The sequence below is a fragment of the Nannobrachium achirus genome, assembly GCF_963921795.1.
Source record: "Nannobrachium achirus genome assembly, chromosome: 13".
Classification (NCBI taxonomy): Eukaryota; Metazoa; Chordata; class Actinopteri; order Myctophiformes; family Myctophidae; genus Nannobrachium; species Nannobrachium achirus.
This window is the reverse complement of record NC_137833.1, coordinates 27,101,547-27,340,948: the sequence shown is the minus strand read 5'-3', so window position 1 is coordinate 27,340,948 and position 239,402 is coordinate 27,101,547. Positions and strand designations below refer to the sequence as shown.

General features: G+C 42.8%; 5 protein-coding genes across 5 annotated transcripts; 3 read left to right on the top strand and 2 right to left on the bottom strand.

Moving 5' to 3' along the window:
• Positions 1–12,988: 12,988 nt before the first annotated feature.
• nid1a (nidogen 1a) lies at positions 12,989–38,238 on the bottom strand. Its single transcript, XM_080740953.1, has 20 exons — positions 37,939–38,238; positions 31,146–31,445; positions 30,622–30,848; positions 29,741–30,045; positions 29,145–29,285; positions 28,696–28,947; positions 27,779–27,979; positions 27,099–27,332; positions 26,269–26,406; positions 25,101–25,229; positions 21,968–22,111; positions 19,874–19,993; positions 18,884–19,102; positions 18,464–18,639; positions 17,091–17,217; positions 16,799–16,970; positions 16,517–16,674; positions 16,297–16,420; positions 14,872–14,984; positions 12,989–14,141 (listed from the first exon to the last, which is right to left on the bottom strand). Exons 1-20 carry the CDS (start codon positions 38,143–38,145, stop codon positions 14,023–14,025), a joined length of 3,606 nt encoding a protein of 1,201 aa, XP_080597079.1. The 5' UTR covers positions 38,146–38,238; the 3' UTR covers positions 12,989–14,022.
• A 7,819-nt stretch (positions 38,239–46,057) lies between these two features.
• gpr137ba (G protein-coupled receptor 137Ba) lies at positions 46,058–56,457 on the top strand (the record flags this gene model as incomplete). Its single annotated transcript, XM_080740655.1, has 7 exons — positions 46,058–46,447; positions 51,770–51,819; positions 53,089–53,311; positions 54,930–55,076; positions 55,461–55,589; positions 55,998–56,119; positions 56,340–56,457. 7 exons carry the CDS (start codon positions 46,058–46,060, stop codon positions 56,455–56,457), a joined length of 1,179 nt encoding a protein of 392 aa, XP_080596781.1.
• Positions 56,458–59,664: 3,207 nt separating this feature from the next.
• egln1a (egl-9 family hypoxia-inducible factor 1a) lies at positions 59,665–89,085 on the bottom strand. Its single transcript, XM_080739871.1, has 5 exons — positions 88,013–89,085; positions 71,873–71,992; positions 60,481–60,617; positions 60,297–60,364; positions 59,665–60,185 (listed from the first exon to the last, which is right to left on the bottom strand). The coding sequence occupies exons 1-5, from the start codon at positions 88,763–88,765 to the stop codon at positions 60,130–60,132; spliced, it is 1,134 nt and encodes a 377-aa protein (XP_080595997.1). The 5' UTR covers positions 88,766–89,085; the 3' UTR covers positions 59,665–60,129.
• Positions 89,086–91,121: 2,036 nt separating this feature from the next.
• On the top strand, positions 91,122–102,417 carry tsnax (translin-associated factor X). Its single transcript, XM_080740372.1, has 7 exons — positions 91,122–91,206; positions 91,944–91,990; positions 92,507–92,587; positions 92,683–92,797; positions 93,078–93,208; positions 100,263–100,384; positions 101,195–102,417. Exons 2-7 carry the CDS (start codon positions 91,975–91,977, stop codon positions 101,570–101,572), a joined length of 843 nt encoding a protein of 280 aa, XP_080596498.1. The 5' UTR covers positions 91,122–91,206; positions 91,944–91,974; the 3' UTR covers positions 101,573–102,417.
• A 3,742-nt stretch (positions 102,418–106,159) lies between these two features.
• Positions 106,160–170,455, top strand: disc1 (DISC1 scaffold protein; the record flags this gene model as incomplete). Its single annotated transcript, XM_080740654.1, has 16 exons — positions 106,160–106,226; positions 111,886–112,110; positions 112,222–112,348; positions 112,490–112,919; positions 115,356–115,425; positions 117,564–117,720; positions 120,297–120,393; positions 120,859–121,091; positions 127,860–127,914; positions 132,304–132,406; positions 132,695–132,883; positions 142,167–142,227; positions 153,458–153,704; positions 158,333–158,377; positions 163,126–163,249; positions 167,985–170,455. 16 exons carry the CDS (start codon positions 106,160–106,162, stop codon positions 168,179–168,181), a joined length of 2,427 nt encoding a protein of 808 aa, XP_080596780.1. The 3' UTR covers positions 168,182–170,455.
• Between the last annotated feature and the right edge of the window lie 68,947 nt (positions 170,456–239,402).

Genomic DNA, 239,402 nt, shown 5'->3' with positions numbered 1-239,402 from the left:
TTTTCATTGGTTAAATAATCATAAAACCGTGACAGATTTAGATCAGCCATTTTTGCAACTTTTTCACGTTTTGTCATACAATAAAGTCCAGAATAGGGCATTCGTTTTATGTTTGTCATTGCTACAACAATGTTTGAGTAACCAGAACAAAATAAATGTACGCTTATGTATCCTATACTTATAAAAAAGATGTAACAAAATCTTAAAATCTAGAATTTATGTTTCAAATGTTTTTTATTCGAGCAAATTACAGTAAGTCAGAGATAAATGCAACAATGCATGCTTTTTTTTTTTCAATTTTTTTCCACACAAAATCAAAAAAATCTAGAATTTATGAGGGTGAGGGAAAAAAAAAGCTATAAAAAGATGAAATGTGAGGAGATACAAGGTTTCTGCCTGGTTTCTTGCATGACATGCATCTCAAAAGTCTTAACAGTGGATGACAATTGTTGTGATGCAGAGCAGTGACAGACGCGAGGAGGAGATCCTCCGTGGGTTTGTGTAATACGGTCACTTTTATCAGTTCAATTTATTTAGATCTAAATGATACAATCGCTCGTAGCCAAAAGCTCCCAAGCCGCAAGGGGCGTGGCCGTTTTACACAAACCAGTGGAGGATATCCTCCTCGCCCATGACAGACAGTACAGTGTGCAGACTGCAGAGAGACAGACGGCCACACACTCACCAGAGTCAGTGGGCAGGAGGGAAGAGGAGTAGGGGGCAGATAGGGTGGGGCTTCAGCAGCGGAGGGAACCCCCCCTCCCCCCTGGACAGCAGTGAGTTACCTCAAGGGAGGGGGAGAGAGGGTGGGTCACTGCACGCCAGGGGGCTGGACAAGATCACACAGGAGACAGGATGGAAGGGGGGAAAGAGAAAGAGAAATGCATGGATGAGAAGAGACAAGAGGACAGGGGGCAAAAACATGGAAGCTGATAATAAGAACATAATAGTGAGAGAGAAATGAATGTTACGTCAGATGACAATAAAAAGGTAAAAGGAGGGGAGCGGTTTTGCAGAATAGATGGATCTACTTTTTGAGTGGATTAATGAATAACAAAAGGACCCCAATGTAAATACGCCATTGTGTTTTCTTTTAAATACTTAGTAGACCTTGTATCTGAACAGTACGTTCCTGTGCTGTGCTTTTCCTATGCAAACTTCTAATAAAAGTATTCAATCAATCAAACCAAGCTTAGCAGCAAGTAGAAGCCTTACTTCAATAGCATCACTTGAAATAAACCTGTTGCATAAAAATAATCGTCTTTCCCATTTGTAAAAATAAAAAGGTCTTACATTCAGCGCTAAGGTCTGTCTTCCCTTTTGCCATCAGTGTACGTGCTGGGTCTCAACTCCACAAGACTCACTGCCTAAAATAAAATCTCACAACGCCTGTGATTTCTCCTTGCTCAAAGCAAAAGAGAAACTAAGTGGTTAGAGATAACACTCAGAGATAACGGTGAGGCGTTTTTTCCCCACTGACGCTCTCATCTCATAATACGGTGTTCTCACACAAACCACGGCTAGGAGAAATGTGATGAATAAAGCTGTGTACGCTATTCAACTCCTCACAGTGCTCCAAGACCACATTCTGTAAGTAAAGTGCTTTAATATTCTGATATGACATCATGAACACCTTAAGGTGCGTTCACACCGGACGTGATAAAAATAAATCACATAGAAAATAGCTGGAAATACAACACTTTTCTTGTTAGGATGCCTTACGCTTTCTTTTTCACATCCCTAGTTTCGATAATGCCTCTATTGGCTTTGATCGTTATCGGCTTTGCCTCTATCGGCTTGCTGATCTACAAGCTAGATCAGCTATTTTCACATTATTTATCTGTGTGACTGAATGTAACCTCAACTTCAACTCCTACAAGTTGAATTGGATACTAAAGGACCTCAGCCTGCAATCTCCTAATGTTTATACTTAATATGCAATGTCAATCTTTTGTATCATTAAATAAATAAATGCTGCTACAGTAACACAATAAATAGAAGAATTTATGGATTTGACGCTGTGATCGGGAATATCTGTATTGGCAGATACTGATTCCAGTTGATCGGTGATCGGTATCGGCCCCAAAAATCGCAATCGGAGCATCTCTAGACAGCCAGTTAGTGCACTGCACACAGACTTTAAAAATACTCCCCATTCAATAAAAAGAAAAAGGACATTTTATAGATGGAGTAGACGTGTGACACTGCTCTCTGCGGTAGTGGAAGAGTAACGTTGACTTTATCATTTAATCTTCCACACGCTTGGGACTATAGGACAGGCCTTATAATGCACAAATGTAATCATGTGGCGAGTAATACAATCACATCATTCTAATTTCCTGTAATATCATATGTCAAATAGTTTGCTGTATGAGGTCAAGGGCTAGCCACTGCCTGGGCTGGGGATTTAATATAAAATAAACCGTTAACACATGAATCGCACAATTACATTTATTAATTAGATTAAAATTAAGTTTGTTTATGTATTTTTTTTATTTTTTTCTCTTCTGTAGTCTTACCCTAAACGTCAGTTGCAACTTGCAACTCAAGAGGATGTGGATTTCAAAGCAAGGTTACACAAACTCTCATCATTGTGATATCTGACTGTGTAACTTTAGGTACTTTTTATGTTGCTTTTATAGGTTTCTTGATCCACAACAATGTTGATCATGAGCGTTGCGGTCATGAGTCAGCAGCTGAGTCACCCCACTACACACCACAGACAGACTTCTCTCTCCCCAGCTTTCATGGGTCATTAGGTAAGCTACAACTGGACAGAGGCTGGAGTGGGGAAGCTGCGATGTGATCCTGTCCTCGTGAGACGGGACAGGCAGGCCGACAGGGTGCTTATGTAACGTTTTTTCCGGTTGAGGTCCTTTGGTTGATCTAATTTGACATTTGGGTGATGAGCGTCATGAGGAGCTAACCCTAACGTTCCACATTTCCTTCACAATTCTGTAAGGAAAAAGTCAGAGCCATTCCAAGCACACGCGCGCACGCGCACACGCACACACACACACACACACACACACACACACACACACACACACACACACACACACACACACACACACACAACTTCACAAATAAGACTCTTTTTTTTTATAGACTAGTAGTATTGGTGACACAGATTACAGTAGATATCCAGTGGTTAACACAACAAACTAGGCATGTTTGTGTTCTTTGTTGACACTGTTGCACCCGACAGTAGTAAGGCTCAATGAAGCATGAGCAATAATTAAGCAGGAAATGAAAATGCATGACTTTTACTCTCCCGTGCTGCCGTTTCCAGGGAAAAGCAATTAGTAGTGACTGTTTATTTTCCTCCCCACCAACAATTCGACAACACTCATGGATTCTCTTCCATATTGGACTGTCACTGGACTCTCTTGGAGTCTCTAACTGGACTGGACAAAGGAGGTTTGTGTAGGCACAGATCAGACTTGTGCCCACAATAAACCTCTGGTTGGAAAAGAACTCGGACAGAAGAGAAGAGTTGGGAATCTGACTCCGAGAGGTACACAGACAGATGAATTATTCACGATGAAGTCAACTGGGACAGAACAAGAATGACTCGAAGGAGAGAGGGTTCAATTTAAGGATTGAACAATAAAAGCTGATGTGTGGACATGTCCTGTGGTCACAGCCAGTGAGCCGTTAAAAGTCTGTCACAGACTTATGATTTTCATAAAATACAGCAGCACATGCGGATAACACAGAAATATTATCAGCCAGCCACATGCATCAAAAAATTTGTGATGATCACAAGACTAGAGCTGCATGGTCTTCATGCATGGACCACAGCCCTCAATTTTTCACACAAAACTCAGCCACCTACAGTAGGTCATGGTGTAGGGACTATGTATTCTCGGAAAATAACTAGTTGCTTACTTAGAAAAATGATTTGTATTTGCAACTATTTTGCAAGAAATAACTAGGCCTTAATAATCAACTTTGTGGGAGCAGTAAACTAGATGTCAAGAAGCTTGAATGTTAAAGAATGCCAATTATGAGTATTCCCTCTCTATCAAAATGTTACACTTTGCCAAATACCCAGTGTAGCCTGTCAAAGCCAGACCACAAAAGTAGCTTTGTTCATTAAAATCTGAGCTCATGATTTAAGGTGGTTATGCAAGGCTACATACCTTGTTCAAAAAGTCAAATCTTCTTTAAACAGAGATTTACAGAAGGAATGTAAAGCATGCACCTAAAACAGAAGATTAGCAACCTAATGACTAAATGTTGGAAATAAGTAACCAATATTATTGTAAAATAAATTAAAAGCTTTTAGACTAAACCACAGAATATTACTTACAAGGTTAGTCCACTCAATTCAGCAGGCAGAGGATGGTGCTGTCAGTAAGATGATGCCTTCACTGTTCAGTTTTACACAAAAAAAAGCTTCAGACCTTGATTTACTCCAATAAAAATGCCATGGGCTCAATGAAATTTGACAATGAATTACTTGAAGCTCACTAGGCTACAAAATGCCTGCCCTGAAGACCACGAACAACAAACCAGAAATGTGTGACCAACGCTTCACACTGGTGTTTTGAAACATCCTGTCAGCTCAAAGTAAAAGTAAACACAGCATGGATGCATTAGTTGAGCTCCAGTGTATCTCAGGCTTGTTGTGCGTACTGAAGAAAAAAAGAAAAAACCTAGACGTGGCACACAGGGTGGCATAATGATGCGGTGGGAGGGCAGGCACAGCATGTAGTCTTCAATTTATATTTAAGTTATGTTAACATGTTTTGTTCACTGTATTGGGCAAGACTTAAAACAAACGGATCACAGGGAGAGTATGTTGCGTTTATTACATAATAATATACTCCTCCCAAGAACAGGCTTTAAGAGTGTTTAATTTTACGCTCTCAAGAATTATAATTATTGTTAAACATCTGCATTACTTAATTTACAAGAAGTCCACACAATCAGAGAATGCACGTTTGCTTGTTATCTCTCCTATGGTACCACATAAATACAGCATGGATTTGTGGACAAATTCCTACCCAATGAAAACTAAATATTAATATATTTAGTTTAGTTATATTTAAAAAACTAAATTAACATAATAAAGTTTTGGGTCTGAGAGCCATTACATCTAATCAAATAGTGGTCTGTGGCTCAAATGCAGAATAAATAATGGACCTTGATAGGAAAAAGGTTGAAAACCACTGTTCTAAATTAATGGGTAGATCGTAGGTGGCATTACCCTTTTGGCATAATAAGGGGGTGGGGGGGGGGGTTGCTGGCCTGATGCAGGTTCTTTTTGGGCCTGTTGGCTCACCAGGCCTGTACAATTATACGAGAAACACTGGGATCCAAGCCAGATAACCATTCAGCTAGATTGACAGAGTACATACTGCATCCAACAGTAAGCCTAGAAAGCCAGTAGGGGGGTGCTGCTGCCACTGAAATGTCTATTTTTCAGGATGTCTATTTTAGTTTTTTAAATAGAGCTCGTTAGATCTGCTATTTTCAATATTTGTCACACGACAAAAAAACTAAATAAGAGAGTATACATGAGGAAATGTAAAGCCAGTTAACCTCACAGAGTTTTCCACAATTTGCCGTCGAAAAGATGCGATTGACAGAACAAGGAAATAAGTGTCTGCAAACAGTGCAATGGTCACAGCATCCACGAGAGCCGCAACAACTTGGAAGTGAAAACCTATGGCATCAGCAGGACATTGAGAGCGCAGCAACGGCACTTTTATCACCTTCTCATGCGTGTGTTGCTTTCAGTCACGACGCTCGGATCAATAGTGACAGCAAGCGAAAACCAACATGTACAGTTACTACAATATAAATATTCTGAAAGAAGGGTCTCTCTATACAAAATATCCCGAATATATAGTATACATAAAACGGTATTATTAGCAGAAAGTCAATTAAAGCCTGCAGCTGCCTGCTAGCTTTGTGTGGTGGAAGCTTTGCCATTACCATGGCAACTAAAAACTGTGAGTACTACCACTCCTAAACTTGTGTCTCAAAGCCAGCTGTGTACTGTAGTATAAAATATAACGTGTGTGTGTGTGTGTGTGTGTGTGTGTGTGTGTGTGTGTGTGTGTGTGTGTCCGTAGAGAGTGTAAACAGTAGGGATGGGACGATATGCGATATTATTGTTTATCATGATAAAAAACACTCACGATAATCCTATCGTGGAGATTTCATTTATCGTGAAATTGTCCCCCTGTCATGCACTTGGATCAATTCACCTTTTATTTGCCGAGCTGCATATAAAAGCTACCATTTAAAGTTTAAACGCTCTATTGGTAAAACGAACTTATAATATACAAACTTTTTTTCACTCTCTACCAAATCTCTTTGCCAAAAAATAGCCGATCTACAAGCTCACAACGCGTCGCGACGCGTTGTGAGCTTGTAGATCTGCTATTCTTTCAGTTATGTTCTGCCCCAGGATAATAGATGTTGGGGGTATTTTGATTATCGCGATAATCACAATAATAATAATAATTGATCACAATAATCGTGATATGAAATGTTCATATCGTCCCATCCCTCGTAAACAGTATATTATGCACATACTTATTATAAAGGCCTTTGCATGTGAGTATGGGGGGAGAGAAGAGGGCAGACTTATAAAACACATCAATGTGTGGAGGACCAGCAGATCTGCAGTGCGATCCTAATCTGTGTCTCGTGATCTGACTGCTGTTAGTTCACACAGGGAGAGAGAACACTACAGAGGGCCAGGGGGAGGCGGGGGACTGCAACAGCCTGACGGGGATTACAGATCACATTCTGCCGAGAGATTGATGTGGGGGAAGGGGGGTTTGAAAATGACTAAAAACCAACACTCACAGACCTACATTAATAAAGTGAAATCTGTGAGAGAGGTGCTCTTCGGAGAATTCGAATAGTAAAAACAAGTCAATATGGTGCTCTTGGATCGACGGGATCAATTCATCAAAAAGAAAAAAGTGATCCAGGCACTCAGAAGTTAAAAAGGGAGGAACAACCTTTATTTCATTATTCTAAAAAGCCGACATGTTTCGACCAGAAGCTGGTCATCATCAGGGCATACTCAGTATGCCCTGATGATGACCAGCTTCTGGTCGAAACATCGGCTTTTTAGATATCTGTCTAAAAAGATATCTTTAGATATCTGTCTAAACACCCGAACGTGGCCAGCGTGCTGTCTTCTGGTCTGTGGAATGTCCCTTTTTAACTTCTGAGTGCCTGGATCACTTTTTTCTTTTTGATAAAGTGAAATCTGTGTTTGAAACCTGCTTCATCCATTTTGCAGTTACTGGGAGTCAAATTCATACTTGCACTGCATGCGTCAAAGTTAGTTTAACATAAACATACCAACCATTACACTCCCTATAGTTATTGTTGCCTTTATACACTAGTAAGACTCACAGTAAAACACAAGACGATACTGTGCTGCCAGTTTGCCTAACCCTTCAACATTTATTTATCCACTGATGAAAGAAGCACGGAAACTACCAGTATGTGCTGTCTGTCACAAGGTTTTTCCTCTTTATTTACTCATCTATCGTATGTTGCATAATTATAGAAATGGAGCTTATTTTACTTCACTAATTGACACTGTTATGGTTTAATTTCTGAAAACAGAAACCTGACAGTTTTGACAGCATAATGACAACCAATGTGTCCTTAAAATGAAAAGTCACATGGACAAAATAACACCTGTTGTATATACACAGGCATTGACATGAAGGCTTGCCTACCTGCCCCCGGCAGGTAAATAAAACTTTGGGGCAGGTGGAGTTCGCTTTCAGGTTGCCCGACCGGGCAAGTGCGTGTTTGAGCGGGGACGCAACCGTCTGTAAACAACAACACCAGATATCTGTCTAAACACCCGAACGTGGCCAGCGTGCTCTGTCTTCTGGTCTGTGGAATGTCAAATAAGAGCACTGTTTACCTATAATGTGCTGTTTTCACTGTTGCTACACTTCAAAATATAAAATAGGTGTGAACCCATAGTGCATAGTCATATTAGGCATGATATTTTTTATCGCACAGCCCCAAAAAGTAAAGCAAAATAAGCTTTAAATTGAACGGTAATTCAAATTTTACCCATCATTTTATAATGGATTATTCAATTTACTTTTCGGGCAAGTGGGCATGACCTTTGGGCAAGTACAACATGACCTGTACTTGCCCGACGGGCAAGTGCCTCTGAGACCTTAGTGTCAACCCCTGTATACACTATATACATGATGATTCTGTCACATGTCCTGTAGAGCAGTGTTCCTCAAACTTTTTCATTTCAAGGACCCTCAAATTGGCACTTATTAGCCCGCGGAGAGGCGCAGACCCTCATTTGGATGCCAGTGGCCTCCATAAGAGAAGATTTTTAGGCTCTAACAGTGTTTCCCAACCATTTTAATCAAGGACCCCCAGGTTGACATGCATTAGGCCATTTAATGGCATTTCTATCTCTGGGACCCCAATTTATATTGTAAAATCACTGCTCCGTTAGGGTCCATATTTGGTTCCATTTACTACAGACCCATAAGGGTCCATTTGGTTCCTAACAATCATTTAGCTGAGGACCTACTGGAACTCCCTCAAGGACCCCTGGGGGTCCCCGGACCCCACTTTGAGAACCAATGTTGTAGAGTTGTTCTTACCTGTAGTTCTGCTCCTTGCAGTCGACAGTCCATGTACTTCTCCCATGAGAATGACAGCTCAGCCAGGTGTGGACTGGGACTAGCCATCATGTCTTGCAGGCAGCAGGACTCAGCCACACAGAGGAGATGGCAAGAAGAAGAATTCACGAATTAAAAAGTGCTCCCTTTTTTGTTTTAGTGGTATCCTTTCCAGTTTTCTCCAAGTGGCCAAAAAGAAAAAAAGTGGCCAAGAATGTCGAAAGCCTCCACCAAGTCATTCATAGCAGATCCATGTTTTCCAATGGGAGGGTTTGTTCTCTGACACTTTTATATTGGGCTGCTTCTTCTGCAGAGAAATAAACATAATGCGAACAGCTATCAGAAAAGGACTGTGCTGTCTTCTGACAAAAGCAACATAACAACTCTGACTCTACAACTATAATTACATTGGAAATGTAGGGTCCTCCTTGGTGATAACTGAACCGCCATGCAAACAAGTTTGACAGTTTGACAGTCCTGTCGCATTAACAAACGAGAACAGTCCAATATGTGAAAAGCTACGGCTAGTTAGCATCCCTCAAGACATAAGAGACAAGCTGCCCGTAGAGTGAAGCAACTGCACTTCCCATTCAGTATTTCTGCCTTCAAAATAAAGGCTCAGACATACAGCATAATAATGTTTTAGATTTACTGTAGCACCTATCCAAATAAACATTTGTCACCATACTGTTGTTTGATGGTTTCTGTATTTGTCAGTAAGTATCATAATTTGCCATTTTCTTATGGGGGTTTGCATATAACTGCTATTGAATGACAAGATTAAATATAAATATAAATAACCTACTAAATTCCCCAAAAATAATTAACTGTATAATACTGCAGTGTGTGTGTGTGTGTGTGTGTGTGTGTGTGTGTGTGTGTGTGTGTGTGTGTGTGTGTGCGCGCGCGCGCATGCGTCTCTCTGTATGCATAGCAGGTAGAATATTTAACTTGAATGAATATGCTACCGAATACTGATAGTGACATTTTGGGGTTTAAAATAGTCTGACATATTGTAATTTGTTGAGTAAACAGGGGTCGCCCTGTGACTGTCTCTCTTTCATCCAATCGGGAGAGAGAACCCCACAAACATTATCGATCAGCTTGTGTTCCAATTTCGTCTGCCATTTGATTTGTTTGATCACCTCTCCAATTACACTTGTTTTGCCTGAAAAAGTATTTTCTGTTTACTAAAGAGCTGGAGCTGTTACTGAACAAACTCTTGCAATTGTTATGGAAGTATTTAGTCTAGAGCAGAGCTATTTAAGACCTGCTTCAAGTTAAGAATAATATCATGACACCTGCTTCATGTTAAGAATAATATCATGACACCTAACCAGCATTAAGCCTTTTAATTTGATGAATTTGATTAAAGAGTTTTAATTGTTTATTTTACAAAACCTTACCTACAGAAACGTGATCTGTAGTAGTGGCTAAGAGCTCATTATTTTGAAAGAGGACTAAAGGAAGTCCAATTATGTTTACTGTTCCTCTTTTGACAGACAGGGGAGCCTTACAGAATGTAAAGGGCAAGCAAGCGAAAACGATCATAATTATTAATAAAACACCCAAATCCATAATATTAGTAGCATTGCATTCCAAATAACACGTCTGAATAAACGCAGTTTAAAGTGTGTGAGTGCATAGTATCTGACACACCGAGATACATGACACGAGTATGCGTGCATCGCATCTGGCTGCTGTCACAACTGTTTGTGTTGTAGCAGAAGGAGCCAACAGTAACACACACATGCAAACTTAACACGCAGAGACACTGACACATCCATCATCAAAACACTACATTTGACTGACATACTCTTTCTCTCTCTGTGTCCATTTCCCCACACATACATACCTTATGCGATCCCATGCAGTTTCATTAGGGCTGCTATCCGTTAGCCAGAGTGTCTGTCAAGCAGCCGAGTAGAGGCAAGTGCTGCTGTGTGTCATTTGATCCCTGTCACATTTGCACCGCCTCCTTTCTAACTCCTCCTACAAAGTTATATTATGAGTGACTAGTGTCATCATTCCAAAAGGTATTGATGTACAAGCTTCTACAAGTCTTACAAGCTAGCTAAAAACGTGTCACTAATAATATAGAACAAAGATTTGTCATATGACTGCAGCATGGTGCACCGAAAATAGTAGATACAAGTGCCATGGTGATGAAAGTCAAAATACCAGCTTGACAAAGTGAGCTGGGGTCAGATGAGTTCTGGGCTTGAGGTTTAGTAGTAGTCTAATAGCATAGAAAGAAACTGCAACATAGTGGTAGAACTTTGCTTTATAGCAAATAGATGACAAGTTTGACAACGAACAGGCAGTTATGAGGACCATCAGCCCCTTGTGTGGTCGTGTGTGTGTGTCTGTCTGTCTGTCTGTCTGTCTGTCTGTCTGTCTGTCTGTCTGTCTGTCTGTCTGTCTGTCTGGCTGGCTGGCTGGCTGGCTGGCTGTTTGTTAACTTGATAACAGATGGTAGTGATTATATGAAAATTGGTGTGAATGATGTGTAAGCTGCCCAGAAGAGATGGTTAAGAATTTAAACTGGGTCAAAGGTCAAGATCACAATCACAGTCAAGGTAAATTAAGTCTTTTCTCTTTAATAGCAAAATAACTCTTGAATGGATATTGGTATTACGCCTACATTATCTCAGTACACTCCTATCTGGGATAATGATCCATTTGAATCCGCAAAAGAATTATACAATCTGTCCATCTTTATCATCGGCTAATATCCCGGATGTCTGAACTAAATATTTGGAGATTATTATAGGCCTACAGAAAAGATCAGGTCAGAGAAATAGGCCTACTTTTATATACTTTTATTCCCAACAATAAAATATGTTGGGATATAACTTTGTTTTGATTTGAATTGTCTTTCATAATAGGCTAATAATTGAATATAAGAAATAGATGTATAACATTGTTAGAATAGTCACTCATAGGGAAAGTGAGGTAAACTGAGACACCAGGTAAACTGAGACACCCCCTGTATCTTGGCAATGGAACACATTTGTGGTCATGTGACCATTATATTTTCAAGCCCCTTGAATTTGCCACTTGCCATGAAGAGAGAGACCTGATAGTTCTGTAGAAAAAATGCTTTTCTTCCACAAAAATGTGTTTTTTGCATGTAAAAGTAAATGTTCTTGCGGTCAACATAATCAGCTGTTGTGTCAAAGCAAATTGGTGCAGGGAGGACATTTTATATCATACATGTTGATGAACTACCAACTTATAAATCCATGTGATATATGCTAGCTGAAGGTTACCCTGAATTGATAAAAGATATCCCTTTTCCCAAAATGTGGCTGTGGGGTAAAGTGAGACAATTGCTTCGAGGTAAAGTGAGACACTATCTCACATTATCCCAACATGATAGACAGGGAGAAAGCTATAAAACCTGATTAAAGGGTGTACCAAACTTTTCTCAGTTGATTCTTATGTATTTTTCCCTGTAGAATCCATTTCTGATATATATTTTTGTACTGTGCATAATTAATGAGGTAATTAGCATATTTGACTAAATTTGACTAAATATGATAATTATCTCATTAGTTATGCACAATGCAGAAATGCATTCTACAGGAAAAATCACATAAGGATCAACTGAGGAAAGTTTGGTAAACCCTTCTATCAATTTTTGTATAGGGTTTTTAGTTTTTTCTTTCTGCCCATGTGTCACATTATTTGACACATGGGTGGAAATGACAGGCCAAACCCTATTAAAAGAATATCTGCTACATTTTTGTATTGTGTGTATATTAACCTGGTTAACCGGGTTTTTGTGTTTTTATGGTAGTTTTAAAGTGAAAAAAGTGAGTGGATCACTTAACCCCGTTGATTTCATGGTCTGTCTCAGTTTACCCCGGTGCTGGGGTAAACTGAGACACAAGACCACTTTTTTAAAACAATCATATTTTCACTGCCTTTTGTCTTGAATACATTGTGATAACTTCCATTGTTAGGAAACATCCCAAATTAGTGGGAAATGTGTCAATTTTTACTGATATATCTTTTAGTTCGCCTAGAGGGGAGCAAATGTAAAAAGTGTCTCAGTTTATCCCGCTCTCCCAGACGCCTTTTTTTTTCCTTCTTCTTCTTTTTTGTAATGAAGTGAATTTAACTATAGTGAAATTAAACTACTGCTCATTTGGCTGGGGACCCCTGGAGCGCCCTCAAGGATCCTTGGGGGTCCCCGACTCCCCAGACCTCACTTTGAAAATCTGATTAGAGTCAGTGTAAAGTAAGCCAGTGCAACCTGCCGTACATCTGTAATTTACCCAAGTGAACACATGGTGGCGGTATTACCACATTCACGAAGACATTGATTGCATACACACTTTGTTACAAAAATGTTTTATTGATTAGTTGCACAGCATGTAAACTCATCCCAGCAGCTTGAATAGATACCCTTTAGTCATTTCAACTATAATACTTCCATGAGTTAGCCTATGGCATAATTCAAACACGACACAAAGTAACAGAACTGACATGAGATGTAACAAACTGATCAACCAGCACCTGTTATAATATAATGAATTTGTAATTAATTTCACATTTAAATTATTCATCCCTTGAGATATTCATCAGTGTATGTGCACTCAGGAAAATATTGAGAAAAAAAGGTGTTTATATTTACACTTCTTTAAAGCAGTTGTGAATGTATAATGGAATAGGGATTTTCTTCCAAAGAGTAGACCTGTTTAGGATAACACTGAGTGATGCAAGGCACAGCAGTCCACCTCTGGTTTTCAGTGGCATTTTCAACAGCTACAGTTTAGTACACACTGAGTGGCACCTAATTCACCATCAGACATTAAAACAGTGCCACCTTTTGAACCCTTAACAACTTAAACCCTGATACTTGGTTGATCAGATACCCATGGGCTCTATTAGGTCTCCTCCTGTTTTCGCTCTATACTTAGTTTTGTGTAGCCAGACAACAATTCCACAATCTCCGAATGCTATATAGAGTCTGGAACCATACCAAATCCGAGTAACGGAAGCTGGCATTTCCGTTCACGAAAATATATTTAAAAATATCCATTTCTGCTAAGCAGCAAGCTATATATGTTTAGATGATTTTGATTTATATTAGGATAAATTTGCGTGACTGTAAAGACGAAATGGAAGTGGAGAGGAGGCTTCACATTTATATGCTTTATATTTTACTCATGATCAGAGCTTCCGTTCTCCAGGCAGGCTGTATGACGGAAGCATTTGAAAATTGTGTGAGGCAACAGTCTGGCCACGCGAGACTACTCTATACTAATCCTCTTCGCCTTAAAATAGCCGATTTGGCAGATCGGCTAATCTTGCCCAATGTTAACCCCAGAGTAGGGATGCTAGGGTTCAAGTGGTTAAAGTCTTCTCTTCAGTATCTGCCCTCCACACAGCCCACTGCGTTGTCGGGGCACATGCAGGAACGGCCAGAAGGTGTCGCTAAACAGAGGTGAGTGCAGCCTCCCTTGTTCACAGCACAGTAGTTTTGTCCTGGCAAGGAAATATGACAGACATTAGTATTTCTTTGGACATGAAATAAATAATCATGTTGAGAAAGAGGTAATTGAACAAACAGCACCAGATAAGGTAACTTCAGGCAACATCCTGTGCTTTATTTGTTAAACAGATATGCATAATTGGGGCAGAACCGCATAGCAGACTCCAGATGTTGTAGGGCCCCTTGGCTCTGCATTCCCTGGCTTTATGCAATCTTATCTGTGGGAGGGTGTTATGCGGATGAGGTCTGTTGCTGCTATCTCTTCCTCACTTCATGATGAATACTGGCTAGGGAATATTCTCTGTTTCTTTACTCACTGAATGGGGGAATAACCAGCAATCGTTCTGCGCTGTAATCTCCTTTACAAGAGGTCATGATACAGGGCATCAGCTGCACCACAAGGCACAAAAGATGCATGGCAGTAGGTAATATTGAAGCCTGACTCAAAGCCCCAAATATGCATGGGCCGTCGTGCATTGTCTAAGCGATGCCCTCGGTTCCATTAGTACTGTACACTCTCAATTAAGACTTAGGAGTTTACTTAGTGGATCCCCTCATAACCAGAGCTAGACATACTGTATACAAAATGTTGCAAACACACTGACGACATTTGAACAACACGTTGTGACGTGTTGAGGGTAAAAAGAAAGTTTGAAAGTTTCACTTATAATGAAAAAATATGGATGCCAGGTTGTTAAGTGGCATACTGTACTATATACATACCAGCAGGACACTGGGCGTAGGCTGTAGTGATGCCATACAGTTTGGTCTTTTTCTGAGGTTGGAGCTCGTCTGTCTCTCTCTTAGCATACCAGTCCACACCAATAACTGCATCCCTAAAAAGGTTAAACACAACAAAACACAAGGATTTTGCAATCAGGGCTTATCAGACGTTTCGGAGGTATTAGCTGCTTTCCTGTGTGTATTTCATAGACAGGTATATCATGGAGGGGGGAAAGGGGGGTCGGGCGTTTTAGGCTTTAAATTTACCGACATAGTTTCTCGTGTTAGTACTGCTCAAGTGTCCAGCCTCTCCAGGGAGGTTGAATCCCCGGTGAGATCAGAGGGAGGCCCCGCAACGGGTCACTCACAGACACTCAAGAAACTGAGAAATTGCAAGCAGCTGTCACTTTTTAAGTAGCCTCCTTGACCCCCTCCAAATCCCCCCGCTGCCCCCCCTTGCCGATGGCAAACATGCATAGATTGAAACATGTGGAGGAAAAGAACCCCAGCCTGCAGAGGGGGGGGGGGGGGGGGGGGGCGTGGTGCCAGGCTGACAGAACATCAGGATCAGTGTAGCGTGGAAGCTGCTTGACCTTTAACCACTTCTTAAGCCCTGTTTTATACTTCGCTATATGATGGTGTCACGTGATGAAAATATCAGATCTACAACTTTACGGCGCGTCGCACTGCGACACGCGGCAAGCTTGTAGATAGGCCATTCTTGCACATTTTGAAAGAATATGAAAAGCTTAAAAGAAAACGTACCTGTAATAACATTCTAAACACTGTTTAAAGTTGTGAATCAGTGTTGATTTCGACGACTAAAACTATGACGAAAAATGTTGGTCAACTACCTTTTTTCACTGACGAGAACAAAATAAGAACAAAATAAAAATTAAGCTACGATGACTAAAACTAAGACTAAATATATTGACAATTTCGTCAACAAATAAAAACTAGACTAAAATGTTGTGGAAAAGAGATCCAGTAGAACTAAAAGACAAGTCATTTTATGTTTGGTTGCGCTCTGAAAATATCATGCACACATGGTACACTACCGGCCAATCACAGCGCATCTTGAAGTGGGGTCGCCATATTTGTAGTCGCCCGTGTGTCTCTTTACTCAAAAGGTAATCTCGCCTACCAGGCAGGGTGAAGTAGTCCGTTTCTCCGGAATGCCTGAACGCACAGGAACCAGGGACCCCTCTAAAGATAGCTCTCGGCGTTGTGGAGGCAGACGCGGGGGTGTGAAGGTACGAAAAACGGGCGAAAGACGCGAACGCGACCACGGTTTGCTATAGGGCTACTGACCACTAGTTGAGCATCTTACACAGTATAGCTTTAAGTAATAAAGTTACTACACAGGATAAAGGGTTATATATTTAAATATGTGCATAAATATAAACGTGAAATATAGAGCCATACCTCTTCCAGTCAGTGTAGTAAATGTTCTTCCCATATGCAGTGACTCCAAAGGGATACTGGATCCCCTCGATAATCGTCCTGCGGTCACCCTGCTGAGGATTCATGCACTCCAATTTATGTGTCCCTGCACACAGGAGATTACATTACAAGGAAGACATTGACCCATTAGATTAAGCATAGATGCATCGCCACATAGACAACCACTCTGTGTGAAACCAACCTGCATCCACCCAGCACAGCAGGGAGCTCTGCTGGTCATAGGTCAAGCCATTAGGTAGACCAAGGTCATCTTTGACCAGCACTCTTCTGTTGGATCCATCCATATAAGAGGTCTCAATCTTTGGGGCGTCTCGATTCCAGTCAGCCCAGTATAGGATTCTGTTGACGTGACAGGATTGCAATTAATTTATGGATTTAAAGTCACAAGTTAAGAACGATTCAAGGGGTGTCTCGCTTATACGAATACATCTTTTGGTTCACATTAGCGTCAGATGTTACCCACCCATTGGGGGGGTCAGCGATAATAGCACGAGGGTTCACAAGGTCGGAATTTATAATGACACGTCTCTGGGACCCGTCCAGCGAGGCCACCTCAATTCGGTCCTTCATGGAGTCTGTCCAGAACAGATTTCGGCCCAAGTGGTCGATAGTAATGCCCTCAGGGCTGTCCAGATCTGTGGAGATTATTATGTTGAATTTTCAATCATCTTAATTGGTCTCACAATCTCAAAATGTAGCAACCGAGAAGAGCAATTGATGAGACATTTTTTGAAACATTTGACTTTTGATTCCACCTGATATGATGATTGGAACAGGCTCTCCGCCCTGTAGGCTGGCCTTGCTGATGGAAGGAGAAGTGATGTCCGTCCAGTAGACCATCTTCTCCACACAGTCATAGGCCACTCCGATGATGATCTTCTCCTGTGGAGAGGTCAACAGCCAGCAATCTTTGAAGTGCAGTTTGTTTGATGCAGTTTGACGGTCAGAGGGGTAAAACACTCAACAGATGGGGGACTGTGTTTTCACACGTTCATGTCTAGACATAGTATCAAAACAAACAAACACAATCCTAAAACCACCCACACGACGGTCAAACTTCAGACCAGCTGGTTTGGACATAATATGTGGAACAAGAAATGCAGTTTCTAGTTCCAGTGGTGCTCCGCTGATGTTCACAATTAGAACAAATGTCACCATGTGGCACTAATAACGACCAGGTCTCCTGCGAGCAGATGGGAAAATCGTGTGCTATAATACAGACTGTGGCAATTACCGGCAAAGGAACAGAATGGAGCAAGATGTTTGAGCTGAGCGATATACAGACCAGAGAGAAAACCCACACATCGCCCTGATTGCGAAGGGGTTTTTGTTTCATTTCTCACAGCACAGGTTTCATAATCACAGAAGCTTCTTCAGATAGATAAACAAATGCACTATCATCCTCTCAAACTCTCTGCGGCATAGTTCAACTGTAACACAAAACAATGTTTGTTTCCTCTTGAGAGGCAAAGTGTTTACTGGGCAGTCATCGTCTTATGAGAAACATATTGCCAAACCACAGAGGGACCAAAAACACAGACAGTGAAATATTCCCAACAAACCACCAGTGTCTGGGCTATGGCACTTAACATTAACAATACCCAGTCTAAACAAAAACACGTGCAAATAGAGATTTATAACGGCGTGACTTCAAAGTCCAATCTTTACTTTACTGAAAGTAAGTTACTAGTATGTGTGCAGTTTGTGAATGCAGTAGCTAGCGAAGTCACACTATACAGGCTCACTACTAGTGTACTGTACATGTCCTACTGTTGTGATGGTGTACACCTCATTTGGCCAAATAGGAATCTTTATAAATGCTTCAGGAATACCTAATCTTTTTACATACATACAGTTCTACAGTAAAGGGCTTGGCCTGTGGCCAGGCTGTAAAGCGCCAAATTAACCTTTTAAGAACTGTAACTAAGGACCTATCACCAAGTGAAATAAAGACAGAGTACAACAAGCTAGTTCCATTGTAATGTTTGTGAACAACCGTGAGCAATTCAAACTCAACATGATGAAACCTCCTTCAGAGAAACAAGGTCCATTTACACCAAACCCTACAGCCATCCAAAAAAAAAAAAAGAAAAAAAAGATAACTTAGAGGGTATTTGGACAAACTTACAGGTAGATGGAGGACTGCCTTAGCGTCATCTTTCTTCATTTCGTATCCCTCCAGGGGGATGTGCTCTATCCTGCCGCTCTGAGAAAACAATAAGTGTGTTCCTGAGGCCGGGGGCTGAACGCTGGGGTTGGGAGTTGGTCTCACAGGTGGCCGTGGCACGCCATCATGGTCAATACCTACCAAAGAAAAGACCCAACACAAACGGAGTGGTACCTTCTTGAAGAGCATCGTTTTGGAAAAACTGTGAATTTGAACTACTTAAAAGAAAATAAATTATTTTTTTTGTTGTTTTTGTCGCATTCTTGAGACAATCATTTAATGACCGTGTCATCGGTCAACAGGAGACTATGAGAGACTCCGCCGGTCATCAAATTATTGGCTCAAGAATGCCAGGGTTAATGTCAACGCATGGACACTTACACATCGGTCTATTCTCAGGGCCAGAGCGAGTGCCAGGGATCTCCTGGCCGTTGCTCTTCACACACCAGCAGCGTCCAGTGCTGCCCATACACTGCATGGGTTCATATGCCCCGTGCTCATCACATGCCGGAATGAACTGCCCGACTGGAGGTCTGGGGCCTCGAGGAAGAGATGCCAGGATTCTGTCCCGGTGTTCTACGCATGGTGTTTTGGTCCTCTCTAGAGAAAATAACAAAAAAAGGAAGATCAATAAATCTACGCATTCCCAACATGCATAGATTGCATACACCCAGCTCAAGTGTTATATGCAAGCTGCAATCTTTGTGTGCATAAAATGTTATTTAAACCATCTGTAAGTGTGAAAAGAAGACTTCGGCACACCCTGTTCCACACTGCCACTTGCAAGTTCAAGAGAACAATTTATTAGAGCAACGTTGCTCTAAATATTATTCTCTTGAACTTGCAAGTGGCAGTGTGCAGGTCTAATCTTTTATTTTTTTTTCCAGAGGGTTTTTAGCCAATTATTTTTACCCCTTTTTACCCCAATTTAGTCGTTGTACCAATTAATTCCTCCCCACACATTTCTGTGTTGTCACTGCTGTTGTATCCTACTGACTCACCTGCCAGTGAGGAGCCCCCACCAGGAGGACGTAGAGCCTTCGTCCTACTCCTCCCACCCAACACTCCCTGCTGACAGGTGCCGCCCCAGCCCGTAGGAATACATGCAATGACCAGTATCACCCTCCCCGTCCGGCTTCCCTCCCCCGAACACGGACCAATTGTGTTCGCACAGACACCCGACATAGCCGGTTACGCCACAGGGGATATTTTAAAATAAATCTGTAAAAATCCAGTATGATTGAGTAAGATATCAATACCAACGTGAAATGCCCGGCAACAGTGTATTATTAAAAAGCATGCAGGCGCTGTATAATCAACCGAGATGCCAGCTCTGCTTCTCGAAGAGCGATGGCATTCCAAGGCTCTTACCTGAGGAGCATTGGAAGCCGTCGCCATAGTAACCTGGCCTGCACTGGCAGGTAAACGATCCCTGAGTGTTGTAACAGACAGCGTCCTCATGGCACCTGCCAACTGTGCATTCGTCTAAGTCTGCAGGCAGGGAAACACAACAGGCTAAAGGTATGAGTATGAGGGCTTATGAGAAAGGACAAGCAACAATAAAACTGTGCACAAAACAGGCTAAAATATCACATATATCAGGGTTTCTCAAAGTGGGTGCCGTGGAATACTTGGGCCCTCTATACTAAACAGAACTGTGTAGTCTGTGTTGCACTGCACTTGGTGTGTTCCTTTTCGATCTACACCAAATATCTCACCAAAACATTCACCAAAAATAGCTGATCTACAAGCTCACTGTGACACATTGTGAGTTTGTAGATCTGATATTCTTGGTGAAAGTTCCCCCCAGAATAGGGATGCTGGGGTTCAAGCGGTTAAATGTACTGTATTAAAGTACTCCATTAAGTTATTTTCAATCTGTCATTATGGATACGGATATTCTGTCAAGTTTTCCTTGTGACATACTGTATCTTAGGTGTAAATATTTACAGTACACAACTGTAATGACATAAATGTAATGTGCTATAAAGTGTAATTCAGGGGTGCCCTGCCCTGACTCTGAGCCGCAAAGGTTTGAGAACCACTGACATACATAATACAAAATGGTCAGGACATTTGACAAAACGCACAAGTTCCGTTAGAACCTAGACAGAAAAGGGATATTATAGAACATGATCCAAATGAGCACTTTCAGGACATGCCCCCAAAACTAGCCCTTGAGTGAATAACATGTAGATAAAGTGTGGAAAGGAATGGAAAATGTGAACAAGTAGTGTGCTGGGAGCCTGCCAGGTCAGCATTATGTTGGAACTGGACCTCAGCAGATGTATTGTCCATCTGCTTTTTATGTCCCACTGTTGAATCACACTAGAAACATTGCCTAACTGCCCTCATTTCCCCCCGCGTGTTACACTCCAACAGCTGCTTTAGCAATCTTTGCATCTCCTTGCAGTGGGATAAATGAGCTGAACTGTGTGTGTTCTGCTGAATCTAATGTTATTGCACAAATGATAAATTATGTAGGAAATTATATAATAATACGAACCTCTTTAACCACTTTCAACCTGGCTTGAAACCCCAAATTTTTTTAAACTTAAAAAAAGAGGGAGGAAAATAGCATAAAGTTCACAATGTGACACTTAATGAAACACGTCTACTTGGGCTTTTGTGTGCACCCAAGTTTTTAAAGGGATATTCCACTTTCAAAAAAGCTTTTGGTCATTTTATCGTCTAATCACCCTGGACAGTTTTTAATTTGCTTGATTCAATATTTAGATATTTCATATTCATTTTATCAGACACTCCCCATACAGGGCCATTCCTATACAAACCCATTCTAACTTCAAACTCCATTTTAACCATGATAAAGTAATTGAAAACACCGTCTTTTTTTCTGGTGACTCATACTACCCTACTAATACGTGAGATGGCCGCGTTTTTTCAATACACTTTTTCATTTATTTTTTAATATATTTGGGGGACAATTGTAAAAGTTGAATACAAGATTATTAGAAGATTATTAGAAATACACGAAAAAAGTTATCGAAAAAACATGGCCAGCTCATGTATTAGGAGGATAACCCTTCCTGATGAAAGGAGCCATGAATCACCAGGGACATGTTTTCATTCAATGAGTCTAATGTGGAGTTTGAGGTTGAATGGGCTGATCAAACGTCAAATATCAAGTGTTTTAAAACTATTACGATAAATAAATACTTTTGCGGTAGGAGATTATGTATGCATTTTAAATGCACAGGCACGCGGTACACATTCACACACAGGCAGTGAAGGCAAAAGACACCAACATAATCATCGGGTGCAGTTAGGAGTTACGGTAAGTATCTTGCTCAAGAAAACACTTTGACACGCAGCCAGGAGGAGCACGGGGATCCAACCGGTAACCTTCCAGCCCCCAGAAGGAGGTTCTACCTCCTGAGCCACTGCCAACCCACCTTTGGTATATTAATGATCTAATTCCCTATGCACTATCTATCCATGCTGTACCTGTACAGGATCTGCCATCTCCTTCAAATCCAGGCAGGCAGGAGCAGACATAGTCAGAGTTTCCGATGTAGCGGCACAGAGCTCTCTCAGGGATGTCACAGTTATGGGAGCCTTCTTCACAATGGTCCACAGGTCGGTACACCTCTGGAGGAGAGAGAGAGAAAGAGAGAAGGTCAAGAATATTTATATACTGTATAAACGATGCATTACTTATAATGTAATTTCCAGAGATGGGGACTCGAGTTAAAGACTCGCGACTTCTCGAGTCGCGTTTTTGGAGACTCGTCACTCGACTCGGACTCGCCCCTCAAAGACTCGAGACTCGACTCGGACTCGCCCCTCAAAGACTCGAGACTCGACTCGACTCGACTCGAGCTCATAAGACTCGTGAACAATCTTTATTTTAAGCACTATAATGCATGACAAGCCCGACAAATATTGGCCTTTACTTCTCCTTTCTTCTTTCCTCTCTGGTGCCACAGACATAGCCTGACACTTCAGTCCGCACATCACCACCCCCTGCTGGTGGGTGGTGTGTAGTGTGGACTGAAGCTGCACACATTTTAATCTATTTCGAAAGCGCCCAAAGAGCGGGCGCATTGAATGGGCCAATCAGGGTTGTATGCTTGGGGCACGTGGTGTGGCTGCTCCGGTCCCAGCCCCCTCCAAACAGAGCTCTTGAGCTCACGTGAGACTCGCTCGTGGACTCTGATTGGTGTCCTCTGCCCACGTGAGAGTCTAGTGGACTCTGATTGGTCCGTGAAAACTGTCATGGCGGAGTCAGACTCGACTCGTATTATTTTAATAAACTATGAAATAGTGCCGTTTCTACCACTTTTTCTAGTCACGTGTTCAAATACTGGATTCTGATTGGCTAAATTCCGGAGGTTATGAGAGGACAAATGCCGCAAAGTTGTGTGTCCGAGATCAATGCGCCTCAGTGTACATCCGGGGACTTTCCCCCAACCAACAAATGAAGGTCGCAGCGGTCCTATGTTTACTAACGTGCGTACTATCGTCGCCGATTTATTTGGATCCAATGCAATCCGCCAACTTTAAAGCCCCTTTTCTCTGAACCTATGCCTTTCTGGAAGCGAACAGCCTCTATTTACGGCCGGAACGGTGCTTTTAACTGACGTTAGCTTAGCTGTAAGCTAGACGCATGGATTAGTATGGAGTTGGCGCCATCTGTTGGTGAGTAGAAGATGTTGTTGGTGGAACTATCTGCTGTCTCGCGGAAGTTTTATAGGCAATAATGATTGTAACTTAAGATCCTTGCAAGTTACAACTATGTGTTTTCTTTCATGTATAAGGGAAAAAGTGGTAGAAAAGCTATTTACCACTCGGGGTCGGACATTATGCTCTCATAATGTCCTGAGTGATGGTGTTATCGGACTCGGCTGCGCCTCGTCCGATAACACCATCACTGCGGACATTATGAGAGCATAATGTCCTCTCACTCGGGGTAAATTGCTTACTTCTTCACGTTTTAATACCATTTTGCACTAACGTAAACATGCAGACATATAATATGTTATGAGAAATAACGTATTTTTGCAATGTCACGCCACGTCGCCGTCGCGTGTGTGTGTGTGTGTGTATGTGTGTGTGTGTGTGTGTGACGTCAATAGGCTTTAGCCCCCCCCCCGCCGAAATAGAATGTCTGCCCTCAATTTCAGACTCTCATCCCGAAGTGAAACGTAGTGTGAGATGTCTGGCGCTCGCAGTCAGGCAACCACAGACACATCTGTCTGCATGGACCTTTCATCGTAAGATTTAAATATTAAAACGGCGAAATAAAACACACATGTTTAGCTCATCATCAGCTATTTTACTTCAGCTAACTTGGTATTTATGTGACTCGTGAGTCGTGACTCGACTTGTGACTCGTGATGAAAGACTCGTGACTCGACTCGGGCTGACCCACTAAAGACTCGACTCGACTCGTGACTCGAGATCAAAGACTCGTGACTCGGACTTGACTCGAGATCAAAGACTCTTTTACATCTCTGGTAATTTCTAGAGCCTGACCAATATATCGGCTTTTTTAGTTATTATTTTGTGGCTTTTCTGAGACTTTATTAGAGTTTTATAATTATGTTTAAAATAGTTTCTCTAAAAAAGTTTTATTTGTCTTTATGCACCAGCAGAGCGCGCAAGTACTGCGTTCAGCTGCATGCCGGTATGTACGGTAGGTATGTCGGTGTCTGTGTTTGTTTAAGCCGTTCCAGCATTTCTGGCATCTCATGGCACACTCTGCTGGCATACTTTGGCTATACATGGCCTACTCGTGCATAAGGCGCCTCGACTGAGTGCAGTTCTAGTTTTATATATTTTTAGTTTTTGCTATTAAGTTAAATGTTCATAAAATATAAACTTTAATCAAAACTTTTATCGATCAAAACATCTGTATTTTTTCTTCCTATCGCCAAAATAAAAGTCTGGGTTTCCGAGGCTAAAACATCGGTAATCGGTGGTCTAGGACTCTCCAAAAAAATTGAGATCGCCACCTGACCCAGAAATTTGGCAACAGTATGAAGTGTGAATACTTCAGAAACCGGTCAGATTTAATGTAATACATCTGGGCGGGATGAGACATCACATCATCCTTTCTGATTGATGCCACATGACAGTGTTTACCCCATAAATAAGAAGAGTTGAAGGACTACAGATGCTGGTTCTGTTCCAAATCTGCACAACCCCAGAGTATTTCTTAAATCAATGTGTCACACAAACAGAGCATACAGGCAGGGAGACCAGACCAGGCCTGAACACACGCGCGCTCGCTCACACACACACACACACACACACACACACACACACACACACACACACACACACACACACACACACACACACACACACACACATAGACGCATGCACCCATGAATCAAACATGTAGACGAATTACACGTTTTTACTGTACAATATATAAAATTATATTACCACTTTGCCCAAGTGGGTCCTACTGTAGGTAGTGTGTGTCCCATACTTGTAAGTACATCTTGTTCACCTAATCATCCACTTGATATTTTAATGCATTTTATTATACTTTACGCTTCTATGTTTACACAAACCACCAGGTGAGAACACATGCAGTAATTCTGCTTGGCAAAACATAAACACCACTTACCGACGCAGGTTTGTCCGTCACTGGCAAATTGATAGCCATCGTCACATTCGCAGCGGAACGTCCCTGGGTGGTTGTTGCAGGTGGCATGGACCCCACAGACTCTAGGAGGCTCTCTGCATTCATCAATGTCTGATAGGGATGTGCACAAACATCACTTGTAGTACATGTGTTTTGTTGTTTAACATCATCATATCTATGTACGCTCGGTACTTAAAAGTGCTATGACCTTTGAAGTCTGGCTTTGTAAATGTGCATGTTAGTATCTTAATTGCAGATTTCCTAATTACAAATCCTTCAAGGTCTTTTTGGTATCTGAAAGACATCCTTCCTGTTTCTACTGTATGTGCCCCGGAGCCCTTCCTGTCTGGCTTCTAGCCCAAATAAAAGCTCAAATCTATAGATAGTGTGGTGGGAGTGAATGCCAAATTGGATGCGTTAACCTTTGATAGAATATTTGGTCTAGAACCATAAGACCAATGGGAACTACAGTAGGCTGTGTTTACAGTGTGACCTCCTGTCTTAATTATGAAGAGTGCCCAGTTCCCGAGGAAGGAAGACAAGGCCACTTATTTTGATGGGAGAATGATGGCTCTGAACAGATATAGAACTTTTGTCGGACTTAACAAGTCAGACAAAAAGACCCAGGGAAATTTTCTGGAAATTTAAGAGGGAACGATTAAGGGATCTTGGGCCAACGGCACTTCAGACTGACAAGAGATTGTTCACATTTCCTCAATTTCTTTACCTAAGTAAAAGTAGCAATACTGCAATGTAGAAATACTCTGTTAAAAGTAAAGGTAAGGACTTCAAAATGTACTTAAAGTACCAGAAGTAAAAGTACTCATTATGCAGAGTGTCCCATTTCACATTTTCAAATGTATCAAACTGTTTAGAAAATAGCAGATCTACAAGCTCACGATGCGTGACGCATTGTGAGCTTGTAGATCGGCTATTTTCAAATGTCCGAAATGTATGTACCGGTATGTACCGTATATACGTTTTGTAGTAAGTAACGAGTAACTAAAGCTGTGAAATAATTGTAGTGGAGTAAAAGTATTGGAAATTAGAAATACTGAATTAAAGTACAAACCTCAAAATTGTAAAAGTACATTACTTCAGTAAACATATTCAGTTACTTCCCACCACTGCTCATATCAATGAATCATACCGTAGCAGGTGCGGCCGTCACCAGTGAATCCCGCAGCACACTCGCAGGTGAACTGATCCCCGTCTCCAGGTCGACAGACAGCGCTGGTATCACAGCCGTGTCTGCCAGTGAAACATGGGTTCTCCTCTGGCTGTCCTCCTGGAATATAGATTATGCATGTTAGGATACTGTTAGCAAAAACCTTTGATAGTAATGATGAATCACGATCATCCTCCTACCACTTGTGTGATGAAATGATAATGCCCAATTTATATATGGTTGCGCATCGTGTTGCATGTGCTGAGAGGAGGTGAAGCAGGGACCCCCAGTACTGTTGCATAAAATTGTGTCGCATATTATTATTATTATTATATATTTTTTTAAAGCCTTCCATGCAACTTGATAAGAGGCTTTCAAAGCTAATCCACCATCGTTTCTCATAAGTATGTCTTGGAAGAATTCCACAGGTTTTTCTTTAAAGTGCTTATGGGTTGCCTCCAAGTGATGATGCAGCTTTGATTGCTACATAGATTCATTTGACACTTGTGTAAACTAAATGTTTGTTGTTTGTTTATTTACACATTATTTTTGGCTAATAATAATATGTTGGATGGTGGCACCAGTCCTAGAGACCCCTTGTTGAAGACCAATGAACTTGTGGATCAGAATAAATCAGGCCTAAATCACCACAGCCACAACAGGCAACCTTCTACAGTCACTCCCACTTTGTCCTAATAGCGGTGCAGCCTCGTTGCCGGGGGCGTGGGAGGTTGTATAGGCCAGGAAGGAAGCGGAATCAGACTAAAAAACAGGAACTCTAAGAGGACAAAAATAACCACTGATGACCTCACCGTTGACATCTCCGATCTTGTTGGTCATGGCGTAGCGGATGAGGTGTTGGTTGGTGTCATACGAGACAAAGACCTGGTCCACACTGAGCATCTGGGTGGGTTGCACTTCCCTGGCGGCTTCATTGTGCTGACAGCTCTGGAAGGTGATGGTCTGGCGCCACTGGTACGATCTGGTCTCAGTGGAGCCGTCAGGAAGGCTGACCACATACTCCCTCGTGGAGGAGGAGGTGACCACTGAAGGAGAGGATGGAAGGCTTTACCACATAAGCTCTACGCAGTATATACTTTGCCATACAACAAATAGTGAAAATAGTTGATTTACATGGTGGGTTAAAGAAACAAGCATTATCTGATGTGCAGCTTCTCCATAGCATAACATTTGTAATACAGATCTACATAAGATAGAGAGACTGCTACTATCATCAGAATTGTATGTTTTAGTTAGTGTCTTACAAGTGCCCGGGTGGCCCGGGTATACTGTATATAGGCAGGTAGCCAGGTAGGTATATATAGCCATCCCTAGTATTTTGGGCATGTCATTATAGGTCAAAATGTCCTAAAAATGCAAAATAGCGTATCTACAAGCAATGTAGCAGCTTGTAGATTGGCTATTTTTTAAAGTTTAGTGAACATTTTGAAAATCTTTTGAAAAGCTCAGTGGTCAAGCATCTGTGTCTTACAGTTGTTGCTGTACTGGTAGATCTCAGAGTAGCGGTCGATCTGCACCGTGGAGCCGACAGGCACCTCGGGGAGCCGGCCCTCCAGGGTGGTGCTCACCGCCAGGTGGTCATGCTCGTCAATGCCTTTGAACTCCTGCCTGATGGTGAGCTTCTCATTCCCTGGCAGAAAGGTCACCTCAGCTTGGCGTGTGAACTCCCCTCCTACAAAGAGACACAGAGAGTAGGAGGTTGACACTAAGACAAACATATCGCTGGCCCTGAGTGAACTTTGGCCCGCCGTCCGCTCTCTGAGCTGGGGTAACGTGAGGGGAATGTCAAGCTGGACAGAGTTAAGCGGAACTGCAGCTGCACAGTGCGGTTGCGATAAGAGTGTTACATGTTTATTATACATAAATATATGTCATTGGTTCTCAAAGGCAGGGACCCCCAGGGTGCTTGAGGGAGTTACAGGGGGTCCCCAGCTAAATGATAGATAGTTAGGAAACAAATGGACCCTTATTAATCTGTAACTCAGAGACAAATGGAACCAAATCGACCCTAACAGGTCCATTTGTACACGCTCTAAGTTAAATTAACATTGATTTTAAAATATAAATTGAGATAGATAAAAAGAGATAGAAATACCATTACATGGGAGTCTGTAGCCTAATGCATGTCAATCTGGGGGCCTTGAAATTAAAATGGTTAAGAATCACTGCTAGAGCTGTAAAAATCTTCTCTTATGGGGGTCCCTGGTCTTATCTTTTCAAATGGGGGTCCACAGGCTAATAAGTGTCAATGTGGGGGTCCAACCACTGTAATATGTAGGACAAAACAATCTAATTACAATGTTATGGAATTCATATCATCACATTATTGTGTGTGTGTCACCTCTACCCACCCACTCATGGCCCATTGGCAGAACTCTTTTCTCTCACCAATGATACTGAAGCCGTTCTTGAAGCCAGGTTGTTCCAGAGCAAAGGCCCACCCGATCACGCCACCCAGGGCTGACAGTGGCATGAGGGAGGGACCAACGCCCTGTGGAATGTCGCTGATGGCCACGTAGGAACGTCCGTCATTGACCACCACGTATGAGTGGAGATCGTTGCTGCTGAATTCCACTGGAGTGGGAGAATTGCCCACGTACAGCTTTCCAAACACCTTGCCGTTCATCCTCTGGGGTTTCCCTGCAAAGACAAAAAACAATGATAGTTACATATTGTAACTCTAGTTCTATTAGCACAGGCTCTATCTATACTGATGTAGTGAAGTCTGGAACCCAAAGAGCCCTGTTAGAGTATGAAGTCTGTGTGATATTAATGTTCCCATTTCAGTATTTTCAATATATTTCAATCAATTCAGTATTAAACACGAAGGCCCTTACCTTCTGACACACACTGTATTCCATTTCCATAGAATCCTGGTCTACAGTGACAGCAGTATCCACTGGGGTAGTCCCTGCAGTCAGCAAAGGTGGAGCACTTCTTTCCACTGTTAGCACAAGTCCCAAAGTTGTACGAAAACACTATAAGGGTAAACAATCGTCAGAGTAAGAAGATTACAGCTATGGCAACTAATGTATACGTGTGTTAGCTAATACAGTATATTACTGCTTTGATAAGACAAATGTGCATTTCATATTAGTGTTTAGGAATATATTGTCGCTGTCTGGCAATAACCTTGTATCTCCAAGTTTCAAATGTTTATGTTTTTTCATAAAGTAAAGCCCTGCTTCATCATACAAGACTGTTGCACAAAAAAAGGGAAGATAGCAGATATAAAAGCATACAACACCTTGCGATGTGAGGCATTGTGTGCTTGTAGATCGTCTATTTTCACTATTTTTAAAATGATAAATACAAAACGAACGGCTTTGGACATACAAGGTGGTCCATTGGCAGAACTCTACCCATCAACAACGATATGTCTGTCAAACCGTCAGAAAATTGTATCAGTTGTTTCTTGCTCTTGTGGACGCACCGTCTACATTTATATCTCCATCCTCTACCTCCAACACCTGGGCATCCTCAGGTTGATAGTTGGGTTGCTGATGATGGGTTAACTGGTGAACTAAGATCTGGCCCTCTGGTTCATAGGGAGGGAGTTCCACTTGCTGTCCTCCATGGTATACAGGTTTAGGGTTAATAGCATCATCCCCGTAGGGGGCCCTCTGTTGTGGGGTATCAGCTGGCAGGTCAGTGACCTCACCCGGAGCCACGTTGGTAAAATAGGGAGACGTGCCAATCTCGTATACCCATATACCTCGCACGCCAGTGTTGGTTTCCCTAGGGAAGAAAAAGAAACTTGAAAATCTCTAAAGCGTTCACAGCCCACACATCTGACCACTTGTGTTAGGTGATCACAGAGAGGCCGTATGCATAATTAATTTAATGACTCATTAATTGATTGTATTCCGGGTTGGATCAATGGAACTATACTTTTACGTTTTATTCATATTTATTGGTATCACAATGAAAACTAATTTTGTCTTTAGAAATACAATGGTGACATAAGTTTGCATTCATTTATGTATATTAAAGTTATATTATCACTCAAATCAATACCAATATAACTTGTGTTAGGTGATCACAGAGAGGCCGTATGCATAATTAATTTAATGACTCATAAATTGATTGTATTCCGGCTTGGATCAATGGAACTATACTTTTACGTTTTATTCATATTTATTGGTATCACAATGAAAACTCATTTTGTCTTTAGAAATACAATGGTGACATAAGTTTGCATTCATTTATGTATATTAAAGTTATATTATCACTCAAATCAATACCAATATCCTCACAGCCCACAGGTTGGGAATCGCCGGCATACCCAAGATAATGTGTGGTGAAAACACTTACTCTGCTAAAGCCCTGACAGTTGATTCATCCTCAGTAGTGGTGCGGTAATAAGGACCCTGGCTGGAGAACAGGAAGCCCTTAACCAGACCTTTACTGAAGCCAGCCTGCATGGGCACGCTGATGTCCCCTGCTGGCGTGGAGGCAAAGCGAATCCCATCACGAGGGTAAAGCACAATGGCATATGAGGCGGTCTCCAAGGAAGCAATCACTAGCTGAAAGGTGTTTCTCTGTGTAGTAAAATATAAAAGAGGAAATAAATAAATGATCAATCATGATGAGAGGCATGCAACCCAGTCATCAAAAAAGACCATGGTTCAGTGAGACTGTATGGGTCCATTTGATTACTAACTATCAATAATTTAGCCAGGGACCTCCTGGAATCCCCTCAAGGACCCCTTGGGGTTCCCGGGCCCCACAATGAGAACCACTGATCTAAATAGACCTCACAAACACAGACATCTGACAACATCACCTGACTCAGTGAGCAGGTGCAACTCAAAATGTCTCTTAATTTATAGACTCACCCCCTGGTTGCCATCTCCTCTGCTTTGGGCATTATGGGTGGCAACATCGATCCAGGTGATCACTATCACGTTGGTGGGATTAACTTCATCATCCTCTGGAAAGGCACGGTTGATGTAGTCGGATGCCTGTTGCAGGATCGCTGGGCTGCTGTCCTGGCGGAAGAAAACCTTCCCCACCCCATCACTGGTGTCCAGATCCCCTTGCAGAGCTGCCATCATCCCGAACGTTGGGGGCATTTTGCCGAGATATGTGGACTCACTGGATGGTTGCGCCGTGGCAATGAAGCCATTGGTGTTGATCTGAAACGTAAAAACTCAAGTTAGTAACAATATTAACTAGACTGGTATGTTGACAAGCCTGAAGAAACAGTCCCAGTCCCAGAAGCTGCCTCCCTTCACTAGCTGCCGGTATGTTTTAGGATTAATTACTAGTGTGGTTGCCAGTAGGGCAACCAGACTATTGTTCTAGTCCGGCCATTATTTTATTAGGTCAACTTAGCCAATCAGGAAGCAGCATTCTATGTATTCAAAAATAAACAATCCAGATTTCCAGGAATTCCAGGGTAAAGGAGTGGTGAATAGGCAGTGCATTTAATTTAATTGAAGGAGCAGTGTTAGAATACAAAAATGTGCTACACTATAAATAGTTGGTCGATTGTGTGATTCCAGTCTATCTTGCATCTTTATTGAGTTCACTGAGGAGTAGTAGTAGTTCGAGGATGGTCAAGTTTCAAAAACATTTTTGGCTACAATACATACATACAGACTGTATGTATGTATTGTATGCGTACTGTATGATACAGTACCACACTCGCAATTCCCCGGATTGCATATTTTTCTGGTTATTACTTGCGACAGCAGAGTGCACAAGTATTGCGTTCGGTGGCGTCCCTGTCGGGTGTCTGTGTCTGTTTATGCCTGTAGCCAATCACGGACCAGCATTCCAGGTGACGTCACCATCAACAGCCAATGAGGGACCAGCATTCTTGATGACATCACCAACAACAAGTGCGAACAGTATATAATTAACAAGGCACAAGTTGTCCTCCCACTTACATACAGACAACAGTACTTGCGCACTATGCTAGAGCAGAAGTAGGCCATACATGGCCACGAGTGCACAAGGCGCAAGTTGGCACCTCGACAGAGTGCAGTCTAGTTTTAAGATTTTGTTTGTTTTTTTGGTGGTCAATTGGTGTCTGTTTGTACTGTACGTATGGCCAGGGTCACATTGGCCAAGCTCCACGGGACGCTTAATGAAACAAGAAAGATGCAATTGGAAATTGCGAGTGTGGTTGCTGAATGCTGACGGTTGCTGACTATATTCTACTGTAAGCTAACTGTTATGTGAAGCTCGACCAATTGATTCCCTATTGATTCCCACTCCCTTTGATTCCCTACTGATTCCCACTCCCATTGATTCCCTACTGATTCCCACTCCCATTGATTCCCTACTGATTCCCACTCCCATTGATTCCCTATTGATTCCCTATCCCTGCCATTTCCAATGGCAGCGGAAAAGTTACCCTAGAAGTCTATAAAGTACATCTCTGACCTTCTTAAAACATATGTCCACTCAGATCAGCTGACCAGTTGTTGCTGGTCATCCCTAAGACAAGGCTCAAGCACAAGGGGGAGTGAGCCCTCACAGGTGTAGCCCCCAAACTATGGAACGAGTTGACCCCCATCATGTCAGGCGGCCACTACCTGTTTTTAAAACGTGTCTTAAGAATAAATAACGTTCACTCCTTAGCTTTTAAAAAATTTGAGAGTTGTACCTTGTGTGTGTTTTATTGACTGTTTATAGCACTTTGTCAACATTTTAAATGTGCTTTATAAATAAAGTTGGATTGGATTAAATATTTTAAAAGTAACTGATATTCCCAAAGAAGGAAAACATTTTAAATGACATTTGAACGAAACTTCTCTGTGAAAGCATGATAGAACTAGAGAGCCAAAGATTTAAATAATAAAAATAAATAAAGAATAGTAATGGAACAGTGAGAATAATATTAATGGTCTCTCTCTCCATTGTTCTAGACCGCTAATAAGAGCACAGGTGGTTGTGACGCCATAGGATTTTTAAATATTAATTCTAATGAAAGTAGGATATCGCACCCACAAAGGCGAACTCTGCGTGACCTACTTTGATCTCTATTTCGAACTCATTAGACTAATGATCCAAGTCAGCTGCTATGGCCCTCAACAGGCACTAATGAACAAACAAGATGTCATTTCACACACTGTTTTACACACAAGTTCAACATGAACACATGCAGGGCTTGTAAAAAAAAGAAGGAGAAAAAAACAAAAAAACTGAGCTCATGTCAAAAACACACTCAGCAACAAGGGCCTCCTCCACTTCCTGACCAAGAGAGGGAAAACCAGAACACTATTCCTGGCCAGTTAGTTCCATGTGCCTGATTTATGCTCAGTCGTATGACAGTGTCGCACACCGGGAATAGCCGAGCTACAAACTCACAATGCGTCACAGATGCAACGCGTTGAGAGCTTTTAGATCAGCTATTCCCGGCTCGACACTGTCGTGCGACAAAGTGTAAATCAGGCCGTACGGTTTCCTGTCCTTGCCCCTGACAGCCAGGCCCAGAGATCCAGCAGATTATTGCACACACACCTTCATCACAGGAAGTTCCTACCAAGACACAGGATGGAGTTTGGAAAACATTCAGGTGGTGTAAGCCCATTCTAACCCCAAAATATTGTTGTCACTTTTATTGATCTTAAATGTTAAAGCTGCAATCAGGAACTTATTTTAATCAATAAACGTTATTTTAGCCAATCAATATGGTATGTAATGTTAATACAAACAAAATATATAGCTTCTACTTTGCTCGGGGTGGCCCACCTTCTGTGGAATTGATATTTAGACCCTGGTATCGGATAGGACGCAATATATAATAGGGATTCTGCCTTTGAAGAGTGGGGGAATTTTGGCCTCCCATGCGGGAGAACAAGCTTCAAATACCTGGTGGGGGTGAGTAGGATGTAGTAGTTATGGACTGCAGCTTTTATGTACCATATTAAGTGTATGTTCATACCAGTACCAGCCATTGGCAGTATAGCCAAATCACATTCATGGGGAGACATAGACAATGAAACCTAAAATTATCCACAAAAAGGAAGTATAGCATTTCGTCATGTAAACATGATAGATCACATTTCTGCTTCAAAGAAAGATTAAACATTACTGTTCCCCCACAGGGCACAGACAGTTCAGGGCAGGCACTGGCTGCGTTTCACAGACCTCATGAATGAAAGAATTCTGCAAGCCGTCCTGACTGCAGCAGAGAAATATCTTTGTGGTGAGTGATGCAGGGCCTAATTGGGGCATGCTCTCCAAGTGAAAATAAATAAATAAATGGCTTCCCGGTCTGCCTGTCATGACGAAGAATTAATTGCTTTGCTCTTAGCCAGCCTAATGCTTTAACCAGGACAACTTTAAGGCTCCCCTCTTCTCCAGGAGCTGGGGCTTGAAATGCACGTCTCTCAACATGGTAAAGTTGAACATACTGTTGGCTGAATGACCAATAACACTGAGGTTAACCACATGAACACTGGTGTCCCTATTTGGGGCACATTTTATTTTATAAATCATAATAAGTTAGATGTTTTGCTCCCTGTCTGTCTGTCTGTCCGTCCGTCCGTCCGTCCGTCCATCCTTCCGTCCGTCTGTCCGTCCGTCTGTGAACTAATCTCCGGCAACTTTATGGCCAGGTCGACGTGAAACTGTGCACACACTCCCTGGATGCCAGAGCAGAACCTCTGCCCCAGATTGTTCACATCGGCCTGTTATAACGCCACCAGTAGGCAGATTTTAGCTAAACACATTTTTTGATATCACTCCAGCAGACTTTGTCCGAACCGAACCTCACACAAATCGGTACATATCTACATAATCAAGACAGATCTGTCCGGTTTTTCATATTCCATCCTGATTGGCTAAGATTGGAATCTAAAGTTTGTAGGAGTGGTTCACTTTGAACAAAGTGCCTCAAATCAGGAACGCTGTTACCTGTGCTCCAAGGAGCATCACATCATAATAAAACGTTATACGAGGAATTATATAGGGTTTGAATTCAGCCATCAACTTGAAAGGTGCACTATGCAGAGCACATTTCTCTGCCAGGCTGGGTGGCCAACCCAGGGCTGTGTAAGTTGCAGCTGCCACCACCCAATGGTGGAAATGGCATTTATACAATCTATATGTTGATAAATGCCATTTCCACCCATTTCCATAGGCCCCTCCTGCAAACTTTGGATTGCAAGTCTGAAGTGTATAGCCAACTGGAAGGGAATATGAAGAACCTGAATGATACATGTTTATCACTTGACTAACTCCACAGATAATGTGTAGTGATCTGTGTGAGTTTTGGAGAAAAGCTGTGGTAGTGGCAAACAAAACGTTCTATACGGTAACTAGTTCATGAGTTATAGGCCAGAATGTAAAGCGACCACCACATTTTTGAAATATTTTGTCTGCCTTGGCCCATTGGCAGTGTGCATGCGACCCTGATTGGTTCCGGCCTGGCGGAGATAATGATGGAATTGCCATTAACCCCACTTTGCCATGACTGCATGGCTGCAAGTTAACCATGTTAATATATTTAGGCCAGTAAAAGATCTTGACTATTTACTATAGACTGAAGGTATTCACTATTTCAAAATACACATGCCAGACAGAGGAGTCTGCAAATACAGAATGTCTGATTTCAATGGAAATAATACCTATTGTATGAAATTACACTCCGATAGCATAATCACAATCCATATAATCTACAACACAATTAGAACAAAGAGGCAGCATTTTTCTTTTAAAAGGAGAATCACAGGGGATAAAGAGCTATTAGTCCACAGCACACAACACAATAGTCTATAGCTTTGGGGCCAAATGTTGCCATTGCTCTATAGGTAAATTAATCATTCTACACAGGACACAATCTTAAAGAATTTCATTTATCTCTAGAAATGCACAGAACCTACACAAATATATTTTGAAAGAGTTAGAAATTAGATCATCAGAGCACATTTCTGGCTTTTTGTCAGCACTGTCAGCACGACATCAGGCTAAAGTGAAAGTGGGCTATATCACTTAGGCCTGGTTAGTATAAGGTAACAAACAATTAGCGTAATTCCACCAGAATGTCCACAGAATCACGAGTGTGTGTATTTTAGACGGATTGCAAAATAGGGGCTTTTAAGAACTTTGGCCCTCGGGCATGGTCAATAGTAAAACGATAACGCCCCTGGGGAGGCTGTGAGAATGAATGCGCGGCCAAACATGCATTCCACAAGATATTGCAGCCAGCCACTGACTAGCCTAAGCCTATGATAAACAAATCAGAATTTCTCAAAAGTAAAAGGAGGGGGGGAAAAGTATGCACCCCCAACAAATAGCTATGACTACAAACATTGCGTTACACTTTTAACATGTCATCATAAGATAACTCAAAATGACAGGCTGCTGTGATTTGATCTGTGATGTCCTTTAGCCCCTTTTCGACTGCAGCTTTAGCACCACACCACTACACCACACCACTCCACACCACACCACACCACACCACACCACATAAAAAATATCTACATTTTCCATTACACAAAAGTACCCCTACCGGTAAGAAACAAATTGACCCGTTTAACTGTGATTATGATACAATATAAATTAGTTTTACAACTCTCCTAAATTATAATACACTATAATGGATAACTGTGATTATAATACACTATAAAGTATGAATGTATTACTATGATAATTATAATACACTATAATAGGTTATAATAGACAATATAATCTATTATCATGTATTACAACTATATCCTGGGCTGGTGGTCTAAATGAAAAGTCAGTGAGTGATCAGTCATTATGAAGTGTTTGGCCGTGTTTGGCCTAGCTCAGACCTACTCTAGATTGGATACTTTTTAGTACCACGTTTAGTACCACTTTCACACCACTCTACCCAGGTCCTTGTAGTGGAAAACCTGTCACAGTGGGTGGTCGTGTGGTGTTGGGCCAGTGGAAAAGGGGTCCTGCCCTGGTAGCTCCTTTCAGAACCTCTCCCTCCGCTAAATAGCTCCGAGATGAGGTTCCTCGCTGCCCAACTGAGATTTATCCGGGGAATGTTTGCCACGCTTACAGGATTCTTACCTTTACCGCACCCTATCCAAAAAGTAAAGGTCTTTTTAGCGTCTCTCAGGTGTATAATTCCTGAGCGGTGGAGAAAATCTAAGCGAGAGGTTGAAAATAAGATTTTAAATCGCTGTTTTAGTCAGCCTGTGGCCAGTTTTTTACAATGACAATTTACGGAAGTAGTAATGCGCATGCGTGACTGGCCCCTCATAATGTGTTCCCAGAAATGTTTCACCACCAAGCGGTGGTGAGGGGCGAGAAAGCTGGCCACAGACTGACTAAAACAGCGATTTAAACGCTTGTTTCAGCCCCTCTCTTAGCTTTTTTCTACCGCTCAAAAATTATACATCTGAGAGACACTAAAACGACCTTTACTTTTTGGATACGATGTGCGGCAAAGGTAAGAATCGTGTAAGCGTGGAAAACATTCACCAGAAAAATCGAATTTGGGCAGCTGCGCCGAGGAACCTCATATCGGGAGGGAGAGGTTCCGAGAGGAGCTTAGGGTCCTGGGTGCCAAACAGTCTACGGTAAAATGAAATGCGCAATAGCGCAACAAGGATACACAACCCATACACGCACGCATTCGTTCGTATCAAAGTGCTCAAGCCTCAATGCAGATAGTTTAGCTTAGTTTGAGTAACTTACAAAGATGCTTGAGAAAGTTCCATCATAAAACAAAACGGGGCTGTCCAAAGAGAGCTGGTGCGTCTGGTCATTCCCTTGGTCCAGTAGCTGGTCTCTGGCGCTGTAGCCAAATGGAAAAAGTTCTGTCCTCGTTATGCCACGCACCGAGGATAGAAGTCCCAGAAGAGACACACACCAGGCCAAGCAGCACTGCTTTTGCCAACCCATTGTCAGCGTTTAGAAAGTGCTGGGCAGTCCGCAGCTCTCTTTCTCAAAGCCAGGTGAACTGAGAGTGACGCACAGACAGCCTTCTCTCTCTATGCACACAGTTCAGTGTAAAGTAGACGCACACGGGGCGGAGTTGGAGAGGGGCGCGGACACTCAAATAAGACATTCTTCGAAAGAAAAAATGATAAGTATGCTGCTGTGCTTTCCCCCCGGTTTCCCCCTAGATTAAATTCTATTGCACACTGATTCAAAACTGGTGTGTGCTCGAGTAATAGCTGTGGCACTTTGAAAACCAATAGATGTTTAGTTAACTGGCATGCCTCATGCGTGTGGTAGCTTTTAGCTAGGCCTACCATGCACGTTTGACAGTTGTTAACTTGAGTAGCCTATGCATCTTAGTTCAGTTTTTGGTTTCCAGGCCAATACAATGTAAAAAACTAAAACAAAAAAAGAAACACACAAAATAGAATCAGTCAGACATTAAGCTATATGCTACACAACATCACCAAAAATGCTAAATCCTTTATTCCGAATTATTTGCATTTAGGCCTACAGAAGTGAAGGCATTCAAGTTTCAGGACCAATATAGGTTTGGATAATTGCATAGCTGGAATAGGCTCTCCCTCCCTCTCTCTGTTTCTTTCTGTGTCTGTCTGTCTGTCTGTCTGTCTGTCTGTCTGTCTGTCTGTCTGTCTGTCTGTCTGTCTGTCTCTCTCTCTCTCTCTCTCTCTCTCTCTCTCTCTGATCGAGCTTTTAGTCTTACATCGCACACAACAGAATTGCCTTCCTTGATATGGGATGTCCATATTGGCCATTGGCCATATGGCCTGTGTGTCAGGCATGTCATTATATGGTCATATGTGTCCAGACAACTTAACCTCTAGACAAAGCAGAACACACTGTGGACATATCTTACCCAGTGTTGCTGGGTTTTTTGTAGGCCTACTGACATGACACAGTGAAATTGTGGCTCTGGTCCAGAGTCTTATGGCCACTGCTATAAGAAATATAAGCGGTTGCTTATGGCCAGAACCACTAGGAGGGCCACATCACAAAAAATCTTGCTTAGGGCCACCACAATCCTACAGGTCCGGCCCTGCACCCACGCACGCACGCACACACACACACACACACACACACACACACACACACACACACACACACACACACACACACACACACTTCAACTTCAGCTTCATAGAATAGATCCCAGGGGTCCGTACATGGACAAATGTGTCCGTGGCAAGACTTGAGCTCGTCTGTGTGGCAAATTCTCGATTTTGTTTTTACATAACATTATCATCATTGGAGTACTGTACCACTAGTACAGTGTTTTCTCATACCCTTTTTATTTTTCAAGGACCACCATAACTCTGTGCAACGGGTCCATTTGGGTTCCACTTGTACACTCTCAGAGTTATAGACTTAGTAATGGTCATCAGAGCTAGCTCTTTAAGTGTTTCTGGTAATATTATTGTTCACTCATTTGCATCTAGGGTACGTGGCAAAAACAGTTATTTTTACAAAAATGCCCACCACACTCCAGCATGGTGATGACCTCTGTGCATTCCTGCTATTTTCTGTGTTTCTTAATTTAGGTATAAGGTCCAAGAATTCAGGGCCCCTGTGTGTGTGTGTGGGGGGGGGGGGGGGGGGGGGGGGCTTCAGCTGGCAGCAGGTTCCAAAGTGTCTCCAGAAAGAAACAACAACACTGGATCTGTCTGTATTAGGAGGCTTGGACTGGTGCCAAGATGCCATCAGAGCATGGACATCAGAGAATGGACCAATTCCTACCAACAAGGCCCCTCATGGCCACGTTGTACTGAAACAAACATTGTATGAAGGACAATATCACAAGGCACTGTACCATACACTAATCATTAGAGGCATGCCACAATGATGGGTATCAAACCTCGACCCCAGCTGGGATAATGAGGGGCATGCCGGTGGTAATCTGGATGGTGGAACTTGGTTCTATTTTGGTTTAATAACCCCTTATAAAATGTTATATGGCATGAATCGGCCAGAACCGACAACTTTCTGCCTATACTGACCCAAAAAGGAGAATCGGACAGGCGATCTCCTGTACACAACACTGGGTTAACAGTGAATCAGTGTAGAGCTATAGAGGTATCTCCATGTTTGTAAAATACTGTATATTTTGCATTTATATTTGCTTTTTGATAGATAGCTCTAACCATCCACAACCAGTCCAGGTTCTCTTTACATACTGTAGCTTCCTTCACAGCTTGTCGAGTCAAATATAGTTCTAGAGTGCCACCTTGTGGTTATGTTATGGAAAAATGTGGTTTCTTGAATAAATTATTTTTTACTGGGATATGCCTAGATACATTTATGTTGGGTATTCTTATGATAAAATAAATCCTAATTTCATTTATCATAATAAAAGTAGAATGAGTAACATTTTGACAAATGTTTCAGTACAAAAAGTCAAAACAAATATTAATGACAACCCATCATGTTGCACCCCAGGATAGAGCTTGTAGATCTGCTATTTTCACCAAATGTTCACCTATTATGACATGCCCAGGATAAGTGTGGTTAAAATACGCAGATAATTCTGTTCATCTCTTTCTCTCTAGGTCGTCCTCAGACTAACCCTCCAGCGGTGTCTCGAGTCACCCCCATCCTCCATCCATCAGGCCAACTCTCCAGTACTTTGCACCTCTGCAACTTTCTTTAGTATACGTCCACATACAGTATATTAGGTAAGGTGTGAGATGCCTTTGTGATCGATGCCTGTGTGGCTCCCATAGCTAAAGCTTTCTGGCTGGGAGCTCCTAGTGTCTGTCTGTGGCAGTGACTGGGGCCAGCCTGGCAGCCTTATTCTCCTGGCTGCTATCTTCTCACTCACTTTTGGTATATAGCCCCCCACATAGATGCTTGCTGGCAAACTGCTGGTTCTGGTCATGATCACCTATATTTATTATGATACTCTCGTTGGAGTTACAGTGAGTAATGGGATATTTGACCTGGGGTCAGTGATGTCACTAACTAACTGTGACCCTCTAATGTTGTGACTGTGAGTGAGTGTTTTTCTCTGGGAACCAGTAGCTTGTGGTCAGACGTGAATATACAGTAGTAGGGAATATGTTATGACACGGGGACAGAATTGTATCGTACTTTCATTCATATGTTGCTCTCAGAAAGGCTGGTGGTCATGTTTTCGGTTTCTTCCTCCACTCATATTATATTATAAATCTTTTGGTAAGAGCACATACACAGAATTGGAGGAAATCATTGTCACAGAACAAAATTCCTCACAGCAGTTGAATGTCTGACCTCATGTGAATGCTTTGACACACAACATGTCTACAAGTATTCTCTACACAATACAAGAGATAACTTTGCAATTTGTAATCAAGTGTACTAATACAATGGGTCCATTTGGTTGTATTTGTACACTCTCAGAGTTAAAAGTATACTCTCCCGTCTCTCCAGCTCTTTAGTAAAAAAAGAAAAAACATTTTCAGGTGGGATACAAATTCTATCTAATCAAGAGAGAGACCTCAAACAGGATAAACAAGAGAAAATGGAAGTGGTTAAACAAACAAGCAAACAAAAGAGCAGACAAAAGTGGAACTGGAACATTAGATCAACCGCAAAAGAATACTGCCATTTGTTTCAAAAAGCTTTATTCCCTGTATATATAACATGTACAGTAACACAATGTGACATATAGTAGCTCTGTTTAAACAATGCTAACTGTGTTTACGTTACCCTTTTTGAACTGTTTTTATTATATTCTGACACTTGCGTTGGCGATGTAAACGTATGTTTTCCCATGCCAATAAAGCTCCTTTGTGGGGGTTCTCTCTCCTGATTGGATTATATTGGTTTACTAAAGAGCTGGAGAAATGTGGAAATCCCCTGTCACAGAATGTAGAGCTGGTTAAACAAAAACATATCACTTACACCCCCTTTAAATGAACACAGAATTGTACAGGACAACCAAGACAATAATAATAACGGTGGGCCGTATAGAATGAAAAATGTGTCGATGGAGTCAAATGTGAATTGGGGTGACCTCCCTCGAAGGTTTCCCTGATGTTCACATGCCCCAGTCCTGTGAAAACAAAAACAAACCACACTGCTACACTACCAACCATAACAAACTCTGCCGAGGAGCATAATAGACCATGAACCGCTGAGTAAACCAAGTTCTGTAGAGCAGTGGTTTTCAACCTTTTTCATATCAAGGTCCATTAATTCAGCATTTGAGCCACGGACCACCATTTGATGAGACCTTTTGTTGTCCTTGCTTATTGTAATTCGCTCTGGATTAAGAGTGTCTGCTAAATGCCAAAATTGAAAATAACATAATATCTTCAGGGTTCCCACGGTCATGAAATTCCTGGAAATATTTTGAAATTAGAAAAATATTTTTCCAGTACTGGAAAAGTTTGGGAATTTATCAAGGGTCCTGGAAGGTCCTGGAAAAAATAGCTATGCATTGTCTTTGGTTATTGATTTTGTTAATACCTCTGAAATGACAAATTAAACATTGGCCAAATTGTCAAATATATAGAGGCTGAAATTGTGACAATAGCCGATCTACATGCTCACAACGCCTCTGTGAGCATGTAAATCTGCTATTTTCACAATAGAAACGTGTTATACAAAATTCCTCAACTCTTAGTGCTCGTCAGGGTCCGGGTCCCCAGTTAAAATATGATTATTTCGGGGGTCACAGCCTGAAAAGGTTGAGAACCACTGGCATACACTACCTGTCTTTGGGCATTGCGCATAGGAGTAAGCGACTTGTTATTGAGCTGAATTATTGTTATATAGTCCTGGAAACTGGGTTCAATATTCTGGAAAAGTTTTGGAAATGAATTGCTAAAAATGTGTGGGAACCCTGTATCTTTCACTGAAACACCCTTTTACCTTTCAGAACCTGAAAAGTTTTATCTTAACGAACACCTACAAGATACCATGTGCCAGGACTCTGCTGGAGGGATGTGCCGGTAACACCATTCTTCCAAAAGATATTCCCTCATTTCCCAATGTATGTATGAATGAATGGACCATTGTAAAGCGATTTGAGCACTTGGAAAAATGCAATCCATTATTTGAGAGCGCTGTCTATATCTATTGTGTGTAACACATATCGGTCCAAAACACAGGTGTTCAATTGGGTTTAGGATCTACTGACTGCGAAGGCTATAGCTGATTAACTTAAAGGGATAAGTCACTTTCAAAAAAATAATTGGGACATTTTATCGTCTTCTCTGGCCTATGTGAAACCCCAAACAGTTTTCAAGTTGCTCGGTTCAGTATTTAGATATTCATTTGATCAGACACGCCTCTTCCTATATAAACCCATTGTAACTTCAAACTCCATTTTTATGATAGATTTATCTAAAACACCCATCCTTGGTTCATCTGACTCATAGTGCCCTCCTAATACGTGAGGGGACCATGTTTTTTCGATTACTTTTTTTTATTAATTTTATTGTAAACTTTTTATTTTTATTTTTCATAAATAAAAATGTAATTGAAAAAAACTATCTGGGGTGCTCCCAAAACCCTGATATGAGTAAATGATAAAATTACCCAAAATCTTTTTGAAAGTGAAATATCCCTTTAACGTTTTTACTAGGCAAACCAAATTACCCCTTGTGTTCTGTGGATGGGGGCATTGTTATCATGGAAGAGACCACTGGATAGTAGTGTTTCTTCATAAGATAAGGTTATCAGTTTGATCATGTCCTGCAGAGACATTCTCAGTCAACTGAGGAAGAATGAATCTTCTGTTTTTCCTTACATAATGCACTAATGCATGATCATCACATCACATCGTCGTCATCAAATGTGCTTCTGAGCACAATGTATTTTACAGCTATACTGTATTTCTTGTTAATCAAGATGCATATTGTCTTCCCTCGCCATACAAATACAATACAAAATCAAGGTCAATTGGGCCTACTCATCCATGTCACAGAGCATGATAGGGCTTATTATAGCTAATAGAACTAGAATTCAATCCCTGGTAAATTGGGCACGTAGCGCTATTCCGAGGTCCCGTTGTTTTGAGGTCCCAGTAGTCCGAGGCTAACCTGCCGACGCTGGTGAATGCTAACATGCCGACGCTGGTGAATGCTAACATGCCGACGCTGGTGAATGCTAACCTGCCGACGCTGGTGAATGCTAACCTGCCGACGCTGGTGAATGCTAACCTGCCGACGCTGGTGAATGCTAACATGCCGACGATGGTGAATGATAACCTGCCGACGCTGGTGAATGCTAACTTTCCGACGCTGGTGAATGCTAACCTGCCAACGCTGGTGAATGCTAACCTGCCAACGCTGGTGAATGCTAACCTGCTGACGCTGGTGAATGCTAACCTGGTGAATGGTGAACTTCTACTGCAAATATGAGGGTCATTCGGGGGAGTTTCCGCTGCCAGGTCAGATTATACAGTATATATATTCTTTCTCTCATATACTTCTTCAACCTCTTCTTCCCATGGTACTGTGAGCTCCACCACATATGCCAGCTCTGTTTTAGACCACAGGACCATGTCTGGCCAGGGTGTTGTATAGCCACTATTTCTGGGGGAAATACAAGCTTTTTGTCAAGGTCCACTTCCATTCTCCAATCTCGAGCAGACTGTAGAATGCTTGCATTATATCTGATTTTCAAGAGATCTATTGTCACAAGACGAGATGAATACATGCACTGTGAAAAAACTTGTTTTGGGTTGCTCCATGATGAATAACAAAACTAAACTTATTAACAGCCCTAAAGCCATTCATAAAATGAGCTTAAAACCCCAGATGAGCATACAAGGCCGTAATACCACACATTTGTATTTTTCTCTTGTTTAGCAGTATTTTAGCCTGGGGGAGGAAACAGTACTGTTGTGCTGGCCTTGAGGCATCAATACCTCTTCCCTGATGGCAACAGTTTGAACAGACTGTTATGGGGGTGTGATGACCCTCAGCCTCAGGGATTTCCTGGGGCAGAGCTGGCTGTATCATGCAGTACATCTCTATGGAAGCATGGCCATTCATTATATTTAGTTCACAAAAGGATAGAGCCTGCACACGCAGGTAGGTACAAAAGAACCTTTTACCTACCTCGGTGTGCAGGCTCTATCCTTTTGTGAACTGGTTGCCATGCAGCAACCACCAGTCTATGTGCGTTACCCAAGTTCCCTTTCATTCATTATATTTACTCAGATTTTTAATTTACTTTGTCACCTGTCTGTATACAGTTGCTATAAGAACTTCTCCACATTCATTCAGGTCTTTCCTTTAATTTGTCACCCGTCCGTATATGTATAGTTGCTAAACAAATAAGGTTTATTATCATTATTATTATTCTCGCTACTACTAAGTGAGAGCATCTCTTGGGAGCTTCACCGTAGTCTGGGAAGCTCCAGCAGAGGGTTAAAGGTACTGTAGACTGCGTCAGCTGATGCGTAGCGCAACGTAATGGATAGGGGAGGTGGTACTACTCCTCCTCCTCCCTCTGAACTCCCAGCTAACAGAGTACAGAGCAGCTTCCTGCCCCACTGTTCCTCACAAACGGCTCATTCTCAATGCTGATCATGTGCCTGAGCCTCTGGCTCTGCAGCAGGAAGTCAGCTCTGTTCTCTTCAACCCCTCCTCTCCTCTCCTTTGCTTTCCTCCTTTTTCCCCCCCTGCTCCTGACACCTCCATTCACACCACGCATTTCTGCCCCTTTTCTTTTTCCTCCTCTTCCTGCTGCACGGCTCTCCTCCCCTCTTCTCTGCCAGGCGCGAGAGCTGCAGCCCGTGCGTGCAGTGCTGTAGCCAGGGGAAGCTAAGCAAGCAGGCTGTGGGTGAGGACTGAAGCAGGCTAGCGAGCACCAGGAGTGGGCCCCTGCTTTTTCTTCTCGACTCCCTGGCCTGGGAAAGCCAGCAATGGAGGCCCCTGTGAGGGAGACGGAGCTGCTGGAGCAGGGGGACCACAACCTGTCTCTACCTCCCCCTACCCTCAGTCCGGCGGTGCCAGTCTATGTCACCCTGGGCTTGACGGTGGTGTACACAGTCTTCTACTCTCTGCTCTTCATCTTCATCTACGTCCAGCTGTGGCTGGTCCTGCGCTACAGACACAAGCGCTTCAGTTACCAGACAGTGTTTCTGTTCCTGTGCCTGCTGTGGTCAGCCCTTCGCGCCGTGCTCTTCTCGTTCTACTTCAAGAACTTTGTGGCAGCGAACAAATTGAGCCCCTTTCTGTTCTGGCTCCTCTACTGCTTTCCAGTCTGCCTGCAGTTCTTCACTCTGTGTCTCATGAACCTTTACTTTGCCCAGGTGAGTGGTACACACACACACACACACACACACACACACACACACACACACACACACACACACACACACACACACACACACACACACACACACACACACACACACAGGTTTCAGCACCTGTATTATTTGCCTTGACAAGTATAGTCTTCTGAGTCAAGAGATTAAAGATTAGGGGTTCACTGCTTGTTCAAAATACTCAGGACTGTCAGTCATCAGTCCACAAAGGCTCATTGGTATGTTAACAAAACAGACAAAGTATGGACTCTGGGTAGCTATCCAGTCTTACCATTTGATGTAGCCTAATACCACCCATTTCAAATGCTATCAATCCATTCAAAGGGAATTTGTCATGTGTAATAAGAGCCTTGAATGGTGAGAGTAGCTGGCATACTGTCTACCCGGTAGGTGTTTGTCATTATTCTGTGGGTTGATAATGGCTTTTGCTATTTTATCCCAGCTACTGCACGAAACTTAAGCTTAGTAGGTGTTTTGTCATCATTCTGTGGCCGAAAATGTCACGTTGTTTTAGCGCTGGTTCAAATCTGGGGAGGGGAGAAAAATTATAATAATGACATTATTTAAATGTACTTTTCTCCATGGCAAATAAATATATGATAAGGTTATATGAATATGGGCATTGTATGGCTCAACAGTTTAAAGTTTGTTACAGTTGCTATGGCAACCATAACAACGTGATTTTTTTTTTTGTTTATGTTTCTTTAAGTTAATTCCCCTCCAATCCACAAAATGCAGCTTCTGGGTGATTCCCCCACGGGATAAATAAAGGAATCTATCTATCTATCAATCAATCAATCAATCAATCAATCAAGTTTATACAATACAGCTTTTTTTTTTTTGTAATCTTTTTCGAACTTGTTAGAGTCTCTTTAGACACTTCTCTTAATACATGAAGGACCATGGTAGTCTACTGGTTGAGACGCTTGACCTGCAATCTTTCTACTTTTCCGCAGGGCAGAGGTTCAATTCCCAGAAGGGGTTGTGAATGGAACATAATTATTTGAGCACATAGTTTCCACATTCGCTTTTTTTTGCTCAAAGGGGCTTTTCTAAATATATGTTATATAAATATTGGTCCATAATACGGTTTTATATAGGTTTTACACTAAACAACCACTCGGATATTCATGATTATTCTGTCCAAAGAAATCACAATTTACAATATTATCGCGATAATCCTATCCTAACATCCATTATCCTGGGGAGGAACATTAAACATGCTAATTTAATTGTTTTATTGGCTATATAGACTATTCTATATCATCCCTAGCCCATTGGTTCTCAAAGTGGGGTCCGGGGACCCCCAGGGGTCCTTCAGGGAGTTCCAGGGCATCCCCAGCTAAATGATAGTTAGGAACCAAATGGACCCTTATGGGTCTGTAACTCAGAGAGTGTAACTCAGCTAGCCTACACTCTCCGAGTTCAATTAATATTGATTTTACAATAATAAATGGGGTCAGAGATTAAATGGGGGGTCCGTACCCTAATGGAAAGGCAAACTGGGGGTCCTTGAAATTAAAATGGTTGGGAAAATCGGCTGAAAAATCTTCTCTTGTGTGTGTCTCCGGCATATCTTTTCAAATGAGGGAAGTGTCAATTTGGGGGTTCTTGACATGAAATGGTTTGAGAACCACTGATGTACTGTACAGGTACATAAGATTAAAACCTATTTTGGTTTGGCTTCCTTCAAACAATGCAACAGCACCAGATTTGAACCAGCTTCCACATAGGGTCTCATTGCAGAAGGCCCCCCCTCAAATCCTGACCTAGAGTTTCATTTGCTTTTTTAAGATCGAAGGGGTCAAATCACGATTTCGGGGTCTAAAAAAATACCCCATTTCAACTGCGTAAGCTGAATTAAACATTTTCCCAGATAAAAGACACTTATTCTGACACGCTTTTTGACGCTGAATCCAATGAACCCAGTCTTGTCTCTCTACAACACTCCTAACTCTAAAGGTCAAGGAAAAAGGTCGCTTATGGCTCCAAAATGGGCCTTTTGGCCTTAAAATCAATAAAATATTCAAATAAAATCTGGCTGTTTCAGGCAGGACACGCCTTTCATATTTGAAGTATGCCCGATCCAATGGAATGGGTTTCGGGAATCTCCGACAATTTTAACCCTTTCCTATTGCGAAAAAGACACGAAATTTGCACGCCATGAACACGATTACACATTTTTTCGGATAAAGGACACTTATTCCGACTTACTTTTTGACGCCAAGTCCGTTGGTGCTGGTGCCGTTGTTTGAAAATATTTCGGTCCGTTTCTAACACTTCTAGAAGGGCTAGCTCGGGTTCTAGGGGTCGTAGAGACAAAAGGGTAACAGATTCTTGATCTGCTCACCGAGACGGACGCATTGATGTGTGTGTCATTTCTGAGCGACCCCTAGGGGGCTAACCCTAATTCCAACTAGGGGTACGTTTTACTCCGTACACGAATGTCGTAGAGAGATGATAGACACATCAGCGTGTTTGTATCGCAGAGACGAACAAGCCTATATAACTCTCCTCGCACACAAACACTCCTGTGAGTTGATTGGTAACTTTGGTTTGCTGGCCAAAGGGCTCTAAGGGGTATACACTCTATGACCCTTGTGAAATTGGAGATCCCAGGGATAAGAATGTCGTAGAGGGACATATGAGATATCAAAATGTTCGTCTCGGAAAGCACTACAACATATCTCAAAACGGAGTTCTGATATCTTATCGTCTCTGAGTTATTAAGGCTAAAAGGCTAACCCTAGGCTAACTAGGGTTGGCTTTTATTCACGAACCAATGCATTTCATGGGCTCATCTTTTAGTATGTTTTAGAGCGCATTGAGACGCACGCTTTGATATGTGTTTCGTTTCGTTGCGACATTCGCTGTGCGACGCTAGGGTTAGCATTCTTTTAATTACTATAAAATCACAATAGGATATTCGCCTTACTAATTTCAAGCTTAGGGCTAAAATTACGTGTAGTTTTGGATAAAAATTATATCGGAACACCTACTGACCTGGAACTGCCTGAAACACACCAGGAAGTGGCTATTTGAGGCACTTCCGGTTGTTATAAAGACATAAGACTGGTACCATTCAACTCTGCGTCCCAAAATTAGTCTAGGGAAGTGGTAAAATTCCAGGGTTACTTCCGGGAACTGCCTGAAACACACCAGGAAGTGGCTATTTGAGGCACTTCCGGTTGTTATAAAGACATAAGACTGGTACCATTCAACTCTGCGTCCCAAAATTAGTCTAGGGAAGTGGTAAAATTCCAGGGTTACTTCCGGGAACTGCCTGAAACACACCAGGAAGTGGCTATTTGAGGCACTTCTGGTTGTCGTACAGACGATGGTGCATCGAAATAAAACCTGCATATTCGGACTTCGCACATGTGATTTGGGGGGGGTAGCCAGAATCCTGGAGCAGAATAATAAAATGGCGTCTCAAAAATGGCAATGCCTTTGCAAGCAAGCTTGTAGATCTGCTGTTTTCACAACATGTAGCCTATCTGTGGAACTGAGTCAATGTAATGCCGGGGACCCCCATAAGAGAAGATTTTTTCAGCCGATTTTCCCAACCATTTTAATTTCAAGGACCCCTAGTTTGCTTTTCCATTAGGCTACGGACCCCCCATTTAATCTCTATGACCCCATTTATTATTGTAAAATCAATATTAATTGAACTCGGAGAGTGTAGGCTAGCTGAGTTACACTCTCTGAGTTACAGACCCATAAGGGTCCATTTGGTTCCTAACTATCATTTAGCTGGGGATCCCCTGGAACTCCCTGAAGGACCCCTGGGGGTCCCCGGACCCCACTTTGAGAACCAATGGGCTAGGGATGATATAGAATAGTCTATATAGCCAATAAAACAATTAAATTAGCATGTTTAATGTTCCTCCCCAGGATAATGGATGTTAGGATAGGATTATCGCGATAATATTGTAAATTGTGATTTCTTTGGACAGAATAATCATGAATATCCGAGTGGTTGTTTAGTGTAAAACCTATATAAAACCGTATTATGGACCAATATTTATATAACATATATTTAGAAAAGCCCCTTTGAGCAAAAAAAAGCGAATGTGGAAACTATGTGCTCAAATAATTATGTTCCATTCACAACCCCTTCTGGGAATCGAACCTCTGCCCTGCGGAAAAGTAGAAGGATTGCAGGTCAAGCATCTCAACCAGTAGACTACCATACTCCTTCGTGTATTAAGAGAAGTGTCTAAACAGACTCTAACAAGTTCGAAAAAGATTACAAAAAAAAAAAGCTGTGTTGTATAAACTTGTTTGATTGATTGATTGATTGATTGATTGATTGATTGATTGATTGATTGATAGAAAGATAGATTCCTTTATTTATCCCGTGGGGGAATCACCCAGAAGCTGCATTTTGTGGATTGGAGGGGAATTAATTTAAAGAAACATAAACAAAAAGAAATCACGTTGTTATGGTTGCCATAGCAACTGTAACAAACTTTAAACTGTTGAGCCATACAATGCCCATATTCATATAACCTTATCATATATTTGCCATGGAGAAAAGTACATTTAAATAATGTCATTATTATAATTTTTCTCCCCTCCCCAGATTTGAACCAGCGCTAAAACAACGTGACATTTTCGGCCACAGAATGATGACAAAACACCTACTGAGCTTAAGTTTCGTTTTCAATAGCAGTAGCTGGGATAAAATAGCAAAAGCCATTATCAACCCACAGAATAATGACAAACACCTACCGGGTAGACAGTATGCCAGCTACTCTCACCATTCAAGGCTCTTATTACACATGACAAATTCCCTTTGAATGGATTGATAGCATTTGAAGCCGGTGCTAATACTCTCACAAATCCCTCACTAATCACCATCTGTCAACAAAACGTTTATGCTTTTCCTAGACTAAAGGACAACATGATGTAATGGCTTAAATGCTCTTATTAAAAGTATATGCAAGCCAATATTCAACAGATAACTATAGCTGTGAAGTACTGTGGGGTGTATTATGATTTAATAATCGATGTAATCCTAACAGCAAATGACACATTCCGTCTTCTATAGCGTCCCACATATGCTTTATTTTTAGCACAACGCTTCCAGTTGCACTGATTTAACTTACGAATGTCAAGCCAGGCCACAAAGCGTAACACCATACACGTACTGTAGACCATGTTGTTATATGCAAATGTGTATCTCAACTGGCAGCATTAAAAGTAGAAGTTCCTGTTTCCAGGGAATGCAGTTTCTCTTATACAGCAATACAGAAGTGAAATTGACTCGCATTTGCATGATGCAGTAACTGTTTTCTTCTACAGGTTGTTTTCAAAGCAAAGTCCAAATATACACCAGAACTTCTAAAATACAGGTAAGATCAGTCATCAGAAAGTCTTTAGTGAATTGGGAAAATATATTAGGGTACTCCATCTTATCTGCTGTCGTCTTAATGTGGGAGATGACAGGTTGTATGAAAATCACAATCTGCCAACTCCCACAAGTCCTAAGACGACACCAGCACTGGTTACAGTTTTTTAACTATCCACAATATTTAAAACAGTTTATGGAACCCTTCACCTCTAAACATCAACTGATACATTGTGCACAGATTTCTTTTGAAGTTCCAAATGTATCTAACTCAGTTGGCAAAAGATATTTTAAAGAGGTGGTGCCATAGTTTTGTACTCTTTAAAGCTTCCTCTGACTGGAACAATCTACTTGTTCATATTCGGTCAATAACATCTTTTAAATTGTTTAAAACTGTGCTGTGCTCTCACCTTGAGATTACTTGTTCATGTTTTGACTAAATCACCATTATAACATATCTATTAACCAATGATCCATTTAAGTGCTCTTTATGTTGTTGCAGCTGTAAGTGTTGTTGTTTTGCTATTGTTGTATTTTTCCCCCCGCTGTTTTGTTTATGTTGTTTGAACTGTCTTTGAATTGTGTCTAAATGAATTCTGTATATTGTAATCTGTGGACACCCTTGAAATCTCAAGGGGTTATTCCCAATAAAGAATTTCAGACATTATCATTATGTAATCCAGTAGTATTTGTTTAACTGACTGATAAAATGCAAGAACATTTATTTCATAGAAAATTCATGAAATCGTAAAATAAAAAATATATATATATATATCATACGTGGGATGTCAAAAGTGTGTAATCCTGTTACGCCTCAGGCACGTGCACACATAGACATCAAAGGGGGCTGGAGCCTCTGCCCTTTTATCCATCTGTAAAAAGTGCCCTCTCCTGACCATGAATGCAGTTTTAATTTGGTGAAAGAAATGCAAATGCCCCCTTTACATGCCATACCCTGAAGGCAGCATTCAAGAGAATTGCCTTGTCCAAACTCTCCTGAACTTGAATGCAGCATCTTATGTTGAAACAATTGCCCTCTATGTGTAGAAATCCATGCCGTTATACGTATTATGCCGTTATACGTATTATACTTTGACGTATTATGCTTAGTTCAGTGTGGTGTCAAGCACCGAAAATAGCAGTCCTCCAAGCTCACAATGCGTCGCAACGCGTTCCGATATTTTCACCAAAAGGCCCTTTTAGAAATCTCAGCCCCTGCCTCGCTAACATTCTCTGCACGTCCCTGAATCTTGTTGTGTCTGATCCCTTCCAGACTTCCCTTGTACCTGCTGTTCCTGTTCATCAGTGTGGTGTTCCTGGTGGTGAACCTGGTGTGTGCCATCCTGGTGAAGATGGCCACTGCCAGGGCCCAGACCATCGTGCTGGTCAGGGTGACCATCAACGACACACTCTTTGTCCTGTGTGCCGTCTCGCTCTCCCTGTGCCTCTATAAGATCGCCAAAATGTCACTGGCCAACATTTACCTGGAATCCAAGGTAGGAATATCAGTGAATATTTGAGGTGTTTATACTTTACTTGAGTATTCCATTTTCCAATACTTTTACTTCTACTCCACTACATCTCGGATCCAAATATTGTACTTTTACTCCACTACAATTATTTTAGAACTTTAGTTACTAGTTAAAATGTTTGAAAACAGTCGATCTACAAGCTCACAACGCGTTGCATCGTATATAGTTTTATGCCAATGCTTTCCTACTTTTACTCAAGAACATTTTGAATTCCAGACTTACTTGTTGTAACAGAGTATTCTTTATTGCAGTTATATTTGGCAAAGTAGCTGCACGTAATATTTTGCTCTCAAATTAATCGCTGGTGTCAGTTAACTATGGCGCTTCGGCTTATCATGGCGCTTACTTTGAGTCCGGCCTTACACTTTTTAAGTCGTTCTGGATAAGGCTGTCTGTTAAATGCGTAAGTGTAAGGAATCATATGGCAGCTGTAAAAACATATTCTGAACCCCCCGCCCCTCCCACAACAGTACCAGCAGTACCTGCAGGTTGTTGAATGTTCTTAGGAGATGCACTTCTCTTAATATAATTTATGCTTTACACATAGTGAGTGTTCCCTAGCAACACTGCATAGGGCCTGTGCATGACTGAGTTTATTCAGTGCACATGGATTGAGGAATTAGACAGCATGGTTCTGTAACCATTGATTTGTGGAACAGCCTGAGCAAAATGCAGCTGAAATGTAAGAAATCATTTCAATAGGCTCTTGGAAATATGTATATAAACATTTGATGGGAGGGGGGGATGTTGTATTATATTTACAGTGAGGATTTTTGTTTCTTCTCATTTCTATCATTCCATACACCAAAGATTCAAGCTACAGTACCATCCATCCATTAAAAAGTATCATAACGTTAATGTCATATAGGCTAATAACCATTGTAAAGGCTTAACCAAGTAAAAGCCTGGCCCCTATAAAAAACGACCAAATGGTTTGCATAATTCACTTTAAAGCACGCATAACCTTATTCCAGGACTCATTACATTAAAGCTCGTGGAGTAAATTATGACCATCAACATATAAACTATTGTTGTTATATGTTATTGTTTTGAAATACTGTACACTTTGCTACTAGTTGCTGTGGAAACTATGAACTATGTATTGGCACTTCCAGTGTTGTTTACAAGTAAACATTTTGTCCCACAAATAAACTAATATATGATATCAATTATGATTATACAATTAATTACTTTGCACATTTATTTTTTACTGAATATTATACCATGAAATGCAAAGCACGGAAGAACATGTTTTTTTTGTATTGTACTTCAAATAAATTATTCATTTTAAATGCATATTTATTTTTAAGTATTCATAATACTTGTCATAACATTTATTCAGCCCCTGTCTTTAAATGTTCTAATTGGATTTATGAGGGCAATATTGGTTTGCTGCACAATGCATACATAGTGCATGCAAGTATTTATCAGGCCACATTATGGCCATATAAATACTTGCATGACACTGGCTTGCCCACTAGAGGGCTCTACTGATTAACACTAGAATTCAACTGTTCAATTCACTTAATGGCTGCATCATTTTGAAAATATGAACCATGTTGCTGTGTTTACCTCTATGCAGGGGACATCAGTGTGCCAGGTGACAGCTATAGGAGCCACTGTCATCCTCATGTATGCATCAAGAGCCTGCTACAATCTAGTGGTCCTGGGTCTCTCCAACAAGAGCATCAACTCATTCGACTATGACTGGTACAATGTATCTGACCAGGTACATTTACTGTATATATCCTGTGTATATTTTCCTTTTAGCTGCAACACATATCAAGATATACACCCTAAATCAGTAACCCAGGGAATATGCTATTCCAAATTAAATGGTTTTAGTATATGTATATATATCTTTCTCTACACAAATGTTTAAACTGATGTTTTTTCACATCTTCACTTATCTACACTTTCTTGAATTATAACTTATTACCTTACTTGTATTATACCTTGTATTATGTTGGACATTTCACTGCACAACAACATTTTTATATTAGTAGGCCTATAGTATTAGTGGGGGAAAAAGGACATACTTTTTTAAATATATTTTCCAAGAACAAAGATACTTTCATGTCTAGACTGAGCCATGCTTTTACTTTTCTTTCAGGCAGACTTGCGGTCAACGCTGGGTGATGCAGGCTACGTAGTCTTTGGAGTGGTCCTGTTTGTATGGGAGCTGCTGCCCACCTCTCTGGTGGTCTTTTTCTTCAGGGTCCGACGGCCTGCCCAAGATAGGGTGGGTGGCTGATACTTTAACTCTTTAGAGGGCACAAAAGCTCTCCGAGTTGGAAATGAATAAATAATCGCCATGCTGGTTCGTGGTGGACATTTGTACATTATCAGAGTTATGGGAGTGAAAATAAAACTCGAAAGAACCGCTGTCCTACTAGACTTCTAATGTGCCATACATGGTGTCATAGTAAATCAGTGCCATACATATTCTGAAGAAAATCTGGAGACTTGGGTCTTAAGATCAAAATAAGAACATTATAATGGTGTGTAAAACAGAAAATCTAAACTTTGTCACGGTCAAGGCCAAGTCTTGCCACGGACACAGACATATTGATGGCCCCTGATAACAAACATTGGGTATTTGACTGCGTTGATACTGTAGCTTGTGTTTGATGTGTGGCTTGGCTTGCAGAGCGGACCAGGAATCCCAGGTCATGTCTTTTCATCCAGAGCCTACTTCTTTGACAACCCACGGCGCTATGACAGCGACGATGACCTGGCCTGGAGCATCATCCCCCAGAACATCCAAGCCAGGTACACTGAACGTTTAAGAAGGCACCTGCGTAGTCATTGTATACATAACAATATCCTGAAAAGGCACCCGTGTATAGTCATTGTGTACAATATCCTGATATATGCAGGGTTTGATTTTCTGGGGGGGGGGATGGAGAGGATCCATATGCCTCCCTTCTTATCTTCTGATAGTGTGAACAACAAACATTCATAGTCTTCTCTTGGTTTGTTTCTCTGGCAGTTTGTCTGCAGACAGCTATGACTGGGAGAGCAGGAGCAGCAGCATCACAGCCTACATCGGCGGGGAAGAACCACCTCACCTTCCCCCACTTCCTCCAGAAGAGCTCAATCCATACTGATGGATTCCACGGCTCGCTCCGACCTGTGGCTTTTTATTTCATTTACATTTTTTTTGCACATTTCTTTCATGGCTGCGGATCTCCTTGGCGCAATCGGACTGATGCACACAGGGATGACCAGTTTTGAACTTGACAGCCTAGGCGGCTACACATAACATTTTTACAAAGTTGCATTGACTGGGTCTGTAGATACGTATGCCTGATTTATACTATACGTCGTACAACGGTGTTGATCTGCAACATCGCGACATCTGCCATTTCCAGCGTGTGGCACTATCATACAACGAAGTGTACATTAGATTTACGTTTTGCACGACCACTATATAACGGGGGTTGACACTTCAGAGGCACTTGTCCGTCGGGCGAGTACAGGTCATGTGGGCGGCTGTGGCGCAGGAGGTAGTCCAATGATCCTTGGGTTGGAGGTTCGAATCCCGGCTCCTCCTGTCCACATGTCGAAGTGTCCTTAGGCAAGACACTGAACCCCACATTGCCTCCAATGAGTCGGTCTGTGTCAACTTGCCACCATTGCTGTGGGAAGACTGTTTGCCGCTTCACCTCCCCAATGTACTGTATGAATGAATTAGCCATTGTAAAGCGCTTTGAGCACTTGAAAAAGCGCTATAAAAATGATTATGTTCTACTTGCCCAAAGGTCATGCCCACTTGCCCGAAAGGTAAATCCTTACTCTTGTAGGTCAATGTTAAATCAATCAATAACTGCAGAGTGGCAACAGTCACCTTGAGAAATGAGTGCATACTGCTAGTTGTAAAAAGGTAGCATTGTCCTTCATGAATAGCCAAGAATATAAAATGATAACAGAATGCACTTGCCCGTCGGGCAACCTGGAAGTAAACTCTACTTTTAGTTTTATTTACTTGCCAAGGGCAGTTGGGCAACCGTTAGCGTCAACCCCTGAAGGTCCTCTTCTTGGCACATTAACTTGCACACTCTTTGTACAAATTAGTTATATTCTGGACTGACTCTGGAACCCCCCACTGTATATAGTTTGTTGAAGAATTCTTAATATATTCTGTAATCTTTGTATGTAATGTCATATTTTAAGGCATTTCATATAGTTGTGTACTGTAATAGTAGGACCCACTCTTTCATAAAGAAATACCAAATGCATTGTCTCTGCCCAAACAGAATATCCTATATTAGAATTGGTATGAGGGAGGACCGACCGGCTGGCGGGCGACGCCGTCACACTCATGTCACCATGAGCCATGACTCAGCCATAACCATGTGCAACTACGCCCAAATATGGAGTTTGTCATCTAACCTCAATGTGTCTTTGTGGCATCAGTTGCAAACAACTCGGTCAGCTCCATAGGAGCATTCCCATATATGGGCATATACTGATGACAGCAGGGATCTCCATACATGGGCATAAAGGGACAATATGGGAATTAAAGGGGCAAGGACTGACAACACAGATATCTCCATATATGGACGTATCAGTCAGATCAGCCATGCGACATGGGTATGAGGGTATAGGGAGGGTATATTGCACAGCACCTTATAAATCTTCTTGCATTTTCTTTACTTTGTAAAACATTTTAAAATAGTGAAAATAGTCATTCTATATCTACTCATTGTGAGCTTGTAGATCGGCTATTTTCACTATTTTAAAATGTTTTTCAAAGTATTAAAAAAGCCTAAAAGGATTCTTGATAAGGCCCTAGATGTGAGGGCAGCTATTTTCCTTAGTTTGCTCAGTTTAGCTATTTGCAGTAACATTTAGGCATTTAGCAGATGCTCTTATCCAGAGCAAAATAGCAAGACTACAATAAATGGTATGAATGATTAATTCTACTAGATTAAACAAACAACAGGTATATAGTCAAGTAAATAGATACAATAACATTAGAAAACACACTTATTTCACACAACCGCCACGAGATGGCGCTGCTTGCTGCAATACCGTTATTTTGGACATGCAAATAAAGACTGCAGTATGGTACAGTATATGGAGTAGAGACAGATTAATACAATGATGCAATGGCACATTGCATTATGGAATTTAACATTTTCGTAAAAAGTAAGCACCCAGTTTACTCATAATCCTTCAATAACTTTGTTGACCTAGAGTTAGCAGTCTATATAATATGCCTGACAGATCTTCCTTTCTTCTACTATATATGGATTTCTTTACATTTTGACAAAAAGGTGGTAGCTATTCATCATCCCTGATGCAACTGTCATTTCATAGGTTATGAATCACCATTCCAATCCTTTACTTTGGTTTTCCCGACTGTAGGATTACAAGTTATATTTTCATATAATACAATAAATACTTTAAGTTTAAAATGGTTTGAATTCAATAAATTGCACATACACACATACAGTACTTTGGAGCTCATGATAGGTTAAGGTTACAACCACCTTTGTATAGAGCTTGTCATACATCGTTTCCCTAGATCTTTCACAATCAATCCATATACAGTAAATCATTACTATACTGCACTGACTGAGTGCCCTTGCTGCTGAAGGAACTCAACTCCCCATATCAAACAGGGATGGACACTCAGCTGAGGAGACTGACACTCTCTCTGGAACCAAAGCTGCTTTGGCAAAGCATGGAAAACAGCTACCATTGACTATTCACATACTGCCTGCATACCGTTAACATGCCAGCAAGACCTTTGCTCTCATCCAACTCCTTGACATGAAAATGTTTGAGAACTGCCCATGGGGTTATTATCGGCAACTGACCAATCAGTGCAAGTACCACTAAATGGTGCATTGACTGTATATAGCGCCTTTATTCAAGACACTTCACAGAGCTTGTGCATTACATTGCCCCAATCACACACATGCATATTCATACACCGATGGCATAGGAAACCATGCAAGGCCTGCTCATCGGGAGCAATTAGGGTTTCAGCGTCTTGCTCAAGGACACTCGTCTCCGACAGCAAGTGAGCCCGGGAAGGGGGAGCCCGGGATCGAACTGGGAACCTTCCAGTTTCCAAGCGGCCACTCTACCCATGAGCCACTGCCACCCCCCCCCCCCCCCCTGAACTACCACCATGAGCGACCTCACAGAAAACTCAAACCATCAAATCAATATTAATACAAAAACAGTTGATGTGAACACAGAATAGAGGGCAGCACACAGCACACAATAATTTGAAAACGACCAAAAGCAACAAGATTACTATCAGAAATATTTTTTTATTTTATTCAGATCACTTGTTATCGAAAACGCTAGCATATTTTAACAAAGCTTATGACAGCTTATGTGAAAAACATTAACACAATAAGCGTTAGCAGAACACTGTACCATAAAGGAATTAACTGCAACCCACTATGCAAATGATGGAAGGGTGAAACTGTCTTTCTGGTCTCAATTCCTGTCTGGAGTAATTCTTTTTTAAATGACATATTTAATTGTATGCCTTCTTCACTGAAAAAGGCAAAAGGAATGGATAAATTAAGCGTAGTCCCTTGGATTATGATGTAATCACATTCAAAGTCAGTTTTGTTACCCAGATTTGATGAAAAGTGAATTAAAAAAACCACTGTTTATTTTCTTTTGCCGCAAGCATGGGTCATTTACCCAATCTCAGTGTCTCATTCAGCCATGTACACACACACACACACACACACACACACACACACACACAAACACACACACACCCCAATATATAGGGCTTTGGCGTCCCATTAGCTAGGATCTGATGGTTTATTCAGTTCAACCTTCACTCCTCTTTCTCCAGCACCTGGCCACACAGAGAAATAAAGAGTCAACGATTATAATAGGAGAGGGTACTGGAAGGGCAATACACAACAACAAAAAACATTAACATTGAACTTGTACACCCAAAGCCTACCTGTTAGGTATTTCTCTTTTGCCCTGGCTCGTTCATCTGCATCAAAATACCACACTGTGATGGCATACCTGTGAAAGGGTAATCAGAAAGGTTTGTCAGGATGAGGAAAGATCAGCGTGTTGTAACAAAATGGTTTCAGGACAGGATAGCATTTTATTCAAGTGGGCTGGACAGTCTTGACAACCTGGTGGCATACGCTGGTTGGACCTCGTGTGGATTCCGTCTGTCTGACCAGAAGAACAGCAACCTGTCAAATTTGGGCTCAATGTCGGCAAACTGTGCTTTTCCTTCCGGGAAGATTCGAAGAAGGCCCCCGTGTTCCTGGAACCAGCAGAACAAAGAGAAAACAAAGCTCATTGTGTGTACAAATCAGGATGCTGCGGGGGAAGAAGCTGCTGCATAGTAAGCTACAGAGAGAAGATTTTGAAATGATGACTTGGCACACAGAGCTTACATTGCATTGCCAGGGTTTGGCGTACCATTACCAGAGTGGACAGCAACGGATAAGAAAATGAATTAAAAGGTGGATCAACTTTCAACCTGGCGTCCTTATCTTGGGTATTTCATCATAGGTGAAAATGGGAAAATATTGCAAAAATAGATGATCGAAAGGCTAATCTAACGCGCAGTGCACTGAACCCATCTTCATAATTGGTCCTCACTAATGCTCATTATAATAATGGTACCACTTTTCTACTCAGAGGAGGGCTGTGGACAGTTCAGAATCAATGACAATGAGGAATCCAAGCTAATAGAAACTGCCAAGCCAAGTTCTCTTCCAGTAAAGTTAGCATGCTAAAATAGAAGCCATTGTTCTCGCTTTAAAGTGATCCCTGGCTAATACGACAAATATGCCTTAATACATTATAATTATCCTCTATAACTACAATGTAAAATTAAAAACACCTTAAATATTTTATTTCTTCTAGAAATAGCGAATCTTTCACTCAACAGGGGAAATGCCCGTCGCAAGTTGATGATGTCATAAATGTCATGTGTGATCTATCCCCTATGGAATTTATGGCATGCATGTGCAAATAAAAACAAACTTATACTTCCTATGGTTAATATGAGCATCAAATCAATATTTCAAATGTGTTTTTTGCACATGCATGCCATAAATTCCATAAGGATAGATCACACATGACATTTATGACATCATCAACTTGCGACAGGCATTTCCCCTATTGAGTGAAAGATTAACTATTTCTAGAAGAAATAAAATATTTAAGGTGTTTTTAATTTTACATTGTAGTTATAGAGGACAATTATAATGTATTAAGGCATATTTGTCGTATTAGCCAGGGATCACTTTAATAAAAAAAAGAAAAAAAAAAGAAGAAAGAATGTGAAATCTTGTTTGAAATGATCAAACCTGGTTCCATATTATAATGAGCGTTAGAGAGGACCAATATTGAAGATGAGGTTGAAAATGGCTGCAGTGCTCCTGTAAGTGGTTAAGGCAAATTGATCGAAGTGCTGAACAAACAGTATGGAGTACATGTTTCTGTAATGCTAACACATTAGGAGGAACTATTCAAGCACAGCATAGGTTAGGGCTGCTGAGTGATAGACAGGAGATGACAATGTTAGGGAAAAAGGCTTGACCAGCTCTCCAAAGGCCTAGGGGGGGGAAACTACAGGATAGGAAGCAGCGACAGGGAAAGGCTTTCCTGTAGAGGGATGGGAAGAATAACCCACAGGAAAAATGTGCTGGCTGGATAAAGGACCCGGAGAGTGAAAAAGCAGATTGCGGCAAGTGTGACTGTTCAACTCTCACACAGCTGATATGATAGGCCCCTCTCTCTTCACACGCACACTGGCTGGGCAAAGCTTTCAAGAGTTAAATTAATGTTAAACATCTGCAATACTTATTTTACAAGAATTCAACACAAGAATGTAGAAGAATTGTTATTCTTATTTACCTTATCAATCCTATGGTACCACATCTATACAGCATGGAATTGTCAATGATAACGATAACAAAATATTCTACATTTTGGGTGGTCCGTGGCTCAAATACTGAATAAATAATGGACCTTGATATGAAAAGGGTTGACTTGAAAACCACTGATTTATAGCGTATTATAGTGGAGATTGACAGGAAACAGGGAGAGAGAGAGAGATGGGGAGAGAAATGCAGTAAAGATTGTCAGGAGCGGGATTCGAACTTGCGCTTTCAGGCTACATAGGAGCTTAGGTGCTAGGCCAGAGGTCCGGGCCAGGCATTTTTAACAACCCCACATAAGAGAAGAACCTGCCAAACGTGTGCTCTAGTTGGGATAGATCTTTCAAGAGTGCCATTGATAGATAGATGATAGATAGATGCTTTATTTTTTCCTTACGGAAATTCTTTTTGCACCAAGCAGCCATCAAGACACAAAATCACAACACATAATACACAAACACTATACATGAATGACAGGACCCATAATTCACTGACATGATAAAAAACGAGAATAGGCTACCAGATAATATCAACATTTTATGCCCGGAACTAGACATACTGTTCCTACGAAACAGTGTGGGCTCGCTCGTGACTATATTCTGCAGCGTGCCAACTGTCATGTGAAGCTCAACCAATACTCCAGCTAACACCACTCCCAGATTTTCCACACCTCAATTGCACCTCATTGGCTAAGGGCCCTGCCTTTGTACAGTCATGGCCGAACTTGGTAAATAAACAATGAAGATAACATAGTGTTCTTGACTTTCAGGCGAGCCCACAATAACATATTGTGAAATCAAGAGGATATACAAATTTGCAATAAAAGGATTATACTATGTAACTTTTTTTATAAAACAAATCTTAAAATTGTCCTAACTGTTAAATCGCTAAAGTTTTAGAACACCCACTCCGTTATTTTCAGCTTCTAAAGCCTTCTCTTTATATGTTTTCTATGATCCTGGCCGGGGACCGGATTTTGCGGCAAAATTACGTCATCTGCATCATCTGTATATGTTGTGTATACGTTGGCCAATCACATCGCGGATCATACACACATGATACACTACCGGCCAATCACAGCGTGTGCTGCGTCTCTTCAGGAAGTAGCCTCCCTCAGCTACAGTGTTTACGATGGTGAAGGATTCTTAACCTCTTAATCCCAAAATCCTGCTCAGAAAATTACGTTCTACCCCTCTACGGAATCGTATCGGTCGCGGTGGTTTGCGGCGCCGCTCCGGTGGTCCGCGGCGGTGGTCCACGAAAAACGTCCGAAAAAAGCAATACCGCGACTGACCACTAGTTTGGCAACTTACACAGTATAGCTTTAAAGGCAGCACTGACAACTGCTCAGATGGCTGCTTAAGCTAATTTGTTGTAAGTTATCGCGAGTGGCCCTTCCACTATTCATCTCATAATATCACAATTTGGTTTAGGTCATCATCAGTAATCATATAATACATATAATATAATTATTTAAAAATCACACCTAGTGGGAGCTGCTATTTATGAGTTAATGGCCAATGTGACCCTGGGCGTACAACAAACATTGAGCACAACACAACATAGGCCAGATGTAGGCCACGCTTCAGAGCCCGGACAAAGCCAGATGTTGGAGCTTAGCTCCTTCCAGTAGCACTGCTCAATAATATTGACAATCATTGGATTTGATGATGATACAATGAATACATTGAATTAAGATGATCAAGACATTATTAATTAAGTTACTTGATAAAATAAGTATAATCCTAATCTTATTGGTCACAGATTCATTTAAGTGACATCCTGTATGGATTGCATGCAAACACAGAATGGTTTTGGCCAGCTGGCCAGCCCGTGACCTTGAACAACATTAGCAATCAGTTGAACGACCTTGCTGTGGAATGCCTACAATATACACAATCCCAGGAAGCGTATTACATTTAAACCCAATACACGTACAGTGCTTACTGCTTATCACCCAAGTACACACACTGCACACAAACAAACTGCCAACATTTAAAATGGCATACAGTAGGATCGCATACAAATTCTGTTATCAGTACAAATCGGAATAAGTGAAGCAATTGCCCATTCCAAGATTCCAAAGCAATGTCATTCTCTGACAGCAAGTCAGTATCCAGGCAACAGAGTTCTGTAAACAAAAACAAAGAAAAAGTACAACTCACCACAACGAATAGCCAATCATAGAGAAGACGGCATTTGACACGTCATAACAAAGCAAAGCCAGAATAAAAAGGTAGTCAACTACAGCAGTGGTTTCAACCAGTGGTCCAGGGACCACCAGTGCTCCTTGAGGGGTTTCTGGTTTACAATAAGAAAGCAAAGTTATAAAAGATTTATCAAGTTGAGCTAGTCAAACATGTGGGATGCAATCGGTGCCACCATGGGAATCACACCAGTGAGTTGTATTATAACTACGGTATGAGATAAGGAGACGATGGAGCTAACGCTAGTAGGCTAGCTGTCATTACATCATGTATAGCCTACAACTAATGATGTTTCCTCCTTACAATTAATAACCAGACAAATTATCCATAAAGCCCATACTAGGGACAAAGATTCAGCCCTGGCAAGCCCTGAGCAGCCCGCTTCTAATGTGATAGAAGAAATAAGTCTCCAAAATGTCAATGCCTTGTTTGTATATCACATTTCATTTCACCCTCAGTTCATTCATTAACAGGGTAAATGCTCTACCTAGTAGATGTTAAGTTTAACTTATTATACAGCATGCGTTGTGTGTTCCTGCATGCAGTTGAATAGCAGACTGGGATCGCCTGGGGCCATGAATGGGAGGGGTTGGGGAAGTGAATGAGAGGGGGGCAGTGGGAAGCACAAGTACCACTGAAGTTACAGTACATTTCTGTTCGCCTACTGCGCACGCGGGCCGCCTAATTGCCAAAATATACTGCAAAAAAAAAATAATAACTAAAAAATGTAATTGTACAAAGTGGAAGTAGACGCAAGGAGGGGAAAGAAGCTTACATCCTAGCCAGACCATTGAGCAATATTTGTGGAAAGTGTGGACCCAGATAGGGGTGGGCGATATACAATATCGCAATATTTTCCCAAGCTGTATCACGATACACGATTCTTTTTCACATTGGTTTTTATGGTTATTTTTCAAGTTACTTGAAAAAAACTAGACTCTCTGGGTTCCTTTTGGGAGGTCTAAATTGAACTTTACAAGTATGTAACTCTGACAGTATACAAATGAAACCAAATGGACCCGTAAGAGTTAAGTGGAGACCTTGACATTTTTCAAGTTTGAGAACCACTGATTTAGACCAAAATGCGGGTTTAAATTGAATTCTGCAAAGAATCTCTGTATTAACGATTAAACAGCATTTCTTACAAGGCTCCCTAATTTGTATCACGATATATACGATACCTCTGAAAAGGCATATCGTGGAGACATTGTATCGTCTCAACGATAATTATCACCATATCGCCCACCCCTAGACCCAGATGGCAGTATGTGAGCCCCCTGACAATGCTGTCCATGAACACTATGGTCGGGCCTATTCGTTTCAATAGCAGATAACGTATACATTATGATTTTGTAACCCCACGAGCTGCCTGGGCAAAAAAAATCCACAACAAAAGAGATGCCACAATAGTCGTTATTATGCCATACTGTATTGCTCTCCTAAAAGCTACACATTCATTGAACTTGTCTAGTGATGATGGCTAATGACCATCCTCCTCTGTATATTACTGCAGCACTCAACACCAGCAGAAACAATCACACATACACACACGCACAGTCGCGCACACACACACACACACTATCTATCTTCCACAGGCAAAAAAAAAGAAAAAAAAAAAGTTTCCTGTAATTAGATAATTCCCTAAGCAGGTCTGGAGGTGGAGTATCTGAAGGGAGGCTGCAGGGAGCAATCCCTCCCATACCTACGTGCATTTTTTTTCCTGTCACTGGCCTCTCAGACAAACACTCGACACAATTGTTCCATTTTACAGTTGTTGGTTTTGTTATTAAGACTATGGTTCTTCGGCGAAGTGGAGCATCCTGTGTTCCCTCCCTCCATTCTCAAAACGTCTAGCTCCTGATCCACTCAGCCAGTGACCTTTGACTCATAAAGGGAAAAGGAATTGGTGACATAATGCGAGATGTAGCAAACACACTTCTGTAGGAGTGTAACTATCCATTTGTATTCTTTTTTTTTTTTTCACTCAATTTTTATTGATTTTTTCACACAAACAAATACAACATGGCATCCATCATCTCTTCACATTAATCATCATCATACTGTTCATATACAGGCTTTACTTTTTTGTCTTATTTTTTCCCTTTTTTTTCTCTTTTCCTTTTCACAAGTCCATCTTCATTTTCATTAGAACATTTCCACCATCATGTCCGTCGTTACACCCTTTCTCCTTATACTGGAGAGTTAATCACATTTACATTCATTGACACTATACACATCTTGTTAACCATCCTTTGTTCAAATAATTCCCATAATATTAACCATCAGTTATTCACTTATCTCCCCTCATCTGTTCTACCTGTTTATGTCCAATATAATGTTAACATCCAAATGTCATGCCATACACGCACTCACAAACAAACTACTACACTAACACAAACACACATTAAGGATGTCCATAATTACAACACCAGAGGCAGCGCCACAGATCACTTTCAACCCAGAGTCAAAACCAACAAAGGGTCAAACTCCTTTTTCTGCTATACCACCAAAATGTGGAAAGCCTTACCGAAGGTCATAAAGGAGTGTGGATCACTAGCATCCTTTAAAATTGCCCTGAAGAATCACTTACAGGCAGCAGCCATTCGCAACTGGTAAAAAACTAACCTAGCCCAACCCTACCCTCCCCTGCCCCTTCTTTGTATATACTGTTTATTTAGACTTACTGTTTTCTTTTTTGTTTTTCTTTACATATCTACTGCATAGTACTGTGTTCTATTTGTCTGTCATTCAATGTTATATGAGATACTTCAATGGTTTCCAGTGGAAATAAGCTTAGTCTTTTCATGGATCTCCTTTTAGTAGACCTTGTACCAGTGAACTGTACCGTCATGAAACTGTACCTTTTCCTATGCAAACTTCTAATAAAGTCTTCAATCAATCAATCAAACACTCACAGGACTTCCACCTAGGGGCGACTACCCCCTACCCTCTCTAACTAAACTGAGGGGTTTGTCCCCATCATGGACAGGGCCCCCTCTCTAGACCTGAAAATATTCCCTACTCTTGGGTCCTTCCAGCGTCTAGCCAACTACACAGAAGAGTAAAAAAACACCAAACATATCAAAAACTACACAATCCCCCTAAACTAAACATCCCCTCGTCGGTCCCATCTGTCATTCAAATATGCTTCTATTGCAACTCTAGATTCCCCTTGTCCTTTCTTTCCCATAGCATGCGGTGCCCGCACTCACTTTTTTTATCTGTTCTTGTCTCTTTCTTTCACTTTTTCCACCGTTCCACTTTTCTCTCCCGTCTTCTTCCTCAATACTCGCTGCCATCTCTCTACCTCCTCCTTCCTCCGTCTCTCGTCCATCGCCGCCTCGCCTGTCGTCTCTGCTCCCGTCTCCAGCGACACCTCCACGTCCCCCGCCGCCGGGTCTACGACCCGTGTCTGCGTTGTTGGTGGTGTCGTTGATGGTGGTGGTGGTGGCGGCGGTGGTGGTGTCCTCAGGCGCACAAGCTGGGGGCCACTGTGCCAATTCTTTGACTGTTCTTGCCTCCTGTCTTTCCCCTTTTTCAACATTCCTCTTTTTTCTTCTCTTCGTCTTTCTCCTCAACACACGCTGCCATCTCTCCACGTTTTCCTTCCTTCGTCTGTCCTTCTCCATCGCCGTGTCAGCCGTCATCTCCGTTCCCGTTTCTTGCTGCGCCTCCTCATCCTGCATCTTCTCCGTATCCTGCGTCGTCTCCTCGCCCAGCGCCGCCTCCACGTCCCCCGCCGTCGATTCTGGTGCCCGCGTCCGCGGTGTTGTCCTCTCCCTGTAGCCTCTAGCTCGGATATCCCTCGCTGCTTCTGCCGCGGACGTATACACCTTCGTTCCGTCGTCCCACTGGACTCTTAGCTTTGTATATGGGGATTGAAACGTGATTTTTTCTTGTTTTAACAGCCGTTTAAGTGGCACGTACTCCTTCCTAAGTTTGACCACTTCTGGTGGGTAGTCATGGTCCCATCCGAGCCTCTTCCCGGCCACCTTTATCTCCTTAGCCCACGCCTTTCTGAGAACCAACTCTTTTACATCAAATCTGTGGAAGTTGATAATGATCGAGCGTGGGGGAGCCGCGTCGTCCCGAGGTTTTCGCGTCAGGGCTCGGTGGGCTCGCATGATCTGTAGCTCCGTGTCCTCTGGTAGGTCGAGTTCAGCCCACATCAGTTGCTCTATGAAGTCAACCATGTTTGACCCGTCTTCTGCTGTTTCTGGACAATTGAACAGCCTTATATTGTTTCTCATTTGCCGCGATTGCATGTCCAGCAGCCTTTCTTGTAGTCTCCTCACCCGATCCTCCAGGTATTCTACCGACTCGCTCGCCTCTACTTGCCACTCCTCCGTTGCTAACACTCGGCTTTGGACCTCCGCTATCTCCGCTTTTCGTTCCTCCATCTCTCCGCTCACCTTCTGTTGCTGCGTGTCCATTTCTTCTTTTAGTATCCTTATTTCTTCTTGGTTCTCTCTCCTTATTTCTTCTTTCAGCTTTACAAAGTCTTGTCTCACTTCTTGTCTAAAAGTTTCCATGTTTTGTTTGATGTCAGCGAGTCCTCTGATCACCTCCGCCATTTGCTCGGCTGTCGCCATCTTAGCTTCTTCTTATTTCTCTCAAATACTTGTTTTTAAGCACCACTATGTGTTTTTTACCGGTTCTAGAGTCGCCCTAGCTTCTTCCACACACTTTTTTTTTAAATGTTTTTATCTTACATGTAGTTTTGCATAGTTTATTTTCCGACTATGGGGGAGCTTGCTTTTCAGGCTGTTACTCCATCCGCCATCTTCCCGGAAGCCTCCATTTGTATTCTTAGAGATTATTCTACCGATTACTTTTTCGATTTACCAAATAATTGAGAACCATGTTTTTTGGTTAATTTGTTAATTAACAAAAAAATTTATCCAAATTAAGTTTTTCGAATTGACTAGTTGACTAGCCTTATTTCATCGCAACGCGTGGTGAGGTTGTAGATCTTTTTTTTAGATTTAATGAAAAAAGAGAGGAGAAAAGTCCCCCCCAAATCGATTACAGTATGTTTATTAAAATCGATTAGTACTTTTTCATAAATCTTTTAAATTGGTTAGTTCGAGTAAAGCCCTTTGCACAAAGGCGGGTCTATCCGCACGTATAAAACGGACAATTGAATTTTTTTAAAAGAAAACAGCAATGATTCTCTACGACCTCATGCACACCGGATCCGAATTAGCCGTGCGACGAGTGGCTGCGGCCGTGCGTTTTTTCTCGATCGAACCCAGTTCGATTTGTGCGTCTTATCGCATGCGGTAAAAAACTCATCACTCCTTTTATGACTACTTTTGGGATCCGCAGCGCCGATTCCGCACAGCATTGCACACCAAATCCAATGTGTTTTATTCATGCAGCAAATGAAAAGAATGCAACTGTCCTGTGTGCAAAGGGCTTTACTGTTGCAATTTGCACCCCTACTCTTCTGTCCAGGGAGGTGACAAGATGGGGAAAAAAAACATGAAAAAATAAAATAATAATAATACATGAGTCTAACAGAAGACCTACAGTATGATGTGTGGACTGTGGCCTTGCATCTGGATAGGCTTCATAATAACTTCCCCTGGGTCAGAGTGTTTATTTTGACCTGCTTGGGAGCACCGGAATGATGCACAATGAAATGTGTATCAAAACGCAAGCAAAAAACTGATTAGATCTTTTTCTTTTTTTTCCTTTTGCTTCTTAAGCCATTTGAATAGTTTTCTAGTGTCTACAAATATATATATATTATATTTGAACATCATGTTGTTCTTTTTGGTTATTTTTATTATTGTATTATCTTGGACTGACTGTATATATATTTGTACCTGTTGTTGTGCTGCACTGTACCACCCATTACCACTTTTTGTATTAAGAAGAAAAAATAAAAAAAACATTTGAATTAAAAAAAGATTACAGGATGAGGCTTTGATGCCCTTGGAATGGTTGAAGCCAAGAAAATGAGCAGAAAGGGATTGTTTTGTATGTACATTGAACATGTGAAATATAAAATAAAATGAAACATAATCTCCGAAGGTTTAGGAGATGAATGTACCATTCCTTCCAGTGATTGTTTTCTTACGACATGATCAGAATTCTTGGTGTGGTCAAATCAAGTATTTAACTTGATTTTACACGTCTGTTTTACACTTTTACACACGTTTTACGACAGTGTCAGTTTAATGAAAATAGATGCAGACCTTCTATTTAGGATTGTTTTTGCAAATCTTAAAAAAATGTTTTGCTTATGACATTCCCAAAATACTTACACCAGGTTGAAAGTTGTTAAAAACAAACACCACTTGAAAATGCTACAATGTGCACTGGGCTCACTTTGCATATTGCACACAGCCTGACGGAGTTGCACGGCACACACATCTCATTTACTGACCTGACCGACTGGGCCTCTGTCAGTCTGGCGGAGGATGAGTGATGTGAATAACACAGTTCTTTCTGTTGCTATACAAGCAAGGCTTGGATTAGCAGGATCCCTGTGTTTTAATGGGATTATATGAAGGGAGAGAGTGGCCGAGCTGCACGTACTGACTCCATCCATTCATTAGTGTGGAATTGTGTAGGATGGATCTGGCATTAAGAGTGGCTCCAGTGTAGTAGCGGGGGTTGCTGGGAAGTGGAGGGTTGGGGAATCAGTGACGGAGATGAGAATTCGGCCAATCTTTCCGGGCAGTACAAGATCCAGCTGGCTCTTGATAGCGGACTCACACAATTTGATTTAAAAAATATATACAGTATAGCCAATTGTTTTTTACCCCCTTTTTGAGCGGTGGTCACACCGTCTCCATAGCGTGGCCGTGTGTGTAGGTATGTTTGTTTGTATGTGGGTGGGTGGGTCTGTATGTAGCCTCAAGCCTGTGGTGTAGTACCTTTTATGACCACACATGTTAAGGGAGGGGCGCTGTTTTCAGGCCAGGCCAGGCCAGGCACACACACACACACACACACACACACACACACACACACAGGGGGGAAGGGGGGAGGGGTAAACCGGTTGGTGGGTAAACCACCGCTCAGTTCACACGGGTGTGATTTTTTCTCCCCAATTTAGTCGTTATGCCAATTAATTCCACCCCACACACATTTCTGTGTTGTCACTGGAGTTGCATGATCCTACTGACTCACCTGCCAGTGAGGAGCCGCCACCGAGAAGACGTAGAGCCTTCGTCCTACTCCTCCCACCCAACACTCCCCGCTGACAGGTGCCGCCCCAGCCTGTAGGATTACGTGCAATAACCAATATCACCCTCCCTGCCCTGGCTTCCCTCCCCTCTGAACATGGGGTACTTGTGTCCGCATAGTGGATTCCTCCGTGGGCAGGGACTTTACCACTGCGGCACCCGAGCGACTCCACAATTTGATTTTGAGGAAGATTGTTTTTCCTGCACTATTCATCCACATACCTTGGCCTCCCAATCTTTATTCAGGTAGTATATGCATGTGACACATCTTCCGTCTCCGTTGGGGTTATCCACGTGGCGAACGTATCCGGTCCCATTCCCTGGGTAACACGCTACCATTGCCTGTAAGACAGAAAAAAGAAAGAACCCCATGTTTAGAAAAGGATGTGCAGACGTTTATTGAAGCGTGTAAATTACATTCACTGGAATTGGGAACGTTGTTATGTATGCATGAATCAATCAGCTTGGGCAAGATGCAGAACTACCAGAACAAATATTAATGCAGACATGACACATGAGTACATGATGAGTCAGCAGCACAGAATAAAACAAAATAAAACCTCATGACTGAAAGTGTAAGAATAACGTTTAGGTATGTCGCTGCTGTTCTATGTACAGTCAACCAGTTGTTGAGACTTTATACTTTGCTTTCATGACATTTCTGAGACCATTCGTGTTTGTGGAAATGCTAGGAAGTTTGATTTGATTTATTTAGCATAGCCTAAAAACAATACAAAAAACAGTAGACAAAATATTAAAAGAAAAGTTCCAGGAGGAGGCTTAGAGACTGATTTCTCAGAGCGGCAACCATAACCGTGGAGTCGTCCTGTGTGTGTGTGCAGCTACACAGCTGCACTAATAACTAAAATACTAATAGAACATGTGTAAGCAACAAAATATAAAAATATAGAATTTACACATGATTGCAGTATAAAAATCTAGAACATGAAGCTTGTAATCTTAACATAACCAATGACTGAAAATAGCCTCTCAACAGGCTCACAACTCGTTGGGGCGCGACGTGTTGTGAGCTTGTAGATCTTCTATTTTTGTTGCTCAACATAGACATGCTTCCATAGCGGCTTCTACGGAATCCAAATGACTTAAATCAGTCGTGGCGGCGACTGAGAACTTAAATCCATGAGTCAAAGCAAAGACAATGACAGGGACATAAGGGACAGTGACTGGCTGTCACCAGTTGTAGGCTCAGTTACAAACCGGGCCACTATGTTATAAACTCTGGAACCAGTGGGGAAAATAAACCGGAGACATGTGGTGCATGTCAACTTCCCCTTGTAGTTTCCTGCTCTAATAAGCTCATACATGATCTGCTTGGGTGTTGTCGCTGAACCCACAGGTTCTTGTAAACCTGTGGTGTAAACAGTTGAGTGGGTGCACGTGCACTCAGTGACTGTCACAGACCACCACTTTCCTTTGACACAATTTAAGTATATAGGGTTTAACGTCTATTTTCTGACTGGAGTACCCAGGTGTGTAGATATATACACTGTATATATCTTCACAGGAAATTGCTGATCTAAAACAATTAAACAAAAGTTTTGACTGTCACTGTACAGTATATCGTGTTGTGAGCTTGTAGATCTGCTTTTTTGGACACATGTTGACCTGAGAATAGGGAAGCTAGGGTTGTGGTTTAAATCCCATAAACTACCTCTATATTGAACCAGGTAGTTTGAACTTATACAGAATATCAGGCAGCACATCATCTTTTTTAAATATCCTACAATCTTAACCTACTATAAAACCTAACCTACTATAAAAATGAAGAAACCTTGGTCTGTCCTCACCCGCCTTTCCTCAGTGGGTTGACCAACTGATCTCAACTTGCACACATTTGACCATTGAACTCTTCACTTTCCCCACATTTAACCTTTTTTTTTTTGTGAACATTCCTCACAGGGATCATATGGGGTCGTTGTGATTGCAATCCCATAGCCCGGATAGAAGGTGGGTGGAAATGACGGGTATGGTATATCATTTTGGGACTTGTTCTGGCTTTATTGATAAAGTGAAGAGAGACAGGAAAAATGGAGAGACCAGAGTTTTGGGGAGTGACATGCAGCAAAGGTCCGTCAGGCTTGGGAATCAAACCCGGAACTCGCTGTCAGGCATAAGAGCCTATGTGGTACAGCGCGCCTTAACCACGCTGTTATCGCGGGCCTCAGCACATCATGATTGACCATATGTAACGGAGGTGATTCGAACCTCCCCCACCCGGCTTCAAACCCAGGGTCTCCCGCGTGAAAGTCCAATATCTTAACCATTACTCCAAAGGGATATCCCAGTGGACCGAGGAAAGATACTAGACTTTTGAGGCTTCAGGCTGGGGCTGCGACTCTCTCCGCCACACTCACCCCCCTTTAACCTCCTACGGGGAAGCCCGGATCCGGGTCACGGCACCAATGTAACGGAGGTGATCCGAACCTCCCCCACCCGGCTTCAAACCCGGGTCTCCCGAGTGAAAGTCCAATATCTTAGCTATTACTCCAAAGGGATATCCATATGGACCGAGGGCAGATACTAGACTTTTGAGGCTTCAGGCTGGGGCTGCGACTCTCTCCGCTACACACACGTGACATAAAAATCACAGATTTTATTTCTTACAGACTTTGCTTTATTTTAAGCTTTCGGAATCGCAAGAATTTGTAGTTATTAAACTCTTCACAGCTCCTGTGAGTCTTTTTTTCTTCAGGCCCAAGCAGGCAAATGAGATGAGACAAAGTGAGCAGTGCAACTGCCATAATATTCTTGTTAGAAGTGCATAGGGCAGAGTCAGTTCAGCCCCCATATACCAAGTCATACGATAAACAAAGGGCAAGTTCCTCCACATTCTTCCAGGCACTTGGATCCACATAGACCACAGCAAGGTTATTATAAATACATACAGACGACTAAATGCCTTCACCTGGTCCAACGTCATTATCGATCCGATTGATCCCTTTTGCAAGAGTTGTACATGTCAAATTACAAATCACGAAGCAGTCTAATTTGTTTAAACAAGCCATATTATAATCTATAATGTATAATCACATAAAAACACATTTAGGTTAATATCTTTAACATAGCCTTTATATAGCACCACTTCTCATCGTTTTTTATTTCCCAGTTAGCTTTCTTATTATTCGCATTACTGAAGAATCTTAGCCGTTTGGTTTTTACCTCCTTTTAATCTATATCTCTTGTTTGATTTTTTTATTTGACGTGCACATTTTGTATGAAAGGCACTGTATAAATAAGGTTTATTATTATCATTATTATTACGATTGTTTATTATCAACATTTCTCTTTTAGGGGTAGTGTAGTTAAACATTTAAGTGCCAAATTCCACATTTTCTCTTGCATCTTTCCAACAATGCAGGTTATCACCGGAATGCATAGTATCAGCACTGTCAAACAAACAAAACAAAATAAAAAAAACCTGGCTCCCACATCCAGTCGGGGTGTGAGTCTCGCTTCGGTGAAACTGCCTGACAAACTACTCCACGAAGCACGTCCACACACACACACACACACACACACACACACACACACACACACACACACACACACACACACACACACACACACACACACACACACACACACACACACACACACACACACACACACACACACACACACACACACACACACACACACACACACACACACACACACACACAGAGAGAGAGAAAAGGGTGGGGCGCGCAAAGAGAGGCTGCCTGTAGCACTCCTGGGGTTCAAGGCGGGTGAGGGGCAAGTTGACTGACAAAAGGCTTCCTGTCGCTCAGACGAGCTATGCAGTTTAGCGGTCCTGCGTGTCCTGTCCGTACTGTGCATGCGTGTGAGCGAGAGAAAGACAGAGGCACTGAACAGAGAAAAGGGAAGGCGGTTGGGCGGGAGCAGAAAGACAGTGAACTGATATAAACTTTGACTTCTGGCCCCTCTCCAGAGGGAGCAGTATCTTAATGGTCTTGCTACGTGCAGAGCGTGAAGGGAGGTTGGCCCAGTCTGCTAGCGACGCCCTCTCTCTCTGCTCAGCTCACATTGGAGAGGCTATATGTATAAATACATTCGTCGTAGACAGGAAAAGTTGTGTTCGTGCGAGTGCTGTGATGTGTGAGGGTAGGGTGTAATGGCCAAAGGTGTGAGATCGCTGATACTTGGCACAACCCCGGAGGCAGCAACATCCCCTCGTCTTCTTAACGCGGAGCAGGGCCCGGCTTAACCCATTACAGGAAACACTCCAGCACATGCTTAATTATGGACCTGTGTGGATGTGCCAAGTGGGGGCTGTGCTAAAATACGGTTGCCAAACTCAACTGTCTGATCAAAATCACTGGTACCAAAAACCTTCTCACAGAGGTGGTATATGGACATGAATGCGAATGAGACTACTAGGGAAAGCTTACACTACAAATCTGTTTCAAAACCAATTGACATATTTGCTTCAAGTGATAAGCATTTGCTAAACCCAGTTCAGATTATTTCTATGTCAGGCCCTAATGAAGTGTTGAGCTCCTGTCTGCCTTTACTGTGATCCAGACCTGCTCTTGACCCCCTAAGAGAGCTTTAGACAACAACAAGAGTAGCTCAGACCCTAACCCTAACCCATGGACTCAACAACCTTCTTTAACTGCTTACAGATACCTACAAACAGTCATATAATGATATTAATGTATTGATTTTGGCACTGGCAACACTCTATATACACAGTAGAATCCTCACATTTGTACACTTTGGTGTTAAATTGACAGAGGATTTACAAATCCTGAGATTCCTGACAATGCTGATCCATTTCCTATACGTTATACCGTTGGACACTTTGAATGTGATACATTATACCATCGCTGAGAGAGAGCTGTAACATATCCTTCCCTTTCCATATACAGTAACTGCCAATATGCAGGAAATACTGGCAGGAGGCATAACTGAATATAAAGGACAAATCCAGACTAAATAACATCTAGGCTCATTTTCCTACTTATATTGATCCCAAATGGGGATCCATGGGGTCCATGCACCCTGTAGACAATATGCCTTCCGGTTGGTTCCAAGAGTTCTAGCGGAAGTGCTGCGTTTAACGGAAGTTACGTTAGGGGAAACCGGGGAAGCTCACTTACGGGGAAGCTCACACGGCGGAAGTTGAACGCTTTCTGCCTTATATTGTCACCAGGCTTTTCTCTTCGCAGATGAGTAAAGCCTGGCTACGCGAGGCTAGGGTCCATGGGGTCTATAATGCAGAAATGCCCCTGTTGTCCAGTTTCCCCAGCAGCGATAGTGTGGAGCCCATAAGCCTATATCTTTCATGCTATTTGTTGCAGTCATAACATTTTTGTTTTAAATCAGTCTGTAATTAGTTGTCATTACACACGCATCCATGCCATCGCTGTCCCCACTCAGGCTTAAAGGGCCACTTCACCTCTGGGACAACCCGATCTTATTTTATTGTTGTTTGGGACATGATCAACACAATCCTGAGTTATTTTTGTGTTCAATCTGTTTTGAGATATTTTAGTATTTCAGCATGACTAGTGATGCATTTTGCATCATCAGTGATGCGTTTTGCATCATATGATGCAAAACGCATCACTAGTACATGCTGGTTGTCCCAGAGGTGAAGTGGCCCTTTAAGAGATGTTATGCTCTTATGTGTTTTGCCAAGTACCGGAAAAGACACGCTGTGATTGGCCAGTACAGTCACTTTGATTGGCAGTTGTGCCGAATGCTCACCCCAAAACATGATTTATGAGACTGTGGCGGCTCATGAGGGACAACCAAGGCATGGATGTGTTTGTAATTACAACTAGTAACAGGCTCATGAAAGAATGTATCATTTTTGACCACAACAAATAGTGTAAAAGCTATAGGCTTACCAATCTATGCCAGTGGTTCTCAACCTGTGGGTCAGGACCCCCAGGGGGGGTCCCCAAATTATTTTGGGGTGTCCCCAGATGAATGTGCAACATTGTTTTCAACAGTAAACAAACCACCATAATGTGTAAGTGTATAGAGTAGTGATGTGTCGTTCATGAGTGATTCGTTCATAAGAATCGAATCATTAGCATGACTCGTGAACGATTCGTTCAAATCCCTGAAATGGGTCGTTCACACTTTCGTTCACACCCCCGCCCCTCCCCCTAATAGCCTCGGCCAGCAGACAGGACGCGACGGCGGGCTGTACTCACAACGTAATAAAAACGTGATTGTGTTTTTCACAGGACGATCGCGCTATGAACGAATCATTTGAACTAATCTTTTGAACGGATCATTACCGTGAACGAAATGATCCGTTCACTGAAATTAACGGGATTGCCCATCACTAGTATAGAGGGTATATGGACATTTCTAAAGTGACAATTTAAGGACTTTTTAATACCTCTAAAATTACAAATTAAACATTGGCCAAATTGTCAAACATTAGAGGCAAAAATTGTGAGAATAGCCGATCTACATGCTTGAGCATGTAGATCTGCTATTCACAACAGAACTGTGTAATACAATATGTAATTCCTCAACTCTTGTCTCGTCAGGGTGTGGGGGGTCCAGTTAAAATATGATTATTTTGGGGTTCATGGCCTCAAAGGGTGGAGAACCACTGCTCTATGCTATGAGGGCTGCTGGGGAAACTGGCCGACAGGGCAATTTCTGCCTAAAGCACACTTTTAACCCCACAGATTTGGCCACGATTTCAGTCAAAATGCGAAGTTTGCCAACTAATGCCAGCAGACTACAACATACTTTGGAGCTGTTGGAACTAGGCTGTTAGGTGTGAAGTAATTTGAGATGGATATACAGTAAGTAGAAAAATGAGCCTAGATGTTATTTAGTGCGGAGTTGTCCTTTAACCATCACTGGAGTCTGTAAATCAGCACTTTTTCCCTCAATGGAAGATATGAGGCGTCAGAAGCCTGGAGGAATTCCTCCCGACAACACTTTGACCTCTGACCTTTCTGTCCCTGTCTGTGCCTCCTTTCCTCTTGTCCTTTTAGTCCTTCCGCGTTCCTTGGTGGCCCTCATTAGGAGGCTGACCCCGCTAGCCACGCCATGTGTTTACATTCCAAAGAACCCGCTTTAGAGGCCAACTGGCATTCACACAGCAGAGAGAGAGAGAGAGAGAGGGACAGAATGAATGAGGGCAATGACAGGGAGAGAGCGAGAGAACAGGAAAAGCAAACCAAACTTTGGAGGTGGCAGTGAGTCACATGGATTGTGTTATTTTTGGCAGGAGGCTCGTCTGCCTTGAATAAGTGCTTGTGTTCCAGAAGAGATAGATTTGATTTGGCAATGGATCGGGGTGGAAAGTGAAAGCTTTCTCAGCGATGGGAAGCAGGACTTTGCCAGGGATGGGATGGATCGTGGATGTTGCAAGTAGAGATGGACCAATTGCAAAATTCTTGGCCGATACCGATCCACCGGTTTTATGAAGGTCTGACCTGCCAAAAACGATTTTACCGATACCGATTTCATTAGCTAAGAACTAGAAAATAGGGTTGCTCCAATACCCTTTTTTCAGGCCAAGTAGGCCTACAAGACATACTTCAATTGGAGTACCAATAAGCTAGAAGAACACTAATGCCAAATCAATCTCAACAGTACAATATCCAAAATCACAGACAATATCCAGTCTAATATGACCGTCTGGACTAGGCAGGAGGAAAGCAGGTGACACATGCTTTTTTCCCCCTTCTTTTTGGAGACGACATTGACACAGGATTATGGAATATATCCTTACATTGCAAAGGTAATCAGCACCATCTGTATTCTGTAGGCTGCCACTAAGTAGACTGGCTGCTACTTGCTAATGTTTACTTTAGTCACAGGACCAGAGCATCATGCTGTACAGTGCCATAGATACAACTGGCATAAAATCTGTATTTATGTCAGTGACCTGCCGGACGTGCCGGTCACCGATTCGGCCGGTTTGATATCATACCTGCCGATTTTTTATATTGGCCGATTCCGATTTCCATCCCTAGTTGCAAGCATCACCTTTACGACAGCACCCAAGAGTCGCAGCCTGGACTCCCCTGGAAGAGCCAGCCTCCTACGCTACTAGAATCTGTTGAACCTACAATTGTTTTTGTTCAGTTAAACTTTATGGAGTTACTTTTCATGTTTTAGCAGCTGTTTTGGATGAGGAATGTAAGTTTTCTACATGCTACATATCATCAGATGTCAGTTACCAGGGATGTATGGTTTGCATCAGCTACATTAGAGGTATATTGACTTATTTCCCAACGCGTGGTATCGCAAAACCCTAACCCTGGTGTTAAAATGTTATTGCGACCGTAGGTCGCATTTACTACTAAAACCTCCACCGGCTGTCTGTCCGTCAGTCAGTGAGTCACACGTCACACTTTTGCCCTGCTCATATCTCCACAACCCCCAGGTCCCTGGGGTACCCCCAGGTGTAAAAAATGACCAAATGTGCAAAAATGACCAAATGACCACCCCAACGGGGCTGCTCACAGGGAATTCCTGGAGACCACCCACTCCTGGTGCTCCAGAACGGATGCAAAAGTGGTGGCGCCCCCAGTGGAGGACCCCCTCCACTGCAGCTCACATAAAATGCCGTAACTCGGGCTAGGAGCGTCCGGGAGAGCCGGGGCCGGTACCTATTCGTCCGCCAAGGCAACGCGGAGACCCCACCCCTCATTTCTCACATGGCTTCGCTTATCTCCCGATTAGGGAGTCTTACTGGTACTATGATCAATTGCTCTTGCATGATGCATCATTTCTTGGCTGTTGTCTTCTCCCCCACAGTGATGATTGATTATAGGCAGGCTATTAGACCGGATCTAATCACTGAGCAGTAAATAGAAACCAGGTTTTCTGAAGGTGCTGCCAATACCTGGTGATGACACAAAGTTATTTTTATTAATGTTATTAGGTTTTTAAATTGTTTTACATTTGATGTCTTCACTATATGACTGAAGAACTTTAATCATATAGAATGTTTAGTTCTAACGTTCTAGAAGAAGAGGTTATCCTTTCAAACAGCAACAATATAAACACTTAAGGTGTGTCCATTTACTGACTCCATTACTAGCTTCACAGCAATTCTTCACTGCATTGTTGTGATGACATGTATTGTGTGCAGGTAAAACCACTGCACTGATCACAAAGATGGTAGAGAAGGACATTCACTACCAATTACCTTTGGAAGGAGACTAGGGATTCTGTGTGCTCATGGCATTTGCAGAATCTGAATACACGGTCCCTTCCCATAAAACGGCTACCACCATTCAAATTGAAAAGCTCTTATAAAAAAGGTGCACAGGATCTCTGCAAAAAGCTTTAAACAACTGTCCTAAAGCTGTTAGTGGGTTGGCTTAACAAAATTAAACGAAGCGGATAAAAGCGCCGAACTTTTTTTTAGGCTTCTTTAGGACCTAACGATGGATTTTAGCCTTGGGTACCAAAACGATGGTTTAGTGATATGTCATCATTTTTCACAGTTTTTTTGGGTGTTTTGGGGGGCCATTTCTAGCCCAAAGAAAGTTGTGCAAAACAAATGCTTGCAATGGATTCAGAATCATGACAAACCCCTAGTTGGACCCCTCACATCCTACTTAAAGCAGATTTTTTTCTGGGTATTTTCCTCCTGTATAGAAAGTCGATGGGAGCCCAATTGATATGGATAATTCTATGGGTAAACTTCAAAATAAAGTTTGGTACCCAAGGCTAGAATCCATCGTTAGGTCCTAAAGAAGCCTCAAAAAAAGTTCTGCTTTGTTTCGATAATGTCAAAAACCAGGGTTAAGCAACCACACTATGTCTCTAACCAGCATGCATGGACATTCACAACTGAATGTCACCATGACGAGTATATGTTTTATTTACTGCTGAGAACTATCCTAACAACCACTATGGTGTAAAGAGAACAATGTCATCAGCCAAAAAGGCTATAAAATAAAGCAGCAATCTCTATTGACCTTTTAAATGAAATGTTTTCAAAAGGCAGAGGGAAAACCTTCAAAAAAGTAATATGCAATATGTACTACATTTTTACATATAATAGTAATATGGTATAATATTAATGTTTTGTCATAGTAATAAGTTGCACTACTCGTTAGTCGTTACTGGGTAAAGTAATACTATTACAGTAAGTAACTCATTAGTAAGTAATGTTACTGCCCAACATTGAAAAAGAAAACTACAGAATACTGTACTCAGAAAACCCCATGTGTGACATCTTTTACAACCATTTCAATGGTTAATTAGCCTACGTTTGGTTAGCATATTAATGTAGCACTGAATGGGACAAAAGGGAAAGCTCTGAGGGGACTGCTTAATGGAAAAGATGCTTATCCAAACATGAGTACAAAGTAACAGTTAGGACAGAGACCCTATAGTGTTGGGGAGTGTGGGAAACGTTATAGTATAGCTCGCTGTTTAGCGCTGTATAGCTAGCTGTTTTATCGGTCAGATAGGGATGCAGCCAACCGAGGAAATCCCTGTGTAAAGTATTGACCTAGTTTATTCTTTTCTTTCGACAGCAGACAAAGAACAATAGAAAGATAGTGTGTCAGTCTACCTTTAAATCTCACTACATCACAGGAGAAATACAGACACGGCTTGTCCTGGTAGGTAGGACTCTCCGGGGCATTGACAAATCTGTGCAAATTTAAACACCCCCCAAAAGCATATCACGTTATTAAACGAAAGATAAAATAATATAAGTGCACATGAGATGAACCAAGTGGGCTGCTAAAAGGCATCCAATGAAATCAGCTCACAACTGAGATCCACATAGATAAAAAGAGGCCTCTGGTATCCTCTTTTCAATTGTGTCAAGTGTAAAAAATAAAAAATAAAGAAAGGAAATCACATTGGATGAGGAGGCTTTAATATTCCTACCCAAGAGGTGTCTATTGTTTAATTATATCAAATAAATGATAATAAAAAAACATTGATCAATAATCAATTCCATGGGCATGTCATATAGGCAAAACAACAACTTCAAAAGTGTTGTAACATTGCCGATCTATCTAAGCTAGTGTTGTAACATTGCCGATCTATCTAAGCTCACAATATGTCAAAATGCTGCATTTTGCATTACGCTGATGTACAACAAATTAGAATAGGGTTAATCACTTTGTTGAGTGGTTAATCGATTTGATGATATACAAAATATTACAAAATGTATAAAAACATAATTAAAAAATAATAAATGAATGATGAAAGTTACCAATATAATAATTGCTAATCGCAGTGGTAACGTACCGGCCCATCACCGGAGTCCAGGTGTTTGAATCCACCACTGTGCGAGTGTGCGTTCAGCTTTGTAAGGCGTCAAACACAATTAACCTGTGTTCCGGGAAGGGAAGACGGGACTCACGGGAGGGTGATATTTGTCACTGCACATATTTCTACTGGCTGGGGAGACACCCGTCACCTGGAGTGTTGGGTGGGAGGAGTAGGACGGAGACGAAGTCCTCCCGGTGGGCGCTACTCAATGGAAGGTGAGCCAGCACAGGCAACACACAGTAGTTTGCATTAATTTGCATAACAAATACATTGGGGGGAAAAATGGATCAAAATAATTGATACTCTAAATTAAAAAATAAATAAATAATAGGTAAATTAATCGTTGCTGCCCTATACTTGATTGTTAACACGAATTATATGGCATAACATAAGTCATGTGCATGGGTCTTGCTAAATCACAGACAGACCACTGAGACCAGAGGCCCAGTGCACTGCTGCTACACCCCTGCCTGATTAAGAGACAGAGAAAACTAGCTCTTTAGGCATGCTGCACATCACATTTGGTTGTCCTGACTCTACCACAGACAGTAAGTAGAGCGATGTTGGAAGATCAGTCAGGCGAAAGGTGTGAAAAAGTTGCTGAATGCAGCACTCTACAGTGTTGGTATGGTCCCAAAACAAGAAAGCTTGACATTCGCTTACAACAAACACACGAACATGCCTGCAGGCTTAACGGCAGGGCTTACAGCATTGATACTGTACAATCACATGAATTCATGTCATTAGAAGCGGTTTGAGAAACCGTAGCAAAACACAGATGACAACTGCACAGCAGGGGGCTTAAAGGAGAGACACATGGGCTATACGTTAAACGTATTGCGGGCGGCTGTATTTAGTGTCGGCTTTATGTAATGTTGATTAGTTAAAACGATAAACACCACCGCTGTGCGTGCAGCGCAGTGTGTACACACAGCCATCATGTCATTTTGCTAACCAACTAATGAGCCATATCTATTAGCTAGAAGGAATTGGGGCACAGGCTTTGTATTCTGTCACGTACTCCAGTTATCCAACTGCATCAACCTGACCATCGTCATTGGCAATAATTGATCACATGGTTAATCTATGCTGTATCCATTGTGCCACCAGTTTGTTGGAGAATGAACACAAACAAAGTGAAACTTTTCTAGTATATCTAGAATGGCCCATCACCTGTTGCACCAGTTGGATTATACCGACCTTATAAAAAGATTTAAGCAGGAGAAAGAGCTTTATACAGCATATAAGGCTTTGTATTCATTTATAGCAGCTGATGAAGTGCATATCTGTGGTGCATAGGGCTGGATTTGCGCTCTCGCCCTCTGATGATTTAACCAGCTCTAAACACTTGTGCTTAGAGGGTCAACATGTGTGTTCATTCGCGAATAGCAATTTCGGATAGTGACAATGTTGTTTATACATGCATGCATTCGTGCATTAATACTCAATATATTTCCAGGAACTTCTTCTGGTGTTTGAGACAAACATTCTCACACTCACTCACTTTCCTCCGTATCTACATTTGGAACCAGTGTGTCATTTTGAGCCACCATGCAGTGCTCTGTAGAGATATACTCAGTATGTAGACAACATTTATTTTCCACCATTACCACCTCCATTGCGATCCAGAGAGCTCTTCCCCCTCTCTGCCACATCACAGCGATTGACGGACAACAAACAATGTAAATAATCGCTTAAATAATCGTTGGTTGTCGAGCCACGCCTCACTACAACAGACGGCCATGTACACACTACAACACATTTTCTGCCATTGATGCTTTCCAACACTTGTGACGTCAGGCCAGTGTGTGGGGGCCTTAATATGATAGTCACACTGATATACTTCACGATCAGTGATAGTACTTTCAGACCCATGCAACAATCATGCTTCAAAACGCTGCCACATAATGGTTTTGATGGAGTTTGCCCTTGACATTGCGGCAAGGAGGCGTACTGTAGTATCAAGGGCAACATCACCAGGTTCCTGAACAGCTTCCAGCTGGCTGCCACTGAGACTGCCGAACAAGGCATGATCACCGCCTGTCATCAGGCTGGACTTGGACTTTTGCTCTTCCTCATTGACCCACCAGTGACAGTGCTCTGCACCTGAATCCCATGTACAGTACAACAGAGCACGTCGCTGATATTTATTATTCATGTACAGTATAATACGTACTATGCGCACACACCTTATGTCTAACCCAAGGTACCTACCAATATGCCATGTTTAAATATGCCATGTATAATATGTAGATGAATTGTATTTTATTGATCTTTCTCCTTCTTCCCCTTGCTCCCCTGCCCCAATTCTTCCTTTAGTCTTTTTATGGAAATAACAAAAACGAATTTCACCCACCGTTTTACACCTGTAAACCTGTGATGTGACAATGAAGTTGATTCTGATGTTGCGTTTGGGAGAATGGAGCACTGCATGTAGAATGACTATAATTTCACTTTGTAGAAGAAATTATTGCTTTAGGCAGGTATTCTCTGTTCCATCTCAGTTGTTAGCTTATTATTATGCCCTCGTCCTGATTCTTCTTTCAGTAAGCTCTACAGCTGCAAGCAGTCAAAACAGAAGACCTCTTTCTCAAGGCCGTACCTGGAACATGGCCAGGGACTGCCTGGATAACCATGGCATAGTAAACAGAGGGACAGTCATGTGCTGGAATTTAGTAGAAAGTAAAACTTAATTTTTGACTCAACTCTTGCCATTATAGACTTCAGTTTCACTACTGACCCACTGTTCTTATTGTGCTCACTGCACATGAGAATAATATAAAAAAATTCACTCTATTGCATGTCGGTCACTCACAGTGATGCACAGACTGCACAATTACACACCAATTAAGATTCTCCGGGACAATAGCATACACTTTTATATGTTACATTTTTAGCATTAAGATCAAGACCTTTTTGGGAGGTCAGCTGTGACTTCTGTGATGTCAAATACAATTAGGTTCTGGTCTATCAGTATCTGCAAGACTGTGACCTTTGTTATTTAGTTTGTATGTAATAAAAAGAGGTGTTGGCTTGCATAAGATGTTTGCGTTACTTGGAAGAATAGACTGAATCATACAGCCTATTATTGTATATACTAGTCTGCTGTAGCAGCCAGGGAGCTGTCATCACATGATTTCCTCTTGCTTACTTACATGAATCTATAAAATGTAGGTCAAATATCAGTTTCCTTAAGAAAGCGGAAATCTCTCCTGCTAGAGACACCTGACAGTAAATATCTTTGGCACTGTTATGCCCCCTCTTCACTAGGATTGGATATGTTTGGGAGTTGTTGTCTGGGAGAACATTTTGACAAAAGAAAAAAGAAAAAAGTTTTTTCCGCCCCACATTTGAACCTAATGACCCATGTATAACTTGGGGGACATAATTTATTAACATCTCAAAAGTTAATATTTCATGCTCACTACTACTTTATGCTAGGGATGCACGAGATGGTCCGGCATTGGATCAGGAGGTATAGTGGCCGCTTGGGAAACGGAAGGTTCCCAGTTCGATCCCAAGCACCCCCCAAGTGTCCTTGAGCAAAACGCTGAACCCTCAACTGCTTCTGGTGACAGTGGTGAGCAGCCTGAAGTAACTATGTGGACATATTTATTTATTAAGGATGCATGATACTGTTTGGACGTTTAAAAAAAATATATATATATCAATCACAATATTTATGTTACTCAGAATAAAATGTATGTTGTTGAATACCTAGATATGGAGCTGCTGTACAAAAAAACAGTTGGTAGGTATACAAACTCACTGTATACCATAGACTTGAGTATAACATGCCAACCTTTTTTTTAAGTAAATTTAAATATCTAGACTACAGGGTTTATTCAGGTTGTTTCTGACAACACACATGCTAAAGTGTCTTAATAGGCTACACAGGGTCTTCTTCTCAGTTCCTTTTTACATTATTAAACAGGGTCTTCTCAGTTCCTTTTTACGTGTGGACTAATAATTATTCTGGGGAAGAATATGGTGTTCTCCGTTTGAGTAATATCACTTGACCAAGCCTTTTTCTTACATCTTAAGTAATAAAAAGGTGTGCTGCCAGACTGATATCAGTCAGCATGTATAGACAGATAAACACGCTGCTATGGGATCATTATTGGTATTGACTGATACTCAAGGATGCAGTATCGTTATCGGTATCCAAAGTGAAACAGTTGGATTGGGACGGCCCTATCTCTATCTGGAATACTTTTTATTTTTGTGAGAATAATCCACATTTTATTCTAAACCAATCTGTGGTGCCTGAACCATTTATGCTCCTTGTGCGCATGAGGACTCTGAAATGGTCTTGTCTTGCATGTCTCCCTGCACTTGGTTTCATGTCTCCCTCTTCCTATAAAAAGAATAATAATAAAATAAATACCCCAAATAAACGTTTTTGGGCATAAACTAAACAAACCTTTGCTACACTCATAAGAGAGGGGTTTTTATCTCAGTGGGTTTTCTCAATTTATTAAACTCCCCAATATGAATGTGGCAATTATCTTGTTCAAATTCAAGACTGCGTTGGGATTTATGGTGCTAATGCTATGCAGTTAAAACATAAATTAGAAAATAGGTCTTTCAAGTGTCATGAAGCAGTTATATCTGCCTGTCAGCTGCATGGGCAGGACATCTCTCCCTCTAGTCTAGACCCCTGGCTGTGTGGTGGGCATGTAACAGCAACGCCAGGGCAAGCTAGTGAACACAAGATGCCTTGTGGGAAGCACAGCGCTGACTCATAGCAACTGGTCACACATGGACCTGTGTGTGACCGGAGATGACCTAAGCACCTATTGTTCTGGCCTGTCAGATGAGTGTAAATAAATATAAATAAAAATGTTTATATTTTCGTTGAGAAAGGTTGACAGATGCACATACTATCAGTGCCTCTGACAAAGTATATTAGTTTCTCACTTGTGTGTAGGACTACCGTTTGAATCACAGTATTTTTTAAACACCTGTCCTGCACACCATTCTCATGGATGCCAATGATACTCAGATAAATGGCACTGTTGGCACATAACAGTATTTTCCCTGTAAGCAGCGCCGCCCGTACATCGAATGCTAATAGGTATCTGGGAAAGAGTTTGGCCGCATACTTACTTTCGTCCTTCCATTTATCGTGTAGTTTCCCAGTTTACCGTTACAATGTCTAACCAGGTCGTCCATGCGACTCATTAGGTAACGGATCTTCTCGCAGCCCGGCTCCCGCCCTTCTATCCACGTTATTTTGTCCCCTCGGATGTCCTTCGTGGAGTCGCTCTTTTGGCTGACGAGCAGACCGTCCGTGAACTTGCCGGCTTCGTGCAGGGCCTTGACGTCCTCCAGAATGCACTTCCCCGTCTCCAGTCCCAGAAAGTTGTCCACGACGCATATGCCGTGCTTGGCCATGCACGGCGCGATATATTCCACGGCGAGTTTCTGAGGGGACGGTCTGGTTTCCCCGTTGGGTTTGCCGTTATTAGAGTCACCCTCTGTCGCTTTATTGTCACCACCACCAGCAACCCCGGGCCATTCCGCGTTCGTAATAAACCCTTTCATTTGGGTCCACTGTCCACTGTCCAGGGCGACGCGCTCCTTTTGTCCCTTCTTGTCCCCTGCTGCTGCTGACGGCGTGGCCTCGCTAGGCGCAGCCTGCTCGGTCTGTTTTGAAGCGGGCTGCGTGCTCTTGTTGTCCGGCTCCTTGCATTTGAGCTTGTGCTCCTTCCAGTGCTGCTTCTGGTGTGCCTTGCTGCAGTAGAAGGAGTTTCGGCAGCGGCCGCACTTCAAGAGGTTCTCCATCTTCCCGCAAAGTTCGCAGTACTGTCGCTCTCGCTCTCGCTCCAGTTCACTCTGCGTATTGTCCAGGTCTGACATTTTGGAGGAAGACAAACGTGCGCACTGACTGCGCCTTTAATTCCCAAACCCTGTTACACTACAGACAAGACAAGAGAACTTTGTGGAGTCACTGTCCTCTCCGCCACGCCACGCTACGCCACCGTCACTCTCCGAGTCTGACGAGGAAAAGAAATCCTCTCCCCGCAACTTACTGAAACCAACTGTAATCTTGTCCCGCGTGTTCCGACCGTCATCATCGCCTCCTTCGATTAATCAAATGGTAACAAATAACACACCCTGTCCGTCCGAACGCACATTTTCATGAGAAGATTTTCGGGCGTTTTTAGTCATCGGTGCGACTCGGTCGCATGGCGCCGTCCTGTGCGCTGCGCTGTGCTTCTGCGCCCTCCGGTCCTCCACGACGCACGCACCGGTTTGCACGCAACGCCCCGCCCCTCGGAGCCATGGTGCTTCGCCGTACGGCGGTGTCGCTCGCACAAAATAGCAGATTTTACAAGTTACAACCCCACAAGATCGTGGCGGATGCTATGCGCCGTGAGCTTGTAGATTTGCGACTGTACGCGAGCGACACCGCCGTACCGCGGAGAGTAACACTGAGTAGCAGCAGGAAAGAAACGTCAGCTCCAGTCACAGCCGTCACTCACAGACACAGCCCATCTCTCTCGTTCCAGTCGTGCATATGTGAAATTCCATTCAAACAACAAACAAAAGAATATTCATGTGTTTATTATTAGTTAACAATATAAGTGTAAGATCCGCGAAACACAACTTTAATTTGCCACCGGATCTTATTTTAATACCTCACAAGCCACTTATCTCTCACAAAAATAATAATAATAATCTAAATCTAAAAATGATCTCCAAAGCTTTGTATTTTACAAGAAGACAAATAAATGCTGTCTGAATGGAGAAGTGATGTGAATTATAGGCCTACATATCATATGTATAATTCTTTAGTGCTTGATTTCTGATGAATTGTGCCGTAAATTTCATTATGTGCTGGTATAATTTCTGATATAAGTTTGCTGAGCCTTGCACCCCCTATTTCTTGGGTCCAAATCAGAAAAAAATGTCTCATTCTTTAGTGCCGGATGTGCTCTAATTTGTGCCCTTGAAATCATCAATTGTGTTTATATATATTTGATATAGGTCTATATATATATATATATATATATATATATATATATATATATAAATAGCCTATTGATATGGTTATGAATTAGCAAAATTTAGCAGCAGTACAGTGATACCAGTGGTATCACTGTACTGCTGCTAAATTTTGCTAATTCCACAGAGGACGGTGTAGAGCAGCAGTTTGCTTGTAGAACATAGCAGCAGTACAGTGGTGGTGTGTATAATATATAAAAAAAAAATGTATCCAGCACAAATTATAACATTTACGGCACAATTCAGCACAAAAGAATGACACAATTTTTATTGTGTCACTGGGGTACTGAAGCTGGGGTGCCACTGCACTGCCAGCTTCACGCTTCACTGAGGTCAAAAAGCACAAGTTGGCACTAGGTGCGCGGCACGTACACACTTGACAAGAGTCCCCTCCCCCGCTTGTGTTACCAACCCTCCCCTCCCCCTTAGCCAGATTACCTTATTTGACACAAAAAAATCCACAGTCACGGTTTAAAAAGCTTGTATTTGGGCCTGTCAATCAATGGAATAAACCATAATAACCAGAGATGTGGAAAAGTACTACTCAAATAGTCACATTTTATACTTATAAGTAAACTCTGAGTCTGTTAAAGTCCGGAATTCAAAATGTACTTGAGTAAAAAAGTAGAAAAGTATTGGCATCAAAATGTACTTAGGCTATAGTACAAAAGTAGAGCGCGAGGCGTTGTGAGCTTGTAGATAGGCTATTTTTGGCTAAAGTTCTCACACTAGGGATCTGTCTGTCACTCAAAGATTTGGAGGACCCCCAGTAGTAACTCTGAGGACCCCCGGACACAATCCCAAATCGGACACATCCTGAACATAGATAGGATCCTGAACCCACACCTGACCCCCTGTGAAGACCCATGTCATAGACTGTAAAAGGCATGGTAAAAGGGCTTGGATGGTGACAGGCTACATCCTTGTTACTACATCTCCCAGAATGCACTTCTCTCACAAAACTAATGGCGCAAAAGCCCACTACAAGAATGAATGAGGTCTGTGTAGATGCCTGTCATTTAAAACCCACAGGCTACAAAGTATTTCTCCTGTGTGTGTATACTATTTGTCCTCAATGATTTGTCTCACATTTTCCAGACAATATCACCTGTCCTCAAAAAATTAGACAGGTTTTCACCGACCCCACTAATAAAGCGTTGATTACTGCAAGGCATCTGCACGCGCCAGCTTTGGTTTTCATGTTTTGGCAATATTGTAGCCAAATTGTAGCATGAGCTGAAGCCATAAGCAGCTAATCTTTAGTAAATCGTGTATCGTTACAACGTTATAACCAGGGCCGGATTTACCATTGGGCAAGGGTGGGCACGTGCCCAGGGGCCTCAGGGGGGTGGGGGGCCTCCAAAAAAAAAAAAAAAAAAAAATTTTTTTTTTTTTTTTTTCAAAAATATTTTTTGGACCCCAAAAAATGTAGTAGGCATGATCGCGAAATTCCATGTTTAACCCCCATACCAACCCCATCTTTCAAACATGGCAGCCACGTTTGTTTACATTTCAAGAAAACATAATGGCTGCTAGCTCATGAATGCCTGAACGGATTTCCATTCGGATTTTTTTTGTTTGAAAGCTGTGAACAGTGTGCACACATGTGGTGCATGATCTAGGCATGGGGGTGCATGATCCATGCACTATTAATTACATGGAAGTCTATGGAGAGGGAGGCGGTGTGGAACTTGGAAGCCATTTTGAAAAGACCCTGAATGAGTTAATGATGACATTTTAAAGTATTGCTATCCAAATAAAGTGATATTTGTGTTTAGTTACTGTGCATTTTGTTTTATTATGGTAATAACATTGAGAGCTTCTGCTCTGCTCGCCGCACTGCATGTAGTTGCTCTGAAAGCTTAGTGCAGTCTAAAGCCCGCCCACTCTATGTATCCGGTACTTCGCGTGTGCGGTACTTCGCGTGTGCGGTACTTCGCGTGTGCGGTACTTCGCGCGCGCACAAGGGCCTCTTTATTTCCCCTTGCCCAGGGGCCTCATGTCATATAAATCCGGCACTGGTTATAACATTTATATTATTATTGTTTTTTAAGTGCAACATGAGTAAACAAGAAGGTAGGTTCTACATTTTACACTGAACTAATTAAGTCAGAGACCTAACAATGTTATCATAATAGATAGGATTGCCCGCAAAATTCTGGCAACGCATGTACATCTTGATGCAGCACAATAGCTAACTTTTATGGTTTTGATGGCTTCATCATAGTTTTCGTTTGACAGCACTTTTGATGTGTGAATTAATATATTTGACGGTTTGTTTACATATTCTATGATAATGTTTATTCATTCTCTCAAATGTGTGATCAGTGGTGTGATGATTGATTCATTATACTTTATTGGAAGTTTGCATTGGAAAAGGTACAGGACAGTACAGTTCACTGATACAAGGTCAACTAAAAGGATAAAGACCACAAGAAGAAAGCTTTTGGGCGTGTTTACATTGGGGTCCCTTTGTACTCAATTTATACAGCAAAAATGATCATCAAGCCTTGTGCAATAGAATAATTCAACAGTCAGCGACCTTCTTTGGGAGACAGTTATAATAAACCTTTAATTTTCTTGTCATGTCAGGTGACAAATGTCCACGGAAAAGAACGGACGCACTTCTGGACCCCAGCTTGTCCTCTTCACCTGTCATTGCTTCTTTCAAAGGTAGGTACCACAAGAACATAGTAAGTTTTCATCCATAACTCTGCACTGTAGCTACATGGATGCGGTATGATGATCTAATGCTGGCCATTCTTAAGTTTTTCAACAGGAGCTTGACACAAAACACGATAAATATGAACGACTTGTCAAGATCAGTCGAGACGTCACCATCGAAAGCAAGAGGACCATTTTTCTTTTGCACAGAGTGACAAGGTATTTCTCTCCTATTTTAGAAATGGCCTAGTGCAGGCTTGCACAATCTGGTCTTGTATATTTATATAAAAAGTAAACTTGAAACAAGAAAATAATTTGATTCACCCAAATGGTCAACTGATGATTGAGCTGCTATTTCAAAGCATTAATTACAGTTTATTTTTTAATTTTGAAACACGAACAGCTGGCAAGATACGTCTGTATTTTGTTGATTTACATTATAGTTTTATGTAGAATTCAATGGACTCATTACATTCTTAACAACTTTTGTAATTGGTAGTGTACCAGATCCTGATGATATTCTGAAGGAGGCAGATGAAAAATTGGATGGAGTGAGACAGAAGATTGGTCTCATTGCTGAGGAGCTGAGAGGAGAGGACATACATCAATTTCACAGAGCTTTCACCTGTGGTGAGTTTTCATACAGCCTACAAAGAAAGTAAAAATGACTATGATTCATTGTTCGTTGAGATTGGGCCTGTAAGTACACTGTACATGGACATTTGTATTGCTAGGCTTCTGAAGTAGGTCAAAATACAAATATTATATAATAATACTTAAATTGGAGCCAGCCCATGTATGTGTACGTACTACAACTCATAGCACAGCAACTTTTAATAATGTTTGCCATTTTCTCCCACATTTAGCCCTGTAGGCGGCATGCATGTGCAAACTGGTTTTCATTTAGCCAACGAGGCGATATAAATTGAAGAGTTTATTAGCATTTGCAATAGAAACATCTACAGTTTCATGACAGCTCAAATCACTGGTACAAGGTCAACTAAAAGGAGATCCTAGTAAGCTTTACGGCTAATTTACACAGGAACCACTTTATTTATCTCATATAACATTGAAAGACAGACGGATAGAACATAGTACTTTACATAGGATAACATAAATTAGGGGAGCGGGGGTGGAAACATGGGGGCTTAAGGGCCATTTATAGTTACGTATGGTTGATTTTGTGTAAGTTTTTGGGTGAGACGTACGGTACGGTAGATACGTCGACATGCATAGTTCCTCTATGCGTTATTTACGTGCCGGCGCGCTCTCCGCTCCAATTCTGCTCCTGTTGGGGCCGCGCGCCACATGGAGGGGGTCTTCTGCACAGCACACGTGTAAACCGAAGCATTTTTAGCCAAAATATGTAGAACCACAGAATTTCTTGACCCGACGACCGACGTGATGTTTTGTAACAGTCTGGACTGGTTCTGCAGCTGCTGTCTGTCGGCAACATTATCGCGGTAAATGCAACTCCGCGAGGGTACAGATTTAACCACCCGGACTGAGTAATAATAACAAAACACAGTGCACTGCACCCATCTCGCTTTTGGAGGAGAGGCGGTGTGAGTGTGTGCGCGGCGCGCGTTTGTGTGTATGTATTCTCATGCCAATACAGCCGTTTGAGCCTGTGAGGAGTGAGACGTCTTCTTCACCAGTGGTTGCAATGACGTTCCTTCTTTACCGTTTCTTGCTAAATTATATTTCTTGTTGGGACACATAGTTTCAGAACTGCTGTTATAAGTAATTGTCCTCACTACTGCCACGGTTGACAAAAGTTCGCCACAGGTAGTTCAAGCGTACGTACGTTTTTATCGGTTTTAATCTGTCGGGTTGAGTGTTGTCCGTAAGGTTACGGAGACAGACAATTACGTCCGGACCTACGGAGCGACTGGATTAAATCACTCTCCCCCTCCGTTTCTTGTGTATTCCTGCGGTCCTTATGTATTACTATGCATGGCACTTTAGTCTATTTACAAGTCTCGGGTGACTTTTCATACCAATTTTGAAGGAGGGTAGGGATTTGCACTCCTTTAAGGCTTGCGGAAGGGCGTTCCACATGTTGGTGGTATAGCTGGAGAACGAATTAGAGCCTTTTATAGTGTTAAATCTAGGTTGAACATAAGTGGAGCTGCCTCTGGTGTTGTGATCGTGGACATCCTTGACCTTTAGGAAGTAGTTTTTCAGGTATATGGGCGGCTTTATGTTGCTTTCGATGGCTGCGTCCAGGCAAAATAATGTTTTGGGTTAAAATATGTTTTATCCTAATGTCCACACTCTAATCCAGTGCATTAAAGATGAGATATATTTTATTATTGTAGGTAGGTCTACAATTGTATAATCTTTGTTTTTCTGGTGTAAGCTATTCATTCAAGTCATGATGAAGTGGACTGCTAGATGTCCTAAAAATTCATGGACAGTCCCAAAAGCATGTCCTGTCCTGTTTGTTTGTCCCCTTGTGTACGCTCAGAGTACACTCAGCCTCAGAGACCCAAAAAACTACTTATTTTCTATCAATTACACACCCCATGAAACCTTGAATTCATGGAGATTTTTAGTTTTTGTCACATTCCTGAGCCAAAACTTTGGTGATTGGGCGGCTGGTCAGCAGGATTCCCCTACTGGAGACTCTGCCAGTTAGTAATCTTGTCAGGGTAGTCTACTGATCATTCTCACTCAAGTGTCTTGTGCCACTCTGCTGATCGATCGCACCCAGTTTTCAGGAAAAGTTGACCTTCCACCATGCATAACATAGTCATATTCTAACTACTAGAAGCTCGGCCGCCCAAAGAGCGTCTAGTCGCCAACCTGGCCAACTCGGGAACGATGTGAATTGGGAATGAATGCCCCGCCCTTTAATGCAAACCCCATTATACCTGTTTTCATAGGATCCGTTTTGACCATCTGTTTGCCTGTGTCCATTTATGCCCATATATGGAGTTATCTGTCTGTCTGCGTCCATTTTATGCCCATATATGGAGATCTCTGTAGGACCCGTTTTGAGCATCTGTTTGCCTCTGTCCATTTATGCTCATCTGTTTGCCTGTGTCCATTCATTCCCATATATGGAGATATAAGTCTGTATGCGTCCATTTTATGCCCATATATGGAGATCTCTGTAGGACCCGTTTTGACCATATGTTTGCCTGTGTCGATTTATGCCCATATACAGTATGGAGTTATCTGTCTGTCTGCGTCCATTTTATGCCCATATATGGAGATCTCTGTAGGACCCGTTTTGACCATCTGTTTGCCTGTGTCCATTTATGCTCATATATGGAGATATCTGTATCTGTCTGCATCCATTTTATGCCCATATATGGAGATCTCTGTATCTGTTTGTCTGTGTCCCTTTATGCCCATTATAGAGATCTCTGTATCTGTCTGTGCCTCCGACTGTGTTGCAGACACAGTGCCGGTTCCCGCTTTAATGCAAACCCCATTATACCTGTTGTCATAGGACCGTTTTGACCATCTGTTTGCCTGTGTCCATTTATGCCCATATATGGAGATAACTGTCTGTCTGCATCCATTTTATGCCCATATATGGAGATCTATGCAGACACAGTGCCGGTTCCGGAAAACTCTGATGTCAGACATCAGCTCCGCATATGGAGATTCCGAACCTTTCGCGTCGGTTCCGGAAAGCCGCGTATCGGGTCGGGTCGAGGCCAAACAGGCATTTCTGTTTGGCCTAAAAGCCAATTGTCAACAACAAAAACACAATTAAATCGTTAATCGCAATTATTTGAGTGACAATTAATCGTCATGTAAAATGTCTTAATCGTGACAGCCCTAGTTGCAGACTCCCTGTTTTTCAGTTTCTGTTTTTTAACCTCTGTCTGTGGTTTAGATCTGCTGTCAAATTATGGGCCCACATGGTTGTGTGAGAAAGTGACTATGCGTTGACGTGGTGGACACACCCTCTGATAAAGTTGTTTTCCCACTAGAATCAACTATATCAGCTTTTGCAAGAGTAGCCAAAATGTCTGTGAAGTTTAGAGGAAAACATTAGTGGGAGTTGGATTTAGCTGTTATCTAGCAGCTGGGGAAGTCATTTTTAGATTGTGGTCACTCAAGAGTCACTGCTGCATCCCTTGACGACGTGACTAGTGGCATTTCCCTTCAATTAAAGTTTTATTTTGTTTTTTATTCTTTTATCATATTTACTACACTCATTGTGACTGAGCTCAGTATACGTGCTCTCTCGCCCTGCAGCTGATAATCTTGACTGGAGTCTCCAGTCATGTTTAATGACTTTTCCCTTTTGAACAAGGTCCATTAAAGATATTGTGGGATACATTTGAACGGAATTGCCGCTGATAACTCGGGATAAGCTGCACTTTGATAAGCTGTTAACTAAGCCTGGCCCAGCTAGCAGCTCTCTGCAGCCTCCATATACACAGACAGATATGACGGGCATATTTGTCCTAGGGTGCACCTTAAAAAGAATGTAGTATGTACTGCACTGTGCTCCAATTTTAAACAATAATACACAAAAGGCCATCATATAATATATTTCATGACTCTATTATTAAACAACCGTTGCTGCAATATAATACAATATACAATACAGTATCATGGCTTATAGTGGATTACATTTTTAACCAAAAGTATTATGTTGCTAACCAAAACCTAGCACAGTGACAGCAGTAGTTGGTTATTACAATTATACAACAGAGAATTCCACAACTGATTCCAATTGGGAGTTCCAGTTTGACCATGTTACACTCTCAAATATCAAATTGTACATCATCTTGGTATGCCCAGGTAACCTCTGAATCATGTTTTGTGATCAAGTGATACAGTATCTGTATTGCGAATTTGCGATCAAGACTATTTACAGTCTTGATCATTTTCTATTCTTAATCTTATTACAATGGAAAGGATGGTGTTGGACGTGCAAATTGTGTTTTGTAACCAAGTCATGACTTTGGTGTACAATGCCTGCCAAGCCCTTGACTTTTCCATTGGCCGTGCCAATATGCAGTATCTGTTCTAGTTTCCTTTTCCCTGCTCAGGTTTTCTCCTTGACCATAGGTAGCAGCTAAACACAGCTATTGTGAAGTTAAGTAGCAAATAATGTGAATCGCTCCTGGCAGCAGACACAGGAACTGAAGGGAGCTCCACCTGCTCGTCCCAAATCCTGTGCAATCTTTTCATGTCATATCCTGCCTGCCTGAGGAATATTTCTCTCATCCATTACCATTGGTCACTTAAGGATGTTTATATTGTTAGTGTTGGTCATCCTTATGTAATATCTTTCCAATTTATCTAAATCCCAAACAAGGAGAGGATCAAGTTCCTACCAATTAGAAGTTTTAATTGTGTTCTTGTGAGTGAACTGTGAAAGTCTGGTGTGTCTTTTCTAATTTGCCTCTAAACGTTGATGTTTCTATTGTGGAGACAGAGCCTCCCATCATTTTATGGTTCATAAGACCACTACAACAAAAACAACACGACTCATGTTCACAACAATGTCTGAAGCGTACTGCAGCTTATAAGTCTAACAAGACAGGGTCTGTTGGTGTGTTGTGGTTGGACAGGACTGAGCAGAAAATAATAAATGTGGTCAGAGTTGGCTGTCAAGATAAAGGGGATGAACTACATTAGCCAACAAGCTGTGTTGTGTTCTGTTGTTAGAGGGCCGAGCGAAGAAAGGGGGTCCTTTGATGTTCAATGGCCGCTCTAAAAGTAAACTCGGGACACAAAGTCTTCCGTCCTGTGATTATTGGATTGTTGCTTACACAAGGGCAGAAAACAAATGAAGGGGGTCATCTCAGCAGGAAACGGTCTTTATGTGCATCATTATCTGCGTTGTTGATCTATGTTGTGCACTTGGTTTGGTTTCAGCTGATGCATGCATTTTTATCGAATCATGTAAGTCATACATCATAGATAGATACAGGACAATAGGCTACATATGCACAGCAGTCATATTGGAAAGAAAGTATGCCTCTTCCTTGATTCCTTCACAGGTCTTAACAATTATACCAATTAATGCTCTGTTCCATTCTGAGTCTGTGTGCTGATATTGTGCATGTTCGTTCACTGGAAACACTCTGCTACACCAGTGGGTCTCATAGTGTCATTGAGGAGATTCCACATGGGCCCTTATGGGTCTCTAACTCTGAGAGTTGTGGTGGTCCTTGAAATCAAAGCGTTTGAGAACCACTGTGCGACACTAAATGGAAGAGAGCCTTCATTGCGACCTGACCAAAACCTCCACCGGCTGTCAGTCAGTCAGTCAGTCAGTCAGTGTGTCAGTCAGTCTGTCAGTCAGTCTGTCCGTCACGCCACACTTTTCCCCAACTCATATCTCCGCCAGCGTTGCCCCAATCCATGCCAAACTTTGCACACACACTCCTTGCCTGCCAATCCACAACCTCCACCCCATCAGGGACCCCCTTCCGCTGCCGCCAAAAAGTGCAAAAATGATCACCCAAACGGGGCTGTTCACGGGGAATTCCCGGGGACCACCGACTCCTGGTGCTCCAGCATGGATGCCCCTAGTGGAGGACCCCCGCCACTGCAGCGCACATACAATGCCGTAACTCGGGCTAGGAGCGACCGGGAGAGCCGGGGCCGGTACCCACGCGTCCGCCTCGGCGGCGCCAAAAGAGCCGTCAACATGAATCTGTCCCATATAGCGCCACCATCAGGCCCATTTTTTCAAACACATTTTTGGACACTGCTCCTACAGATTTTGCCCTAAAATCACGCAAATCAGTACACAGTATGTCTATGTCTACACTCATGTCATCAACATGGATCTGTCTCATATAGCGCCACCATAAGGCCGATTTTTTCAAAAACATTTTTGGACACTGCTCCGACAGATTTTGCCCTAAAATCACGCAAATCGGTACACAGTATGTCTACACTCATGTCATCAACATGTATCTGTCCCATATAGCGCCACCATCTGGCCGATTTTTTCAAACACATTTTTGGACACTGCTCCTACACATTTTGCCCTAAAATCAAGCTGCGACCTGACGGTCGCTTATCTCCCGATTAGGGAGTCTTACTGGTTAGTATAATTGGTAACACCTGTGATGGAAGTATGGAAGGGGCCCTATTTCTTCCCAATATGGCTGCTGTGCATAGAGCCTATTCATCACAGTATTCACCCACCTTATTTGGGGGCGGCTTCAGATGAGCGGGTAGAGAGGCTGTCTGGTAAGCAGAAGTTCACTGGATCGACCCTCGGCTCGCCCCATCTACGTGTTGAAATGAGTCTAAGCAAGACAATTAACCCCTAACGGCTCCCCAAGGAGCGCTCATCAAAATGCCATCTGAGCAAGCTTTCTGCCTGCTGGATGGATGCAGAAAAGTAATTTGACCTCCACCGTGTACCATGCTACAATACTCTCCCCTATTCACATTCAGTCCAAAACAAGGGCCCTGTTCTCTGAATAGCCTCAATTCTCAATTGTTTTAAGTGACCATGACTATTGACCATATATTAAAATTGGCTAATGGGAGGCTGCCTGCACGGCTTTCCTCTCCTGAACACGGGTCAATTGTGTTCATATAAATCTATGCTTGGCCAACCCAGATCCACCGCAGTGAACTAATGCTATCCTATCTTAACAAAGCAAGAATCTGTTACTTGGTGCCCTTGGGCATTTTCTTTGCAATGCGGCTGATCCATTTATTTTCTTTTTATTTATTAATGTAGGTATTCAAGAGTATGTAGAAGCTGCCTCCTTCCAGCACTATATCCGCCATCGCACCCTTATCAGCCTGGAGGAGATCAATGCCAAACTAGTATTCATGAAAAAGGAAAAGGAGGATCCTAAGGTAATTTCTTTGGGGTCATTTAAACTCTATTATCTTCTCGATTTTGGACAAAGTTGTGGTTCTCTAGTGCAGTCATTATAATCATAATTTAGTACAGTTATCAAGATTGTGTATGAGACTGGACATGATGGATTTTGATTCCATATTTGAAGTTGATCTGATTTCTCATATTTACTAATATGGACCTTTTGGCCAATGGATTCTAATGGGATAAAGAGCTCTATGACACAATGACATAATGACATGATTAAGCTGTTGTGTAAAACCTTAGAATTACAAATTTAGACACGTGGCTCAATTTTGGTCCAGATGTTACCTGTCCATAATCTCAGTGATCTTAAAAAGAGTATCCATATGGTTATTATATCATATCCTCTGCAAGACTGTAGATTAAGGTGCTTTTATAATGCATTGTAATGCACTTATAAGGCATTATAACTCTCATTATACATTTTTATAATTGTGCATAACTTATTTAAGGTTATTTATTTATGTGCTGGTCATAATGCAAAGTGTAAAGTTATAAGTTGTTATGCATAATTATAAACATTTATAACGAGTGTTATGAAGCCTTAAAGGACAACTCTTTTTTTGGATCAATATAAGTAGGAAAATGAGCCTAGAAGTGATTTAGGGCGGAGTTGTCCTTTAATGGGGAATCGTAATGGATTATAAATGCGATTTATAATTATTTACAGAGTCAGACCTTGTAGTTATATTTTCCTGTTCCACAAAACTAATTTTAGACCGGACCTTGATCTTGAGTCTTATTGATCTTAGTCCTAAACGTGCCTTTTCACCATGTACCAGGCTTCAGTTGAGGGCCTGCCAGTGGCAGCACAGGTGCTGACCTTCCAGGTTACACCGTCAGACTACCTGCTTGGCGTGGCCGACCTGACCGGGGAGCTGATGCGCATGTGCATCAGCAGTGTGGGCAACGGCGACATCGACACGCCTTTCCAGCTCAGCCAGTTCCTGCGGCAGATCCACGACGGCTTCTCCTACATCGGCAACACAGGGCCCTACGAGGTCTCCAAGAAGCTGCACACGCTGCGCCAGAGCCTGGCCAAGGTGGAGGACGCGTGCTATGCCCTCAAAGTCCGCGGCTCAGAGATCCCCAAACACATGCTGGCCGACGTCTTCTCCAGCAGAGCAGCTCTGATGGACCACGACGAGGGAGTGGCTTAACCCGTCTGAACCCTAGTATCCCTGCTCTTGGGGCGAATATTCTGCGAAAATAGCAGCTCTAGTTGCGACACGTTGTAAGCTTGTAGATCGGCTATTTTCGACGAAGAGATTTGGTGTGTAGAGGGGAAAAGGAGTGGACCTAGTTTTGAGTCCTGGGAGACTCCAGTCAATTAAGTACGGTTTAAGTGGTTACATTAAAAGGACAACTTAGTTTTTTTTACAACAAGGGTTCATATTTTAGATTGTAATTAGAGAAAAGAAAAGATGGGTGTTAACATGTTTTCATTTATTGCTTGCTATCGTTTTAGAGATTTTAATCATTTTGATTTTAGTGCGTACAAGTGGGTAAATATGTCTTTTTAGACACAATGTGCCCATTACCAAGATGCACTGCAATCTTTCATGGGCAGATGTAACTTATGGGGGCTAATAGTGTTACTGTAAATAGTAATAAAGAAATCCACAGCTTATTGTGTCTATAAAGACATATTTAGGCACTTGTAAGCATGTCCCCACCCACTGAGATCAAAATCACTAAAACGATGGAAAGCAGTAAATGAAAACATTTTAACACATCTTTTCTTTTCTCTATTTACAATCTGAAATATGAACCCTTGAGTCCTTTAAAAACTCCTTAACACGTCTGGTTACGTGGTTCACGGTGTGATTGTGCCTCTCAGTTTTATGATGTGTTGTTTATACTGTTTGCATTTTCTTTTTTTATTCAATTTGACTGTTCATATGTTATACTGTAAGTTGCATATACTAATTTGTTCTAATCAACAGCTGAAGTGTCAGCGTGTGGGTCCTATTGCCACCCAGTGAGAGGACTGTTTTTTTTTCTTCTTTTTTCTTAAAGGTCTGGTTGTTTTTTGCATTGATATCATGCGCAGTAAATAAAGGATTCATGCCCCATGTATTTTTGTCTCCCTGTGCGAGAGTCCTGCTTGATTATGTGTATGTGTGTGTGTGAGCGTGTTAGTTTATCTTTCTCTCTCTCCTCTCTGCCCGCCCCCTTGCCTTCTGACTCCCTATCACACAGATAATCTAAGGTAGAAGCGGTGGTTGCTGTGAGGGAAGCATGTGACCTTTGTACACTGTACGTGCCTACTCCGTGGCACAGCCTGGCATACAGCCTATCCTCTCCTTAACCACTTAAACCCTGTATACACTTTATAAATAGCCTATCTACAGGCTTGTATTGTAGATCTGCTATTTTTACAGAAATGTTTGTCTATATTTTGACATGCCCCAGAATGGGTACGCTAAGCTGCCGTACTGTGCCTTCTTCACTAAAAGCCTGATATGCTTGCTTATAATTCAAGCATGACTCAGGCAAATAGTCCTTCGCATGTGTTTGTAACTTGAGGCCTTTGTAGATATTTCCGGCACGCTCCAAGAAAACTTAAGAACATGCTTTTTTGTTTGATTAGTTTTTTACTTACCAGGCATAAAACGCTGCATTCACAATTCCGATCACAATTCTTTGCCATACTGTTTCTTAAGAGAAAATGTAGCTAGTCATTGCTGCTTATGTATGTGTGTGTGTGTGTGTATATGTGTGTATATATGTGTATATATATATGTGTATATATATATATATATATATATATATATATATATATATATATATATATATATATATATATTTCCATAGCTGATGGGGTTTTTCAATGTCTTCCCCAACAGACATGTTATCGTGCCACATTGGCACAGGGCTTTGATAACCGGAACACATGGCTACCATTTTTAAAAATATATTTGATTTATATCTATTTTACAAATGAGGGGTTAAATATAACATTTAAAGAAAAATACATTTAAGGCCCAATATCTTTTTACAAAGGGCTACAAATTGCTACCAAACTTGTGATAGCCAGTAATTCTGGGAATAAACAAGTTGAAGGGTAAATTTTGGTCTGATAATGATGTACTTTGCATGTTAAAAGCATTTATACTATAATAGCCTACACCTGAAGATGTATTTTATGTTTAGCTGAAGAGAGACCTGTTACTGAACGAACACTCAATGATTACTGTAGAGCAGTAGAGCTTTAGCTTTTTAACAAAATACTTTTTGTTTTACTCAAATAATATCACACCACATTTAACAAAACGTTATTGTTTATTTATTGCCTCAAGATGAAGCTCATAGTAATTTCATAATAGAACGTTGGCAGTTCCTTCCATACAGTAAAGTTATCATTTCGTTATCTAGGTCTGCCATCCTGTGGTCAAGAATGGTATTACTGTACATATGAAACATCTACAGTACACTCATCCATACATTATGGACCAGAATAAGACAAAATGCATATTGATTAGAATTCAGGATTAATTGATTGATTGATTGATTGAATGGTTTAATAGAAGTTTGCATAGGAAAAGGTAGGCCTACAGGACAGTACAGTATAGTTGTAATCTTAAAAACTGCTAAAATCTTCTTTTGGACAGTGGGGGAAAGTAGCCGACATCTATATAAATATATATTTTTGGGTAGTTTACTAAGTAGGCCTATTTAAATTTGTGTATACTTTATCGCCTACTTTTACTCCACAATCCACATTTCTGGAAAATTTCACAGGTAGGCCTAGTTTTAAATAAGATAATATATTTTCTTTGACTGATAGGCCTACATTATTTCTTTAGCTACATTATTATGTCAGCATACTACGCAGAGTAGCTAATTAAACATTAACTTGATTAACATATTCATAGATGAGTAATTACAACCCTCTAGTGAAAATGTATAGGGCTTTTAATTGTAGCCTAATAACCTATACTAACCTAAAAAGTAAAGTAGGCTGAGATGCCCACACCTGAGTTAATTAGCCTTTTCTTGACTGAATAAGGACAATAAGCACAATTTTGGCTGTGATAATAGGCCTAATGTTGAATTCAAATTTCTGAAGTTTAAAAATAAATAACCATTGCCCAGTTTAAAGTTATCTAGGCTAATAAACCAATTAAGTAATGATCCCAGCTGCTGATTTGTAATGTTTACCACAAATTGTCCTGATGCCCTTCTATAGGCCTACACATAGCCTAGGCCTACATCAGCACCGTCCTCCACAGCTATATCTTGGGAGGAAAATAAAGGCCATTCTGATGGGGGTTGAACAGAGCTTTTCATCACAGTTAGGACTACTTGTTGTCCATCAGCCAAGCTGAATGAATTGGAGGGTGTGTATGGAGAATGAAAAGATGTGTGGGCCTGGGGGCCACACTGCATTTTTCCTATGCCAATTGTTTGGTTCTCAACTTGGGATCCAGGGAGACCGGGGACCCCCAGGTTTCCTTGATGGGGGGTTCCAATGGTCCCCACTCCCCAGCTAAATGATTGATAGTTAGGGACCAAATGCCCTACCTCTGTAACTCTGAGAGTTGGGGGGATAACTCTCCATTCCACTTTTAGGTCTACAGAGTTCAATTATTTAATACTGAGGATTTTAGGGATCCCAGAGATAAAAAAATAAAATAAAAAAATAGGGGGTCCATGGCTTAATGCATAAACTGGGGGTCCTTTTTTCCCCCTCTTTTTTTAAGAAAGAAAACAAAAGAAAAAGCATAGTTTCCAGAATCCAGTCAATAGGCTAATTATCTTGGCAAATATAGTCTCAAGAAAAAAAAATTGTATTGATTGATTGATTGATTGATTGAAGACTTTTAGAAGTTTGCATAGGAAAAAGTACAGTTTCATAACGGTACAGTTCACTGGTAGGTCTACTAAAAGGAGATCCTAGAAAAGAACAAGCTTATTTCCATTGGAAACCATTGAAGTATCTCATAACATTGAATGACAGACGGATAGAACACATCTGATCTATTACAAGCTATATATGTCCTTAGCCTACCGAAGTGTATGTCAGTATTCTGGACTGGTGCAGTAGTAGGCTAATTGACTGGAGGAGGAGATCTGGAGTCAAATTCCATCACACGTAGGAAGGAACTCCGTCCTCACGTTCAGCTCCGGCTCCAACACGACGCACAGACATAACGGATCACAGTGGACAGCCTTCCGTTTTCATCATCAACTGGACTGGATTATACAGCGGCTCTACTCAACGGTCGATGGTGGTTTTGTTTAGATTCATACGGATCATAATGTTTTAGGACTATCGTCGGTTTTGTCCATCTTTTCTTTGGAAACACACCTCAATACGATCGTCTGTTTTAATGCGCAACTGTGGACCCACCAAGTAACTGAACCCACTCACCGCAGCAGGCAGGGGAGAAATGCAGGATAATTGTGTTAGGCTATAATTGTTATTAATATGATAATCGATACAGCTGCACGGCACAAACATTGTGTTATGGACACATAGAAGATCTACAAGACTGTCAAGACAAGAGACACGTTTTCAACACATTTCCAAAGTGAGGGAAATAATTGTAGCCTCGACCACTTTTCCTAAACGGAAATGAGCTCATTTGTGTCTGAGTGGCTTTCTGCTGCTGCTTGGTAAGGAGCTCTCATGTCTTAAAACATGAGCTCTTTCTTCTGATTGTTTCAAGTCCAAGGAGTTTTCTATTTCATTTTTGAAAATGTTACATGGATAACCGTTACGTCTAAGAGCTGTTGACAAGATGTTTGCTGGACTGATGCGGCTGGAAAGTAGTCCCATTTCTCAGCATCACTGCGAAGTAATGGAAGGTAAAGTATAAAAACAATAATAATGTATTAACTCTATATAAGCATTATTTAGTAATACAATTTATGATAGGCTAGTTGCAACTTGATGATGATGATCATAGTGTTAATCTCTCCCAATCTTTCACCTGTTGACATCTCAATTAATTTTAAGACGCTTTCAACAGTTAGGCTACTCTCTGCCATTATAGGAAAGGAAGGAAAACAAACCAGAGAAGATTATAGGCTATACAACTGCAATACATGTAAATCCACACTGCTTGAAAATATACCCTGACCCCCAATGCTAGCTAGATAAGTCAAATCTCTTCAAACCAATATCTGATGGCTCAACACCAGACCTGCCTGAAAACAGATTTTCATATGGATTTCATTAGGCCTGTGATTTCCCATCAGCTGTCTGATTGCTCAAGACATAATAGATCTGATCCTTTTCAGTGTCAAGTCCTCCAAAACACAAGGAGCAGGCTATGCTTTTCAAACCATATTATTACAGACTGGGCTCATCAAAAGCTGCTTGCTTTCCACCTCAAGTCAATAAAGACTGTATGCGAATGATATTGGATGCAGCCATGCAGTCTTTAATAGTGTATTACAGTGGTTTTCAACCAGTGGTCCAGAGACGGTCCTTGAGGGGGTTCCAGGTGGTTCCCAACTAAATGATGGAGTGTTGGAAAGCAGATAAACCATTATAGATCTTTAACTCTTGAGAGCGTAACATTTTACACTCTCAAGAGTTAGTCTACACAATTAGAGAATGTAGAACAATTTTGATCAATGTTTGCCTGTAGTGTTATCTGTCCTATGGTACCACTCATCAATACAGCATGGAATTGTGGACAAAATCTTATCCAACGACAACAAAACATTCTAGTTTTGAATCTCATCAAACAGTGATCCGTGGATCAAATGCCGAATAAATAATGGTCCTTGATATGAAAATGTTTGAAGACCACTGTTATTACATGAATCAGAGTATGAGTAAAACATTTTCCCAGTTAGGAATATTGATGTAGCCTAATTGTGAGAATTTGACAGTAGCTTTGTGTCTTTGCAAAGGGAACATTGGACAGTTAACATTTAATGGGTCATTAGTTGAATGGGTCATTTTATTGCCTGGAGCTTATTCTCACGAAACCTTTTTTTTATGTGTACTTGTTTTTAAGGAAGAAATTTGGGGAATTCCTATTTGATGTCATGCCCTTTTGACATTTCATAGTAGTAGGCCTAGTATATAAATGACTTATGCCTATGAACACTTTCATGACAACAATACTATAAATATTTCATTTATCATTAAGCATGGTGGTGGTTGTCATTTTGATATCAACAGACATTCTCAGTTTTCTTTATCTGGGGAAATGAGTCTTTTGCCCAGCGTCATTCTATATACGCCAAGTTGATTTTTTTTTTTTAATATTTAAGTGTAGTCTGAACCGCAGTTACATAGATTAATGGAGCTACTTTTTTATGGTACATTGATCGTTTATTGATTGCTGCTGTACAGCACACTTCACTATAGTCACTCTTTATTCAGTCACTGCCCGACTGACAGACTAATGGTCCTAGAAAACCCCACCCCGCCCATTCTCTCATTATACTCAGCTGGTTTATGGTTCCCATTCCCATGTGGCCTTGCAGGAAGTACGTGGCTGTCTGAGAGAAATCATGCAGCCTTCACACAGGAATGACAGAATTTCTAACTCCTGTGTTACTAAATGTCCTGACAGTGCCCAGCCCACCATGGACAGTGAGATAACATCTAATAAAACAAACTCTGAGGCACCCACTTTTTAAATCATATGAAACCTGAGCGTGTAATTTATTGGTAAAATCAAATGTTTGCCTATTTCTTGTGGGTAAAAAGCCAGGGAAGAAAGGAAATGGTTTTCAACACTCAGTCATAAGAGCGACTTTCACTTCCTCTGTTCTTCTTGTGCTGTGGTCAGTCACAAGTGGTCGACTGCTGAACACATCTGCCTGGCAGTACTTTTTCTCAGGAGACTGCTGACACAGGCAGATGTGCGTGTGTGTGTGTGTGTGTGTGTGTGTGTGTGTGTGTGTGTGTGTGTGTGTGTGTGTGTGTGTGTGTGTGTGTGTGTGTGAGTGAGTGAGAGAGAGAGACTGATTTAGCGAGCTCCTCAAATGTTTGTGTTTTTATGAGATCCTCGCACATTCCACTGATGTTTGGCTGAAGTGCTTTCATCAACCAATGGGATTCAGTGTTTAACATGAGAGGTTTGAGGAGGGCCTCTTTAATCTCCCAAGGTAAACATTCAGCCTCCTCTCACTGAAGACAGAACTTGTTTTCTGCATTGAGCGAGTGCTGTTAGTACAATCAATGTCACTGGTTTGTTTCTGTGTGTGTGTGTGTGTGTGTATGTGTGTGTGTGTGTGTGTGTGTGTGTGTGTGTGTGTGTGTGTGTGTGTGTGTGTGTGTGTGTGTGTGTGTGTGTGTGTGTGTGTGTGTGTGTGTGTGTTTCTCTCCAGTTTTTAGATCTTTTCTTTAGCAGGTGAAATGTTTGTTTAACAAGAAGTTGCAGTGAGCTGTGAAGAGGCTTTGGTGATCTACAGCCTCAAATCGGAATCTCCTGAGTTAAATGATGTGATTCTTTGCTGTTTGTTTCTGCCAAAGTTCCTGGTAAGCGACAAGCGGTCTTGACAGGAAACAGCAAGGATGACATCTTCTTTTGCGTGATGCAGTCGTGGGTTTAGACGGCTTCTCCCCCGCTCACAATGGACTGTGAGGCATTTCCTTCCTCTTCAACCGAAAGAACCACCTTATAATCTAAGCATAGAGTGTTGTTAAGTGTTGTGGATCAGCCCTGTCACAGAGCAGGGAGCCTATCTGACTGTTTCACCTGTCAAGTAGACCATAATTCTTTGTCTTGACCACGGCAGATGGTGAACGGGCTGCAGTTGTGTTGAGGGTCCAGGTGTTAGGTTACCCTGAGATGGGTTATGGTACAGTGGGCGCGTCTGCTGAGAAACCCTAATGGAGCTGTGTGTAACCTGACCGGTGCTGTGGTGGGGTCCCTGTGGGCAGACCGGCTTTCACTAACAGTCTGATCAATAGACCATCCGGCTTCCCTCCTACTCTGCTATATGCGAGGACAATTCTATTGCAAGGCACCTTCTAGAATGCCATGCACGTGTTTGGGGACATTACATTACATTGACTTCGACATTCGATTTATTCCGTAACGGAATGAATCGAATATCCATGTAATGTAATGTCCCCATATCCCCTTAGCCTAACCATAACCATAACTGATCTAACCTATACCCTAACCCTAACCAGACAGATAGTGAGATACATGCCTAAACCCTACCTTAATCAGACATGCATCCCCCATGAACTAGTTTGATGTTCAACATTTTCCCAGAATGTGGCCTTTGACAAGAACACGCCATGTGCGCACGCAAACAAGTTTGCAAACACACTGCATACACACACGCATGCACGCACGCAGACACAGACACAGACACAGACACACCCAGCCTCTTTCACAAATGAAAGACGATAAACAAGAACTTCACTCTCTGTGTTTTGTGAGCACAAGTTCCCAAACACACAAGTTCTCAAACAAACACACACACACACACACACACTCACGCACGCACACATGCATGCACGCACACACGCACGCAGACACAGACGCACCCAGCCTCTTTCACAAATGAAAGAGGATAAACAAGAACTTCACTCTCCCACCTACCTAATCATCCAACTGCTTTTTCTTAAGTGGTCTCCTCTTTTGTCTCTCACAGTCTCCAATCACATGGCGTGCTTTAGGAGTGACATCACTGGAGGTCATGGAGGATAGAGCAGTGGTGTGTGTGGTTGCTTTGTAGTGGTCACGGTTTCACATTCCTAACTTAATATATAGCTTCCAGCACAGAAATGTAATACTTGTGTGGTTATTATGAAATAAAAACATAATTGGAAAACAAGCTTGCAGTTGCCTGCCAGAAATGGCATGCATTGAAGTCGCATGCATACTAATTCTTATTTTGAATGCTGTTGTTTGATATGTCAGATAAATGAAAGTAGGAGTGGTTGCAGTCTGCCAGTTTTTCAGCAGAGCAGTTGCAAGGAGCACTGAATGTGCCCTGGTGCTTTCATTGTATTTCAGTACAACTTTCAGTAACTAACTGTCAGTGGAAATGTGTCTGCTTGCACAAGTATTGAATGATGTCTATGGGTGTGTGAGCATGACTGTGAAGGCAAAAGACAGAGAGAGATAGGGAGGGAGAGAGAGTCAGTGAGCGAGAGAAAACGAGTAGCACAGCTGTACACAAAGAGACTGTTCATTCTCCACATTTGAACCCCTCTCCTTCTCTGCTCCCAGGGAAGGAATCTAAAGCGTCTTTGTTTTAACATTACAGAGGCATAAGAGCAAGCACCCAGTCATGGAAACAAACTGGCTTTATCTGTGCATGCAGCAGCTCATCTTTCAAACCATTGTTTGGCTAAAACCAATGCAAGTTGATCAATTCACAGTCTTAGGTTCACCATTACGTTCTATCTAGAGCAGTGGTTCTCAAAGTGACTCAGGGAGACTCTCTAGGTTCCTTTATGACCCATACAAGTCTGTAACTTTGACAGTGTACATATGGAACCAAATGGACCCTTACAGGTCCATTTGGTTCCATTTTCACATTGTCAAAGTTAAGGGGAGACCTTCAAAATTCAAAATTTGAGAAATGCTGTCTCAGTGTAGGCAGGTCCACAGCAGTTCAACACAGTTTTGTATTGTAAATTCAAATTTGAATGTAACCCAACACCCTGTAGTCCTTGAAGCAAACATAAGCCAGGGAGATATCATCAATCTACATCATTCTGTTGCTGAAAAGTATAAGCTATCTGAACTGAACATGACTGTGAGGGCTTGGTATTTCAGAACAGCTGGAGTTGGAGCCAACCCCTGGGAAATGTCCCACCACTGCCCTAAATCTCACTCATTTGGCCAAACTATAGTAGTCAGTGAAGAGGGAAGTTGAATTCTAAATCTTTATGGTAAAGTCAGAAGGAATTAAATGTATTATGCTATTGCACTGTTAATGTTTTTCATTTGTGTTTTTTGTCTTTTTGACTCTGTGTGGCTCTGCAGGCAGCTAGCCATCACGAGGGTTAAGAGGGTTATGCTTATGCATGTTTGTCTGTGTGTGGTTGTCAGAGCAAAACTTGCAAACCGCTGGACCGATCAGCATAAAACATCTTGTGCACACACGCCAAGATAAACTAAGCTAGGTTGGTGCCTCTCTAATTTTATAAATGGAAGTCAATGGGGCTTGGATTTGGATTGAGTCGTACATTATAAATATGACATAGACAGCATTATAGACAACTGATGTCACAGGCTGGCCACATGAACCAAGATCCACAGTGTCATGCCATTCCCATGTGGATCCCGAGATTAACATGAATCATGATTCGATTTCTTAAATTGAAAAACAAAAACGTTCCACTGTAATAAAGAAATCTTTGCCAATGTGCATTCGTTAGTGTCTTATATTATTAAGTAGAGTTATGCCCATGATTGTATTATACATCTTAGTCCTCTGGTTATGCAGAGTGGGGCTCACTGTAGACTCCTCTTTTTTGTGTGTTAACACAAACAGCTTAATGGCTTAATGTGGCTAATCTCTGTATTGACAGGTGGCAAAGCGTCGGCTACAGCTGGCAGCTCCGGACGTAAGCGGCTCCACAGAAGACCAGGCTACATGCGGGTAGAGACGCCCAGGCTGCAGAGCAACGCTCCTGGTGAGGTGGGGGAGGGGGGGACGTCCCCTGGTGTGAAGAACAGTGAATCTGGATGCGCTGGTAGACGAGATCACATCGACACCACTGAGCCGACAATCACCTCGAGGGAGCATCTTCCACGTACTGCTGGAGCGTCCGTAAAGAACCAGCAGCAACCTCAAGCTCCGCAAAAACATTCATCTCTCTCCTTGCAGAGTTTCCTCTCTTCCCTCCCTTCTCATCTTGTTGAAGGTTGTACCTCCGTTCCCCGCAGTCCCTCGGCCCCCAAACCACAGAGTGACCTCAGGCCGAGCCACGGCCCGGCCACCAAGCCCTGCTCTGCCAGGCCGACTCCCCCAGGAGACAACTTCAGCTCCAGGTTTAGTTTCATCCAGCAGTCACTCGACTCCAGCCAGAGAACAGATATAGCAGCCACTGATGAGTCTGTCGCACAAGCACAACCACTGGATCAGTCATCGCCTAGACATCTAACCCCTAAACCCATTTCCATTTCATCCAGTTCATTAAGGACTGAACTATTCTCTTCAGATAATCTGCCAACGAAGGCCAGTTCCCAATCAACAACAGCAACCTCGTCTATAGGGCCGCCGCCTGTTCCAAAACGATCAATTCCAAACCAATCAGAGCAAACTTCAGCACCGGCCAGCCAATCGGAGAGCGAGGAGCTGTCGTTTGGCGAGAAGTTTTGGCAGGAAGGCCAGTGGGGCGGCAGGGACGTCACATCTGACCTGCCCTACTGTGACTCCTGCTCTCTGGACACAGAAGTCACCTCCTCTCTGTCGGTGGACTCAGACACGGCCTCCGCGTCCTCCGTCACCTCAGGCTATGACAGCGCCACCCCGGCCTCTGACCAGGGCTGGGACAAAGTGGTGAAGAAGTACGAGGGCATCCTGCAAGACTTCCTCCAGAACAACCGCACCAATGCCAAGGTGGGTGCGACAAGGCTCTTGCACAGCAACATCGTGGACCCTTGCAGAGGTTAAGGTTCAAGGTTCTAGGTTGTGCTTTATTGTTATTACATCTTGTGTACAGGACACATAGGTACATAAGGGTCAAACTTATGTTTGTTTGGCTTCCTTCAGACAACGCAGTAGCATAGGTAATAACAACAACACTAATAATAATGAAACCATAAAAATATATAAAAAAAAGAACGAGAAAAAAAGACAACGTATATACACGTGCATATAATCTTGATATATTATTGCGACCGTCAGGGAGCAGTTTACTATGAAAACCTCCACCGGCCGTCCGTCCGTCCGTCCGTCGGTCGGTCGGTCGGTCACACGTCACACGTCACACCTTTGCCCTGCTCATATCTCCGCATCAGTATATAGGGCTTGTTTGTTTATTGTATGACATCACGCCACATCATCAGCTGTGGACTCTGTGATGTCATCGTATCGCATCAGTATATAGGGCTTGTTTGTTTATTGTATGACATCACGCCACATCATCAGCTGTGGACTCTGTGATGTCATCGTATCTCCGTATATGGCCATCTCCGTATATGGAGATATAAGTCGTCCATGCCCAAGTATGGGCTGGTGAGGTCAGACTTTGTGTGATGCGTAGGTTATCTCCATATATGGAGATTCAACATTCCAGGCAATGCTCTCTTCCCTGGTGAGAATTGCCCCTTTATATAGGGCTTGTTTGTGTATTGTATGACATCACGCCACATCATCAGCTGTGGACTCTGTGATGTCATCGTATCTCCATATATGGCCATCTCCGTATATGGAGATATAAGTCGTCCATGCCCAAGTATGGGCTGGTAAAACAAACTTTTGGCCTATTTGTGGAGATAAGCGACCAACGGTCGCTTATCTCCCGATTAGGGAGTCTTACTGGTATACATACACCAACAGCAGCTTTTCAGTAGCTGCCGCCTGACTTTATGTAAACAACTTCACAGTATATTTTATATACAACAGATTAGGTAGGAACAGTTCAAGCATATTAGAGTGCAAGAAAAGGACAGGAGAGCAGAGAGGTGTGAGGGATTTGGGGTGGGGGAAGTTAACGTTTCCCATTGTTCATTCTAGTTCTTGTCAGTTCGTTGTGCCTGATTGTACGGGGAAAGAAGCTTTTAGCAACCTGTTGCCAGTGGCTCTGAGACTGCATAGCTGTTTTTCATGCAGCAACATCTCAACAGATGGAATCCATGTGGTGCAGGGGAAAGTAACTGCCCTCCTACATGCTGCCTCCGGCTTGGTCAGGTTCTCTAACGAAGACGGGTGGTCTTGACTTACCCCCAGTAGGGTGTTCTCTGTTATTTTGCACTAGCGACTCCTGCAGGTTGGTCAGCGCACCTGTGCAGCAGAAAGTGAAACTGGGAAGGATCACAGATATAAAAAGTTAGATACCTCGTCCGCCACTGCAGTTCATTGGCGCGACTGGTAAAACAGGACTGGCGGAAGTGCGTAACTGTGGAACTGTGGAAGGCACTCTGCCCTCTGCAGTGGGAAAGAGGGAGTCCCGCATCTGATTGGCTTACCGAGCATCCCATTCTGTGACGCACAAGGAAGCGTCCTTCAGAATTCCGGAAACTTGCCAGTCCTCTTTTACCAACGCCCCAGAGCCGGTGGAGGCGTCTACCTTTTTATGTCTATGGGAAGGATAGCTTGTTCCTCTGCAAACATTGCACCCTTGTGACAAATGTGTATCGAAAGAGATAGATAACTGCATTATTGATCCCTCAGGGGAAATTCACCAGAGACAGCACAGCAGTAAAAAGTTACAAATACCGGTCATAGAAGAGTACGGAAGAGTAACATCACAATAGCGACCGCAAACAAATATTAATAAAGTATACACACCGGCACCCTACAGTATATGCAATCACCCTGACTGATGCAAAACAAGAGAGAGAGTAAGAAGCACAAACCACAGGTACGGTACAGATGACCATGGAGTTGATGTTACAATAGTCGCACAAACTGCAGCAGTTGAGCAATAGTCATGACATCAGCCCCAATCCACAGGTAACGTAACAGGTGACAACAGAGTGGATGTTGCAAAAGTCACACAACTGCCGGCGTAATGCTATTGAGTCACAGAGAGTACCGCTGCCCCTTGCGTTCCTCGCTATACAATCTCATAGCAAACAGCACAAAAGCACTGACAAAGTCCCTCCAGCCTCATCTAGGTGTAAGGATGATTGGATAAAGAGTTGATTGAAAAGAAGAGAGACCCTAATTGTATAGTGTCCTTTTCCCCCCTGGTTTTAACTTTCCAGTTGATAGCCAGTCCACTCACACTTATTTTCTGTGCCTGTGTGGTTAAAAAAAAGAAAGCCTTGCCCTCTGGACTGTTTGGTAATCTGTTTACTGTTTTTTTGTTCAAACTTGTTCCTCTCTCAGATTGAGTCCATGATGTTGAGGCTGCAACGACTCCAACAGAAAGCCATTCTGGATGACGACTATGACACAGGTGAATGACAGATTCTTTTTTATTTTGTTTGTTTTTAGAGAAGATATCTTAAAGAGTGCGATTCTCAGGTGTTTGTTATTATTATTTATTTCCCTGGTGTCTTTAGATTTGGATCCAATAGCTTCAGAGGCTCTGCAGCTTCTGCTTAAGTGAGAGGTTGTGTTTCATTGCATGCAAGGGAGACAGAAGGGACTTTTATTGTCATTCAGTAATATACATACGGTATACAGCTTGCAATGTTGCTGAGTCATCCTTTCCTTTGTTTGGGGCTTTTCTTATTATTGTCTTGTTGAGGTATTCTGATGTCTGATTGTCAAAGACCAAAAACAGAACGGGCAGCAAGGATGAGGATCATGAATCAAATCAAGAATTTAAATCAAAATGTCATCATGATATGTACATTGAAAACAAGGCTGTTTACAGTACTCCTTTGATTCAGATTCAAGATTCAACAAGATTTATTTGTTAAGTGCCTCGTACAAGTATATGTAGTGAATTATTGGTGGGGCATGCTCAGTCTGTGCTAATGGTGTCCCAACAAGACAAAATAATAATAATAATAAAATAAATACTGTATAATAGGCCTAAAAGCAAAGTATAATACTAATACTAGGGTACTGAGCAGCATTAAGTAATAAAATGTAACAGGGCACATGAAGACAATGAAGTTATTTAGAGCTGGAGGGAGAGGAGATTGTTTGCTGACAGTAACCATGTATCTGCTGGAATCAGAGATAGTTTAGTGGCGTTTCTAAAACTTCCCAGTGAGTTTTTTTAGTCAATGAAACAGGTTTTGTTTATGGTACTTCTTTCTTGCATATGTAACATAGGATAATTGTGTGAGATTCAAATTAAACAACACTTATTCATTTAACAGTTTCTTCTTTACACTGTTACTGTTTTTGAATTACATGCTATCTGTTGTAGTCTGTTGTCTGTATGCATTTGGCTGAATGACATCTGTCTGATCTCCCACAAATGCAGCTTTCATTAGCATGATTCCACCTTTATTTTGGTTTTATTCAGCTTTCTATGTTTGGTGAGTGAACGGGAGAGAGCACAAATCCAATTTGGACTTCAGACTTTTGGGCACCGTGAAAATGAAAGGCATTATAATCTGAGCCTCTCTTTGGCCCCAATATTACCTATCAGCCACTCTATCTAGACAGTTTGACTTACAGTATTTGCACATGATGTATCGTGACCCATTTCCAAAGACCTGTGACAGAAATAAAGACCAACATCTGCTGTTCGTTGCCTGCAGACTTTTGACTGTTTACAGTAGTTCCAGTGATTATGTGGGTCAACGTATGTTGTTGTTTGCTGTCTACCTTTCTATCCACATTTCTTTTGATAAGTGTTAAAAGTATTAATATTATTAACAATGTTGCCCGTTGTTAATACCGGTACCTGCAAGTAGTATAGTAAATCAGGGCTACATAAGGTCACCAAATAGTGCATTCAAATAGTGCTAGATATTGTGACTGCAGTATGCGCCATGATACATTCAAACAGCTAATTATGGTGTACATTAATCCAGTTTAAATAATGAGCAATGTGTCGTGTTTTAATTAATGTAATCTACAGATCTGTGACAGCTGTTGTGTTGTGTTCATTGTTTACGGTTAGTTAGCTGTATAGAATAGTGTTGCCATGTCTGCTTATTATAAGCGACTTTGTGCCTATTTTTCCATAACGTCGCTTGGTAGTTGCAGGGTGAGTTTTTTGGCTTGTCTAAGGTTAGCTGCTTCCAATTTATTCCTTTTTTATTTAAACCGGTGTTTTTCAAATAGTTTTTGGTCATTTTGTCCACTGACCCCCATCTGAAAATGGGACAAGATGGGTACAAGATTTGTGTTGTTAGAATGTTTCAAAAAGGAAACAGGGTATGACACTTTTCTCCTCAGGCTCTCCACAGGACGTTATGTTGCTAATCCATGCCTGTAAAGGCACTTGTCTGTCTGTGCTGAAATGTCTCTATTATGATTTTGACTGATTAATTGAATACTTTATTAACATTTTGCAAAGGGTACACAGTTATACCACATTGCAAAATAGGATAACACAAAAAGCTCTGAGAGCTTGTTCACATTGTGGTCCAGTGTATTCATTTATTATTATTATTTTTTGATTTGCAGCGGAACGCTTTGGCAAAAAGCTAGAGGAGTTGTGTAAAGAGCGGGGTGCTCTGAATCTGGGTCTGCCCTCCAGACAACCTAGTGTGGCTTTGTTCCTCGAACGTCTCAGAAAGGCAGTGCACAGCGCCCTCCAGAGGACAAACTACAACCAACCTAGGTAAGTCTCCCTGCAGCAAACACTACACCAGGGGTCTTCAACAGGGGGCCTGGAACCCCTAGGGGGTCCTCAGAGTTACTACAGTGGGGCCGCCAAATCTTTGAATGAACTATTTGAACCCTAGCATCCCTATTCTGAGTGGAACATGGCGGTGTAAGCTTGTAGATCGGCTATTTTTGGCAAAGAGATTTGTAGAGGGAAAAGAAGAGCAGAGACTAAGTATTTGACGGTGGTTAAATACCTGAAAATACACATTACTCCAACATGATGACAGTGCTGCCAAACAAGTCTAAGCTGTCTAAGAAATATCTGAACATTTTTAATACACAAACACAATTTTATACAATATGTAGTGGGGGTCCCTGCTTCATCTCTCTCAGCTAAGGGGTCTTTGGCCTGAAAACGCTGAAGACCCCTGCACTACACAATAATCGAATCTTTACTAAGTTGGTGCTAATGATAATTTTCTGATGATTTTCTTCTATCATTTCTGAAGCATTATTGACGGGAGGAAATATGTTCCTTGTGAAATTTGTGTGTTCCTAGCTGAAGTGTAGTGCACTGTTTTTATTATTCTGATTTACAACAGTGCAGTGTCCAAGACAAATATGTCATACAGAGATGAATGTTTCTTTTCTCTGTAGCAGTGGTCATGAACCATACTCTGTGTCCACAATGTGTAAAGTAGAACCATACTGCATCTCTGTCATAATTGTTGAGTAGAACCATACTGTGTGTGTGTCGTGTTGTAGAGCACTGGTTCTCAATGGGGGTAACCCCGCGTACACCTAGGGATACGCAGGGGTAATGCAGGGGGTACGGGAGAGAAACTAGAAAATGGTAATATGTATTTTACAGTTATGGTTAATGATAAAGCATTGAGAGACTTTGTGTGAACCTGCTCATCTGTACATTGTTAAACCAAATTACATCAATAACTTACTAGTACTACTAGAGTTATTGAATAGAAAGCAATGTTTATTTTCCATAACATATTGCCATTGGAACTGGACTTTTGGTGTCAATTTTTCTAAGCAAAATGCTGTAGTCAGGGGAAGGGGGTACTTGGCTTCAGGAATCAGTATAAGTGGGTTCTGCAGTCAAAAAAGTTTGAGGACCACGGTTGTAGAGTAGTCAGTAATGCATGCAGCAGTGAGGGAGAGCTCACAGAAATAGCTCTTGCAGCAGCAGGAAGGAAGTCAGGTGGGGCCAGGGCAGTGTGTGTTCTGATGGAATGTTGCTATAGCTCCTGAACAACACAGCATATAAAGTACTGTGTTACTGTTCTCCATGTCGGTCTTCATCAAACCTTTAGATACGGTATAGGTTTAGGGCTTTAGCGAATTTAAGGGGTTAATAGGTAATGTAGAAAAAAGCCAATCTATGTGGAGAGAGAGAGAGAGAGAGAGAGAGAGAGAGTATCCTATCATAAAATATTGTGGGACACATAGGCACGCATTTCTAATTGGGGACAAAATTGGTGTCCCAAAGTAGATTTTACTGCATTGTCATAAGGTTATAAAGGTTATTGTTAACATGTACAGTATTTTTAGGGTTAAGGTTAGGCTGTGTATCTGTAAGTAAGCATGGCATTAGTTCATGCAGGGCACAGGAGTCACGCACTCCTCATATGTAATAGGCTGTCTTGTTTACAATCAGCCACGCTTTCCTACTCTCCATTCACAGCTCTGCTGATCATTATTACCAAAGCAGCCATGCTTTTCTACACTCCAATCATCAGAGCTCATGCTCTTAGCAGGGCGCGGCTCCTTTAAAATATGGCATCTCCATTCATTAGATGCCATATTCTTGCTACACTTCTGCTGCGCTGCTTTAGCTGCCTTCCCCACCCCAGCCTCCAGTATTTGAGCTTCCCAGCTCAAATACTATTGTGATTTTATGTCTGCTGACTCAAGACACTGTGTCAATGTATTGCCTGCCTGGCTCTTGTATACCTATACATATGTTTTTTTTTCTTAGCATTCCTTAGCATGCTGCTTAGCTAAATTTAGGGAACATCCCAAGAGCGCAGCCATTAACATCAAGCTTAACTGACTGTATTCCATTTAATAAATGGTTAACTCTGCTTTGACATGAGTGTTCCTGATTGAATAGGCATGTATCTGTTAGAGTTAAGATTAGGATAAAGATGAGATAATTTATGATAACTAGTCCTGTGCCCGGGGGGTATGCACAGCATATGAGGGATTGAATGTGGGAGTCTCAGAAGTAATTTTGGAGAACCCAGACAGGTGCCCGTTGGGCAGAACAGTCATCATTGATGTCCAGTTGTGCAATACCTGTCTGTAGTAGGCATTGTTTCAGCATGCGGCTGTTACCATGGTGGCGACACTGTGTAGTATCAGTGATGTCAGCATGCAGACAGATGGTCAGACGGACAGACATTTGGTAAATTAATAGTTAGATACGTTGGAATGAGGGGAAATGGAATGAATGTAAGTTAATGCAATTTCCCCAATTGTTTGTAACATTTTTGTGTGTGTGTGTGTGTGTGTGTGTGTGTGTGTGTGTGTGTGTGTGTGTGTGTGTGTGTGTGTGTGTGTGGTGGACATCAGGGAAGGCTCAGAGCCTGATGTAGTGGAGGTGTCCGACTCAGCGCAGGGTCCTCAACATGGAAGAGAGCGCCTCATCCAGGAGAAACGTCTGGTTGAGGTAAGGAGCTCCACTTTAGATTTTCATCTGTTTGATATGTCTTTGAGTGCTATGTATTTGATGTATTTTAGTACATAATTATGAAGGACAATTTGATCTGGTAAACTTCAAATGTCTTTTTATTCATTGTGGAAGCAATCATATTCAATATGATCAGTCAATCATCAGCCACAATCAGCCACGATTGGTGGTGTAAATACTACTGTAATATTTTACTTATGATCGCGATAATCACAATATCCCCAATATCAAAGAGATTTGGTAGAGAGTGAAAAAAGAAGTATGTTATTCCCAGGTCTGTTTTACCAATTATAGCAGGTTTATGTGCTACCAGATATGCAGCTTGGCAAATAAAAGTCGTGCAAATAAAATTGCATGACGGAGGATAATTTCACGATAAATCAAAATCTCCACGATGCCATTATTGTGGGTGTTTAACGATCATCGTCCCATCCCTGCCACCAGGCGGAGATGGCGGAGCTGCAACGGAGGTTGTCTGAGCTGCAGGAGCGCAGCCACGGCCTGGAGCAGCAGATCCAGCAGGAGGAGCAGCAGGAGGAGACGGAGGAGCTGGAGGTGTCCGTGCTGAGGAGCTGCAGCGCCCCCCAGCTGCAGGACATGAGCCGCGCCCTGCAGGACCTGATCACCTCCGAGAACCGCACGCAGATCTCCGTCTCCCCTTCACCTTCCATGCTCAGGTGAGCGCCAATGATCTCTCTGCTGAACTGCTCTTATTTCCAGGGGACGCATAGTAGAGAATGTTAAACACTTAAAGGGATATTTCACTTAGATTTCACATAATTTCAACATCTGTTCAGGCTTTTGTGAGTACACGGGACCGTTTTTACGTTGAAAAATGCATGGGCTCCCAATGTTTGGGAGTAGATTCAACATATTTCTTTAAAAGAAAATGCACTTTTTAGGGATACTTCACTTTCAAACATGTTATTTAACTCACATGTTAAATGTTATCTACTCAGGCTTTTGTGAGCACCCCAGACAGTTTTCAAGTTGCTTGGTTCAGAATTTAGACATTTGATATTTATTTTAGCAGACACACCAAAATTCAAACTCTATGATGGATTAATCAAAAACACCCCTCAAAAGTAAGGACAATATCAGTCCAAGGATGGATGTTTTTGGTGTTTTTCGATGAAGCCATTGTGGGTCCTACTAATTGCACCACAATACCCAAAAGTACACAAAAGAACACAAAAGTACACAAAACTACCCAAAAGTATACCCCAAAGTACCCAAAAGTACCCAAAAGTATACCCAAAAGTACACAAAACTACCCAAAAGTACCCAAAACGACCCCAAACTACCCAAAAGTACCCAAAAGTATACCCAAAAGTACACAAAAGTACACAAAACTACCCCAAAGTACACAAAACTACCCCAAACTACCCAAAAGTATACCCAAAATTACACAAAACTACCCCAAAGTACACAAAACTACCCCAAACTACCCAAAAGTATACCCAAAAGTACACAAAACTACCGCAAACTACACAAAAGTACACAAAAGTAGGCAAGGACCAGCACCCAGGGGGTCCCTGGTGGCCGCCCCACCACCGGGGCCCACCACGGACCCCCACGGATCCCCACAGACCTCAGCAGCGCTGGAAAAAGCAAATGAAAGAATAAGCGAATCTAGCAGATCTACAAGCTACGTGCTGCTCCACTCCACATGCCGTGGCTTGGATGGGGAGGGGTCCGCGGACCCCCACTCCTCAGGGGGGGTCCCCGGGGGTCCCTCGCCGCCGACCCTCCACCGGGGCCCCACGGAGCCCCTCGTGGACCCCCACTGTGGTCCCCCGGCAACTAGACTGTCCGGAAGGGTCTCTGGACCCAAAAGTACACAAAAGTACACAAAACTACCCAAAAGTATACCCCAAAGTACCCAAAACTACCCAAAAGTATACCCAAAACTACCCAAAACTACACAAAAGTACACAAAACTACCCAAAAAGTATACCCAAAAGTACACAAAAGTACACAAAACTACCCCAAAGTACACAAAACTACCCCAAACTACCCAAAAGTATACCCAAAAGTACACAAAAGCCTTTTCCAGCGCTGCTGAGGTCCGTGGGGGTCCGTGGAGGTCCCCGGTGGTGGGGCGGCCACCAGGGACCCCCTGGGTGCTGATCCCTGCCTACTTTTGTGTACTTTCGTGTAGTTTGGGGTAGTTTTGTGTACTTTTGTGTACTTTTGGGTATACTTTTGGGTAGTTTGGGGTAGTTTTGTGTACTTTGGGGTAGTTTTGTGTACTTTTGTGTACTTTTGGGTATACTTTTGGGTACTTTTGGGTAGTTTGGGGTAGTTTTGGGTACTTTTGGGTAGTTTTGTGTACTTTTGGGTATACTTTTGGGTACTTTTGGGTACTTTGGGGTATACTTTTGGGTAGTTTTGTGTACTTTTGTGTTCTTTTGTGTACTTTTGGGTATTGTGGTGCAATTAGTAGGACCCGCCATTGTGGTTAAAATGGGCCTGTATAGAAGGGGGAGGGGGGGGGGGTGGTCAGATAAAATGTATATAAAATATCTGAACTTAAAAATGGCCCTAAACATGATTTTTGTTTGAAGGTGCCTTGAAGTGCTTTTCTGATATTTACCGGTAGTACTGTTAACGGCCACATGGGGCTGCTAGAGATCCATGAGTTGAAGGGAAATGCTATGTTTTGCTGTATTAAAGCTGCACCATGGTATGTAACCTTTCCTGAAGTGCTGTTTACCATTGAGCTAATAGAACCTGCCAGCTTGCTCTAGGGAGAAATTGGATTTTGACCTTCAGGTCAATATTTGTGTCAAACCAGGAAACGATAGATTGATTGATTGATTGATTAATTGATTGATTGATTTAATACTTTATTAGCATTTTGCATAGGATTTAACCCGAAAGCACAACATAGACAGATCTAAATGTCTCAATAGAAAAGCAACCACCCCAATTGTAATTATATTAACATACTCTGGACAAAATAACATTTTATTCACCAAAAACAAAATTACTGAATAGAACTTAAAAGTTAGTTTTCTGGTCATTGTACCTACTGGTAATGGTTTGAATCTGTCAGTTGTCATGGAGATCTCAATGGGTCCTTATATTTGTTCCTATGTGTTAAATACATACTGTTAGTAGACGTTTTCCACACACTTTATTCATCCATTGTCATATAGGGACATTATTAATAAATTAAAGAACAGTGTCAAATGTCAAATTCAATCAAGAAAACATGATTCATTCAGAATTCTAGTAGCACTTTTATACCCTAAATTAACATTACAAAGAAATCTAGTGTGTATGTACAACGACTAGTAGGTTTACCATAAAGCATTGGTACCAATTGGTGAAAGGTTATGAAATTATATTATACACTCATGACTGTCAGTTAACACGTTCTTGTCTTGGCTCTGCATTCATTGTGGTCCGATTTGAATGAAACCTCATAGAATGGCTTCAATACCAACATACAGTAGAATGAGCAAGTTTGCAGCATTCACCATTCTGCCCTCAAGGTGAAGGTGAATGCTCAAGGTCATTTTTTACTGCACAAATTAAAATCATTTTCGTTGCTCTACCGCCTCCATTTGGGCCAACATAGTTCACCTTTCAGCATTGTACATCAAGGTCAAGCTCAAAGGTCAAGGTCACTGTCCCTCCCCCATGAAAGTGGACGGGGGACTATAAAATGCAGTCAGTGCAGTCAGCATCAAACATTGTAGACAATGTCATGCAGTTGAAATGGTGGCTCATTTATTGGACATAATTACCCTAGGGAAACTCGCCAGCATTTCCTGTGCTGGTCCTCCAGGGACCTGTATACGAATAACAGAACGCTCGCCCCAAAACATAGTTGCCTCGGGCGTCTATCCGGCGGAGCGGTTTCTGCCTGGTACTCCTAAACGTAACCTCTGTAAACTATGCCTAAACGGTTAAACCTAACCTTATTCATAACCTTAACCTCAGTAAAATGGTGCCAAAACCTAACCCTATTCCTAATCTTAGCCTCAGTAAAACTATGCCTAAACCTAAACTTATTTCTAGCCTTATCCTTAAAACAAATACAAGAATACAAGAACCGCCACACCGAGCGGTCGGCGTAAGGTCGGCTGAAAAGATTAGGGTGAGCGTGTTGTAAAGGAGTAGTTCCCCTCCAAAATGTTTTTTTTTCCTATCGATTACTCACCCCATGGAGACTTGAGTTCAATCATATATTTTTTAGTTTTTGTCGCATTCCTAAGCCAATCATTTTATTATAATAAATGTATCCCCATTGATTCCGGAAACAATGGGCCTACAAAGAGTCTCCTCAAATGTTTGGCTTAGGAATGCGACAAAAACTAAAATATATTGTTGAACTCAAGTCTCCACGAGGTGAGTAAGTCACCAACTAAAAAGTCATTTTAGTTGGTGAACTACTCCTTTAAGGCGAGCATTCCGGTTACTCTGTATACCATGAAGCTGGATTTGAGGGTTAGCGAGGTGACCTCAGGTGTAACTGCGTGTTTTCAGGGTTTCAACACGGTGGTTCACTTTGGAGACCAGGATACATTGCCATGCACATAACAGATCATCACATAAAATCACCATCAACTGACACATCAATTCAATTCTCGTAATATTCATGAGGCTTGGTGTGCCGATCGGAATCCAAACCGTTGTATTTTCCTGTGATGATTCATCACAAATCAAAGCCATTTCATTGAGCATTTGTATACCCATATCATCCCGCAACAAAGACTGATTGCTTAACATACTACCTTTGAATATGAAAGAAATAATAGCCTAACAGTGTATCTCTCTATCTTTCTCTCTCTCTTAAATTTGGGGGCATATTGCATACAAACAGGACTACATTTCAGTTCACATTTCATGATATAACTTATGCGCCTAATTTGGAGGAGAGCAGGCTACATACATTTATCAATTAGTCCTTTCTTTGACTCATACCAAAAGTCTTCTACATTTTTACTATGTCGCTAGTGGGGGATGACAAAAAAATGGTAAATGGTGCATTTGTACTGTATGGCACCTTTACATTCATACACCGATGGCAGAGGCAACCATGCAAGACACAGAAAACCTGCTCATCAGGAGCAGGTTTGAGCAGTTATGGGTTCAGTGTTTTGCTCAAGCACACTTAGGCGGAGAACCTGCCGCTCTACATCATTTCCGTCCATTTCCGTCCCCGACATGTTTACTATTTGCTTAAATCCAAAGGGAAACGTGACAAACAATTCAAGTGCTTATTTGCAGTTTCAGAGAGAAAGTGTCAAACAGTTTCATCTCATCTCCGCTTTTTCTTTTTCCTCTTTTTAATCCATGCGTCCCCTGAGATCCTCATCCCTCTCACCTACTTGAACCTGTTTTGAATTTTAATGGCTTTTCCTCCGATGCAAATGAATACTTTGCATCATATCGTCTGATGTTAATGGCCTGCGCGCTTGCGCTAGGGAAAGCCTTTTTCCGCTTCCACCGGTTAGAAATACATGTAAATTGTACTTATCGCCTTCTCAGTGGTGTGACCCACCATCTGTGGTATAATTTGATATCTGACACGTCCTCACCTCAACTGCAATGCGATGGCGATGCCTCTGATTGAAATTGCTGGCCTGAGATTGGATACTCTGCCGCACGTCTCCAGTTGTCATGCATCGGGTCATCATGTTGATTGTATCGCACCCTTCATCAACGTGTGACACTCTTCTCTAATACCGAGGTGTAATTCCCAACTGTGTCACTGGTACTGTGGTATATTAGAACAATGTGATCTGCATTTTCTGCATCTCACTGCGGGGCTGTCATGCATGTTTTAGGCTGAACGTTAGTTTGCACAACATCAGTGGTGCCATCTGACTGTTATGATATGAGACCAGTGGAACCAATAATGGACGCTTGCGGTTCCATGTGTACCCTCTCAGAGTTAGATTAACACGCTGGATTGTTGTAGGCTACTGTGCATTAGTCGTGCCTCAGGGTGACTGTTTCAGAGAGAGAGCGTGATGAATTTCATGCTCCTTTCTTTTCTATTTACTAATGAATTTATTTTTTCTGTTACCAAATACATTGTGTTCTTAATGATGGCTTTTCTTTTACATGTTAACATAATTACATAAACAAGCTATTTCTGAGATAATGCAGAGATTTAGATTAGATTTTTTCAAAACGGTAGAATATGAATCACAACATCTGATATGATATGGCACCAATACGCACAATGAGAAACAAACACATAAACACAAAAATGTATCAATATTATTAATGTGATATAATGTGAGAGATGCACTCTCTCTCTCACGCACACGCACACACCACCACAATCTCTTTGAAGGGGAGAACAGTGCATCATGGGAATTCTATCTGGTTGTGAATATTATAGACAACTAGCCCTTACCCGTTCAAAGATATGAGCTCCAAAATGATGTGCAGTGTGTGGGTTATGGGATGTGCACTGTGCATACAGTATATGAGGGATGGAAAGTAACTTTAACTGGTGCTTGCATGATAATATGTAGGAGCATCAATGTAAGAAATACCCGTTTAATGGCTACGCCCCCCCCCCCCCCCCCCCCCAGGCCCTCCACCCACCCGCCTGCGCACACACCCGCCTGCCTGCACACACACACACACACACACACACACACACACACACACACACACACACACACACACACACACACACACACACACACACACACACAGAGCTGGTTAAACATTTTGCCTCAAGCTAGATGCAGAATAGATGTGCACCATAAAAATGCTAATATACAGCATACGATTTGTGAAAGTGACAAACGGGCTTCACAGTTATGTCAGGTGTGTTCATATGCTTATGGTGATGCGATTTCAGATCAATTGCTCCAGCCACTGAGGAGAAACGCTGTGACAGACAGACACTCACTCACTCACTCACTCACTCACTCAGACATTCGCAAAATTATAGTATAGATAATCGGACTATAACTTTTGCCTTAGTCATGCAGCCCTAGATATTAATAATTGTTTAAATTAAATTGTATTTATATTGTATTCAGACAATGATCTACATTGTTGAACATACTTGGGAAATGTAAAACTTTCACATATTCAAAACATCTTAAACTCATATTTAGCCAACTGCCAGGCAGCCTTATCGAAAGCTTAGAAGATGTCTTCAATCCAACTTATTGTAGACAACCCAAAAGATAACTAAAAGCTTGGTATATTTCAGAAATGGCATGTAAGTACCGTATCAACAGATAATTACATTTTAATGCAGTTTTATTGCCTCAGTATCCTGAGATCTCTGCAATCAAGTGGAAATAATTGGTGTGTACTGTTTTGATTTCACTGCTCCATGCAATTAGCTGTGTTCAATTACACATTAACATGAAGCACCTCGCAGAGCTTAGCTAGATCACATCTGGCTTGATGTTAATTGTGATATTCTTCTCTTCTCTCTTTTGTCTTTTTTTTTACAGACTCCAGGAGCAGGAGCAGGCATTGAATCTGTCAATCAAAGAAGCTACTGCCAAAGTAAGCCTTAAAAAGAATATATATATATATGAACAGGCTTATATACATAGGTTTCCGCGGGAGTTTACTGGAGACTATCAGGACCAAACTTCCGGGTTTAACAGCAGACATACAAGCTCACGTCGCGTCGCAGATGCAACCCGTTGTGAGCTTGTAAATCGGCGGCGGAAGATCGATGCAGACGTTTGCGCAATGCACTATGGGGCGTAGGAAACTCGTGGATAGGAGTGAACAGGCTGCTATTTATCACCTGATAGGTTTCTCCAGTTGGACGTACAGGTAGTGCTTGGAAGGAACACATTATTCCAACCAGTTCCTTTCCCCTCCATCAGGCTGACCAGGGGGAGGCAGTATAGAGTCCAGATTACTGCATGTTTTTGTGAGGGTACCTACCCTAGGGGACACGGGGAGAACATGCAAACTTCTGTCCATACAGAGGCTTCATAATGTGTCACGTCACGTCACGTCACGTCACTTCACGTCACGCTACATTATGTTAAATTATCTTACATTATGTTATGTTGTTTTGCTAGCGTCGCCATCGTACTGCGAAGTATAAATGAGGCTCAAGGCTTTCTTCCAACAGCCCAGCTCTATTCCTGAAACCCTCTCAGCAGCACACAATGGCTTAAAGCTTTATGAATATCTAATGAAGATTACTAATATAAGTCAACTCAGTGAGTATCTCCTACTGACTGCCTGTCACCAGAGTATTAATTAAGCATGCCAGCCAGATGATAATGTGAAGTGTCATTGACTGTATGTGGCTGTACTTGACTGTGTGGGTGCACAGACACTAAAGCACATACATTATATTATAATGTGTTCACTTACACCCCCCCCCCCCTCCACCCATATTCTCCCTTACTAAAAAGCTTTCACAAATAGAAGGGGGCTTTTTTATGTATATTACCTTGCCACATAAAAATACTGGTCAGATGTGTGGTTTTTTTTGTGTTCTTTTTTTTATTTTTTTATAGTTGCCTGTGAAGAAATAGTACATCTACAGTGGTTGGAGTTGGTCTTCCTTTCCTAGTTCCTAGTCGTAGCCTACTCTTCCTTCTAGAAATGTAGACCACGGTTGACAAGAGTAGGCCTACTGGCTGAAGCTCATGACAGAATAGCCCCCTCCCCAGGGTAAACAGGGATTGCCTCAATCAAGGCAATTAGAAATCTGTTCTCTCACATGTTTCGGCATATGTATCCTCATTTTGCTACCATGTGGTCAGTTTGTAGCATGATAGAAAACAACACACGTGTCCTGTAGTTTAGATTTGAGGCATTTTGTTCCAAAAATGTGTTTTGCCAATATTGAGCTGCTGGTGGCTCTATAACATGCCAATGTGAAAAGGGTGGCATTTGTTCCTTGACCTAGTGGGAATGTGCTTGCAAAATTGCACGGAAATCGCAAACTGCGTTTATGATTTGGGGCATTTTGTTCAAAACGGACCAATCCTGCGAACTTTGGAAGCCAATGTAAGCCAATTAGGATGGGATATGAAATATCGGACAGATAAGTCTTGATCACATGACTATAGAGATGCTGTGGAGTGTGCATACAAGTTTTACACTGATCAGTGGAGTTATTGGTAAAAACACGAATCTGCCTGTTATAGTGCCATCATGAGGCTAACGGAAATCGCACTCTGAAATTGCACTGTGACGGATGGACTGATGGACAGGAGCGAAAACATAGTCTCGGACATGCCTTTCGGCCCGGCGGAGACAATATGCAACTGTCAAAAATCGAAATGAAGATTTCTCAAATATACTGTAACTATTATATAGTATTGTTGTTGCAAGTAATTTACATTGCAATTTAACCAGTGAACAAGTTCCATTCTCTAAAGCTAATGTAACAGTATGGAAATATGCAGTGCCATGAGTAACATCTATATTCCATCCTGTACATAGCCTGGAGCTACTATGAACATCACAAAATTGCCTCATTACCTTGTCCAAGCCTGGGGCTTTCAGAGTTATACTGTGTGTGTGTGTGTGTGTGTGTGTGTGTGTGTGTGTGTGTGTGTGTGTGTGTGTGTGTGTGTGTGTGTGTGCGTGCGTGTGAGTGTGCAATGTGCATACAGTACGTGTGTATGAGTTTGTATTTGTTCATTCCTGAATCCTGACATATAGGCCACATTTAGGGACAAATGTTGTGCATAAAACCATTGGGGTCAGCATGTTAAATTGGGGAAACAGTCATAGTATTTGACTTGTTTCATAAGGAATAGGGAATTTGGATGGTCGGATATAGAATGATTGTAAGTCAATTCAAAGTCTCCAAAAGAAAGTGTGTGTGCGTGCGTGCGTGTGCGTGCGTGCGTGTGTGTGTGTGTGTGTGTGTGTGCGCACCAGAAATGTAAACAGCCCAAGGTACAGTCAGACATTTAGGCTAAAAGGACAACACCAAAAATAAGCTCACAACACATGACATCACAGCGGCGAATACATTTGGTGTAGAGGGAAAAACGGAGGGGGAAGACAGTATAGACACCTGGAGGACAAGGTACAGTATATAGGGTATCATATTATGTGTGGCTTGCTTTAGGACAATTTGACAGAGCAGCAGCATAGAGGGAAAGAGGGAGGGAGTGGAGAGGAAGGGGGGGCAGGTCCACAATGTCACTATGCCCTCCAGAAAGCCATCGTCAGATGGCTGTGCTATGCAGTCTCCGGAGCAGAAAAGAAATATATTTATACAGATGAATCTATGCTTTCCAGGAAGAGACGGTGTGTCTATTCTACACAATCCTCCTTGTCCTCCCTTCATCAAGTTTGCATTATTGATGCTGTGATTACCTGAGTGTGACTGACATCACAATATTTATGCACCCATGTTTATAGTCAACGTCTCAGTTATATCTTTTTATAGCGTGGCTCTGTAGGATGCCAGCCGTCTAGAAGAGGGTCTGCCTGTGTGTGTGTGTCTGTCCAGGGCTAATCTAAAAAACCTATACCTTCATAGCATATTTTACCACATTCCCACATGTTTTATATAATTATTTTTTGAGCGGTGCTAACCGCTCCTACATCTGCCTGGCTTTCTGTGTATATCAGTCCATCCGTATGTCCCGCAGAGCTTATCATTGGCCAAGCTTCGCGGGACGCTTAATGAAATTAACTCATAAAACTTTAAGGCAAAGTGTATTTCACACTGAGTGTGTTTATTTTTTTATATTTAATAACTTTAGAATTGATATCATTTGATATAAATAACAAGCATTTATTGGAATGCTTAACTATCTGAGGGCCTTTTACATTAAACAAAGTTTCATTTCGGCATTTGTAAAATATACAGCAATAAATATCAATAGAACCGCCCCACCCCCACCCAAATGGGCACATTTTAAATTAAACACTTTTCTTCCCTCCCACTGCACATGACACAGGAAATGGAATGATGGCGTCTCAAAACAAACCTTTATTATTAGGTGTGAAGAGAACTCCGCTGAGGTTTTATGCATCTGAGTGGTGCACTTTGACTGTTTTCAAAACAAAGCTCAAAGCTGTGTCAGATAAGAAGCAGATGCTTCAGAAACACCCCCCACAGCCCACACACACACACACACACACACACACACACACACACACACACACACACACACACACACACACACACACACACACACACACACACACATGCACACACACCGTGCATGTACACACATGCACGCACGCACACACACACACACACGCACACACACATGCATGAAGTACATCTACAGTACATGCATGCACACATGCATGCATGCACACACGCACTCTCTCTCTCACGCACACTGTGCTGCTGTGCTATTTTGGCATTCAACTTAAGAATAAATCAGACTTTAATTCAAAGTGGATTTGGACTAAAGGAGCGTATGTGTGTGTGTGTGTGTGTGTGTGGGGGGGGGGTGTAGGGTGGGTGAGGCGGGGGGCTGCATGACAGTGTGGAGGTGTCGGCTCCTCAGGGCGCAGCTGGCACCTGAGGTGGCGCGAGCAGCAGCAGGTCCAAGACATCCACGGCCTTTTATTCCTCCATGACATTCTAACGACATCCTGTACAGGGGATTTCATATTTCCCTTGTCTAAGGAAGAAAGAAGCTCTCTTTCGTTCTTAAAGGTTATGGACAGAGTAGCGCATTAGCCCTTCACACGCCGCCCGCGTATTCAAAGCAGAAAGGACACGGGGAGCGACGGAAAGGGAGGGAAGGAAAATAATCTGTAAAGTTTAATAAGAACGAACAAACGCTGGTGGAAGAATATGAAAGGGGGGATTGGGTTTGCGAGCAAGCTGTGCATCCCTCGGGACCCTTGTGCCTGAAAGGTCAGTTTCAACAGAGCTCCTCTCTCTTCCCCTCCTCCCTGTCTCTGTCTCTCTTCCCCTGTTCACTTTCTTCTCTTCAGGTGGTCATGAGTCAGAGGCTGTCCGGCAGCCTACGGAGAAAAGTTAGCGAGGCTGAGACTCAGCTCTTGGCCCTGCATGAAGCTAAATTGGCAGCCATCTCAGGTGATCTGAACACCCCCTCCCCTCCCCTACACACACACACACACACACACACACACACACACACACACACACACACACACACACACACACACACACACACACACACACACACACACACACACACACACACACACACCTGACATTTCTCTCCTCTTTTTATTATTTACCTCATTTTCCTCCATCACTTCCCATTAGCTCGACTTAATTAAGCACATCAATGATCGGAGCCTTCTCATTAATGGGCTGGTGGAGGCTAAACGTCCTCTCCTTGCCACCGGGTTGTTGCAGGTAATGACTTCGGCAGCGCCAAGGAGCTGAGGGCTGAGATCAAGGCGGTGTGCACGGAGAGGGACCGGCTGGAGGGGCTGGCCAAGAGGCTCCATGCCCTGAGCTCCGGGAACGGCCAGGAGCTGTCCAGGATGAAGGACCAGCAGCAGCTCCTCAAGCAGGAGCTGCAGCAGAGAGCAGCCCAGCACGGTGAGTCCAACACCCACTGACCCACTGCAGTGGGCTTCAACCCTTTTCATATCAAGGTCCGTTATTTATTCGCCATTTGAGCCACGGCACCACCATTTGACGAGATTTAGCCCTCTCAGACCCAAAATGTAGAATATTTTGTTGTCGTTGAATAGGATTTTGTCCACAATTTCATGCTGTATTGATGTGATACCATAGGAGAGATAACAGGCAAACGTTAAAATAACAATTCTTCTACATTCTACTTTCTCTAATTGTGTAGACTTTAAGTAATGCAGGTGTTTAACAATAATGTAACTCTTGAGAGTGTAAAATGACCCTTACCGGTCCATTTGGTTTCATTTTACAATCTCAAGAGTTAAAGATCTTTAAGGGTCCACATTTGGTTACCAACTCTCCATCATTTAAGTGGGGACCACCTGGAGCCCCCTCAAGGATCACTGGTGGTTCCTGTACCAATGATTGAAAACCACTGGTATCATGTACTGTATAGTCACGATAGTAGAGCTGATGGAAGTTCATGTGTAGCTTAAAGATCATTGTGTTTCAGCATTATACATGCGTTATACATGTTTTACGCTTGTTCGTACTGTAAGATTAAAACTGGTTGTCTTTAGTCATCAGGTTAGACAATGGTCAAAGTTTTGGTAACGGCATGTGTTAAGTTTTGTTGCGGTTAAATTTTGGGACCAGTGACTGTGTGATCTATTTTTTATTATCTGATACTGATAGTTGTTTAGGGAGATTACAGGCAGCTGAAATATCAGCAGATAATCGTTTATTGTTATTAATATGATTTGCAAGTGATGCAAGGGAAGGGAACACTGAAGTGACAAGCCCATTGTTCTAATATTTCATTATTATAGCACGTCTCTGCACCCACTCCGAACATAATTGTAACAAAATGTGTGTTGTGGGGAATTTTGCTTATACATCCCTTCTTGAGGTAGCTCGGCGTTGAGAAATGAATGTATTTTGACAGCACCAGCTGCACTGCTACCAAACCCAGCCCATGTCAGTCAGAGAGATATTATCTCAAACAAAGGTCATTCCACTCCGAGGCTTGAAGACAGGGGAGGAAGAGGGGCGGTGGGCAGTGAATTGACGAGGCCTGGGTGGACTTCAAGACGATGGTCAGACCTGGGCTGGTGTCACATCCCCAAGGCACAGTGGCAGTGATATAACGTCCTCTTCCGTGGAGATGATTAAGACTGGGAGGATTGCATCATTATCAGCCCATTGTCTTCTGTTTGAAGGCATGTTTTAGTGTCACTAGGGGGCACCATTTCATCATTACATCCTCTGGTTTAGCTGGATTGCATTGTTTTAGGGGGATATAGTATTTATCTCATCACTTGTGAAGGATCAGATACTCCGGTTCCTGTCAATGTATGTATCCTCAAACACATGCTATGCCTCAGAAGGAATAATACAGCACCCAGGGAAACGGGAGGGCGGGAGAGGAGAATGAATCTTGGGACATGCACGTGATGTGGCTAAACAAAGGGATTGGAATCAGGTGTGTAAAACCACATCACTGTGTGGGAAGAGAATAGTGACTTAATGACTGGGTATACTGTATGTGCCTTGCTCAAGTGCTCAAAGTGGGCGACCATAATATGGCAGGACACATGAGCATGGATGACACCGAGCAGGGGTTTCATTAAGCTGTCATCCCATTGGGTAATAAGGGGCTGGCACACTAGCTCGAAATTGATAGCCCACGAACAGCACATTACCATTTGTTTAGCTTGAGGGGCTGGGGATTCTTTTTTTTTTCTTCTTCTTTTCTTCAAAGTCAAGATGGTTGCCTTCGGTTTTTTAGGCATTTCTTGCATATGATTATCGCCTGACATTAGTGTCATCGCGTGAAGCAAAAAACCCTCTCTTCTTTAAGTTCTTTTCTGAAAAGACCTATTGTCATGGTGGCATCAGTGTCAGCGTCACATCTTCAAAGGAAGCTAAGAAGAGCAGCATTTGCGAGTGCGTTAACAAGCAATGCATTGTTCGAAAATCTTTCAAAATCTTAGATCGCCTGTTGTCAGAATAATTTTGTATGTTTTTGAAAATAGGGCTTAAGTGGATAACATTCCACAGAGGCCCCTAGTTGAACATTTCAGCCCTGTGTGGCGTGGAGGCGTTTTTGGCCCGGGAGACATTATGTTGTAAATTGCCATTGGCACCAGCGTTGATGATTCCTCAGTCCTCACCCATAATGGGAGAGGTTTAATTCCCCGTTGAGAGTATAATTTAGTCCCCCAGAGAGATCTCAAGTGAGACTAAATTCACAAATAAATAATTGAACAGCTCGAGAACAAGAGTGGTAAATGACCCCCCAGGGGTCAGCACGGTCTAATGTGGACACTACACCCGAATATGAATCAGTCCCTTTTAGTGGCTTCGTTGATTCATCAAATGATTTATCTCCTCTGTGCTTAGCATCGAGCTCAGAACCCCACAGCTGTGAACTGGTGTGAGGCGATACGGCTATCTTTGAGCCTCGTGCGTTCACTCTCGAACCTTTTTTTAGTTTCATTTCGTTTTTCAAAGAACATCCTGTTGAGCCGAGCTTGCATCATCATCACCCCCTTCTTTTCGTGTATATTGCTGTCACCCCAGTGTCACCTCTGCGCAATGGGAAATGGTATTTATTTGTTGGGACGACAGTGGGATTTGAGAGCGTGTCCAGGCGACAATTCCTGCTTTGCACGCCAGTCCTGCAGCTTGGGGTGCAAGCACAAGTGGATGTGTGAAAAACGCTATCATTGTCATCCCACTCCATGTAATTAAATAACCGCGATTGCCTGTTAATGGCGCACAGACAGTAACGCAGCGGACACGTATGACTTATTCATGACTCTGCCTCTTTCAGGGTGCTTTTGTTGAGAGCTTGATGGAATGTGTGACAGCTCTCTAAAGGGCGTCTCGTGTGATTGAGAGCAGTGTAGTGGTTAACTGGGCCTGGGAGCGTATTTCCTGGTTTTTGTCTCTAATGTTGTGTCAGCTTTCACTTTGCTGCTATCCAGCAGAGAATAACGTTACATTCTGAAGTTGTCAGAGGCATAGCCTAACCTCCATAGCCCTAAAGATTAGCAAAGAAAATAAATAAAGGAAAGCGGTGTTGACAGAGCTGCTCTCGAAGCTCCCACTGCACCCTCTGGAGATGATAGTAATTTACATTAAATCTGTGTCAACTACGTTTGGGAGCTGATCTTTTCAAATTAACCAGTTACATCAGTCCTGCTGGCATTGCTAAAAATAAAGACATACCACAGCAGAGGTAGTAAAGCCCACTCTTGTGGGTGTAAAGTGGAACAAGGAATGTGAGAAGGTCTTTGAGAGGGGCGGGCTTTCAGGACAAGGCATTTTGAGTGTAGATGAGCTTCTCTTCCCCCTGTCTCTTTAGTGTCTACCCAGATTCAATCAGCAGTGAAAAAGTTCTTTCACAGCCCACAGTCAAGTAACCCTAGAGGCCTGTCTTTCTAAACAAACTCTGGTTGCTGAGTTTGATGTCAGACATGATAACAACAGTGAGTGTCACTTCAGCCAGAGGATTTCACAGCCAACACAAAATGGATATCCGCCCGTAACATTGGTTTTTGTACACAAAAGCACTGTATTTGTCAAAATGGAATGGCTTATTAGTGCATACTGCATAGCGTACATCGCAGAATATTATGCATGCTGTGCTACAGTAGCCGCATTCTGTGTGCTGGCTGTGTGCTATGCTTTGTGATCCACCTAGAGCCTTCAAGGATCCTGGGTTATTGAGTGTCTGTCAGACACATCAGTCTAGCCTGTCTCCCTCCACTCACTGCGCCGCCGGCCTGCTGTTAAGATCAGATGCATTGTGTACCATAAACACAGTAATACATTCATACAAACGTGAGTGTTTGTGCATGTTGCTGACTGTGTGTTTGTGTTACCTGCAGCGCTGTTGAGTGGGAAACAGCCCGGGCTGTGGCTGAGAGACATTAATCACAGTCAGTGGCGGTGCCTTCAACTCAATTACAAAGACACAACCATTCCTCCTCGGCCTTATTATGCCTAGCCCGTTCATAACATGTGCGTCGGTGGTTGCTGCGCTTGCATATGGAGCCGCCTCTAATTTGTTTGACGACACACGGAGGCCTCGCAGATGTTGTCGGCCACTTTCATTGTTACAAAGCAGCGAAAGAATTACTCTATTATTCACTTTCAATTAGAAAGAGGTGCAAATACCCATGCATGGTGCAGCTGCAGGTTTGAAAGCCTTGCCGTTGCTAACTCCTACAGACTCATTTAAGCACATAACAGCATCACTATGCCTTACCATGTGACGTATCTGCTCCATTTGTCTGTCTAAATTGCTGATTATAATCATTAGATACGGAGGGCATTTAAAATGTGTAATCAACATTGAATCTATTCAAGTGTAAAAAAATATTTCTTAATTGGAGTAATGAATTAGTGCTTTGACCTATGGAGTGGATGACCTTCTTGCATTAAAGTCAAGTACCACATTTTCATCATCATCTCTCGATGGTGTCTCAGTGGTGTGTTTGTATTGCAAATGAATAGCCTCTCTGATATTGGCCTGAATCTTTGGCAGTGAATGGTGATGTTTAGCGCCTGCAGAGATCATTGGCATGAGAGGAAGCTAGGCTCATGAATTTGCTAATCCAGGATCTGTGAATGCCTTTGGGAGATTTATTAATCCCTCCCAGAAGAACACTGCCTTATTTATAATAGTGACTATAAGAGTGACTCCTTTTTTCATGGGTCTTCGTATTGCAGATTTTATTCACATGACCTGCCATGCTGCCAATGACAGTACCACAATATATACTCTGTCGCAAGTAAAAGTTCTGAATTCAAACTTTTACTTGAGCAGAAGAATTGGCATCAAAATACACTTAAAGTACCTTAAGGTAATCATTACGCAGAATGCTTAAAGGGATATTCCACTTTCAAAAAAACGTTTGGCTAATTTTATCGTCTACTCAGGCTTTTCTGAACACCCTGGACAGTTTTTAATTTGCTTGATTCAATATTTAGATATTTGATATTCATTTTATCAGCCCATTCCTATACAAACCCATTGTAACTTCAAACTCCATTTTAACTATGATAGATTCATCAAAAACACCCGTCTTTTATCTGGTGACTCATACTACCCTCCTAATATGTGAGCTGGCCATGTTTTTTGGATATCCTTTTATTAATTTATTATAATATAAATGTATTTTTAATAATTATTTGGGGGGAAAAAAAGTTATACAATAAAAGAAAATAAAAAAAAAATGAAAAAAGTTATCCAAAAAACATGGCCAGCTCACGTATTAGGAGTATAGTATGAGTCACCAGAAAAAAAGACAGTGTTTTTGATGAATCATCGAGTTTGAAGTTACAATGGGTTTGTATACAGTAGGAATGGAGTGTCTGATAAAATGAATATCAAATATCTAAATATTGAATCAAGCAAATTAAAAATTGTCCAGGGTGTTCACAAAAGCCTGAGTGGACGATAAAATGTAAAACGTTTTTTTGAAAGTGGAATATCCCTTTAAGTGCCAAAAGGTGTCAAAATCTTTCAAAAATAGCAGATCTACTAGCTACAATGCAGCTACTTTTGAAAAGATTTAGTGTAAAACATGGCTTAATTGCAATTGGTGTTTTGTAATAATCGAAATCTACAAAGTAGCTTGCAACTGAGTTTTCAAATAATTGTAGTGGAGTATAAAGTACAATATGTGCCTCTGAGATGTAGTGGAGTAGAAGTATAAAGTAAAAAAAATACCTTAAATTGTACTAAGGTTCACTACTTGAGTAAACGTACTTACGTACTAACGTTACTTTCCACCACTGACTGGAAATGCATGGATCACCCTGTGCTCTGGTCCCTTTCAAGCACAGGAGGGGGCATACTACTGTCATCCTGCTCCACCATGCTGCATCCCTGTGCTGTGCCTCAAATATCACTGTATAAAGAGCATATTGTTTTCTTCTGTCAGAGAAGAGGCTGGCTGTTGCAACAATACTAAAAACGTTATTTGGGAATTGAGGGAAAAGGCCTATAGTTTCTGCCTAAATACTATTTCTGCCCAGGTCCTGGGCAATAATATGATATCTATATTGTGATGAGACTGTAGCTATCTTTGGATTTTGTATATTGTTATGATGAAATGGTGTTGTCTTTTTTATAACACACCTGGAGTATTTATTTATTTAGTGCTATTAATTAGCATGAATTTAAATGGATAGTTCACCTCTAAAATGACTTATATTCTATCGATTACTCACCCCCACCCCCTTCAAGGATATAATTTTGTTTTTATTGTATTCCTAAACCACCAATTTGAGGAGACTCTTTGTGCACAGGGAGCGCCCATGCAGGCCCAGAGCTGGTGTCCATTTTTCTGGGAAAGCAGAGCCATGGTCTCAATCCAGGCTGACCCCAGTGGCCAGTATGTCGCCCACATCACCCTGCTCTAGATAATTCATAAATGTTCCCAAAACCTCTTTAAAGGTATCATATTTACCCCTGACTGTATAAGTGATCCTTTCCATTGATAGCGAAGATGTCATTTCTCTCAACCATTGACCATTGAACTATACCTTTAAACTGCTGTTTGTGTCATGAGTACATCCACACAGAACGTGAATATTACATATTACTTTTTAAACAGGGTTGATTTTTCACCATGAATAAAAGCATCAGCAGATGTGAAATATTTGCCAATGCCTATTTATGGTTTATTCACCACACTTCCAGTGTGTAAGGTAACTTACCTGGATGTTCTAGCTGTCTTATTATTTGCCTTTACCCACTTAGTTATTATATAGGCATTAATGATGATAATTGATCAACAAATGTCATTGCCATGGCCATATAATTATAGGCGACAACGTCCCAAAATGATCAACAAAATCATCTTTTACAAACTACAAACTTTTTCGCTATTTTAGATTTTATTTTTTTCAAAGTAGGCCTATAAAATAATGCTCTAGTATTTTTGCCAGACCCATGAAATGGGTAGGCCTACATAAGCAAATGTCGGTCTGTCCCTTTTCTATATAAAGGGTATATATGATGATGACATGATGATGACATGCCTACAAAAGGCATGATGTCATAAATGATGATGACAGACAGGGGGTTGGCAGAACCGGGGCCTGGCACAACCAGGTTGACCTGGCCTAGTTTTAATAGATGCCAGAGGAGTGAGAGGAGAACTAGTACTGTACTTTATGTCACCTCTCGTCTGTACACACCCCATACCTTTGGCAGCGGGTTTAATACGGCCCATGTATTATTCAGTGGCTGTGTCAACTGAGCAGAGCATGGATATAGGCTGACATAGGCTCTGTCAGGTGGGATCGGATCTCAGACGGCAATTAGAGAGGTGGTAAGTGAGTCGTCTGGTCCACACATACAACATAATGCCATAATTTACCACACATATGTGATATCTATTCCACTGGCCGTGTTCTCTCTGAGCCTATTTGTCCATTTTCAATGGAAATGACAAGCAGGTATGATCTCTCTCTCTCTCTCTCTCTCTCTCTCTCTCTCTCCTCTCTCTCTCTCTCTCTCTCTCTCACTCCTCCCCTCTCTCTCTTGCCTCTTGAATGGTCTCCCAATGCCCAGGATCTGAGAGAAGAAACAAAATTAGACAGGGGAGTACACAAACATACTGTAACAGTTAGGAAATCCAGCTGTAATGATGTGTTGTATTAAAAAAAATAAAGTGTGCCTGCGTGTTTGTGTTCATGTGTGTTCTTGTGTGACACATAACGCTGTTTCTCTCTGGAATCCATATTGCTATTCTCTTCCTGTCCCCCACTGTGCCCACCCCCCAACATGTCTCATCCTGGAGTCATTGCTGTCTAATAACCACCACCGGAGACAATAATACAAATTAGACTTCAGAAGCCCAGTGTGATTCTCATTTCAGGCTGGAGACCCAATTAGGTTTCTATCTGTCTCTGTGTGCGTCCCACCGAACGTGAGTGGAAGGGAGGGTGTAGAGAAATGCACAGAATATAAGTGGTTGGTGAATCGTACATGTTTTGAAATGTGACAGACTTGTGTGTGTGTGCGTGCATGCGTGCATGTGTAAGTGTGTGTGTGCCACACAGAATTCCACAATGTGATCTACAATGCTTTAGTAAATATTATTTCTGTGTGTGTGTGTGTGTGTGTGTGTGTGTGTGTGTGTGTGTGTGTGTGTGTGTGTGTGTGTGTGTGTGTGTGTGTGTGTGTGTGTGTGTGCGCGTGCGTGCGTGCGTGCGTGTGCTCGCTCGCACATGCACACAAGTGCATGTCTTTCTGTGTGTCTGCATGTATCGAGTGTCTACATGACTGCGTTGGGTGCATGCGCGAGACAGTGTATGCATCCACGATATGGACGGAGTGAATTTTGTTTAAATGCATCGTATTGCGTCGGAGGCTGGGCGCTGCAGGGGGTAGTAGTGTGTCTGTTCTCATGTTTCATTCATGAGCTCATTAACAACGCTCACATTCCCCTCCTCTGCGAGAAGGAGAGCTCCGGAGGAAGCCACCCAGGCCGGGTGTGTGTCTGCTTCCTCAGGCGCAGAGTGCTGGCTGGCAGCAGATGGAGGGCAGCAGGCAAAACACCAGCTACGCGTCCAACCTCGTGCCCCTCAAAGAAAGAACTGGCATGGCATTAAGGGCCTTGTGTGCCGCCGTGGTCGTATTTCCTTCCAGCCCCCGTGGGCCAGTTCTCATTCAGGGGTTGAGAGAGCGATCTCGTGCCCTCGCATCCATGTCAGTGTTCATATGAACAGTAGCAAATATATTTTTAATTTGAACTTAATGTATTTTTAAATTCAACCCTGGGTGTGAGTAGAAAATGTAACCAAACGGACCCGTTACGTTTGTTCATTCTCTTAAATTAAATTATTTATAATTTAACACTGAGGATTTCATTGTGTTGTAGCGAGACACAGCTGGGCTTCTCTGGTTGTTGTTTTTTTTCGCACCTTTTTTCTTTCTTTCTTTCTTTCTTTTTTTTAACACATGTCTGCAACAACAACCATATAACGTCTACAGTACCTCTCCTAATAGCGTCCACATTGCAGTCATCAATAACGACTTGGTTGGGTTTTAATGGCGATGGAGCTGTGATTTGTTGCTAGGATACCCCTGCCGTGGGCAATACAAGTGGCAAATGAAGTGTAAGTAACAGGCGTCTCTCTTTCTCCCTCTTTCTCTCTCTCTCACTCTCTCTCACACTCTCTCTCTCTCTCTCTCTCTCTCTCTCTCTCTCTCTCTGTACAGAGAGCAGACTGAAAGAGAACACCACAAAGTACATTGAGCTACTGGAGGACAGATTGCACAGGTAAGAGTGCTGTTGTGTTCTCTCTCCTTACACTTCCCTCCCTTTCTCCCTCGTTCCATTGCCCCACTCATCTCTCTGTGCTCCTTCTCTTTTCTACCTCCGTGGTAAAGTTGCCAACACATTACTACTTTCCTGTCGAACCACATGCAACCCCGACACACACTTGTCTCACCAAGAGGTGTAAAACAAGAAAGTAAACCAAGTGCTAATATCCAAAGATAGATCCTTTCGCCTCCCCCCCCCCCCCCCCCCCCCAACCGACCCTCATAGCAGCACACAGCCTCCCAGTACTCACCTCCAGGGTGCAGGGTGGAGTACTTATTGTAAAGGAAAAACAGAGGGGGAAACATGTAGACCACTTAAACTTAAGGGACTAAATTTGTTAACTGATACCGGTATACACTTGTTTCTGTGTACAATGTTGTTTAATACAGTACTTGCTCAATCTGCTGTTTTGGGGGAATATTGGATATTTGCTATCTCTGTACCTTTGGTCCGATATTACATAGGCTGTTTAGTCCCGGCCCTATTAATATGTTATATATCGATGTAAGGCATGGTTAGTTTCATGTTTCTAGTTCAGTGTGTTTGACTTAGGTCTGATGGTTTTAATTCAGTCTGACCAGAAGCAAAGGGATAAAACATATCCCCACTGGTGATAAAAACAGAGGAAGGTTATATCAAAAACTCCCCAGAAAATCAAACCCTTACACACCTTCATCTATAACTTCTCACTCTGTCCCACGTCCTCTGACCTATTCTCAGCACTTTCACTTTCTTTGATTGATTGTTTGATTGATTGAGTACTTTATTAACAGTTTGTATAGGAAAAGCACAGGACAGCACAGTTCAGATACAAGGTCTACCAATAGGATTTAAACCCAAGAAAGCAATGACTTGTTTACATTGGGATCCTTTTGTACAAAATGTTGTATTCAATTCATTCTCTTCTTCATACTTCACACTTCATGTATATCTACATGTATACCTCTCTATTCAAGTTCCAATTTCAGTATCCCCTCTCCCCCACCAAGGTCTGCCTTATTGCCCGCGTTACACAAACCAATTTAGACAGTCATCGTACTGGGCGGCACCTAAACCAGCAGCGAGTGGCGTGTTGTTCACGGTGACGGCCGGCCCCAGGCTGACGTCCACTGGAGAAGGACTGTGGATGTGCTGAATCTTGAGAGCTTGAGGGCGTTTTGGAGCAGAGTCCACTGTCAGCGTCTGCTCACTCTCGCTCCATGGAGATCAGTGCAGCTTAGCTTGTCTCTCTCTCCGCCGCAGACAGACACGAGCAAGCAGCTCTGACACTCTACTGTCTGCGAGAGGTCTTTTATGTGGTTCACTTCTGAGTGCTGTAGCTTGCGCTGTGCTTTTACCGATGAATGAATGGTGCTGATAAATGGACAAGACAGCCTGCAATTACAGTCCTATTACTGTACTCTGTACTTTCCTCTCTTCCTCTATAACTCTATATCTGAATGTCTTGCTGTCTCTCTTTTGTTCCCCTCTATTCTGTTCTGTTTCTGCGGTTTGTGTGTGTCCTTTTAGGGAGAGAAAGAGAGGTAAGGAAAGTGCTGTTTCCTCATGCAGTGGCTCAGGTTAGAAGACCTTTTGTTCAAGCAAAGAGGAGCACATTAGTGAGTGGCGGAGTAGTGGAGGTTGTGCTGGATACAAAGAGGAAAGGAGAAAAGATGAGATTTTGTTTCTCTGAGGTTGCATCAGGTCCTGAAAAGCACATTATCGTCACTGTCGGGCAGAAACCTTGTATCTCCAAGTTTCAAATGTGCATGTTTTTTTGTAAATGAAAGCCCTGCCTCATCATATAAGACTGTCGTGCAAAACTAGTGAAAATAGCAGATCGGCTATTTTCACTATTTTAAATTGTTTCTTTTTAAATGATGAATAAAAAGGGTTTTGGACATACAAGGTTTCTACCCGACAACAGCAATATACACTGTCAAATCCCAGGTGTTTGTTTAACTATTTGAACACCAGCATCCTATTCTGGGGGGAACATTTGCCAAAAAAATTGCCGATCTACAATCTCTTGAGCTTGTAGAGCTGCTGTTTTTTGAGATTTGGTGTAGATCAAAAAAGAATGCAAGTAAAGTTGCAACTCGGGTGCGTTTTAATAGGAGCATTGCAAGATGCAGAGCAGAGTGCTTACAACCCCCTTAGCTGTTCTACATCACTGTAAAGCATGGCCTTGCATGACTTATTGCTTTTATAAATCAAGGAAAATCATCGCCCACACTGATTTGTCTGCACAAAGAATGGTACCCAATATATCGTATGCTGTGTTTAAAGTAATTTAGAATGCAATGCATGTATTGCTAATATGCAGGACATTGGGTGAAGCAAAATAAATGAGCACTTCTCTTCCCTTGTCATCCTAGGAAAAAAACGAAACTGTAATACATTCATGAATAGTGTAAACACACGCTGTTGGCGCAATAATACTGATGCATTTGTGTTTATACTATAGACACACATGCATCACTATTATTGCGCCAACATTTCCTAATGGGACAGCTGCTATATTAACAGATTTCGCTGGGACCCGTGGAACCCCCTCATGGACCCCTGGGGGTCCCCGGACCACTGCCCTAAGAGTGCGAGTGCGTCCTCTTCACTGTGTGACAGAGTGTTTTTTAAGATAGCGGCTTATGAAAAAGATTATCCTTGGAGCAGCGTGGCTCTCCTTTCTGGAGGGGAACCAACCATGACACGCTCATGAAGGACCAGGCAGAGGGTCTTGTGTGGTCTCAAAGCCCAGCAAGGGGGGCACACCTCAGGACCCTTTCTGTCAACTGGACATATGGCATGCCCCCAGTCCCCCACCCCAGCCCAGCCACATCATGGCAGTAACTATAATCACAGTACACAGATCTAAGGCAGTGGTCCTCAACCTTTTCAGGCCGCGGCCAACCAAAATAATCATATTGGAGCTGGGGACAATGTTTCACATTAAGCTAATCATCTGGGGACCCCCAAATGATCAAAGGTACTGCATAGATACAAGGCTCTATACACAGCAGCCATTGGCGTTTTACCAATGATACTAATTAAGGCTCTGTTACATTTAGTATAGAAGGTCAGAATGGCACAGAGCCTTAATTAATATCATTGATAACACTTGTGAAGGAAGTAAGGAAGCAGCTCAATTTCCTGCCAATATGGCTCCTGTGCATAGAGCTATTATACAATTATTGAACATCACACTCTTTTTATGGTTCCCTGTCTGCCAGATTATTCATTGATCTTATTAGAAAGGGGCCTTAGAATGCTTTTGCTGTGCATTTCAGTTTATTGTTGATGTTATCATAGTCTATAGAAAAAATGCAATATTGATGATCACTCCATATCTAACATATAATTTTCCGAATGTCTGTCTGTCTGTCTGTCTGTCTGTCTGAAACCGCGTTTCTCCTCAGTGGCTGGAGCAATTGATCTGAAATCGCATCACCATCAGCATATGAACACACCTGACATAACTGTGAAGCCCGTTTGTCACTTTCACAAATCGTATGCTGTATAATTGCATTTTTATGGTGTATCTATATCTATTTAGCCTACAGTACCTTTTGTGACCACACATGTTAAGGGAGGGGCGCTGTTGTTCAGGCCATGCACAATCACACACAAACCCACACACACACACACACACACACACACACACACACACACACACACACACACACACACGGGGGGGGGGGGGGGGGGGGGGAGTGTGTGTGTGTGCAGGCGGGCGGGGGGGGGGGGGGGGGGGGTCTGGCCCTGTTACAGATGTTGTCCAAAATCATGCAGATCGGTACACAGTATCTCTGTAGCCGTTAAATGGAACGGGTATTTCTTACATTGATGCTCCTACATATTAGCATGCAAGCACCAGTTAAAGTTACTTTCCATCCCTCATATACTGTGTGCACAGTGCACATCCCATAATCCACACACTGCACATCATTTCGGAGCTCATATCTTTGAACGGGTAAGGGCTAGTTGATATTGATTGAGAGAACATTCCCCTTTCTGTCTGTTCAGGCCTTTCCTCTGTGAACAGCTCCCATGATGCATTTCATGGAGAACTAGAAGCAGTGCTCTTCCGAGCACAGGTCTCCACCAGGCCGTGCGTACTGGTGGTGTTACTGTATAATAGGCCAATGTAAAAAGGGTGGCATATGTTCCTCACCTTAGATCTTTCATGGCAATCGGACGCTGCATGCATGATTTGAAGCATTGTGTTCCAAAAATGTGTTTTGCTAAAGTCTACCTAATGGTGGCGCTATAACAGGCCAATGTGAAAAAGGTAGCATTTGTTCCTTGACCTAGTGGGAATATGTGTGGCAAATTTCACGGTAATCGCAAGCTGCGTTGATGATTGGAGGCATTTTGTTCAAAAGCGGAGCAATCCTGCAAAATGTGGAAGCTAATATTAGCCAATCAGGATGGAATATGAAATATCAGACTGATCGGACTTGATCACATGACTATAGAGATACTGTGTACCGATTTGCGTGATTTTTGCATAAAATCTCAAGGAGTAATATCCAAAAATGTGTTTTACATATGTCGGCCCAAAGGTGGCGCTATAAAAGGCTGATGTGAAAAATGCAGGGCAAAGGTTTATCCTTAGCCTCTAGGGAGTGCGCTTACAAAGTGTGAAACTGATCGGTGGAGTTATAGGTAAAACCACAAATCGGCCTGTTATAGCGCCACCATGAGGCTGATTTAAAAAAAATTAAGTGGCATTTCTTCCTCGGCCTAGTGGGAACGTGTGTGCGCGATTTCATGATAATTGCACTTTGCGTTTGTGATTTGAGGCATTTTGTTCCAAACGGCTCAATCCTACAAACTTTGGAAGCCAATCTTAGCCAATCAGGATGGAATATGAAAAATCGGACAGATCCGTGTCGATCACATGACTGTCGAGAAACTGCCTACCGATTTGTAGGATTTTTGGACAAAATCTGGAAGAGTAGTGCACCGAAATGTGTTTTGCGAACATCGGCCACTAGGTGGCGCTAGAAAAGGCCCATTTGAAAAATTTAGGGCAGAGGTTCTAGATTGACATCCAGGGAGTGTGTGTGCTCACTTTGGCAGCGTCCGGGCCAACGGCGACTGAGATTAGGCGCTCACAAACTGCGAGGACGCACGGACGGACGGACGGACGGACGCACGGACGCACGCACGGACGGACGGACGGACGAAGGGGAAAACATACTCTCCCTCAGCCTTCGGCTGGTGGAGACAACTAATCATCCTGTATGTACGGTCTATGGTCACCAATAAAACAACGGCACGAACAGAGCAGACCAGGACGTCACATCTGTCAAGACTAGCTGCTAAAAGCCAGATTAAATTCAACAGGTTTACCCCCAGTGACATCACTGGAGTAAACTTCTTCAGGCTTTTAGAGACACACAGAAGACTGCTCAGTTGTATGAAAATGTCCCTTTAAAAAAAAAAAATCCCTTTAAGCAGCAGTAGTGATGTCTGGCCAGTACCTGTTTGGCACAGCCATATAAACCACCAACTAATTCATTGTCTGCATACATTACAGTACATATAGGCTACAAGTGGATACACACACACATGAGCACACACATGCACACACTATTATGCCAATAATTTCTTCTGAACCTTATTTGCCACAGGAGATATCCTGTAAAACACTATTTCTCAATGTCTGCTCTGGGGACAACCAGGGGTCCATTTAATTCCATTTGTACACTCTGAGTTAAATAAACACAGAATATTTGACATTGTAGACTAGATTGGGGTCCCAGAGATTCGGTGCTAACCACTCCTACATCTGGCTGTGTCTGTCTCCGGACTGCCATTGGTCAACTGGTGTCTGTTTGTACGCCCAGGGTCACATTGGCCAAGCTTCACGGGACGCTTAAAGGAATTAACTCATATATAGCACCCCTCCCTTCACACTGGGTGTTATTTTTTTGTAATTTATTATTAAATGATGTGGCCGAATACATGTCAAACTGGGGTCCTTGAAATGAAAACAGCCACTGATAGAGTGCATGACTTGACAGAGGAGTACGTCACACACTGCAGGCGAGAAAGCTTTTGTTGCGCACGTACCCACAATAGAAGCCCTTTGTCTCCCCAGACGCCAGACAACCTACGTACCTCACACACACCCTGCATCCATCTCACCTCATCTAATAGTCATCACACCGTACGCACCACAATTTTAGCACCCGCTCTCAGGCGTGTGTGTGTGCGTGCGTGTGTGTGTGCGCGCGTGCGTGCGTGTTTGTGTGTATGCGCGTGCGTGCGTGCGTGTGTGTGTGTGTGTGTGTGTGAGTGTGTGTTTCAGTAATGGCGTGACACACTGAAGGTTGGAACATTCCTGTTCCCCCTTTTTTAATGTGAATGTTACATTTTTAATGTGTTACTTTTTTGGAAGCATTGTCCCGAGACATTTGAAGGACATTTTCTTTTTTGAGCATTTCTTTTTGTTCTTTAAATTGATTATTCTACATCTCAGTGCTGTGATATTCCAGGTGAGGGATCACATCATCATAGCCTATATGCATATTCTTCATGCAGCGTAAATGTGGTAATGGGGACATGCTGATATACTGTAGAGTTAGGAAATAGCTAGGATACTTATAGCTACAGTAATGTACTTGGGATGCTGATAAATGGATAAAATATAGCTACGATGCTGATTAAAAAGATAGACCTAAAATGAGTTAGGATACTGAAAGTATTAGTGAGAGTTAAATGAACACTCTTAAAACTATAGAAACCTTTAAAGTGTGTGTGTGTGTGTGTGTGTGTGTGTGTGTGTGTGTGTGTGTGTGTGTGGGGTGGGGTGGGGGGGGGGGGGGTGCACAGTGGTGCAGTCAGTAGGGTGTCGCTGTTACTACATGTCATCTTTCCGACACCCGACTCTAACCCTCACCCTAACCCTAACCTCCGTGGAGTGAGTCGCTAACTCTCCGGTCGAAATGATGGTCATTCGAAAGAGATTTATTTTGCCCAGTCGGTAGCGCTGTCGCCTCACAGCTAGAAGGTCTGGGTTCGATTCCGGCTGGGGGACGCTGTGGGCGCTGGGGGCGTGTTCTCTCTTCTGTGTCATCAGCACCCTATAGTAGGTGGGGTTGGCGAAAGGGCCTTTCTGTGTGGAGTTTGCATGTTCTCGCCAGGACCCCTAGGGTAGGTACCCTCACAAAATACATGCAGTAATCCTAGACTCTATAATGCCTCCCCTTGGCCAGCCGGGGCACCTGATGGAGGGGAAAGGAACTGTTTGGAATAACGTGTTCCTTCCACGTGCTACGTCCTACTGGGGAAACTCCCCACTGTCAGGTGAAAAATGGGTTACAAAATTGTGGGCTAATTTCTTTTAGAAAAGTAAAAGATTTCTGTTGTTGAAATTCATATTCCTTCCCAAAATGTCCAAGTGTTTTTGAACATATCAGATCTACAAGCCACAATACGTCACATCGTGAAGCTTGTTAATTGGCTAGTCAATGTATATGAGTGGAGGGCAGCGATCCAGGACTCCAGAGTTGGTGTTGGCTAGACCACACTCCCTCATAGCATAAGGTACATAAAGTGGTTAAACTGATTTTATATTAGTTATATTAACACATTTTGCTGGGGACCCTCTGGAACCCCCCTCAAAGACCCCTGGGAGGGTCCCCCGGACCCCACTTTGAGAACCAGAGCTCTCTACACCACCCCTTCCTCCTCCTTTGTGTCTTTGTTCCTGACGCCTGGAGGAGAAAGAGCAGTCCTGTCAGTCTAGCGGTCCCACAGGGGGGCCGAGGAGAGACTGAGAAGCAGTTAGTGTGTGTGCCCACCTGTCTCTCCCCCCTATTACCATGCCATCAGCAGAGCAGGGCGCCCACACTCTGCCACCATGCAGCAGGCCAGGCTGGCTGGCTGACTGCCACCAATTAACCCCAAGTCCAGCAGTACATATCTGCGGTGACCCACATGTCACCGTCACAGGGATCCTATAAGGAGTTGACACCGCCTAATTTCTTGGTGTACCGTCACGCCGACGCAGGTCATTTGTAATAAATTGTGGTTGTAGACGGACGGGGAGTGGCTTTGGTGATCGATGGAGCCCTGTTTGACATTTTGTTTTTAGGAATATAATGTTGTGTGTCAACGTACGTTTCCACACAGACTGATTTATGTGTGTACCGTGTGTGGTTCAGGGTGTGCACACATTTCCCATGCATATCTGTGTGTGGGTGTGTGGGTGTGTGCGCGTGCGTGCATGCGCGTGCGTGCGTGCGTGCGTGCGTGTGTGTGTGTGTGCATGTGTGCGTGTGTGTGCATGTGTGCGGGCATGTTTCTTTGGTGGGGGGCGTGTGTCTACTTATATGCAGATCTACTGAATGTTTGGTGGGGCGAGGGTACTCTACTGCCGTAGCACATGCCCCAACATCCTTGCAGGCTTACACAAAGGCAAAATGTAATTTAGTATGAAAGCCTGCAGATCATGTCTGTCCGTCCGTCCGTCCGTTCGTCCGTCTGTCCATGCGTGCGTCACGCCTCATGTCACGCTCCATATGGCCATAAGATCCCTGATGTCATCAATATTAAGCCCATATCTGGGAATGTCCATATATGGACATATTGAGTCAGTCTCATGATAACCAGCGTGACTGTCGCGACGCAAGTCACACTTGCAAATGAATTACGTCCTTGTACCTTTTATGCCCATATATGGAGATCCCTGATTTCATCAATATGAAGCCCATATCTGGGAATGCCCATACAGTACATGGACATATTGTGTCAGTCTCTGTTGTTTCAGCGTGTCGCTTCTCTCCCTTAGGGCGTCTTACTGGTTTAGATGTTATGCAGATAGATAACAGGTCATTGTTGACCTGGCACCGTATAGTGTGTATAGTTTCAATGCACAGTTTATTGTTTTTTTGAAGGGATATTTTTCTGCAGTTAGACTGACGATAGGCTGTTGGTTTACTTGTGATCCTAGATTACTATTGCTATGCATTTCATGTATTACCTTGTGTTGTTCTTGCTTATTGTAAATCGCTCTGGATTAAGAGCATCTGCTAAATGCCTAAATTGTAAATTGCAAATTGCATGTGTGTGTTTGGTGCGGTCGGACGTGCATATCAACCATACAGTATGTGTGTTGTGGTGGTGGTGGTGGGGGGGGGGGGGGGGGGGGGGGGGTGTAGTATATCTACCTACAGTATTGTGTGAGACTGTGCGCTCCTCTCTCCACTTCAGGAGTAGAGGAATAACAATGGCACGGCTCATTGGCTGTCCCCTCCACTATAACAGAATTGAAAAGCAGCGATGTTGAGTGCTGAATTGGACGAGGGCAGGGGGGGATGGGCAGAGCAATCTCTCCATTGTCTGTGTGCCAGATGAAAGGCTGGTGAATGGCTGGGAGGCACGCGTTGGCACGGTGCAAAGGTTGGCAGCCTCTTCAGAGAGGAGATGGGCTGGAAAACAACTGGCATTCAATGTTTTCAAGGCTGCATCTCGGCAAGAAAAAGAGAGCCAGAGAGTGGAGGGAGGGGACGATGGAGACATGTTGTATTTAGTCCTCTTTTTGTGTTGCATTGTCCTTTTTTCTTTATGGATAACGTATTTGATCCAAAAAGAGATTTTCGTTGGACTATATTTCCTGTCAACTTCAGTTAAATTAATAGTTTTTCCACACAAGTAAAAATATTAAAAATAAAGCGTGTGTGTGTGTGTGTGTGTGTGTATGTGTGTGTGTGTGTGTGTGTGTGTGTGTGTGTGTGTGTGTGTGTGTGTGTGTGTGTGTGTGTGTGTGTGTGTCTCACTGTTACATAGATACGTAACCAGTGGTGTGTTCTAGACTTTTTTTGAGGGCATACTATAATCTATGATCAGTGGCTATTCGTGTGGCCAGGGCATACGCCAGTGCATAATGCCTATCAGATACGCTACTTTGAAAGGTTCACGAGGGCATACGCTTTTTAAAAAAAAATCTTCACAGCATACGCTGTATACCCGCGTGACAGGTAGAACACAGCACTGTACGTAACCCTCCCTAATCCTATACAAATCTGATGCTTTTAAAAGGTTCATAGAAATTACTTCGACATGAAAGTAATTTGTTATGTATAAAGGTCACTGAATAAATGATGAATAAATATGAATATTTAAAAGCCCAAAGGTTGTGATTCAAGAATGTATTCATTTTAGTACAATCAATAACCTTTAACCCCTGTTTTCCTCAAAAATGTATCGTAATTTAACTGCCCCAGGGCTGCAGATGGAAATGAGCTAAACCTGCTACAAAGCCTCACATCTCTTTACTTTTAACTGTATTTGTACATGGTCCCCAATTAAAAAAACAATAATCTTAAAGAAAAAACATAAACATAAAAGCTACAGTAGCTTCCCTTTTGGACTGCCGATCTGTACTTACGGTTTCACATTCTGCCACAAACCCTTTTGCAGAGGAACTCGTCGTGTCAACACAGACAAAGTACTGTAAATGAAATCCTTCTTGTGCAAGGACAAGTGTGGAAGATACTGCTTGTGGAGAGAGGGGGACTTAAAGCCTAAATATCATATTTGTCATGATGTCATTTGTGTTTACCAGATAGTAAACAATACTGACCAGCTCAGCCTAAATAACAGTCATGACAGATTGTAAGTGCTGAGCATTTTGTTTTGGGAACTCATTCGATCCGGTGGACAGTATCCTGTTTATAGTCTTAAAGCATACATCTGGGAGGAGGTCAGAAGGCCAAGTTGAGAGAGAGTGGAGGATGATGACTAATTGTGTCTGGGTGTGTAAATAAAGCAAAAAAGAACAGCGTGATCTGCACTCACCCTGGACCCCTGCTCGGTGACCCCATCAGGGGGCTTTTCTCTCTCTCTCTGCTGCATGTCTTTGAAGAAAAGGGCAAAGTCCTTTGGGGAAGAGGTCATTCTTTAAAGTTGGACCATGAAAGTGAAACACTTGAATCCCTTCCTTTTTTCCCCTCACGCTTTATTGCTTGTATGTTATTATTTGAGTCGATCGCTTTTTGTGTGCGCCTCTGACCAGCTGCAACGGAGCATTTTGTGCTCGATGGCGTCTACAGTGCTTTCGTAATTGTAGGGAGGCCGTTTTTGTACCGGCGTTTGTGGGCAATACAAAGTCAGCAAATTTTAAATGGACTCCCAGGATCTTCCAGTGTGTGACAGTGTGTGACAGTGTGTGCTCTGTGTGCCTCTCTCTGCATAGCTGTGGCTGTCCGGCCTTGGAGCGGGTGTGGGAGGCCGACCTGGAGGCGTGTCACCTCTTCTTGCGAGGCTTCCAGCAGCTCCGCACGCCCAGCTGCAACGGAGCGGACGTAGACGTTCTCCCTGCCCCGGCGGTGTGTTCCCAAGCCCAGCCGTGCACCAAAGAGGAAGAGGACTGTGCCATGCTGACTGCTCTGGGTGGCCGCTGGTGCCCAGAGGCCAACCTACAGAACTCAGAGTTCACTAAGGTATTTGTAACAACGCACAGCCTGTAGAACAAAACACCAGTGCATTATTCAGTTAATGCTTGTGCATGCATGCATATACCCGACGTCGATTCTGTGATCATTCGTTTATTGCTTCCAAGCACTTGGGGATATGGGTGAAACAAGCCTGGTCTCAGTAAAACTATTCAGTATGACATAAAATCCTAATCAAAGGAAACTTTTAACATACTGATGAATGAACTAATGATGAGTTATAGGGCTTCTATTAACACATATAGGAGTTCTATTAACACATTACAAAGACACAACCGATAAAGACACTTACAGGTCTGGAAGTTTATGGGGGGCTCTTGAAATTAAAAAGTTTGAGAACCACGACTGTAGATGATCAATCTGGATGTCAAGTACTTCAGTTATTGTCTCTGTTAAATACAAACCGTAGACTACACGTGAATATTTACAGGTTTTCTTTGACAACAACACACTCAGCTGGGGGATACAAGCCTGGTCTGAATTGCTCTCCCGGTGATGGGCTTTGTAGCTGCATTGTTACCTTGGATACGGTGTAGCCTAGTATTACATTTGAAATATAAAATGCTTACAAATCCGTACCCCTTACAACTATCGAATAATGTTAAATAAATGTGTTCATTACCGGATTTTGCTACTAGACATAGTAACCATTTCAAGCCCAAATGAACATGCTTGAGGCTTATGTTACATTTGGAGCAAACATTCAGCTCTTAATCTGATTATCCAAGTTTGTTTACTACAGCGAGCAGTTACTAGCTTTCTATTGTTTTAACTTGGAGGCATTTATAAGGACAAATGCGGGTGATGGTGGCATCCATTCGGAAACATGCTTTCCCAGACACTCCCATTCGAGTTTGTGCAAGATTGCATGCCTTTATTGAGCAAATGGAAGTGTGTGTGTGTGTGTGTGTGTGTGTGTGTGTGTGTGCGTGCGCGCGCGTGCGTGCGTGCGTGCGTGCGTGCGTGCGTGCGTGCGTGCGTGCGTGCGTGCGTGCGTGCGTGCGTGCGTGCGTGCGTGCGTGCGTGCGTGCGTGCGTGCGCGCGCGCGCGCGCGTGTGTTTGCATGTGTTTTGTATGCATGCACTCGCATATCTCTGTGCCACGTGTGAGTGTTCTTTGCTGGACTCTCTCACACTTTGACTTGAGGTCCACAGCCTCGGGGTCCAGCTCCGTTCATTCCCTCCTTTCCCTCAAACTTTCCAACCACCCACGCAGAGAGTCCTGACAAGCCTGTCTGGGATTGGAAGAAAGCCAAAAGACTAAAACAAAAACGAAGAGACTATGCTTTGCCAGAGTTGTTGTTCCATGTTGTTATTTTGGCTAACCGATAATAGCTGCTGTTCGGGGACAGAAATTCTATAAATGTGATTTTTACAAACTGTACAGTAACCTCCTGATCTTCAGTATTTATATCCTGAAAGATGTCCCAAGGAATAGTCAATAATGACCCCTGGTGCATGTTTACTGGTAGAATTCCCACTTCCACTCATTTTCTAAGTGGGAGCTGTTTATTTTCACCCGAAGAATAGACAATTCTCTGTCTATTAATACCCACACCTGTTTGCACTGTAACCATCCCTTCCACCACCTGATCGTGGCATGCAGCCTACTGTAGATATATACCTATACATGATTTGATGTTTCCTCTCCTTGCTCAGCTTGACTTTACTATAATCTAGTAATTTGCATGGATCTTTTTTCCCCCCCTACTGCCTTCTTTCCTTCCTTTTCTCTTTTTTCTCTTAAAGCCTGGCCTCTCCTAACATTTCTACAGGAAATAAAAGGTGAGACCTTTGAGTCACCTCATGCAGTTCCTGTCTCCTTCCTATACACTGCTGTACCTCGGGCACATGCACACATATACATCAAAGGGGGCTTGAACCCCTGCCCTTTTATCCATCTGTAAAAAGTGCCCTCTCCAGACCATCGTGAAAAAAATGCGAATGCCCCCTTTCCATGCCATACCTGAAGGCAGCATTCAAGAGAATTGCCTTGTCCAAACTCTCCTGAACTCGAATGCAACATCTTATGTTGAAAGAATTGCCCTCTCTGTGTAGAAATCCATGCTGTTACGCCACACCTCCATTATTGACTTGATTATGCTTAGTTCAGTGTGGTATCAAGTACCGAAAATAGTCGACCTCCTAGTTCATAACGCGTCGCGCTGCAACGCGTTGTGAGCTTGGAGGTCGGCTACTTTCGATATTTTCACCAAAAGGCCCTTTTAGAAATTTCAGCCCCTGCCTCTCTAACATTCTCTGCATGTCCCTGCTGTACCTAATGCACTCTGAGACAGTGAGTAGGATAATTTATGGAACTTTATATATATAAGACTTCATCCCATGCAATGTCATTTGACCATTAAAAAGAAATACAAAAAGTATAGGCTTAGCATTCTAGACTCGCAAGTCGGTCTGTTAACGTTTTGCTCAACAAGAGACTTAAGGACAATCTCCTAGCTTTTGTTGCTAAAACTGGATGGAAACAATTTGGCAATTTAATAAAACCTGAAGAATCCATCTAAAGTCTTTAGGCTGGACTTTCATATTTGTGCAGTGAATGCTATTCAAAGCAGTAAGTGTAAATTTGTAAGCAGCTGTTCTTGTTGCCATTCTAGCAACTACCTTGAATTCCCCAGATGATCGGTAGAGAATCAGGTCTACTGTCATCTGGCAATACGAGCATTCAGACTTTCAAAATTATGAAACCTGATGATTATTGGACTTCAATCTTATATAATTTTGGCATATTTTACATGTTTTTGTCATTGATTGAAGCACATCTCCAGAGTAGCAATCAAACAAACATCACCCTTTATTCCCATAAAACGTGTGTCACATCCCTATTAACTATTTAATCCCTCATAATAACAATTATGTTTGTGACATCCGGAAATTAATTCCTAGCAAGTCTTTTCATGCGTGTAAATGGATTTTTAATATCACTCTTGCATTGCATTGCATTGCATTGGTGATTTAGTGCTGGTTCCTTGCTGCCATAGCTTATGTGTTAGAAATGTCATCGAAGTTGTCATGTTGTTGATATGCACTGGGGAAATTTCAGTCCAAGGTCTCAGGCACTGACATTTTATGCAACCTTGCCCTTTAGATGATGGAGAGACAGCAGACATTTCATCTGTTACTAGATGAACCGGGCAGATGGCATGTGACAGATTACATACCGTCACTGTCGGCTAGAAACCCTCTTTTGTCCAAAACCGTTTCTTTTCAGGAAAAAAAAGGACCCAATGTAGTTATTATTTAGTCACAAGCTCTTGTTAATAATACTTATCATTGGTTAAGTATTTATTAAACACACAGACAGATTTAACCACTTTCAACCTGGTGTCCCTGTTTTGGGCATGTCTTAACTAATTTACTACCGGAATATTTAACCAAACTACTCATCATTTCCTGGTGATCTTTCGTTTTTCTAACCTTTTAATGTGCTAGCAGCAGCGTGTCCGTTTGCATGCATGTTGCTGAACAGATATGATCACAAAAACATCCATGAGCGTGAACAACCGTTAGCATGCTATGAGCTCACAAGCTATTGCAGAAATGCAGAAGACGAGTGGCCGGATCAGGAAACAGAGAAATGGGCGTTTTCCTGCAAAAATAACATGGGAGGCAATGCAGATCCGTTTTTTTCATATCCGGTTTTTAACTGTTTCCGGTCAAAACAAGAATCATTATTTTTTGAGCAGATAAACGGCAACGTAATGTTGGATTAAATGCAATAAAAAATTAATCTGTCAAGACTCGTCATTAGTACAGAAGCCATTTTCAAATAGCTTGTCATATCTCGTCATTGGTAGTAAATGATTTAGGTGAACATTTTACATTCATTTGAAATATTTTCATAATTTTCTTTAACTCATTGTCTGCTGAACTACGAGCTCACCAAACATCATATCACAGCATGTGAGCTTGTGGATAGTTTTGCTGTCATACGACAAAGTATAAAATAGGGTATACATTTCTGGAAAAAAAAAAGATAAAAAAGGAAATATGGAGATACTGTAGATGTTTTCAGCCCAACAGCAATGACATCTTGGTGGGGGACAAATTAAATACAATACAATCTACTGTAGGGTGTGTTATTTGTTGGAGGTTACATATATTGATGTGTGAATGAGCTGTTTCGAATGTGGAGCTAAAGTATAGCCAGAATTCTCCTTCCAACCCTTTATAGTACAACTTGCTATAACAAAGGAGTAAGAGCTATTACAACTGACACTATTTTAAATTCCCAAATACTAATCATACATACTAATTATTTATTTTATCTTTGTGTACTTGCCCTAAAGCCATAAACAAAGCAATATTTGTCGCTGTAGGTAGGCTCCAGTAATTACCTTATTTAGCATAGAATGTACAATTTATGCATGCTGAATTCTAACAAAGAAACCTGCAGTTAGTTGAGCCTGTTAATCCATTTCCTCATTGTCAGTTTTTGGCAACAAATAATGACTCCACCCACTTCTAATTATGATGATGTTGCATGCATACAGTACACAGACGACATAATTGCATTTTCAATAATTCATGAGTTTTTTTTGTTTTCTTTTTTTTTTTAATCTGTTGCCTCAACAAACCTTTCTCTTGTTTCTACAGAAACTGGAGGAGTTTTTGTTCTGCATGGAAGAAAATCACCCAGAGGTAATGTTATTGTTGGACACAACATAAATTAAAAGCGTTATTGTTGTTGCATGAATGTTAGCACTGCGTTTGAACAACTGGATTTTTAAGTGACAAAGAGGCAGTGATGGAAAAGGTTTTCACATTTCTTACTTAAGTAAAAGTGTCAATAAAATACTCTGGAATTCAAAATGTACTTGAGTAAAAGTACTGGTATTGGTATCAAAATGTACTTAAAGTACCAAAAGCTGAAAGCACTCATTGTGCAGAATGTCCCATTTCACAAGTTTTCACATGTATCAAAATCTTTTGCGACACATTGTGAGCTTGTAGATCGGCTATTTTCAAATGGCAGAAGGGCTGAAGTGGTTAATGTATGTTTTGTAATAATAATCAAAATCTACAAAGTTTTCAAATAATTGCAGTGGAGTAATAAGTACATTACAGCCTCTGTGATGTAGTGGAGTAGAAGTAAAAATACAGAAAATTTGAAATACTCCAGTAAAGTAAAAATAACTCAAAAATGTTAAAGGAGTAGTTCACCCTCAAAATGACTTTTTTTTCTTTTGATTACTCACACCATGGAGACTTGAGTTGAATAATAATTTTAGTTTTTTGTCAATAATTTGATTACAATAAATTTACACTCATTGGATTCCAGATGGCATTTGAGTCCCCATCCAGAATCAATGGGGGCAAATTTACTATAATCAATTGTTTGTCTTAGGAATGCGACAAATACACAAACATATTATTTAACTCAAGTCTCAATAGAAAAAAAAGTCATTTTGAGGGTGAACTACTCCTTTAAGTACAGTACTTGAGTAAATGTACTTAGATACTTTCCACCACCGCTGCTATTAGATGTTGTTGCATGAACTGTTAGCGTTTGAAGAACTGGATTTCCAAACTGAGCCTGAACTTGAACTTGAAACGTCGCTTCACGACACGTTATGAGCTTGAGGATCGATTGTTTTCGGAGAGCAACACTGTCATACAACTAAGTATAAAAGGGGCTTCACTCCTGCATGTTCAATCAATATACAGTAGGCTAGATGAAAAGTATTGGATATTGCAGCGCCGCTGCTACCATGACGCGCACAACGCACTGTGCGTCAGGCATCACGTTGCCAAAGGGCACCAAAGACAGCCAGTTGTGGGTCGGACCCCAAAATGGGTTGCAGCAGCCCTGGGATATTGTTCCATATTTAAGCATTACAGTAGGATATCCTCCTACAGGTTAGTTCAGCTTACAAGGAATGTACGTTGTTTTTTTCTGCACCTCCCTTCTGGTCACACGCCTTTCATTTCCATACATTGACATTATGGAAGTGTTGACCCAGACGTCTTCTATGGGGACCGTCTGGACAGGAAGTGTTCCCTGACCTCTTTCTCCTCTCTATAATGACTTAAAGTAAATGATTTCCACTTAGCCGCTGCCTAGCTGCTCTGCTGCCACTGCGGGGAGATTGATTGGTTTGCGCGTCACCGTGTACTGTGTGTGTGCGCGAGTGCACATGTGTGCGTGCGACCGTGCGTGCGTGCTTGGTCTCTGCTGTTCATTTGCACCTAATCTGTACTAATTGTCCTTTCAGCTTCTCGTTGTCCTTACAAACCACCACACCTACTGTATACTGTATTGACACAATGGGTGGTGCACAAGGAGGATTATTGGTATGGTGCATACCTTGAATCATAAATTATCAAATGGTGCATGCTTTTAATCATATTAACCAGATGGCATGGTGCATACCTTTAACCATATTACAGCTGTAATCAGGTAGTTATGGAGGTGCCTGCTGGTTGGCCTAGAAACATTTATGACATTGGCATTTGACGTTTAATTCATGATGGCACATTTTTAATGATGGCGTCTCACTGCAATTTAAAAGATAAATTCTTCACGTAAAGAACTATTGATACATAATTCCCTGGAAGCATCTTATTCTGTGTCCCCTGCTGTTTATTAGTGCGTTTGCGCAGTATAAATACCAAGGATAACAAATGAGTATTGTAAATCTATTTTAACTCTTTTAGCAAAATGTGTGTCACTTTTTAGAATATAACACAGTGTGACTGTGTTGTGTAACTGACTGTAACACTTCCCTAAAGGTGAAATAATTGGCAATTTATACTTTACGGTATTCCATTTTTTTTATAAATGAATATCACCCACCATACAACAGTTTTTATTATGGTATTTGTCATCATGTTGAAATCTCATTTACCACAATATCAATGTTTCCTGCTGTGATCACACAGCAGGAACAGAACGTTAAGAAAGGTCTCCGAGTGAGACAGCTGGTTTCAATTTGGGCTTTAATTGGCCATGCACTTTTTGTTGCACATTGCCTCTCCCAGGGCAGTATTAAGGTTACGACTCGTGTCCATTCTTGCAATAGATTGCATCAGCAAAGCAGCTAATATGCACGGCATAAACGCAGCCATCTCAGTGCATTTATACATTTATTACCGTGTCTCCCCTGGGACTGGTGGTAGAATTGGGCTTCCCAGGTTGAGATTTTGTACAACCTGTCACCTAACGCTGCACTAACAGGACTTTGGCTTTGGTCTCATACAACCTATCAAATCCTCACTGTCGGGAAACCTCGTATCTCCAAATTTCATATGTGTACGTTCTTTTTCGTGAAGTAAAGCCCTGCTTCAACATGCAAGACTGTCGCACAAAACTAATGAAAATAGCCTTGGCGTTGTGTGCTTGTAGATCGGCAAGGTTTCCACCCGACAACAACGAAATGTTCCTTACTAGTTTTTGTCCTAAAGGTACAGTGACATGAATCTCTAGACAACCAAGAAAGGTAGCATGAGGTGAAAAACTGTTCATCCGGTTTCCATGGTAATCAAGCCTCTCGCACAACAGATGAATTGACTGAATCCGGCAAGCGGACACATGGTGATGACATGCTGAGGAAACCATTAAAATGGTTTATATGATTTAATTTTCATCCTTATGGGATGTCCTGGCTGCGCAGCCAAGGGACCACTTGATTGTTTCCTAAACAAGGGAGCTAACTAGGATGAATCCTATGCTACCTAGCAGTAATGAGTCACTCCTAAGCTAACCATAATTCCTAAACAAAAAAGCTACCTAAAATGACACAAAGCTGCCTCTGGTCCAATGGGCTTTTTCCTAACTTGATGGTTTACTTAATTGGTTAATTGCATCACAGATGACATCTTGTCGTGCCTCCGGGCCCTTTACTGTTGAATATTTGAGTTAAAGAGTAGCGTTAGCCTGTAAATGTAAGGGGCCAGTCCAGGGCACACACCAGAGAATGAGCTCAGACATGATTTTTTCTACAGATGAGTTAGACAGCATGGGGCCGCAGGGGGCTGCTCTGCTCTACCTGCCGTTATGAGTCAGACTCCACTTCCATGCTGTTTGACCGGCATAAACAGTGATTCATTGTGTGTGCGAGTGTGTGTGTGTGTGTATGTGCGTATGCGTGTGTGTGTGTGTGTGTGTGTGTGTGTGTGTGTGTGTGTGTGTGTGTGTGTGTGTGTGTGTGTGTGTGTGTGTGTGTGTGTGTGTGTGTGTGTGTGTGGTAGTTATGTGTGTGATAGAACTAGGACATGCAGTCTGCAAAGGGGCCTGTACTAATTATGGCATGGCCCGTTCTCTTAACTGCATACGCTGCCCCTGCTGCCCTCTTGCCATTCACCAGCCTCTGCCCACCTATGCCAATCACCACCCTCTCGAACACGCTTACATTGTCCTTAGGCAGGTTTGTGCTACCTGAACGTTAAGCACACTGCTCTGCAAATCACCCTCGTGGGCGTAGTGTGCATTTATCACCTTGATGAAATACTAAATATCAGGCAACGTTAATTTCCAAAAGCATTCTGTTTCTGATGCACCATGCAGTCCACTTGACCGTTTCCACTGAGAACTGGATAAAGACTGTTTCAATACACGTACAGTTCATCTGAGGTTTGATGTGGAGGCGTTTATTTTATTTTATTACAACAATACTCTACATTGTGATTGTGAATACAGTCCATCGGTTGCTCACAGCCTTTCTTGGCAGGTGACATTATCTTGAAATACATAAATTACATAAATTGTTACTATAGATTGTCAGTTATGAATTGTTCACCTTTTACAACATAACTGGGTCGCTATTTTTGGGGAAGAACATTTGGCAAAAATAGCAGATCCACAAGCTTTTAGGTCGGCTATTTTTGGCAAAGAGATTTGGTGTAGAGGTAAAAAGGAGGACCCTGGTCAACTAAGCATAATAGGGGTTATAAGTGGTTATGGCAGCATGCATTTATTTCATCTGAAAATGCAGAAGTGAGGGACCAACTTCGCAAACACTTTCTCATGGTTTTCATCTGGTTTTTCCATTTTAAAATTGCACTCAGATGATCTTACTTTCATTTCAATTCCAACATGCATTACTTTGAAGAGACCACTTTCATGTCAGGGGTATCATATTTTCTGAAAGCCTGCTGTCCAGTATATCTCTATATCGCTGTTGTCGGGTGGAAACCTTGTATGTCCAAAACAGTTCGTTTTGTATTTATCATTTTAAAAATGATTTAAACTAGTGAAAATAGATGATCTACAAGCGCTTGTAGATCTGCTGTTTTCACTAGTTTTGTGCGATAATCTTATATGGTATAAGGCAGGGCTTTAATTTACGAAAAAACATGCAAATTTGAAACCTGGAGATACAAGTTTTCTGCCAGACATTGACGATATATCTATTGTTTGTTTCTCTCTTTGATCCCCCCCGTCCATCCAGGATGAGTGCAGTGATGCGGGGGCTCTGGACCTCACAGAGCAGTGTGAGTTGATCAGCGACAGACTAATCACCTTGGAAGATGAATTGCAGACGGCCATGCTCAACCGAGACCAGGACCTCACTGATATCCTTTAACCAGGAGACTCCCATTTCCTAGTGGATCTACAGGCTCTCAACGTGTCGCTTGGCAGCGCGTTGAGATCTTGTAGATCCACTATTTTGATTGTTTGTTTGGCAGCCAAAAGAGAAAATGTTTGAAGATGTTGGCCTATAATGACATTCCCAAAAATCGGGATGTCACTGACATGCATCGAAATCAGATTAATTTGATAAAACAATTCAAGAGAATTAGCCTATGCAGAAAATAACTGCATTTGAGGTTGAATGTGAACACTAGGTGCCCTAAATGACTAGTTTGCCGGACTAGTTTGCCAGACCTTTAGAACTCTCCATAGCAGACCTCCAGAATACCTTTAGGGTGACTGATGTGTGAGGCCTGTAGCTCTACCTTTAGTTTAGAGTGAAAATAGAACAGGACCCTCAACTTGTCTTCTGTGACATTAGAGGTCCATTCAGTGAGGGAATTAAGGATAAAATTAGTTCAGACCATTTTTCTTCTCGGGTTTGAATCACACGCCTCTCTCTCTTCAGTTCAGTTTTCTCTCTCTCTCCCTCCTCTCTATTGCTATTTCTAGCTCTCCCTGTGTCTAACAAGAGTGGCAGTGGAAAAATGTAAGCGGTAAAAGTCCAAAGCAAGGTTATTAGAAGGCTGCTGATGGCGGCTGCCAGTCGTCCCATGAGCCAAGATTAAACCTGGGGAGACAGGGGGGAGGGGCTATGGTGGCAGATAGTGGAATGTCACCGCAATGACTCTGCTCTCTTCACATCTTAATGTCCACCCTGCCACCGTCGCACCACTCCCTCTCCCAAGTTCCCCCCCGGTCCGTCCGTTCCCTCTCATTGGCTCTGGCTCGGGGGAAATTACAATATCCATGATAATGACTCGCATGAAACTGTTGAAGCCGATCGCGGGTCACAATGCATCAATTTCCGTCCTAATTAAGGAGCTGATTGGAAATGGATTACTGTTTTCACTGTTCCGACCTGCTCGGAACCAAGGGTTCATATTCAAGGAAATAGAAAAGGGCTTATATTTCAGCATGTGGCTGTGGAAAACCTGCTCTCATCTTCTGTCTCGACTCGTTTCCTCGTTTTGCACAGGGGCAGAGCAGTGGTTCTCAATGTGGGGTCTGGGGAACTCCAAGGGTCCTTAGGGGGTTCCATTGGTTCCCCAGCTAAATGATTGATTGGTTGATTGATTTAATATTCTATTAGAAGTTTGCAAAAACAAGTAAGCACAGGAAAGTACAGTTCAATACAAGGTCTGCTAAGAGGATTTTAAACCCAAGAAAGCCTATGGCTTGTTTCCATTGGGATCCTTTGTACTCAATTCATCAAATTGATTCGATAGGAGCCTAAATGCATCCTTTTAGGGGTCTATAACACCAGAATGTACAAATTGGTCCATCTGGTTCCACTTGTATAGGCCTACTCTCAGCATTAATTAACACTGAGGATTTTACTATGTAGATTGGCAGTGGTAGCCTGGTTCCAGCCCATAGATCCGCCCACTCTCAGAGCGGACCGTTTCTCTGGTCTGGTGTTGTAATATGAATCTGCAGTTTATCCCGTCCAAAATGGCGTCTCCTCCAATGAGGAGTGGGTCTAACGAATATCCAATCCGTGCAGCAGTTGAAACGATTACATTTCTGGAAGAGCACATACATACACACAGTCACACACGCTGATTTCACCAAGCTGTTGATTACATGTTTCTGATCGCAGTTCTGTGTGGAAGCAGTCACTCGCACAGACACACACACACGCTGTGCTCGCGCGCGTGCGCGATTGCTCGCACACAGACACACACACAATGTTTGTTGGCATTGTGTGTGCTAATGGCTAGCAAAGCTGTGTGCATGGCTGAAGCCACAAGTAGGTGGATTCGCTGATCTCTAGTGATTGGTTTAGTCCCTCCCCCATAAATCGCTCAGACAGGGAACAATGTCAGACTAAAGCTTCAGCTGAGTCTGAAATCAGGCTAGGCCTGTGGCCTCATGCATGTCAAACTGGGATCCTTGAAATTAAAAAGGTTGAAGGTTGCTGCTGTAGTGGTGCTGTATTTTATGCTTATATGCGTGATTAGCGATTTGCCTCGCCTGCTGTGCTGTCAGGCGTGTAGTGCCAGCTCCTGCAGAGTGTCATAGCAGCCTAAACATTCAGAGACAGACCCAGATCAACTTGCTGTGGTCCGTGTGTCTGTTTCAGTGTCCTTACAGTATATGTCAGTTGTCATCACAGGTTTTCCTGTACACACGGTTATAAAACGTACAGTGATACACAAGGACACAGGCAGTGGTGCAATGGTGATTCAATGTTTGGGGTGTCGCGAACGTCGCTCAACACCTACTATACAGGTCTATTGATATGCAGATAGGCTTGTTTCTTTGTTGAAACAGTTGTCGAGGTGTGAACTTTGGGGGGTGCGAGACCCCGGCCCAGAAAAGATATGGGTCGTCGGGGCGAGTGACCCAAGATTACTGTAACACTGGACACAGGAGATATGTTGGGCCAATGCCTCTCGCTTTTGATCTGAATTTTCAGTGCTCCAACCTATACTTACAACGACCACTTACAAACACAGAGGTCAGTGGTGCAAAAACCACTGATCTAAAGAATTAAGTGATGTAGTCAGGTGAGTCATCCTCCATCATACTCTCCACGAGTGGGCAGTAAATGAGTGGCATACACTAAGAGAATGGTACAGGCCTGAATGCTTGACCCCAGCAGTGAGCGGTCCAGTGGCTCCATTATGCTGTTTTCCTGTCATGTTTCGAATCCATTTGTCACCGTAAAGTGTGGTGTCAATTTCATTTTTAGAGGGAAGGTTTGCTGCTAATCAATGCAAAGTTATTCTGAGTGATATCCTGCCAGGCTGAAGGCGTGGCCCAGACGGTTTTTGCCCTTGTCCGTCCGTGTGTGTGTATGTCATTTTCTACTAAACACACTTACATATTTTCAACACTCCCGCAAATCAACATATTGTGTCTGTGCAATAAATTCATACAATGCTGTCCCACCATAACCTACCTGGCCTGGCGGAGACTTGTGCTCAGAGGAACACATTATTCCGCGATCGGAGCCTTTGTTCAACAGGTTTGGGTAAAACATTCACGTCCCCAGGCTCGCGATGCAGATACACTTAAACAACACTGAACTAAAGTACAAATTATTATGAACTACACCTTGCAGCCAAATAAGCCAAATAAAGAAATAATTATACTATTAACAAACACCTAATAAATATGCATAATTAGCCTGTGATTTACAATACACAACAATTACCTCAACACTGTTAAATCCTTTTATCAGTTTAATTATTTGCCTAGTTACTGGCGCTTTGGCTTTGGCAGAATAACGTATTTATAATATCTGCTGTAGAACCGCTGCTCCTACACTTGGAAAGGAGTCAGCTTAGGTGGTTCGGGCATCTAGTACGGATGCCCCCCGAGCGCCTTCATAGAAAGGTCCTCGATGTACGTCCCACTGGGAGGAGACCCCGTGGCAGACCAAAGACCAGATGGAAAGATTACATCTCCAAACTGGCTTGGGAACGCCTCGGTATACTCCCTGAGGGAGTGGAGGAAGTTGCTCGGGATAAGGAAATCTGGAAGTCTCAGTTGGAACTGTTACTCCCGCGACCCGATTCCGGATAAGCGGTTGAAGATGGATGGATGGATGGATGGATGGATGGATGTCTGCAGAGACGGGCTGCTGTCTGCAGAGTAGTGATGTGTCATTCATGAGTGACTCGTTCATAAGAATCTAATCATTAGCATGACTTGGGAATGATTCAAAATCCTTAAAATGTGTCGTTCACACTTTCGTGTTGGACAGTTCTCGCCACCAACATCAAACAACAAATGAAAGGAAATGTAATCTCTTTTGTCAGAAAGATATTTCATTGATAATTCGTCCAGTAAAGTTCTAGAGACTAGACGAATGCATGGAAAGGTGCAGTGAAGTTTTTCTGGTGGCTTTACTAGACACTTTATGTTGATCTGTCCTTTAAGTTGTTACCCGTATCTATGTAAAATCCACCTTTATGGGTAGATTTTTTTACATCCCAAAAGGCAGGCTTAACTTTCATCATCCCTTTTGGCTTGTGCTACCTTAGAAGTCTCAGTGAACACTGTGCATTATTCATGAGAAGCTCTTTAACGGCCGGTTAATTATGAATGAGGACAATCTGTGTTCATTCTGAGAGCAAAACGAGCCATCAGGCCCCATCTGCCATCAAAGGCATCCCTTTGATTTGCCACTTAAACTGGACACTCGCACGATTAATTTGCGTCTCTAGGCAGGTTAAACAATGCCCCCCTCCCCCCATCTGATGGGTGCATCTATCCCGTTTCATTGAAGGCCTATGAATAATTTAGCTGGGCAGTCTGTTTGGTTGGCCCCTCTCACTGCCACACAGCTTTTATAGATGAAATTAGCTCATGAATAGTGAATTGGATGAGGTTAAATTGAGTATGACTTGATGATCCGAACTAGTAATCAGAGTTTGGTGGCCAAGTGGGGAAAGATTGATGACTTCATAAGACTCCGGCCCCCCCGACCGCTATTATCATTAACCGCAGAGGACCGCTACTGTCACATTTGCCCTGGTATTTGTCTGGTGGCACATCTGCGTGAATGACATGTTGATGGATGTGTGGTGGGTGTGACTCTCAGTGAGTCCCGAGTCTATGCGTGGCATCAAAATATGTTTCTCCTTAACTTCGACCCCCTTGCACCGTCTTTAGAGAAGGAGGTTCGGGAGGTGAAAGCCACTCTGCAGACCATGTTGGTTCAGCTCCGAGTGGAAGAGGAGGATGAAGAGGATGAGGTGCAAGATGTTGACCTCATGGAGGATGAGACGGAGGATGAGCTGGAGGAAGGAGAGGGGGTGGAAGAGGAGGACCAGTACTTCAGTGACAGCTGGGACATTTGACATGGACAATAATAGTTTTTGTGAGGACTCGAGTGTGACCCCCCCCCCCCCCCAGTGGTTCTCAAAGTGGTTTCTGGGGACCTCAAGGGGTCACAGCAAAATGTGTTAATATGGCATTCAATTCAATTGAACCACTTTGACCCTATTTTATACTTTGGCTTATTGAAAGTAGCCGATCTACAAGTTGTGTATTTTGTACTTTTGTTATTGAATAATCCAGAACAATTCTGTAAAGTGTGGGATATTTTTTAAAATGTTTACACAGATCTTTTCTTATGGGGGTCCGTGGGCAAATACATTTCAATTTGGGGGTCTGTGGTTTGAAAAAGTTTGAGAATCACCGTCAGAACTCCATAAAACCAGCCTCTGTGGTATTGCTGTTAGTTTTGGAGAACTAACAGTCTAAAGCCTAGTTTCTGTAGCATTAATGAACTGAACAATGCTCTACTGAAAGCACATCCACTGACCACATTGGCGTGGTCATCAAAGTAAACCGAACTGAACCGAACAAACAAACGTTGTAAAACAAGGTTTGTTTTATATTGGACTTTAAGACACTTAAATATAAATGTTGTGAATTCCATGTAACTTATTGCCAGCCTATGTTCAGTCAGCAAAAACTGTTCCAGCAGGCAACTGTTTATTGAAACTGTGTTAGATGCAGGTCCTCATGCCTTTCCGTATTAAAAACAGCCAAATTGACAATCCATACAGTATCTTTTAGTGTTACAATCTGTTGGGGGCAGAAGATTACATGTTACATTCATAGTTTAATATGTCACTTTCAAATTGGAATTAACAATTTACTGACTTCTGTTAGATTAGTTTTAACCCATGAGGTCATGGTGCTAGTACAAAGTTCTCTTTATCGGTTTTTCGTATCTGGAAAATGCAATATTTAGTTTGTTTTCCTCTTATCTTCGTAAGGCAGTGTTACACGCTTGGGATGAAATGTTGGGAGACATGCTATAATCTTTAAATATATATTTAAATAGAGCAATGCGATGGCATGCACATATAAAACGTTGACCGATAAAACATCACTGAGCACAGAAATGCTGTTTGTAACTACTGTTTGTTTTTCTTTGTCTAAAAAAAGCACTTTGTTATTTACTTCTTGTCAATTGCTCTTTGTTTGAAGGATCTTTGGACTTTTTTTGTTACAGTATAGGCCTATTACCGATACTGTATGTAGGAACATGTCATGTTCATTCTATGGGTACCATTTATGACCAGTCAATATGACGTCACCTGTTCTTTTTTGCTAATATAAGCCAGACTGTTGTTGAGTTTCACCAATCTAACCACTGTATTATTATGTTTTACTTTTTATTATTATTTTCAGCTTGAAACCACTGTATTTTATTTCATATTTATTCACGTTAATGTCTCACTAATTACAGCATGTACCATTGGACTTGATAATTTGTCTGGCTGGTCTGTTTTTTTATTTATTTGTTGTACTTGTCAGACTTTTTTCTTCTTTCCAGATAAACTTTATTTTGCTGCTCTACTCCTCCCACAGTTTTGGTGGCATACACTTGGGCCATATGTCAAATGGATACTCATTTATTAGTTAATGCATTTTCCCCATTAACTTGAATGTGGAAATTTCAAATCGTAAGACGGAATTCATTTGCTAGTGTGACTCGCGTCACGGCAACCACACTTTCAATTTCCCAGAATAGCACCTTTCTAGTTTATCTATTCACAGCCCCCTCAGTGTTTCTAATCAAACTAGACCAGGTCAACCTGGTTGTGCCAGACCCCCTGTCTGTCATCATCATTTATGACATCATGCCTTTTGTAGGCATGTCATCATCATGTCATCATCATATATACCCTTTATATAGAAAACCCGGACAGACCGACATTTGCTTATGTAGGCCTACCCATTTCATGGGTCTGGCAATAACTTGGGTGGGCATGTTGCCAGTAGCAAGTGAGTGTACAGGTGGTACTGATGGGGCAATAAAGGTCTTCTAGTGAGGTCTGGAGGGGATACAAGAGACATGGTCTTCTGTTGTTATCTCACCCCAGCAGTGGAAGCATGACTAATGAGCAGACATGACGGCTCCACAAAGGCCCCGAGGACATGAGGTGGGATGGGTTGGTTTTTTAAATCCGCTCCCCTCTGACGTTGTCCTGTGTTTTAGGACCGGGAGCGCAGGAGAGGGGGTCCCGTATCCGTATGGTGGCATTCTAGAATACTGTGTTGTACGTTGTTTGTAAACACAGCTGAGGGGTTTGGTGGTTTTTCGTATTGCAAAACAATGGGGCCTTTCTATTTCTTATTGTATTCTGCCTTTTGTATTTGATGTCATGCTTTTGAAACTGATATTATCCTAGATAAAGTACTATGTTCTATCCGTCTGTCTTTCAATGTTATATGAGATACTTAAAGTGTGGTTCCTGTGGAAATAAGCCTCGGCTTTCTAGGATCTCCTTTTAGTTGACCTTGTACCAGTGATTTGTACTGTCATGAAACTGTACTTTTTTCTATTGCAAACTTCTAATAAATTCTTCAATCAATCAATCAATTCTCACGTCACTGCCAGGTCCCCAAACCGCCTGCCAAACCAGGAGTCTCCACATCCATCAGCTTCAGACAGCTTAGACACGCGGAACCTGGCACACGTACGCACTAGTCTGACAAATACCCCCGCCTCATAATTGAATCTGTGTTTGTCTCATACTGTTCCCCACATGGCAGCTTTTGTTCAATGAAATGGCCATGGAAAACCGTGCCCAGATGGTTCTGCACAGGGCAAAAAAAAAAAAAAAGAAGCAAAATGCAACACGAGGAGCTCTGCAAGTGTGTTCTCAATTCCCAGCCTTGGAAAAATTCACTAACAAAGACCACACCACTATGAAACTTGTTTATGCTTTGCTGAGAATAATGCACATTGAGTATGGCTGGATAATGAGTGGTGAGGATGAGGGGATGAATCAGAGCTGGAGATGAGGGGATGAATTGAGAATGGGAGTGGTCGAGCCAGTCATGAGCTGGGTGGTTGCTGGTTGGCTCAAAGAACCCAGGAGGGTGTCAAGAATCAGGGTTCAGGCACCGTCATTTCTTATGCTTCTACCTTTATTCAAAAGTAGTGATGAGAGACAGGAAACGGGGAGTGACATGCAGCAAATCAACCGGAATCGGACCCGGAACACACTTTCAGGCATCAAAGCCTATGTGGTACAACTCTTAGCCACGAGCGTCCCACTGCAGAGAAGACATGAAACCCCCATCATCTCTCCCTCTGCTTAACCACATGAACCCTAGCATCCCTGTTCTGGGCACGTCATAATAGCCAAACATTCGTCGATATATTTGGAACTTCACAACGCATCGCATCGTGACATAAATCGATTACTCACCCCGCAGAGACTTGAATTCATGGACATTTTCTTGTTTTTGTCACATTACAATTAAAGCCAATAATTTGATGACCAGCAGTTGTTCCTTTTGGAGACACAAAGAGCCTGCTTTGTCCCCTATGGAGAAACAAAGAGTCTCTTCAAATTATTGGCTTAGGAATGTGACAAAGACAAAAAAGAAAATCTGTGAATTCAAGTATCCATGGGGTGAGTAATCAATAGGAAAAAAAAGTCATTTTGGGGGTGAACTATCCCTTTCATCAACGCTAAACACAGCTATACACAATTTGCAAGATTGTAGAAAGAAAGTTCATGTATCCAATGTATGAATGAATGGACCATTGTAAAGTGCTTTGAGTTCGCAACTTGCTTAGAAAAGCGCTATAAAAATGCAATCCATCATTATTATTACCGGTATGTATGTTTAGGCAAAAAGAAAGAGAGATGTCACAGGTTTGTCTGGTACATAAACACACTCAGTCTCTGAACCATGGGGACAGCAGTCAGATATCTCATTGTAGACTTTTCCCAACATACTGCCTCACAAGAACTACTAATGAATGCAAATGTACCTGGATTTGTATTCATAAGCATCTTGAATTATTGTGTTATCTGCATATTCCGCTGTCAGGTCTGAACTGGAGAGGAGACAGATGAATCATAGTAAGAGGAGACAAAGCAGAGAGAATTGGAAATAGATTGCATTGTGCTTTTCCCTGTTCTGAGTTCAACATCGAAAAATGTCATCCAATTATATAAACTACATCAGAGCGAATTGAACTGAGCCATCTCCTCCGGAAGAGACCCATTTTCCATCATTTGTTGCTGGATGCAAAATCACAGTGACGAAAGCACTCTTGAGAACTTGTATAAGTTTGAGTTCTGTTCTTTTTATGTTCATGCCGCAGTGTCTGATATTCTTCCTTTTTCAGAAATTATTCATGGCAAATTGAGCATTGTTGAAGAGCCCATGAATGTGTCTGATTACTCAACTGTATCCGGGCAAAGTTTAAGGGCCTTGACGTGGAAAATGATTCACGGGTTCAGCAGATGCAATCAGAGATCTCAGACATATACAATTGGGTGGAATGATTAGCCTGCATTTGCACTTTCTTAACAGTTGGTGCCACAGAGGCCCAGAGGAAGAAAGAATTATCAAACGCTCACACTCCTAGCAGGCCTAAATCAAATCTTTAATTAATCAACCAGTGGGAAGTGACAGCAAGAAGTCTGATATAAAGTCAAAAGGGGGCAATCTGACATATGCTGCCTATAACGCTGTGTGTGAGGAGCAGTGGGGGGAAATGTACTCAAATGTTTTTCTTTAAGTAAAAGTATCAATACTGCAACACAGAAATGCTCTGTTACAAGTAAAAGTCTATGGTAAAAGTCCATAATTCAAAATGTACTTGAATGAAAGTACAAAAGTATAGGTATCAAAATGTACTTAAAAGTACCAAAAGTGTGTCATCAGCACCCACACCCTAGGTGGGGTTGGTGATAGGGCCTCTCTGTGGTGAGTTTGCATGTTCTCCCCGTGTCTCCTTGGGCATAGGCCCTCACACAAAAACATGCAGTAGTCCTGGTTTCTATACTACCTCGCCCTAGCCAGCCGGGTGCTCCCCAATGTCCCCTGGCGCGGCAGGGGGAGAGTGGAAACCAGGACTACAGGTTAGGTAGTCACCGGGTGAGAAAAATGGGTTGCAAAAAACATGGGATAAAAAACATTTAAAGGAAAAAGAAAGTACCAAAAGTAGAAAGTATTCATTATGTAGAATGTCCCATTTACAAGTTTTCAAATGTGTAGTAAAAAAAAAAAAAAAAAAAAAACGTTTGCAAATAGCAGATCTACAAGCTCACAATGTGTCAGGATGTGACGCATTGTGAGATTGTAGATCGGCTATTTTCAAATAGCCAATAGCCAATAGTCAAAATCTACAAAGTAATTAGTAACTAAAGTTTTCAACTGTAGTGGAGTAAAAGTACAATATTTGCCTCTGAGAAAGTAAAAGTATTGAAAATGGGAAATGCTCCAGTAAAGTAAAAATACCTCTATATTATACTTAAGTACTGTATAAGTAAATGTACTTTGACCAGATATAACTGTGTGAGTGAATACAGTTATGGTGTACTAAGTTACTTATAGGACTACTGTAAATACACTTGTTGTGGCTGTTTCAGAGAGCATCTAGCTAAAATGGTGACAGTGATTGTCTTGACAGCAGTCACCCCCTGCCAAGCCTGGAGACCCAAACAGATTTTGAAACGGGTTGACACTAAACGGTAAGTTAGTGTCAAACCATTTCAAACACTAGCTGTTTGAGTCTCCAGGGCTACCCCGAACCCAGCTCAATCCAAATTTGCGAGCGCTCCCACGCACACGCACGCACACTCTCTCTCTCTCACACACACACACACACACACACACACACACACACACACACACACACACACACACACACACACACACACACACACACACACACACACACACACACACACACACACACACACACACACACACACACACAATGGAATCCACTTACTGAAGAAATTAGGATGGAGTCAAGAACACATTATTCAACTGGAAGTTATACTATTTCAATAATAATGTTTCAAATTACAATTACAGTAATGCACATGGCCAAATTCAATCCAATGCTAACTAATGTTAAGAGTTTTCCAGGCCAGTTCTAGTCATGTCAAACAAGAGATCTATCAGTAAGGGAGGAACAGACAGAGTCAGAGAGAGAGAGAGAGAGAGGGAGGGAGGGATAGATGCTGAGGGAGAAGAGAGTTGGAGAGGGATGGAGGTTGTGTGTGATGTCAGATCAGAGCTCTATCAGCGAGAGAGAAATACAAAGAGATAGTAGAGAGAAGGAGAGAGAGTGGGATATTGACAGGGAGAGAGGGATAAGGGGAGAGGGAGAGAGGGATAGGAGGAGGCAGGGGAGATAGGGAGAGGCATAGTGAGAGAGAGAGAGAGGGAGGGAAAGGAGGAAGGGGTGGGAGAGACTGAGCCTATATTTAACCCTAGCAATAATGCTGGCTACTGAAATTTTAACACGCTGTTTGACACATCACAAAGCGACATGTGAGCGCAATAACAACACATGCTTGTATAATTATAAAGATGTTGTATAGTGTTATTTCCAGTGCAAACAGCAACATTACCAATAGAAAACAGATAACCATGCAGAGGTCAGAGCATGAAAAATCATATGTGCTCCTCAGAGTGTTTCTTCATTTTGGATCTGCAGAAAACCCTTTCTTAAGACACCGCAGCCGGCCGGGTTCACCTTGCAGCGTTTCCCAGGGGACAAAGCTTTCAGTGGAGAGTTGAAATATCACGCCGCGCCTCCACCATCCTTCCCACTTAGCCTTAAACATGGACAGGTACCACACCAGGAGGGGCTGGGATCAATAGAGTTGATGGATGGAGGTGGCTGCCTTTTGTAGAGGGTCGACGGGAGCTTCTGTAATGAGAGCTCCTGCGAGCAATGGAGAAGGTTTGTTCCACAGGAGGATGGGCACAACGTCCCCTTCCCCACTGCTGTAACTGAGCCGAGCAGATTTCGAGGGGCCTCCAGGGGTAGATACTAGAGAGCAGCATCACTGGTTTAGTGCAGTGGTTCTCAACCTGTGGGTCAGGACCCACAGAAGGGTCCCCAAATTATTTTTCAGGGGTCCCCAGATGATTAACTTAATGTGCAATATTGTTTTCTGTCTCAACAGTAAAAACACCAACATAAAGTTTAAGTGTATAGAGGGTGTCTGCACATTTCTAAAGTGACAATATAAGAACTTTTTAATACCTCTAAAATGACAAATTAAACATTGGACAAATTGTCAAATATTAGAGGTAGAAATTGTGAAAATAGCAGATCGATGCTCACAACGCCTCGCGTTGCGATGCGTGGTGAGCATGTAGATCGGCTATTTTCACCATAGAACTGTGTTATACAGAATTAACGCCTCAACTCTTTGTGCTCATCAGGATGGGGGAGTCCCCTGTTAAAATATGATTATTTGGGGGGTTGCGGCCTGAAAAGGTTGAGAACCACTGGTTTAGTGTATAGTCATTATAGTTGTCTGTTTAGGCTGTCCTGTTAAGGATATGAGGAGGTGGTGAGGTTTTGTACTGTACTGTAGGTTAATAGGTGCTGGTATTGGTATGGTTTATTTGATAATGGCTATGATCGGGCATTCGGGCTGCAGAGATGAAAAGAAAAGGAAAAAAGAAACAAGTTGATTTACTACATCCACCTATGTTGGAGGCTAATCTGAGCCCTGTCATTTGAGCTTGGTTGATTATACCTGAATGTTGCCCAGCTAAAAGGGGTCATACTGTCGAGGTCAACTGAAAAGCATTAAAATGTCTGGCAGTAAAAATAAATAAAATAATACAGTTCCAACCTTCATGTAAACGGGAGTATTTCAGTGAATTGTTGGTTTTACTGTCAATGCCAAGACCTTTTTTAATCACTGGGATTGGGATATAAGGTTCTGGAGAAGTTGTGCTGTGAGATTGTGAGGTATGTGAGGGCTCTTGCATTCTCTCTCTATGACATGTTCATTACCACATAGTATTATAGTTCAGGACCACGCCCACTCTGACATTTTATCTGAAATGTTGGCCCATATGTGCCAGCAGTGGTGTAAAGTAACTTAAGTACTTAAGTGCTTAAGTACAATTTTGTGTTATTTTTACTTTACTGGAGTATTTCCAATATTACTTTATTTTACTTTTACTCCACTACATCTCTGAGACAAATATTGTACTTTTACTGCACTACAATTATTTGAAAACTTTAGTTATTAGTTACTTTGTAGATTTTGATTATTATTACAAAACATACAGATTAACCTCTTCAGCCCTAGATACGTTTCGGTCTTTAGAAAATAGCCGATCTACAAGCTCACAATGCGTCGCAAAGTGAAGCTTATACAGATGTGCCATTTCAAGACTTCACGTGTTCTGCCATTGGCAAGACAATAGATTTTCAGAGGATTTGCAGTACATTGAGCTGCTATTTTAACTTGTGAAATGGAACATTCTGCAATCTGCACAATGAGTAATTTTACTTTCTGCTACTTTAAGTATATTTTGATGCCAATACTTTTGTATTTTTACTCAAGTAAACATTGATTACCTGACTTTTAGTTGTTTCTACATTGCAGTATTGATACTTTTACTTCAGTAAAAAGTACCTTTTTCCACCATTTCACATGCACATAGACATAATGTACTTTTTGAAAAGCAGCACATTGCTGTAATTATATAGGCTACAGTACTTCATGCATTGTTGCACGTGAAGTATTTAAGAACTAGCTTTGGGGCATGACCCCTGTTGATTGGCACTTGATTGATTGATTGTTGAACAACTGCATTGCAGGCAGGGGCAAATTACACCGCAATTGAGGAAACGCCTCAGGAAAGAACAAGAGGAGAAGCAAGCTCTTGACAGAGGTATGTGACATAATCAAGCCTGCACCACTCGCTTCACACTGTTGTGATTTTTCATATAGCATTGCTGCATTTTATTGCGACCGTGAGGTCACAAGTTACTATGAAAACCTCCATCCGGCTGTCTGTAAGTCAGTCCGCCAATCAGTCCGTAAGTCAGTCAGTACCTCCATCTGTCCATCACGTCACGTCACGTCACGCCACGCCACGCCACGCCACGCCACGCCACATCACGTCATGTCACACTTTTGGCCCTACTCTTATCTCCGGCACCGTTGCCCCTATCCATGCCAAACTTTGCACACACACTCCTTGGATGGCAAACCACAACCTCCCCTGATTTCTCACATGCCCCTCTTCTAGCGCCACCATGAGGTTGCTAAGGCCAATTTGTGTATAAATGCGACCTGATGGTCGCTTATCTCTCGATTAGGGAGTCTTACTGGTGATGGTTCCATCGTCAAAGAAAAGGGAACGCCCACTCGGTCTGTCCCAGCTACTACCGGTAGCTAGAGACTCTGTCTCGAGAGAATGGCCAACTAACAACGTACATTCTGCTATTAAACCATACTAGGCAAAAGCTTTTTTTAATCAAAGGTAGGCCTAAGCTGTGCTAGTTGATTGGAGTAGTACTACAGGATCTAAAAAAAGAGAGCTGAAAGAGATGAATATGCCACACAATCTGCCATGCCATGACCTATTCCATGAGCCATAACCCATACATTAGTAATCTGATATAACCCCCTCATAACCCCATATCATGTGACATAATGCCTGTAGTCAACCCTAAAATACGTTTAATCTCGACGTCAAAGCCACAAACAATGATCACTGATTCATCCATCATATATTATATAGGTGAAGAGTGAAATCCTCTTGGTGAAATGGTGTTAATCCCTGTTCCCATCCCTGCTCATCTGATCTGATCAATCATTAAGCTGTTTAGGATCTGCATTGTAGCTGATGATTCATACAGTGTATGTTTTGATCTCTGGGACTCCAAACTACACTGTAAAATCCCCAGTGTTCATTTAATTCTGAGAGTGTACAATACAAAAGGAACCAAATGGACCCGTAAGGATCCCCTCTTTGGATCCATTTGTGCATTAGACCTGTAAGAGTCAGTTTGGTTCCTAACTAATAATCATTAATTACTGCAATGGCTCATGAATGGTTTCCTTAAGAATTCTATAATGACTTATATGGTCAGTTATATACCAACACATATAGGCCTACTCACGAATTGCTGGTCTATCACACCATTTCTGGTTCTCCTTCTGACACTTCCTATGAAGCTCATGTCTATAATGCATTATAAATGAACAATGTAATACCAGTAAGACTCCCTAATCGGGAGATAAGCGACCGTCAGGTTGCATGTATACACGCAGCCTCATGGTGGCACTAGAACAGAAGTGAGAAATGAGGGGCGGAGGTTGTGGTTTGACAGCCATGAGTGTGTGTGCAAAGTTTGGCATGGATAGGGGCAACGGTGCCGGACATAAGAGTAGGGCCAAAAGTGTGACGTGACGTGACGGACAGACTGACTGACGGAGGGACTGACTGACAGACAGCCGGTGGAGGTTTCATAGTAACTTGCGACCTAACAGTCGCAATAATCTCCTTATTGACGCTCTATAATTACAGTTACTAGTAAGACGCCTCATGGCGACATGCGGCGCCAATTCTTGGCCATCTGGCCAGTGATGTATATCGGACCAGTTAGAATGTAGACCCCTGGTACCCATATATGGAGATCCCTGTACTGTATATGGAGTTGCGCTGTGAGAGCCCAAACATGCTTACTCAGTTATTCGTTATGTGAAAGTCCTATGATGTCTATGACATCTGACATCATACTCTTTTATGCCCATACATGGAGATCCCTGACTGTAGAACCAGCCGTTAGTGTGGTATATGTGGCCGATATGGCCTCCATATATGGGCATTCCTATATGAAGTCCTGTTAGATATGGGCTTAATATTGATTACATCAGGGAGCTCCATATATGGGCATAAAAGGGATTCTGTTAGTGTGACATCACAGTGAAGCCAGAGCGTGATGTCAGAGCGGCAAACCCATTCTGTTAAGAGTGGTTCCCCTGACATCACAGTGATGTCAAAGCATGATGTCAGAGCGACAAACCCATAGAACCACAGTATATACCTACGGTCGCAAAATTAAAGGTTTTAAGAACTCATATATTCTTGTACAATATCCTACTGACAGAATGTCTCTCTGTCTGATGTCTGTCTGATATACACGCATGCTGACATCACTGATACTAAAGAGTGCCCAAATTTGGAGATAACTGACATCACTGATACTGCCGCCTGTACTGCGCATGCCGCATGCGTCTCCGCCCATGGTAACAGCCGCATGCTGAAACAGTGCCCAAATTTGGAGATGACTGACATCACTGATACCGCCACCATGGAAACAGCCAGCGGCATGCTGAAACAGTGCCCAAAAGATTTGGAGAAACTGACACCACTGATACGTCTGGGTTCTCCAATTACTTCTAAGACTCCTACATCCAATCCCTCATATCCTGTGCACACCCCATAACCCAAACTGCACATATTTCGGAGCACTATGTTCGAACGGTAAGGACTAGCAATATAATATTCAACAATATTCATAAAGTTTATGTATGCATTATAGACATGGGCATAGATGTTCAATTTGTTTGTTGGGTAAAGAAAAAGATGATCAATTTGTTTGTTGGGTAAAGAAAAAGTCTATTTAAGAAAAATAATTGAATTGATTGCACTGAAAGTTAATTGCCACCTGCTTCAAAAGCCGTTTGTCGCAACCGACTCTTTGTCATGTGAACAAACATTGAACAGTTTGTTCATTTGCTCAAGATCATACGCTGAAGGGTGTTACAGTACCAACGGCTTTTATTCTGGTTGGATGAATGTCAACATCCCACATGCACAATTTCTCCACACCTGCACACCTGGGGGCTTTAGGGTTCATTTCTAAATTAATCATTCCTTATGTCTGAACTCTGAAATCTTGAGAAGCACTGTGTCAACTTAAGTTACCGATATAATTTAAAACATTGAACACAAACATACTTCAATTTGTACAAATATTAAGTCTTGCAGGAAGTTATTGCTAACCTCAAGACTGTTACAGACAATGGCTGGCTTTATGTTAGATTGATTATGCAACATCCTGTACAGAATGACATTTGAAAAAGGGTTGGGGTGTTTGCGCACCACCGAAAGAGATGGCAATAATGCAAAGCACCTGCAATAATGTTAATCCTTCAGCGGAAAAGACCTGAAAAGTTTCTGGTTCATTTAAGCTGTCTGTCACTTTAAACTGAAAGTTGTTTCAATAGTTTAGGTTAGGGGTCTTCAACAGGGGGTCCGGGACCCCTAGGGGGTCCTTAGAGTTACTACAAGGGGCCCTCCAAATCTTTGTGTTATAGAAGCTTTTTTTCTCTTTTTCTATATTAACCATTTGAACCCTTAGCCAAAAATAGCCGATCTACAAGCTCACACCGCCTCGCGCTTGTAGATGGGCTATTTTTGGGAACAAGGTTTCGTGTAGAGGGGAAAAAGAGCAGACTAAGAACAGAGTGATAGGTCAAGTTTATTGCGACCGTCAGGTCGCACTTACTATCAAAACCTCCACCAGCTGTCCGTCAGTCCGTCAGTCAGTCCGTCTGTCTGTCACACGTCACACTTTTGCCCTGCTCATATCTCCGCAACCGTTGCCCCGATCCATGCCAAACTTTGCACACATACTCCTTGCCTGCCAAACCACAACCTCCACCCATCAATTTACACATGACACTCTTCTAGCGCCACCGTCAGGCAGATTCTTGCAAAACACATTTTTGGACACAGCTCCTACAATTTTTGCCCTAAAATCACGCAAATCGGTACACAGTATGTCTACACTCATGTCATCAACATGGATCTGTCTCATATAGCGCCACCATCAGGCTGATTTTTTCAAACACATTTTTGGACACTGCTCCTACTAATTTTGCCCTAAAATCACGCAAATCGGTACACAGTATGTCTACACTCATGTCATCAACATATGGATCTGTTCCATATAGCGCCGCCTTCAGGCCACTTTTTAAAACACATTTCTGGACACTGCTCCTACAGATTTTGACCTAAAATCACGCAAATCGGTACACAGTTTGTCTACACTCATCTCATCAATATGGATCTGTCCCATATAGCGCCACCATCAGGCCAATTTCTTCAAACACATTTCTGGACACTACTCCTACACATTTTGCCCTAAAACCACACTGCGACCTGACGGTCGCTTATCTCCCTATTAGGGAGTCTTACTGGTTAAGACTCCCTCAAGTGGTTAAATATCTGGAAACACAAATTTACATGAACCCAAAATACACTGATGATTGTGCTGTCAAACAATGAAACTATACAGTATCTATGGGTTGTGGGGGTCCCTGCTTCATCTCTCTCTCGACTAAGGGGTCCTTGGCCTGAAAACGTTGAAGACCCCTGCTTTAGGTGGATGCAAAGATAAGCTTTAAACTGTATTTAAAATCCAGTCTGTCAAGGGGAAGTTTTAAGGTGTTTAATTAGCCGTCGCCTGATAACACACTATTTAGGGGGTCTAAAACAGTGTCCACATGGCAGTTTTATTTCTAGAGAAAACCCCCAGACAGCGTAGACTGTACTGTACTCTACCGTATTCTAGACACACACTGCCTCATGGGGAAAAATACATAAAAATATTATGGGGACAAAACGGCCTGACTTGTCAGCAGAACTAGGATAGCAAATATATCACACGTGCTGGTTTCTTCATGTCTCCATTGCCCCAGGGGAAGGAGTACAGTAACTATACATTCATGTACTGTACTGTACATATGTCTGGCTGTATCCGCCCTGCCGGGGTGCACTGACCTTCTTTAACACTGACGTCGGGGGCAGTACAGTTAGCGCCTCAGGGCTATAGTCCACCCAACCAAAACAGCCCGGCGGGCAGCAGAGAGAAAAAGAACATAGCAAGCATTCGTGTCACTCAAGGTAATTGCCTTTTCACACTTCCCAGAACCTAGTAGGCCTACTATATCTATTGTCACGTTAACTCCCTTCCATGTTAAACCTGATCAAATCTTGATTCAACAAGTGTCTCATTCAGCTATACCTTCGGGCAACATCTACAGTACACTTATACATTTTAATTTTAAAACAAAATGGCAAATGAACACGCAGCATGAGCATTTTAGTAGTTTCAGATATAATTTTGTCCCTAATAAACACCTGGAAAACATCCATGACACAGTACTGTGTAGGTCTACTTGTGGTCACACAATGCTTGCACATCCAAAGAATGTTTCCACTTTCTGTTGATGTAGTCTATGGATTTATTTAGCGGTTGTTTTGCTTCAATGAGTGTGCAGTCACAGTCAGTTGCTTCCAAGCATTGTGACATACAAAGTTCAAGGTTCAAGGTGCAATGTGGCATACGGTGTGTCTGTTAGAGGTCGACAAAACCCTTCAGGCTCTGTGCTTTTTCTTTTGCCTACATTTTTATCCCACAATTTTGTAACCCATTTTTCACCCAGTGCCAATTGCCTAAACTGTAATCCTGGGCTCTGCTCTCCCTCTGCCAACCTGGGGAGGGCCCCGAACTGAGCTCATGCTTCCTTCAGTGCATGAGGAGTGAGAATGCCGCTTCTTATCACCTGACAGGGGGGAGCTTCCCCGTTTGGACGTAGCGTGTGGAAGGAACACGTTATTCCAACCAGTTCCTTTCCCCTCCATCAGGTGCCCTGGCTGGCCAGGGAGAGGCATTATAGAGACCAGGATTACTGCATGTTTTTGTGAGGGTATCTGCCCTAGGAGACACAGGGAGAATATGCAAACTCCACACAGAAAGGCCCTTTAGCCAACCCCACCTAGGGTGTAGGTGCTGATGACACGGAATAGAGAACACGCCGACAGCGTGTCAGTGTCCCCCGGCGGATATCAAACCCAGGACCTTTTAACTGTGAGGCGACAGCGCTACCGCCTTTATTATTAGTCACAATTAATCACAAATCACTCGAAATGTTGCTTGCCTCCTAAGCATTCACCAGTCTGACCAACTCTATAATATGGGAGCTTGAAAAATATTCACTGAGAAAAAAAGATGTTCATTCCATGTATCGTCATCCTCTTCCACTAAAAGTTAAGGCCTTTTGAACCCACACGAGATGTTTTTTCCATCCCAACCTTGTGTCCAGGGTCTAGGGGTACTACGGTAGAATCATACATCTGTCTTACTCTCTCCCTGGTCTGCAGGAACTGGTGGTGAGAGGTCAGTGCATAAAGCACCAATCCCACTGCGCACAATAACTATCAAGATAACTATATTGTTCACCATTGTATATTTTTGGAGCTGTGTGAAACACAGGCTCCCTATACGTGGCTGTGTGGGTCTGTCTGTGTGTCTGTCTGTGTGTATGTAGCCTGAACTTCCTAAACTTCGGCACGCCACTAGTCCCACAGTTTTTGCACCACACACTCGCGCCATATGTCAAATTGACCGGCTTCATCGGGAATCGTGTGCTATTACTTTTCTAAGAGAAAAGTTGTATCGTTTAATTGATATTAATTTATTAGTGAATTAATTTTCCCCATTGACTTATAATGGGAATGGCAAAAACTCACATTCAATTATTTTTTTTCTCGCAAACCATAGGGGCTACAGTTACAAAACTTGGAGAGGAGATTTATAATGATATCAAGGATTAAATAAAAAAAAAATTCGTCACTCGGCCTCATGGTGGCGCTATAACAGTCCACTTTACGTTTCGGCCTGTAACTCTTGAACCGTAGGTCGGAAAATTAAAATTCCCTTTTCCCTGGATTCCTTGGGTCATGACGCATCTCCTCATATAGGCCACGCCCATTTGCGCCAGGATAGATTTTCCGCCATCTTGAATTTTCTCCAAAACACACTTTTTGCTCCTTTTCCTACATATTTTCTTCAAATGTCACAAAAATCGGTACACATGATCTACACACACACACACACACACACACACACACACACACACACACACACACACACACACACACACACACACACACACAGCTCCACTTCACACGGGTGTGATTTTTTTATATAGTTGGTGTAAACACTGCCATCCACTTGGCTTAGAATGATTTTTAAAACTATACTTTTTATAGTTATAGTTGTAGTTATAGTGCTCAGTGTGAATGGCCCTTTAGTGGCTGCTACTCTAAGGGCTACAACTACAGAGGAAGAAGTGGCATGATCTCAACATTGTTGTTTTACAGTTTATTCCACTCTGCTTCAAATATACTATACACGTATGAACTACTTCCAAATTGCTGAACATTGCTTTATTGTACCTGGCTGAATCTGAAGACAATATACAGTACCAAGATAAAGGCCATACAACCTTGCTTCAGATTACGAGGCCAGAAACGTCCCTGAAGGCATCTCTATACTAAATATAGCTTGTAGGAGATGCTCAACATCCCATGGTTTGCTGTGAGGAGACAGATGGCATATTTCAGTTTACCCCACTTGGTCTGGAGCAGTTGTTTTCAAACATTTTCGTGTCGAGTACCTCCAAATTTGAATATACTTCCCGATGGGACCACTATGAGAGAAGATTGTTAGATAACATTTAGTACACAATCTACAACTGTCCATACTGTGGTTAGAGAGTGACACCTATGATAATGTTCTAGCCAGAGAAATAATTTTGTTCCTCGTTTTTTCTGGGGAACACCCTGGCACCCCTCAAGGACCCCACTTCAGAGAACAACTTGTCTAGAGCAGTGATTCTCAACCTTTTCAGGCCGCGACCCCCCAAAATAATCATATTTGAACTAAGAACCCCCCTCCCAAGCAGTTGGAATGTAATAGTTGGGGCATTGATTTCTGTTTGACTCTATCATTCTTATTTCTGTATTGACTGTTGAAGCCATGATGGGCTCCAGATTGAAAAATGGAGCCGGGGCAATCAGTGAATGATTAATGATCAAATCTTTTCCGAAAAGGCCACCCCTTCACATTTGGAAAAAGTCACCTCCTGTTGCCTTCCCGTTGTGAGAGTTGGGGGCAATGTTATCTTTTACAAGTGTGGTAGGACCTCAGCTGACCTTTGTAAACAGACACTTTTTTCCCTATTTCTTTCTAGCCTTGCGTAGCCAGGCGCTTACTCATCTGCGAAGAGAAAAGCCTGGTGACAATATGAGGCAGAGACCGTTCAACTTGCGCCGTGAGAATTTCACCGGAAGACTGCAACGCATGACGTAACGTACATTAAACGCAGCACTTCCGCCACTTCCGCTAGAACCAACCGGAAGTTATATTGTGGCCAGGGTGATTTCTTTCCTGCAACATCTACTGTATATTATTGGTTCTCAAACTTCTTTATTTCAAGGACCCCCATAACTCTGAGAGATTACAAAAGGAACCAAATGGACCCTTGTGGGGTTATTCCTTTCAGAGTTACAGATCTGTAAGGGTCCATTTGGTCCTGAGGGGGTCCCTGGACCCCACTTTGAGAACCACTGATCTATAATCAATCACCATTTGTTAGGATTATAGTTCATTTAAACTCCATCTACAAGCTCACAACGTATCGCAATGCCATGGGTTGTGGGCTTGTAGATCGGCAATTTCCGTGTGTGACGACCAGGTATTAATCAGGTATTATATATTCTTTCGATGACTCACTCCACAGACATGGCGAGTAGGGAGAGATGCCACTCAGGCTTACACTCATCTCTGTGGCTAAATGCCACTGCGTCAGCCTCCGGTGTTTCACAGAGTGGGCCATCCAAATCATTTGCCCGATACGCTAAAAGTGGCAGAATGTTGAATAAATTCTACAAACGATGCAGTGTGAGCGCCTGTCAGTTGATGTGTGAAATACAATGTTTAGCTGGCATGGTGAATGAGAGTCACGTGTTGGAAGATAACCACTAGTCCAATGAGCATAATGGGAAAACGTGCAATAAACCATGATGACAAACCATAAAATGACAACAGTATTACGATTCCTTTATTGTTTGGAACAAACAGTGTTTTAATTTACACCATCATCACCTTAATGAATGAATGAATATGTCACGGTTTGTTAGAGAAACAGGACGGTCGAGAAACGGAGCACTCGTCGTGCAGCACGGGGCGGAACGGAGCCGCTCGATTGTCCACGACATTGCCGCGCGAGTTACGAAGCCGTGGTGAATGCAATCGTTATATTTATGCCCAGGCCGTAAGGCCTGGGCAAGCCCACGATAAACGCCCTGTCCAAGTGACTACAATGGAGCTAATGGCTAGGCTAGGCTAGGCTAGGCTAGTAAATAAAGAAAGAGTCGCAAACGAGTGACGTCAGCGCCTTCACTAGTGAATGGCTGTCGCATTATAACTCTATGGGCTGTCGTCGCCACCTGGTGGTGATTGGTGTGTGGTGAACGACAAAACAAGCGCTCTTACATAGAACGTCCTGAGTTACCCAAACATCCGGTAACAAATATACTGAACGGGCCAAGGTTGTTTACATCTTAATTAACATGCCACCAAGCATAGAAACTCCCAGTATGTGATTTTGTCTGACCTCCAGGAACTACCTTTAATAGTGGATATGGTTATTTATCCCATGTTATGTTATGTGATCAAATTCTTTTTATGTCCATCCACCCACCCACCCTCCCATTAGCCAATTTTAATATAGCATAGAATAGGATTGTGAATGTTTTAAATTAACGAAGAGGTACAAGCCAGAATGTTATGATTACATGCAATCATCATCCTTCACAAGAAAAGAGGACAGAGAGTGGGGTTGGAAGACATTTGTGATTTATTGCTAATATGTAGTTGTACAGTAGGCCTACCGGTATATACCCAAGTTGTTTTTGTTATTGTCTCCACCAGCCGAAGGCATGGGGGAAGAGTATGTTTTCGTCTCCGTCCGTCCGTCCGTCCGTGCGTCCGTCCGTCCGTCCGTGCGTGTGTGTGTGTGTGTGTGTGTCCGTCCGTCTGTTACCAGCTAATCTCCGGCGCCGTTGGCTTGGTCACTGTCAAACTTTAGTCCCTGGATGCCAATTCAGAACCTCTGCCCTACATTTTTCAAATGGGCCTGTTCTAGCGACACATTTTTGTACACTACTCTTACAGATTTTGCCCAAAAATCCTATAAATCGGTAGGCAGTATCTCGACAGTCATGTGATCGACACGGATCTGTCCGATTTTGCATATTCCATCCTGATTGGCTAAAATTGGCTTCCAAAGTTTGTGGGATTGAGCCGTTTTGAACAAAATGCCTCAACTCCCAAACGCAAAGTGCAATTATCATGAAATCGGGCACACACGTTCCCACTAGGCCGAGGAAGAAATGCCACTTAAATTTTTTGAAATCAGCCTCATGGTGGCGCTATAACAGGGTGATTTGTGGTTTTACCTATAACTCCACCTATCAGTTTCAAACTTTGTAAGCGCACTCCCTAGAGGCCAAGGAAGAACCCTTTCCCTGCTTTTTTCACATCAGCCTTTTAGAGCGCCACCATGAGGCCGATGTTTGCAAACACATTTCTGTACACTACTCTTACAGATTTTGTCCAAAAATCCTACAAATCGGTAGGCAGTATCTCAACAGTCATGTGATCGACATGGATCTGTCCGATTTAGCATATTCCATCCTGATTGGCTAAGATTGGCTTCCAAAGTTTGTAGGATTGAGCCGTTTTGAACAAAATGCCTCAAATCTCAACCGCAAAGTGCAATTTTCATGAAATCGCACACACACATTCCCACTAGGCCGAGGAAGAAATGCCACTTACATTTTTTTAAATCAGCCTCATGGTGGCGCTATAACAGGCCGATTTGTCGTTTTACCTAACTCCACTGACCAGTTTCAAACTTTGTAAGCGCACTCCCTAGAGGCCAAGGAAAAACCCTTTCCCTGCATTTTTCACATCAGCCTTTTATAGCGCCACCATGAGGCTGTTTTTTGACAAACAAGTTTTTTGACACTTCACTGTCTCTGAAGCTAACTTGTCCACTCACCTTGGATTGCGTTTGACCCCGCTCATTCATAACCACCTAATTCAATACCACCCAACCCACTGAGCAATAGTCGGATATTACACGACTAGTTATTTTTTAGCCATCATTTCAACCAGCTAGAATCCGGTTATATTCACACCGAAAATATACTTTGCAATTTATTCCATAATTCGATAACTATTTATTAAAAAAACAACAGTAGGGTGCTTAACTGATCTCCTAATATTGGACTAACATAATTATAATATCCGTTGATCATTATTAAGTATAGTTTAGATCTAGCCGAGATTTAGCCGACTAAGTATAGTCGGCGTATCTACGTTTATATTTAGACAGAATTTAGACAATTGAAGTTAATCCCTGTTTTAATAAATATTTATTTAAAAAACAACTGCACATTGCAGAACTGATAGCCAAATATTGGTGTAAAATGATTTTAATAGCCATTCATCACTATAAGGTATACGTCTGGACGGTCTGGGTGTAGTCGTTTTAAATACAGCATTTCAACGACTATCTTTAGACCATGTAAAAGTTATCCTTGGTACTAAGGCGCGGTAAGCCGGTAGAGTGTTAATTAATTACCGTGATTGTGTGTAGTCACTCACTGTAAAGTGGAAACGTCCAAACAGCATGCTACTCTGAATTACATTTCTGACAGCAACACACACAGTCAAACACAGCCGCGGCGCCGCCCCCGCCAAAATCATTCAATACGTATTGATTAAACATAATAATTGTAATCGCTATAGGCTTATTGGGCTCCCAATACATTTAGTTTCCTCAACAATGCGCACTACCCTAAAATGAACACAGGTGGGCAATGTCACCTTTTAATACGGCCAGAAAGTCTATACTAATATATCAGCATTGATGGCCGAATGGACAGCGTAGCCGACTTGAGTGCCAGAGATCATAGAATCGAATCTCACCGTCGCCCTACTTTTCACAACTTTCGACGGCCGCTAACGGCGAAATGTAGACTTTTTGTATCCGACTAATAGTGGTCTAGTGTAGCAACCTGTGTAAATATAGCCGACTAAACAACTAGCAAAAAATTGCAAATCTAGACCTTTACAACACTGATTTTCAACGCGTGGTGTAGAAGATAAAAACACCACTATTAGGCAACTAATAAACCTCAAAATGCTCAGTGGGAATGCACACCCACAACTAGTTCTGGTCCATAGCGTTAGTGGAGTTCTCCCTAACGCTATGTTCCTCTACTTCCCGAATCCTTGGCAAATCCGGAAAACACCGCCACCTGGTCCGAAAATAACAAAAACTGTTTCGCCCCTCACCAAACCAAAGGTATCAGTGGACAGTTGAAAGCTTACTCTACTTAGTGGACGCGGTCTGAGCCCCCCACCACACGCTTAAAATACATTGCTAGGGCAAAATGAAAAATATTTCACCAGATGGAGACGCTCTTCCTGGTTGAAGACGAAACAGCGCTTCCAACGTCACAGAGTTGAATAACACCCAGTGAGACTAATGCTCTGTGTAATTCGGTCCTCTGACCTGCGCGGCAGTAGTGAGTTGGCACCGTGATGGCGACCACAAATAGTGGAAAAACTAGAAGAAATGGAGACTCCATCCGGTGGGATATTTTTCATTTTGCCCTAGAAATGTATGTGTTTTAAGCGTGTGGTGGGGGGCTCAGACCGCGTCCACTAAGTAGAGTAAGCTTTCAACTGTCCACTGATACCTTTGGTTTGGTGAGGGGCGAAACGGTTTTTGTTATTTTCGGACAAGACGGCGGTGTTTTCCGGATTTGCCAAGGATTCGGGAGGTAGAGGAACATAGCGTTAGGGAGAACTCCACTAACGCTATGGACCAGAGCTAACCCACAACCAACATACCACACCTGGTGGAGACCTGTGCTCGGAAGAGCACTGCTTCTAGTTCTCTGTGTCTTTTACTTACGTACGTACGTACGCACGCACGCACGCACGCACGCACGGACGCACGGACGCACGCACGCACACACACACTTGCACTCAAAGGACAACAATGGCAATAGGCTCTAGAGCTTTATTGTGTTTCACATCCCTTTGACAGATGCATTATGCATTCTGTCAATAAGGATGTCAATCAATAAAATAAAATAAACAATAGAACGCCCCATGCTGAGCATTGTTTTGCTGAAATCGCAGTCATGAGATGGATACTGTATATTACTGCCCTAGTGAATCCTATACAGTGGTGTAAAGTAACTAAGTACATTTACTCAAGTCCTGTAAAAAATGTAGGTATTTTTTACTTTACTGGAGTGTTTCCAATTTTCAGCACTTTGACTTCTACTCCACTGCGTCACTGCCTTGTAGATCTGCTATTTTCAAAAAAAGAATTGTACATTTTATATATTTGAAAAACATTCTGCATGTATTTTGCCATTTGGTGCTTTAAGTACATTCAGGTACCAATGCTTTAATACTTTTCTCGAGTAAATGTTGTATTCCGGACTGTAAACAGAGTATTTCTACATTTCAGTATTGATACTTGTACGTAATTGATACTTGCCTTAAGTCAAAGATTTTAGTACTTTTTCCTTCACTGATCCTATATGGGACTGTGTGAGGTGAGGAAGAGGAGGGGAGGAGTCTGCTTCTGCATGGCCAAACCTTAGTTGACAGATAGCAGCTAATGTAGCATGGCGAGCTGGAGAGATGTTAGTGTATGCATGTGCTGCTGTCATTCATTTCCATTAAGCCCAGAGTGTTTGCTGCCAATGGAGATATCTATCAAGTCAATGGGTATCCATGCTGAAGCTGCCATGTGACACCGTCATGGCGTAAGCTGTGACGAACAATGATTGATGAGTCGGGATATGGACATGTCGACTCATTATAGAATAACATCCATTTGTGTTTAACTTTGCCTCCGCTCTTCCCAAACACCAACCTTCTCCTTGCCCAACACCAAGCTCCGCACCAAGGGCGACCGACTAGGCCTTCTGCTATACTGCCCCATGTTTGATTTATTGAAAACTTGTTTAGCAGTTCGCATAGCAAAGGCACAGGACAGTACAGTTCAGATACAAGGTCTACTAATAGGATTTAAACCTATTACAGAGTGCAGTTCTAGTTATAATTATTATTATAATTGCGACCGTAGGTCGCAGGTTTACTATGAAAACCGGCACATCTTGTCCACGTATCCGTGTATCTCTGAAGGTCACGCCTGACACTGTGGTTCCCCTGACACATCACTGTGACATCACAGGTGATATCACAGGTGACATCACCTATATACAAAAGTCCATATATGGGCATTCCCCAGAATCCCATATGAAGATCCCTGATGTCATCGATAAACATCACTGGCCAGATGGCCAAGACATGGCCCATATCTGTGTGGCTGGTTCAGATAGGGATCTCCATGTATGGGCATAAAAGGGATTGTATGTTGCAATGTCATGGGAACCACTCTAACAGAATCCCTTTTATGCCCATATATGGAGATCCCTGAATATTAAGCCCATATCTAACAGGACTTCATATGGGAATGCCCATATATGGAGGAAGACAGCCCATAACTGTGTGGCTGGTTCAGACCGGGATCTCCATGTATGGGCATAAAAGGGATGTAAAGTACCATATACAGTACATGGATCTCCTTATATGGGTACTAGGGGTCTCCATATATGGGTAACTGGTCCGATATATCACTGGCCAGATGGCCAAGAATTGGCGCGATGTCGCCCTGAGGCGTCTTACTGTAATTGGCAAACTGAAATACAACTTGAAACTGTTGCGTTGGATGTAAGGATTTGAAGTTGGATGGATGGATGGGAAATGTGTTTTTATAGCCACCTCCTACTTCAATAAGACAGAGACAGACACAGGCACATTGGACGGTGGCAAATGATCATCATTATTATCGTTTCAGTCACAAACTATACAATAATGCAGTAAAATCATCAGTGTTCTGTCAGACATTTCGAACACAGATTCTTTACTGCATGTGTGTAGGTACAGAATTGACTGTCGAGCAGCAGGATCATTTCACTCTCGGAGTCGGAACAGTACCATTCTGATGGAGCTGCTTCAGGTGTCTTTTCAAAAGATCCATAAATAGTACCCCCCCCCCCCCCAACCTACCCCAAGCTGCAGACTTGCCTGCCTCTCAGTGTCATTAAACCCAATTGGAGTGGTAATTGCTTATGGCGAGGCAGTCAACCACATCAGTGATGGAAGCAAGGAAGAAGGAGGCACTGCTATTTTTGGCAGAACCAGAGCGATGGCTGTGGATTTTCCTGTAACAGGGCACCTGTCTGTCTTTTAGTATTGAGTTTATGGCCTTCAGGTGCTGCCAAAACCAATGCCTATTGTTTGTGCATGGATCTAATGTGATGGAATGAATAACATGGAATTATGAGAGGTACAACTATAGGGTTGATTTCTCTCTAGACTCAAAATGGAGGGCATCGATGCCAAAGGTCATAGTTTCAGTAATGTTTCACACCATGAATTATTATAGTTCTCGTAATTGCTTTTGACAGAAATATTATACTCTTGAACCATCAAGCTATTATTAAATGAAGGGCATCCATCATAGAGAAAAAAAGAGTATCTCTGCTTCCCTATCACAGTGAAATCATCTGTGTTCATTTAATTATGAGCGTGTGAAATGGATTGGCATTTGGTGGTTTTAACTCTCTCAGAATAAAATTGACACTGGGAATATTATTGTGTTATTCAAACCATTTGCTGAAGAAGGTTCATCTTGTTTAAGTATAGGCAACACACTATTGTTCTAGGTCAGAGGACTTTTATGCCAGCTAAAGTGAACCTGTTTTTTCTTAACCTCTTAACGGAAGTTATGTGGGTTGTAAGGCCAGATATCTTGACATCAAAGTATATAATACTAGTAAGACGCCTCAGGGCGACATGCGACCTCACCCTTAGGGCGCGGTCGTGCCAATTCTTGTCACCTGTGATATCACCTGTGATGTCACTGTGATGTGTCAAGGGAACCAACCCATAGACTGTAAGAATGTGTACACACACGGCTTCACATCTACACGCGGACAAGCTGTGACATTTCTCATGGTAAACTGCGACCTTCAGTCGCAATAAATAGTAAAACTGAATTAATTGTGGTTGCGTCAGTGCAATCACACTTGCAATTTCCCAGGAAATTGCAAGTCTTTTTCCCATGATAATTTTCATTATCATGTCTTGGAGTGCCTTTAGTTTGAGACTGCATGACAGAAGGTTATTTTTCCACCTTTTCCACCTCACCTTCCCTGCTGCCTGATGCCCGCTGACAGATCCACGCCCAGCGGGTTTATTGCTCTGGTTCTTGAGCCTGCAGATGGCACAGTGGTGGTGATGGGCCACTAACCTGGTACACTGGAGACTGGACTGGCACACGCACACAGGGAGGATGTGAGCAACACCAACAGCACCCGGGCGGTAAAATGCCACGTGTAAACGCAGGGAACAGATGCTCCAGTGCCATGGCAACACCAGTGAGTCAGGGCAACGTCGCCATGACTCCCGGGTCTATTGTTCACATGCTATTTCCCTTATCACTAATTACAAGATGTTCACTGGGGCGCTGACAGTTCATTAATGCTGTCAGAGAATTCTGATTCCTGACTCCAATGGTATCAGCTGAATTTGCACATGTACTTTAAAGCATAAATGGGAAAAAATAGGCAAAATAGGAAAATGCCAAGTTTTGCCCATTCCTACCCCATCAGATACAACCTCTTCCGGATGCAGAAATTAATTAGATTTAGCTAGAATAATAGGATAATCTGTGCTGTGCTGTGTGTGTGTGTGTGTGTGTGTGTGTGTGTGTGTGTGTGTGTGTGTGTGTGCGCGCGCGTGTGCGTGTGTGTGTGTGTGTGTGTGTGTGTGTGTGTGTGTGTGTGTGAGAGAGCGCACGCACGCACGCACGCACGCACGCACGCACGCAGAGTGTATGTGTATTTTTGCCCCAGAAATGGTGTCTAGCTGTTTTTCAATTAAAAAGTAAGGACTGGAGCCGTTTCCCTTTGTTACAAATGAAGACCAATGAAATATGCACTAACAGTCCAAGCTAATATGCTAACGAAAACAAAGCAATATCCATGGGAAGAGGTTCCAGTTCACCAGGAGACGTTCTGGCCCTGTGTGTGACCTCTCAGGGACAACAACACAGACACATTTCCCTCGCTGTTCACAAAGGGCTCCTCAAGCTCACTTCCTTTCTGTGAAGGAGGAACAGCTTCTGGAAATCTCCCAATGAAGAGATCCCTTGACCATCTGAATGGATATGCTGTAGAGCAGAGCAGGATATGGCAGCTCCTTCCACTGTCCCTTTGCCAGCTGTGTGGATTATTAATAACCACCAAAAACCTTGAATGAATGATTGAGGACAGTAGGTCTACATTGTTTGTTGTACGGCCCGGGTCCTCACAGTGTGGCCCTGAAATGGCCTTAGTTGTTAGGTCTTCAGGTTCATGGAAAAAATGATTTTTTTTTCACAGTCAAAATTATGCTCCCTCGCGCTGTGTGCAATAGTGTTATTATTGTTATAACTATAAAGCACTGTGAAGCATTGCTGATTGCTTATACAAAAGCGCTTTATAAATCTGTATAATTGTACAGTGTTAGATAACAATATATCAGATATCAGATAACAATGATTTATGACAACACTTATTCCTACAGGTGTTCAAAGCAAAGGAAACATGACAACCTTTTCACTGTCATTGAATATCCATTTCCCTCTAATTTACTGTCTACTTTTATATGATGTCCATCAAATGGACTCAATGCTCTGGAACACAACAGAATATCCTTTCTCCCCCTCCTTTTTTCTTTCTGTCTGTCTTTCTTTTTTTGCCCTCACAACATGCTGTGTGGATGACACCTCATCATAACTCATTCCCTTCCAACAAATGACTTTTATTGTCATGTTCAATCACTGCCGTGGCCTAGCCAGTGTTCTAAGGACTGTGGCTGTCATCAGGATGAGCAGACATGCTTTGAACCATCCATGAGAGGACATACTTCCATCTTCCCTGCTTGGACACATCTGCAGTCCTGGCTCTGTTCACCATGACACAACCACTCTCATCTGCTCATCTGGCTTGACCGCACTTCATGTCTTTGAAATGATATATTATACATACTAGCTTCCTATCTCTATTGGAAAATCTATATCTGATAATAATAATATGGTGTTTTCAAGATACTTGGATTGTGCTTCACTGAGCAGAGCTGTAAAATATTGATCTTCTTTGTACTTACAGTATACCGGTATGTACCTGCAGTGTTTTTGACAAAAAAAAGACCGGCAAAGTAGAAAGATTTTACTTTTATATTTATATATTATATATTCTTTTGATGTCTGTCTTTTTATTTAAAGGAGTGGAGACTTCCACTTTCAGTTCAATAATATTTTTTTGTATTTGTCGAATTCTTAAGACAAAAAAAACAACATTATAGTATATTTATCCCATTGATTCTGGATGCCATCCGGAATCAATGGGGTACACTTTATTTTCTTAGGAAGGCGGCCAAAAACTAAAAACATTATTCAACTCAAGTCTCCATGGTGTGAGTAATCAATAGAAAAAAAGTCATTTTGGGGTGAACTACTCCTTTAATCTACTCTTACCTTTAGGCCTATCTGTGTTTCGTGCCTGCCTACTGCTGTGCTACTATGATCCCTCGGGACCAATAAAGATCTATGTATCTAAAATGTTGAGGAAGAGGATCTGCGATGGAGGCAGACAAAGGCAACGGACTGGGACAGGAAGCAGTAGGGGGGATCAGTTAAAGGGAAAACAGCTGACAGGGCTTGTTGTGTTTGGTCCCATTGCGCTCTGTCAGGGCTTTTCTTGCATAGGTGCCCATGGCTCCACTCTTCTGGGTTTGGGGGCAGCTTTGCGTTTGGCTGGTGGGACAGACCTGGAGGAAAGCAGATGGAGGATTATAGCTGCCCTAATTGCCTCTGCCCTGCTAAATCAACCCCATCTGCCAAGAAGGGATCCTTGAGGCTTTCTCCTCCGCAGCATTGTGATCTGTTGTACGATGGTGTGGTGTTGTGTGTTGAAATGACAGTGAGCTTGTAGATCGACTATCTCCGGCGCGCGACACTGTCATACGATGAATCTAAGTCTGCACTCTGCAGTAAATGCTATTGTCTAGACATGAGTAATATGATCCTATCTCTGACCTCCTATTCTCACCTCTCCTTATGGGTGTCTGTCCCACACTTCTAAGTCACATATATGCAGGTGTACATGACACAGAAAGTGAATATAATTTTAAATATTTAATATACATTTTCACTACAGTATTGAAGATGTGAGCTGGTTGTGGGTGGGGGAGTTACCGAGTGTCCTTTGATACTTGTAGGCCTTGTATTGTGTCTGAGACAATGAGAGAGACAGCGGATGCCCTATAATTTTTACAAACATGACAGGCTCTGGGGAATGCATCGCTCTCACTAAACAGACAGACATGCCCATGAGAAATGTTGAAGAACAACTACGGCTAATTTCTACCGCTTGGCTGTGCATGAGCTCTGAGATTTTCTGCTTTGAAACAACGTTTTTTCAAATTGATGATACACACCTGACAACGTTATTGAGTTGCCTGAATGGCGGGGATGAAACCTCATGTAGTGCGACTTGAAAGAATGAATCATACACAGTCAATTTAACTCTGTCCCTTAGGGGTCCACACTGTCACACTCTCATAGTTAAACGAAACACTCCGGATTCCGCCGTCCGTGTGCCTCGACCATGTGCAGCAGAGTGTGAGCAGCAGCAGACTGTTCCATGTGTGTTGGCCCAGGGCTCTGTTCTCACACTGTGGTGTCATTGACACGCACGCACACGCACGCACGCACGCACACGCACGCACACACACGCACACACACACGCACACACACACACACACACACACACACACACACACACACACACACACACACACACACACACTAGGGCACCCATCACTAAAACAGTGTCTGCTGTGGCAATCCAGGGCTTTCCTCTCACAACCCTTTGGGCTTCTCATCCTGTCTCTTTGTCCTCTCACTACTGTCTGTCTGTCTGTCTGTCTGTCACTCTCTCTCTCTCTCTCACACACACACACACACACGCACGCACGCACGCACGCACGCACGCACGCACGCACGCACACAGAGAATACAAGCGGGATAGATTTCCTCCACTCTTCATTTGATTTGATTTCTTACCCAGAAGGTACAACAATGGAACAAGTGGTGTGTGTGTGTGTGTGTGTGTGTGTGTGTGTGTGTGTGTGTGTGTGTGTGTTTGTGCGCTTGTGCGCGCGTGTGTGTGTGTGTGCGTGTGCGTGCATGCGTGTGCGCACATACATGCGTGCGTGCATGCGTGCGTGCATGTGTGCGCGTGCATGTGTCTGTGTGTGTGCACGCATACATGCGTGTGTGTGTGTGTGTGTGTGTGTGTGTGTGTGTGTGTGTGTGTGTCTGGTGCATGTATCAGGGAAAACTATTACCAAATAACCCTTTACAAAAACATATGGTGCTCCACTTTTGGCCACAGATACTCCTCCTGCTCTTCTTGTGCCTCATGGCGAAAGCCTCCAGGGTTTGTTGCAGAAGCAACACTGTTACAGCGTTAAGTCTGCTGAAGGGGTTCGATTGAGAGATGATTAGTGGTGGTCCGGGTACAGTCTGTCCCCCGGGCACACAGGTCTCACAGGCCACGGCAGAGGAAAAATAGCCTGAAGGGAGGATTTGCAGTCAGACAGAACAGGTGCCATATACTTAGTGCAAGATTTAAGAAATGGAATCTGACATGGTCTTGCTACATTGTGCAGTATGCATCCTCCGACGCTAAACAAGGGGAGTATTGATGTCAGGCTGTTAAAGAAACAAAAAAAAGTAACTCAATAGGCCTAGGATTTCATGTATTTTTATGGAAACCCACACAGTAAAATCCCCAAGTGTTAATTTATTCACTTGTACAGTGGTTTTTACACACTCAAGAGTTGCTGTGCACTTCTCAGTCTCACTCACAAATGGTACTACACTAACTGTACCATTACACAAGCATGCACACACAGTAAATTTGGGCTGTCACTGAGCTCACAGACTCATCATGCAGTGTACAATGAACCGTTTCACTGAAAAACATGCTGTGTGGATGATGGGAGACAGAGAGGAGGAGGGGAGAGGAGAGGAGAGGAGGGGAGGAGAGCAGAGAAGAGAAGAGAAGAGAAGAGAAGAAAGCATCTCTCAGCAACCCACTTGTGGTCCGAGTCTCTTTGCTCCAGAACTCCAAAAAGTTTCACATGAGACAGCACTTTGAAACAACTGCACGAGAGCAAGCCAAAGAGACAGACCGACCTACATACGAGGAAACTCTTATGATCCTCTGGATAAAAGCCTTGCCGCGGCTGATTAAACAGACCATCCTTTAAAGCATATTTGCTTCGCACCAGCGCCTCTCTCGTGTGCGGTCCCCAGCACATTGATTACATAAAGGCGTTATAAATGACAGATCCATAAGTAAGCTGTATGTATGCTATCATGTTCGCTGAGTAGCCTATTTGTCAAGACTGGAAAATAGAGCTCATTTGAATCGATATGGCATGAGTAATTATGGAACATGGATATACAGAAGGCACACTGCAAAATCCCATATTGCACCACTGTTGTTTTGACTATTGGAATATATCACTTGACCTATATGCTCTCTATACATGGTAAATAAGGTCTCACATCGGCCTAGTATAAGGTATACGAGAGTAGCTTTAAGTAAGACAAAATATACTGTATACTGTAGACAAAAACTATTAAATATAAGGTGTACAGTACATACTGCACTAAAATGTCCATTTAACTGCCATGTGATAGAACTGAAACAAGATCTTTAAATCAACGGTGCTCATAAAAATAAGTTATGAGTGTCACAATCAAAATGGATTTACAAAAATAAATATTCACAAATATAAGGTCTCAGGTCTGGATAGCCCCACATTACAGAATCAAAAAAATAAGAATCACATTTAATAGGCTAAATGATTTAAAATATGTACAGTGTAATGGAAAGATGATTTCCATACTAAATGGACCTACCAGTTTGAAGGTATCGATGTTAAATTAGTTGCCCACAGGGCATGTCTAAATTCCATTAGGAGAGTCTACCTACAGTACATACAGTACTATGTGGACCATTAGGCTACCATCCATCTCTTCTTTCCTTTTTTCAGTTTTGAGAGAAGTCTACATACTACTATAAGACTATATGGCCTCAACCTTTTGAGTTTTAGATTTCATACTTGAACAGATCGGTCTGATTTCTTCTGGAAGATGTCTGATCATCCTACAATGTGTGACGTCATTCCCAGATAACACACACAGGCAGACGGGGAACACATTAGATGAATGAATGCACAAGGCAGCAGACCAGAAGGGGTCACTCTGCCACCACCACTCACTGGAAGTTGCCTTAATTCCCCTCCATGTGAATACAATACTAACAGTACACTGTAAGAGCGCAGTTGTTGACATATGGAAAATTCAGGTTCTCACATCAGATCAAAAATTAGGAACTAAAATAGCCTATTGTTTTTAAACGTAGGATAAGAGATTTTCTTTGGTTAAAATAGGGTTTACACTATATTCTAGTATTCATTGCTCTAGTATAGTTTTTGTTCAGTAACATGAGTCTCTCCTGCTCTTTATTAAACAGAAAATACATTTTCAGTTCAGGATACCAATTTTATCCAATCAGGATAGAGAACTCAGACAGGATACATGTTAAACAAGTGAAATTGGAGGTGATGACATAAAGAAATGAGCAGACAAAATGATTGACATTTTCTGTTTATCAGAGACAGACTCCTGTTTTTGAACAAACGCTCTATGATTGCTATCAGAACATAGTGCTTTAACCTTTTAACAAAACACGTTTTATTTTAACCAATAAACATAAATCAAAACAGGTGTTCTACAATAAATATGTGAACACCTGTTTGTAGAGACATTCATACATCATATGAATCAAGTCAGATGGAACCTCAACATAAGTCTGGCCAGCTGTTGTACTGCATCAGATTAAGGTCGATGTATACAGTATATGTAGGCTACTGGACATATTTGCTTGCATGCTCGCATCAGCAAAAAATGGAGCATTAATAGTTGTTTTGCAGTTGTATTCTGTGGACAGTTTGCATGCAAGACAGTTTGCATGCAAGTGTGTGCGTGCAAACACTTGCATGCACGCACACACTTGCATGCAGAGTTGCAGACATGAACCATACAACACACACACACACACACACACACACACACATGCACACACATGCATGTACTGGAGGGCACAGAAACACTCATATTCCAATCGTCTCCTTTCCAATCGCTCCCCACTCAGGTTGCACCTGCTCCAGTGTCCTCCCTCCCTCCCCTCCCTCTCCTTCCTAGGGGGAAGGTGAGCTGCAAGGAGGCATGCAGGCAGAGGAGAGGAAGGAGCCTCTGATTTGTATTAATTTACTGCTGATCTCCAGAGAGAGAGAGGAAGAGAGAGAGAGAGAGAGAGAGAGAGAGAGAGAGAGAGAGAGAGAGAGAGAGAGAGAGAGAGAGACCAAATGTGTTGTGTTCTGTCACCGAGTAGGGTTGCCAATGCCAACCGTCCCTTGAAACACAGAATCGTCCTTTATTTGGAAACCAAAAGACGTGTTCCTTATTGCAGTGGTTCTCAAAGTGGGGTCCAGGGACCCCCAGAGTTAGTCACAGGGGTTCCCAGCTAAATGATAGTTAGGAACCAAATGGTCCCTGGACGCAACTTATAAATATAGCACCACCCACTTCACACTGGGTGTGATTGTTTTACATCAAATATCTTTGCCAAAAACAGAAGATCTACAAGCGATGTGTTGTTGTGAGCTTGTTAGATCTGCTATTTTTTTAGGCTAATGTTCCCCCCAGAATATGGATGCTGGGGTTCAATATAATGTACAAAAGCGACCTTGTTTCCCTTGGAAACAAGGGAAACAAAAGTAGTGTTGTACAAGGGATGCCCGGGAGGCCTGGTGTCCCTATAGCTGCAAGGAGACATGCAGGCAGAGAAAGAGGAGGAAGGCTCTGATTTGTATTAATTTACTGATGATCTCCAGAGAGAGAGAGAGAGAGAGAGAGAGAGAGAGCAGACCACGTGTTCCTGTCTCGCCCGTCAGCTCTCTCGTCGCCACCGCCGTGGGACGCCTGTTATGTACGGAAGGGAAGGAGGAGGAAGCGTCCAATCAATCGGGCTCTCCCCAGAGGCTTGTCCAATCAACCCTGGACCTGACATGGAAATTAATCACCTCTCCGTCTCTTAACAAATGATGGCACGAAGGACGGAGAGGAGGAAGTCGAGCATGGCATGGTGCCTCTCCTCTCCTCTCTGTGTGGCTCTCGCAGGGACGTGCTGGGCACCTGATTCAGCCCGGGAAAAAGAGTTGGAGAGGCCCTCATTGCGTGCTATAGAGAGAGATCTCTCTCTATAGCGCTGCTGCTACTCAAAGATTCGCCATTTCAGATCATGACAAGTGACAAGCCAGTGGGCCAATTACATGAGTTATATTTCGTCGTTGTCGGGTGGAAACCTTGTATGTCAAAAACCGTTTGTTTTGTATTTATAATTTAAAAAAATTATTTAAACTAGTGAAAACAGCCGATCTACAAGCACACAGAGTGCTTGTAGATCTGCTGTTTTCACTACTTTTGTGCAAACAGCTTAATTTTTTCCTTATGGCCGGCCTGGACCGGCCGGGAACGAACCGGCCGTTCGGGAGTTGTCCCGCTTTTCCCAATGGCCAGCACGTCCCTGGGCTCTCGTATGGAGAGGCCCCATGCGTGACTGCACACACCTACTGTATAAGCAACCCCCTCCCTCCCCCTCCCAATGCACATATGCACGCACGCACAAGTACACACATCATAGGCATATAGGTAAAAGACAAGAATAGGCAAAAATTATATCTTGCTTACTACAGTGGTTTTCAACCTTCATTCAGCATTTGAGCCATGGACCGCCATTTAGCCTTTCAGACACAAAACGGACGCAAATATTATGTTGTCGTTGGATACAATTTTGAATTCCAAGCTGTATTGATGTGGCACCAATATAGTCAGGGAATATTAATAAAACCTGGGAATTGACAGGCATTCTGCTAAAATTCCCTGACTAATAGGAGAGATAACAGGCCAACATGATAAAAATAACAAATTATTCTACCTTCTGTAATTGTGTAGACCTCTTGTAAATTAAGTAATGCAGATGTTTAACAATGATTAAACTCTTGAGAGCGTAAAAATTGAAACCAAATGGACCCGTAAGGGTCGCTCTCAAGAGTTAAAGCTCTATAAGGGTCCATTTGGTTACCAACTCCAACTCTACATCATTTTTAACTGGGGACCACATGGAACCCCCTGCCAGGACCACTGGTTGAGAACCACTGGCCTACTATGTAGGCGAAGTTCACAGTGGAAGTTCACAGTGGGACATGTACCAAAAATGTAGTCATAATGTAAATCAAGTGATCATTGATGGTTACTTTCTTCTTGCTTATTGTACAAAATGGTACGGCCGTACATTTTGGAAGACCTTTGGCCAAGATGTGAGCACTTTTACCAAATTCTCTGGGGTGCAGTTGGCATTCTATGTATCACCAGGAGCACTGATCTTCAAAGGCTCTTTGATCCCAGTGAGGTCTGTCCAGCAGGGACACGGGATAAAGGGCAACACACACACACACACACACACACACACACACACACACACACACACACACACACACACACACGCACGCACGCGCACGCACGCACACACGCCACGTCCAGGTAATAGTACCGCTAGCCGAGGTTCCCAGTTCGATCCTGGGCTCCCCCAAAGTTAGTGTCGAAGTGTCCTTGAGCAAGTCTCTGAACTCCCGATGTGCAGGTTGGTGCCTTGCATGGTTTCTTCCGCCGTCTGTGTATGATTGTGTGTGTGAATGGGTGAATGTAATGCACAATCTATGTAAAGCGCTTTGGATAAAAGCACTTTATAAATGCACCATTTACCATTAACACAGCCCATGCATGAATATACCATACACTCCCATGCATGAGACATGCCTGGCCTGCGCTTAATGTACATACAGACCCACGCACCAGGCGCACATACGTGTGCACACACACAAGCAAACACAGGTCACTCCATGCATTATTACACTCACTGCCATGTGTTGCATGTGCTTGGGAGCGAGGCCTAATTGTGCTTGGGAACAGCTTGAAGGGTAATTGCGCATAGTGAGCTGGGTGTCCACAGACGGCCCCCAAAGCGCCTCTGCTGCCTGGGAGGGGCTTGGAGATGGATTGATCAGGGCTTTGAAGCTGTCTCAGATCTCCTCCTCCTCCTCAACAAACACACCCCACTGGTATTTGAAAGGCCGGACAAAGGCCGATTTTGGACATTGACCTGCTCCAGATTCTCCCCTTTTCACACTTTGGCGTTGAGGAAGGATCACCTCCACTTGCTCGTTGATCTTTAGATAGATTAATCTGTTAGTCTTCCCTGTCTCCAGTTAGAACAGTGTCTGTTCACTATTACCACCGAGCCAAGCAGGTGTGAAGCTATTTGCTCTTAACATAACTCAGTTACCAGCGGCAGTGCTTATGAATGACATCAGCCGCGGATGGGGATGAAAGCTTGATTAGGAGCCGAAGCTAAATCTGTCCGTGTCAGGGATTAGCCTTCTGACAGGGGGCCTCAGTCAGTCGCCACCCCCTATAACCTGAATGTGTGGCGCGATCTGGCTGTATAGGTGTACTGTACCCCTCTCTGTAATCCAAGGGCATGCTGTTGTTGCTGAGGTTCTTCTGACCTACATGCATACGACTCGAGATACTTCAGTAACCTATGCATGGTTTACAAGCCTCTGGGATGGATGCAGGCTCCTTTGCAACTGCCTGCCTCTCTGATTATACCTGCCCTCTCTCAGCCCTGATTGTGCGTGGGCAGACAGCAGGCATATTTGACATGAGCACTTGTTTTCCTCTACCATGCATTTCTTTCAATGGAAATCGTGGTGGGTTGTGGACAAGCTAGAAGGGGAAATAATGCTTTAACAAAATACACAAGTACTATCCTTATACTTTAAAACATTGCCTTCCACTACGAGCCGTGCTAGCCTAGAGAAGACACAAATCAGTCAATGTGTTCCCAAACAAAGCCAGGCATTACAATCCCCCAAGGCCTAATGAGAGATTTAGAATGACTGATGGTTCAAAAAAAAGCAAGCTTGTCGTTTTATGAGGGCTCCTTTGATGCCCAACAGTTATGTTCATTTTTGGCTGATGGACCGTCCGTACCTTTGCCTTTAATGGATTGAAGGATGACTTTCATCTGACAATCTGCTGTGCTTACACATGCCACCACCAAAGAAGAGGAGAAGAGTTATTGATATTTATCTGCTAAGGGGGGTAATATAACATTTTATTCTCCCCTCAAAAACAAATAAGATCTTGAGTTCTTGCCTATAGTCCCAGCAGGAGGAAAAAAGTGCCTCCACCAGCGGCGCTGACATCAGATAGATTTTACGATGGCTAGAGCAGAAGGTGAAACTTCCTATGAGCTATGGCTCTAACGCCATCCCACTGACAGCTCATATGGCTTCATTGCTTTGCTTCGGAGTGAAGCCCTCCCCACATTTACCCATCCAAACAGTCAGTGTGGCCTGGAGATGACCCTATTCTCTCTCTGTTTCTGTTTCCACCTCTTGCTCTCTCCCCCTTTCTCTCTCCCCCCCTCCTCTCTGCATCTCATTTTGGAGAATAGCATTCTGCACTTTGCCAAAATACCTTAGAGGACCATACCTGTGGTCTGGCATGTTTACGGTATGACCACTTTACATTACTGCCGACCATTTTCTAATCTAAAGCATACCATGGGTTGTTCGGTATTTGAGGAAGCCGGTGTTTTCAATTCACTTTGGTATGGTATATGAAAATCAACTTGCAGACTTGAAACTCCAACACTTAATTTCATTGCATGGATTGACTGCAAATAGTCCCTGAATAAAAGATTCAGGATTTTGTGACTTTGTGATCGGATTATTGAGACTTTGTGACCGTACAGTTTTGTTAAGTTAACACTGAATTCAGGTAGTTCGCCAGCTTTTTAGTTTTTTTGCGTTTTTACCCCACTTTCTCCCCAATTTAGTCATTAGGGCCGATTAATTCCTCTCCCCACTCATTTCATTGCTGTTGTATCCTACTGGATCACCTGTCAGTGAGGAGCCCTCACTGGGAGGACATAGAGCATCCGTCCTCCTCCTCCCACCCAACACTCCCTGCTGACAGATGCTGCCCCATGCAGCTCGTAGGAGCTGGGGCAGCACCCCGGACACGGGCCAATTGTGTTTGTGTAGACTAGTGTTTCTCAACAGGGGAAGTTTGGGGGCACTGAAAGCAATACTTTTTATTCAGATGATTACTCTCTCCCTGTGATGTAGAACAAGTTTGAGGAACACTGACACAGCCGGATGCACAACGATGGATTTGAACCCTTAAGGGCCATTTATAGTTACGTATGGTTGATTTTGTGTACGTTTTGGGTGAGAGAGTACGTACAGTAAATCCGTCGACATGCATAGTTCCTCTCCGTTATGTACGTGCCGACCCGCTCTCCGTTGGGATCAACCGGACCAAATCTCTCTCACCCTCCGTTTCTTGTGTATTCCTGCGGTCCTTATGCACTAATATGCATGGTACTTTAGACGCCATAGTGATTGGCAGGTACTTTAACCTGTGTGCCAGACTGCCAGCTGAGCGCAACTTTGGACTAAATGTAAACAAATGGGACAACCGTGGCTCTATATATGGCCTATGGCCATCATGTACAACTACAATACATGCCCGTGCCCGAAGCTATGACAGTGAAGTGATTAGAGCGCCCACATATGATGGAAACATGTTGGCTTGCATTTCGTTGTTGTCGGTTGGAAACCTTGCATGTCCAAAACCGTTTGCTTTGTATTTATCATTTTTAAAATAACTTAAACTAGTGAAAATAGTCGATCTACAAGAACACAACGCCTTGCACCGCGAGGCGTTGTGTGCTTGTAGATCTGCTATTTTCACTATTTTCACTAGTGTGCGTCAGGGCTTTACTTTACGAAAACGAAACGTACACATGTGAAACTTGGAGATACAAGGTTTCTGCCCGACAGTGACGATATGCTAATTTGCTTGTGGCTAGTGACCTATTGCGCTTATATGTCTCAAGCTAAATGAGAAGCGACATAAAGGTGAAGCTCGGCAGCACCTCCGGACTGCTTCTGACTGAAAGCATTAGAGTTTGTTAGTAGGTAGTTATTATGGTGAAAACACACATCACATGACCACCATACAGACAGAAATGTCTACACGATAACAAGGGTAAAAAAGTGACGGCGGTGATTTCATCTCGCCACCTCGTACACCCCCTACACCCCCTACACGGTCTAATCTGGGGTGTTAATTAACTCTGAAAGTGTAAAGGTTGACTAATAAGGGTCATTTTAAGGGTGCTACATTTAACACGGTTAGATTTCTTCTCCCCATCAATCTGAATGACACAATGCATGCCAAGTGGCAAACACTTGTTTTTCTGTAGAGCCTCTGTAAAAATGGCTAAAAATCCATCCATGCATACAAACAATGATAGAGTGGCACGGCTACATCAAGTTAGGCTACTCTTCAGAATTTCCTCCAGCCCTGTGTCTTCATTTCACTCATTCTCTTAATCATTGTTTGCTTGTTATGATTTTTATGTTTGCTCCTCCAGGGCTTGAACAGCACACAAGACCTGCAGTCCTTTGTGTGTGTGAGAGAGTTTTGACCTCCCATCAAAACCCAGAAAAAGCACAGGATAGTAACAGTTCAGATACAAAGTCTATCAATAGGATTTAAACCCAGAAAGCACTATGGCTTGTTTACATTGGGGTCCTTTGTACTCATTTCATTGAGACATTAAATGATAGACAAATATAAAACAATACTATGCAAAACATCATATAACAGAAATCAGAAATAACAAGCACAGGTCTCCACCAGGCCGTGCGTCCTGGTGGTGCTACTGTATAATAGGCCAATGTAAAAAGGGTGGCATATGTTCTTCACCTTAGATCTTTCATGGCAATCGGACGCTGCATGCATGATTTCACGCATTGTGTTCCACAAATGTGTTTTGCTAAAGTCTACCTGCTGGTGGCGCTATAACAGGACAATGTTAAAAAGGTAGCATTTGTTCCTTGACCTAGTGGGAATATGTGTGGCAAATGTCACGGTAATCGCAAGCTGCGTTGATGATTTGAGGCATTTTGTTCAAAAACGGAGCAATCCTGCAAACTTTGGAAGCTAATATTAGCCAATCAGGATGGAATATGAAATATCAGACGGATCGGACTTGATCACATGATTATAGAGATACTGTGTACCGATTTGCATGATTTTTGGATAAAATCTCAAGGAGTAATATCCAAAAATGTGTTTTACATAAGTCGGACCAAAGGTGGCGCTATAAAAGGCTGATGTGAAAAATGCAGGGCAAAGGTTTATCCTTAGCCTCTAGGGAGTGCGCTTACAAAGTTTGAAACTGATCGGTGGAGTTATAGGTAAAACCACAAATCGGGCTGTTATAGCGCCACCATGAGGCTGATTAAAAAAAAATGAAGTGGCATTTCTTCCTCGGCCTAGTGGGAACGTGTGTGCGCGATTTCATGATAATTGCACTTTGCGTTTGTGATTTGAGGCCTTTTGTTCAAAACGGCTCAATCCCACAAACTTTGGAAGCCAATCTTAGCCAATCAGGATGGAATATGCAAAATCGGATAGATCCGTGCGATCACATGACTGTCGAGATATTGCCTACCGATTTGTAGGATTTTTGGACAAAATCTGTAAGAGTAGTGCACAGAAATGTGTTTAGCAAACATCGGCCACTAGTTGGCGCTAGAAAAGGCCCATTTGAAAAATTTAGGGCAGAGGTTCTAGATTGGCATCAAGGGAATGTGTGTGCTCACTTTGGCAGCGACCGGGCCAACGGCGACTGAGATTTGGCGCTCACAAACTGCGAGGACGCACGGACGCACGGACGCACAGACGCACGGACGCACGCACGGACGGAGAGGAAAACATACTCTCCCCCATGCCTTCGGCTGGTGGAGACAAAAATATATCTGTACAGTAAACAGGTTGAGGGGGGTTAGGGGTCGGCATTGTCTTTGATTTTTTATAGGGGCCAGTTTTGAGTTGCAGAGCGGTTTTAAAGGAGAGTAGGGATATACACACTCCTTTAAGGCCGTCGGTAGGGCATTCCACATTTTTGTGGAATAGCAGGAGGACAAATGTAACCCTTTGTTTGAGCCGAATCTGGGTTGAATGTGATTAGCGGAGCTGCCTCTGGTGTTGTGATTGTGGATGTCTTTTGGAAGTAGTACTGTACATTTAATTAGGAGTTATCACCCCAAGCTTTAAGTGAGATTTAGAAGACTTGTAAAACTACTATGACCAATTTCAGTGTTCCAGTGTTCCAGAGTGAGTCACATTAGTCATGATATCCCTCTCAGTTAGCTGTTTAATCATTCAGTTGTATCCTTTTACTAGATTCTGTAACACAGATGATACAAGAAACCATACAAAGTCAATTTAATCTTAAATACTTCAGCGTGCCTTATACTGTACTCTCCATGACCTACTGTTTTCCATCAAACTAATCTCTAAGTAATTTGATTTTCTCTACATGTTTGATCTGTTTTATATCTATCTTCTATTAGATTTGTTACCGTCGCTGACCACACTGCCCCCAAATTCCTTAGCTTGATTCAAGACAGTTTTGAGAGATAGACTGAGACAGAGAGAGAAAGAGAGAGAGAGAGAGACAGGCAGAGAGAGAGAGTGAGTGAGTGAGAGAAAGAAAGAGCGAGAGAGAGAGAGAGTCAGTCAGTCAGTCAGTCAGTCAGTCAGTCAGTCCTCGATTCAAATCAGATCAGTTACACTTTAATGCAGGCTAAGTCCCTTGCGTTCACACAGATGTCCAAAATGTAACAAAGCCCCATGAGAAACCGCTACCAAAACAGATAGGATGATATCATGTTAATCAGCCAACCACAATTAAAACTGGATTATCCTGGCAGAGGTATAATGCTTACACACTCATGTTTAATGGAAAGTATTTGGAAAAATGCCCAAATATAAGCAATCATCTTTAAGCCCCATTGCTCAGATGTGACATTAAGCCAGTCGAAGAATTTGCTAATAGGTCTGCGTGGAAGGACTCTCAATCTTTACTGAAAGGCAGCTGGCAAAGACTTATAGGCCTACTCATGTAACCATGACCACACTTAAACACATAAAAACTATCAGGAGTTTATTACTGCCACTGTTGAGGTAGTGGCTTAAAAACAAAAACATTTTTATCACCCAGCCAAACAAAGCCTTTACTATTTTCTGTAGGTATACCCTTTGTCATTATACTCACTGAAAATTATCTCCAGTCATGTTTTATGCCAGGGGTCTTCAACAGGGGGTCTGGGACCCCTAGGGGGTCCTCAGAGTTACTACAGAGGGTCCTCCAAATCTTCCAATCCTTTTTATATAAACAACTTGAACCCTAGTGTCGATATTCTGAGAACTGTAGCCAAAAATAGCAGATCTACAAGCTCACAACGCCTCACAGCGTGAGGCGTTGTGAGCTTGTAGATCGGCTTGTAGATCGTCTATTTTCGGAAGAGGTTTGGTGTAGAGGTGAAAAAGAGCAGACAAAGTACAGAGTAAAAGGTCAAGTTTATTAGGTAATGCGCGGCTCAAGTGGTTAAATATCTGAAAACACAAATTGACATGAATCCAAAATACACTGATGATTGTGCTGTCAAACGACAAAACTATATATGGAATCTATGAAAAGGTTGTGGGGGTCCCTGCTTCATCTCTCTCACAACTAAGGGGTTCCCTGGCCTGAAAATGTTGAAGACTCCTTTTTTATGCAGTACATGTAGAGTATGGCTTGTAGATGTACATTAGAGCCCGACCGATATATCGGTCAAACCGATATATCGGTCAAACCGATATATCGGTCGTTTTTGGACCCCGATGTCAGTATCGGACATCGGTCATTATCTCTCCGATGTATCGGTCGTTTTTATAAGTAACATTAGACCACCATTTAATGACATTTAGCCACTCAAAACGTAGAATATATTGCATGTCGTTGCCCGTAAGGATCCATTGGGTTTAATTTTACACCCATGAGTTAAAGATCTTATAAAGGGTATATTTGCTTACCAAATCTCCATCATTTTGATGGGGACCACCTGGAAACTCCTCAATGACCACTGGTGGTCCCCGGACCATTGGTAAAAAAAAGTTTTGAAGGTAAGATGTTTTTGAAAATTAGGCTAATGATTATTATTTTTTATTATTACAAAACATCGGTTAAACATCGGCAATCGGTGGTCTAGCACTCTCCATCGGCAAACATCGGCATCGGTCAAATAATATGGCATCGGTCGGGCTCTAATGTACATCACATTGTGGACATAACAATATAAACCACAATGTCAACTAATGGTCATATATTGATCATCAGTGGTGCCGGTATATATATTGTTATTTTCTTTGGTAAAATATTTGTAGTTGAATAGTATATGTGTGATTGTAAATCAGACATAAAAAAGCGGCACTATTTATGAGTTAATTTAAAGTGTCCTGCGAAGCTTGGCCAATGTGACCCTGCAGGCGTACAACAAACTTTGAGCGCTATGTGCCAAGATGTAGGCCAGATGTAGGCCGCTTCAGAGCCCGGACAAAGCCAGCTGTTGGAGCTTAGCTCCTTCCAGGAGCACTGCTCGAAATAAAGTACAGTAAATAAGGCCACAGAAGATCTTGATACTCAACAGTAAAGTGGTAAATAGGCCTAGAGGATCACAACTATACACAAAGCAAAATGCAGAACAAAATGTTCGGTTATAAGATTAGCCTGCATAGTTTAAAAAGGAGATTCACAGTGTGTTGCCGGTGGCTGGAGGGATCCTGCTGGGCAGGTTGCTCCAAACTGGGCTGTGGTGGAAATGACCCTGGCAACCTTTTGATTTCAGTCCAGACTTGGAACGACAAGATTGCCTGAGGGCGTTTTTTGCAGGCTGGAGCTGGAAACACCCTTGGGCACTAACATTACAGCTCGGATTGAAATATGGAGGCGTCTGCCTCTAAGTATTGATTTGTACAGTTTTGCTCACCAGGCGTGCCCGGCAATACACAGCGAGAAGACAAAACCATGATTTATACCTCATTGTATGACATGCATGCCTATATAGCCGCTCTAACAAGCTCACATTGCATTTTGATGCAAGGTGTTATGAGCTTTTAAATCTAATATTTTGGCGAGCACCTACGTACATTGGGCTATAAATTAAGCAAAAGAGGTATCATACTGGAGTGGTTCTCAACCTTTTCAGGCCATGACCCCCCCAAAATATTCATATTTGAACTGGGAACACCCCACCCTGATAAGCACTTAGACTTTAAATTAAAAGTCCTTAAATGGTCACTTCACTGTCATCTGGGGACCCCACCTCCCCCACAAAAATATAAAATGAAAAATCCTGCGGGGTCCCGACCCACAGTTTGAGAACCACCACTGCCATATACAGATCATTCATTCATTCACACAGAACAGAGTCACTAGCAGCGAGAAGCATTTCATATTTCTGTCGCCGTGGAAACCCAGCATGCACAGCCTGTGGGGTGACAGCATGAAGCCCACATCAGAGACCAAAATGTGTTTACGCCCTGGCAACAGCTAGGGAGCTAGAGAGACAAAAAGAGACCGCTCCATTCTGTTCTGCCATGACAAGAAACGTCTCCTAATACAATAATGCTGCATCTTTCATACACACGCACGCACGGCACACATGCACACACATACACACTTACACAGGATTTTTTAACATAAGCTATCCGCACAATATTTACAGAAAGCATGGGACAAAGGGACAAAGAAAACATACAGTATTATGTGATGTACTGTCTATTTATTTTTGTTTGGGGTTTTAACCAAATATTTTTTATTTTTACTTGTTCAGTTTCTGTCTCCAGAAAGTGAATGTTTATTTATGTTTTTGGTGTCTTATATTCCTGTAAGGTATGGGTCTTATGACAAGACATGAAAAAAAAAACATTCATTCATTAATTCTCTCTCTCTCTCTCTCACACACACACACGCACACAGCTCGCACGTATGCACACATGCACGCACGCGGATGAAAATGTCCTGGACAAAAAAGGCTGCATGAATTGTGTGGATCAGATGATTGTTTGTCTCTCGACTTCTTCTTTTTAATGAGCCACGATGGCCATACTGTACCTCAGGTACCTGCCAGCCATACCTTTCAATGGCTGCTCATATCTGTCATCACTCACACCTCCTCTCTGCAGGGCTACTGTCTTTGTCTGTCAAATTAGAGCCATTGTGCGTGCAAACCGTCAACAGCAACTATCACCATCTCTCATCGCTTTGCCTTTATGCAAGCAGAAATTCATTTTGATTCTTTCATCATGGTACCTTCTCCTTTTGTTGCTGGCATGCAATAAAGGAGAATTTACAGGCACTATAACAGTAAAAGCAACACACACTTTTATGAATAATATAACCATGCATGGTTGGAAATATCTCAAATACGCTGTTCTATAACAGAATAGCTTTGTTTAATAATGAATATCTTCCTTTAAGCCAGTAAAACATAATGAAGACTGAATGTTTGGAATCATACAGAATAATTTGTTTGTTCAGGGTTTTTGCATTACATTACCTATAGGAAATGTATTGCAATCTGTCTAAACCTAGCTCAGGATCTGTCACATTTAGAATAACACCTTCATCTATAATAATATAATATGCATGCAAACATTTACTGTAAGGGAATCTTCTCAGAACGTAATGTTCACCATTACCAATGAAACAACCCACAGGCACTGAATAAATACAACATTTGCAGATTTGTGAAATTTGCCGACAGTTCCCTTAAAAGTGAACCGTGATAAACATATGTGCTGCATGTTCACCTCCACATAGTCTGCCCCTTGAGATTAATATGGCAACAATATGACTGGAAAGGAGCGCAGGGGTGACTGCCAACATGCTCGTATAGTGGAAATGCCTACAGAAAACTTGGCAGTAAGTAAGGTGAGAGTGAGAGATGAATCTTGGCTTAGCCATCTTTAATATGAGCCTTGGGTACTGTAGTTATATATGGAAATGGGCAAAGGAAGGAAAATAATAAAGTGTCAAAGAAACATTAGAAATGTTACCAAAGAAATGTACACACTTCATTTCACTCAAGCAAGCCAATCTTCTTGGCTTATCCATGTAAGGTACTGTGTTTACAGGAGCTGTGTACTTTGCATAGCTGTGAGGGTGAGAGAAGGAACATGCATGATGAACTAGAACTGCACTCTGTCAAGGTGCCAACTTGCGCCTTGTGCACAAGTAGGCCATGTATGGCCTCCTTGTGTGCCAGCAGAGCGCGCCAGTGACATCACCTCTGGCATCACCAGGAATGCTGGTACCTCATTGGCTGATAATGATGACATGCCAGAAATGCTGGTCCCTGATTGGGCTACGGGCTTAAACACACGGGATAGTGTTTTCTGCTGGTGATTCAGTCCGAGTGTATCAAAGGGTGCGTTCGGAAATGCGCACCGGGTGTGTGCTCAGTGTAGTGAGTGCCTAAACCTAACCCTAATCCTAACCCTAACCTCAGTAAAACTATGCCTAAACCTAACCCCTAACCCTAACCACACCCGGTGCGCATTTCCGAACGCACCCTTTGATACACTCGGACTGAATCACCAGCAGAACCGCGTATCCGAAATCGGGGTGCAACTTCCTATACCGAGCCGTTCCCAAGCCAGTTTGGAGATACAATCCTTCCATCTGGTCTTTGGTCTGCCACAGGGTCTCCTCCCAGTGGGACGTGCATCGAGGACCTTCCTAGGAAGGCGCCCGGGGGGCAGCCGTACTAGATGCCCGAACCACCTAAGCTGACTCCTTTCCAAGTGTAGGAGCAGCGGTTCTACACCAAGTCTCTCTCGGGTGACTGAACCTCTCACCCTATCTCTAAGGTAGATACCAGCCACCCGTCTGAGGAAACCCATTTCGTCCGCTTGTACCTGCGACCTTATACTTTCGGTCATGACCCACACTTCATGACCGACATACCTGCTACATTCATATGCAGCCGAACACAGTACTTGTGCGCTCTGCTGGCGCAAGTAAAGATGAAAGGAAACAATGGTTTATTCTTGCGCATAGACATTACTGTCTTGGTTCTTGTGTGTATATTAGGCTACATATTAGGTATCAGATGTTAGTAAGACATCACCAAACTTCATCAGAGTAATAGGGTTCCCCATGAGATTCTAACACTGGGAACGACTGGGAAGGAATGGAGAGATAAAGGCATGACTGTCTGTGATCAAAGTGGAAAAGCCTCCAGAAAACTCGGCAGTAAGTGACGTGACAGTGAAACAGATGAATCCTGTCTTTATAGGAGCCTCAGGAGCCTCATGAGTGTATATATAGAAACAGGTAAAGGAAAAAATAATAATGAGTGGGGAACTGAAAAAGATTGTGGGTGTGAATGTCACAATTCACAAACAGCATCTTACTGTCTTGAAGTGTAAGTAGGTCCCAGCTCTGATCGGGATGACAAAACAGTTCGAAAGGGATGCCTGACTTGCTGCTGACAAGCTAACCTTAGCTGAAGTCGACAACTAATGTTACACTAACATCACGAGAAGCACAAACACATGATTAACTAACTCTTCCACTGTGGGAACAGTGTCTCCTGAAGGTATTTTGCATCTTTCCTCAGGAGGCTTTCTTTGGCAGGTGGTCTGTTTGCTCTCATATGAGCACCGTACCATATAAACAAATGTATTTTTCTTCACATTTAATACCATATTCAACATAATGGCGTCAAACAATGATTGAACTTGGTGGAAGTAGACAGCCAGTCAATAACATGACAACTCGTCGTGCATTCAGTTAAGTAACCTGCAAGGCAGGGGGATGCATGCAGGTGTAGGCCCAAGCTCATAAGCCTCCCCTGAGCACCGGTAGATGTATGGTTTCCCACATAGGAGATTTGAATCGTGGCTATTACACAAGCACGCACACAGCACATAGGAGCCAAGTAAAACCCTTTTTTTAATTGATAGGTCTCAACCCAACATTTAAGAAAGTCTGCTCTAGACTAAAAACATTTGTCTGCATTTAAAAATCTCAACAAGAATTAGGTTGATGAACATGTACTGTAGGCAGTAGGCCTGATAATACTGTAGATCTATTTGGCCAAAATGAGGAGTGAGATACATAAAACTTGCAAATTGGAAGGCGTTATCTACAATGTACTCAAGAATATTTATATTGTCCAATGTTTAGGTCTGGTGCACCAGCAATGTGTCAAACACACAACCCTGCATTAGAATCCATCAGGATTCTGGGGGGTTGGGCAGGAACCGGACCCTATCACTTGCAGATGGTTCTGTGATTTGAGGCCCTCCAGCTGTGTGCCGTCAATACACAAACTCCCAGGAGGTTCACACACCAACAACAGCCAGCTTGCCTGCATGTGCGTTTGAGCATGTGCTGTTGCAGCTTGAATTTCCACTTTTCCCCTCTTATCTGACTCATCTGCAGTCTTCCTGAACTGAAAAGCTCTTCTAAGACCTTTAAATGTGATAGTAGAAATGGCCTGCAAACCGATGATGATGATGATGATGATGATGATTATGATGATGGTGGTGGTGGTGGTGGTGGTGAAGCTAATAAAAAAGAAGATCAGGGCTGTTTCTATGAGAAACAGGTAATGCCAGGGGACAAGAAGACATCAAGACGTAAAACAAGTCTTTCAGTCTCTACTATATATATATATATATATATATATATATATATAATAATATATATATATATATAATATATATATATTATTATATTATCTCAGAAGAAACTAGAAAAGTGTGCTCCTCGGAGCACAGGTCTTCGCCAGGTCGGGTTGCCTACCCAGGGCCTACAAACTTAGTCTTAGCCAGTTGGAATGGGATCTGAATAATTTCACTCATACAGAGTCTAGATGTAATATGTACAGATTTATGTGAGTTTTTTTTGTGGGAAAAAACTTTTGGAGTAGTAGAGTTTTAGGCCAAAACATGAAGAGGGTTGTTGAGTAGTAAGAAAAAATGTGTTGCACTATAAAAGGCTGATTTGAAAATAAATTGTGTGGAGATTCTTCCTTGGCCTATGTTTCCCGCCGATCAGTCCAGAACTGCTTGTGGCATTTCATGTAAAACCTTGAAAGCCAATTGTAGTCGTAATCAGAATGGAATCCAAAGAATCAGACTAATACATCTTGATCACATGACTACAGAGAAATCGTGTACCAATTTGGGTCAGGTTTGGACAAAATCTCCACCAGGTTAGGTAGGTTATTGTGGGCCAGCAATGTTTGGAATTCGCCAATCAGGATGGAATATGATATTATTCTTGACTATAAAAAAAATTGTTTTATAAAAATCTGCATACTTTTACTGAAGTACATTTCTGAATATATAGGACTTTAACTTGTAATAAAATATTTGTACTTTTTTACTCTTTTTACTCTGAGGTTAGAGTTGCCATCTTAGAACACGGAGGGTTCCTGAAGAGTTCCCAGTTCAATCCCGGGCTCCTCCCGAGTTAGTGTCGAAGAGTCCTTGAGCAAGACTCTGAATGCTTCCGATGAGCAGGTTGGTGCCATGCGTGGTTTCCTCTGCCATCGATGTATGAATGTGTGTGTGAATGGGTGAATGCACAATATAAAGCGCCTTGGATAAAGGCGCTGTATAAATGCACCATTTATGTACAAAGACAGAGTGCTATACAGTGTACAGCTGCACTTTGGCCAGGCCGGATTCCTTTTAGGGAGAAATGCAATGGAAGGAAGGCATGTTGGTACCCAGTTTTGTTGATAAGCCCAGCGTAACTGGCTGAGAGGGAAGAACAAAAGCCTTCTTTCTCCATCTCAATCCCCCCCCTCTCTCTCCATCCCTCACAAAATGGTGAGTTATCTGAAAAGGCTCCCCTTGCCTCTGAACAAAAGGGGCTGCATTACATTCACATCATGGCAGAGGCTCTGTTGGTCCATCTTAGGGTCTTTCACAACATGAATGTAGACCAATAACAAGTATTCAGCTGTACCTGAAAAAGCCCTTAGGCTAATAATGATAAGAAGGGTTGTGTATACCTTCCATGTCACTCCATTGCCTTAGTGACAGATGACATATTCTGAGACAAATCCATGCGATAAACATATACAAGCGAAATTAATAGTCCATACCGTTTGTCCATAATCGCTTCCAAAGTTGGGAGGAGCCTATTTGACAAAAAATGCCAAAAATCACGAATGAAAGGTCCAGTCAACACTAAATTTGAATCATGTGTCGAGGGTGGTGTACTCAACGAATCGGCAAAAGCATTTGCACTTTGCGCCACAAATGCACAAAATGTAACCGTTTGATGCAGATTTTCGGGGATCAATCCTCTCAAAATGAAATACAAATGATCTCAGGAGTGATGTGACAATGTAATAGGTTTACAACATTTGTGGGATTTCTTAAAGGGCAAACTAGGTAACTTTAAGACCATTTTATATTGACCATTAATATATAAATGTATACTATACACCTTTTTTGCAGTCGATTTCTAACTAAAACTGTGCACAAAAAGTAAGAAAACTTGACTTTATATCTCCCCTTTAATAATACAAATTGATATTGTGCTTTATACAATTTTTATCATTGATTAGTCACCTTTACAACGAGGTACAGCTTGTAAGCATCGGGCATTCGAGGAATGAGCAACACAGCCAAACGTGGGTATGTGGGTAGCGCCGACCCAAGATTTGCCAAAAATACTGCTCTGCTGACATTCACTTTCATTTTGTGTTTCAAGTGCTTGGCAAGAAGCCTTATTCACGGCCCGCCCACTCAGCATCCCCCGGGTGCTGAAGTCACATTTTGAAGGGGAAAATCCTAATAGCCTATAGAGTTAACAGAGAAATCGCATTTTTTTCTTTTTTTTTTTTGAGCGGTGGTCACAACGCTCCTATACGTGGCCGTGTGTGTGGGTCTGTCTGTCTGTCTGTCTGTCTCCGTGTCTGTCTGTCTGTCTGTCTGTCTGTCTGTCTGTAGCCTGCAGTAACCTTTTCTGACCACACATGTTAAGGGAGGGGCGCTGTTGCACACACACATGTTAAGGGAGGGGCGCTGTTACACACACACACACACACACACACACACACACACACACACACACACACACACACACACACACACACACACACACCGCTCAGTTCACACAAGTGTGATTTTTTTTTTTTATCCCACAATTTTGTAACCCATTTTTTCACCCAGTGCTAATTGCCTATGTAATCCTGGGCTCTGCTCTCCCTCTGCCGCGCCTGGGGAGACAACGGACTGACCTCATGCTTCCTTCTATGCATGAGGAGTCCAAGTTGCTTCTTTTCACCTGACAGTGGAGATTTCCCTGGGTTGGACGTAGCGCGTGGAAGGAACACGTTATTCCAACCAGTTCCTTTCCCCTCCATCAGGCGCCCCGGCTGGCCAGGGGAGGGCATTATTGAGACCAGGATTACGTGCATGTTTTTGTGAGGGTATCAACCCTAGGAGACACGGGGAGAACATGCAAACTCCACAGAAAGGCCCTATCGCCAACCCCACCTAGGGTGTGGGCGCTGATGACGCGGAGGAGGAACACGCCGCCAGCGCCCACAGCGTCCCCCGGCGGGAATCGAACCCAGGACCTTCCCCAGCCAGCACGCCCACATGGGTCCCGCATGGGTACAGGGTGGGCTTCCCTACATGGGCCCCATGTGGGAATGTCCGCGGTTTCCACAAGGGTCCCTCATGGGTTAGCCCACGTGGGCTCTGTGTGGGTTCTACATGGGCCCTGGGTGGGCCCCACCTCGGCTAATTTATATGGGACCCAGGTGGGAACCACTTGGGCTAGCCCACGTGGGCTCAACGTGGGTTCTACATGGGCGCTGGGTGGGCCCCACCTTGGCAAATTTATATGGGACCGATGTGGGAACCGCCTGGGCTAGCCCACGTGGGTTCTATGTGGGAATGTCCGTGGTTTCCACAAGGGTCCCTCGTGGGTTAGCCCACGTGGGCTCTGTGTGGGTTCTATATGGGCCCTGGGTGGGCCCCACCTCGGCTAATTTATATGGGACCCAGGTGGGAACCACTTGGGCTAGCCCAGGTGGGATCAACGTGGGTTCTGCAGGGGCCCTGGGTGGGCCCCACATTGGCAAATTTATATGGGACCCAAGTGGGAACCACTTGGGCTAGCCCACGTGGGCTCTGGGTGGGTTTTGCATGGGTCCTGGGTGGGCCCCACCTCGGCAAATGTATATGGGACCCAGGTGGGAGCCGCTTTGGCTAGCCTGTGTGGGCTCTAGGTGGGTTCTACATGGGCCCTGGTTGGGCCCCACCTAGGCAATTCTATGCGGGAACCATAGGGGATAAACGTGGGATCCAAGTGGGCTCAACCTTGCTCCTAGGAAGATTTTAATGGTAGACTAAAACAGTGTTTGACATGAACTGTGTTAATTATTGAAACACCTAAAATACATTTTGGATGAAATAGACAATATACTGTATATTTGACAACGTTTATTACAAAAATAAACAAGATAATAAAATACAATATAAATAAAGATAGCAGCAGCATGAAGGCAAACAGATCAAATGTGCAAGTGTACATACAGTACATAAAAAAAAAACACTTGAAATGCAAAAAGAGATATTCCCATAATGCTCCACAGACTGCTAACAGAACAAAATAAAGGATAAAAAATGTCCAAAAACATAAATTGTGTAAGAGGTGCATCAAAATCTTGAATTTTGTAACAAAACTGTTTTAGGGCATAGGTTTTCTGGAATCCACTGTTCATTCATGTTGCATTCATCAATCTGGGTCCGCTGTGCTTGTGGGTGTTTTTTTTAGCCAACCACAGGGGAGAGAGAGAGAGAGTTTGTCTATTGGGGTGGCACATCATCCAGATCTTTTTCTGTTGTATGTCCTTACACTCCGTTGCAGCAATCCAGTCGAGTGTGTCATTGTCTAGGTCATGATCATTCTCGGCCACGATCACCATTCAGTGGCTGGTATATAGGGCAGCTGGTCATCACATGCTACACAGTCTGTGATGGATCCTGTGCTGCACTGAAACGTCCCACACCTGTCCTCAGGTGATTGAGGGTTGTCCACTCCTTACGGGGGAGGTGCTGGTCAGGAACATCTGTGAGATCCTTGATGAATTGGTGAAGCCTGGATGGTTCTGCTGCGTTCCACTGGTCTGTCCATCTTGCCTTCACCCAGGAAGCCTTAACCTTAGATATCTCCGACATGGCAATTCCTGAGTTTATGGCAAAAGTCAAAGAAAGGATTAGCCACAAGATATGAATGTAAAGTAGTCATTCTATCTTTAAACACCAGGAATGAGATTTTAGTAGGCGAAATGCCAGCCGAAATGCCAGTGAAGTGCATTGCGACGCATTGTGAGCTTGTAGATCGGCTATTTTCAAATAGACAAAATGTATAGGGCTGAAGAGATTAATGTAGGCCTATGTTTTATAGCCTAATAATATTCTAAATAAGTAACTAGTAACTAAAGTCCAATAGTGTAGTACACAGGAGACAGACCATTTGGCGAGCGTGTGCACATTTGATTCTTTGTAAAGCCAGGTGACGATGACCCAAAGTAAACCCCCGTCACCCAATGAAAACAATAGCAAAGATTTGCATCTCTATAAGCAAGTTGAGTAGGCCTATGCTATCAGCTGCCTACTGTCTACGTGCCTGCTGACTGTGGACAAACTGGTTTTGACCCCTTAGTTGAGAGAGATGAAGCAGGGACCACCAAAACCTTTACATAGATTCCATATAGTTTCATCATGACAGGAAAATCATCATTGTATTTTGGATCCATGTCGATTTGTGTTTCAGATATTTAACCACTTGAACAGTCAATACTTAATAAAGTTGACATTTCACTCACTACTTGGTCTGCTCTTTTCCCTCTCTACAAAACCTCTTTGCCCAAATGTCTGATCTACAAGCTCACAACGCCTCGCAGTGCAAGGCGTTGTGAGCTTGTAGATCTGCTATTTTTGGCTCAAGTTCTCAGAATATGGACGCTAGGGTTCAAGTGGTTAATATAAAAAATGAGAAAATAAGGTTTCTATCACACAAAGATTTGGAGGACCCCCTTTAGTGACTCTGAGGACCCCCTAGGTGTCCCGGACCCCCTGTTGAAGACCCTTGATGTAGAATAAAAATTTAACTGCCAACCGTGATCTCTTCAACAAATCTGCCCCTTCCACTAGTTAGCTGCAGCCGTATGCTGTCACATTCAACTTCAGTTTTTTCCACACAACATTAAAGTTAGCCAAGCTCAATATCCCAACAAAATCACAAACATTATGTACGTTTATATTACCATAGTCACTTATGGGGTACTTCATTGTCTGTCTGTAGATTGAAGCCTCTGCTTTTCAGGTTTGGGTTGAGCACATTATTTGTCTTCAAGAAAGAGGGGACAAATGAGATTTCAAAAGTTAAAGCAATGTAAATTTCAATGTAGGCCTAGACATATTTGAGGAGGGAAAACAGTTAGGTTCTGGCCCACCTTTAAGCATATGGCTGTACTAAATACTTAACTGCTCTGCACACACCTCTTTGACAAAACATTGACGATTTACAAGCTCATAACGTGCTGTGATGCTTTATTAGCTAGTAGAGCTGCTGTTTTTGTGGGTTTGCCCAGACTAGGAACACTATTGGGTAAATTAACCAACATATACAGTACATACGGTAAACCAACATACATTGTAATCTAGGGATTTAAAACATAATATATAACAATATTGGTCTGCCTAAATCCATGGTTTGAAATAATGTGTTACAATGTGATAACATAACATTAGATCTAGAGCATAAAACATGTAACTTGTTGTTTAAAGATAATGTCCTTAGTTAAGTTGACAAAATCAACAAACCGTGAGTTAAAACTAGCCTGTATCTAGGCTAGTCTAGAACATTTTAGAATATAGATTAGACAATGAGGCTACTTACCATATACTTTTGGATTTTTTAAGGTCCATTCGTGGAAGCAAGTCCTGTCATGAAGTTCCTCACTCTCAAATGACAAAGAAAAAGTGATTCAGTTTCAAAAAAGTCTGGGAAGCACAGTGATTGGTTAGACGGTCAATAACACCTACATGTGAAATCACCCTGTATTCACATGGTAATGAGAGGCTTGGTTTGGTCTACTCACTGTGTGTGTGTGTGTGTGTGTGTGTGTGTGTGTGTGTGTGTGTGTGTGTGTGTGTGTGTGTGTGTGTGTGTGTGTGTGTGCGTGCGCATGCATGTGCGTCTGTCTGTCTGTCTGTCTGTCTGTGTCTGTCTATCTGTCTGTCTGCCTGCCTGTCTGTCTGTCTGTCTGTCTGTCTGTCTGTCTGTCTTGTTGAGCAAAATTAATGTGGTGCCTAACGTAGCCAGACTATATACTAATGCAGCTAACTAACTGCAGTATTGGGTGGATTGTTTAGCTCTGCTAGGCTAGTGGTGTTGTACAAAGCAGCTAGGTAAACTAACTAGCAGCACATAAAGCAAAGTCCAAAGTCTGGCCAATCGTGGGAACACAGACAGATTGTGTATGGCCTGAGGCTTCTCTCTAAAATGTTTATAACCACACATAATAACTACATTTTTGCATGAATAGCAGCTCTATAAAAACAGAACAGTTTTGCGATGCAATGCATTATGATCTTGGCATTTTTGAGTGTGGATTTGACCAGGAGTCTGCTTAACTTATTTTAATGAATATAATGTAATGTTGTCGAATGTTGTTTTAGGAGCATATGGGCAAAATAGAAGTAATGAAATGAATGTTTTTCCTACTACCACCAGACAGGTTAAAAGCACACATGCACACATGCGCGCACACACGCGCGCGTACACACACACACACACACACACACACACACACACACACACACACACACACACACACACACACACACACACACACACACACACACACACACACACAACCAGTGGTCCTTGGGAGGGTTCCAGGTCGTCCCCAGCTAAATGATGGCGATTTGGTGACCAAATGGACCCTCATATATCTACAGGTCCATTTGGTTTCATTTTACCCAATCAAGAGTTACATTACTGTTAAGCTTCTGCATTACTTAATTTACAACAAGTCTAAACAATTTGAGAATATAAAAGTGTTATTTTGATCAACATTTTGCCTGTTATCTCTCATATTGGTACAGTATGGAATTGTTATAGCATCAAAGCCATGGATATTATTACTATTATTATTATTATTTTACATAACCCTGTGTATAGATATTTTGGTCAAGCTGTTGTTAATAACTAGGCTACTCTTGGTTGGTCCATATGGAAATATTTAAAGGAAATATGTTTTTCCCCACTGCCTAAGCCAAAATTCACAGCCAAAAAATAACTGGAAAAAAAATAGACCAATGTAGAAACTGCAGGGATTGACGCTTGAAAAATCTATGTAGACCAATGTGGGAACCACGTGGGCCAGCCCACTTTGTGGTTCCCATGCCCAGTTATCCCACATGTAGCCTGTGTGGAAACCATGTGGACCAGCCCACTTCCAACCCAGGCCCAGTTAGTCCACATGTAGCCCATTTCCAACCCAGGCCTAATTAGCCCACATGTAGCCCATGCAGAAACCGCGTGGGCCAGCCCACTTCCATCCCATGCCCAGTTAGCCCACATGTAGCCCATGCGGGAACCACGTGGGCCATCCCACTTCCATCCCAGGCCCAGTTAGCCCACATGTAGCCCATGCGGAAACCACGTGGGCAGCCCACTTCCAACCCATGCCCAGTTAGCCCACATGTAGCCCATGCGGGAACCACGTGGGCCAGCCCACGTCCATCCCATGCCCAGTTAGCCCACATGTAGCCCATGCAGGAACCTCGTGCCCCAGCCCACTTCCATCCCATGCCCAGTTAGCCCACATGTAGCCCATGCGGGAACCACGTGGGCCAGCCCACTTCCATCCCATGCCCAGTTAGCCCACATGTAGCCCACGCGGGAACCACCTGGGCCAACCCACTTCCATCCCATGCCCAGTTAGCCCACATGTAGCCCACGCGGGAACCACCTGGGCTAGCCCACTTCCATCCCATGCCCACTTAGCCCACATGTAGCCCATGCGGGAACCACCTGGGCCAGCCCACTTCCATCCCTTGCCAACTTAGCCCACATGTACCCCACGCGGGAACCACCTGGGCCAGCCCACTTCCATCCCATGCCCACTTAGCCCACATGTAGCCCATGCGGGAACCACGTGGGCCAGCCCACGTCCATCCCATGCCCAGTTAGCCCACATGTAGCCCATGCAGGAACCTCGTGCCCCAGCCCACTTCCATCCCATGCCCAGTTAGCCCACATGTAGCCCATGCGGGAACCACGTGGGCCAGCCCACTTCCATCCCATGCCCAGTTAGCCCACATGTAGCCCACGCGGGAACCACCTGGGCCAGCCCACTTCCATCCCATGCCCAGTTAGCCCACATGTAGCCCATGCGGGAACCACGTGGGCCAGCCCACCTCCATCCCATGCCCAGTTATCCCACATGTAGCCCACGTGGGAACCACTTGGGCCAGCCCACTTCAATCCCATGCCCAGTTAGCCCACATGTAGCCCATGTGGGAACCATGTGGGAAAGCCCACTTCCAACCCATGCCCAGGTATCCCACATGTATCCCACGTGGGACCCATGTCATTTGCCCACATCAAGCCCATGCCCACGTGGTACCCAAGTAGCCCAACTCGTACCCATGCGGGACCCATGTGGGCGTGCTGGCTGGGTCTAGCTGTGAGGCGAAGCGCTAACCACTGCGCCACCGTGCCCCTTCAGAGAAATTGCAAATTTAATGCAATTTCCGAATAGTAAAGTATAAAATACGGCTAGCATGATCAAGAACACAAGATAGTAAAAGGCACAAAGCATTATAATTTACTTTACCGTTCGAAATAATGATTTGTTGGCTTTAAGTCCAGCTATTTCTGTTATAGTTTGCCCTTCTAAATTGATGTCAGCACCCGGGGGATGCTGAGAAATTTGCTGAGTGGGCGGGCCGTGAATAGGGCTTAGTGTGTGCCAGTCACAGGTGTGTGCCTAGCACCTGAGCATGGGTTCTGCCAGAATAAAGCCATGCATCATGATCGCAGGATCCGATGGGCACCGAATTTTAATCGCATGACGCACAGCCTCCGACAGTATTCCCTCCAGCGGATTCCTCATGTCCCGGTGGCCGCAACTCCACGACTCGCATCGGCGCAACCACACAGGGGTGTGTGTGTGGGATGTGAGCGGTGTGTGCGGTGTGGTGTGTGATGGTGTGTGTGTGTGTGTGTGTGTGAGAGAGAGAGAGAGAGAGAGAGAGAGAGAGAGAGAGAGAGAGAGAGAGAGAGAGAGAGAGAGAGAGAGAGAGAGAGAGAAAAAACTTGCTCACTTAGGCCACCACTGGTTACCCAGTGGTATTGCAGGCTACATACACGCATACACACACGCCTAGTAACACACATAGTACCTAGTACTCACACAGTCACGCTAAGGAGACGGTGTGACCACCGCTCAAAAACGTGTGGAGCATTGTCCAGGGTGTTTTAGGGAGTGACACAGGGAAGTGACAGCTGATCTGAGTGTACGGGAGGGGTTGTGGGTGATAGAGTTAAAATATGTATTTATCACTCTGAGAAATATATTTCATTTGTATGTGCTTGTACCTATTAGGTAGTGGAAGAACCTCTCTCCAAACGAGAAGAACAAGGCTCGAGGCCCGAGCCTCTCTACTCCGCCTAAGTTGCACTAAAACTTCAGAAGGTGAGGTTATGCGTAGAACAAGAATGAGTATGGATGTGCCAGTGAAATCAATACTAAAAACAGGAGACTTCTATTTAAAATAATAGCAGTTAACTTTATTATATCAATACCGTTTGCACAAATGGGCTATTCTAAGTTCTAAGTAAAATCTATGTAAGGAGACAAAAGAGAAAATAATCCAAGTACCGGTACCAAGAGGTTCGTTCAGTAAAGCACACAACAGCAAGCTGTAGTGTTCTCGTAGAGACGGACGCAAAATGAAAGTAACAAGAGTCTTTATAGTATTTCGCAGGTCTTCAGCAGGGGAGGTGAGACTTTCTGATTGGTTCGTGGGAGGAGTCCCGGGCTGGACTCTATTGGCTGTTTCTTCAGCTGGGCAGGCATGATTGGGCCACACACTCAAAGGGGCAAGGCTGTCTGCCTCCGCCCCATCACCACGTGATCTTCACTCCTCCTTCCCCCGCCCCTGGGCTGTGCCAGGAATCGTTGGGTTTCTCTTTACAGATAACAGAGAAATGTAGCTTTTCCAAGGCGGCTGAGACCCCGCAAGTGCGTGGGTGCGGGTATCTGCACGTACAGGCTGACTTGTGCAAAACAGGTGCAAAACATCATTCACAGAAGATAACAGAGAAATGTAGCTTTTCAAGGCGGCTGAGGAGTATCGGTGCGCACAAGCTAACTCATGCAAAACAACATTCACAGAGCATGCACTACTATATCATTGGTGACATGAGGTGAGCATGAGCTGATCACGCTCTAGGTGCATGCTGGCGTGCGTGTGAGACAGGACTGTGCGTGAGTGGATGAACCTTAAAATGAACTCTAGTAACCTGACTGTGGGACAATACTGTAAAACATTGGCTTTTGGTACTTAGATATAATATAAAAATATAGATTTACTTAAATCAGCTTAGATCAGATATTTAGCAAACGTTTTGGTACAAAAAGTATTTACAATGTCATCACATCATATCATCAAATCCCCCTTTGATCTGCCTCCAGGGCAGATCACTAACTAGTGATGTGATACTTGGCACATTTTTCAGAAAAGTTTAAACTCCCCCTTTGGACTTCTTTTAAGAAGTCCACCTAAACTGGGTAACGTTTCTGAAAAATATGGTGAGCGGGGGTCAACAGAATCAACACTTGTTTTTTTAATAACTTAGAAACAATAAATGGCACCCCCTTTGGGATGCAACTAACACATAAACAATGGCACAGGATTCTATGTTTCTGATGACATCTATTTCATACTTGTCAGTTTCTATCTTTTGACCATAAGGTCAACTTGGTCCCTGAATCCAGAGTTTTCACTTGGTTGGACAGACCACAGTTTTTAGCCACTGACATGTCAGTCTATAGTGGGGTATTGTTGATCAGATTCCCTAACTTTTTCTGTTACAATTGTGATCAACATACCCCTGTCATTCCTGTGTGACTGTCCAACTTTACTTTTTTGGTTGTAAGACAACATCCATAAGATGACATCAGAAAACATGAATTGACACAAGACCCCCTTCGGGGTAAAACAGAAATCAGTGCAGAAAATACCTAAAACTATATCACCTAGTCCTTTGGGGATGCTAGGGATTCACACAAGCAGGGAAAAACAATTTCTTATAGAAAACAACGGGTTCAATGTGTAAGTAGACTGGAGGCTGGTCTATGCGTGGGTGGATTAAACCATCAGTATGTAAAAAAACAAAAGCTCACTCAAATGCCTCCTCGTAAACAGGAGGTGGACGGACCTGGTCCGTAACAAGATCCAGGAGAGGTTGGTGGACCTCTCCTTCGGTCAGTTGGGCTAGCTGGAAGTCAGTAGAAGGGTAAACAGTGCGGACAGCTTTGTTAATCATGCATTTCAACATTGGTATGGCTACGAAAATGATGAGCCCTACGATCAACAGGACTGGGAGAATGGTGGTGACAAACCAGTTGCTAAAGCCCCCTAGTAAGCTAAAGTCAAACCAAGTGTTTGGAATCTGGGGCTGTGGGATGGTAGCTATGGCATCACGAGAATGGGAGATGAGGGAAGAAATGTTAGCATGATTATTAGGGATTAAGAAACAACATTTTCCACCTAGCATTTTGCACACACCACCTTCCTTAGCCGTCATCCAGTCCAGGGCAGCACGATTTCTGAGGACTACTGTCCTGATTTGGGACTGTTCGTTGGTTAGGAGCTGACCTGCCAGCTGGAGGTCAGAGAGGGAGTCATGTAACATTAGCAGTTCGGCAGCTAGAGTGTTAATCTTTTTCAGGGTGAACTCTTCAGTCACACCAGAGGTGATAAAGGTGGTGGCACCTAGGCCATAGGCCATTTGGGAGTCTGAGTCAGTCCATGGGTCCTTGAATGTGTAACCTGGGTACTTGGCCCTAATGTATTCTAAGTTAGTCTGAGTCTGGTCTGGAGTGGCCCAGGCAGTGGTGGGTGTTAGGCTCCTCTTAACTCTATTGTGGGCATTGTCATCTTCTGGGGGAACAACAGGGTAAATTATAACACTGGTAAAAATATAACCCGGGTGGCAGCAGCCGTTCCATTTGGGTGGGAGAAAATGTCTTGCGGCTCTGCCGCAAGTCCACACAGCTGCATAGCTGAGGTGAGAAACGGATACATTAAACCATGGACATGAGACATTTAGCAGGGTGCCATCTAGAGCCACAGAGGTGCAATAACCGTCATTAAGATGGATATTGCGTTCGCACAGAGATATACCTAACGCTACAGTGCCTGGGGAGGTGTCGTGGGAACACAAACATACGGGGGCCTTGATGGGTTTGACAGGTAGAACGTGAGTACGTTGGGTCATTGATTGGGCTGGTTCAATACACTTCAGGGTACCATCTAGGGAGGAGTTGGTGATGGTTATGTTCCTGTCTATTAAATGGGACATTGCTAGTAGCTGGAGCATGTCACGGGGAGAGGTGCAGTTTTCAGTGGAGCTATCATGGTCAGTGAGAGAAATGGGGGTTACCCTAAGATCAGGACGGTGATGGACACAGACCCAACAGTCAGCGTCCTGCATTGCATGGTGGGCGGCAATCGCTGCCTTAACACATGCAGTATTACCTTCGCACCTCTCCAAGTATCCGTGGACACGATGTTTGGTGATGTCTGGCAGTTCAGAGTTGAGGTCTCTAGTAAGCCATTCATCGAGCTCCTCCTCATCATTGATTTCTTCTTCATAAATGATGCGTTCAGGAAGTTTAGCTGTGGCGTTAGGTTTGGGAGAAACGTCAATAAACAGTTTAGCATAGGAGTCTCGTCCGGTCAGAGTTAAACCTAACCATAATTGACCTGTGTCGCCAAGTTGTGGGTTTCTTAATTTCATGATCACATAAGGACCAGCCCGAGCCAGAGTTAACCTTCCGTTAGCTCGCCCAGTTGAGTCACCATCAAAGGATCCCCAATGTTCCCTTTGGGCTCTGCAGTCTCCGTTATGGCGATTGGACAAGGGGCGGGATCCTGCAATAATTTGACAATTGTCCTTGCAATTTCCTAAGCATGCGTATACATGATAACCAGTGCCGTAGTAAGTATACCAGTACCCTTTCACGTGAGTGGAACAATCCACTCCCTCAGTACAGAACATGTAATGATGATAATAATCTGATGCTTGGTCCCTCCGGATATGCGGTTTGCACCTTGGACAGGAGTTATCAAGTGTACAAACATCCATATTTTGAGGAGCGTAAGTACAGTCAAGAGCATGGTATACTTCAGACGGCTGGGCTTGGTGTTCCTATATATCCTAATATCACTCTCTGACTTACTATATGTTTTCAACTCTTTCTTTAAATCTGGGCATAGTCAATTTCTAAATTATGTGTAAGTGTAGGTTCTTATCTAAACGCCCAGATCTCTCAGTTATCCTGTTTTGGCGTCAGAGGTGGTGTTCATGCAGTTATCAATAGATGATTTCTGTGGAGACATAGAACAACAGACATTAGTACATGACAGCACAACATTTAACAGACTTACTATCATTTGAGCAAAATCTTTGAGTAGTGTGCTATTACACTACGTTCCCCACCATCCCCCTTATGTTTCTGATACAGGACTACATTGAAAATGCCGTCCTTCTCGGAAACATCTAATAAATGGCTTATTGGCTTCCTCTGCTGCAGCTACCCTCAATCTTCTTGGGCAGCCCTAGTAACCTTGGTCTTGGGCGTAATTTTGGTTCTGGCTGAAGTAGTCAGTCATTGCTGCTTGTACGGCTATGTGTATGTCAGGTGGGGCTGTAGTGGGGGCTGGTGGGTATTGGCCTGAGAGAGACCTTGGAGGGACCCGTCCATCCCTGCGGGAGAGGGTGCTGTGTAAGGGGGGGGGGGGGGGGCAGGTTATATGGACTGTGAGTGGGTGCATTTTGGTGTGACGGAGGCGGCCCCTGGTCGCTTCGCTGATTTGGAGGGAAGCCCTCATAATCCTTTCTTTTCCTCTCTTCTGCTCTTGCAACCTGGTCCTGCCATTCTAACAACCTTTCTCTTTCCAACTCTAGCTTTCTCATCTCCTCAATCCTTCAGCTGGGTGTCTATCCCTCACCCTGGCCCTTTCGTCATCTAATCTGTCTCGCTCTGAGCCCTCAGAGGAGTGAGCATTTTCACTTCTCTTTGGCCTCGTGTCAGAGCTCCTCCCCTTCAACTTACTTTTCTTTCCTGTTTTCTCATCCTCGCTGGAGGACCGTCACTATCTTTACTTGCGGTTTTCCTTCTTCTCTCTTGCTCCCCCTTCTCTTACTGTTACTCTTTCTTCCCCTTTCCCCATCCTCAGATTCCTGACCAGGGGAGCCTCCTATGGGTGTTTCGAGTGATATGGGTGTTCCTAGAGTTGCTAAGTTAGGGTAGCAGCGTCGCATGGGGTCTAGCGGGGTGGACTTCAAGAACTTCTCTCTGTATTGGTCTATTTGTTGCCACTCACCGTTATCAGTTAAACACATGGGGCAATGAATTTGAAAAAGCTCTGCAATACGGTGTAGGAGTTGATCGTGATTCATTAATTTTTCAGTAAAAGTAACAGTTGGACCTATTACTATTTTAAAACTCCACTCCGTGCTGAGGGTAGCACTCCAACTAATACAGTTCACCTTCAAGGTTAGAAGCGCAGTAAACCAGTGGACGGATGTCAGACATTGAAAATTCCCAAATTGTAAAATCTCAAAGGTTCTCTATCCAAAAAGGACCTTGGTTCATATAAACAGAATTCTAACGGGTGGTGAGTACAAATAGGCTCTGCAATTGGACGGAATGGGTCTGTTCTGAAATATAATTTATTGAAATGTATAGAACTATTAGAGTCTGTTGTCCTTCAGTCTCCTCTCCTAATGAAACAGAGACAGCACTGACGGGTTTCGACCTCAATTATCCTTGTTCCTAATTGTGCCCTATTTTCTAAAATCTCTGTAAACACACAATGGCAATAACCAATGACTATGTCGAAACACCATTCAGGGCTGGGAGTTGAACTATAACCTATAAGTTTCCCATCTCTTGTAAAGTAGGCCGGTACAGTAGTACACATTGACAATTGGACTTCTTAAATTTGACTGTTCAGCTCACAATATTAAACATGCAGGGATTATCAGCCCTTCAATGATTGGATTGGGATTGTCAGCAGGGGGAACAAAGTCCTGAGGCGGAACCGGCGCTGCAGCAGGCACCCCAGATGGGACGTCTGGGCTCTGGGGCGGGGCTGATGCTACTGTAGGTACCGCTGGGACGTCTGGATCCTGAGGCAGATCAGGCACTGAAACAGGGGCCGCAGGAAGTAACAATAGGAAAGGAGTTGACTGATTAAGAGAACGACGCTCAGCGTCTGGGGGCAAGAATGGATTAGCCTGCTCAACTTTAGGGAGTGGAGTCAATGGAGTAGCACAAGTCCGACCTGTGCACTTGTGGTCTTTCCAATTAGGAATAGTGCGGCCTGCCTGTAAGTCACTCAATATTAGTCTTGCTCTGAGTTTGGTAATTTGGGACGCCCAAGTGTGGGTCCGTCCATATCCTAATTTCACCACTACTCTGCTGCCTTCCGAGTTAGTGGACAATTCACAGAACCTCTGGATTTCTGGGTTGTTCCAGATTACAGTCGGGTTTTTCGGGTTGTATGTCACCGAAATCGCGACATGTTCAGAGAACCCTTCAGTTTCAGGTTCGGAAGTGAATGGATCTCTGTCGGGCAGCAGAGACACAGATCCTGATTGGTGCTGGTCAGACACGTGCCTACAGTTTGCTAGAAAATGTTTGTAATGAGTCGTAGACCAACTTATAGTCGGGGGAAAGTCCCTCTCGGTGGAGTTTCTAGAGTGGAGTAGTACTGTGTGTATGGGCCTTAGCCCTTCATTTTGTGTTTGGGAGGAAGAAATAATGGTTTCAGTTTCTTCCCCGGGTCTGTCGGTTCTGATCACAGCTACCAAACACTCATTTGGCAAAAAGGGGAAAAAGGGAAAAGCCCAGGGATCATTTCTTATACTTTCCAATTCTTTTAGAGTGTAACTAGTTCTGGTCCACCCAGAAGGCTCTCTAAGTGGTTTGGGGATTTTTCTCGATGTCTTGCAACCCTGGCTCACTGGTTGAGTCATAATTGGATTGTCTTTGCCTTTTGAGAGTCTGTGTCCTGATTTTTTAGGTCTCACTAATTTGTCCATGTGTCTTCTGAATTTCTATGAACCAATGTTTATGATAATTGACGGCAATTTTAAAACACCAATCGAGACTGGGAGATGAACTATAACTTGTTAGTACACCAGCTTCAGTAAAATAGGCTGTTACTGTAGTACACATTGACAAAGATATTCTTACTTTAGCTGTTCGTCTTACAACAGTACACAGGCAGGAATTGTCAGACTTATACTAGGTTTAATTAATGATTTAACACTGTTTAAGTATTTTTATCCAAACCATCTAATGGTCGGAAGCTTCTTAAGACTTTCTAATTTCTGGACTCTTTGAGACAGTCAAGATTGGTTTTTATTCTAAAATGTTCAAAAATGGTTTTAATTCAAAAATGTTCACTTAGAAGGAATCGCGCGGCGCAGTCAGCGAGGACAGGGCAAATAGTCAAACCAACACTTACAACACCTCAAATGACAACCTTTGGTCAATCACATCTCAAACTCGACTTGTACTTGGCATCTTATGCTATGTGTATAACATTACCAACTGACTTGCTTGTTTGAAACTGTTAACCAATATTGTCAACGCTCACAATAACCACACTCACTAAATGCCTGCCCTCGCAGTGAACCACCAATATCAATAACAACAATATACATGTCCCATGCCTCAAACTGTAGTCCCCGATTTATATGCTGACAATATATATAATATATATGCTCAGAAGGAACGCTGGGATGTATTCTATCTACTAAAATTATTTAGAGAGCTTACAAAATTGTTTAACTATTTTTAAAACAGTCCGTTATACATTGAGTTCATTCAAATCATCAATCATTCACTTTATTCCATTCGCTCTCACAATCTCTCACAGTCCCTCTTGTCCTCCAGAGACACTGTTTAAACATTCGCAACACGGCGGAGACACCGTAACAGCCCCCCTTGTACTCCAGAGACACTGTTATTATTTACAATACGGCGGATACACCGTTGTGTTATTGGGAAATGCACTCCCCTCACACTTTTACACATAGGCAACTTCTTTATACTGCGCTCCTTACAGTAGGCAACTTCTTTATACTGCGCTCCTTACAGTAGGCAACTTCTTTATACTGCGCTCCTTACAGTAGGCAACTTCTTTATACTGCGCTCCTTACAGTAGGCAACTTCTTTATACTGCGCTCCTTACAGTAGGCAACTACTTTATACTGCGTTCCTTACAGTAGGATGCAGTTATACTACGCTCCCAAGCAGTGTTTGTCCCACAGATTTTACTGTAATATTCCTATCGAACTAGAATGTTTGACAGTTCATACAACAGCACAACTAAATTTAGAACCTATGCCAATGTGCACAATTTCAGTTTAAGAGGTTTGTGCTTACCTTTTTAGAAGATGTAGTAGGCGGCCGCCCGTTGTACTGGATGGAACTGGAACACTCGGGGAAAGCAACAACGCGTTTTTTCCGAAAATTTTGAATCTCGAAAATTGTTAAAAAGGCACAAAACTCATCACGTCGGGGTCACCATGTTTTGGAAGAACCTCTCTCCAAACGAGAAGAACAAGGCTCGAGGCCCGAGCCTCTCTACTCCGCCTAAGTTGCACTAAAACTTCAGAAGGTGAGGTTATGCGTAGAACAAGAATGAGTATGGATGTGCCAGTGAAATCAATACTAAAAACAGGAGACTTCTATTTAAAATAATAGCAGTTAACTTTATTATATCAATACCGTTTGCACAAATGGGCTATTCTAAGTTCTAAGTAAAATCTATGTAAGGAGACAAAAGAGAAAATAATCCAAGTACCGGTACCAAGAGGTTCGTTCAGTAAAGCACACAACAGCAAGCTGTAGTGTTCTCGTAGAGACGGACGCAAAATGAAAGTAACAAGAGTCTTTATAGTATTTCGCAGGTCTTCAGCAGGGGAGGTGAGACTTTCTGATTGGTTCGTGGGAGGAGTCCCGGGCTGGACTCTATTGGCTGTTTCTTCAGCTGGGCAGGCATGATTGGGCCACACACTCAAAGGGGCAAGGCTGTCTGCCTCCGCCCCATCACCACGTGATCTTCACTCCTCCTTCCCCCGCCCCTGGGCTGTGCCAGGAATCGTTGGGTTTCTCTTTACAGATAACAGAGAAATGTAGCTTTTCCAAGGCGGCTGAGACCCCGCAAGTGCGTGGGTGCGGGTATCTGCACGTACAGGCTGACTTGTGCAAAACAGGTGCAAAACATCATTCACAGAAGATAACAGAGAAATGTAGCTTTTCAAGGCGGCTGAGGAGTATCGGTGCGCACAAGCTAACTCATGCAAAACAACATTCACAGAGCATGCACTACTATATCATTGGTGACATGAGGTGAGCATGAGCTGATCACGCTCTAGGTGCATGCTGGCGTGCGTGTGAGACAGGACTGTGCGTGAGTGGATGAACCTTAAAATGAACTCTAGTAACCTGACTGTGGGACAATACTGTAAAACATTGGCTTTTGGTACTTAGATATAATATAAAAATATAGATTTACTTAAATCAGCTTAGATCAGATATTTAGCAAACGTTTTGGTACAAAAAGTATTTACAATGTCATCACATCATATCATCAGTAGCCATCATGTCTCTGGTGTATCCGTTTGGTTAAAATGTCTGTACCTCTCTACGAAACAGTGTGGGCTCGCTCGTGACTCTACTCTGCAGCGTGCTAACTGTCATGAAGCTCAACCAATACCCCAGCTAAGACCACTCCCAGATTCTTTTCCACCAATTGCGGCTCATTGGCTATCGGAACACGATATGCAGCGGAAATAATGACAAAACCATAGTGTTTTCGCCTTTGAACTGTGTGCGGCGGAACTCACTATATAAATAATGAGGATAACATAGTGTTCTCGCCTTTAAGGCGAGCCCACAATTAACCTCGTATACAGTTTTGATGTCACAACAACCCTGGTTGGCCAGAAAACTAAGCACGTCGAGATGACAACTGATGGATTGACGTGATGACGCAAGGCGTAAGCCCATGTGTATAAAAACTTTGTATCTCTGTGTTAACAATCAGATGAATCGATCTGAAACCATGTGAAGATCTCTTCCCTGGAATAAACCCAAATGCTATTATGACTAAGAGGTTTCCTCCATTTATTGATGTAAATAATTATTTCACTGTCGGATAGATATGGGGTAAGAAAAACAGTCAGTGGGGGTGTAATGCCTTTGGTTGATTTGTAGGCCAATGTCAGTGGTGTATAATATAGCATTCATGTCATAATAGGCAAAATTTCTGTGAAAGTAGACAAACATTCGGTAAAGTGATATGGTGTAGAGGGAGAAAGAGACAGGTAGGTACAGTAGAGTACACAAATCCTACAAATGGTCTCCTAAGTCTGACAGCAAATCTCGCAAACGTCCAATGTTTACTGGTGCTCGATCCCACAAGAGTGAGTTGCTGGGGACAGAATGAAGTTGATTTTGAAAATATGGGAAGATTGTGTGGCCTGTTGCAATCGGGTCCAATATTTAGTTCAGTGACCATGGGGCTAAAGAATGGTTCACGTTCACTCCTCCATTGGAAGTAGAATCTAACCTGCTTCCGGGTGTCTAAAAGGTTTGCCGCCTACTTCAGCGAAGATACGGGAAATAAACTGGAGATGGCGAGTCTTGCTATTTCCGTCTTGGGTTTAGTCCCGCGAGCCAGACCGTTGACTCTCATCAACTCTCAAGTTCATACAGCCAGTATACAAACTGAAGACCAGAAAACTACTCTGTGACAAAAAAATCACACCTAGTGTGAAGTGAGCGAAGCTTGGTCAATGGGACCCTGGGCGTACAACAACCTTTGAGCCAAGATGTAGGCCATGCTTCAGTTTACTTAAGCCCCAGACATTTTTGAACATGTTTTTCCCATTGTTTTTTGACAGGACAAAGACAGACGTTGGAGCTCTTGTTTCAGGAGCACCGCTCAAAAACATCATCCTGCTTTTCTTTTCTTTTCTTTTTCCAGTTCTTTGAGTCTCTTGATGTGGTCCGTGGTCGCCGAGTTCTGCCTCTTGGGCGCCTTCCACTCGGGGGCCTTGGGCCGCTTGGCCTTGCGCCTCGCCCTCCTCCGCTCCTCCTCAGTGGTCTCGTCGTGCAGCCGCAGCAGCTTGGAGGCGCACTGGCCCAGCAGCAGCACCATGCTCTTGAAGGAGTTCTGCAGGTCCGTCCAGTAGTTGCCGGTACTCACCGGCGGTGCCTGCACTTGGTCCTCCTGGACAGAGGTGTTCTTTTTTTTCTTTTTCTTTTTCTTTTTCTTTGCTTTTGGCTGGCGCGTCATGCCCTGATCCGCAACCACATCATGTGTCCATGAGAAGAAGGAGGAGTCCCTCCCATCATCATAGTCATCGTCGCCATCGTCCTCCGAGTCCGAGTCCGAGTCCAGTGAGATGTGAACCAGCTTGTCGGCGATGCAATTCACGATGGGGCCCACGTTGCCCAGGGTGCCGATGAGCTTCTCCAGGTTACTCTTGTCCATGACCCGCCGGTTCTCCGCCTCGCGCAGCTTGTTCTGGAGCATGACCAGGTTCCTCTTCTCCTCGGCGCGGTACTTCGCCGTGCTGTACCTCAGCTCCGAGTGCGCCAGGTCCAGGGGCACCACCGTGTCGTTGCGTAGAGCCCGCATGAACTCGTCGTTCTCCCCCCAGATCTTCTCCAGGCGTGAGCGGATGCCCCACAGGACAACGAAGCGCTCCACCGTCTCCTGCGAGTTGGAGAGCTGGGTGACCGCCCGGAGGTGGCGGAAGGCCCCCCTCAACTGGAACTTGTGGTGCGATTTGACAGCTGCCTGGATGGCCTGTTCGGCCCGTGCCTTGCTCTCCTGGACCTGCGTCCTCTGGCGCTCCAGGACGCGCTCTCTTTCCTCATGTTCCCGAGAGAGCCTCTCCTCCAGCTGTCGCAGCTCTGTCTCCGCCGCCTCCGTGGAGCGCCGGGCCTCGCCACTGGCGGCCCGCAGGTTGCAGAGCTCCTCCCTCTCCTCCAGGATGCTGGTGTCCAGGCAGTCCAGCTGGTTCTGGAAGCTGTAGCCCTCCAGCTTCAGCTCCTGCTTGATCCGGAAGTAGCCCTCGGAGATGCGCTCGGCGTCCTGGAACCTCAGCCGCGCCTGGGCCAGGCTGTTGTCCAGGCCGCGCCGCTTCCGCTCTTCCTCCTGGATTCTCCGGCCGCGCTCCTCCGCCTGGCGCCTCCCCGGCTTCAGCGCCAGGTACTCCATCCGGAGGTTGTGCAGGCGCTGGCGGCGCTGCTGCGTGGCGTGCACGAAGTTGTTCAGCTGCTTGGTCTTGGACATGGACTCCTCGCGCAGCATGGGGACGGCCATGTTCCCCGACACAATGCGGTGGTGGGTGGCATGGAACTGCACCAGTTCCCTGCGCAGCTCTGTGTTCCTCTGCCGGAGCTCGGAGATGGCTTCTATGTTCTGCGCGATGGTGGACTGCGCGCTGTCCTCGTTGGCCCTCAGCTCGCCCTCGATGAGTTTCACCTTCTTCTGCATAGTTGCTATTTTGTCGCCTAGGGGCGCGTTCACAGCGGCGGATGCCATGCCAATTCAATTCAGTTCAATTCAATTCAGTTCAATTCAATTCAATTCAATTCAATTCAATTCAATTTGATCGTGTGCCGTCGAGTAGCCGAATGATTAACGTGTTTTATACCATGTGCAATGGTTGTTGCTGACGTCAGTCTTGTTCCCCAAATGTGGAATTCTATAGCGGCATATAGCTCCCATTCGTTTGTTGTCAGTCACCCCCATCTGTCATCTGTCACATCTGGTGCCAACGTGCACTTGCTTTCTGAATGCCTGTTTCATTGCAGTAATGTCCCATATAAAATAAGGGACATTACTGCGTTATTATGGTACTTATCCCCTTGACTCACATTTCCCATGTAGGGGTGGCAGTGGTTCAGGAGGTAGAGCGTCTGCTTGGGAGTTCGATCCAGGGATCACCCATTGTTAGTGTCGAAGTGTCCTTGAGCAAGACACTGAACTCCTAAGTGCTCCCAATGAGTAGGTTGGTGCCTTGCATGGTTTCCTCAGTCATCGGTGTATGAATGTGTGTGTGAATGGGTGAATGTAATGCATAATAAATATATATATAAATGCAGTAGATCCAGACAGATGGAACAGCAGAAATGGTCCTCCTGGTCCAGATGAACACTTTGGTGTGCCATTTTACACCTGTCTGTCTGACACGTTGAGTTGTGTTTCATTTTCTCAGAGATCACATGTGTGTGTGTGTGTGTGTGTGTGTGTGTGTGTGTGTGTGTGTGTGTGTGTGTGTGTGTGTGTGTGTGTGTGTGTGTGTGTGTGTGTGTGTGCGTATGTGTGTGTGCGTGAATGTGTATGTATCAGAATCAACACAGGTTTACAGGTGCAAAAAATTGGGTGAAATTTGTTTTTGTGCAAGCTAGCAAGTCGTTTTGGTTATTTCCATAAAAAGGAAAGGGAAGAAGAAGAAGGGGGGCATGGGGGAAGAGAGATCAATCAATAAAAAACAAACAAATGATAGTAATTGCAGTGGTACCGGAGCTAAAAAAAGATAGATATTTAAAACAATTTCAGTCAAGGATAATGTGAAGAGAGAAAAAAAAAGCCAACCACAAAACACGACATGAAGTCTTTGATGTTAACAAGAGGAAGAAGAACACCATTGTTTTTGCACTGAATAATTAGATTAAAATTAACATTTTATTTGCCATCT

Coding starts and splice junctions, on each gene's coding strand:
- nid1a (XM_080740953.1), bottom strand. CDS start 38,145: ATGGGTTGGCAAAAGCAGTGCTGCTTGGCCTGGTGTGTGTCTCTTCTG. Junction 26,407..27,098: donor CAAGATCGGAGATGTCAACG/GTGAGGTCATCA, acceptor TCTATATTCCAG/GAGGACAGCCAGAGGAGAAC. Junction 18,640..18,883: donor CCCTGAGAATAGACCGATGT/GTAAGTGTCCAT, acceptor TTTCTTTGGTAG/GTATTGACCATGATGGCGTG.
- egln1a (XM_080739871.1), bottom strand. CDS start 88,765: ATGTCAGACCTGGACAATACGCAGAGTGAACTGGAGCGAGAGCGAGAG. Junction 60,618..71,872: donor ATAAAGATTGGGAGGCCAAG/GTATGTGGATGA, acceptor TGCTGGTTCCAG/GAACACGGGGGCCTTCTTCG. Junction 60,365..60,480: donor CAACCAGCGTATGCCACCAG/GTTGTCAAGACT, acceptor ACCCTTTCACAG/GTATGCCATCACAGTGTGGT.
- tsnax (XM_080740372.1), top strand. Junction 92,588..92,682: donor TGTCATTGCTTCTTTCAAAG/GTAGGTACCACA, acceptor GCCATTCTTAAG/TTTTTCAACAGGAGCTTGAC. Junction 92,798..93,077: donor CTTTTGCACAGAGTGACAAG/GTATTTCTCTCC, acceptor TGTAATTGGTAG/TGTACCAGATCCTGATGATA.